General features: G+C 34.5%; 5 protein-coding genes across 5 annotated transcripts; all 5 read right to left on the reverse strand.

Annotated features, from left to right (window-relative positions):
- Positions 1-2,607: 2,607 nt before the first annotated feature.
- LOC129216794 (macrophage mannose receptor 1-like) lies at positions 2,608-40,334 on the reverse strand. The gene is made up of 10 exons (XM_054851010.1): positions 40,292-40,334; positions 35,710-35,802; positions 33,342-33,464; positions 28,960-29,108; positions 27,609-27,705; positions 17,550-17,807; positions 12,732-12,884; positions 9,557-9,667; positions 5,021-5,074; positions 2,608-2,843 (listed from the first exon to the last, which is right to left on the reverse strand). Exons 1-10 carry the CDS (start codon positions 40,332-40,334, stop codon positions 2,608-2,610), a joined length of 1,317 nt encoding a protein of 438 aa, XP_054706985.1.
- Positions 40,335-51,088: 10,754 nt separating this feature from the next.
- On the reverse strand, positions 51,089-109,865 carry LOC129216795 (macrophage mannose receptor 1-like). Its single transcript, XM_054851011.1, has 12 exons — positions 109,808-109,865; positions 105,878-105,970; positions 101,667-101,789; positions 95,456-95,616; positions 89,742-89,838; positions 87,586-87,842; positions 84,570-84,738; positions 78,964-79,116; positions 71,250-71,363; positions 69,067-69,234; positions 54,294-54,341; positions 51,089-51,348 (listed from the first exon to the last, which is right to left on the reverse strand). The coding sequence occupies exons 1-12, from the start codon at positions 109,848-109,850 to the stop codon at positions 51,089-51,091; spliced, it is 1,686 nt and encodes a 561-aa protein (XP_054706986.1). The 5' UTR covers positions 109,851-109,865.
- A 3,954-nt stretch (positions 109,866-113,819) lies between these two features.
- Positions 113,820-169,006, reverse strand: LOC129217678 (C-type mannose receptor 2-like). Its single transcript, XM_054852009.1, has 12 exons — positions 168,932-169,006; positions 167,828-167,911; positions 165,756-165,878; positions 153,509-153,669; positions 152,825-152,945; positions 144,552-144,808; positions 138,400-138,568; positions 126,458-126,610; positions 126,109-126,219; positions 121,011-121,181; positions 115,706-115,795; positions 113,820-114,220 (listed from the first exon to the last, which is right to left on the reverse strand). The coding sequence occupies exons 1-12, from the start codon at positions 168,972-168,974 to the stop codon at positions 114,063-114,065; spliced, it is 1,641 nt and encodes a 546-aa protein (XP_054707984.1). The 5' UTR covers positions 168,975-169,006; the 3' UTR covers positions 113,820-114,062.
- Positions 169,007-172,488: 3,482 nt separating this feature from the next.
- On the reverse strand, positions 172,489-189,572 carry LOC129217679 (macrophage mannose receptor 1-like). Its single transcript, XM_054852010.1, has 7 exons — positions 189,319-189,572; positions 187,081-187,249; positions 185,262-185,414; positions 181,945-182,055; positions 178,378-178,545; positions 175,796-175,861; positions 172,489-172,832 (listed from the first exon to the last, which is right to left on the reverse strand). Exons 1-7 carry the CDS (start codon positions 189,364-189,366, stop codon positions 172,600-172,602), a joined length of 948 nt encoding a protein of 315 aa, XP_054707985.1. The 5' UTR covers positions 189,367-189,572; the 3' UTR covers positions 172,489-172,599.
- Positions 189,573-213,618: 24,046 nt separating this feature from the next.
- LOC129216796 (macrophage mannose receptor 1-like) lies at positions 213,619-264,924 on the reverse strand. The gene is made up of 12 exons (XM_054851012.1): positions 264,905-264,924; positions 233,948-234,031; positions 232,799-232,921; positions 229,154-229,314; positions 227,125-227,221; positions 225,906-226,162; positions 224,673-224,778; positions 223,691-223,843; positions 222,517-222,645; positions 218,977-219,144; positions 215,243-215,308; positions 213,619-214,592 (listed from the first exon to the last, which is right to left on the reverse strand). Exons 2-12 carry the CDS (start codon positions 234,027-234,029, stop codon positions 214,360-214,362), a joined length of 1,575 nt encoding a protein of 524 aa, XP_054706987.1. The 5' UTR covers positions 234,030-234,031; positions 264,905-264,924; the 3' UTR covers positions 213,619-214,359.
- Between the last annotated feature and the right edge of the window lie 15,385 nt (positions 264,925-280,309).

Genomic DNA, 280,309 nt, shown 5'->3' on the forward strand with positions numbered 1-280,309 from the left:
TTCATAGAACAAAATATTTAATTCACATCTTTACTCACATGTATTGGCAACGATAGGGTTCATAGCAAGCGTAGAGCGCAATTTTAATTCGCTGCTTGATTACCATAACGTGGAAACGTAGTAGAAAGATGCGCCAAAGAGCATCATTTGTGACGTCAAAAAGAACACGCCTTGTCTGAAGAATCGGACATTAAAAAAAATCAATTTAAAAAAAACTTTTGGGAAAATGAAAGTTTTTTCTGGGTGTATGTAATTTTTTTTTGCTTATTCTATCCATTTCAATAACTAAAAGTAGTACTTTTGACTGAAGGAAACCACCCCATCGGCTAAAGCCAGCGATTTACGCATAAAAGAAACAAAACTTGGAATGCAAAATATGTTTATTTATGTAACAAACAATAATGTTGATATGGGTACAATGTAAAGATGAATGCATGTTTCAAGTTTGAACGTGCGTTTTCTAAAGTTGTTCACAAACTTATATATTAAAATATCATTTGAGGCAGTGAGAAGCAAAGGGATGCAAGTGAACGTTTTCAAGTTTTGAGTAAAACGCGTTTGAAGATAAGATCCTAGGTAGGCTTTCATTGAATTTTTTTTCTAAATCATGCTGTATAGCAGTAACTACCAGGGCTACTAGTACCATCTCTTGCCCCAAGCCAGAGGAGAGGTTCACCTACCATTTGTACGGGTTATCTCCAAATTTTTAATTTTGCCACTTACATCTCTTTGCTCCTCACTGCCTCATTTATGAAGTTAAACATTTGGAAGTAAAAATGAACGAAATGACAGCAGTTTAAAAGTTGCGCAGCTTCAGCTTTTTTCTTTTCATCCATAATGCTGAGAATTTTTTGAAAGGAAACGTTATTCTTTCCAACGTTTTGAAGCCCAACCATTCTCAATTTGAGCCCGTTATTATGAGATTTTGGAGAACGTTTCAACTCATCTAGAAATTTAGTTTTGGATGCCATTCTATTTTTTCCATAGACTAATAATAAGAGTAGACCGAGCTTTCCCAGACTTGCTGATGAAAAAATTGGTTCATGGATACATCATGTGACTGATGGGAGGCTTGGCGAAAACTTTGGCAGCATGGTTGCTAGATGGCAACATTATCTGTAGTTTGGCACTCGACATGTATTTTAAGACGTAATCTGTTATATCGTATTAGACGTAATCTGTATATTGTAAAAATATTATAACGTATATCTACGTTATAATATTTTTACAGTAGCAGAGATTGAACTGTTTTTCTTTTAGTTATGCATTTTTTTGACATTAGTAATTAGTTTTTGATCACAGTTTTCAGTAACTTTTATTTCATTTGAAACTGCTACGTCAGTGTTGGCGTGAACGTAATGGCGTATACGTTTTGCGTTAAGGCAAAAATGTACTAATCGGTATCTTAAATTGAAATTGTAGGTAAAAATCTTACCGTTTGCGATTCTTTTTGGGCCCTTGCATCTTTAACTGCTTAGAGAGTTATTGAAATTGACTAAAGAAAATGCACAATACTATCTAAACGAAAAACTCACTATATTAACAAAATATCTACAACTTAGAATAACAAATTTACAAATCGGACTCCATAAAAGATCATTCTTCCGTGTTCCATCAATTGTATTTATTTTATTTCTCGCGGGCGTTCCCGCTGTTGCTAGGATACCCACCAGTCACATGGTTTGGTTTATGAGCTGCAAAAGGGTTGCCATAGCTCGGTCTATTCTTATTATTAGTCTATGATTTTTTCCCTTTCTGACTTTCAAAAATGTTTACACGAAATAGTATGTGTAGCCATAAATAAAATAATACTCTTTAAAAAACTGCAGGGCCGTTTGAATGCATCAAACCGACAGGAATGAAGACGCTATTTATGCTTCTATATAAGATTTCAATTGTAATACATTTTTCTCAACTACAAAGAAATTGGAATCTTTGCATTTAGCGGTGACACTGAGCTACATACTTACTGGAGTGTTATTAGAGCAGTATTGTTTGCATCAATCAGTTACCAAATGTGAAGAGTTAGATTTATAAAACGCCATATAAACTTCGTTAAGATACTATTATTGATATTTGAGTTAAATTTCAATAAACAGAAGGAGGTACAAATATAAGAATATTTCTCCATCTCTCTACATTTTTTTGCTGAATCAAATGCACTAGATTGTCTGTAATAACTGTAAACGATAGAAATTAACAACCTTAGAGTACAAGAAAACATGTTTAACAGGTTTTTTGCGAGGAATGTTTTTCGTCCAATCGGCAGAGTTCATTGGAATAGGCCGGGTAATTGTCACCCAGTTTTCGGGACACTACCCCTGTGCGTATATTAATTTTTGTGGATAGAAGTATTAATATTAATAAAACACCGTATTTCAACTATTCAAAAAAAAAAAAAAAAAAAAAAGACCACTACTGGCGACTTAGGAATTTCACCGGTTTTACTCTTTGCGGGCATGGTGCTGCATCTTTAAAAAATACTTTTAATACTTTTTTCTTTTGCTTGCCTATGCATACGGTTTTTGTAAACAGCACAAATGGAAGACAAAAAATGTTATCACACTCGTTCATTTAAATGAAAAAAGAAAAAAAAAGGAACGCTTGCTATGTCATTGGTTCGTAGTAATCATCTTCTTGAACAATTTCATGGTCATAGTCTTTTTTGAACTTCGGCGAGTTAGACAAACTGGACAATCGTTTGACATGCTTTATGGAAGATTTTCGTCTCTCGGTTTGTCTTCTTCGGAGCTTGAAATAGTATATCCAGATGACTGCGATGGCAGCTTCGACCAGCAAAATGCCCACAACGATGCCAATCAAAGTGGAAATGGAAATGCTAGCTAAAGTGTTAAAGTACAACAATTAGTTACACTTAAAATATCGTCCAAAAAATTCAATAAAAAATATTATTTTACTCGTTAAAACATCTCAAGGTATTAGTTTAGTGTTCGTTTACCTTAACAGAATAGACAATTTGCCATGAAAAACTATTCTAATGAACGGGATATTCCATTATTCGGGATCAAAAAGACGAATTACAACGATTTGGCACATTGAATTTTTTTTTTTTTTACATTAAGCGGGATATTCTTAGCGTTCTCGACTGTATTAATATTAATCTGGAAAGGTAAAACGCAGTATCTGTGAAATGAGTTCTCGAGATATTTGAAGAAACGCGTTTTGGATTCCATACTAACAATAGGGAAATGTTGGAACATTATTTACGTGCTTATTTTCAGCGGAAGCCAAATAAATCAGCTTGTACAGTAAAGCTAAAGTACAAAAGATGAAAAAAAGTGAAAATGAAAAAAATTTGTAGATTCTGCGCGTTGCCTTCCCACGGCAGAGTTATGATAAATAATGGGAAAAATCGCCGCAAAGAAAACCCAACTTTCTAAGAAGAAACACTAATTAGAAATTCTGGCTAGTATAAATGTAAATAATGATAGTGACGAAGAAATATATTCTGTAAATAAATTGAAGATTTCTAGTAACTAATTACCTTGCAAAATTATATATCTCAAACTTATGGTGTATTTAGATGAAAAAAAAAGAAGAAATACACTTGGGTCACTTTTAAATGGAAGTAGTTCATTTGATTTCGTTATTTGTTTGTGGTTTGTGCCAAAAGCGCGTAAGTCTTTTAATTTTGTTTCAAAAGCAGTGAAATCATTTTTAAAAACTTAATATCTAAGTAACTATTCTGTCTAGATTTTTAAACCATATGAATTAGTGTTGTTATAATCCAAAGATTACTGGGAAAATTATCTTTTCTTTAAATTCAGCGTTAAATCTTAAACAACAAAATCGCATTTTGTCAAGAATAGAAAAAATTGAATTTTGGATTCTGCATTTTGAATTAAGCTCTACAAGTTACGTCGCAAATGTTGAAACTTTATGTCCAATAACGTTTTCAATAGCTGTTTGGGAGTCATTGCATTATGCTGTCTTTAGCAAGAAGCAGTACCATTTTTTAAAAATTCCACGGACAACTCATTAAAATTATTATTTTTTAAAATTTATTTATCTATACAGAAGCTAAACAGCTTCACATTCATAGAGACCTGCGTACAAAGCGCCTTCCCTCTAGACACAACCAGGAAAGAGTTACAACGCAAGAGAAGGAAATAACATCCAGGGCACATGCGTGAATCGAGCCCACGACCTCCGGCTTGGAAGACGAAGCTTCTAACACCAAAACACAGAGGCTTCTATTGAAAGTAATCCCAAAAGAAAAAAGAAAAAAAAAGCGCTATTTTGTTCAAAAAAGTTATTTCAAAATACAGTCGGTCAACATATTTGTGGTTACTTTAGAACAGGGGTTCTCAAACTTTTAGACATTGCTACCCCCTTTTTAGACTAAGTATTTGGCAGCCCCCCAAAGTTTTAACTCTGTCTAAACCACCCTAAAGCAATAACTGAAAACTACACATATGGTCAAGTTTTACATTTAGAAACTAAAGTAACTAGAAAAATAAACGTGAATTTTTGTCTCTTGAATTATTTTATAATAAGAGACAGTAATAGATCTTACTGATATTATAATCTTGCAGTAGTTTTATGACATTGATTGACCTTGCTCTCCTTCAAGTTCTGTCATTGCACGCAGTGCGAAAAAGAAAGAAACAAGCAAAGATGGCTCAAGGCACCAAAGTTCTTGCACGTTTTTAGTAAAAACACAACAATAAATTAATTTTCTTAAAACCTTTTCTTCCACATTTCGCGACCCCCACCATTTGCAAGGGTGCCCACCCCCTTAAGAGCGAGGGAGCGAGCACCCCCTAAATATCGCGAAGACCCCAATCAAGAGCCCCCCAAAAAACTGGAAAAATACCCCTTAAAATACCCCCTCCCTAAAAATTTCAATGGCACAGTTTGCGCCATGACCCCCCTAGGGGGGCACCCCTGCCGTTTGAAAGCCCCTGCTTTAGAACAAGTGAGGTGTGCAAAATTAATCTTATTTAAAATAATTTTTTTTTATCATATAAATGCTCTTAACTTTCACAAAATCACTTACTTGTGCATGACTCTTGAGTTGCGACTGTCGTAATGGGCACACTCGACTTCATAACTAGAAAAACAAAGAAAAGGTTGTAGCAGGGAAGACAAAAAGAAGGAAAACAGCTTACTGGAAAAATACAACAATTCAAAAACGCATTTCTTCTCATTTAAAATTTAATTATTTTAATTCAAAAGAAAAATATATTTTGAAAAACAGTTGTTTTAATTTTTCAACTTTAATTGAAAAATGTTTTTTAATTTTTGTCTAAAAGCAATTTGGTACTGTTTGACCACGGATTGTATGTAATTCGGCAATCTGCCAAGTAAAGACGATTCCATCTGAATGAATCTAGCAGGGGAGAATGGAAAATAACGATGGGATTTTGATGCACACGTTTCATAATGTCACTAGTGCCTTATTGATTTATTGCATTCTCAAAAATAAAATAAGGGGAAACAAAAATAGTTACCATGGAAACAACAAAAAGAAAATATTTTCATTTCGTTCAGGAACGTAAAAGGAAAATGGTAAGCTCAAAACTTTGCTGTAAATAAATAAATTATTTTTGCCTTGAGAATATGGATCGAATATACGTCAGATTTAAAAAAATGCTGCTGTGAGCAAATTTTAATTTTTACAAAACTAAGGCTAAATAATAGAGAGGCAAAAGTGCACATCTGAAACAAACCAACCAACACCCCTATAAACTAATAGATACGTAAATTTCCCCCTATAAACTGGATATTAGCCTTTCTATGTAATCGATGGTCAGATAGTATTATCGTAGTGGGCGATAGACCACTTCAGTTATCTAGTTACTGAATAGATGGTGTAAATTGTATACAGAGAGTAGTTGACTTTAAGGGCGCTATCTATTAATAATTAGATAGCTAGAACGGTAGTTTTTCTACTACACTAATAAGAAAAGTCATTGCTTCTCAGAAAACGTTCTTCGATTGAATAACTAGAGTGCATTGCATCAGAAATTTGAAGTATTTTGCAGTATTTTACGATTCATTAAAAGTAATTATAAGATACATTTTTGCGTTTTTCAACCACTTGAAAATGAATTTTTTTATTTCAAGCAGTGTTTCGAGGTTTTGTTAAAAAGCGTTATACGGACTGTGAAATAACTTGGAATTGTTTCTCAATTCTCATCTCTAAATGGGACTTTTATTATTTTAAAAGACTTCTTTCAACATTTCAGCATGGCTTTCATTTCGTATTACATATCAGCAGGACATCAAAATATAAATTGCTAGTCTAAGAAAAACTTATAGATTTAAGTTAATTTCGTACATTTATTAAGTCCTTATCTTTCAGTTGTTTGTGTTTCTTTCCCCATTATCAAAATTGTTATTTCGGAATTCGTATACTGAAAAATGTTAGTTCATCAACGCCATCTGTGAAGTTACAAACTAACTGTAGCGTTTTTGGTTTTGGTTTCTGTGGCGTATCATGCAATTCTTAATCCTTTAAATGTATCAAGTCCTTATCTTTCCGTTGTTTGTGTTTCTTTCCCCATTAGTTAAAATAATTATTTCAAGTATAACGGAATTTGTATACTGAAAAATGAAACACATTCGTGTAGTTGCCGAACTCAGTCTAGTTAGTTAATCTTTTCATAGATAGCGCTCAAAATATATAGACTCAAAATACTAATTAGTTCATCAACGCCATCTGTGAAGTACAAACTAACTGTAGCATTTTTGGTTTTGGTTTCTGTGGGGTATCATGCAATTCTTAATCCTTTAGATGTATCAAGTCCTTATCTTTCCGTTGTCTGTGTTTCTTTCCTCATTAGCTAAAATAGTTATTTCAAGTATAACGAAATTTGTATACTGAAAAATGAAACACATTCGTATAGTTGCCGAACTCAGTCTAGTTAGTTAATCTTTTCATAGATAGGGGTCAAAATATCCATATTTAAAATACTAATTAGTTCATCAACGCCATCTGTGAAGTTACAAACTAACTGTAGCGTTTTTGGTTTCTGTGGGGTACCATGCAATTATTAATCCTTTAGGTGTACTTCCTCTAAAAGTTAGTCACTGCGTTTTTCAGACACGCTGCTTTCCAAAAAAAAGAGTGAATTCTAACGATTGGAAAGCAGATATGCTTTTCAAAGTAAAAACTTTTGATTTTTGAGGGTATATATCTGAGAGTTGAAGAAAACTCACCTTTCTTAATGGAACAAATATAACCCTTTCTTACGTCGCACATGTAGTTGTGAAACTTCATGTTGTACGTTTGTATCACAGAGCAGAGTTCCACATCCCGATTTGGTTCTCCTGTGTCCCAGTTGAGGAAATCGATCGGCGAGCCATCGGACCAAACGAAATTCCTTGCTGTAAGATTGGACTAATGGTAAGAATTATTAATGCGAAAATTAATTAATATCACTGTTTTATGGCAGTGATTCTAACCCACTGTTACCTGGTACTTTAGTGAGCCGTGAGACTCTTGAAGTTTGCGAACCACTGCGATTACTCACACCGCTCACACGTAAAATATGCCAGGAAGGTTAAGATAAACTTACATTACCCAAGTAGCACGTATGGTTGGGAGATGGTTGGCCAACGGTGGCTAACGCTAGAAACCGGTGAAGAATGGTAGGTTGGCAACGAATGAAGAACCAACGAAGGCCTTACAGTTTCTTGGCATCGTTGGGCTAACCGTGAATATTGTCGATGGGCCATCGTTGGGAAATTGTTAGGCACTAGAAGATCGTTTCCCCTTTGTTGGCAAATGGATGGTTGGATGACGGTTGCCGAGGTGGACATTGCCTACTGTTGGCCAACCATAAGCTCCACCGTTGACCAACCATCTCCCAACCGGTAGTGCTACTAGGGTAAGGCCTTCTTCACAGGAGGCAACTTAGTTGAATCAACTCTCGATCGGGCGGTTATTAGGAAGTGTAAATCAGGTAGAATATTGAAGGAATCTCCTGTCATCCTTCACACGACAGTCAACTGTGCCTGGTGTGTCAGGCACGCCATGCACATCCACTAATTAACTTTTGGTGAGAATGGTAGCGGCCATGGGCGCCCATATGCAAAATTTTAAGTGGGGGGCTCAGATATTTTTCCCATGAAAACCGATTTCAGTACAGATTCGAGTTATAAAAGGTTGAGATTTTTAATAACTTATTAATTAATGGCTGGAGAAGAAATGTTTTTACATTTTTACAAAGAAAAAAAGTACTAAAAGCAAGAAGTTCTCATTTCTAAAGGATGGCTTGAGCCCCCATTTAGCCCCCCGATATGGGCGCTCATGGTAGCGGTTTACGTGCCTGGCATGCCAGGCTTCCGGGCACAGTTGGCTGTCGTGTGAAGGACGACAGGCGATTCCTTCACTATTCTACCTGATTTACTATTCCTAATCACCGCCAGGGGCGGATACAGAAAAATCTTTTGGAGGGGGCACGGGGGAAATTGAATACCCCCGCCTTCGATGATTTATAACTAAGTTTTGACGACTTTATTTTTAAATGTGCGTGTTTTTTTTATTTATTATTATTATTATTTTTTTTTTAGGATTCCTTAAGGTCAATGAATCTACTTCTAAGTACATGAATATTATGCACTAATATACTTTGAATCTGGACGGAATACATCTTTAACGTTTCAAGCCATTTAAATGCTAAACCCAATGTAATGTCACCAAGATGCTAGACAATGAGCGGCTTTACCTAGGAACATTGTCATAATGATTATAACACGAGGGCAAAGTTATTATAAACCCATACCTCTCTTGAGTTTTTTTAAAATTAATTTAATCATAACTTCATAACATGATACTACATGCCGTTTCTATTAAAAATCATGGTTTTTCTAAGAAACTACCACATGATTTCTTTCATTTTGCATCTTTTATTAGCTGAAAAAGAAATTTTATTCTTTCGCAAATAGGTTCCTAGATCAAAATGACTCTTTTAGGTGCGCCTACACATTAAAAAAAAAATGTTAATTATTGATTCTATCAAAAAAGAATTAATGGACAAATCGCGATAATGCGGTCTCTTGAATTTGAAGCCAATGAGTTAAATGTATTCTTCAACTCTGGGCCTCTGACTCCAGTAATACTTCTTTAGCAAACAAAAATGCTTTTATTCAAAATATGCTGTGTGTGTGTGTGTGTGTTTTGTGTTCTTTTTAATTAGGCTACGTAAAAAAAGTGCAAAGGAAAGGTTAGTTAAAAAGTAATAAATAAAATAGTGAAATTAATTAATCCTTTTGGGGGGGGGGGGCACGTGCCCCCTGTGCTCCCCCTAAAATCCGCTACTGATCACCGCCCCACCCCTTCGAAAGTTGATCAACTAAGTCACCACGTGTGAAGGAGGCCCAAAATCTTTCTTTTTTGCTTTAAACTACTTTTTCATGTATAATTTATAAGTTCAGTTGTAGATTAATTAGAAAACGATAATAGCATTTTTCCGTGAAAACTTACTGTATTTTTGTGTAAAATGCACACATTTTCTTTGCTTTGAATAATGTAGGTTTATTGATCGCTAAAATTTTAAAAAGGGAAATTTCAAAATTTCAATCTTACTTCCAAGCATTTTTCGGTGGAGTCCAATATGTAGCTGCTCTTTTGTAAACAGTACAAACTGATGCAATACATCCACTTCTGCTTGCGAATGGATGCTTACTAGACTACCTCCTAAAGTCAGACAAAATTGATTTAGCATATTTACTTAAAAACGAACTAAAGATATGTCAAACAAGCAGGCACAATGCGGCATTAAGTTTTGTTTTCGGAAGCAGGAAGGGTTTATAAGATGCTCAAATAACTAGCAACATCAACTAAAACTCTCTAGTCTAAAGCATCGCTTATGAACCTTTTTTGGTCGAAGATCGAAAAGAGTTTCTGAAAACATTTCATGATACTGTGTTACATTTTTGTAAAAACATCATTTGGTATAGTAGAGCCTCGATAACTCGACCGAATCCAGAAAACATTCTACCAGGACGAGAAGTCCCAACTCAAAAAATCTGTTGAGCGCGCATTCTCGATAACCCGGTACTTTCACAAACTCAGTCACTTTACGGTCCACATTAGGCCGAGTTTTTGGGACACTACTGCATTAAAGAACTGCTTTATAAATGAATAACATTTTCATTATCATTTCCGAATTGTAATGCTTAAATACAAGGATCACACACAGTAACTATTATATAAATAAACTAGCTGTACCCGACGCGCGTTGCTACGCCAACAAAAAAATACATCATTATACTGATTTTCATGACAATCGGTTGAACGGGGCAGAAGTTGCTACTCTGCAGTGCCACCTGGTGGCGAGTGGCTTCAATGAGCATATTATGCACCTTCTCCGTGGAAAATACATATATATAGCAATTTTCATAATAATCGGTCCAGTAGTTTTTGACTTCATCGATGACATACAGACAAACATTCATTTATATATATATATATAGATATACTTTTGAGAAAAAAACACAGAAAGTTATAAAATGGAGTCCCTATAGCCAACCTTCAAAAACTAAATAATGGGGTCTAGATCTTAAAAATTAGTATTAGTGTAAAAAAAAATATGTATTATGCTCTTTTGAATCAGAAAATTTTCTTAACGTGAGTCTCCCCAATGACCAGTTCAAGCTCTGGCTCTCCGACCTGCGACTTTTGCAAGGAACAGCAGTGTAGTGTAACTTACAGATAAAATGTTGGTACTGTAGCAAGTTCTTCTAATAACTTAGTTCTCAATTTATTTGATGAGAGCTACAATCTCAGCTTTTAGCCTCCCTTACCTATTGTCGCCTCAGAACAGCAGTAGGATATTGTACTGTTGTTTCTGGGGTTAAGTGCCTTATGGTTGCTCTGAGGCGACTATATTCCATATAGTACAGAACTTGTACGGAGAATACAAGAAACAATTCACGATGCGAAGAACGAAATTACATCTAAAGCGATGACCGGAGTCGAACCTGCCACCTCGAGTGTACGAAGTAATTGCGCAGACCGTTTGGCCACTGATACAGTAAACGCGGGGTATTTAGGCCCAGATTTCGGAAATTTTCTTTTTATTTTTCCTCAACAATTTTGTAACTATTCATATTTCCAAGCTGTGGGAACCTTTTTTACACATTTAGACTTCTTTTAATTTAATTTTTGAATACTGATCACTTTGTTTCAAAGTATAATTACAATTTTTAATTTTGTTTTTATTTGGGCCTATTTTACCCTTACGTTTGCCCAAAGTAGTTTTCCTTATTTAAAACCATTGTAGAAGTAACTAGAACCAAAGAAAGAAGTGTGATCATAGTGAGAACTAGTATTTATTTGAAAGAAAAAATACATTTTACAAGAAGTTGAGTCACACATATTTGTATTAAGGAAAATTATTTTTTTTTTTTGATATAAATGTGTGTAACCTAGTTATTGTTTCAGAAATTACCGACGGAGAACAATCCTCTTTTCATCAGTTTTGGAGGTTTAATAATTTCATTAAGATAATACCATTCGTAAAACGAAGGATCTTAAATTTTCGGTCACTCTCAAAGCTTTTTGGTTCGTTTCATTTGTTCTCAACATTAGCTCCCAAGGGCGCCTATATGCAAACTTTTAAGGGGGGGGGGTGCTCAAAAATTTCCCCCATGGTTTAGCAGAATATTTTCCCCATGGAAACCGATTTCAGTACAGATTAGAGATATTAAAATTTGATATTTTTAATAACTTATTCAATAATGGTTGGAAATATAAATTTTTATACATTTTTGCAAAGAAAAAAGCATTAAAAGCAAGGAAGTTCTCATTTCAAAGGGGGGGGGGGGGGCTTGAGCCCCCTCTTCCCCCCTGTATAGGAGCCCTTGTAGCTCCTTCTTCTCTCGCATAAACAGCTATCCCTGGAAACCTGAGCTCATTCCATTCTACAATAACAAAATTCCATAAATTTTCCTACAAATGTAACAAAATTTATAAGAACTATAGATGCAACTTGATCAACTTTTCCTAAACCTCCTGCAACTTTTAATTCATCTTCCATAATAAAAGCCATGTAACTGAGCCTTGAGGAGTTGAGTCTGTAATCGCTCTCGTAGTCCGTTGCTGAGAATTCCTGGTTTTACCTGATAAGAGTTCGACTTTTAGCTTTTCTTTTCTTTTCCAAATCTCTCGGACGGTTTTTTTCAAGTTTTTATTCCGGGTCAAAGTAGGTCGCAATTTTTAGGTGAGGAGATGTGTTGTAATTGTGAAAGTTTTAAATAAAAACTTTAGCAGACATGAGAAGGACAACTATGCTACTACATAAATTATTGAATAGTGTTCATAAATAGGTACTTAACAAACTCTTAGCTGATATAGTACTGCTTCTACGGGCATAAGTCTGAGAGGGTATAAAAACACATGTTAGCACAAGGAACGTAAAACCAGTTGTGTTGCTCCTTGTGGAGAGCTATCAAATTGCTTGGTATACATTACTGAGACCTTGAGGTTAATCTCTAACGAATTATGTCAAAATATGTTTAAGAATTGCTTCCTGACATTTTAGAGAACGTTGTATTTTTTTCTCAACTTGGGTCAAAGAAGGAACCCTGGGCCAAAGTAGCCCGCATTTACGGTACTCTTAATGTATGTTTTCTAAAATGGGAAAATTAATAAGTTTACTTTATAATAGAAATTAGATTTCAAGATAAGGAAATTTATAAAAAGATATTTTGAAAAAAAAATATCATCAAAAGAGATGAATATCCTGAGGCATACGCACCTCTTTGCAGACACATGAAGCTTGCTTGAAACCAGGACACTTCGTTTTCGACTTCAAAGAAGTAGCACATGTCCCCGCCGAGGTCTTTCCAATCTGGAAAATCCTCGGGGCATGCAGATTCTGTCATGGATTGCTTCAAAACCGGTGGGTCATCTTGAAAGCAAGGTAAAAACTAATAGTGTTTTGTCTGACAATAATCCCTTAATGCTTAGGCCTTACGACTAAATTGTATCCATTATCTCTACATAGTATAAAATGAAGTCTCCAAAAAGCGTCTGTGTGTTTGAACTCGCAAAACTCGATAACTACCCGGCCGATTGCTCTGAAATTTTCACAATTTGTTCCTTCAAGTCCTGAGAAGGTTTGCAGACCAGTTCGAAAACAATTCGATGAATAGTTCTTTTTTTATTCCAATTTAGGCCCAATTTTCACATAAATTCCTGAATATGGGGTTGAAAAATTACTTGCACATATTAATGTTACATATCGTTCGAAAGGGTAGAATTTTCCGCGTTCTACGCTATTTGTTTCAATGCTCTAACTTTATTACAGCGGGAGTTATTTGCGTTTTTAGCTCGATTTTTTTTAGGCTTAGCTGAAATTTAGGTACTACTTTCTTCATTAAATAAATCAATAAAAAGTGAAGGAATTGTCCCACAGCTTTCTTTTTGACGTCATTGGAAAAAGCGACCTTTTTTACTCCAGAATTAACTCGACCTATGGTCGAAAAAGTAAGCTTTTATCTCGAAAGGAAAAAAAGTTACAAGCATTTTTAAATCAAGTTTCAGAAATCTCGATTCTATTCAAATTGTGAGACATTTTCTTTCGCATTTTAATTCCTTAAACTTATTTTATTTTGTGTTTCCATGGTTACGCATTTTAAATCCATTTTTCTGGATTTAATTTCTTAAAAGTATTTTAATATTTGCCGTCATTGTTTGGAAGGGAAATCATGATGTTTTTTTTAAAATTTATTTTTTACGTCTCATTGTTGAATATACGTCACTTGACACAATTTTTATTTTCAAGTAGGACCGGGCAAAGCCGGGAAACGCAGCTAGTCACTTTATAAGAACAACAGTAAATACTGTCTGACCATCGATTACATAGAAAGGCTAATATCCGGTTTATAGGCGGAAATGGACGTGTCTATTAGTTTATAGGGGTGTTAATTGGTTTGTTTTAGATGCGCACTTTTGCATCTCTATTATTTAGCCTTAGCTTTGTAGAAGTAAAAATTTGCTCACAGCAACATTTTTTAAATCTAAAGTATATTCTCTATATTATCACGACAAAAGTTAATTGATTTATTTATTCACAACACATTTTTGAGCTGACCATTTTGCTTTTACGTTCCTGAACGAAATGAAAATATTTTATTTTCTTTTTGTTATTTCCATGGTAACTACTTTTGTTTCCCCTTATTTTATTTCTGAAAATGCAATAAATGAATAAGGCACTGGTGACATTATAAAACGCGTGTATCAATATCCCATCGCTGTTTTCCCATCCTCCCTGCTAGATTAATTCAGAAGGAATCGTCTTTACTTGGCAGATTGCCAGATTACATACAATCCGTGGTCAAACAGTAAATACGTAGAACTGAACAAATAAATGTAAGAAGTAAAATGAATGAGTGTTATTTCTTTTACAATGTCGGAGATTAATCATAAATTTTGATGCTCATTCTGTTCAATTTATCTAAAATGGTTATACGGGTTTATTGAATAAGTTGATGCAGCTTTTCCCAGTTAAATCATCAAAGGGGAAGAATAGAATAGAATAGAATGGAATACTTTTACTGCCAAATGTTTTTGACGATGCTATAAATTTTTGAAAGTGAAATTGATCTGAAGTGCTCATTTGTAGTTTAGTCGTCCATACATTCCGTCTTATTTTTGAATTATTTGTTTTTATTTGTAGTTTAAAGAATTTTTGTTTTGGAAGGTGGAAGGGGGAGTAGGTGTTTAGAGAGAAGGAAGCATTTTTTCTAAACTATAGAATGCATTGGGATGTATAGTCAGAACCTTTAATCCAACTTTGACGACGAGCCTTTAATCCAACTTTGACAACGAGCCTTTAGTTCATTTTGGCTTACTGGTAAAGCAATGGATTGGTGTTTCAAAGGTTCATGAATTAATACCCACCACGGATTCCGCACACATTGCTGACTCACTGCATGTTCGTCACTATTGGTGACCCGAATGTAACGTGTTGAGTTTTGGTCTACAAATCTTTGGTATGCTTTACCAAAAAGCTAAATGAACCTCGGTCCTCGGAGGCAAAGTGTGGTAATACATTCTGCCCATGGAGTATGTGGAATTGGGAAACGTCCAGTTGAGACTAGTCTATCTTGATAACGGGGAAAAATAAAAATTTGATGCGCGCTCTTCGTCAATTTAGTGTGACTCTGCTTAATTTAAATGGTAACACACATCTGCAAAAGCTGGCAACCCTAAAAACTAATCGGTGCGTCTATTTCCTCCTGTAAACCGTATTTTTGTTTTTTCTATCTGGCCTGAGGTCACTATATACACGAGCCGACGCATCAGCTTAAGATCAGCCATTTTGTATCGGAGCTCGTGTTTGAGTGGTTGTCTTTTCTGACTAGTTATCGCGTTTGGTGATTTTTCACCTCGAGCAATTATTAGCGGCACGTGAATTGTTTACTAAATAAAATATTATTTTTCCCGATTTGGCAAAGCAATGAAAAATCCGATCCAAAATGGCTAAACAAACTGATGCGTCGGCCTGTATACATTGCGGCTCTAGTCTGGCCGTACGCCATATGCATAAAACTGCTATTATAAAATAAATAAAGGAGTTTACCAGTGGTACTTTCGCACACGAAAGCGAACTTTCTTTTACATGAATCAGTGTTCCACACGCCTGTAGCAGAACGTGATACGCAGGTTCCTTTCACAAAATCAGTTTTATCACTTTCCCATCCGCTGTAACCGACAAACCAACCAGAGGACCACCGCTGTGTAAAGGAGTCCTAGAAAGGCACATTAACACAACTTAGGTTCTTACAAACGTATATTTGAAGTTTTATGTTGATCTGAAGACGATTCAAGTAAGAGTTTCCGAACCAATGGTCCACGGACAGACTCCTGTCCCATAAAAAATCGTATACTATTCCCAATGTAATTTTAAACTTCTAGACTACCTTCCACATATAAAACCAAAGCATCCCCCTGTATATAATAGCCAATTCACTGATCTAGAGCCGCTATATAAGTAGGCCGACGCATCAGCTTAAGTTTAGCCATTTTGGATCGGATTTTCATTGTTGCACGGCTAGGGTTACCACAGCAAAGTTTCGGGTTTCGCCAAATTTACCGAAAATAATATTTTATTTAATAAACAATTCACGTGCCGCTAATATAATTGCTCACAGTGAACAATCACCAAACGCGATAATTTGCCAGAAAAGGCAACCACTCAAAAACGCGCTCCGATCCAAAAAGGCTGATCTTAAGCTGATGCGTCGGCTCGTATATATAGGGGCCTTACACTGATCTAAGGCCCCTATATATACGAGCCGACGCATCAGCTTAAGTTCAGCCATTTTGGATCGGAGCGCGTGTTTGAGCGGTTGTCTTTTCTGCCAAATTATCGCATTTGTTGATTTCTCACTGCGATTAATTACTAGCGGCACGTGAATTATTTCTTAAATAAAGTATTATTTTCAGCAAATTTGACGGAATCCGAAACTTTGCTGTGATAACCCTAGCAGTGCAACAATGAAAAATCCGATCCAAAATGGCTAAACTTAAGCAGATGCGTCGGCCTGTCTAGCGGCTCTACACTGATCTAGAGCCGCTATATAGACAGGCCGACGCATCAGCTTAAGTTTAGCCATTTTGGATCGGATTTTCATTGTTGCACGGCTAGGGTTACCACAGCAAAGTTTCGGATTTCGCCAAAATTGCCGAAAATAATACTTTATTTAATAAACAATTCACGTGCCGCTAATAATCGCTCGCAGTGAACAATCACCAAACGCGATAACTCGCCAGAAAAGACAACCACTCAAAAACGCGCTCCGATCCAGAAAGGCTGATCTTAAGCTGATGCGTCGGCTCTCGTATATAGGGGCCTTAGATCAGTGTAAGGCCCCTATATATACGAGCCGAACTCGCGAACTCACTGAGTGGGCTGTGTTCACGACGCGTTGAGTTGGATATCTGTCACAATACCACTGTAAAGGCAATCTAACTCAAATCAGCTCCAACAACACTACTTAACCCCTAAATTCTCCGATAATGACAAATTAACTCTCAAGGTTAAACTTCTACTTACTGGAGTCAAACCTGACATTATTGTTACGTTTATGAACGCACTAAAACCAGTTACCATCTTTTCTTTACTAATAATAAAGCTGAAGTCTCTCTGTCCGGAGGATGTCTGGATGTCTGTAGGATGTCTGTGACGCGCATAGCGCCTAAACCGTTCGGCCGATTTTCATGAAATTTGGCACAAAGTTGGTATGTAGCATGGGGGTGTGCACCTCGAAGCGATTACTCGAAAATTCGATGTGGTTCTTTTTCTATTCCAATTTTAAGAACAAAACTATCATAAGATGGACGAGTAAATTACGAAATTATCATAACGTGGAACCGTAACATGGGCACAAGCTAATTGGCGAGATACGAAATTATCATAACGTGGAACCGTAAGATGGGTACAAGCCAACTGGCGAGAGAATTCACCGTACATTATTTGTAAATATACAGGCGAACCAAAAGACCTTTTGATTTTTCTATTACGGGCAAAGCCGTGCGGGTATCACTAGTTTGAAATAGTTGTGCTTACTTACTTCGATTACGATTCCAATCCATACATCGCCAACAGTTTTCAGCATATATTCTATGAAAATATCGTAAGTAACATCCCTGAGCGTCGCCAAATGACCCGAATAAGTATCACGGCAGTACTTTTCGGCGTCTCGCCAAGATTTCTTCTCTGTCACCAAGTTGAAGCAGGAAGTCCGAAATTTCCAACCAGAATTGTTCTCCTCCGAACAGAATTTCGGGTCCAACGGCACTCTGACTACAGCAGTTTCCGTTTTATCTACAGGAGTATAAAAACAAATGTTCAAAAGTTGCAAAGTTGCGACTTGAAATCTGCTAAGCGAAATTTTGAAACCTTGATAATTTTTTTGAGTATGGACTCTTAAATACGGGAACTTAGCTTACCAACCATGCTTTCATTTTTGACTTTTTTTTAGTACGAAGATATAGGACGATGCCATATAATTAAAAAAATAAAAAAAAATAAAAAATAAAAAAAAAAATAAAAAAATAAATTAATTTGAATTTTGTCATCTTGAATTCAAATTATGTTTTTCGCAATCACGAGTGTGTGTATGTAGGCATGTGTGTTTGTGTGTGTGTGGGGGGGGGGTGTTTGTGTGTACGGGGTATGTGTGTTTGTGTCTGTGTGCAGGCAGGAATGTGTGGGCAGTTGTGTGTATGTGTGTGTATGTATGCGTATGTGTATGTCGGCATATGTGTTTGTGTTTGTGTGCAGGCATGAATGTGTGGGTAGTTGTGTGTATGTGTGTGTATGTATGCGTGTGTGTTTGTGTGTGTATGTGTGTAGGTGTATGTGTGTATAGGTGTATGTGTGTATGTGTTTGTGTGTATGTGTTTGTGTGTATGTGTTTGTGTGTATGTGCGCGTGTGTGTAGGACATAGATGCAACCTGGAGACGGCTTTCGCTATAAGGTGCAGCATCGTGAGGAGCCCGCCTGTCCACGGTGATGGTGCAGAGGGTGGCGGTGGGAAAATAAAATGATAGGACATCAAAAACAGTCAAATAAAAGCAATAAGCAATCGTGATTGCTCAAAAAAAAAAAAAAAAAAAAAAAAAAACGTAAAAGAGCCTATAAATTGACACTTTTGAAACATAACAAAATTTAAGCAGAATCTACGAACTAATTACTGTGGAGAGAAAACTGTTCCCTGTATTTATGCAAATACTTGATCTCAGATAATTCGGGTGTGGTGATTCAATATATGCAACCAGTTTTGATGCTGAAGCTACATTTTTTTTTTTTTTTTGTGAATGCATAAGTAGATTAAGATTCTCTTTCTCTGTCTATGTAGATACACAGTCGAGCCCGCTCAATGGAATAGCCAATTTGCCACGAGAAACTATTGTAATAAGCGGGATATTTTATTATCCGGGATCGAAATGAAACTACAACGGTTTGGTGCATTGAAAACGTGTTACATAAAGCGGCATATCCTTTTAACCGATATTTCAAGAAGCGGGCTCGACTGTATATACATATATTATATCACCGTTGAATCACGCTATCTAAAAACTAGTATGTTGTGGCTATCACGAAGCTTTCTTCTATATTTTTCCTTTTTCTGATCCCTCCCCATGCTTAACGAGAAAGCAATATTCCTAACAAAAACAAAATTACACATGCAAAAACTTGACGACCATCCCAATGTCTGAATTATTGCAAAAGCAAAGCAAAGAGCGAAAATTGAAAGTTATTTTAAAAGCCTTGCTTGAATTAAATACAAATATTTTATTTGTTAACAAACGAGGGATGGCAAAGGTTAAAAATTTTAAATCATTAAGATAATATTTCCGATCATTTCCATACAATTAAAATCACGAGAAATACGCAGACGACAATCTATTACGATTTATCTTTCTTATTGTTGCATTAATAAAGCTATTTTTATTCGCAAAAGAAAAAAAATCAACACCTCTTGGAGCGATTGACGTCAAAATAGAACCAAAGCCTGTTTACGTATGGATTCACATATATTCCAAATTTCAACCAGAACGTAGCATTACTTCTTGAGATAGGGCACTCACAATGGAAAAAAAGAACGGGTGATTGCGCTACCCCCTTTTTAGCTGTTGACACCAAAATAAAATCAGCTCTTATACCCACTAAGAGCTACTTGTCAAAAAATTTTTGTTTGATTCCGTTCGTTATTTCTTGAGATACAGCAGTCACAATTGACGACAAAAAACTTTCTATAACTCAACCCCCGTTTGAGCTATTGACACCAAAATTGAATCAACACCTGCTCCTGTTAGGGGCAACATGTGGACTAAATTTTGTGTGATTCCGCCAGTTACTTCCTGAGGAATAGCAAGCACGCGTAACTCAAAAAATGTCCCATTGCTCCACCCCCCTTGGAGAAATTCGCGCCAAAAACCAATGGGCACAAGTTCACATAGGGGCAAATATGTGTACCAAATTTCGTTCAATTTCATGCGGTAGGTTTTGCTGTAGAGCGGCCACAAAAAACTGGTCACACACAGACGCGACACACATACACACACACACACACACATACACACAGACAGACAGACATTTTCCAAAAATAGTCGAAATGGACTCAGCACACCTCAAAACGTTCGAATCCGTCAAAATTTGAAATTCGAAAATTTGCACGAATCCAATACTTTCTTCTATATATTAGATATAGAAGAAAGTAATAACCGCCTATGTGCTCCATAATTGAATGGTTGATCAGAGTGTGGAACCCTGCGTTCTTTTGACCATTTTCTTTCTTCATCATCAAAAAATAATTTAATAAAATAAATTTATGATCTGCAAATACTGGTAAATAATTTCGTTCATATAAATTGAGGCAGTGAGAAGCAAAGGGATGTAAGTGGACTTTTTCAAGTTTCGAATAAAACGTGTATAAAGATTGCGTCCTAGGTAGACTTTCAATGAATTTTTTTTTCTAAATCATGCGATACAGCATCACCTACCAGTGCTACTAGTACTATCTCTTGCCCCAAGACAGAGGAGGGGTTCGCCTACCATTTGTACTGGTTATCCCCAAATTTTTAATTTTACCACTTGCATCCCTTTGTTTCTCACTATCTCAATTAGTTTTCGAGCTTTCTGATTTCAAAAACCTTGGAAAAAATTGAAACAAAAAACAAAAAGGGGTCATTCCATGCGAAATGAGCAAATCAGCTGTGGATGACATGTCACAGATTTCAATGAAAATTTTTACTTAGGTAAACCATGCATATCTATGAGGGAATGCAAAGTATGCCAGTTTGTGACTGGCAAAAGCTGCCAGTTTGTGACTCAATAACTCCATAAGTTATAAACGTACACTTAAAAAAAATATTTCCGCATTCTATGAACAAATCTCTATTGGGAAAAAGCAAAGTAAAATTTATTCGTATCTCTTTTTGAATCTGAGATATTAACAAAGATTGACATTTTGCCAATTTACTTCAATTTCAAATCACTCTTCTAGCTCTTTTAATGAAAAAATAACAGTAAAAATGATTCAGATTGAAAAATTATCTGTAACTAACTATCTGCTCTAATTTATTAATTGTTTATGAATTTCTTGATGACGAAATCGTACTTTAAAAAATCGAAAATTTCCGAAAATTTCATTTTTTCCTCTATTTCAGATGCTTTTTTTTTTTTTTTTTGAAGATGAGGGAATGCTCTAAAATTACTCAAGCTTTTTTACGCAACATATTGAAGTGCCTTTTAGATGCTACTAAATTTTAATCATTGGTATCAGCGTATTTTTGTTACTAGAGTAACTTGAACTAAGGCAAAATTTTATTAGTTAGTTCTTTTTATTGTAAGTTTAGCAAAACTGACCATCTCTTTCGTGTTTCATTTTCTCAAAAGCATGTTTATGAAGTACTTGCTAGAAGGTAAATTTTTTAAAAATCGAAATAAATGTTAGATATGCTTGCTTTTGCATCATTGAGTCGTTTATCTAGTTTTTTAAATTCTCGTAATTTCACATAAGGGTCAATCCATACAGGTTCGATACAGTATAAACTACTCGTTCATGTTCAAATATTTCTAAGTTATAAAATTAAAATAATTATTTTGAAAAATACAATATGTTTTTTCAGTATAATGTATTATATAGGGCACAATATACGTAATTTAAGAAGGTGCCATGAAGTTTTCACACTTTTTATTTCTGTTTTAGTGTGTGAATTGACTAGGAAAATTGCTCAATTTCAAAGACCTGTATCTTATTTACAAACCAAATACAAACTAGTATGTTGTGGCCATCACGAAACTTTCTTCTATATTTTTCTTTTTTTTTCTGATCCCTCCCCATGCTTGACGAGGAAGCAATATTCCCAACAAAAACAAAATTACACATGAAAAAACTTGACGACCATCCCAATGTCTGCATTATTGCAAAAGCAAAGCAAAGAGCGAAAATAGAAAGTTATTTTAAAAGCCTTGCTTGAATTAATTACAAATATTTTATTTGTTAACAAACATAAGATGGCAACAGTTAAAATTTTTAAATCATTGAAATAATATTTCAGATCATTTCCATACAATTAAAATCACGAGAAATAAGCAGACGATAATCTATTACGATTTATCTTTCTTATTGTTGCACTAATAAAGCTATTTTTATTCGCTAAAAAATAATGATAACAAAAAATAAATCAGCACCTCTTGGCGCAATTGGCGCCAAAATTGAATCAAAGCCTCTCACAATGGAAAAAAAAGAACGGGCGATTGCGCTACCTCCTTTTTAGCTGTTGACACCAAAATAAAATCAGCTTTTATACCCACTAAGGGCTACTTGCCGATAAATTTTTCTTTCATTCCGTTCATTATTTCTTGAAATACAGCAGTCACAATTGACGACAAAAAACGTTCTATAGCTCAACCCCCGTTTGAGTTATTGACACCATAATTGAATCAGCACCTGTTTCTGTTACTGGCAACATATGGACCAAATTTTGTTTGATTCCGCCAGTTACTTCCTGAGGAATAGCAATCACGCGTAACTCAAAAAACGTCCCATTGCTCCACCCCCCTTGGAGGAATTCGCGCCAAAAACCAATGGGCACAAGTTCACATAGGGGCACATATGTGTACCAAGTTTCGTTCGATTTCATGCGGTAGTTTTTGCTGTAGAGCGGCCACAAAAAACTGGTCACACACAGACGTGACACACATACACACACACACATACACACATACACACACACATACACACACACGTACACACACACATACACACAGACCGACAGACATTTTCCAAAAATAGTCGAAATGGACTCAGCACACCTCAAAACGTTCGAATCCGTCAAAATTCGAAATTCGAAAATTTGCACGAATCCAATACTTTCTTCTATATATTAGATATAGAAGAAAGTAAAAACAATATGTGTAACATGTATAGTACTTGAATGGAATATTCAATTGGCCAAGAAATTTTATTTTTAATTCCATCCCCTTTTGGTTTACAGGGGTCTAAAAATGTCATTTTTGTCATTTTTCCGATTTTTGAGGGGCTGTAATCTATAAAGGGTGCACAAACACACAGCAACAGTTACATATTCTTTTTAGCATGGTTCCAGTGATTAGTTTTTGAAGTATTTCATTTTGTGTTTCCGTCCCCTACGCGAGTTATCCCCCTTTGAAATGAGTAAAATTTTTACATTTGACCCTGAACTTTAACCTGTTGCCGTTATTTTAATTATTAACTTACAGCTATGTAACTCTGCATGTATGACTACCAATTTATGCATTTTAACACCAAAGCATTCAATTAACTGTCATAAATGTAATTCAAATAGATTTTGGCCAAAATGAAAAGATTTAAAAGTCCCATTTTTGACTACGAAAATCACTTTTGATGACCTCACAAATCAAAGGTCCAGTGGAGAGAAAAAATAAAAGTGGTTTTAAACATCTTTCACATCCAGCTTTAAGGACATGAATTTCAAAAAAAATTAGAAATGGTCGAGCGCACCCGTCTGTCGAACATGTATGGATTGACCTATAAAACACAAAGAAAATGCTATTTTTCTGAATTTTATTTTACGTTTGTAAAATCAAAAACAGTTTTGAGTTTGTTCAAGCAAATAGTAGAAACACAGCTCTATATTCTTGTAAAGTTTTAAAGTTGTCTGAATTTTCCCTCATTTGAATTTCTGTGTCTATGTGAAGTGGAAAATCATCATTTTGCAAAATGTCACTTAGTTTAACACTGATTTTGGGGACAAAGAAGTTAAAATACAACTTCAAAAGTAAGGTATTTCTTTTATGATACTTAGCACATTATTAGATATTAATTTCATCAAAGCTAATGCATTTCTTAAAGATTGAGATTAAAAAATAAAATGCTTAATTATGAGAAAAATTGAAATATTTTCAGTTTTTTAAACTCCGTTAAAAGTTAACTATAATAAATTTGAAAATTTTACTGACATCAGATTAATTACCCTACTCCATAGATTGCAACAACATATAACTTTTATGTTTTCATTAAATAGTTAATAAGATACAAGCCTTCAAAAATGCAACATTTAGCATTTATGAGAATGCTGTTCAATTCGACCAATTTTCAATCGCATGTAACTATTCAAATAAAAAATTTTAAGCAAAAATATTTCAGGCATTTTTATATAGGCATAAAGGGAACCTGTTTACCAAATTTCATAAAAATCTGTTACCATGCGGCCACCACTTTTTTGCGAATTTTGCTCATTTCGTATGGAATGACCCAAAGAGCAATTGCGGTTGGGAGGAGCAAAGGGATGTAAGTGAACATTTTTAAGTTTAGGGTAAAAGGCGTTTAAATTTCACTGTTTTACAGCATCTACCAGGGCTACTAGCACTATCTCTTGCCTCAAAACGCAGAAGAGGTTCACCTACCCTTGTACTGGTGGATCTCCAAATTTTTAATTTTAGTACTTACTAGCTGCGTTGCCCGGCTTTGCCCGGTCTACCTTGAAAATAAAAAGTATGTCAAGTGACGTATATTCAACAATCAGGCGTAAAACATAAATTAAAAAAAAAAAAAACATCATGTTTTCCTTTCCAAACAATGACGACAGATATTAAAATACTTTTAAGAAATTAAATCCAGAAAGATGGATTTAAAATGCGTAATCATGGAAACACAACATAAAATAAGTTTAAGGAATTCAAATGCGAAAGAAAATGGTTCACAATTTGAATGGAATCGAGATTTCTTAAACTTGATTTAAAAAGGTTTGTAACTTTTTTCTCCTATCGAGATAAAAGATTATTTTTTCGACCATAGGTCGAGTTAGATCTGGAGTAAAAAAGGTCGCTTTTTCCAACGGCGTCAAAAAGAAAGCTGTGGGACAAATCCTTCACTTTTTACAGATTTATTTAATGAAGAAAGAAGTTCCTAAATTTCAGGTAAGCCTAAAAAAATTCGAGCAAAAAACGCAAATAACTCCCGCCATAATAGAGTTAGAGCATTGAAACAAATTGCGTAGAACGCGGAAAATTCTACCCTTTCTAACGATATGTAATATTACTATTTGCGAGTAATTTTTCATCTCCATATTCGAGAATTTATGTGAAAATTGGATGTAAATTGGAATAGAAAAATAACTATTCATGGAATTGTTTTCGAACTGATCTGCAAACCTTCTCGGGACTTAAAGGAACAAACTGTGAAAATTTCAGCAAAATCGGCCGGGTAGTTCTCGAGTTTTGCGAGTTCAAACAAACAGACGCTTTTTGGGGACTTCATTTTATACTATGTAGAGATACTTTAGTACTACTTACTTTAGTATGCGTCGAATTTGAATATTTCTTGAATAGGCGACGATTCGTGAGAGATCGTTCGCAAATAATCTGTTTGTAACATGAATTACCCCGAGCGATTGCAAGTAAACGTTGCAAACGTGCGAACGACCCCTCACGATTCGTTGCCAATCCAATTCAGATCGAAATTCGGCCCATTAGATCGTTGATATCTTTCTGAATTTTTAAGATATTGAACTGGAATATTATCATGAGTTGGGGAACCTAGTTGGTTTTTAAATTATGAAAGTTATAAATTGCTATCTTTCGCACATGTGCAGTGAAATATTAATTGCTTTAAACGCTCATATTTCTTCAAATTTTAAACATTTGAATTTCAAATTTTAGTATGATACTTCTCTTGTATGCAGCCAAGTTTTCTGAAAGTTTGGTAAGTTTTGATGAACACTTTGCGTGTTATTAGCCAAAAAACTTCAAATAAATTTCGTTGTTCTGAAAGAAGAGCTTCTATCTTCATGAATATTAGTGATACTTTCTCAAAAATGTATAAAAAATACATAGTAAGCTGACTAATGTCTGAAATTTACAGCTTATTCCCAGCTATTGACGATGAGGGATGAACAAAACACTTTTTGTTTTTCTCAATTTGTTGCTGATCCCTTTAAATACATAGGCAAATTATTTTTTTTTTTGGAAAATGACAGCTGAAGCATACCTTTTATGTGACAAAAGCTATCGAACAATTGGTCTCTTTTTTTCCTCGAGAAATCTATAAAAAAGTGAATTTTTGAAAGTGTTCCAATACTTTTCGTGATATAGTGTAAGTTTGGATTGCAAAACTTGGTCATATCTTGAAATACGTATATATGATCAAGTGTTAAAGAAGTCTGGAATAGTGACACATTTCCTACGATAAGATACGTTTTTGCGTCCAGCTTGTAAGTCTGGATCATGTACGTCTGGATTATAACACTTTGTCATACTCTGGGCTTCGTTTTCATAGTTTAGTATCAGCGGAGTCTGGATTATAACACTTGGTCATACCCTGGGATTAATTTTTATAGCTCAGTGCCAAAGCAGTATGGATTTGTAATATTTGTGGGATAAAGGTGTCGTAGTCGTGTCGAAAAGTCTTAAATTGTGACACTTATCATACCATAGGATAAGTTTTTGTAGTCCAGTATCATGCAAGTCTGCAATGTAACATTTGGGTCATACCATGGATAAGTTTTTATGGTCAAGTGTGTAAGGAGTCTACAATTGTAGCACTTGTCATACAATTTAATAAGTTTTGTAGGCAAGTGTCAAAGAAGTTTAGAACTGAAACACTTGCCATATCCCGGTTTAAGTTTTTGTAGTTGCGTGTTAAAACATTCAGGAAGTGCAACGAGGAAGAGTTCTGCAACTGGAGTTTCAGACACTGGGATCCAGAATGGAGGGAACGTATCAGTTGTCCTTACGCAAATGGTTAATTGCACAAGAAATTTAAATGCAAAAGTTTCTCTTTATGGTGCTTCACCATCCACTCAATAGTCCCGAGCTTAGTCAGTAGGGGGGAAGAACTTCCATCAGATCTTACACATGAGGACATTTCCGTACAAGCATGGTAGACGAAGTTTTCCTAGGATAAAGACGAACAAACAATTGTGACACATTCGCTTCATTCCGGCAGCAAACTTCTCGATGCGACTTTTTATTACAAACTTATCCCATGGTATGGTAAGTGTTTTGGCTTGTGCATTTACTGTCGTGCGTTAGAATACTGGATGGTTAGAGCCAACGCACGTTGATAAAATAACTACATAGCATCTATGAGACGTTCACTCGTAACATGTGCTGATTTTGACGCAGTTTCATCGCAAAGTATTTGGAATGTTTCTAACGTAGTGAAATCGCAGAGCTAAAGCGCGTTACGTAAACCGCTTGGTACTTCACTAATGGCATGATAGCTTTGCGATTGTGCCGAGTTCGAGCCATAAACGGTTTGCACCAATGGTTTTAACGTAGCGCTATCGCAAGTTGGAACTACGAATGGAATCTAACGAGCGTTGCATTTGTCCTTACTGTTCCAGTACTTCTTGTTCCGAGAAGTAGCTAAAAGATTGTCGTTTCTTTGGCAGTAAATTCTTCCGAGTAATTCTTTTCTTTTCAATACATTTTTATGGTGCGTGAAAGACCTACTTTCTGGATATATAAAAACTAGGCCTTAACATATGACTTTTTTTTTTAGTTGAGGGTAAATCATCATTCGATGAAGAAAAAGGAAATCAAATCATCAAAAATATTCCAATAGTTTTATATTATTCGCTGACGCATAATATATAAATATAATGACTTACTTTTTTGGCAAATAAAGGGGATCTCTTCTCCACAATCTTTGGTATTCCAATAGCCGATCTGAGTTGAGCTGTTAAACTGCATTTCTACGCAGTGTTCCTGTCATAAAGGATATTTAAATGTTTCACTAAACTAGAATAGCAAAAAGATCAAATCTCATTGCGATGGATTAGATATGGCCACCTTTGAAAGCAGTAATACGACCATTCGATTGCATAATGTTACAGCTCTGATAGGTAGTCATATCGAACCAATGAGTTCGGTGTGGCCAATGAGATTTGACCTCTGTTCAATAAGCACACTTTCATGCACCAATTAAAAAACATTTGACTACAGCGCTTTCTGATGTCCAATTCTCGAGCTATTTTTGAAAACCAGTGTATAAAAAATTCCAGAGCGCTGGTGCAACATACGACTTATTTCACTTTTCTACCTCACATGGTTTTGCTGTTTTGTCATTTCAAAGTAGGGGAGTTCATTTTCAAACACCTCGTATTGTCCATGGTTTAGGATGGGGATGATCATGAACCCAAAGACTGTATTGACAGTACAGAAATCCAAAGATAGACACCCTGTATCCACCCTTGATGTCATCTTCAAACAATGATGACCCCCCCCCCCACACACAACTGTTTATAAACACTTAGAACCGTCAGAATGTCCTCTATATGTTATGTAGTCTTAATTCACCAACAGTTTAGTTTCAAAAATTACCAGAGAGGTGTGATAATAGAGTTTCTTTCCATTTACTCCAATTGTCCTTAATATCGATAACTCGAAGCCTTAAAACTCGAATTATTCCTTTATCTCTAAGTTTTCATTCGGTCTTAAAATAATTTAGTGTTTTCGATACAAAAGTCGAATCTATGTCTCGAATTACTCTTTTTAAGTCGTAGTTTTTACGAAAGTTTTGTTTTTATTTTACAGACGATGAAGTTTTAAGATGCAATTAAAAAAAAATGTACGCAGTCAAAAATAACCCGTTTTTTTCAATCATAATACATTTTATTCACTGGGAAGATATTTTTTTATAATATTAATAATTAGTTTTATCCAAACAATAGGTATTATGGTCCATCTATTGTGCACTATTCCTGAAAAAAAAAATCTTGAGTTGGCTGGGAAAGGAACTTTGCTAGCTCGAACTAACGATTATTCGGAGGTTCAAGTCGGTCCCCTAGGATTTCGAGTTATCAAGAGTTGACTTTACCAGCATATTCCTTGACTTTACTCCTAGAAGAACTAGTGATGCTTTTTACTTTGACTTCCTTCTCGAAATGTTTTCGCTTGATTCTCAACATGTTGATGAAAAATATCTAATTTATAAGGATAAACCAATTTTTCATCACTTACACGTCCATTAGATGGTTCTCCTGGTGCCCAATTAGTGAAGTCCAATGGAGTTTCATCCTCCCAATAGAAGCCAACTTCTAATTTTGTGTCACTGAGGCCAATCCATACGCTCCTCCTGATGTCTAAAACCAGGAATGTGGTGAGAAATTCTGGGAAACGAAAAGGGAAGTTAAACGTTATGCAGTTTTTAAACGGTGAAATTATTATTATAATTTTTACCAATACACATGTATAAATGGATAGATGGATTATGAATGTGTAAGAGGTAACAGCTTAAGAAAAATTAGGCATCGCAATGTCGTTCTTTTTGATGAACCATTATCCAGATGATCTTTAATTTTTTTAAAATTTATGTATTGAATTCCTTCATTTGAACGACTTCGTTCATTTAAAGCAGTTGATGTAAAAAAGTATCAAATATAAATAATTAAAACTCATAAATTACAAATATTTTTTGAAACCCCGACAGTTGACTATAAAAATAATGAGAATTAATTTCTAACTCACACGATGTCGACGAAAACCTGAAGAGTCACGAAGGACTAAAATAAGGCGAGAGTACTAAACGGTCAAATTATTATTATAATTTTTACCAATACACATGTATACATGGATAGACGGATTATGGATATGCAAATGGCAACAGCTTAAGAAAAATTAGGCATTGCAATGTCGTTCTCTTTGGTGGACCATTAACCTGATGATCTTTAATCTTTTTAAAATCTATGTATCGAATTCCTTCATTTGAACGACTTCGTTCATTTAAAGCAGTTCATGTAAAACAGTATCAAATATAAATAATTAAAAATCATAAATTATAAATATTTTTTGAAAACCCGGACAGAGAGTTGACTATAAAAATAATGAGAATTAATTTCCTAACTCACACGATGTCGACGAAAATCTGAAGTGTCACGAAGGACTAAAATAAGGCGAGAGTACTAAGGTGGGTGCGCCAAATAAAGCCATGTTGACTAATAAGGCCAATCCTTCATTTTTCTTCAAATCGAAATGTCGGTACATTGCAGAAAAATGTGATTCATTAATCCGACAGCTTGATGGATTTTACAGTAGAAATTTACCTGCAAATGTGGAAATATTTCTGATTCTTGTCTCTACATAGTATAAAATGAAGTGTCCAAAAAGCGTCTGTTTGTTTGAACTCGCAAAACTCGAGAACTACCCGGCCGATTTCGCTGACATTTTCACAATTTGTTCCTTTAAGTCCTGAGAAGGTTTGCAGACCAGTTCGAAAACAATTCGAGGAATAGTTCTTTTTTTATTCCAATTTAGGCCCAATTTTCACATAAATTCCCGAATATGCGAGTGAAAATTTACTCGCAAATAGTAATCTTAATATATAAAAATCAATGTCCTGAGATAACATATATATATATACATATACATATATATATATCAACGCACAGCCAATACGGCTGAAGCCTCAGACTTGAAATTTGGCAGGCATATCCACATGATTACGAAAGTATCCACTAAGAAAGGATTTTTCTAAAAATCAATTAGTTTGGGAGAAATTAATTAAAACCCGTTAATTTCTGCGAAATTAAAACCTGTCATTGAGATTTAAATCCCTTATTTTAAGAGGCTTTCCTCCATTCAAATCATTATTCAGTACTTCATCTCAACTTTTGGTCGATAGCGAACTATTAATTTGATATTGTTTTTAGTTCTCACGTGATTCTTCGAGGCTTTTCTCAAGTCAAATCATGATGTTTCTGTCTTTTGCTTTCATTTTTTTTTCAAAACTAGAAATGAAGTTTTTAAGAGCATCATCATAGGCGGACTATCCTTTTGAATTTAGAAGAGTGCAGTTTCCTGTAAAAGTTTGCTTTGCAAAAACCGTTAATAAGTCACAAGGACAGACATTAAAAGTAGCATGGATCAATTTAAAGAAGCCTTTTTTTTTTCACACGGCCAATTTTATGTAGCTTGCTCCAAAATCTGTTCATCAAGCAGCTTAATAATTTTAGCACCAGAAAAAGAAAAAAAAAGAAAATTTGAATTTTGAAATTTTGAATCCAAATTATGTTTTTCGCAATCACGAACTGAGACAGGACCCTACTCATTGGAGTTATTGTTTCTAGAAACGGCTCCTGTCCCCCCCAAGTCTGCCTCTCCTCCTGGGCGGTTACGTGTGCATAGATGTGTGTGTGTGCGTAGACCTGTGTGTATGCACGTAGGCGTGTGTGAGTGTATGTGTGTGAAGTCGTGTGTGTGTGTGAACGTGCGTGTGTGTAGGACATGGACGCCTTCGACCAGGAGATCGGATAGCTCAAAACCGGAGCAGCCGTGCCGCGCCGCCAACAGAGGACGGTGGGCGGTGGTGCTGCAAAGGCTTCTGGTCCAAGTTGAAAAAGGCACGGACACCAAAAACGGTCAAATGAGAACAATAAACAATCGTGATTGCTCAAAAAAAAAAAAAAAAAAAAAAAAAAAAAAAACCCGAAAAATGTGTTTTACAAAGAAGTTCTTGCTTAAACATAGGTGTAACAATAAAATGTGGATGACCTGTGTTTGCAAAGATAATCAATACTTTGAAAGGATTGTTAATAATAGTTAAAGATCGGTTAAGTACAAGGGCATATACATAAGGAGTCCAGGGGCCCCGGGATCCTCCCAAAATTAGAAAAAAATATAGGTAATAAGTAATTATTACAGGGGATTTTCGAAACTAGGTGCCCCAAACACTGTTAACCCTTGCTAATTCCATTACCCGAGCAATGCCGGGTACGGGAATGCTAGTATTATATATCCTTGGAAAGGGAAGAATTTTCCGCGTTCTACGCAATTTGTTCCAACACTCTAACTTAATTGAGGCGGGAGTTTTTTACGTTTTTAACTCAAATTTGTTTAGGCTTAGCTGAAATTTAGGCACTACTTTCTTCATTAAATTTATCAATAAAAAGTGAACGAATTGTCCTACAGTTTTCTTTCTGACGCCATTGAAAAGAGATACCTTTTTTACTCCAGATCTAATTCGACCTATGGTCGGAAAGTTTAACCCTCTATCTCCATGAGAAAAAAAGTTACAAGCGAATTAAATGAAGTTCAAAAATCTGTTCTCTATTCAAGTTTTTAACCATTTTATTTTGCGTTTCCGCGGGTAACGCTTTTTGAATCCATTATTTCCATCTTTCTCATTTTCAGTTCTGAAACTTATTTTCTTTTGTGTTTCCTTTGTAACGCTTTTTAAATCCATCTTTCTCATTTTATTTTAATTTCTTAAAAGTATTTTAATATCTGTCGTCATTGTTTGGAGGGGAAATTTTGCATGATGATTTTTTTCTCTTTTATTTATGCCTGATTTTTGAATATACGTCACTTGGCACAATTTTTGTTTTCAAAATAGACCGGGCAAAGCCGGGCAACGCAGCTAGTAGCTTTATATAAAAAGCATCTGCTGGTCCAATAAACCAGTGATTGGTACTGGATGTCACGATAATAGGGGAGTGAAAATTGTGACAATTTGGGATAAGGAAGAGGGAGGGAGTAACAAGAAGCGTGACATCACACATTCATTTTATAGAAGTTTGGGAGAAATAACGTGACATGTGACAGGAGGGGCGGGTTTCAGGTGACGTGAGTAATCTTTACGAATAATAAAGCTGAAAGTCTCTCTGTCCGGAACTCTCTCTCATCTTTGTCTGTCAGGATCTCTGTGACGCGCATAGCGCTAGCCCGTTCGGTCGATTTTCATGAAATTTGGCACGAAGTTAGTTTGTAGCTTGGGGGTGTGCACCTCGAAGCGATTCTTCGAAAATTCGATTTTGTTCTTTTTCTATTTCAATTTTAAGAACATTTTCCGGAGCAAAATTATCATAAGATGGGCGAGTAAATTACGAAGTTATCATGACGTGGAACCGTAACATGGGAGAGCGAATGAACATAGCCAATTGGCGAGAAATGAATCATCCATTATTTGTAAATAACAGGCGAAATCGAATGACCCTTAAAATTTTCTACTACGGGCAAAGCCGTGCGGGTACCACTAGTTTGTGAATAAGGGATGGGAGATCAAAATTTCATTAAAAAAATCTTACGATATTATGATATTATCATTGACAGTCCCTCAATAATCTATTATTGATTATTGAGTAATATTAATGATATTATGTTATCTGATATTATGTATTGACATAATATCAGATAACATAATATCATTAATATTTGACACTATTGATAATGATATTATGTATTGACAGTTCCTCAATAATCTGTTCTTTTGAGTGAACTTTTACGGAATGCGTAATGATTGTCAACTTGTAAAAAAAAAAAAAAAAAAAAAACTTTAAAATGGCGGGTGACTTAAAAGGAAAGGGTATAAAAATGTTTAATTAGCAAAACGACGTTGAGAGTCTTACCTAGAATCGCTTTAGAGCTTACTGTTGCTAAAGTTCCACCGGCACGTTTGCAGTACTCTAATGCATTCATCCAACCAAGATTGATAAACTTTTTATTTCCACCAACTCTGTAACACTTATCACCTAGGGAAAAGAAACCCATTTAGTGTTATGAATGCATCAACTATGATTCAGAACATAATTTAAAAAATAGTACCTGGACGACCGAGCCTCGCTCGGCTTTAAAGGAATTATTTTTTGTCAAATTGTGTTTTTTTAAGGTTCAATACTTTTCCAAATATACTTGAAGAGCTTCACGTTAACGAAATATTATGTACTCGACCTTCTTATAACACTAAAGTACCAAACAAATAAGATTCTGAATGTAATTAAATCAACATTTTGCTTTAAACTATCTGTTACGTTTGTTTCCACTATACAATTTTCTTGTCAGTAATTATAATATTTTGACCTTAGTTTTGCTATGGTGAAATCGGTTTTTAACCGAATACTTCCTTTCATACTATGATGCGTTTCACGATTTTATCCCAATCGAGATTTTCTTGTTGAATAAATACTTTTAGTTTTTACGCCAGAAAATGCTACATACAGCGAGATCCATCAAAACTGATGATCCACAAACCATTCCAACAAATGATAACAACTGTCTTAACAAAACATAAACAATCTCCAGACATACACTTCTTCGGAATAAAATTTAGATGCGTGATTTAAAAAACATGTTAAACTATTTGAAGTGTAAAAAGAAAATAAATAAATAGAATAAAATAAAATAGGATGGTCAAGCAATAGTTTCACTTAAAAAAGAAAAAAAAGCCTTACATCGACTTACATAATGCTTTTGAATTTGTTTTCAGCCAAGTGTGTTTGAAATTAGCCAAAGTGGCTAATATCAGCCAAGCCTGGCAACCCAAGCAAGTATAAAATTTTAAAGCGAGAAGAGACAAATTTTCATTGTTATGGTTGCAAATCGTCTGCCTGATGCGTCAACTCACAGTTTACTTCAAGGCTTACCTCAATTTGACTTTGTATTAAAAAACTATTTTTTGTAAAAAATCGCGTTTTTACAGAAAAAACACTGATGTGGGTGAACTTAGAATGCAAAACTACAATTAAATCCAAAATTTCATCCAAATCGTTTAGAGCCATTTCCGAGATAAGAAATATATATATACCCACAAGAATTGCTCGTTTAAAGATATAAGATGTTAATTACATTTATTAGACAGACTTCATTAGTTAAAGATTAATGCATGCTCCATCTATAAAGTGCTAAGAATTAAACTTTATATTGTTAATGACAAGCGGAGTATAGCCATAAGCAGGGACTGATATACGGCAGGGCAATCGGAGCCCGGGCCCGGGACACCAAAGGAAAAGGGGGCACCAAATTTCTGTCATCAGATTTTTTTTTTAGTGACCAGTGTTCGGGGGCCCTCTAACTAAGGGGAATAAAAAATTTTTGTCATTTGACATTTTTTTTTTTTAATTAAATGAAAGCATATTAGCCAATTGTTGTGGAGAACTATCGTTTTCGTTATTGAAGAGAATTAAGTGTCCTTTGCTTACTCTGATTTCTGATGGTAAATTATCTTTATTAGCTCTGTTATCAATAAAAAGAAGTTTGACCTAAAATTTGATTACGAGGACATTATAGATGAATTTACTATAAGAAAACAAAGGAGAAAATATATAAAGAATCATTGATGCACAGAAAGCACATTATGATTTACCTTTACCATTTGTATCATAGTTTTTCCATCTGCAACTGTAAAAAAATTTTTAACATGAAAATCATAAATTTAGTTTAGATTAAATGATTTCTTTGCAAAACATCTTAATTATTAACTTTTTTCGTATGAAATCGGTATTTTAAAGTTTTCTTTCTATCAAAATAATATCCAACACTTACCAATATATTTTTTTGTGTGAGGGGGGCACCATAATTGTCAGTGCCCAGGTGTCGGTCCCTGGCCATAAGAAATAGTGAGTAGTGTGTTGTAACGATATGAGAGAAAGAAGGGGACCTAGTCCGCGTATATAAAATTGGAATTCGTATCTTTTCTCTAATTTACTTTTAACTTAAACTTTCAATACTTCAAACTGTGCACCTTATTTTAACCATTTTTTGCCGTTGTTAGTTCGCATCTAGGACTAACGGTTTCGAAAACAGAAGTCTTATAAACGGAGACATGTTGTATATGTACTCAAAAGGCCTATGGTGTAGTGAGAAAATTCTAAATCTCCTTTTCAAAAAGTACCGAGGATCGGAACAGTTTGAGAAAACCCTGGACAATAGTGATGGTTTGTATTCGAAAGAATTAGAGTTAAATTCGCAGAATTCAGCTTCTAACAACTTTGTACTTACCGAACGTGTACCATCCTTTGTCACAACTCATAGCTTTATCAGTCAACTGGGCAGGAGCTGGTATATGTCCATTCCTCAAAGAGAAAACTTGAGCTGCAGCAAGGAACATTTTTCATAAACACAAGCGATTTTAAGTTGCCTATATCGTGCATTCATGGTAACTTTGATACGTAATTTTTATATTTACAACTTCCCTCCGATTTTTAAATAGTGCAATTGCATCTGTTGCTATGAAACTGGAGATTAATTCCTGAAGTACGAGGATACTACAAATGATTCTTTTGTTTCTGAAACTCTATACGTATATCCACAAGTATTGCACGAATGACGATGAGGAATGCATGGAAATAACCATTAATTCATCAAGGTTTGGCACTGTGTTAACCAGATGACAATACGAGTACAGCATTTGTAAAATGGTGACACAACAAGAGAAACGTTTTTTATGTGTGTTACAAATAGTGTGAAGTTCATCTATTCTTTCAGTGCTTTGGGGGCACAATAATCACCCTGTTTACGTACCCCTACAACTAAAAGCGTTAGAAAAACTCAAGGATAGCATCTATGTGGCCGTGATGATCATTACGTAGAGTAACTCGCCTCATGCATTTTTGTATCGTCGGCCTATTAATGGTCATTACTGTAGCATGGATACTATTTTTGAGTTTTTCTAACATTTTTCGTGGGAGGGTTCTTGGGGGGGGGGGGAAGGGGGGAGAGGAGGCATAAAAAACGTCATTAATGTGCCTCCAAGGCACTGAAAGAACAAATAAACATTATGGTACCAAAAAACTGCGTCATACTGGTACCAAACAAGAAGTTCCGTCTAGAACTAAACGAGCCTACTTTCCCGTATACCCATACTACTTTCTAGTAAATAAACAGCATCACTTTTTAAACAAAGCAGCGAATACAATTTTTCTATTAAAAAAATTCTTTAACAGCTTTCAAAACGAAAAAATAATAATTTTAATTAATAAGCTCATTAAAATAAGTGCATCATATCAAGAAAAAAATCGTTTCTTTTTCCCCTGTTGCCAAAAATAATTTTTTAAATGAATTAATGCACTTACCAAACTAAATAAAAAATCAATAAAATGTCGACTTAAAAAAATAATTTTCATTTTCAAAAAAAAAAAAAAAAAATCGTCTGCGAATATCTTTATGTAGAAACATAAATGACTTTGAGTTTATTCGCCGAAAACTGAATACCTAAATTAAAATTTTAGCGCGAAAATAAAAACAAGTTATATCAACAATAATTATTTCACAGTTAAAACCACAACTGCTGAGTCGGAGTCAATCTCATTTTGAGATAAAGGAGTCGGACTCGAATATCCAAGAATCGGAGTCAGTCATTTGTCCTCAGTGTATAAATTTTTGCCAAAGCTACGAAGTCAGAGTTGAAGTCAGGGAGTCGGAGTTCGATTAATTGTCGGGCACAGGAGTCGGAGTCAGGTGCCCCTAAATTCTCGGAGTCGGAGTCTGGAGTTTGACGTCAAGAGCTATTTCCAACAAAATTTGTTTGAAGTAAATCCGCCTTCAAGTACGGAATCTACATTGACTTTCAGTTTCCCCGTAGGCGCAAATGTTAAGGGGTTTGAACTGTTCAAAATTGAACGGAAAATTGCTCAAATCAAAAAGATATTTTATATACAAGTTTTTCATCAAAAGCTTTTTCCTATAAAGTTTGACGCAAATTCGCCTCACAGTTCGGAATTGCCTTGAATTTCCCCGTAGGCGCTAATGTTAAGTTTTTTTGAACTGTTAAAAATTGAACAAAAAATAGTTCAATCAAAGAGTGAAAATGGGAATGAGATGTCCTCGCCAAGATCTTTCGAACAAAAAAAAGTTTGTTCGAATCGGACTATTCATTCAAAAGTTATTGGGGGGGGGGGGGGGGGACAGACCGACAGACAGACCGACAGACATTTTTCCCCATCTCAATACCCTACTTTCCAATTTTTAATTTTTCGATATTTATTTAATTATTTTATTTATTTTTGACTTTTTTTTGTTTTTCGCGATATTTTTAAGATGCATTAAGCCTTCTTTCGTGTTTTTTTTCTTCTTTTTCTGACTTCTACTGGGAAAGTAGGCTAAAAGGGAAAAAAAAAAGCTTTTTTTTTGTTTAGTCGAAATTTTACAAATACTGAAAGGGTTAGCACAATTCCAAATCTTGATGAGTTTGATTAGTTTTAAATATTTCCCATCCTTGTACGGTGTAGTACATTTGGACATACGAACGAATCATTTGTAGTAGTTATTCAAAACTAAGAAATAGTTATTTTAAATCATTTTAAGTAAGCTATTGCCTTGATTAAGAGTTATTCTGCCGCTTAGGTTCATTTTGTACCACGTCAGAAATGGTAAATAAAAGTTGTGTCAATTTTAACGAAAGAAAAAAGCTTTCAAATGTATAAAAATTACAATTTTTATTGCATAGCATCACAAGGTTTCTATCATTTATTATGGTGCACAGAATACTGCAATGAGAGTTGTGCAGAGTTGATCTTCAATGTTCAATCTGCATTTCAGAATAGTTTTTAAAATAGTAACTTTGGAATTATTGGATGATAAAATGGTTTGTTTGCTGTGTTTTCAACTTATTTAGTTAAATAAGTTGTAAAAAACAGATACTGTAGCTTGTCATTTGAGTGCAGCATTAGGTCTTCCACAGTTTCTTTCGAATTATAATACAATGGGAACTTTGTTACAAATACAAATGTGACGACCAGCAACAGGCTCTGGGCCCAGCTAGGCTGGTCCTAGTCAATTAATTAGTCTCCAATGAAGATCAATGGCCCTCTTAAAGCTATCCACTCCCTTGCTCATTACCGCCTCTTCCGGTAAGCTATTCCAAGCGCCCACGACCCTGCTAAAGTAGTAGTTTTTCCTGATTTCCAAGTTAGCCTGAGATTTAAATAGCTTAAAACAATGACCCCTTGTCCTGCTTTCCCCGCAAAAATTTAATCCATTTACATCTTTCATTTTGATAAATTTAAATAACTGAATCATGTCCCCTCTGACTCTCCTTTGCTCCAGGCTATACATGTTAAGCCTATTAAGTCTGGTATCATAATCTAAATCTGAAAGTCCCCTTACTAATTTAGTTACCCTTCTTTGAACCCTTTCCAATACAAAAATATCTTTCTTCAGATAAGGCGACCAAAAATAGACCATTACATAGGACTATAGCCAATCAAAAAACTCAAGGGCGATGGGAGGGGTCCGGACCCCCTGGACTCGCCCCTTGTGTGCGCCACTGATCTTTGGTCATCTAACAAACATCATGGCGCACTTTGGAGCGCCTGTCCGAAACAACTGCATCTGAACTATAAATGATAATGTGTATCAAAGGAACAATCTTTTGTATTTTCATTATTTTTCTTCTGTTATTAAAGATATGTCTGCTTATCTAAAAGTGTGTTTCGCTTATTAGCCATACTAACCGGATTATCCGAATTTTTGATTATCCGGATTGCCCTTGGTCTCAGTTAGTCCAGATAAACAAGATTCTACTATAAAAAAATTAGAAGGGGGTGAAAAGTTTACCCACGTGGCACAAAGTTATCCTAAATGACTGTATGTGCATGTGGGTAAAATATGTTTCGATTATATACGCAAGTATTTTGATTTTTTAAGTGTGAGTCTATTGTTTCAAAAAAACTAAATAATATAATAAAACTAAATAATTAAGCTGAAAGTCAGGATATCTGTTTGGATCTTTGTGATCCGCATAGCGCCTAGGCCGTACGGCCGATTTTTATAAAATTTGGCACAAAATTAGTTGTGTCAGCATAAAAGTGTGCAATTCGAAGGGTTTTTTCAAAAATTCGATTTTGTTCGTTTTTTATTCCATTTTTAAGCCACCATTGGTGGATTTAATTCCTCTGCAGCAATACCGAGCAAGTTACCATAACATGGACGAGTCAATTACCATAACATGGACGAGCAAATTACCATAACATGGACAAGTAAATTACCATAACATGGACTAGTCGATTACCATAACATGGACGAGCAAATTACCATAACATGGACAAGTAAATTACCATAACAGGGACTAGTCGATTACCATAACATGGACGAGCAAATTACCACAACATGGACGAGTAAATTACCATAACATGGACGAGTATATTCCCAAAAAAAAAAAAAAAAAATGGACGAGAAAATTAACATAGCACGTTGGCGAGAACTTCATTATGCATTATTTGTAAATATACAGGCGAATCAAATGATCTTTTAATTTTTTACTACGGGGAAAGCCGTACGGGTACCGCTCGTTTCAGAATAAAAGAAGAGCTCAAATTATGTTCTAAGTATATACGTCGAAGCAAACTCCAAACGTCCGCCCTCAGCAATATGCTAAGCTCGCGTGCATAAAACTCATAAATCTATCAGACACGGAAATCATCTCCCATATTGTGATTTTAGTTCTCCATACCTTTATTCCATGTCTTGACACACCAACCGACTGAAATTAAATGCTCCTGATTCTTTTTTTAAAAAAAGTCATCCATTTCGATTCACCAGAAGATCTTACATTAAATTTAAAAACAAATCCTAAATTACATACCTAGATGAAAAACCATGAAAATACACCTGGTTCGCCATTCCATTCTGCTCGAGCCTTTGATGAGAACGGAAGTGACGCAACAAACAGAAACAGGAAAGCGATATTTTATTAGTTCGTTGAATGCATACTTCCTTAACGTACCTTATTTGACGCTGGAAATCGATAGTTTTTATTCAAGGTGATTTTATTTAAAAACTAGTGGTACCCGCACGGCTTTGCCCGTAATAGAAAATTAAAAGGTCTTTTAGTTCGCCTGTATATTTACAAATAATGTATGGTGAATTTTCTCGCCAATTGGCTTGTGCCCATGTTACGGTTCCACGTAATGATCATTTCGTAATTTACTCGTCCATCTTATGATAATTTTGTTCTTGAAATTGGAATAGAAAAAGAACCACATCGAATGTTCGAAAAATCGCTTCGAGGTGCACACCTCCATGCTACAAACTAACTTTGTGCCAAATTTCATGAAAATCGGTCGAACGGTCTAGGCGCTATGCGCGTCACAGAGATCCTGACAGACAGAGATCCGGACAGACAGAGGGACATTCAGCTTTATTATTAGTAAAGATTATCATTATCACACAAAAGTTACAGACGATAATTATTGGTCACGTCGATAGCACAATCCTGCGGTAAAATTTTTGCTTCCAAAGTTGGAATGTTTTTGTGGTATTTTTAGCGTGATGAAATCAAGTTCGAAGTCAGAAAGTTCCTATCACGTACCAAAGGGGGGGGGGGGGGGGGGGGTTATGGGTGTTCCATAAATCGCTCACTCCTTTCAAAAACGTCACATCGCAAATATTAGCGATTTTGAGTCACGCCTTTTTTTTTTTGAACTGCCATGAAAAACTCTGTAAAACCTGCATTTCTATTGCTTCATATTTCGCCGTTTTGAGCAAAGGTGTCGCTTTTGCATTTTCAAGTATTTTCGGAATGTTTTCATGAATGCCACATCTTGGGCTGTGCTTTTGATCCATTAGGCACGAAACATCTGTGTCGTTTAGTGAAAGATGGTATTATTCATTTTCCGAAAACAATATTGCTCCCAAAAAAGAGCATTCTTCATTCTTACTTCTTTTTTTTTTAAAATCAAGAACGCACTATTTGCATTTATGTCGGTATTGTAAGGAGAACAATTAGTAAAAATAATGACACATTTTGTCACATTTCAAATAGTAGGGGAGACTAGGGATACTTGATCCCTAGGGATACATGATCCCATAGCCAAAAATGTACCAAAATTATTAATTATTGTAAACCTGACAATTATATTAAAGTTATACTTGTGCATAAAAACTGGCAACATTTTTTTTTTTTCAGCCATTTTGTTTTAGCCATAGACTAATAATAAGAGTAGACCGAGCTATGGCAACCCTTTTGCTGCTCATAAACCAAACCATGTGACTGGTGGATATCCTAGCAACAGCGGGCATTGATCGTCTGCTACGATCAACGCCCGCGAGAAATGAAATAAACAGGATTGATGGAACACGGAAGAAAGATCTTTCATGGAGTCCGATTTGTAAATTTGTTATTCTAAGTTGTAAATATTTTGTTAATATAGTGAGTTTTTCGTTTAGATAGTACTGTGCATTTTCTTTAGTCAATTTCAATAACTCTCTAAGCAATTAAAGATGCAAGCGCCCAAAGAGAATCGGCAAACGGTAAGATTTTTACCTACAATTTCAATTTAAGATACCGATTAGTACATTTTTGAGTTAACGCAAAACGTTTACGCCATTACGTTCACGCCAACGCTGACGTAGCAGTTCCGAATGAAATAAAAGTTGCTGAAAACTGTGATCAAAAACTATTTACTAATGTCAAAATAATGCATAACTAAAAGAAAAACAGTTCAATCTCTGCACCTGGAAAAAAATTATAATGAAAACATATTACGTCTTAAAATACATGTCGAGTGCCAAATTATAGATAATGTTGCCATCTAGCAACCATGCTGCCAAAGTTTTCGCCAAGCCTCCCACTAGTCACATGATGTATCCATGAACCAATTTTTTCATCAGCCAGTCTGGGAAAGCTCGGTCTACTCTTATTATAAGTCTATTGTTTTAGCTCAAGAAATGATCGTCTGAATGTGTCAAGGGAAACCTTTTTTCTAGGAAAGCATTCCGAAGTTTAAATTAGCTTTTAAATACAACTTAAAAAAAATTCCGAAGTGTAATGTTAAAGTATAGACAGTCTTTAATAATTGAGACACATTTTTAGTAAATTGTCACTGATTGTTAATAATAGAACAAGTATGTTAGTAAAAATGGCATATTAGGGATACTTGATCCCTTCGTTAAGAGGGATACATGATCCCTGGGGTCAAGTATCCATATGACAATATAAACACAATGAAAGGAATATAAATGTTGCTTACTTTGTTGACATTAACTTTAAATATTCAAAACCATGTTAACATAATAAAATTTATCATAGTTTAAGTGATAGATTTAAACGATCACTACTGTAAATATGCTAAACAGTTGAAATATCAGTTCGCACTTGTAACCCACATAACACCTCAAAAACCTAAACATAAACTAACTCTACTGATAAATTATGTTCTGATCAGTCAAATGAAATTTAACAAGTTGAAATAGATGTCAAGTCTTTGTTTGAAAGAAAAAATAAATGATTTTACTATTGTTAGATTTACAACAAAAAAGTGAGTTGTCCATTATGTTGACCCATGAGAGGATAGAATGCAAAGTTGGATTTCTAGAGTTTGAAATAAGTTTTTTTTGAAGCGAAAAGGTAATATGTTTAATCAATCTATCTTTCCCTGAAAAATTGACAAAATGTGTTAAGCTGCACACATCCTGTTGGGTTGAGCGGCAATTAAAGAACTGCAACAAACGAATTGTTTGCATTTGACTTTTCAGGTTTTGAAAACATATAAGCTAGGCTTTCTATTTTATGAGTACACTGATACTTACATTTTTCTTTCCTCTTTTTAAAAATTAATTCAAATGATGAAACTCTTAATTTTATTACTGCAAGACAAGAAGCAAATAAGATGATTTTCGTGCTTGTCATCTTATTTTTTTTTATTTGTTGTAATTTTATCTTCATTGCGCTACTTTAAACAAAATTGTTAGTTTTATTTATAAAATATAGTATTGTTTTTGTTCACAACTGTATTGAATAATAAGTAACTGATCAAAAGCATCATAAGTTCATGAAGGTTGTGTACATTTTTTTTTACAAATGTCTAGTGATATTTGAAACTATGTTATTATGTATGCACATTATTATATTCTAATAAAGAAAATTAGAAATTGTGTTTTTTTTTAGAAACATTATGTAGAAAATTAAAATCCACAAATAAATTGGCGATCTAATGAAAAGTCTATGTATTTTCTTAGTGGGATCAAGTATCGCCCGTGAAGGGATCATGTATCCATTGATGTGGGGACGCATGATCCCTTTATGAAATTTTTGAAAAAAATTATTTTACCAAAACTATCTGTTTCATTTCAACTAAAAAAAATACTGTCAGATAGAAGAAAAAATTACCTTTGTTCAATGTACTTAAAAAAAAAAAAAAAAAAAAAAAAAAAACTGATAATTTGCAGCAGAGAAAAAAAATGAAAACTAAAGTGAGGATCAAGTATCCCCAGTCTACCCTATCTTTGAAATTTAGCACAAGAACGTCATAAATAAAACGCAACTTTTTAAAACTTAACACTTTTTACACTTGTTCGTGAAACGGAGCAGATTTTCTTGAAAAAGACATTATGCTCAAGAGAAAGTTCAATCAGTGGCCTGAAATATAGTTTTGATACATAGTATCTTACTTTAAATTTTCAAAATAACTCTCCTGAAAAATAACTTTTTTTTGGAATATGACGTTGTTGAAAAGAGTTGAGGGTAATGTTATTACGATTTTAGGGGGTAGGGGTTAGTATACAGTAGAATCTTGTTTATCCGGACTTACTGGGACCAAGGGCAATCCGGATAAGCAAAAGTTCGGATAATCCGGTTAGTATGGCTAATCAGCGAAAAACCTTCTTAGATAAGCAGACTTATATTTAATTACATTGGGGAAAAAAAACGAAATTACTGAGGATAATTTCTTTCAAACAATTTGTGACAAGGGTAGCAAGAAGTGTGACATATCGCATTTTTAATAAGAACTATCTGTACCCGACGCGCGTTGCTACGCCAACAAAAAAAAATACATCATTATACTGATTTTCATGACAATCGGTTGAACGGGGCAGAAGTTGCTACTCTGCAGTGCCACCTGGTGGCGAGTGGCTTCAATGAGCATATTATGCACCTTCTCCGTGGAAAAATACATATATATATAGCAATTTTCATAATAATCGGTCCAGGTATCAAGTGAAGCCGTGACTATACTCAAATTTTGTACTCACGCAGTTTGCAAGATCAATCAATCGCTAAAAATATCAAATGGAAAAAGTTTTAAATCCCCCCGTTGCATGAAAAGCCATAAAACAATAAAGAAAGAATTTATTTGTTCAAACTCAAGAAAAATGGCAACAGCTAACTTCTTATCAATGAGATCTTTCACGCGAATTAATTTCTGCAGCCGATAATTTTATTCGTATTTATCCAATGGATTGTGACTTAAATTGGAATAAAAAAGGAACTGTCGATCGGATTTTTTTCGAACTGGTCTATAAACATTCCCAGTACCAAAAATAACAAACGGTGAAAGTTTCAGCCAAATCTACCGGGTAGTTTTTGAGTTCATGGATGACATACAGACAAACATTCATTTATATATATATAGATATGTTTATGAAAAATCCAAAAATGAGCCCGATTCCAACACTGACTCCACAACCTTGGGGGAAATCCAGATTCGAAGGGAAAATGACCTTACTCCGACTGTTGGAATTTTAAAGCCTTCGTCTCCCGACTCCGACTTTGACTCTTTTGCACCAAAAACTGTTCAACTCCAAACCAGCAGCCCTGGGTTTTGCTGTGAAATAATGGTTGTTGAGATGTTTTGTTTTTATTTTCATTCCAACGTTTTAATTAATTAATTTTATATTTGGCAACGGGGGGGGGGGATTAAAGAAAATTTGAAGTGCTTTATTTTCTTTATCTTCTTCTTTACTAATAATAAAGCAGAAAGTCTCTCTGTCCGGAGGATGTCTGTAGGATGTCTGTAGGATATCTGTAGGATATCTGTAGGATGTCTGTGACGCGCATAGCGCCTAAACCGTTCGGCCGATTTTCATGAAATTTGGCACAAAGTTAGTATGTAGCATGGGGGTGTGCACCTCGAAGCGATTTTTCGAAAATTCGATGTGGTTCTTTTTTTATTCCAATTTTAGGGAAAAAAAACTATCATAAATTACGAAATTATCATAACGTGGAATCGTACCATGGGCGCAAGCCAATTGGCGAGATACGAAATTATCATAACGTGAAACTGTAACGTCGGTACAAGCCAATTGTCGAGAAAATTCACCATACATTATTTGTAAATATATACAAGCGAACCAAAAGACCTTTTAATTTTCTATTACGGGCAAAGCCGTGCGGGTACCACTAGTTACTAATAATAAAGCAGTAAGTCTCTCTGTCCGGAGGATGTCTGTAGGATGTCTCTCTGGATGTCTGTAGGATGTCCGTAGGATGTCTGTGACGCGCATAGCGCTTAAACCGTTCGGCCGATTTTCATGAAATTTGGCACAAAGTTAGTGGTAATAATAGTAGTGGTTAAGTAGCATGGGGGTGTGCACCTCGAAGCGATTTTTCGAAAATTCGATGTTAATCTTTTTTTATTCCAATTTTAAGAAAAAAAAAACTATCATAAATTACGAAATTATCGTAACGTGGAACCGTAACATGGGCACAAGCCAATTGGCGAGATACGAAATTATCATAACGTGGAACCGTAACATGGGCACAAGCCAATTGGCGAGATACGAAATTATCATAACGTGGAACCGTAACATGGGCACAAGCCAATTGGCGAGATACGAAATTATCATAACGTGGAACTGTAACGTCGGTACAAGCCAATTGGCGAGAAAATTCACCATACATTATTCTTTATCTTCTTCTTTACTAATAATAAAGCAGAAAGTCTCTCTGTCCGGAGGATGTCTGTAGGATGTCTGGATGTCTGTGACGCGCATAGCGCTTAAACCGTTCGGCCGATTTTCATGAAATTTGGCACAAAGTTAGTATGTAGCATGGGAGTGTGCACCTCGAAGCGATTTTTCGAAAATTCGATGTGGTTCTTTTTTTATTCCAATTTTAAGAAAAAAAAACTATCATAAATTACGAAATTATCGTAACGTGGAACCGTAACATGGGCACAAGCCAATTGGCGAGATACGAAATTATCATAACGTGGAACTGTAACGTCGGTACAAGCCAATTGGCGAGAAAATTCACCATACATTATTTGTAAATATACAAGCGAACCAAAAGACCTTTAATGTTTGTATTACGGGCGAAGCCGTGCGGGTGCCACTAGTTAATAATAAAGCAGAACGTCTCTCTGTCCGGAGGATGTCTGGATGTCTGTAGGATGTCTGTGACGCGCATAGCGCCTAAATCGTTCTGCCGATTTTCATGAAATTTGGCACAAAGTTAGTATGTAGCATGGGGGTGTGCACCTTGAAGCGATGTTTCGAAAATTCGATGTGGTTCTTTTTCTATTCCAATTTTAAGAAAAAAAATATCATAAGATGGACGAGTAAATTACGAAATTATCATAACGTGGAATCTTAACATGGGCACAAGCCAATTGGCGAGATACGAAATGATCATAACGTGGAACCGTAAGATGGGTACAAACCAACTGGCGAGAAAATTCACCGTACATTATTTGTAAATATACAGGCGAACCAAAAGACCTTTTGATTTTTCTATTACGGGCAAAGCCGTGCGGGTATCACTAGTTTAACATAAAGAAAGAAATGTGTAGACATTTTTATTATTGCGGAAAGTTATTTTCTCTGGAGAACTTCACCTATCTATTTGTACACTTTCTAAAACATATTTCTCCATAAAGTATTCTATTATTTCCTCTTTGTTTTTGTTTTTTGTTTTTTTTTTTTTCAAGAAAAAGCATATTAAAATAAGTGCAATTTGTGTTAAAAAAAAACCGTTTGTAGCTCTTTTGAGCAAATAAAATGCCTCGGATTTTATATTTCCCCCGTCGCCAGAACTAAAATAATTAAAAAAATAAATATACTAGAGCATTAATTAAACAGTGCTAATTACTTAATTTATTTCCCTCATTATTTTTTCTGCCTACCTGATTCATCAGATGAAAGAGGTATACAGTAAAACCTGTGAAGTTGACCACCCTTGTAAGTTGACCACCGGTCTAAGTTGACAACTTTTTTCAGGCACGGAATTAGCCCTTATCATATAAATCAACCTTTGTAAGTTGACCACCTGTTTAAGTTGACCATTAAAGTACTGCACCGCACTTCAACTTACACAGGTTTCACTGTATTTGTTTTTAGAAAATACTTAAAATGTTAAAAATCTATGTTTGACATGTTTTGTAGTCTTAGCTAGTTAAGAAAATGGATCTGTGCTAGAAAGTCGATGTTGGTATACAGGAAAGTTGTCTCGTTTAGTTTTGGACGGAACTCCTTGTTTAGTGCTATTAATTAACATGTAGGCTTCGGAAGATATTTTGCTGTCACTATCAAAACTGTTACCAGCCAAGTCCTTTACTATGCTTAACGGGTTAAACGGTTTTCTAACTTTACCCTTTATAAGGTCGTTTGGTTAGCATATTTCCCACCAACTTCCTTAAATATCCACGGGAAATCGTTTTCCCACCAATGAGTAATGAGTGCTTCGGCTACCAGGATAACTGATCTCTGGGTTTTTAAGTCGTAAACGCAAAGGGCGACCTGTAAGTTTCCTGATCAGAAAGAAAACTCTTCCAGATAACGTACGATTGACTAAAGTTGGTAACCTTAATGCCAACTTTACAAAAAACAGGGGTGCCCACCTAGAAGGGGTCATGGCACAGACTGCGCCATTGAAATTTTTAGGCGAAGGGGTTGTTTCAAAGGGTTTTTTCTCATTTTGGGGGAGGGGGCAATTGCTTTTGGGAGTAGGGTCTCAACGATATTGAGAGGGGTGCGCACTTGCCTTTAGGGGGAGGGGGGGGACACCCTTGCAAAGAACATATGGTTGTTGCCGTTTGAGCTCTGCTAAAGCATACGAGAAAAGAACAAGATACGTTTGTGCATCTTGCAAGATCTTTGGTCCCTTAATCTGTTAATCCTTGTTTTTTGAAATTTTAGGGGAAAAAAGCACCATAAATTCTTAAAGTTTTGAAAAACGAAAAGCTTACTCATAACTTTGTTTGCAGAGTTTAGTATTCGCAAATTATATTTTATAAATGTAAGGTAATGAGAAATAGAAAAAAAAATACAAAAATAAAGATGCTTTCCCTTTGCATATCTATCTTCCAGTGAATGATGGAAAGCATACTCTCCACTTAACAAAAGTGGTATTAAAAATCATAAAAAGAAATAGGTGATAAGATTACTGAATTCCTCTTTTTATAAATCAATCTCAATCCCAAAATTACTTCAACATAACATTGCTAGAGTTAAACAGCCCTATAAAGGGTTGGATTGCTTTTATTGGAATTTAAGCAGGAACTAAGTATTAAAAGATTATGCTCGTTACTGAAGGGACACAAAGCCAAAACAACGCAACTTAATTACATAACATTTTACTTATTCGTGTATCAAAAATCAATTGAATATTTTTCGACAAATTGGCCCAAAACTTTAAGAAAAACAGTCTACAAAAAGCATACCACAAACAAAAGTGCTTAATTAATTATATTTTCATGTACATTTAGCACCTACATGAGCATCCGCTTTCGTTTACTGTGAAATTTAAAGAGAAACAAAATGACTTTCTTGGATTACATACATTTATTGAAAATGAGCTACCACTTATTTTTAGAAATTTTACTCATACCTTCATGTTTACGCACTAAAAAAAACTGACATCAAATTGTTTCCCCTGAATATCCAAAGATTTTGAATTGCATGTGCCCCTCCCACAACTTTCTTTTTTCAAGAGTGTTGGATTAAATAGCTGCACTAGTTGTTCTAAGTTGGTTAAAAAAAATTAACACTTTCCTCGTTCATTGGCTTCCATGTTTATTCTTCTATGTCATTTAACAATACTGTTTGACTTCGGATTGTATGGAATTGGCAAACGTCCAGTTAAGATGAGTCTACCTAAATGAGAGGGAAAAGCAAAAACTTGATGCTCGTGTTCCGCTCATTTGAATGAGACTGCTTAATTTAGAGGCTTACATACATCTGCAAACCCGCTGACAACCCTAAAAACAAATAGATGCGTCCATTTCCGCCTGTAAACCGGATGTTTGCCTTTCCATACAATCCGTGGTCAGACAGTACGTCGATTAAATTTGTAGATAGATTTGTTTGACATTAAAATAGAAGCAACGACATATAAGTGGGTGTGGAAGACAAAAGACACTTCATTCTGCTGTAGAAAAATAAAAAATATTCATTGATATTTACAGTCATAAAACTTTGATATGAAATTCTTTATTGAAATTTAAGTTAAAAACAAAGTCTATAATAACATCTCTTCGTAGTCTACACTTTCAGAAATGTCAAACAATGCTGGACGCGTTCGTCCGATACTCATATCCTTCACTGGCCGCATCCTGTATCTTTAGAAAAATTTAGGCTTTCCTCGGTCTTTAGCTTTCTTGTTAATCCACCTAAAACTAAGTAGGAGTGTTCACTGTTCATGTCACGATACATCGATTGAATCTGTAGATAGTGTTGTTTGATATTAAAACAAAAGCAACGACATATCAGTGCGTATGCAAGACAAAAAACACTTCAGGGTCATTCCATGTCAAGTGATCTAAAATTTAAGAAATTTTTTCCCTCACCATTTTGTATATCTTTGAAATTTTTCTCATCGATTTTACCCCTCGAGTTAATCAAAAGTCCAAATGTTTAGATTTTTGTCTCTTTTATTTTTGTATTTATAAGATTTTGAGTTTTGGAAAAACCCTCTTTTTTCCATGGATACTTAAACATAAAAATGACGATAACTCAGTACCAAATATAGAGAGAAAGATTTGGTAAAAAGCATTTTAAAGTACATTAATTTCTGTGTAATATGATATGCAACATGACTAATTTCATAAAAATTTTCATTTTTAAAAAATGAAGTGTAAATTTAAAATTAAAATTTCTCAGAAAACGTATAATGAATTTCTTTTAAAAAAATCTCAAAAATTTGAGTCTGTTTTATCTTTATTTGTACAAAATTTCAAGTTGGGATCTCAATGGGGTCATATTATTTTGAATTTTTTAATAAAATTTGACATCAGAAATAATAATATTTTTCAGATTCTAGTTAGTTAAATATGGCGTTCTCTTTCTGGTGATGGTCTATGAGTTGAAATCATGAGTTGAAATCAAACATGGCTATGCTTGAAATAAGCTGGCATGAACTTGTAGATTGGTAAGCCGCCTCCCCTCTCCCGCACCACCACTTTTAATCTTTTTTTTTTTCAAAACTGTTTTCAAAATGTAAAAAAAAAAAAAAAGAAAAAAACAAAATGAATAGCAAACTTATTGAAATCTGGTAAATGTTCTTTAAAGCTATACGAAGTACATCCCTCCTCTCCCCCCCACCCAAACATACGATTAACACTGTACTAGTATCACGCTTCACCTGGGGATTGAATTGAAGGTTATTTTTACCCTACATTTTTTTATATGAAATTCTTTATTGAAATTTAAGTTAAAACAAAGTCCATTATGACATCTCTTCGTAGTCTACACTTTCGGAAATGTCAAACGATGCCGGAGGCGTCCGTCCGATACTCATATCCTTCACTGGCCGCATCCTGTATCTTTCGCTGTTGGTGCGTTGCCTTGTCACCTCCGTTGAAGACTTCCGCTTCCGTTCCTCTTTCCTCCTTGGCTTGAAGTAGTAAAGCCAAATAACACCCAGCAGACCCTCGATGAATAAAATGCACACAACCACACCAGCAAAAGTAGACGTCGAGATACAGTCTGTAAATGAAGGGGATTGTAATAAGACGGGTTAGAAAATACAAATTGGAAACATTATTTCAAACACAATTGCAATTTGAAGTCAAAAATAGTCTTTACTTATAATAAAGCTGAATGTCCGGATGACTGGATGTCTGCGATGCGCATATCGCCTAGACCGTTCGGCCGATTTTCATGAAATTCGGTACAAAATTAGTTTGAAGCATGGGAGTGTGCACCTCGAAGAGATTTTTCGAAAATTCGATTTCGTTCTTTTTCTATTCCAAATTTAAGAACATTTTACAGAGCAAGTCATTATAAGATGGACAAGTAAATTGTCATAACGTGGATGAGCAAATTACTATAATGTGGGCGAGCAAATTGGCGAGAAATTGTTAATCCATTATTTGTAAAAATACAGGCGAACCAAATGACCTTTCAATTTTTCTACTACGGGCAAAGCCGTGCGGGTACCGCTTGTATCTTCATATAAGAGATTAGTTTTAGACTTCAAATATAACATTCTTCATTATGTTGTTAGCCATTCTTAATGCACTTACACAGTGTGATCTAAAAATAACCGAACATTTCGGTAATAGAATAATAAAATAAGCTTGGCAATACGTTTAAAAGCTAAAATTTATTCAAAATAGGATCCATTTAACTCTATGCAACATTTCGAACGGTTAACCAAATTATCCATAGACTTTTTAATTCAGTTTTCAGAATGTTCTTTAGCACCTGTGCCACGCTGCTTGACTGGCTGAAACATCATCCTAAGAAGTTATTTTCGTTGCAGTTTTCAGTTTTGGGAACAAAAAATGGATTTGTGTCCTCGGTCGTTCTCTGTATTGCTTGATCTAGCACCGTGTGACTATTTTCAATTCTCAAACTGCAATGAAAGAAGCTTTTTACGAGGGTGTTCCAGCCGTGACACAGTTGAGAATTTAAGTTCCCAAAACTAAATCTAAAATGTCTATGAATAAATTGGTTGACCGTTCAAAACGTTGTACTAAGCTAAATGGATTCTATTACTTCCTTTTACAAAAAAGGAAGTATTTTATTCGCAAAAAAATTTTCACCCAAAAATCGGCTTTAATTTCCATTTTGCTCACCCCCCAAATGAATGTTGAGTTTTTTTTTTCCAACCCGTCCACACGTGTCTATGTGCCTAGGAACGTACAGACACCCGAAATATCCATTTTGACGATCCCCGAGTTAATTGCAACAAGTTTTCTCGTGACGTCTGTATGTACGTATGTATGTGCGTATGTGCAAATGTGTGTATGTATGTCACATAACTCAAGAACGGAATGTCCTAGAAAGTTGAAATTTGGTACGTAGACTCCTAGTGGGGTCTAGTTGTGCACCTTCCTTTTTGGTTGCTTTTGTATGCTTCAAAAGGGGTCTTTTGTCCCTTTTTTCTGGTGGGGGGGAATCTTTGTTAATTTCGATGTAAACTCAAGTGGTGTTATAATTTGGCGGACACTTGGCGATATAACGCCAGTCTTTTGGTCGCCAAGTTTTGTCGCCAACTTGGCGACAAATTTGGCAATTTTCAAATTTTTTTTTTTTAAATCTGGTTTTAATTTGGCCACTGTTGGTGATATTTAGAGAGTAAACTATTGAATCGAATTGAAACTGCCAATAATGAGAAAATGACAGTAAATTGGAGTAAAAGGAAGTCATGTGATGCACACATCATCTCGTTTTTAATATATAATAGCTGTAAAATATATTACCACGCCTATTTCATTCTATCACTTAAACGATCACACTGTGTACGTTTATAAGCTGTCAAAGAGTCCATGTACTGATACATGAAATGAGCGAAATCTTCACACATTAAGAATTCTATGGTTATTTCGTTATGGCTTCGTAAAATGAAACTATGCGTTTTAGGCATTCTTTTGCTACGTGCACGCCGATATAGCCTTTCTTCATGACCCAAATAAGTGAACTCTAGTGCGGTCAGAAAAACCATTTTTCCTAGCAGCGAAATCTTTGAAAATCGTTGACAGCAAGTTCTTGTATTCTACCAAATCGGTATTAAATAAATGAAACATAGGTGGCAAATCAGAGATATGATTTGCACTTTACTTTCATGAATCTCATGTAAAATATCATCCAGTTTAAATTCTTACAGACATCACCTCAAAAATGAGTCAAAATTATCCATGTGTGATGTAACAAGATTTTTTTTGGTCAAATATGATAGATATACAGTGGTGGTAAAAAAAATCGCATCACCCGCCCCGCAAAGGAGAGGAATATCATCCCGACTGCATTCAACACACAGTCAAGCATCCCGTATCCCAGATGATTTGGGGATGTATTTCTGATCAAGGAATTGGTGGGCTTCACTTTGTGCAAGGAACAGTAAACGCTCAAGTGTATATTGACATTTTGGAGGAGAAATTGCTTCCTACCATCCGAGATCACTTCACTTCAGTTCCGAACGTCATTTTCCAGAATGATTCTGCTCCGTGCCATAGGGCAAAACTGGTAAATAACAATTTAGAAACCTTTATCCTGACATTAGACTTAAATTGACATGGGGTTAAGTATTTTTTTTTTCTCTGAACTCACACTCAGGTTCCAGAAATGGAAAAATGAGCATGGGGTCAGCAGTTTGCCTAGGCCCGGAAACAGCCCCGATCTACGTAAACAATTATCGGATTCCTGCTGTTAAATGTTTATTTCATAAGTTTTGCAGAATTTCACATACATTCATCGTTAATCGGTCGACCAAAACTTCTCACATAATCCCAGTGTTGTGAAAATGCGAGGGTGATGCAATTTTTTTTACTAGCACTGTAGGTATAAACGTGGAATCTTCGTAAAAGGAAGTAATAATGAGTGATATTTAAATCAGTTCTTATTCTGTGTGTTTGAGTAAATTTCATATCAGTGTAAGTAAAAAATGACACAAAAACGAGTAAAGTTAACTTCTTAAAATGTCTTACTTGTGCATTTGCTTAGAGAATCATCTGTGGCCGCTGCATGTGGCAAAGCTGGAAAAAAAAATCATATTTCAAGTTTCATTTTAAGTATTATTAGCTAGTAGATTTCATCTTCTGTGAATATTTTTTAAACACAGCGTATCTATGTGAAGATGAAAGAAAAACAAAGAAAATGTACATAAACGATCTAAAACGGTTTAAAAACATGTGTTAAAAAATCTAAAAATGAGTTCTTTCTACCAAGGAAAACAAGACTTGTATTCTCTAAAACTTTATATCTTTGCAAATAATTCTATGTAGAAAGTATAGAATTATATTCATAGGTTCTAGAGGATAGTAATTCCTTGCATCCTTACATTTTTGACAGGTAAAACAGCTGAAAATCCTTTCAATTTTCTGCAGAAAAGTTTATTAGTTATCGAAAATTAAAAAGAGTTAAGCCATTTAATGTATTTTAATGATTTTTAAATTAGTGCACAGGACTAGTTATGGGGACCTAACCAGTAATGTGCTGGTTTGTCTTGTAATATCAATGTCAAATTTGCGATCAATGTTCCAGAAACAGCATGAATGGATTCTCAAAACAGCATCACCAGTAGTGAATTTTCTTTGCTTTTAAGTTTTTAAAGGATTTCTTGCAAAGAACTTGATATTGCTGTTTTTGCTTCTTTTTTACATAGAAAGAAAGTATTGTATTCCCGAAAAAAAAATTCCCTCAAATTTCAGACTAATTTTCCATTTTATCCACCTCCGAATGAATGTTGTGAGCTTTTTTCAACCCTACCGTACGTGCATATATGCCTAAGAACGAATGGACGCCCGAAATATTCAAATTGACCATCCCTGAGTGAATTACCACGAGTTTTCTCGTGACGACTGTATGTGCGTATGAATGTATGTATATATGCACGTATGTATGTACGTATCTCGCATAACTCAAAAACGGTATGTCGTAAGAAGTTGAAATTTGGTATGTAGATTCTTAGTGTGGTCTAGTTGTTAGGACTCGACCGATGCATCGGCCTGGCCGATGCATCGGCGACGATGCACAATGTGGCATAGTGGGCAAAAATCCACCGAACTCGCCGGTTTTGAGTTAGGATCTTCTATTATGGCTCAAAATGCGGCAAAATTCTTCAACTATTTCGTAGTGGTGCTACAATTTTGAATTTCTTAACCCCATAAGCCCCGCAGAGCTCAGAATGGACCCAACTCGCGATTTTGAAAACTAAAAAGTATGACCATATTTTTTCCCTGATATGTGGCTCAATGCTTAGTATAAATCGAGGAATCGGATGATAAAACACAACTTTTGATCGCTGCCGGGTGTTTAGAAATGCTTTTTTCCACCGTATAAGTCATTAAAAACATTATTTTTCAGGTTTTTCCGTTGAAAAAATGGGTTTTAACGGTCTTCACACATGTCCCGCGCAAGAACAAATATATATTTTAATTCCAATCTACAAGTTTTCAATCATTTTCCAAAGTTTAAAAGGCAAAAACCTCCCTAAAACACCGAAAAATTGCTCAAAGTCCGAATTTCAGCTCGAGATTCTGCCATTGTCCTCGGAAATGCATCTGTGCAATAGCTGCAAACAGCTTATTTCATATGTATACATCAATATGTATACATTTTGAGAATAAATCGTCTGCGTTCGAATAAAAACCTTTACATTTAAAATTTCCGAATGCTTTTGATGTTTTTAAGAAAATTTAATATATCTAAGTAACAGTTGAACAAATGTGTAGACGCAAAATTAGTATGTTTGTCTGTTTCCTCGGAATAATCGTAATATTTGAATTGTAACGGTATGTTCACTCTTTTACGTAAGTGTTTTTGTTGGAATTCTAACTTAAAATGTAAAAACACATGTTAAAATTTTAATGTGTTTTAAACTAAACAATTAATGCTCAGATGAACCCTTTTAGCCCAGTTTTGTTCCTAACAACATCATTTATAGGTTATAATACAGCTAAATTTAAGGTAGGGATGAAAGAATTAATGAAACTATATGATTTTACTTCACTGTATTTAATTTAAAAAACACATATTTAGAAATATATGTCCATTAGCTTTCACTTTCTGTATGAAAAACAGTGACATGTTATTTTAACTTTGTTATAAAGTTTTATTGAATTTATATTAAAATTTATATTGTTTTGTTGGTCTTACATGCAGAAACTAATTTTTAAAAAAATGTAATTTACATAATTTGTTTAAATAATTATTTATGTAACAGAAGACAAAGTTTTCTATTTTGTATACTTATGTAAAAGAGTGAACATACCTGTTACAATTCGAATATTACGATTAATCCAAGGAAACAGACAAACATACTAATATTGAGTCTACACATTTGCTCAACTGTTACTTTAATACATTAAATTTTTTTAAAACATCAAAAGCATTCGGAAATTTTAAATGTAAAGGTCTTTATTCGAACGCAGACGATTTATTCTCAAAATGTATACACATAAATGTATACATACACTGTCAAAAATGAAACGCTCAATTTTGACGATTCGGCAATCCTCGAGCACTATTTCGTTATTTTCTACGATCCTTTTGTCACCGAATCACGTGATATTTGACGAAACCAGAAATCTCAAATTTTTCACGAAATAATTTCGTCCCGATTTCATCACATTGCAGTGCATTCTGGGAGTTTTCGTTTCAGCCTTGTACTTGCTCGTTAAAATATTTTACGGCAGTTATTCTAAAGGATTCATAAAGAAGGTTAGTATTTATTAAAATTTGTATGTGCAATGCGCCTTCTTTTATGTATTGTTACATTTTTGTTTAGTGTTGTGTTTATTGTTGGATTTAAAACACATTAAAATTGAAAACGACCTGTTCGATTTGGTTTGGAATTCTGTATAAACTAACTTTGAGTCACCTCCACGTTAGGCTTAACTAGCGTTATTTTTTATTTGCAAATGAAAATGTGTGTTTGTTGACATTTGTTTCCGAAAACGTACTTCCTTTATTTCCCTCCGTTAGACAATTGACAAAGATGACCAAAGCATTTTTACGAATTTAAACTTACATAAAAAATTCCACCGTCGTTACAGCAACGCAGATAATAAATACAGCGCCTTGATAAATAGCATAGAACTTTGAAGCTTTTAATTTCAACGTTGAATATGTTTCATGGTTATGTGTTTTCATTCTTCTTCATGAATTTTGCTAATATAATTCTGGTGAACAAAGTGTTTTTGTTTAATATTTCAAAATTTTTTTACTCTGCATTTTTATTTTCTTAAACAAATATTCCGCCCCCCCCACCCCCTCTCTAAGTATTGGTATTTTTTTCGGAACAAATCTGATATACCCCCCTCTTGGCGACTTTTTCCTGTTGGCGCCAAAAAAGCGTCGCCAAGAAAACTATGTATGACGTCATACGTCATACATCGTTCTTAGCGATGCTTTTTTAGCGCCAACAGGAAAAATTCAAATTATGTCATTAATTATTTAATGAAATTAATGCATTAATTTTTTTCCGTTGTTTCTCCGGGATACAGCCGAGGTCTCATTACGAAAGTACTATGAGACCTCGGGCTCGCCAGGACCTCGCTGCCGCTCGGTCCGTTATCCCTCCGACTTTTAATATACATCACAGTCGGATATAAGTCACAGATCTCCTCCGTTCAGTATACAATAAAGTCACAGATTTTATGTGAAATTAACACCATTTTTGTGCTACAAAAATGCCAACCAGACCAAAATACAAATTACCAGAAACACACTAAAAACACAATAATTCAAAATATGTTCACTTACCTTTTTTACTTTTCTTTTACTTCCTCACGTGAGGCAGTGCACATATGTTCCGCTCTTAGGGAAATTATCCCATTTTTTATTATCATTACTTTACAAAAATATTTAAATTATGTTTGTTTTGACAAAAAAAATTCCAAAAAAAAAACAACCTTATTTTACTTGTATTTTGTACTCCACCCAATTAATTTCGCGAATTATTTCCAAAAACTTTACAAACATATCCTCATTTTTGTATTCACAATTTTTTTTGTATAAATAATAAGCTAAATAAAATTTAAAATCCCCTAATCTATTATATGTTGGTAGAGTACTTTTAACGTGTCTCCATGTGGATTCAATTGTGTTAGTGTGACATTTAGTTTCTGGATCTACAAAATTAAGTTTATGGTTGACTGTTAAATGCTCATACCCCTCCTCCCCCAATGTATCATATGCCCTCCAACAATCGGAGTGCACCGTCGTGCCTGGTAGTATCCACTGCTTAATTGCCAAAAATAGAGTTTCCCTACCCCTATCCCCAACAGCAACCAAAAAAGTTTTCCCCGAACCCCGTTCAACCCCCCCAAAAACCCATTGTCCCTCAACTGCATGTCCCCGATTATATTTTCTTTTCCCAAATTTAGATTCATCAACTTCAATAACTTTCCCAACCCCCCCCCCCCCCCTATTTGTTCGGATTTTAATTCAATGTAATTTAATATTTCTTCATTAATATAATTTCGCCAATCGGCTAAAGTTTGTGATGAAAAAAAATATTGACTTTCAATATCAGCAGTTTTGGTCCCAATTAAAATCTCATATGTTATCAAAAAAATCTCCTCTATTTTCAACTTGCTAGAACTAAACCATGACCCACTCCTGATCGTTGCTTCTTTTCCACAAACAACACCCCCAATAACCTTTCTACAAAAAAAAATTAACCCATCTGAACATTTTTTAGTTTTTTTAATTTTCATAACAGAATTACATCTAGAACATAACATTTCATTCTTAAGTAAACCAATTTCCCTTAAAAATTCTAAAAAAACCTCTTTATTTTCAATTAGTTTAAATATAAAAAATCTATTTAGGACTCCGGTACGTCCAAACGTTGGACGACCTGACGAAAAAGAAAAAGAAGATTCATTCAAAAATTTCAATTGATACATTTGGACAACATCACAAACCGAACTCATAATTAAAATAGAAAATTCAACTAAATTAACATTAAAAAACAACAAGAAAAAGAATACTCTAAAATAAAATATGAATTGAAACTTTATTTTAGAGTATTCAACTTAAAATCTCCCTAAGAGCGGAACATATGAGCACCTACCTCCTACCACACAGACACGTGCAAAAAGACAGACTTCGAGAAACTACTTTCCAGTGTTCAAGTTGCAAAACCAGGGTTGCCAAGTTATCGCCTTATTGGCGATTTTCGTATCGAGCGAAAAATTAAAATCTCGCCAAGAGGGGGGCATATCAGAGGAGAGCCTTTTTTTCTTCTTCTACTCTACATGTAATATTTTATTCAAGATAATATTGATTTATACAGTAGCTCTCTCACAAAAGTGTACGTAACACTTATCATTTTCAATGAAATATTGCTGTACCCATTAGGTAAGATTAATATTTTGAAATGGGTAAACAATAGATCCTCTATAGTTAATTCTTAACAAAACTACATGAAATATTTTAATAGCAAAATGAAATATGATTTTGAAGAAATTAATTATCAGAAAGTATTAAGAACTTTATCTCACAAAAGTGTTCATAAAAATATTTTTTAATAATTGCTTAGCAACCTTTTAAACAAGCCTACAAAAATCGAGGAAAAAAAGCGCTTAATGCAATTAAAAATAAATGCAAACTGGCTATCAGCTTATGGTTCGGAAATGATACCCCCCCCCCCTTTTTTTTTGTTAGGCTCGTTGACCGGATTTATTAAAGTCGCACCCCATGTTGTTTATGTAATGTCATCCTCTTCTGCAGCTGTCTCTTGTTTATGTTCTATCAATACTTCACTATTTGTTGAGTCTGTTTCTTTCTTTTTTTCTTTTGAATGGTTTTACTTGCAAAATAAAACATGAAGTAAAGTAAGTATTAATTTGAAACAAAGCATTTTAAGTTACAAAGAAAATATTAATTTCTATAAAGAACTATATCTTTGTGCTTTGCAGCTAAATATTTTCAATATTTTTTCAATTTTTCCCAAATTTAAAATAAGTTATTGAAGGTAACCTTGACTTTTTAAAAAAAAGGTAAGTTAGCAGCATGTTTGAAAATAATAACAATTATAAAGTGTTCTTTGTTGTTTATTTTCACATTTAGTACGCTAAATTCTATGTTAATTTGTGTTACCTGATTTGTGATAATTATGAATTTTTCCATTATACATAGTTTCTACAGCAGAAATAAATACAGCATTAATTTTATTGCCATATTTGCTGCCTCAAGGAATTAACAGCAAAATAAAGGGTCTACTACTAGTAAGTCCAAATTTAAGTTAGAGTAATGCTTTTTGCTGCAGACAAAGTAAAATGTCTATGTAAAATTTCAATTGAAAAATTGAAAGGCAAATAAAAAGTATATGATAAAAACTAGTACTTTTCTCGATACGCTAGTCACTATTTTCTTTACATACCTTTGAATCTCTTACGTGCAATTCTGTCTTAGCGTTGGCCATGGTTGCATTAATGCTTATGGAGCTATTTTAGTAAATCAGTAAAGTTCTAATCAATTATGTTATATAAATGTACCTAATTTCCCTTAAAGTTCCAGACAGGTAAATATGAAGTATGTACCAAAGTACTTCAAAGTATAAAGTATGTACTGCATGCAATAATACACTTCCTGTATTAAACATAAATTTTGCCAAACAAGCATTCTACATAGAAGCAAAATTAATAAGACAAATAATCGATTGAAAAAAGAAAAAGGTAAGCTTTTTTTCAAGATTATCTAATTTCATTTTCTGTATCTAATTTTCGAACAAAGATATAAAAACTTAAAGCTGTACATTTTATTGCACTATTTCTTTAAAATGTATGGTATTAGTTTTAAAAAAACCTTTTTTTTTTCTGGAATTTTTTATGCGATGCAATGAAGAAGTAAATCCCCAGCAATTTTCTCTTGAGCAAATATTGATGTAACTCTGCATAAAAGTAACCTATGTCTTATTCTTCCAGAACCCAATGTCTGCTGAGGAAGTAGCACTTCTATATTCCCAGTAGGACTGGACGATGTAGGAATTTTTACATCGTGATGCATCGCCAAACTTACATCGCGAGTAGTTGAAGCAGTTTGAATTATTCTTCCCGCTATAGGTGGCAAACCCCCGATTAGGGGAGTTTTCCTTGCAAAAATCGAAGCTTTTGTCAGAATTTTCCCAAATTTGGCACGAAAACTACCCTATGGGAATTCACAAGCACTAAAGGACAAATGTACCAAACTTGGAATAGATCCGATAAAAACCCACGCGGGGGATTCCCCATGCATAGCGGGACTAAAATGGGGGAACTCTCGAGCATCAAAGGAATTCTGTGCCAAATTGTTAAAAGATCTTATAAAAACTGGTTTTTGAAAAAAAAAAAAAAAAGACCCCAATAGCTGGACGAAAACTCCCCAATGAGAATTCCTGAGCATCAAAGAAGTTCTGTGCCAAATTCAGAAAAGATCCCACAAAAACTTGCTTTTTATAAGGAGAACCCCAATGGGGGTTGCCCCCCCCCCCCCAGAGGAAGGAAAACTACCCGGCTTTAATTCTCGAGCATCAAACGACCTCTGTGCCAAATTTAGAAGAAATCCGACAGAAATTGGTTTTTATAAGAATAACCCCAATGAGGGGTTGCCCCTCCCCCTCCCATAGAAGAACGAAAATTATCCTGCTTGAATTCCCGAGCATTAAAAGACCTCTGCGTAAAAATTGGAAAAGATTCGAAAAAAACGTGGTTTTTATAAGAAGCACACCCAAGGGGTTCCCTCCCCCCCCCCCACAATAGAGGGACGATAACTACTTTTTGAATTCCCGAGCATCAAACGAGCTGTGCCAAATTTAGAAGAAATCCGACAGAACTTTGTAAGGAAAAATCCCATGGGCGTTGCCCCCCCCCCCCCCCCATAGATGGACTAAAACCATTGTGTGTGCATTCCCGAGCATCAAAGGACCTCTGTGCCAAATTTTGAAAAATCAGACAAAAACTTGGCTTTTATAAGGAGATCCCCTATGAGGGTTGTCCCCCCCCCCATAGCGGGAAGAAAACTGCGCAATGAGTATTCCTGAGCATCAAGAATGAACCTCTGTGCCAAATATGGAAAAGATCCGGCAAAAAATAGATTTTTTGCAGGAAAATCCCCCTTATGGGGTTTTAGTTAGATACCATGGGGAGTTTATGGGACCGGACTAACATGCGGGTTTCCGTTCTTTTTTTTTTTTTTTTTTTTGCTTGGATAAAAAAAAAAGCTTGGATGTAAGCAAACTTGTGGAGCACACCGATCTTTCGGTTTAGAGGTTTTTATTCTAAACCGGTGTAATGATGTAGGGTGTACTGTACATCGGTATTTTACGATGCATCGATGCATCCTAAAGCCCTAATTCCCAGATATCATTTCACACTGTTCTTTAACTTGAATTTGCAATAATTATTTTTACATTTTAAAGAAATTGTCTGCTTGTATTTTTACATTAATAAAAAATTTTTTAACATCTTTTATGTGTCTCTTTTTTCAACAAATACTTGCATTTTGCTTTAGGCGGAGGGGGGGGGGGGGTAGTGCAGGCCAGTCATTTCGATTTTTTTCCCAATTGTGGAAAAAGGTGTACACTCTTCAAAATTTTTATAGAGAACCAACTAAAACCACGGCCTTTCGTACGTAAAGAATAAAAGTTCAAAAATCATTGGGGGGGGATGTCAACCCCCATAAATGACTCCCCCCCCGTAAATGACGGGCCTGTGAGTGTGACTATGCGCATCAAATTGTGAAACTGGTGGTAAGATTCTGAAGTAAAGATTTGACTAAATCTTGTAAGATACAGTCGAACCTCCTTAAAACGAACTTTAATGGATCATTAAAATCGATTACTCTTAACAGAATTCGTCTTATCCGAAAAATAAAAAACAATGGGACAGAAAATACAAAAAAGTCCGTTTTAGAAGTAATTCTTTTTAAGCGTGTTCGAATTAACGAGGTTCGTCAGTATCGTCAAAAAAAAAAAAAAAAAAAGAAAGAAAACTAACCAGCTCAAAAAAGAAAAAATAAAAAGAAATAAATAAACTCAAAAAACTACGAAATTAACATGCTCAAATATGACGAAATTTATTTGACGAAACTAATACTCTCAAAACTACGAAAATGATTGTCGATTTGACGAAACTAGAATGAAGAAATATTTCGTTACATTTGACGAAATTCGCATCTTCAAACCAGAGACGAAAGCAGTTTCCTCAATTTGACGAAATGTTCGCTCGGAGCAGCCCCTGGAAGCGATTTCGTCAGAAACGAAGAAAATTTCGTCGAATATGAAAGTCCATTTCTGAGAGTGTATGAAATAAGCTGTTTGCCGCTATTGCACAGATGTATTTCCGTGGACAATGGTAGAATCTCGAGCTGAAATTCGGACTTAGAGCAATTTTTCGGTGTTTTAGGGAGGTTTTTGCCTTTTTGAACTTTGGAAAATGATTGAAATTGGTAGATTGGAATTAAAATATATATTTGTTCTTGCGCGAGAGATGTGTGAAGACCGTTAAAACCGATTTTTTCAACGGAAAAACCTGAAAAATAATGTTTTTAATGACTTATATGGTGGAAAAAAGCATTTCTGAACACCCGGCAGCGATCCAAAGTTGTGTTCTATCATCCGATTCCTCGATTTATACTAAGCATTAAGCCACATATCAGGGAAAAAATATGGTCATACTTTTTAATTTTCAAAATCGCGACTTGGGTTCATTCTGAGCTCTGCGGGGCTAAGGGGGTTAAGAAATTCAAAATTGTAGCACTACTACGAAATAGTCGGAGAATTTTGCCGCATTTTGAGCCATAATAGAAGATCCTAGCTCAAAACCCGCGAGTTCGGTGGATTTTTGCCCATTATGCCACACTGTGCGATGGTTCAACAATTTAGCCATCGGCATCGGCATCGACGGCCGATGCTAACTTGCGGGAAACGTCGGTCCATCGGCCTTAAAAAACATCGAAAAGCCGATGGAATTGGCCGATGTTTTTGAAAAAAAAAAGGACCTTTGCTGTTTTACTTTTTAATACAAAGTAAATGGAGTTGTTGTTTTCATGTAAAATTATTTACTTAAATTTCAGTATGAATTTCTATTTTTAGTCATCCCTAGAAGAGTTTTTAATACTACATTCAGGTACCAAACAAGTTAATTATTGCGTTCTTTCTTTCAGTAGGATGTACGTATGTATCTGTCATAAGTCATAACTCAAAAATGATAATCTCTAGAAGGTTAAAGTTTCATATGTGGGGTCTGTGGACGTTCCAGCTGTGCACTTCCCTTTTTGTTTTCGATCGGGTGTTCTGAAAAGCCTGTTTACTCATTTTTTGTGGCTATTAATTACTTATTTCAATGCAAAACTAATATAGCGTCTCAGAATGCGGATCATTTGGTGATATATTGCCGAATTGGAGACTATGGAAACAAATATGAGATGGCGAAACCGATTTTTGTGTCATTTTATTAGATTCCCGTTGAACCGACGGTAATTTTTAATTTTTCGATATTTGTAATATGAATCACAGTAATGCAGTCTTTTTTGTATCGCTTCGGCGGAGTTACAAGTTTGGGGCCCGTCAAAATACATTTTGGGGATCACAGAAGTTGTAAAACATTTATCATTCGCAATTTTGTAACTCCTTCGGTGGCCCTATGGTCAGGGCTGCGGAGTCGGAAGGAAAATGACTCCGACTCCTGGATTTTGAAATGCCTGACTCCGACTCTAACTCCGACTCCGGATTTTTTTTATTTTTTTGAATTGTATTTTTTCAATTCCCTCTCTCCCTTCAGGGGGGGGGAACCTCTAAACAGAGATTGAAATATTAATTCCTTTTTACGAAAATTTCGCATTTTGTTTTTTATTGTAAACACAAGACGCATACAGCGTTGTAAATTTAATTTAAAAATCAAATTTTCCAATAGTTACGAGTTATAAAATGAGATGACTTAAAAATCCCATGTAAAAAATTTGAAAAGGATTATCTGTAATTGTAATCTGTAATTTGTCCCCCTTTAATGTTTAACAAATATATATTGATCAAATCGTGTGCTTTCCGTTTTTGAAAGCTGTAACTTGAGAAGAAAAAAAGCTTTTTTTCTAAATCCAAGTTCTTGAGGGGGGGGGGGGGGTTTGCCCCGGGTGAAACCCAGCTGGTAGATGACACCCAAAGATAATTTCAGAGTTTTTAAAAAATATAAATATTTTAATTCTGAAAATTTTCTTGAATATATTTTAAATTATATTTCATCAATAAAATTTCAACGAAAATAGGGCACTGCTACAGAAAGTTCGGTAAGCACTCAAACTAGCTGATTGCCATAATAGCACTTATTTTCTCATTAGTATCTTTTTATACATGTGATCGAACCAATTGGTAGTCAGTTTTTAAAAAATGCAAAGAGAGTCGGTGAAAAGGAAAGAAAAAAAAAAGCTCAGAGTCGGAGTCGGCATGTTTTCTAACGACTCCGACTCCACAGCCCTGCCTATGGTTATGGGGCCTCTCGCGCAATTGCAGCATTTTCTATATTTTAAATCCGCCATTCCACGTCAAAACAAACTCGGGTGCAAGTTTTGAAAGGGTTTTCTGCTCAATGTTTATGATTATTTTGAACTCTATTTTTACGACTATTTTTTGAATTTCCGAGAACACTTGCGTGCCCCTCCTCCCACTCCCTCAATTTCTGAAATTAAACTCTAGTTGTACTTCTGAGTTGTTTAAAACTAACACCATTCATAAAATTGGAGATGTTTTTTTTCAAACTTTATCTATTGTTTAGAAAGAATTTAGGGCATTAATGTAAGAAATTGATTTAAGACGTTTTGAATCGTGACATAATTCGGAAATCAAAGGGACTTTTGAATTTTTTTTTTTTTTTTCGGAAGTGCTGAAGTAGATTTAGAAACTCTTCCGAGGCGTTGCTGGTAGCTGTTCTGTACTAAAAAAATGAGGGTAGGTTGGGGCCAAAGTGTGATTTACTCCAAAATCAGAGGGTGACCCCCCCCCCTAACCCTACCTCGTCGTTTCAAGCATTTCTTAAATATTTAGCGATTATTTATTTTGGTCAAGAAATGTCATTTTGCGTATTTCTCATACTTGTTTCACCTATATTTCGTAAATTGCCATCTTTTTTGCATCATTAATAGCGATTGATTTTTTCTGTTGTAAGTAACTATTTTTATGTATTTATATAAAATCAATAAATAAGTTATTTTCGTTTTTTACAGAAAAGTTTCAAGGATTTTCTATTATGCAATTTTTCAAATTTCAGAAAACTATTGTTAAATTGAAAAATTTAATTTGAATTTGTTTGTAAAGCTTTATAAAAGATTAAACAATCAAATTGTTCAATACTATGTGTGCAAACATCAGATCAAGTAGTATATGTAATCAGTTATTAACTTGGTGTAAATATTGAGTGTGTTTATTGTACCTGCGTTTTAAGAACCTTGCTCTTTCATGGCTATTTTTTTTTTTTTCAGCAAAATGCATGTCACTGTTATAGCTTTTATGAAAAATGCAAACTTTTCTATTCATAAATTTTAAATAAGTATAAAAATATTTCTATTATGATTTAATATTGTAATTTATCTGTTACCTTTTTTATTTAGTTTTATGACTAAAAAATGTCTACGTGCAATCTTTCCACTTTAATTGCGTAATTTGTTGACGGTTTCATAGTTCTATTCTTAATTTTTTTTTTTGAATGATTAAACAACGTAATTTAATTTTTTTAACTATGTTTAGTGTACCTAAATCCATACATTATTACAACATTACTGAAATCTTAGTTATATGCTCAATTTAAAAAAAAAACAAAAAACAAATCAATTGGTTATTAAACAGTCTCTTTGTTTTTCTTCCTTCTTTTTTTGGCTATTGTTCTTTCTCTTTCATCATACAGCAGTCAAAACAGGAGAAGCATAACTACACCCTATACAGATTGTACGTAGTACGATGCAAAAGTTCGGGGACAAGCTGTATAAAATCTTACCCAGAATAGTTCACATTACCGAAGCACATCCACCTTCAAAAGGTCGCCTTGAGGGACTATGTACTTCTGCCAGTGTTCATATAACTTTTGGAAACACTCCTGGAAGCCATTTTTCGCTACCTTCTATGATGCAGCTTCATCTTCTCCTGACGGAAAAAAGTGGCGTCTATGCAAATGTTTTTTTGCTGGGAACAGGTAAAAGTCACGCGGAGCTAAGTCCGACGAAACGTTATGTTATTTGTTTGTCATATCAGAGTATTGACCAATCGAACCGTGCATCCTCAACATGAAAGTCGCCTTCTTCCCCACGATGAAGTTAAAGCAGCAGCGCAAGAGGCCTTACAGGAATTTGCGAAAAATGTCTTCCAGGAGTGCTTCTAAAAGCTATACGAACGTTGGCAGAAGTGCATAATCGTTCAAGATGACTATTTTGTAGATAGATATATGCTTCGGTAATGTGAACTATTCAGGGTAAGGTTTTATACAACTTGACCTCGAACTTTTAGATCATACAACGTACGTATGAGTTTTCAATTTACTATTTCATAACGTTTTTGAGTGACGCAAGTTTACGCGCATGAAGACATCACAAGAGAATTTGCGATAATTAACTGAGGAGGCGTTCAAAATGGATATTTGGTTATCTATATGTTTTTAGGTACATATGTATGTACAGATGTGCCGAAAAACTTGTGAAGTATAAATTTGGTGATAATAAAATAGAAATTTAGGTCGAAATCTGATTTTTTTTTTTGTGATTACAATTCTTTATTCGTAGAAAGGAAGTAAAGTGAAATGAATCAATGATCCTTTAAATCCCTGACTATCTTATCAATTTATTTCTGTTTGATTTTTTTTTGTCATCGGCCAACGGCATCGGCCATCGGCCATCGGCAATCAGCCATTTGGTATAAAACAATCGGCCAACAATCGGCATCGGCCCATCGGCCAAAAAATGCCATCGGTCGAGCCATACTAGTTGTGCACTTTCCCTTTTGATTGTATTCGGATGTTCCAAAAGGGATCTTTTACACATTTTTTAGGGGAAAATCAGCGTTAATATCAATGCGAACTCAAGAGATGTTATAATTTGGCGAACATTTGGCTAATATCGCCAAGCTTTTGGTCGCCAAGTTTTGTTGGCAACTTGGCGAAAAAAAGATATTTTTTGAATTTGGTTTCACTTTGGTGCGATTGGCAATATTTAGAGAGTTCTCCATTGAATCACGTTAAAATTGTCGATAATTGGAAAATTAATGTGTATGTGTGTATAAGTGTGTGTATGTGTTTGTGTGTATATGTGTGCGCGTGTGAGTGTGTGTGTGTAGTTGTGTATGTATGCGCGTGTGTGTAGAACATGGACGCAATCTGGAGGCGGCTTTCGCTAGAGATGCAGCATTCGTGAAGAGCCCGTCGACGGTGATGGTGTGGAGGGTGGCGGTGGGAAAAATCAAAGGAATGTCAAAAACAGTCAAGTGAGAACAATAAGCAATCGTGATTGCTCAAAAAAAAAAAAAAAAAAACCTTAATTACTCCCATAACTAGTCATTCACCTTACATGTATGATTTTCATAAAACAGAGGCAACAATAGCATACTAGTTTTTATATATCTATAAATTTATTCAATTGTTCAATTTAGCATTGTTATTATTTGAAAATCGAATAACTTGACCCGACGATAGTAAAATTGATTTTCTAATAAAGTAAAATCGTTAGACGTCCAATATCACAAAGATGGCAGTTACAGCTATACATTTTATTTGAATGGAAATTAATGCATCAACTTACTTTTTCTAACGGCACAAATATAACCCCTTGGCTCTTCGCACAAATGGTTGTGAAATTTCATACTTGTCGTATATGCTACAGAACAATGCTCCATATCACTGTTAGGTTCGCCTTCATCCCAGTTCGTGAAATCGACAGGACTGCGATCCGACCACGAAAACTTATTTCCTGTTCAAAAGAATATTAATAACTAGTTTAGAACTATTATAACTTGTTACATGAAGAATATGCCATCATTTAGTTCAGCACTTAAGTCGAGAAACTTTCGAAATTATTTAAGTGTCAAAAATTTGGTGACATTTGAATATGATAGTTTTATGACGACACTATAAGTTTTGATTGACAAAAACTGAGAGTTTTTACAGCTTGTAAATTTTAGGGTAGCACTTTATTTGGGTTACAAAAAATGAGGTTTTCACGATTTCGTAATAAAAAACTGAGGCTTTTCCAGTTAGGTAATTTTATGAAAATTCATAATTTTAGTTCGCAAAAACTATGGCTTTCACGGTTGGGTAATTTTATGAAAATTCTTAGATTTAATTCGCAATAAACTGTGGCTTTCACGGTTGGGTAATTTTATGAAAATTCTTAATTTTAGTTAGCAAAAACTGACTTTCACGGTTGAGCAACTTTATGAAAATTCTTAATTTTAGTTGGGAAAAACTGGATTTTATGGTTGGCATCATTACTACAACTTCTGTCCGTGCTTGTAGGCCGTGGTGCATCTCGAATGTGTCTGTCTGATTCTTCGTCTCAGGTTTCGTGGTCAGTACTTAATCGGTAAGGTGTTGTACTCATAACTGATCAGTCGTGGGTTCGATGCCGGCAGGTCGAATATTCTCCGTGTGCGCTAATGGTGACTGGTCCACGTTAAATGTGTCGTAGTCACCAAGTTCTCCAATTACAATTTCAAATCAATAACTCTGGGTGTTCTGGATTATTGAATCAAGCAGGCTGAACTGTCTTCATGGCTTCATCCAGCTGATAAAACCAGCGTTGTTGTAAGAAAGGGGGATTTTGGAATGCGCAGTACTTCGTAAGACCTCTTCAGAGCATTAATGAATTCGATGTCTGTGCCATATGTATCCATAGCATTTAAGAACAAAGACAAACAAGATTATTTGAAATCAGCTCATGATTTTTTTTCAAGAATTTGTTTTAGGTAAATTTTATTAACTAATTTCTTTTCAAAGTTAAATTTAGGTAAAAAAAAATTAAATTTTTACAATTAACAATTAACGATGGATGCAATAAAAAGAAATTAATTTTTCTTCAATCAAAACCATAGAAGTATGGTACAGCAGAGTGATAGCATGAGACATCACGAAACGGCATGCACTTCAACAATGTGTAAATAAATTGCTAACTTCACAACGCATTGTTTAGCAAATAGGGAAGTTCTCAATTTTTCAATTTTATTTTATATGATAGAGTAATATGTATGAACATCATAGGTGAAAAAAATTTTGCGATACGATAAGTAGTTTTTTTAAATTAATTTTTAAAGTTCAAGCGATTGTGACGTCAAATGACACAGAAAGTGACGTCATGCGCTCTTCCGCCTCGCTTAGTTGACAAGGATAAAGAAGTGCAGTTGGCATCGTTTAAGACGGACTTTCTAGAACGTTAAACCTCTCATCCTCTGGAAAATATTCAAATACCATCATTGATGTTACTTGAGGAAGATTATTAGATTGTGATTTAACGAATCCGGCCGCCGTAGTGTGTTCAAAAGGATTATTGAATTTCTAAAAAATAAAAATATCAGCGCGCTCAAAATGTCCCTAGCGAAAACAAGGGATCTTCGGCGGAAGGCTTTCTATTAGTGCCCTGTGACATAAGCTCGTGACGTTTCAGAAGAGCGCACTTTTGCGCGTGGATTTTTAAAAATTCACTAAAAATCCATCACGGTGTTTTAAAATTCGGCGATGGTGAATTTTTTAGTTTTGAGGGTCAATTAACAATATCCAATAGTCAAAATAGGAACATTTAATAGGTTGCAACTTCCCTATTACCGATATTATCGGAAAGTTTCAAAGTTTGCTCTGAGATCGACATGTTATACTTTGCATATCAATTTAAAGGGAAAATTTTGAAATACATAACTTTAGAATATAACTACAGGAAGAAGATTTATGACTAAAAATTAGAAATTTGACGTATGCCAGAAATATTTATCTTACCGTCTGCGGCATCACGATGAAGACCAATCATAAGGCTTTCGAATTTTATGTATCTAACGAATTGTTTCAAGACATCAAGCTCTTCTTTCGAATGAATGCTCACCAAATTTCCACCTGTTAATTTAAAAAAAGAAAAAAGCACCAATTAATCAATGCCTTTGATATTCACATGGAACTTTTATTAACATACAGTGGTGTTCCCAAAGGATATACTCCATATACGCCGTATACTCTCAAATTTTTTTTTAGACATATAGCGTATACCCTCAAGCTTAAAAAATGTTCATATTTTGACATACAGGTAGTTATCAAAATAATGGAAACACCTGTGAATAAAAGTGACATTTTTTGAATGTGCTTCGTACGTAATCTTTACTAATTATAAAGCTGAAAGTCTCTCTGTCTGGAGGATGCCTGGATCTCTGTGACGCGCAAAGCGCCTAGACCGTTCGACCGATTTTCATGAAATTTGGCACAAAGTTAGTCTGTAGTATGGGGGTGTGCACCTCGAAATGATTTTTCGAAAAATCGATCTTATTCTTTTTCTGTTCCAATTTCAAGAACATTTTCCCGAGCAAAATTATCATAAGATGGACGAGTAAATTACCAAATCATAACGTGGAACCGCAACATCGGCAAGTCAATTGGCGAGAAATTCACCATACATCTTTTGTAAATATACAAGCGAAAAAAAAGACTTTTTAATTTTCTAATACGGGCAAAGCTGTGCGGGTACCGCCAGTAAAGAATAAAACTAGATATCTGTGTTTTTATAAATAGCAATGTTCTGGTAGTATATGGTGGATTAACTGAAGTTCTGGACGTCTTGGATTTTTTTCAAGCGCGTGAAATATCGGACCTCTGAAATTTTAAAAGATGCCGAATTGTTGGAGCACGTCTAGCTGAAGCAAGTGAAACTGAAACATCTCAACTTTTTGGTGTTTCTAGAGGTACAGTATCTAAAGTCATGACAGCATACACGCAGCACGGTAAGACAAGCTCGGCAAAGCAAAATAGTGGACGGAAAGAGAAGCTTAGTAAAAGAAACCGACGGTACTGAAGAGGATTGTAATGTTTAAAAAGCAAACATTATCAGCAAAAATGACCAGAGAACTCAATCACCATCTGTATTCACCAGTGTGAGTGATTAGAGTCAGAAGGCACCTTTATCAACAGACCATTTATGGCAGAGCAGCGATTCCCAACACACTTGTTTCATTATTTTGATAACTACAGTATATTCCCGATTATCTGTGCTAATCACCGAGCGGCATAGCACAGATAATCGAAAAACACGGATAATCCGAAAAAATCATTTAAGGAATATGCAGGCTAACTATTTAAGGGGAAATTAGAAAAAACTAAAGAATATATATATATATATATATATATATATATATATATATATATATATATATATATATATATATATATATATATATATATATATATATATATATATATATATATATATATAATATATATATACATATTTTCTTCGAAATTTATTGCTTAAAAAAATCGGTGACACATTTTTGTTTTCTTTGTTTGTTTAAATTGTTGCGTATGTCCGTACGAATTTTTCTTACTGCAATTATTTCTCCGTAATCGTAACCTCTTTTACTCATGTAATGCAATAAATGTTCCACAGATTGTGGAGCAGTAGAATGTGAAATTGTATTTTCTCATGTTCTTCAGCTTCGTTTTCGGTATCATCACTTGCGTTTGGTTCAGTAACAAGTTCAACGATATTTTCGTCAGTTAGACATTGAAATCCTGATTCACATTCGTCGCTTTTAAACCACTCTTCGACATTTTCCGCGTCAACTGATTCGAAACTTTCGATTTCTTTAACTTCCTCAATGATGTTATCGATATTATCTTCTGCAATCGAAGATGATTCTTCATCCAATGACTCTTGTGGCAAGATTTTTCTCCAAGATCGTGCAAGGGTAACTGATTTTACCTTTGACTATGCACTGCATCCAATAATAGGTAGGACACGTGTCCGATTTGACCTCTGTGCACGGACAGTAGGGTACGCTTAGTATTACTTTGATTTTAGCTCCTAAAAGAAGCTTTAAAAAAGTGTGATTCCGAAATGATGCACGGACAATCCGCAAACCGGATAATCCGCACACGGTTAATCGGGAGTATACTGTACCTGTATTACGTCTATGATCGCAAACACATATTGTCCGTATTAGATTCTTCTTCTTGCTTATCTCTCTGTTCTGAATCAGATCAGAGCCATGAGGTTGTTCGGCTTAATCAACTTCAAGACAGAAGCAGGTCTCTTCAGTAGATCCTCGCGTACCAAACCAACACAAAAAATCAGATGTTGTGCAGTGGCCTCTTCAGTATGACATTTGGTGCAAATTGGGAAAAACCTATTACCATGGGAAAATCTGAGAGTTTTTAGATGACCTGTGATCAGGCGAGCCAAAGCAGTTTGATCTCTCCTGTCACCCTCAAATCCAAGGGAAGCACCAGGACCCTCGCAAAAATACCATGGATGCTCAGGAGGACGTCTCCAAGAGCTGTTTATAGTAGCCTTACATCTGGAGTATAGTTCAAGGTACGTCAGAGGATCCCCACTATTCTGCGTCATAGTAGAGCCTTCTTTCTCCAGTCCATCCGCAATATCGTTATATCTCAAATTCACATGAGGTGGAATGCATTGTAAATGGAGGTCACAAGAGCTTAGTGGATTAGTGGGAGTATACCCTCAGAAAAATAGGTGGGAACATCACTGTTAACATATAAGTAGTAATGGTAACGTAAAAGTGGTAGGGTAAGGTCACCACTAACAGAGACAGTCATAAGTTTGGATTCAAATAAGCCTTTTAGGCGGGTAATATTGAAGTTGCTGTGGCCCATGAATACGGTACAACCATGTACTGTCTGACCACGGATTATATGGAACGACAAACATCCGTTTTACAGCCGGAAATGGACGAATCTATTATTTTTTACCGATGTCAGCTTTTGCAGAAGTAGAGTCTCATTCAAATGAGCGGAATACGCGCATCAAATTTTTACTTTTCCCCCTTATTCACATAGATTCGTCTTATCTGGACACTTGAAAATTCCATGCAATCCGTGGTTGGACAGTAGTGTTATCACGGCGAATTTCATTAGCCAGTTCGTATTTACAAGATTACAAGGCAGTGGTGGGAGGTTATTTAACTGGCCAGCCTGTCTGTTTCTGAGCATCATCAGATTTTCGGTGGCTGTTACTGGGGGGTCGGACTTTTTTTCGAAATGGAGCAAACAGAAATAGAATTAACTAACTCAAAGGATTCAGAAGCAGCCAAACGTTAGATGAGATGTAGTTGCATGAGAGAATAATAATTTTAAAAGTCTAAATACATTAAAAGGGTCATAAAATTGAGTTAACCAGAGAGCGAGGTCTTAAGCATGTCTGTGAATGGTGCCGTTATCCTATCAAACTGCAGTCGACTCCCGCTACAACGCGATTCGACTTACGCGAAATGGCTATAACGCGAATTTTTCACGAGTTACGAATTTTAGAGCTAACGCGAATTTTTCGTCTATAATACGAATTTTTTAGAAGGAAGTATCGACTTCATTATTAATCACTAAATATTGATTTCGTGAATACTATTGCATCCCTTTAGGCATCACTTACAGCGAAAGTTTCCACATCAAACCAGTCTACGCATCGCGTTGTTAGTCATTCAGCATCATTCATTTATTTAATTTTTTCATTTGAAATATTAAAGTTGATGAAATATAAATGGTACCTTAGTGGTACCTTCATCTAAACTTCGTGAAAATGGGAAGAAAAAGGAAGTTTCTGATTAAAAAAAGGGGGGGGGGGGGGAGGGATCTAACATTCTCGAGATGATTGAACAACTACAAAACGTCGACGGTAGCGCGACAATAAATATGAGTGATTCTTCCATGCGTACTAATAAATATGTTACTGTATACTGTACAGCACTATTATAGTGCAACATTTTATCATTGCTAAATACTGTGCATGCCGTGTTGTTTTATTTTATGTCTTTCGCTTCCGTTGATCATTCATTTTGTGCATCTTAGTATTTCATCTTGAATAAAAGTTTTTTATTTTTTAAATACAGTAAAAGTTCAGTTTTTTATGTAAGAAACTAGTGTCTAGTTGAGGAATGCTTTAAAATAGTTTGTTAGTGTTTATAAGTGTCTAAAAGAGTTTGGTATACTTCTAAAAAATTTGTATACACATATTTTTCCGCAACCCGAAATTTCGACTTACGCGAGGAGTCTTGGAACGCATCCCTCGCGTAAGTCGGGACTCGACTGTAACGTTTCCTTCATCATTACTCAAGTGACCGAGTAGCACTTTTTTTCTTTCGGGGGAAAATCAACGAAACAATTGCAAGTGATCTCTTCGGTTTTGTGAATCTTGTTAGAGCTTTTACCTGTACCCACTAGGGGTTTTAACCTTGGTTTGCATTGGTGCACAATAGTAGAATCTCATTTATCCGGTTTAACGGGGACCAAAAGCAAGTCGGAGAAACGAAAATCCCGATAATCCGGTTATTATGGTTAACTAGAAAGTCGCCTGTCAAGGTATGACGGGTGAAAATTGCTTCTACTCTTCTACATTTGAACGAAGCCATTGCCTGTTTGGTGATATTTTAATATTTGAAATTTTAACCTTAACTCCAGTGGATGAACCCTAAACTCCAGTAGATAGCGTTCATTGTTGACAGTTTTTTCGTTTCTTCATTCCCCTGAAATGACACAGTCTTACCAGTTAAACAGTTAAGTTACTGGATCGAGTTCAGTCTCGTCAAGATAAAACCTATACCTGCAATGTACCTATGCATGTTAACATGCATTACCAAAACATCTTATATAATTATCATGCCGTGGCACGAGTTTCATTGGTGAAACACGCGGGTTACTCGATCATCGGTTATTATTTATATGAGGATAAGCAAAACACGTTCTTTAATAAGCAAACCTGTCTCTTATTACATCGAAAAACAATGCTTTGCAACACAATTACTTAGTACCGTTTCTTGCAAATACTTGATCATTTATAGCTCATCTGCTGTGGTGTCGGACTGACGCTCCAAGCACTCCATATTGTTCTTCAGATTAGTACTATATTTTACTCAACGCTCCAAGCATGGGTTGTACGTTCAATCAATATAAAAACAGAGCATTTGGCCTATTTATAGTTCCGCCCTTGTTACCTCAATTTAAAGTTATTTGTTAGTAAACATGATTTTTTATAACTTCAAATTTGATCCGGATGAGTCGGAGATCCGGTTATCCCGGGGTCGGATAAACGAGGTTACACTGTTATTTAAAATATTTATAGCAAAGTCATAGGTTCTATTCCCTAAATTCAAAGAAAAACCGTCATTATTTCGAAGTTGGAAATGAGATTCGGAGGCACACTCGGGCTTAAAAAATATTATTTACTAAGTTGTCTCATTTTAATGACTCACGGAGAACTTGTTTAGCTTTTTTTCGGTACAAGATTCATCAGGTTGAAAGATGTTTTAAAAAGGTTATGTATACGTATTTTGGTTATTAGAGTCACCCCAAAGCCGATTATTTAACAGATAAAATCATTCGAAAGAATCACCAGATAAACGGCGTTTCAATAATGAAACCATTTGGATCTCTCGATTGTTCATAGTCCATTAACAAAAAACACCCTTTTAATTTTTCTACGTAGCAAGAGAATGATTTAGATAAGCTGCAAAAAAAAATTGATGCTGATCATAGTTAGTATTCCGGAGATATGACTTATTTAATCTCCGAATTCAAAAAGCATAAAAAATGACTTTAGATAAGGAGGGGCAACACCCAACTATTCACAGAATACTTTCTATTGTTTACTCTGAAAGAGAAAAGTATTAGCTTGAAACTTATACCAAACTAGCTGCGTTGCCCGGCTTTGCCCGGTCTAATTTCAAAACAAAAATTGTGTCAAGTGACGTATATTCAACAATCAGGCATAAATAAAAGAAAAAAAAATCGTCATGCTAAATTTCAACTCCAAACAATGACGACATATTAAAATACTTTTAAGAAATTAAAATAAAATGAGAAAGATGGATTTAAAAAGCGTAACTATGGAAACACAAAATAAAATAAGTTTCAGAATTGAAAATGAGAAAGATAGAAACAATGGATTCAAAAAGCGTTACCGTGGAAACGCAAAATAAAATGGTTAAAAACTTGAATAGAAAACAGATTTTTGAACTTCATTTAATTCGCTTGTAACTTTTTTTCTAATGGAGATAGAGAATTAAACTTCCGATCATAGGTCGAGTTAGATCTGGAGTAAAAAAGGTAGCTCTTTTCAATGATGTCAAAACGAAAACTGTAGGACAATTCATTCACTTTTTTTGATAAATTTAATGAAGAAAGTAGTGCCTAAATTTCAGCTAAGTCTAAACAAATTCGAGCTAAAAACGTAAATAACTTCCGCCGCAATTAAGTTAGAGCGTTGGAACAAATTGCGTAGAACGCGGAAAATTCTTCCCTTTCCAACGATGTATAATGTTACTAATTGCGAGTAATTTTTAACCCCCATATACGGGAATTTATGTGAAAATTGGGCCTAAATTGGAATAAAAAAAGAACTATTCATCGAATTTTTTTCGAACTGGTCTGCAAACCTTCTCAGGACTGAAAGGAACAAATTGTGAAAATTTCAGCGAAATCGGCCAAGGTTCTCGAGTTTTGCGAGTTCAAACACACAGACGCTTTTTGGACACTTCATTTTATACTATATAGAGATTCAGCTTAATTGGTTGAAAAATGAGGAAATTACTAGGATTTTTCTAAATTCATGTCAAAACTGTGACTCCGAAAAATGATCAAGAATCGAATTTTCGGAAAAATTCTCCAAAACTTAATTTTCATTCAAAAAATCTAGAAAAATTAATTTGTGCTTTTTTCGTAAAACAATAACGTACAAAATCGGATACATGATTTAATTATTTAAATTGTTTGACATCTGATCATTCGAGTGTACCAAGTCTCTTCATTACGCTCATCTTTAGTCTATGCACAATACTTAAAATACTTAAAAAAAATCTTTATGTAAAACCTTGTTCAGAGTAAATAGAAATCAATTTCGAGAAGTTTGTAATGTGCGCATATTTTTTTTATACACTGATCAAAAACTGCAACGCATAAGGAGTTCTTCGGTTTCCGCTTAAAATGATTTTTTTGTTTATTTCCGTTTCGCACTTGCCCTTTCTAAATCTAAGGGTCAATGGATATTTCAGTAGTTTTTGTTAAATAGCTATTTTAATAATATTTTTCACCCTTGCTGCTGAAGTATGTTTCACACAATCGTAGCTATCCAGCAAGTTTTTTTTTTATAGTCTGACTTTGATAAGAAGACGCTAGATCTTGGATGAGTTCATTTTTGATTGGGTTGAAAGAGGAGAAATTCTTACATTGGCATAAGACTAATAAACGTTATTGACAACGAAGACTGGCTCGCTTTCCTGGCACCTATTTTAACAAATGGACTCGTTTAAGCTCCAGCCCGTTTGAAATAAACTTGTCAGCGCCAGTCGAACAAGACGCTTGACCTAGGACGAGCTCATTTGCATTTGCATTGAAAGGAGCGAAAGTGTTATACTGGTACAAAGAATTGGCACTGCATTGGTTTTGCCATTGACATTATTATCAAAGGAAATGCAGTACTCCCTCATAAAATATACATTACCTCTTTGCAAGCACTTGAAGCTCGCCTTGTACCACGTGGTCCCTATTTCAGTTTCAAAGAAGTAACACGTGTCACCACCAAGGTCTCTCCAATCGTCTGGTTCTTCCGGGCAAACAGATCTTTTTACAGATGACGTCAGAACAGGTGCAACATCTGACCATTGAAATACAATTAGAATTCATTTTATATACAGTGTAAGGCAAAAAAAAAAAAAAAAAAAACTCAGAAAAAGTTTACATCATCGAATAGAAGTAAACTAATTTCTTTTCAATGGTTGCGTTCGAGGAACCTCACCGGTCGACCGGTAAGTAACCGGTTACAAACCGCAGCGTTCTATCATCTATCGGTTACCTCGCCGGTTACCATTTTAATCTGTTGATTGGTGGATTGGAGCACGTGATCATTAACTGTCACGTGATTAACTAACCGGGCGCTACCGGTCGAGCTCGTCGAACGTAAGCAATTAGTGTGTTTATTTCTTTTTGTCTTTAACTTTAATTAGAAAATAATTTATAATGTATCTCACAGTTTATGTTTTAGTGTTTGGAGTTTTTGCAATGTCAACTCAAGATTTTCGATTTTAAAGCTGTTTTAACAAGAGGAACGACAGTTCGTTTGCTTAATGTGCCTCGGCAAACTATGTCTAATGCAATATCGTTTTAAGAAGTTTGAAAATGGTAGTCGGCGTTCCGGAAGCGTTCGGAAACGTACAATGAACATTTCCGTTATTCGTAAGGTCCTCAAAAATCAAGTTCAATGAAAACTTCGTGTTTTCGTGAGAGATATCGCCCGTGAAACGAAAATATGTGACAAATCAGTGCGGCTAATGGCAAAAACAGAGATCGGACAGAAGTTTTACAAGTTCCAAAAAGTTCACCCTTTCACTTAAAACAAACTCGAACGGCAGCAAGGGATCCCAAAAGCTTTTGAGACGGGTCGCAAGTCAGCGATGGGAGATATTCTTTTTACTGATAAGCAGCTCTTTACCTTCCTACCTGTTCATGACTCCCAGAGCGAGAGGATTTGATTGTAGATGCTCTAAGCATCTTGGGGAAATGTTAAACATCATCGAAATTCAAAGTCGGTTTTTATCTGCGGCGGAGTTTCACAAGCGGCAAAAAGTCTGATTCTTGTGGATGAGGGCTTTAAAATGAATCAAAAAGTGTACCAGTGGGACATTTTAGAAGCTGTTATATTTAGTGATGTTCCGGATATCCGTATCCGTATCGCTGCATTAATGCAACGCTGACCCGTTCCTTCCAACTCTCCATCAATTTTAACGGAGATTTCTTTAAAGAGTAAATCAGTCTTTATTATATTTTTGCCGTAGATGACATATTTTGAAGAAACAGTGTTATTATCATGACGTCAATACCTTCCGTAATATATCCGAGGAAAATAAAGATCTGTATCCGCATCCGTATCCGTTACATTTTGACGGATCTTAAACGGATCTTTTCTGTTCTAAAAATTCTTAAATATTTGAATAAAAGACACTCAAGTTCCATTTAAATTAGGTTTTATTCCCTATTTAAATTATAAGGTATCATTTCAGAATCCAACGGCCCTCTGAGACATGTTTTTTTTTAAAAAAATTTTAGTTTAATATCAATTTTTGTTATTGCTTTGGGGATCCTGTTATTCTTCATTTTGGTTTTTCTCAGCATCCTTCAAAAAAAAGTGAAACAAAATTCTCTATTTATTGTTTGTAAAAGTGTTCCCGACCAGCTTTACACTCTTGTATCCTGTATCCTACATCTACCGAGCAAGCTAGAAATAATTTTTCACATTCTGTTTAAGCATTAATGCAGCGCTGACCCGTTCCTTCCAACTCTCCATCAATTTTAACGGAGATTTCTTTAAAGAGTAAATCAGTCTTTATTATATTGTTGCCGTAGATGACATATTTTGAAGAAACAGTGTTATTATCATGACGTCAATACCTTCCGTAATAAATTTTACACTTGGATAGTTGAATTGGAAAAAATTTTTTTTTTTTTTGAGATCCGTATCCGTATCCGCGGATCTTGACACTAATGATCTGGATCCGTATCCGTATCCACGGATCTACTTTTTTAACGATCCGGCACATCAGTGGTTATATTATCCGTTTTCCACAAGAAGGCTCTTGACTCCTCCTTCGTCACGTGGTATCCGATGATTCTATTTCGCTGTATTCGGCAGGAGGTATATTCGGATCATAGCATTTTATTGTAAAAGCATCAGCTTTAAAAATGTAAGAATAACTAAAATGACAACAGACAAATGAAGCAAGTGATGTAAAGGACACTAAGACTTTTTGCACATTAAAATGCACGCCCAAGTTAAGGATGTCTGGTTGTCTCTAAAGGAGACTAAAGCGCGTGCATTGCGTACAGATCACCCTCGCTTAAAATGGAACTCTGCGTTCGAGGAGGAGTGTCGAAGTGCCTTCTTCTGAAAAACGGACAATACTCCATGGGCCAGCAAACACTTCGGCAATGTAGAGTGGGCGTTTCAACCAGACTCCGCACCAGTTCACATGGCCAAAAAGATAAGAGTGGTGCAAGGTGCATTTTCCTAACATGGTATCTTCTGTAGAGTGGACATCCTACTCGCTAGACCTTAATCCCATGCGTCATAGTGTATGGTCTATTTAAGAGTATAGGATCTGCCTTAAACCGCACAAAATGTTTGATTCTCTAAATCAAGCCTTGGAGAGAACAAAGTAGATCATTGGTGCCCAACGTTTTTCCCAGAGGGCCGCATCTCATATTGAGAAGAATCCCACTGGCCAAAAGAGACATAAAATCAAAATATCTTTGAAGTCTCCCCTCCCTCTACGTAACAAGGAAAAACACAGGAAGGAAGAAGCATTAGATGCCAAGAATTGTTGTCATTATTACTATACTAGAAAATCGCCCGTCAAGATATGACGGGTGAAAATTGCTTCTTCCTGACATTGCATCTTCTGTAGAGTGGACATGGACATCCTATTCGCTAGACCTTACTCCCATGGGTCATGGTGTATGGTCTATTTTAGAGTATAGGATGTGCCTTAAACCGCACAAACTAGATCATTGGTACCCAACGGTTTTTCCAGAGGGCTGCATCTCATATTGAGAAGAATCCCACTTGCCAAGAAGGATATAGAATTAAAATATCTGTGAACTCCCCCCCTCCCTCTACATAACAAGGAAAAACACGGAAAGGAAGAAGCAGTACACTGTTAAAAAAAAGGTATTCAAAAATGAAACTCTGAATGTATTCATTTTTTTTTGAATACAATTGATTCAAAAATGAGTAAATGTGGCATCAAATACAAACATACGAGAAATACGAGTCATGAAATGAGTACATGTGTTTCTCAAAATTGAACCTTATTGATTCGGAGCTATATTGAGTAATGAAAGTATTCAAAAATGAGTAAATTTTCATTATTTTTGAATACCCATTTTTAACAGTGTAGATGCCAAGAATTGTTGTCATTATTACTATACCAGAAAATCGCCCGTCAAGGTATGACGGGTGAAAATTGCTTCTTCATTTGAACGAGCCATCGCCTGTTTGGTGATATTTTGATAGTTGAAATGGCAATTCTCACTCCAGTGGATTAACCCTAAACTCCAGTGGATGGCGTTAATTTTCAACCACTGTTTTGATTCTTCATTCCCCTAAAATGACTGTCTTAACAGTAAAGCAGTTAAGTTACTGGATCGAGTTCACCCTTGTCACAATAAAGCCTTTCCCTGCGTGTTAAACATTACCAGAACACATTATCAAATTATCATGCCGTGGCGCGAGTTTCATTGTTGAAACACGCGCGTTACTCGATCATCGGCTATTATATATATGAGGATGGTTTTTTTATCGTTATGAAGTTTCAATATGTATTTTAGAACATAATTTCTGATAATTTGGGTCCAAATTTGCACCAATCACTCTTAATAGCAAATGGAGATGACTTTCTTCTGGATGTTTCCAGAACTTCGTCTTTTATTTGTAATGTTTAACAGATAATTATCAGCTTCGCCGAACTACATGTGACTCGCGGGCCGTAGGTTGGGCACCACTGGGGCAGAAGAAGGGTAAAAGTCTTCCGGCCCATGGCTGAAATTTTCAGTAAGCGTTTTTCGCCTCTACATTGCTGCAAAAGGCGCAACTTTGAAATCAAGCTAATTTATTTATTGCTAAAGGTTTACTCTTATTATTATTTGTTGTGTTTTTTTATTAATTTACTTTCACTAGTTACGTGAAAATTTGCTTGTCCGGGATTTTTCCGCAACTGTACTATATTTGAAGTTATTATACTCGTAATACTGTCGGCCCCGCTTAATCGAATATCGTCGATTCTAAGAAATATTATTCAATTAAGCGCGGTATTTGATAAAGCGGTTAGTTTTTCTTCACCTTTCTAAATTGACAACATGTCTTAAAATGTAATAATTATAAATAAGTAGCCATATAAAGGAAATAACTAATGTTATTGGTAAAAAGTTTTTTTAAATAAGCTAAGTAAACAATGAAATATTTTAATATATATATTACAGTATGTATGAAACTTTTAAAAAGACTTTGAGCCTGAGTTATGAAATCTTTGTTTTGGCACTTTATTTCAGTACAATATGTTTTGGAAAAAGTCTTTAATAGTGGATTACTTGCTCCAAGGTCTTTTGAGAAAACTTTTTAAAGTCCTTTTCTCTCCTTCTCGTCTATCGTGTTTTACATTTAATATTTGTCAATTTATTATCGTCTGAGATGTGTATATTTCTTTGTGTTATTTAATTAAATTATCGACTGCGCTGTTTATTTTTTATCTTTTTTATGGCAACAACAAAAGAAACAAATTAGATAAAATGGAGAAAAAAAATTAATTTCAATTTTGACATCTTGAATTCAAACTATGTTTTTCGCAATCACGAGTGTGTGTGTGTATGTAGGCATGTGTGTTTGTGTCCAGGCATGAGTGTATGAGTAGTTGTGTGTATGTGTGTTTGTGTGTATGTGTTTGTGTCTGTATGCATTTGTGTCTGTGTGTAGGTGTCTGTATGTGCGCGTGTGTGTGTAGGTGCATGTATGTTTGCGTGTGTGTGTAGGATATGGATGCAACGTAGAGACGATTTTCGCTGGAGGAGCAGCATCGTGAGGAGCCGGTCGACGGTGATGCTGCAGAAGGTGGATAATAAAATCATAGGAACGCCAAAAACAGTCAAATGAAAGCAATAAGAAATCGTGATTGCTCAAAAATATTTTGATGAATATTTTTGATTTTTCTCGCCCGTTGATGGCGACAAATATTGTTTCATATTTTTACGTCAACAATTGTTCTTACTTAACTTATTTCTAATTTATTCAAAAAGAGTTCAACAATATTTGTGAAAAAAATATTTGCTAAAGCTGATAAATACTATTCGATTATCCGTTGAAATTATTCGATTTAGCGGGGATCTTTAACATTGCGTCTATGGGGACATATTCGGTTCTGGGAGGTTTTATTCGTATAAGCGGGGTGTACGTTTATGCGTTACCCGATTAAGCGGGGCTGACAGTATCATCATTTTACTTTCCGAGGGAAAATTTTCGCTATGAATATTTTAATGAACTATGATTTGTTAAAATGAGATTACCAGTTGAGCTTTCGCAAACAAAGGCAACCTTCTTTGTGCAAGACTCATAGCCCCACTTTCCTAAGCTGCTGCGAGTTGCGCATGTGCCTTCAAGAAAATCCTTTTTCTTTTTCTTCCATCCGCTGTATCCCACGAACCACCCTGATGACCATTTCTGTGTATATGATTCCTAAAAGCAGTGCAAGAGATTAGAGACGTTCAGGCTATAAGGTATTAAAAGATTTAAATATACAATGAGAAAATTATAAATACATAGGGACGTGTGGGGTAACTTATCGTTTTCAGGATGAACAAAATTGGAAAAGTTCTTTGAAAATTACTGCATAAATTACAAAGAATAACAGTGTATTTTATGAGGAAACTTGCATTGAAACACTATTTTTTAGTTATTGGCAAAAAGAGAGAGAGAGGGAGATAAGGAGGGGGGGGGGGATGTACCTTAGGAAAAAAAGTAGAAATTTGTTATTTTTTTTCGTATGGGGCAAAGTAGAAAATAAATTATATTTCGCATGAAATACTTTCTATTTGATTATATAAAAAAAAAACAATTTTCGTCAAATGAATAATTTTCAGGAAGTACAGAATTAATAAATGAATAAATTATAAAAAAATAATTAAATAAATTATAAAACATTAAGGGGTCACAGTACCTTTTGAAATTTTAAAAAAAATTTATGAATATTGTGGTTTTTTTTTTTTTTTTTGAAACCATAACATACACACTCATTTCGCAACCAATAATTTATTTCCAAAATCTTAAAATATTGCCCACATTTTTTAAAAATTCATAAAATTTAGGAAAATTTCAATTTTTTAAAATCCCTGTTTTTGCACTAATTTTAAAAAAGATTTTTGCTAAGCAATCACAATATTCATCTCTAAAAATCTGTGCACTCATTTGTTTATATATATATTGGAACATTTTCTGTGATTAATTATGTAAAAAATCGTATTTTTTTTTAAAATTTGTTTTTAAAGATTTAACAAGCTCTAAACATCTGAGTAATTTATAAAATGCTTATCCAATGCACAGTTTTGTTAAATATATTTTTCTGACTGCAGAAAGTATTACTTTAAAGCTGTATCTTTAATAGAAAAAAATCCTCAGGGATTCTAATGACATAAAAACACACACACACACAAAAAAAAAGAAAAAAAAAACGATCACCGAGAAAAAGCAATTTAAATTTTTTCTTTTGCATAAGAACACATAGCGAGCATGACCTAAAACTATTCATAACTTTTTAAATATTTAAACTAAAGCGATGAAACTTTTGCCCTGTGTTTGGAATAATTTGTTGTTTTGAAATAAGCAAAAAAATATTTTTTGATCGTTTGATCATTTTTGAGGCAATGTGACCCCTCAAATAAATAAATAAATGTATCAATAAATGAGAAATAATAACTGAGTTAATAAAATAGTGAATGAATGGATAAATAAAGGAATTAATAAGTAAATATGAATTAATGAATGCATACTCAAGAGATTTAAAAAATGAATGAATAGGTAAACAAAATGAACTATTTCACTTTTCCCCATTCACTTTAGTCCCGTATTTGTAGCAAAACATGTTCTATTTTAGAAGATTCGGGAAACGCCGAGGGAGTGGAAAACAGTTATAAACACGCTGTTTATATGAAGTTGTCCCGAAAGTTCTTACTTCTGATAGCAGCTTTTTTGAAATTAATCATAGATTAACAACCCCAGTAATTGGCACTTTAAGAGCTTGTCCCTAAACTTACCTCTGTTTTCATTTCCTAAAAAAGAAATATTTGCTTGTAAATATGTTTGTATCAAAGAATGCACATCTGTGCATCTATTCAGTTCACTAAAAGCAAAAATATTTGAATAGATATTTTTATAAAAATATATGTATAAAAAGTTACTAAAATCACCAGTTATTGGCACCTGATACCTCAGTGTATGATACCTTAGGATCCAGTGATTGGCACATGTTAATAAAACTGGAAAATCACTTGATTTTTCACTTTTAGATTACATAAAAATTTCATCATCATAAGAAACATAATTAATGTTAATTTAAAGTAGGTAATTTTACATAAATTAATGTTAGATCACACATCTTGACGTTAAAAAAGTATTTTGGAGAAGAAAACAATTTGTAATATTACATGGCAAAGAATATCAGGATTATAGCTGATTCATCAGCCGGCATGCAGTTTTGATGTTAAGAATTATAGCTATTTCCACAGAAAAAGGGACATTAACCAGATGATTCTAAGGAACCATAAAAATGGAAGAATTCTCTACTGTCGCAATATCTGACTGATGCCCAAACATATCTGTTTTTTTTTTTTTTATAATTTGAGTAGATTCTGGAGAATTCAAATCAATTGTAGAACCCATATAATATTTTTGCTGCAAAAGTATCAGAAATCAAACTAATGACACATTGCAAAGCACATTAGGGACTATAAGCACATGTACCAATTACTGGGGACTAGCGAAACTGAAGCACCACTAAATGGCATCCATCATTTCTTCTAAAACCCAAAAAGAGACAATTTACTTCTACCCACCCAAAGTAACACCTTTCAACTAAACAAAACTTTTGACATCGAAAATTTAAAATAAATTTTAAGTCAAATTTTAATGGATTGATGCATTAAAAATGGCTGATTCGACACAAGCCACAATTGTTTCTCTTTCCTATGCATTGCTAGCATTTAGTAACATGAATTCAAGTTATAATCATTAAAGTAAATGTACATTCGGTTGATATATAGCCTTCTATTTTTAAAAGATTGGATATGAATCTTATTTTAGGACATTTTTGTTGGAAGTGCCAATCACTGGGTGCCTGCCAATTACTGGGGGTGTTACCCTATCTAAATGTACAAGTAAAATAAATTACATTCGAAAAAAAAAAAACACATGGTTCTTGTAGGTCTAAATGAAAGCGATATAAACCTACATAAACACCCATACATACTAAATTTAACGTATTGAAAGTATGGAACAAATATGCACAAAAGAATTTGGAAGAAATCATACTTTTATCTTTATACCTATCCAAATATCTTCCTTGATGTCTCTCAACATGTAATCAAGGAACATATCGTAGGTGACGTCTCTGATAGTAACCAAATGGCCCTTGTATTGATGTTTGCAAACATTTTCGGCATCTTCCCATGACCTCCTCTCTCTCAGGAGATTATAACATGAGTTTCGAAACTTCCAACCGGAATTATTTTCCTCCGAGCAGAGTCTTGGATCCAATGGAGCTTTGACAAGTGGCATTTCGACATTTTCTGGGGGCAGAAAAGAGAAAGATATGCATTCAACAGGGGTCGAAGTAGTCCTATAGATCCTATATTTCCTATATTTTCAAGAAAAGCATCAAAATCATCCTATATTTCCTATATTTTTGAAAAATGTCTTATATTTCCTATATTCCCGTTTTTTTGTTGTTGTTGAACCAGGAGGACATTAATTCTACAAGTTTTGGTGCATGGTGCACTAAAGGAAAAGATGATTTTACCGCGTTTTGCCATTTTTGCAACTGTTCAGTGCTCATAAGCAATAGTGGATTTTCGCAATTGAGGCAGCATGCTAAAACATTCAAGCAAAAAGAAGACTGAAAAACGTGAAGAGGATCCTTCTCAAGCTCTGTTTGTTCTTAATACAAGTGTTAAAGGGTTCAGTTTAGATATAAAATCAAAGAACAGTGGAATTAGTACTTGGGTCATGAGTGAGGAAGAAAAAATAAAAATTTTCTTTTTTCAAATTTTGTTTAATTATTTCGTCTATAAAGGACACTGTTTTTTTTTTTCAAAAATTATTCTTTCAACTACAGGAAAGTCATTTCAGATGTAAGGAATAATTTTATTTGTTTTTTTTTTTAACAAAATCATTGATAGGAATAAATAAATAATATATGATATGTATTATTTCTTTTTTCATAGCAAAATTATTCATATAATGTGTCCTATATTTGTCCTATATTTTTTGCGGAAAATGTCCTATATGTGACAAGTCGGTCACTTCTACCCCGGATTCAAAATCAAGTCTCAGTAAAGTTAAATCACTAAACAATCGAGATTGCTTTGAAACAATTTCGAACGAAATAATCCATTCGCGATAGTTCGAATATCGAGCGACCGAAGAACTTTGGCTTTTGAAAGTTCGACTTTACCGCTAGTTTCTGTTCTCAACATTTTGGAAAAGAAAGCCTTCGAAATTTTCAGAATTATCTGGGTACTGTAAAAGCATTTATTTTCGCGAGGCTTCAGTTTTTGAGAGCCCGTGCTAATCATGAAGTTTAATGCTTCCTGAAATATTTCAACTGTAATATTCAATTTCATCAACTTTCGGCTCTGCTTATATAAAATTCGCGAAGTTTTCAGTCGGTGAAATCACCGATATCTTAATTTTTGGCAAACTTTGAATTTATTCACTAAAAGAAGTGTTGTTACGGTACCTAAGAAAATTAGATCGAATTAATTATTTTATACTGAAACAAATTTCCACAGAAACAAATTCGACTTGAAACATTTATGACAAAAACCAAATACCAAACTAAATGTATTTTTTTTTTTTTTTCAGAATGTGAATTTTAATGATATTCCAATAAATAGTATTGGATTTGTAAAAACATAAATTCTTAAGTTCTTGTAATGTTTCGTCTTCAGCAGAATTTTCTACTTCTTTCATGTTTTGTATAAACTCTTCTTGGCAAATCATTATTATCGTTTTATCAGAATTGTATAATGACAGAGTAGTTTCATTCTGCTATTCTAACTTAATTATTACAGCCGTTTCTTAAATTGCAGAAATCAGTCTCAAACAATATGTTTCATTGAAGAAGCGTTACATTTAAGCAATAGAACAAGAGAAACCATGATTGCTTTGCCGGTTGTTCTTTTTGCATTTGGAATCGAATGCGCTGAAATTACCAGAGGAGGTGAAAAAACATATTTTTACTTGCAAGTAGTTTTTCTGTTCTTTCATCAATCAGTTTTTGAATCAAACAAAATTGAGCTTAAAAAAAAAAAAAGTATCCAGATATGGAGACTAATTAACGTGAAATTTAATGCAAAGAGACCGCGACCTAATAAAAAAGTAGAGGTACAGTTATGTTTCGAGCTGTAGGACTTCGAGCTGTCGCTAATTGACTGTATATGTATAAATAAATACGTTTGATACAATACCTTTTTGACAAACGAAAGGAGCTTCCACTCCGCAGTGAATGTCGTTCCATTCCCCAATCTGTGGCGAAGCATACCACTGCATTTCTACGCAATCCTCCTAAATTGAAAATTCCCATACTTAAATCGAAGAAATTAAGGCATTGCATCAATTGGAAAACTTATTCGCAACCCCCACACTATTTTTTTAACATAGCTGCCGTCAACGAGGGCCGTGGTAGCCCGATCGGTAGAGTGTCGGATTCAGGGCCGGAGGGTCCTGAGTTCTAACCTCGATGGTCGAAGATCCACCGCCGTCATTAAAGGGAACTGGGCGACGTTAAATATGCTCGTGGTCCCAATGTCCTCCAAGTGAAACGATACCTCTAGGGGTGCTAGCACCAGGTAGCTATTAGCTCCTGGTCTAGTTCTAAATTCTCATTAACTGTTCGATCCGGTGATGGTGCTGCCATCTATCGGTATAAAAAATAATGGAGGCAAGGCACTTAGTATGCAGTCCTCGACATAAATACAGTTGTAGTCAGTTGTGAGTCGGAATCGAATCGAAGCTCCGTCATTTTCCAGGCATTTGTCATAGGGTAGTATGCAAGTTTTTGCATACCCTTTTTGTAGAATGTTGCTGCCTGTCAACAATTAGGTAACTTGATCTTCCAGCTTCTTCATCACCGCTGTTGTTTCGTTGACCACCAAGGAAAGACTTCAGATACCGAAACAAATGAAAGTCGCTAGAATCAAGGTCGGGGCTGTACGGAGAATGGCCAAAAGTCCCAACGACTCCAACCGTTGACTACATAGGTGGCAACATTCTACGAAGAGAGTATACAAAAACGTGTACCACGTTGTGACAAATAAGAGGGGGAATCACAAGATCTGTGTCGAAAAATAGTGTACGGGTGGTAGATTTTTGTGCAATAAATTTCTTTGCTGTACGTGTACTTGTTGAGCAATCACGAAATACTTACTGTCCCCACTTGACCAAACTTGATGTTTGCTCTGATTTTTCAGATTACCATGGCAATGGATGTTTTTGATATTTATTTAGAGAGTGAAATTTTCGTTGTCCTTGTAGCAATCATCTACGCTTTGATTTTATTCATTTTTTTTTCAAGACTTAACTCAAGCAGACTTCACATTGGAAATTTTTTTTTTATTGTTTAAAATTACGTTTTTTCAGGAAAAAACACCAATATAGATGATATTAAACTGTAAAACGTCATCTAAATGCAAAATTTCCAGATTTCTAATTACAATCATTTAAGATTCATAAGAAATAAACGTACACAACGTTAAACGCTGTAAATAATCTTTATAATAAATGTACTGGTGAATATTGGCCATAAAATCTTTTATCTTTATAAATAACTAGCATTCCCGTACTCGACATTGCTCGGGTAATGGAATTAGAAGAGGTTAACAGTGCTTGGTGCACCTAGTTTCGAAAATCCCCTATAATAATTACTTATTACCTATAACTTTTTCTAATTTGGGGAGGATCCCGGGGTCCCTGGACTCCTTATATCTATGCCCTTGTCCTTAACCGATCTTTAACTGTTACTAACGATCCTTTAAAAGTATTGATTATCTTTGCAAACACAGGCCATCCACATTTTATTGTTATACCTATGTTTAAGCAAGAACTTCTTTGCATACAACATTTTTAGTTTTTTTTTCTGGTGCTAAAATTATTAAGCTGCTTGATGAACTAACTTCGGAGCAAGCTACATAACATTGGCCGTGTGAAAAAAAGTCTTCTCTTAAATCGATCCCTGCTACTTTTAATGTCTGTCCTTGTGACTTATTAATGGTTATTGCAAAGCAAACTTTAACAGGAAACTGCACTCTTCTAAATTCAAAAGGATAGTCCGCCTGTGATGATGTTCTTAAAAACTTTGTTTCTAGTTTTGAAAAAACGAAAGCAAAAGACAGAAACATTATGATTTGACTTGAGAAAAGCCTCGAAGAATCACGTGAGAAACAAAAACAATATCAAATTTATAGTTCGCTACGACCAAAAGTTGAGATGAAGTACTGAATAATGATTTGAATGGAGGAAAGCCTTCGAAAATAAGGGATTTGAATTTCAATGACAGGTTTTAATTTCGCAGAAATTAAGGGGTTTTAATTAATTTCTCCCGAACTAATTGAGATTTCGAAAAATCCTTTCTTAGTGGTTACTTTCGTAATCATGTAGACATGTCTGCCAAATTTCAAGTCTGAAGCTTCAGCGGTTTCGGCTGTGCGTTGATATATATATATATATATATATATATATATATATATATATGTTATCTCAGGACATTGATTTTTATATATTAAGATAATCTTAATCATCTTTTTTTTTATGGATATGCCTCCCATGACCTATTCTTTAAAATCATCAGCCATAATACGATGGTAGCAAATTTCTTGGTCATCTCCATTCCACTCCCTTTGAAGAAACAGAAAACCCAACGAGTTGGGCCCCATCTTAATTTGCGTTTGCAAAAAACATAATTTGAATTCAAGACGTCAAAATTCAAATGAATGTTGGATGATGGATGTTATTTCTTTCTTTTTTTTTTTTTTTTTTTTGTTATTTCGTTTCAAAACGTAATTTGCTTTCCGAACGTCATGTATAATTGTACGACCCTAACTAAATTAATTGTCAAAGCTAGAACTAGCTTTATGCAACTCGAATATACAGGTAAAACTAGAATAGGGAAGTTGCAACCTATTAAATGTTCATATTTTGACTATTGGATATTGTTAATTGACCCTCAAAACTAAAAAATTCACTATCGCCGAATTTTAAAACACCGTGATTGATTTTTAATGAATTTTTAAAAATTCACGCGCAAAAGTGCGCGCTTCTGAAACGTCACGAGCTTACGTCACAGGGCACTAATGGGCAGCCTTCCGCGCAAGATCCCTTGTTTTCGCTGGGGACATTTTGAGCGCGCTGAAATTTTTATTTTTTAAAAATTCAATAATCCTTTTGAACACACTATGGAGGCCGGATTCGCTAAAGCACAATCTAAATAATCTTCCTCAAGTAACAGCAATGATGATATTCGAATATTTCCGAGAGGATGAGAGGTTTCATATTCCTGAAACGCGAGGAGTTAAATGCGAGGAGGAAGCCTTACGTTTCGTCTTCGTAGCCAACTGTACGTCCTTCGGCTTTTCACGCTGCGGAAGAGCGCATGACGTCACTTCCTGTGCCATCTGACATCACAATCGCTTGCACTTTAAAAATTAATTAAAAAAAAAAACTACTTATTGTATCGCAAAAATCTTTTCACCTATGATGTTTATACATGTTACTCTATCATATAAAAATAAAATTGAAAAATCGAAAACTTCCCTATTGTGATTTCACTGGCTATTTTTATCGGGGGAGTAACTTGTATTGGGAAACCTCGGGTCAGTTTAATTTTTTTTCTTGGGGTAAAAAGTGCTGCAGTAGCGTAAGTATACTAAAATGAGTTCCAAATGATGCAGTGTTATAAGAAACTCCACTGAAATATGTTCCGAATTTGCTCCGTTATTGAAAAAGTGTACCGAGTGCGTTCTGTTCAGGATATTTAATTAATTGATAGAGATCGGAAGCACATTTGAGTACAAAGTATACACTTTACTTTATAAGTACCATGAATTTTGCGGTAGAATGTGGAACTGTTTTTTGTATTTAAAACTATTAAATAGTGATATGCATGGTAACGGTGACTAACATGCTTTGTGAAAAATGGCTCCGTAATTTTTTTGCCCAATTGGATGGATCGTGTGTTTCTGTGTGTTTCGTTAGAGATGGAAAGCTACAACTATTTTCCCAAATTTCACTAATTTGTTATTAAAATCATTTTTTTTTTTTTTTTTTTTTTTGGATAATTTAGTACATTATCACATTTACGGCTACAATGGAGTACAAAAACAATTTTCTTTAATTTTGCAGATACAGTTCTAAAATTTTTATGAGTTATAGATCCTTATAAGGAGAAGTAATATGTGAAGTTTTGTTGAAAAATTGTGAGTTATTTTTAAAATACAGTGGATGCTGTATTTTTTAACCGTAAATATTTGAACAACAAAAAACACTCCTTGCGGACCAATTTTATTTTTATCTCAATTTTTTTTTCTAGATGCATATTTCATATTTAGAAAAAACTTGGGGAGTAAAATTTCATTAACCACATTATTTTATTTAAAATGTGTCAAAAACTGAGTTTTTGTTAAAATTTTGAATTTTTTTGAAAAAATGTTGATAAAAATTAGGATTTAAGCTTGATTTAAAAAAAAAAGAAATGAACATTTTGAACATTTTCTAACTAGTTTTCTTTTTTTTTTTTTTTTTTTTTTTGTATCTCGTGATCAGTCTGAAAAAAACTCTAAGTAATTAAACAAATCCTATTGCGCAAGGAGCATTTGAAAGACACACGTGAATTGAAATTTTACGATTTTGAGATATTTGCATTTAATCTTCCCGTTCGCCACCTGCGGTGGCAATGGTGGCATCGAGCAACCGCAGGTGGTTAACTGGGATTGGCGAGTACAGCGAGCAGGAAGTGGATACCCCAAGTGAATAAATTAACATTTGAAATGAGAATATTAAACTATCTTCAAGTTAAATGTTCTAGAATGTTTAGTAAAACAACTGCAAATTAATTACGTGAGCTCACAAAAACACCTTCCTTCCGACAATAACTATTCCCTTACTATAAATTAACAATGATATTAGCTATGTGATGGTACCAGTAGCGGGATTTTAATTCTTTTCTATTTAGAGATGTTCAAGTGAGCGGGATTTACACACTGAGTATTATTACCCTATCTCTACATAGTATAAAATGAAGTCCCCAAAAAGCGTCTGTGTGTTTGAACTCGCAAAACTCGAAAACTACCCGGCCGATTGCGCTGAAATTTTCAGTTTGTTCCTTTAAGTTCCGAAAAGATTTGCAGACCAGTTCGAATAAAATTCGATGAATAGTTCTTTTTTAATTCCAATTTACGTCCAATTTTCACATAAATTCTGAAATATGGGGGTGAAAAATGACTTGCACATATTAATATTACATATTGTTAGAAAGGGTACGATTTTCCGCGTTCTACGCAATTAGTTTCAATGCTCTAAATTTATTAAGGCAGGAGTTATTTGCTTTTTTAGCTCGAATTTTTTTAGGCTTAGCTGAAATTTAGGCAATACTTTTTTCTTTAAATATATCAATGAAAAGTGAAGGAATTGTCCCACGGCTTTCTTTTTGAAGCCATTGGAAAAAGCGACCTTTTTTACTCCAGATCTAACTCGGCCTATGGTCGAAAAAATAATCTTTTATCTCGATAGGAAAAAAAGTTACAAGCCTTTTTAAATCAAGTTTAAGAAATCTCGATTCCATTCAAATTGTGAACCATTTTCTTTCGCATTTTAATTCCTTAAACTTATTTTATTTTGTGTTTCCATGGTTACGCATTTTAAGTCCATCTTTCTGGATTTAATTTCTTAAAAGTATTTTAATATCTGTCGTCATTGTTTCTAATTGAAATCATGATATTTTTTATTTATTTATTTTTTACGCCTGATTGTTGAATATACGTCACTTGACACAAATTTTATTTTCAAGGTAGTCCTGGCAAAGCCGGGTAACGCAGCTAGTTTTAATCTAATTTAAAATTAAAATCCAACCGTGGAGATGCACCTGCTATATGTTCAATGAAGTAGAGATGAATTTAAAGAGTAATCTTACATCATTTCCGTGTTTATCATGCGATGGTTCGTCTCGTGCCCAGTTCGTGTAATTGACTGGACTGCCGTCTTCCCAGTAGAATTTGCCCTCGGAACGGATGTCGGACAGACCAATCCAGGCACCTCTCTCGGCTTTCAGAATGAGAAACACACTCACAAAATCTGAGAAAGAAAGAAAAAACAAAATTAATTTGAATTTTTGATATCTTAAATTCAAATGAAGTATTTCGCAATCACGAGTGCGTGTATGTAGGCGTGTGTGTTTGTGTGTGGGGGGTATGTATGTTTGTGTGTAGGGGGTATGTGTATGTGTGTGTGTGTGCTGGCATAAGTGTGTGGGTAGTTGTGTGTATGAATGTGTGTGTAGGCATATGTGTTTGTGTCTGTGTGCAGGCATGAATGTGCGGGTAGTTGTGTGTATGTGTGGGTGTCTGTATGTATGCGTGTGTGTATGTGTTTGTGTATGTGTGTTTGTGTACGTGTGGGTGTCTGTATGTATGCGTGTGTGTAAGTGTTTATGTGTGTGTATGTGTTTGTGTGTGTATGTGTGTATGTGTTTGTGTGTGTGTGTATGTGTGCGTGTGTGTGTTTGTGTAGTTGTGTATGTATGCGCGTGTGTGTGGGACATGGACGCAACCTGGAGACGGTTTTCGCTATAGGAGCAGCATCGTGAGGAGCCGGTCGACGGTGATGATGCGGAGGGTGGCGAGGGAAAATAAAATGATAGGACGCCAAAAAAAGTCAAGTGAGAACAATAAGCAATCGTGATTGCTCAAAAAAAAAAGTCTTTTTTACTTAATCATTGAATGTTTCACATCGCGATTCACTAGTTCAGCGAAAGGGGGTTATTTTCTTTGCAATGACACAGCACTGGCGGAGAAAACACTTTTACGGTAATTATTTATTTTTATTAAAAATTGTCATACCAATGTTTAAACAGAATACAAATTTAAGTTTAGTAGATCCTCCTTTATCTGGACTAACTGTGTCTTAAGGCAAGACGGAGAATGGAAAAAGATAGATAATGTGGGTGATACGGATAACTAGCTAAACATATACTTAAATAAGCAGACGTACGTCTTATAACAAAAGAAAGAAAGAAAACTTTCAAAAGAAGGACAACCTGTCATTCTTCTGAAAGGGCGATAAGTTCTAATCTCCTCTTCTGCACGGCCCGTTAAAATTTTTCGTTATAATATCTCTTTGAGTTTGGTAGCAAGTGTTTCAAATTTTTTGCAGTGGAATAATTTTTTAATGGAGATTATTTCCTGAAACAAAAGTTAGGGGACCTAGGGTCCGCATAAGAAGTTAGATTTCGAATTTTTTTACTATTTTTCGTTTTTGCTTCAAACTTTCAATATCTTAACTCTACAACTTATTTTGACCAGTTTTTCAATAGGAAGTATCCATCTGGAACTAACGGTTGCAAAATTAGAGATCTTGCAGTTAAAATGGAGACACACTGTATATAAAAATTTTCAAGTAGGTAGAATACCTAAAAGTTAGTGCTGGGCGATGTAGGAATTTCTACATTGTGATGTATTGCCAACCTTACATCGCGATGTAATTTTTTTTTATTTTTTAAATTGAACTTGCTTGTTTAAGTTTTACAAAATATATACAACTGATAAAAATTATATAACAGATACGAAATAACAGATTTCAGCACCAGAAAGAAATTCATGATGTTATAAAGCAGTGCTAAAAGCTCAAGTTAGTGAAAAATATGGAAGACATGTTTTGAGATTGCAACTGAACTTGTTTATTCAATTTCAAAAAGATGTAAGTTAATGGATGCGAAATCATGCATTCCATTCAAAAATTCACATATCCTTGCATTTAGTCAAAATTAAATCCCACCAAAAACATTCTGTAAAAAACTAGCCAAGTCTCGATGGAGCTGCTTGTTTATCTCTAAAAAGTAATGAAATCTAGACAAAGTCATGACAAGTCTAAGGTTCCTTACTGCGATTTCTTTATTATTATAGTTAATAGTTGTGTGACTTGGCCGTTAAACATTCTTTATACGTTCGTGGGTACAAGTCAATTTTGTTTACACGTTTTCCAAGTGGCAATTTTCCACCGTCAATGGGTAGCGGTTCTGGCGACAGATTGGTGCAATGGTGTCATGGAGCACCTGGTTTTGTACCCTTTAACGGCCAAGTCACACAACATTAACTATAATAATAAAGAAATCGCAGCAAGGAACCTTAGACTTGTCATGACTTTGTCTAGATTTCATTACTTTTTAGAGATAAACAAGCAGCTCCATCGAGACTTGGCTAGTTTTTTACAGAATGTTTTTGGTGGGATTTCACTTCTTTTTGTAGAGACATTTAATTTGTGTAATGTTCGAGTAGACTAAAGTTATGCTAGATTAAATTAGAAGATGTGTCCCACTACGCTGGACTTTTGCAGTGACAGTCGATTTTTTGATGTACCAATAGTATAACGGGGCATTACCATATCTCTAATACAGCTGAGGGTTCTTCATTAAATACTTCAGACTTTCAATTTTTCACATCAAATGAAGCGGTCCACCAAGTTGAATATTTTTTGTAAAGGCTGAATATCGATCTCTAATTGTTTGGTTGGGCTCTTATGTTTTCTAATCAGGGTCACTCCAGATCTTCGATTAGCCTAGTTTTTATAGTTTTCCCTTTATGTAGTCATCAAACCCTAACTCTGTACCAAATTTCACCTCTCTGAGTTTATGGGAAGTACTAGTTCTATTTTGATGATCATGAGTGAGTGAGTGAGTTAGTGAGTGAGTGTCATAAATGCGAAACTTTGCTTTCGCTTAACTTTGGAACTGAATGACCTACAGACTTGAAATTTCGGATTTTAAGTATGTGATTATAGTTTACTGGATGGCGAAAATTTCTGCGTTCTAGTCTCATCAGAAGGTTCTCAAATAAGAGCCTGAAAATGCGGCGAAATGGTTCCAGTAAAGGATGGTACGGCAGTGTTTGCTTCGCGCTCGACTTGGCGGGGGGGGGGGCACTGCTGTGCCCCCAGATTATTTCCAGAACGGCGAGTCCTGTAGAGTTTAAACTTATTTTATTCCATTTTGCACACTAAAAGCAATAATGCGTATGGAAATGACCATTGGAACGCTTTTTTAAGTTTTTCTTTCTTACAGGGTTGGCAAAAACCCGGGTTTTTTTTTAAAAAGCCCATGGACCCAGGGTTTTTTTAAATAAAACCCAAAAAACCCCAACTAAAGCTGGGTTTTTTTAAAAGAAATGTGGATTTTTTTTGTCTTTTTTTAGGGAAAATGTGGGGTGCTTGTAGCATATTGTAGCATAAGTATATGGACAAAGCACAAAAATTGTCTTGGGGGTAAAAAAAGCTGGAAAATTCAGCGTTTTCTGAAGAAAAGTGAAAAAGACAACGGAACCCAAGAATGGTGAAGTTTCAGATTTTTTGGTTTCCATGATTACCAACAGTTAGGGCAAAGTTACTTCTCGAGTGATAAAATCTATTGTTCGTTTCTTCGTTTTTAATTACTACATTTTTTTCTGCATTTTACTTTATTGTATTTCATTTAGTCACGCAAAACTACTATAGAACCTCAAGTAGTTTAAATCCCTTTTTACTGAACTCCAGCTTAATCAAGACATTTCTTTGAATTTTATGTTGCCTGTTTTTCTATTTCTGTGTACATAGTAAGAAATATTAAACTTTATCGTAAGATAATGAAAATACTGTACATCCTATTCTGTTTTCTGTCCGACCGTTTGTAAAACCTGTTAATTTCTAAAAAATATACCTTGTTTATTCGAGATTTGTGACATGTTGGTTTGCAGAAAATAATTCACATGAAAGTCTTTTAGCTAGAGTAGTTTCCTCTGTACAATCTACAAATATTGGGAAAATCAGACGTGACATGACTTAGTCAAGATAATTTGAGTTATTTATTGACCAGTTAAAGAAAAAAGTTAAATACAGTGGCTCCCAAAAGTCTTCGTACACCTACGACTTTCAACGAAATAGGCCCCAATCAATTGGTTAGAATTAATATTTCGGAATAGGTATTTAATTATAAGATCTATGATCAATTTTTAACAAAACTACATGAAAAGTTTTTAAAAAATATTAAAACTTAATTTTTTAAAAATCAAAAACCAAAAAGTGCCGGAAATTTTATCTCACAAAAGTCTTCGTACACTTTATAAAATGTCTATATATTATTGAATAATCTAACTTTTGATTAAGTTATTAATTAGTAGAATATCATACAGTATTCATAACACCTTTTAAACGTCTGGGAATAGATTTCATTCTTTTTCTTTCTTTCTTTTTTTTTTTTTTGCGTAATTTCTGAGTAAGTGTTCTACTACACTTCTAGTCTTACTGTTTCTAGCTCTATTTTCGTTTTAAAGCCCTATTTTCGTAATCTAGCCTCCAGATATCTCTAAATACGTTACATTAAGTTACAATCTAGAGATTGAGGCGGTATTTTCTAAACTTTTGGACAATTTTCGAGGCTCTAGACGCAAACGTTGAAAACCGTGTGCTTCTTATCGTTATCTTGATAAAAAACAAAGTTGTTTCCAATAACCAAATTTTTGGCTAAGAGTTCAAAATTGATTTTTAAAACATTTAAAGGGACAGCATGATTCATTATTCCATCAAAAAATTACAAACTACCAAGTCCTGATGCTGATATGCACCCTCACACTAAAACATCTCCACCGTCCTGATTAACTGATCCAAATAAGTTCTTAAGATTAAATGCCTAATTTTTTCTTCTACTTACAGTTATACAACAATTAAACCGAAAATGTTGAATTAATTTTTATCTAAGTAAGACGTGATTCTAAAACGTTTTTAGCTTATTTATAATTAATTTTGCGACGAAAAGCGTAAGCTTTCTGTTTTTCGCACGATTAAGAAAATTTCTGCGGGAAGAGGTCCCATTTAAGCCAGCTAATCAGAGAACTTTGCGAACAATTTTAGGTGAAAATTAAATGTAATATGTTTCATTTAACTCTGCAGAAACGTTTACACCACTCAAATGTGTATTTTTCATAAATTTTTTAACTTTAAATCTCCAATCACGTTTTGTCAACTTTGCCGGTTGACCTTTTCTTACCTTGTTTTCGGTCCGATTCCTTTCTTTAAAGCATTTTATCAAGCACTTTACTATACAAACAAATAAATTAACTAGTTTAGAGGCATTTCAAACCAATTTACCACTACTGTGGGGAAAAAAATTCAAATTTTGAATGGTGTTTGCGGTTTTTTACGAATACCAGCCATTTTACACTAATAAGCACAATATTAAGGAATAAATAAACAAAAAATTAAAGCCAAATGACTTAAAAGGGTCAACACAATGCAAAACTATTAATAAAACGGCATATGATAATTTTAATCATGAATTTATTCGAAAATATTTGAGTGTACGATGACTTTTGTGGCGTATTATTTCTCTGTATCTTCGTTTTCTGACCAATTTCAAAAAGAAGATCCGTCAATATTTTGAAAAAACCAATAGGTTGTATTTAAAATGATATAGGAATGATGTGAAAAAATATTGGACTTCATATTCGAACTCAGTTTCGAGTTATTTTGGTTTTACTAAAAAATTTCAAAGTGTACAAACACTTTTGGGAGCCACTGTATATTTATTTAAAATCTTTGAAGCATTTTGTTAATGACGTTAAGAGTTAAGAAATACTATTTAAGTTCAAAATTCATTTTTTATGTCCATTGTCTGTGGTAAGAACAAATAAAAAAGAAGTTTAAATTGTGAAAGTATTTAAATTAATTAATTTTTTAAAAAACGTCTACAAAAATTTAAAAAAACCCAAAAGTGGGCTAAATAATGTTTTTTTTAAATGGGTTTTTTCAAAAAAACCCATTGGGTCCAACCCAGTTGGGTCCAATCCGGCCAACCCTGCTTTCTTATTCTTTCAGTTCACTACGGCTACTACGATCGTCGTTCCGTACAAAGCATATTTTTAAGAAATGCAATTTCTTGTAGGAATACATTAGGATGAAGAGGTTGAACTATTTTAAATTGCAGCAAACGTTGAAGAATATAATGTTAGAATTTTCAGAAGGCATATTTATAGTAGCATAATTTACTTTGACTAATAAAAGAGACTTATAAGTAAATACTTTACAAAAGAGGTTAAAGTATGATATGTTGGATATAAGAATCTATTTCTTATGATTTGAATAAAGAAAAATTTAAGACGTACCTAGTATTTCCTTGCTAGTGATTGCCGCCAGGGTTCCGCCGACGTCGTTACAATGTTTTAGTCCATTTCCATAATGGAGGCTTAGAATCTTCTTGTTGCCTCCTAGCTTATAGCATTTGTTACCTATCAAAGAACAACTTTACAACGTTTAGTAAGGTAAGTGTGCGAATTAGGGCAAATCTCATGTTCATGAATTAGCATACCACTTATTACTCATTCAGTGTGCTTTAAGTTTTTCATATTCATCACAAAACTCATAAAAATTAAGAAAAAAAAATCCATGTGAAAATTTGTTTCAATTATATTTTTCATCAGTTTTGACAAATAAATGCGATTTGGTCTTATTAGGAGCACGGATCCTCAATAAAACTAACTCTAAAAGTGTCAAAATAAAAACAAATTGAAAAATTCTTTATTTTTGTAATAAAAACATGTTAAAACGCACTTGATAAATACAAAAAATCATCAAAAATTCCATATTCATTTCAAAGGAAAATAGAAAGATCAATCGTCACATTCGGGGCTCTGGTTAGTCGTTATTTCTGTTTTTTTGGTCACTCCTGTACAAAGTTTGAGCACATATGTGCAGCATATGCAGCGCCGAATCATGTACTCCATCCAACCCTTCGGTGCCTTAATAAGGACACCGGAGTTCTAATGAGGACAATAATGGCCTTTTTGGGCTCAGTAAATTTTTTAATTCCTTTTACAAAAAAGGAAGTATTGTATTCGAGAGAAAAAAATTTCACTCAAAACTCGATCTTAATTTCCATTTTGCTCACCGCCGAATGAATGTTGAGTTTTTTTTTTCTACCCGACCACACGTGCATATATACCTAAGAACGTATAGACGCCCAAAATATCCATTTTAACGTTTCCCGAGTTAATTACAACAAGTTTTCTCGTGACGTCTGTATGTATGTGCGTATGTATGTCGCATAACTCAAGAACGGTATGTTCTAGAAAGTTGAAATTTGGTACGTAGACTCCTAGTGGGATCTAGTTGTGCACCTCCCCTTTGGTTGCATTCAGGTGTTAAAGAAAATGCTAAGGTAACTATCTAAAAACATAAATTAACTTTATTTGGATTCTACACACGAAAAGGGCTTCCAAATTGCCCTTGCTATTCGAACTGCCACGAGACGACCACCATCAACAAAAATCAAGCTATCGAATGCCACGAATCCACGATACATTAACAGAAAGACAGCTAACTAAATTGAACCGGCAGGTGCGAAATTTGCATATCGAAAAGCGCCCTCTTGCGCACAGGTATACTTTAGGATTTTATGGAGATTTTCCACAGCTGTTTCTAAAGGGGTCTATTGCACCTTTTGACAGGGAAATCATTGTTAATTTCGATGCAAACTCAAGTGGTGTTATAATTTGGCGGACACTTTGCAATATATCGCCAAGCTTTTGTCGCCAAGTTTTGTCGCCAACTTGGTGAAAAATTTGGCGATTTTTTTTCTTAAATCTGGTTTTTATTTGGCCACTGTTGGTGATATTTAGAGAGGTAACTATTGAATCACGCTAAAATTGCAATAATGGAGAAATAACATTAAACTGGTGTAAAAGGAAGTCATGTGATGCACAGATCCGCTCGTTTTTAATGTTTTCAAATCACAGGAAAAATGACGGTACACTGGTTTGTGGTTCATAGAATTGATGTATTTTCAACCAACTCCAAAAAGAATGAAGGTATCAATTCATCTTTCTTAATAATGAAGCTGAAAGTCTCTGTCTCTGGATGTCGGGATGCCTGGATGTCTAGCGCATAGTGCCTAGACCGTTCGACCGATTTACATGAAATTTGGCACAGAATTAGTACGTAGCATAGGGGTGAGCACCTAGAAGCGAATTTTCGAAAATTGGATTTTGTTCTTTTTCTATTCCAATTTTAAGAGCATTTTACCAAGCAAATTATCTTAACGTGGACGAGTAAATTACCAAATTATCATACCGCGGAACCGTATCATGGGCGAGCAAATGAATCTAGGAAATTGGCGAGAAATTCATCATCCATTATTTGTGAACATACCGGCGAATCAAATGATCTTATAATTTTCTACTACGGGCAAAGCCGTGCAGGTACCGCTAGGCTAGTATAAATGTTTCTTTTTTGTTTGTCAGTTCATAACGCTGCACTGGGTGAACCGTTTTAGGTGAATCCTTTTTTTTTTGTATTTGGGGGGGGGGGGGAATTGGGATAATCTAGGTTAAGTCTCATACCTTCGTTTCACCATAATTATTCTTTAAAAAATGGTTATGAGTAAAAAACAATAAATTGAATGTAATTTCCCTGTTAAATTATTAGGTGTGAAACTCTAGATGATTAGGTGTTAAATGATTAGGTAGAAAAATTGGTTTTGTTTTAACAGTTATAGTAATTAGAATGAGAGTTCTGAATGAAAGTTTCTTTAAAATTCTCAACCATAAAATTCATTTACGTTATTTGTTTTAGTTGCAGTTTTGTTTGAAAAAAAAAATTTGAAAACAAAATAAGGAAAAAAAAAAGACTTAAAATCTGCAGCTGGAAATTGCTTTAAAAGTAAAAAATAATTTTGTTCTTTGAAGACCATCGATACTAATTAAACATGATTTTTGAACTATTCTCAAAAGTGATAAGTAAAATGATGTGCAATCATAATTTGCTTATATTTTTATGTTCAGATGTGTTATCAATGTAATGCATGTGAATACTATTGAAGAACTAATGTCCAGTAATATACAGGGTAATTATGAGTAAAGTTCCACTTTTAAAACGCTGTAAAAATAAAACCACTGGTCAGAATGACGTCAAACTTCAACGGAATATTATCGAAGAAGGGGGGAACTTGATGGCAGAAGAATAAAAAAATAGTTTAAAAGACTAAAAAAAACACGCTTTTGTAGCAAAATGAACTAAAAAGTGAAAAATAATCTTTGGATGATAATAGTTGATAAATCACTTAATTTTAATGTAATACAAAAAAGCGTGGGGTGCTGTCTATTTACATTTTTGCTTGGACAGCAACTGGAAGAAATTAAAGACAACTGATAAGAAGCCCCCCACGCTTTTTTGTATTACATTAAAATTAAGTGATTGGTCAACTACTATCATCCAAAGATTATTTTTCACTTTTTAGTTCATTTTGCTACAAAAGCGTGATTTTTTAGTTTTTTAAACTATTATTTTATTTTTCTGTTTTTTGGTCTTATGTTGGAGAATTTTCAGGCGACGAAATTATTTATAAAACTAGTGCGAGGTAATATCTTAAAGTTAAGACAAGGACACCCCGATGGGAAGCTACTGTGAGAAATCGATGTATGTTTGCGGAAATCATATTTATATTACTTTGAAAATTTGAGATGCATTTGAATAAAAGTTTTGTTCAACAATGGTCTGATCTGCAATGAATTTCCAATTGAAGGCTCACCTAAATTTTGGCATGAAATTATTTAAAAACAATTATATTTCATGTTCTAATTACCTTGGAACATTGGAACAAATTTTGTCTGATGCAGAAAAATTAGAGGTTTTTGTAGATATTTTTAAATAATTTTTGCGAGCATTTTTTAATGTATTTTTAAAAAAATTTCCTATTTCACATTGTTGGATTTATGCCAAGATATTGATTAAAATTGGAGGAAACTAACAATTAAGAGTTAATTAATTAATTTGATTATAGAATATTGCATTGTCATCGGGTCTGAAGTCGCGTGCCAAATTTCAAAAGAATCCGATCGCAGGAAGTGGGCGAAATTTGAGCTGTAAGATTCCATTACAAGATACATACATACATACATACATACAGGTGAAGCTAATAAAAGCGTGATAAAAATAAATAGTTGGAATTTTTAGCAATAGATGGCGCTGTAAGCATCATAATTTAATAGTGGACGACTATAAATAACAAATAAATCATAAAGTATTAACTAAGGTGTAAACTATACGTGAAAACACCGTACTACGCAGCGTGCACGAGGGTATTGGTGTGATACTGTTAGTTAAGTAAACCCATCCAACACGGAAAGGTCATATCACATCGGATGGGAAAAATCGATTTTTAATTCTCCTGAGGCCGAAAACCGAATAAAAAGCATTAGTAAAAATCAAATCGGTCTATAATTTTCGTGAGACTGGCGCAAAAGATGCTCAATATAATGTACCCCGTAATGTAACACTACTAAGTTATTTCGCAAAATATAAACGGAAACATTTGACTTACCAAAAGAATACCACCCTCTATCACAGGACATGATTTTCTCAAAAATGTTTTCTGGTTTAGGCCGTATTCCATTTTTCAAGGTAGCAATTGAACCTGAAAACAGCAATGAATGATAGATATAGTCTTAAAGTTCATATGCAACACCATTTATATACTCTTTCCACATCCTAAGAAAGGGTTAGGTAAGAAGAAAACGCATTAAGTAGCATTTTTGAAAGAAAAAAAGTGTTTCTGTCTAGTGGTTGTATGCCTTACGTTTAAGGATAAGTATAACTAAACTCTTTTAAATAAACATTTGCAAAGGAGAAACTAATTATAAATTAAATATAGCTATATTTAACTCAAAGTGGGAAACCAAAAATCAATAAAATGATGGTTGAAAATTGAAATATTTATTCACACTTTTCATTTTAATTTATTCTATTATTTTTTAACGATATTTAAAAGCAGTAGTTTCAGCATCTTTACTTGTTCTTCTTTGTTTATTTATTTCATATGTGCGAAAGTAAAATGGAATTTGCTTTTACCAAGCTTATATTAAGTTAGTTTTTTCGCTCTGAATTATTGTAAAAAAAAATTTTTTTTGCCTCCTACTTTTACTGCCATTCATTTTGTATTGTTTTTTTTCCATGTGTGCAAAAAGTAAGGTAAACACACCAGTAGTGGTCAGTGCTTCAGCAGTAGCTACTTCAAAGTTTATATTTGTAAAAAATAGGATTCCAGGTTTCCCAATGGATTTAAAAATGCATCAAACGTGCAGGAGGGTATTACCTCCTGTACGTTTGTATCCACTGGGAAACCTGGAATCCTATTTTTTAACCGACTTCAAAAAGGAAACGGTTATCAGTTCATACCGTATGTATGTTTTTTTTTGTTTGTCCACTCACAGCGTCTCACCCAGCGGACCGATTTTGATGATTCTTTTTTTAATGGATAGGGGATGGCTCAACTTAGGTCCCATTACTTTGTTTGGCCATATTTCTTCTTTAGAAAAAAAGTTATGGGCAAAGAACAATACATTTCATGCAATTTCCCCATTAAATCTTAATATATAAAAATCAATGTCCTGAGATTATATATATATATATATATATATATATATATATATATATATATATATATATATATATATATATATATCAACGCACAGCCGAAACCGCTGAAGCTTTAGACTTGAAATTTGGCAGGCATGTCCGCATGATTACAAAAGTAACCACTAAGAAAGGATTTTTCGAAATCTCAATTACTTCAGGAGAAATTAATTAAAACACCTTAATTTCTGCGAAATTAAAAACCTGTCATTGAAATTCAAATCCTTTATTTTCGAAGGCTTTCCTCCATTCAAATCATTATTCAGTACTTCATCTCAACTTTTGGTCGATAGCGAACTATAAATTTGATATTGTTTTTGTTTCTCACGTGATTCTTCGAGGCTTTTCTCAAGTCAAATCATAATGTTTCTGTCTTTTGCTTTTATTTTTTCAAAACTAGAAACGAAGTTTTTAAGAACATCATCACAGGCGGACTATCCTTTTGAATTTAGAAGAGTGCAGTTTCCTGTTAAAGTTTGCTTTGCAATAACCATTAATAAGTCACAAGGACAGACATTAAAAGTAGCAGGGATCGATTTAAGAGAAGACTTTTTTTCACACGACCAATGTTATGTAGCTTGCTCCAAAGCCAGTTCATCAAGCAGTTTAATAATTTTAGCACGAGAAACAAAAAACTAAAAATGTTGTATACAAAGAAGTTCTAGCTTAAACATAGGTATAACAATAAAATGTGGATGACCTGTGTTTGCAAAGATAATCAATACTTTAAAAGGATCGTTAATAACAGTTAAAGATCGGTTAAGGACAAGGGCATATATATATATAAGGAGTCCAGGGTCCCCGGGATCCTTCCCAAATTAGAAAAAGTTATAGGTAACAAGTAATTATTATAGGGGATTTTCGAAACTAGGTGCACCAAGCACTGTTAACCCCTGCTAATTCCATTACCCGAGCAATGCCGGGTACGGGAATGCTAGTATATATATATATATATATATATATATATATATATATATATATATATATATATATATATATATATATATATATATATATATATATATATATATATATATATATATATATATATATATATATATACATATATATATATATATCAACGCACAGCCGAAACCGCTGAAGCTTCAGACTTGAAATTTGGCAGGCATGTTCGCTTGATTACGAAAGTAACCACTAAGAAAGGATTTTTTGGAATCTCAATTAGTTCGGGAGAAATTAATTAAAACCTCTTAATTTCTGCGAAATTAAGACCTGTCATTGAAATTCAAATCCCTTATTTTCGAAGGCTTTCCTCCATTCAAATCATTATTCAGTACTTCATCTCAACTTTTGGTCGATAGCGAACTATAAATTTGACATTGTTTTTGTTTCTCACGTGATTCTTCGAGGCTTTTCTCAGGTCAAATCATAATGTTTCTGTCTTTTGCTTTTATTTTTTCAAAACTAGAAACGAAGTTTTTAAGAACATCATCACAGGCGAACTATCCTTTTGAAGTTAGAAAAGTGCAGTTTCCTGTTAAAAGTTTGCTTTGCAATAACCATTAATAGGTCACAAGGACAGACATTAAAAGTAGCAGGGATCGTTATAATTAAACTAACACACAAATGAATTCCAGGGACAACGATAATTTTTTTGTGTCAATCGCTTAAAGTTTTAGGCTTATTTTTAGTTTTTTTCAAATATAAACCTTGAAGTGACTACTGCTGAAGCACTCTGAAGCACTGGCCTTTTACCGGTGTGTTTACCTTATATTATATTTTTCTACCCATTATTAAGCAAATGCATTTATATTTAGTGTTTCTAAAAAAAAAAAAAAAATGCTGAATTATAAACCTATATTACGAAATTTATAATATTACTAAATTAGATATTAAAAATTGTTTATAAATAGAAAATAATTTTATTAAAATATAAGAAGAAAAAGTAACAAAAGCAGAAAGTGAAATTTGTTCCAATTAAGCAACGCATAACATGCATGTCAGTGCATTTTAAAAAGCAGAAATTTGAGGCAGGGGTGCTCACGAGGGGCGGGGAGGGGGAGGAGAGTCCATGCCACAGACTGCGGCGGTGAAATTTTTTGGTAGGTAAACTTATGAGGGCTTTTGATATCACGTGTGGGGGGGGGGGGAGGGAGCGTCCATGGTACAGACTGCGGCAGTGAACTTTTTAGGTAGGTAAATTTATGGAGCTTTTGATATCATGTGTCTGGGGGGGAGGGGGGGGGGGCGTCCATGGTACAGACTGCGGCAGTGAAATTTTTAGGTAGGTAAATTTATGGAGCTTTTGATATCATGTGTCTGGGGGGGAGGGGGGGCGTCCATGGTACAGACTGCGGCAGTGAAATTTTTAGGTAGGTAAATTTATGGGGCTTTTGATATCATGTGTGTGTGGGGGGGGGGGTAGTTACTTCAGACCAAATTATTGATTTTCCCTACAATTCTGTCCGGGTTTACATTTTTAAAAATTAATTTTTGAAAAAAATCGCATTTTTCATTTCAAACAGTGTGTATTTCACAATGATTTTCGGCCTAAAAAAGCCTTTTATGTTATACATTTCATTCAACTACTTCAAATACACATTGTTTCTGCACAATTTTCAGTTCTCCTTATGATTCGAACTACCGTTATACATAAATCACGATTTGGTTAAAACAGCTTTTCATCTCTTGAAAAATTCGCAAGTTCAAGCAAAACCTGCTTGAGCACTTCGATAAATCATGTCTCTAAATTTTTTTAAATATGTTTCGCATGTGCTCGTAATATTCGCAGCTAACTACTGATAGTTATTCTAACTTGAATGTTAATACTTCGCAAAATATAAAAACTAAATTATTATAACTATGCTTAAGTCCTTACCTAGATGAAAACCAATAACAAGACACCAAGTTATCCATGCCATTCTGTTTCATATTTTGCCAGCAGCGGATGTGACGTAATATAAAACAGGAAGATGCTACTTCAAAATTTCAGTGGAAAGTAAAGAACTTCCTTTTTTGAAACATTATTCACGTTATTTTACTTCAGTGCATGACAATAATAAGGCTGCAAATTAGGAGTGGGACTGATTTTGGGTTAAAGTAGTCGGAGTCGTGGAGCAGTGATGGGGCTGATTTTGGGCTAAAGTAGTCGGAGTCGTGGAGTCGGAATGGGGCTGATTTTGGGCTAAAGTCGTCGGAGTCGTATATTCGGAATGGGGCTGATTATGGGCTAAAGTAGTCTGAGTCGGCAGTCTAAAATTTAAAATTCCAAGAGTCGGAGTCGCTCATTTTTCCTCTAACTCCGCAGCCTTGTAATCACCTACTTAAACAGAAAGATTATTTATCATAATCTTCCGAGTAAAAAAGTTATGCTTTATTCCGAAACTGAGAAAAATACCTCAAAAGCTATTTGTGCATTTTATTACTTCCTTTTACATAGCAAAGGAAGTATTGTATTCGCGAAGAAAATTTCCCTCAAGGTTCGACCTAAACTTACCTTTTACTCATCCCCGAATGAATGTTGAGTGTTCTTTTTTGACCCCACTGCGCGTGCATATATGCCTAAGAACGTATGGACTCACGAAATACCCATTCTGACCATCCCCAAGGGAATCACCACGAGTTTTCTCCCCATGTCTGTATATGCGTATGCATGTACGTATGCACGTATGTATGTACGTATCTCGCATAACTCAAAACCAGTATGCCTTAGAAGGTTGATACTTGGTATGTAGACTCTTAATGAGGTCTAGTTCTGCACCTCTCCTTTTGATTGCATTCGGATATTCCAAAAGGGGTCTTTTACACCTTTCTGTTGGGAAAATCAGAGTTAATTTCAATGCAAACTCAAGTGATGTTATGATTCGGCGAAAATTTGGCTATAGCTAAGCTTTTGGTCGCTAAGTTTTTTTCGCCAGACAAATTTGGCGAAAAAGGATAATTAACGAATCTGGTTTCAATTTGTCGTTATAGTCGATAGTTAGAGAGTTAATCATTGAATCACGTTAAAACTGTCGATATCGGGAAAATTAATCTTTGTAAAACGCTTTTTTGCTTCAGTTTATGACAAACTAAGGAAGAAAATTTTAAAAGCGTTTCCATGTTTTTTTCAGCTATTCAAAAAACATGCATTATTTAATAGATGTAAAAGGAAGTCGTGATGTGTTCACATCAGATTTTATTAAAATAAAATCATATGGACAGTTCTCTAAAAAAAGATGTTATTTTGCCTTTTAAGCTATTTAATTGCACAATTTTTCACAAGGGGTGCAGTATTATATTTTTAGAAGACAATTTACGTATTTTTGTTGACAACATCTTTATTTATTTAAGAGGCATTTAGGATTAAATGTGTAAATTTGACAAAATTTATGAATGTAATCTTTATTTTCTTAGTTTTCCTTAGTTTTGGTTCATTAATCAATGTATTAATTACTACTTCATTAAATTTATAATATAAAATCTACATAAATATGCTAAAAATTTTAAGAATTTTTTAATAACACACATCAACGAATTTTTCAAATGATTTTCGATTAAACTTATGGAATTAAACAACCAGTCCATAGTTTAAAAAATTACTTTTAAAAAATAAAAATAATAATAAAATTAAAAAATATATATAATAAAAGAATAAATAAATTAAAATTAAATAAATAAATTAAATAAATAAAAAATAGAGCATACAAAATATTAGAAATAATGCGTTTGTATCATTTTATTCTAAGGTTATCTTCACCATACACACAACTTTTGCGCAGAATGGATATAATATTACACACATTTTGAGCAAAGGTTCACTTATTACAAAAATAAAAAAGAACAAAGTTTCTTAATAATGTTAAAAGTAACTTATTATGAGTAAGGATAGTAGTGACTGATGTGTCTTTTTTCTTTTTACACAGATAATTAAGGCACAATCAGGAAACTTCAGAATTTTCGAAACACAAAACTCTTATTTGCTAACTATGTTATGATGGCTGTTACTAAAACTGAAAGTCATTTGATCTGCTAGTTACATTTAGTGATCATGTAAGCCTCTTAAAACTGTAGGATGGTAATGACGCAAAATGCTGTAAACAAGTTTTAACAATGCAATTAACATATTAATGTATGCTATTGAACAAAAAAGAAACGTGATTTCAAATTAGGATGCTTGAAGCATTGCAAAAATCGATTTTAGAGATACATTTTAGTTTTATTGAAGTCTAAGTAGATCATTAAAGACCGAAATTCTGACTAGAGACTGGATTTTAATAACATTTTATTACCTGCATCAAGCCTCCTTATAAATAAGTATTATTTAGCACTGTTAAATGCCTGTTATCTTGTTCTTTGGAAGGTGAAAAATAAGTAAGAATGAAAAAGAAAAGGAGAACACTTTTGTAAGCTTGCCGTGAGCCTGGAACAAGAAATTGCATTTATCTAGAGATTTGCCCATAAACAGCAAAATATACGTTTTCAGTCAGTTTTTGTTTAGAACAGTTAAAGTTTGGGGATTGCCATTCGATTTTTAGTTTTATTTGCATAAGTTTACTTTTAACTTGGAGCAATGTCAAAAGGCAAACATGAGGAACCTGCACCTTTAAGATAGCATTCCACTTTGGATACGACAACAAACTAAAAACTATTTATTTGCATTTCAAAAATCTTATTCTCTGACGCGGTACAGTGCCCGCCGCTTATTTTAATCACATTCGTTCTCAGGACATTTGATTTTATGAAGCGGCAGATTTTATAAAACGGCATACCTACATTTAAAAAATTGAAAGGTTTTGAAGTTTAAATACTTAAAAAAAAATGAATTACGTCATTTATTTTTGTTTGAAGTATTTCAAAATACAGTTGTCATTTTTAACTAACCATGAGGTGTTTTTTTTTTTTTTTGTTATTTTTTTACACACGGGTCTTAAAATATTGGCGTATTGCAGTTTGGTTAACAGAATTTGAGAGTAAGGGTTCAATATCGTTTAAGATTTTACAAAATGCATTGTACCTTTCAACGTTATATTTTTCTCTTTGCTCTAAAGTGCATAGTATAACGTAAACATCAAGCTCTTTTCTGACATCTATTGAAGAGGGAAAATTTGGCAACGAGATTTCCTCATTTTCCGAGACCTTCTATTTCACTTCTTGATGACTCTTTATCAATTTTGTACGCAAGATGTCCAAAAGTGATTTTATAAAACGGCGATAATGATTTTATTAAGAGATGGTTTTAACATGTCTCGATACTGCAATGATTCTGTTCTTCCAGATTTGATTTTAAAAAGCGGCTGATTTTATTAGTGGCGGGTACTGTACTGCATCAAAATCAAAATGTCCAGTGGATGGAGGTAGTGAGAAGCAAAGGGATGTAAGTGTCAAAATTAAGAAATTGGAGATAACCAGTACAAATTGGTAGGTGAACCTCTCCTCTATCTTGGGGCAGGAGATTGTACTAGTAGCTCTGGTAGGTGCTGCTGTACAGCATGATTTAGAAGAAAATTTCAATGAAAGCCCACCTAGGATCTGATCTTTAAAAGCGTTTTACTCGAAACTTAAAATAGTCCACTTGCATCCCTTTGCTTCTCACTACCTCAATGTTAAATTAGTCCAAGCTCATTACATAAATGTGCTATTATTAAATTTCAGTCTTTTTAAATAGCAGTTCACAAGCAATCCATGCAGAACAATAAACGAAAAGATTCTGCTTCTGCGCCATTTTGCTTTAATGCCAAACTTAATGTCCCCTTCTTCCTCGCCTTTTGCGAAAAAGCGAAGAACACGGTTATTTTGATAAATTTTGAAAGAAGGTAAACTTTGATAGATTAATGTAAAACACAGTGTATACACCATAGAAATAATTTATTTTACACCTTTGTCACAATTATTGTGGATGCTTTGGAATAGAAATTTTTTTGTTCATTTTAATGCAATTTGATTAAGAACAAACAAATGTACACACATCACACTTTCTTTTGTGAAACACGTTTTGCGTGAAACAATATCATAGGTATAGCTGTTTGCTATCCAATCAACGTTTGTCTTTTCATGTTGAACATCCTCAGATTACGTGATAAACTGTTCGATATCCAAGCAACGTTGTACTTTCTTGGTTACCGTCTTGTTCAGTTGACAGATTTGGTGTTGGTTTATTTATTGTGAAATTCGAGAGATAATCTGTTATTGATATTCTTGGTTCTTTGAATCTTGACATAGTACATCCAAAGTATTCTTAACAAAATATCAAAGCATATTATTGTCACTAGTGCAGCAACTAGAATATTAAAACTTGATGTTGGAACACAACCTAAAACAGAAAAGGATAATAATTAATTATGCGAAATGGCAAATAACGCCGTAAACAGTACTATAACACGAGAATTAATAGCGGAGGTAAACAAAGCGACGGGATACTTGGCGATATCTTTGTCTGCTTGGCGTTGGTAGATAAAAATCCACGGCAATTCGAATAGCTTTTTCGAAGCATAAATCCCAAAGGACATAATTGTCTTTTTGGAGGCATAAACTTGGAGTCCCGATTCCGTGATTTGCTAAAGATGGAGCATATCACGGATCGCTTCGGACTGTAAGTTGGACAGCTTACGAGTTTGATCTAATTAGTAGTGCGTTAGCAGTAACTGTGGTACGAAATAATGTAGGAAATCGTACGAAACTGTGTTATGCTTCAATGCTCGCTTGTATCCCCTCGTAGAGGTGACTCAACAGGCAATTAAAATGTCCATTCATTTGTGATTTTCGAAGTAATAAATAATAAATGATTTTTTTTACGTCAATGTTTTCTTCATATACGTAAAATGTCGTTTCATTGTGACAGCTTTTTCTGGGTGCACCGATTTTTGTTTGTAATGGAATGTAATAAGTTTCTAAATACAAGAAAACGTTTTAGATCTAGGGCTTTACTCTAACTAATCTGAAGCAGCCTGAAGTTCTCAAATTTCCTAATAAGTACAAAGGTTTCTAAAAATGGTTTCAGTAGGATGGATCTTTGTGGCCTTGGAGTATTCTAGTGCTTCTGATCGAAATGCTGATGCCCTAACTACTGGGTATTCTCTGGTCTGCTAATTTAAATTTAAAACTTATAGAAAATTGCCCGTCAAGGTATGACGGGTGAAAATTGCTTCTGCATTTACACGAAGCAATTGCCTGTTTGGTGATATTTTGATATTAACCCCTGATTCCAGTGGATTAAACATAAACTCCAGCAGGTAGCGTTCATTATTGACCAGTATTCCGTTTCTTCATTCCCCTGAAAAATCCGCAGTCTTACCAGTAAAACAGTTAAGTGACCGGATCGAGTTTAGCCTTGTCTAACTACAGCATTTTCCTTCATGTCAAACATTACCAAAAAAATTGTCAAATGATCATGCTATTTCGCGAGCTTCACTGTTGGTGACGTCAGGAGCATTACTCGATCAGTGAATTCGCTATTATATATATAAGGAAATCCGGTGATGGTGCTGCCATCTATCGGTATATAAAATAATGGAGGCAAGGCACTTAGCATGCAGTCCTCGACATAAATACAGTTGTAGTCAGTTGTGACTCGGAATCGGAATATATAAGGATATCAATTCATGAAATATTGATTTTTTTTTTTTTTTTGAAATTTGAGGCAGTTTAACTACTACCAATTATTTCATGTTCACATACGCTTGATAGATACCTATTGCAATTCAGTAAGTTTTATAAATATAGTTTGTTTTCTTTATAGGTTAAGCGAGAGATAATAAGATGCCGTAAAAACAAAATCAAAGATTCAATCACTTATTACTTGTGTATTTCTCTTCACACATTTTCTTCTGTTCTTCATTTGCCTCTACTGCTGTTCCTTCTATCTTTTCACGCTTCACAGTCGGTAACACTGTAAAATAGAAATGTAAGTTTTTTTTTTTCAAAGTTAATATTCAATACAATACCATTTAAAATGTATGGATCAAGCAATTGCGTTTTACAGGAGGTGAAGTAGGCAGAAAAGGTTTATGAAAAAATGCTTCACCACGAACATAAGAAAATAAAATTTAAAATTCTGAAATGTAGAATTATCCCATGCAATTGCGTATCTCAACATTTTACACGGATTGTTGGTCAACATGAAGTATTTCGTTACAGAACTCTATATAAACTGCAGTCCAATCACGCCACAGCTCTCTAAAATAGAATTATGTTAACGTAAATAACAGCATAAATAACAACCAATCAGAAAGCTAGACAGTACAAGGTCACGTTAATTGAAGAAAAATCCGTTTTGTCAGTGTCTTCTTATCGCCATTTTCACCGCCAACATCAGCCAATCATCAACTGTTCAGCACTGAGGTGCGCTAAAACGCGGCTGAATTTCTGAGGCCATCAGGTCAAAATCGATTACTTTTTCAGTTCACTTGAATTAATATAAATACAGGTTAGGATGATTAACGTAAATGAACTGCAAATAAATTTTCAAATAAAGACAGTAAGAATTAATGTAAAAAAAATCACTTTTTGATACGATTTTTTTAAAAAGGTTAAAAGAAGAAATTAAAAAAAATTGAATTTTTGACGTCTTGAATTCAAATTATGCTTTCGACAATCATGTGTGTGTGTGTGTGTGTGTGTGTGAGCAGGCGTTTGTGTATGTATGCGCGTGTGTGTATTAGGGTGCATCTTATTTTTGAAGATGTTATTTTTTCCTGAGGCACCCTCTCATTTTGTTCCTTTGGATGAAAAAGAAATTCACATATCATAAAAATAAAAATTGAATGAAATTTAGAGGTTGCTACCATTCTTGCAAAATTTGAAATCTATTTTTTTTTGCATTGATTATTATAATATTTGTTTATGTTATCTTTTTGTCATTAATATATAGTAATAAATAAGATTGTTACTGACTTTGAAATTATTTCATATTTTATTAAATCATGTTAATTAACTGTAGCTACAATCAACTCTAAACCTCTTAACTAACAGTTGGTTAGCAACTCAAAGAAACACAAGTTGTCAGTTAGGAACTCAAAAAGAAAATTAAAAGAGTTCTATTTCAATAATCGGAAACAAAATTATTGGAATCCATCATTAGATTGTTTGCTTGACCTTGCTCTTGCTGATGATATTTCACGCAAGATTTCACTTCCAGGCGAGAAATTATTTCTAACTGAAAGAAAACTAGGAGGACAAGGTGAAATTGGTAACAAATAAATCTCTATTTAAAAAGGCAACAGAATTTGCGAGAAAAGAAGAAATTTCGGCAGAAAGAAAATTATGAAGAATCTGAATCAACTGTAGCTGAAGCATTTTTTTTTTAGCCTCTGTTGTAACTGAATGTACTTTGACTGATTCTGAAGAACAAGAATTTGCAATAAAATTTATCTAGATTGATCTTTTGTTGTTAAATAGCATTTTCACTTACAAGAAGGAAACTGTTGCTTCAAGTAATTTTATTTGACATCTACGTGTCATTTCTGAAGAGACAAACTGGCTCTTTCAACCAAACCAAGACCAAATTGGTCTCTTTCTTAAAGAAACCTGAAACAACCTCCTCCAATGAAGCACTGAACAGCAGATGTTGTAGAACTAAAACCAAAGGAAAAAAAATTAGAGGATTTCAGTACTAACATTCAGATTTTTCACCATAAAGGTCTTTTCATCAAGTGTTTTTGAAGAGATATTTTCAAATAGTTTGGATGATAAGTAGTAATTAGAAAAAGGCTTGTATATTTCACATTACTAGAAACAAAGGGGAAAAAATTGCAATATTAGTGAATGTAAAAGACTGAAATTGTAAACCGAAGATATGAATGGTGTAGTGGAACTTTCGCATGATTTTTGTTTGACATTATTACACAGCATAGCAACCATGAAATGCTTATTATTTTTTTGTATGTATAGGAAATAAGTATTTGGGTTATGTTTCTACCTTCAACCAACCCAATTTCATGTTGATGTCAAATATTGCAATAGAAAATTGGGAATATATTTTTATTCTATTTTTTCATAATGAACGTAATTTTAATCGCTGGTAGCAACCTCTAAATTTTGTTCAAATTCTATGAAACTTTTAAGTTGGTGTTTTTTCATCAAGAGGAAGCAATTAAAGGAGTGCCGCATAAGAAATTCAAATTTTTTTCAAAAAGTGCATTATAAGACTCACCCTAGTGTGTATGTGTAAAGGCATATATGTTTGTAGGCGTTTGTGTATGTGCACGAGTATTTGTGTGTGTGTCTACAATTGAGCAAAGAGTTTTCCCTTCAGTTTCTTTCCCTCCCCCTCAACCACCATGGTACCCTTCACCGGTTAAGCTAGAAATGGCAGGTACGAAGGTATCATTGGTTTAAAATAAAATAAAATAAAATAATGAAGATCTGGTTATTATGGCAAATTAGCACTCATATACTCATCATTTAATTTACGATGCATTATGGGATTTTTTTTCTTACTTATTTAAAATGACAAGGATTAGTAATCTGAAAATTTTGTTTTCAGGTGAAGTTTTGCTTTTTAACTTCATCTATGTTGATGTTTTTCCTGAAAAAAAAAAAAAAAAAAAAACGTGAATCTGCATAAGTTAAGCATTGAGTAAACGCAAAATTTTCTTCGTAAAAAATATTAAAAGAACTGTAGTTAAGGAAAGCCTAGCCCAGCAGCATAACAATGCAGCGATTAGGATCTGCATAGCCTTCGCAAAGCTGCCAGGTTAGGTTTGCCTCGACTAAAAGGCCCCTATATATACGAGCCGGCGGCGCATCAGAGAGGTGAGAGAAGAGTGGTGAAGAGTGAAAGAGTGGTTTTCTTTTCTGGCGAGTTGTCGCGTTTGGTGATTGTTCACTGCGACCGATTATTAGCTGCACGTGAATTGTTTGCTAAATAAAATATTATTTACGGCAAACTTGGCGAAACACAAAATTTTGCTGTGGTAACCCCAGCTCCGCAACAATGAAAAATCCGATCCAAAATGGCTGAAAAGCTGATGCGTCGGCCTATCTATATAGCTGCTCTAGCCTCGACTATAGCCAAGCTTATACTCTTGTCGTCATGGTAATGAAAAATCAGAACAACAACAGCTTTGGTCGAATGAAGATATTAAGCAATACGTGATTTCTCAAAAAAAAAAAAAAATTTGAATTTAAATTATACTTTTCGCAATCACGAGTGTGTTTGTGTGTGGGTGTATGTGTGTTTGTGTGTAGGGGGTATGTGTATGTGTGTGTAGGCATGTATGTTTGTGTCTGTGTGTGTGTGGGGGGGGGGGTATGTGCATGTGTGTGTAGGCATATGTTTGTGTCTGTGTGCAGGCATGAATGTGTGGGTAGCTGTGTGTATGTGTTTGTGTGTGTATGTGTATGTAGGTGTATGTGTGTGTATGTGTTTGTGTGTGTAGGTGTGTGTGTGTGTGTAGTTGTATATGTATGCGCGTGTGTGTAGGACATGGATGCAACCTGGAGACAGCTTTCGCTGTAGGAGCAGCATCGTGAGGGGCCAGTCAACGGTGATGGTGCGGAGGGTGGCGGTGGGAAAATAAAATGATAGGACGCCAAAAACAGTCAAGTGAAAGCAATAAGCAATCGTGATTGCTCAAAAAAAAAAATGAATTTTGACCTCTTGAATTCAAATTATGTTTTTCGCAATCACGAGTGTGTGTGTGTGTATGTAGGCATGTGTGTTTATGTGTGTGAAGGGGGTAAGTTTGTTTGTGTGTAAGGGGTATGTGTATGTGTGTGTAGACATGTGTGTTTGTGTCTGTGTGCAGGTATGAGTGTGTGGGTAGTTGTGTGTATGAGTGTTTGAGCGTGGTGGGGAATGTGTAGGTGCGTGTAGGCATATGTGTTTGTGTCTGTGTGCAGGCATGAGTGTGATGAGTGTGTGGGTAGTTGTGTGTAGGTGTGTGTGTATGTGTAGGTGTCTGTATGTATGTGTAGATGTCTGTATGTATGCGTGTGTGTGTATGTATGTGTTTGGGTGTGTGTGTGTGTTTGTGTGTGTGTATGTGTGTGTAGGTGTGTGTAGGTGTATGTATTTGTGTGTGCGCTTGTGTGTGTAGTTGTGTATGTATGCGCTTATGTGTAGCATATGGATACAACTTGGAGACGGTTTTCGCTATAGGAGCAGCATCGTGAGGAGCCGGTCGACGGCGATGCTGCAGAGGGTGCTGGCGGGAAAATAAAATGATAGGAATTCAAAACAGTCAAGTGAGAACAATAAGCAAAGGTGATTGCTCAAAAAAAAAGGGAAGGAAATCAAACTAAATTTGAGCTATTCTAAGTTATTTCGAACATTTTGACAGAAACTTTAGAAAAATTCTATTACGTCTATTAGAATGCAACAGAAAAAAAAATCATTCGATACTTATTCGCAAGTCCCGATTCACGTCCGAAATTAGGGGAAGCTGGGCCTCATTTTGGGGCCCCCACTTTCTGTTTGGGGAAATTTTTCTAAACATTTTACGCACATTGATACGACAGAGACACAACAGAATTGAGAGTTCAGTTTATTCCACCTTACCAACTGACAGAAATTTTGTTTATTACATATGTTGCATTTGAATTATCAGCAAGTTGGGTAGTAACATTTTGAATCATACTTACACTTCAAAGGAAATTAAATTTCATAAAAGTACATTGTAACATTATTAAATCAAATCTATGAAACCTCTGAAACATATGAAAACCTAGTTTGTAGCTACATTTTATCAAATTGGTCCTCCCTTTCAATAATCTAATTCTATCAAAAATTTTTGTTTAGCAAGTTCAAATGTTTGCAATTTCTTTAAAAAATGCAGTTAAAAAAAGAAACTAGAATGGCTAGCCACAGTTTTACAGTGATATTTGGGCCCCCTTAAGATTTTGAGGGGAACCTCAAGCTTTCCGAGCCTTTTGGATAATCAGGCCCTGCTTATTCGTTGTCTTACATGGGAGAAAACTGTTCAACTTTTGCCAACAATTGAACTTATGCTTGTGATTGAATTCTTTTTGAGCTTCCCCCTTCTTATACTATTTCTGTTGAGTGGAGTTAACTTCCAAAACCCCTCCATGGACACGGCCTTCCCCATCCTTGAGTTTCATGCTGTACTTGAATTATACTTAAGGTAAGGAAATGTTTCAATCACCTTTTCTAGCGGAGCAAATGAAGCCATGTAATTTTCTGTCGCACAAAATATTATGGAACCTCATGGTCGTTCCGGACAAGCAGCCGCAGTTCTCTAAGTCTGAGTTGGGCTCGTTTGCATCCCAGTACTGGAAGTCAAATGGAGAGCGATCGGCCCAAACAAAGTTGTTTCCTATGAGCAAAAAAAAGAGACTCAATGAATGAAATGCACTCTAATTAAGGAACAGCAGAAATAAACTTTAGTCCATAGATGATGCCTCATTTTTGTTCGACAAATTCAATCAGCTCCCCCGAGCGCCACTAAGTCACAATACTCGTTACTCTTTTCCCTTTGTCACATGTCAGGCTGTTTTTGATAAGCATATCCCTATAAAAAAGCATGATCTCACACTTCTTGTTTACCCCCTCCTTCCCCCTTGTCACAAACTGTCACAGTTTAATGAACCCCTTCCCCAAAAGAGTGACATCTTTCGTAGACAAACCTTTAGTCCATTGTTGTGCTCATTTCTGCTGAGGCAACAAAAATGTATCTTTACTGTTTATATAGTTGGCTGATTCTGTTGGACTTTTTGGCACAAGAGCCTTAGTAGGTTACACTGTTAAAACTACAGGTTGCGTTTGGCACCTTTCAGGGGTGAAACGCTTGTTCACCAGCGGCACCCGATAGAGAGCCGAAATTGCACCCTTGCAAGGGTGAAAAACTAGCTCCCTTCACCCAACTTGCACCGTAGGTGAAAGATGGTACCCTAGATGAGAAAACTGGCTCATATAGAGATTCCCCCCCCCCCCCCCCGTGTTGTGTGCGTTTTTGAATACAATTGTGTTTTATTTATTTTGATTTATTTATACGAAGGCATTTGATCATATTTCAACTTTCGAACATAGTTTAGAAGTGCTCATGACTTTAATTTGTCTGTTCGTGCACTAACATTCTTATATTCACACTTGGATTGCTCAGTAATTAATATGTTGTTGACAACTTTTACTGCATGATCCGTACTGAAAATGAACAGGGAAGGTATTTATCATCATTTGCCGGAACAACCAGAAATATTAGGTAATTTTAGATTAGAATCATGGAGAAATAAAAGCGTTTCATAAACGTTTAAAATTTTAGTCGAGCGTAACATATCAATATTTATTATAAGATTCGATATTTAAATATCCTTCTGGGCGTACAAGATAAATATTAATTTAAAAGCCCTTCTTTCCAATGTCAAGTTTTCCGTCAGATTAAAAATAAAAACGAGTAGATAACTACATTTGCTTCATGCAATAACCAAAACACGATGTGAAACTCATTAACCAAACACTAGTTAGAGAGATTTCTTTTCAGCCGTTTTTTTCCTTCCGCCTTTGCTGCTCTGTTCGTTTCCACTACGTAGTTATTTCATTGAGAAGAAATAGACATTGGTATATAGGCTGCTCACGTCGATGCATTTTTATTCCGGAATTAGCTATTCAATTATCAGCTGATTTAAACGTTTTTATTTTTAATGTTGTTGTTGTTCAAGATAGTACTGATAGATAGTTTGAAGTAACAGTTTTGCAGGATATAAATAGCAAGATATTAAATATTTAATAAGGTAAACGGAACAATAAGCAGTTGCCAACATACTTTAAACACTTTAAATATGTTCAAAAGCTCTAAGAGCTACAATATGATCAAATGCCTTTACTTACGCGAGATTTGGGAGATTAATCCACGAAGTTTTCAGTTTTGTACTTCATTCAATGTGAAAGTAAATTTCGTTGCAACTTCCTTCGTTCGCCATTCAAACTGAAGTTGTCGTTGGACGATAAGTCAGAGTGCATGCGCAATGAGTCGCTCTCCTATTGAATGGTCGGTCTTTTAGCACTTTTGTTAACGTCGTTCACCCACTGAGGAACCAAAAGCACCTTGACGACACTTCCTAGCCTCCGTTGCACCCTGAGGCACCGTGTTTTCACCCTAGGGTGAAATTCTTTACCGCTGTGGCACTCCTGGTTTTAACAGTGTATACTGTGCTGAACGATTATTTATGGTCGAAAAAGGTGCCAAAAGCAGGGAATTTGTTGCAGGAGTAAGGGACGTTTTCTTTGAAAGAGAAAACGAAGGAAGTGGGGCAAAATGCCAGGAGTTTAAATACAATCGGGAATTTGCAACATATTCTGTTTTTTGACGTAATCTTGAAGCAAGACCGAAAAAAACGAATGAGATTAAACCAATGCAAATTAATGCTAGAAATACTTTTTGAAAAATAATTAAGATCGATTTGAAACAATTTTACTCTGAAAATTCCTCCCTGAAGCAATACAATTATAAGAGCTGCTTGCTAATAATTAGTTAACATTAAAAAAAAAGAAAAAAAAAATAGAAAACGTCATGCAAGGTAAAAACTGGCCAGTTAGCCCTAGTGTACCCAATGACATGTAAATATAGAGGGACATATCTGTGATTGAGAGTTTAGTACGTTGGGCAAATTTTTGTCACGATAACTTTATTTTCGTAACCCTATTGTTTTATGGTAACCCTATGAGAATGGATATTTCCCTGCTTTTTGGTTACGCAGGCCAAAGAAAAATATTCCTCGCGCTGGCACTGGAGCCAAAACTTAGTCGGCAACAAACAAAAAATACCCGAACCCTCAATCATCAAAATCTGTCCAAAGAAAGAACGCTAAAAGCACAAAACACCTATTACAGGTAAGATTTGTTAAGATTTGTTATTTGTTTTTAAATATATTTCATTGATACGAAACTTGCGCAGAATAAATTTACTTTGGATGTAAACAAAAGTTTGCATTTATTTTATGAAACTTAGCTTCGAATATATATATATATATATATATATATATATATATATATATATATATATATATATATATATATATATATATATATATATACTATATATATATATATATATATATATATATATATATATATAGTGGCTCCCAAAAGTGTTCGTGCACCTTGAAATTTTGTAGCAAAACCAAAATAACGCAAAACTGAATTCGAATATGAAGTCCAATTTTCTTTTCACACCATTCCTATGCCATTCTGAATAAAACCCAGCAGTTTTTTTTCAAAATATTGCCGAATTTTATTTCTGAAATTTGTCAAAAAATGAAGAGACAGAGAAAAAATACGCCACAAAAGTCATCGTACACTGAATATTTTCGAATAAATTCATAATTAAAATTAACTTATGTAGTTTTTTTTATTGTTTTTGCATTGTAATGACACTGTAAATATCATTTGCCTTTAATTTTTTGTTTATTTATTTATTTTATATTCTGCTTATTATTTTAAAATGGCAGGTATGCGTTGAAAACAACAAACATGATTCGAAATTTGATTTTTTCCCCTCACAGTAGCCATAAATTGATTTGAAATGTCTCTAAATTAGTTAATTTATACCATTCCATAGTGAAGTGCTTGATAAAATGCTTTAAAGAGAAGAATCGGATCGAAAACAAGGTAAGAAAAGGTCAACTGGCAAAGTTAACAAAGCGTGATCGGAGGTTTACAGTTAAAAAAATTATGAAAAATACAAATTTTGAGTGCTGAAAACGTTTCTGCAGAATTGAATAAAACATTCTACGTTTCGTTTTCACGTAAAATTGTTCGCCTAGTTCTTTGATTTGCTGGATTAAAGGGGACTTCTTCCCGCAGAAATTTTCTTGTTCCTGCGAAAAACAGTAAGCTTACGCTTTCCATCGTAAAATCAGTGATAAATAAGCTCAAAACGTTTTGGAACAACGTCTTACTTATAGATGAAAATAAATTCCATGTTTGGGGTTAAATTGTTGTATAATTGTCAAGAGAAGAAAAAATGAGGAATTTAAACTTAAGAACTTAGTTGGATCAGTTAATCAGGACGGTGAAGGTGTTCTTGCGTGAGGGTGCATAACAGCATCAGGACTTGGAAATTTGGAATTTTTTGACGAAATAATGAATCATGCTGTTCATTTAAATATTTTAAAAAATAATTTTAAACTATTAGTCCAAAATTTGGTAATCGGAAACAACTTTGTTTTTTATAAAGATATTGATAAGAAGTACACGTTTGCGTTTGGTACCTCAAAAATTGTCCTTAAACTTAGAAATATCTCCTCAATCGCCAGATTTAAACTTAATGGAACATATTTGGAGATATTTGGTGGTTACATTACGAAAATACACCATTGAAACGAAAAGCGAACTAGAAACATTTAGACTCGAAGTGCGGCTGAACACTTACTCAGAAATTGCATTAAAAAAAGAAAGAAAAAACAAAGAAATATATTCCCAGACGTTTAAAAGCTGTTGTTGATACTGCATGATACTCTACTAAATAATAATTTTGTAAAAAGTTAGATTATTTACTAATTTTTTGACATTTTTTCAAAGTGTACGAAGACTTTTGTGAGATAAAATTTCTGACACTTTTTGGTTTTTGATTTTTAAAAAATTAAGTTTTAATGTTTAAATAAAAACTTTCGTGTAGTTTTGTTAAAAATACATCATAGATCTTATAATTAAATACCTATTCCGAAATATTAATTCTAACCAATGCATAGGGGCCTATTTCATTGAAAGTCGTAGGTGTACGAACACTTTTAGCAGCCACTGTATATATATAATAATTTGAATTCTGAAATTTTGAATTCAAATTATGTGTTTCGCAATCACGAGTTGCGACAGGACTCTACTCGTTGGAGTTATTGTTTCCAGAAACGGCTCCTGTTCCCCCAAGCCTGTCCCACCTCCTGGGCGGTTATGTGTGTGTGTGTGTGTGTGTAGGTGCGCGTCCGTGCATGTGTAGACTTGTGTGTGCACGTAGGGCGTGTGTGTATGCGTGTAAAGGCGTGTGTGTGTGTATGAGCGTGCGTGCGTGTATATGAGTGCGCGTGTGTGTATAGGCGTGCGTGTGTTTAGGACATGGACGCCACCGACCAGGAGACAGTCGCGCCTACAGAGGTCGGTGGGTGGTGGTGCTGCAGAGGCCCCTGGTTCAAGCTGAAAAAGGAACCACAACATCAAGGTCAGGCAAGTGAGAACAATAAGCAATCGTGATTGCTCAAAAAAAAAAAAAAAAAAAAAAAACCCTTTGAAATAGTTTATATTATACACACCTTCTGCTGCATCGCGGTAAAGCCCGATATGAAGCCATTCCCTTGTAAAGAGAACAAAATGATTTAACATTTCGGCTTCTTCTTTTGAATGAATACTTGCCAAAGTGCTGCCTACCAAATGAAAAAAAATAAATATATGAAATTACAAGGCATTACGATAAAACAGGGCATGAGAATAAATTTAAAGAAGGGCAAAATTAAAATAAACAATGAAATAAATATTGAAACAGTAATATATTTTAAGGGTATTAAGGGTGGAACTGACGGCCTGTTTGCTAGAAGAGAAGAATTTCAAATTAAATTAATCAAAAAAAAAATTATGAAATAAAAAGTTAATCGTAAAGTTTACCTTTTTGCATGCACATGAAGTTTGCTTCGTGCCAAGTGACTTCCGTTTTTGTATAAAAGTAATAACAAAAGTTCCCTCCCAAATCTTGCAAATCTTCTTCTCCTTCTGGGCAAACTGTGTCATTCGCAACGGGGGTTAGAACAAGTGGTTGATCTAAGCAGAGAACGAGATTATTTATTGCAGTTTGAGAATATAAAGCATCGATTCAAGATTATATTTAACTTTTGCCACCAAACATACTAATTTGACTTAAGTATGAAAAAATTTATATATTAATCCTTCTGTAAGTGATAGCAGAAGTAACTGTAGAGGTTTTGCGGTTTTATACATCAAATTTTGCACTTTTATGAATTTCTCACTATATTTGAGGTTAAGCGATGGCTAGAGGGCCAAGTTTTTAAAATATTTGTTTGCATGCACTCGATTGTCCTAATGGACTCGAGATCGAACCCGAGATTTTCACGACGGGGGAGAAAGTTGTAGTAAATGATATATGGAACACAATTATGTATAAATAGTGTTTCGCTAAGGGTACACATCTTCGCACCCTTCATGTGTAATGGAAGGTACAATTTTAAGAGTAAGCTGGGCATTCGTATTTTTAGACAGCTAAATGCTAGGTATCGATTACTGCAAATTGCTGTTCCGCAGAAATGTACAAAAAATAACCTCAGCTCCTTTCCTCGTTTGTATGCGTGAAAGGTGCACAAATGAGGAAGTGAGAAGCAAAGAGATGTAAGTGGACATTTTCAAGTTTGAGTAAAACACGTTTAACAATTTGAAGGGCGGTGGTCGTGCCGCGAAACCACCAATTTATTAATTTTTCTTCTTCCTTTTTCCCGAGTTTTTTAAATCAAAGTCACAAAAATCCTTTTCTTTTAAGTTTAATGAACGGCAATGGATGGCATTTCAGCAAAAGCATCTTCTTCTGTAGGATCATTTTTGTTTTCAAATCATTCTAAGTTATGAGCTCAAAAGCGGAAACAAGATTCAAATTGTAAAATTTGTGATCAGCGCTAAAATAATCAACCATATTTCTTTATTTTCCTCATATAGTTCTAAAAGATTCAATGTCAATTTTGCATGCATAAACATTTTTTCCGGCTCTATGTGGGAGGTGTGAACAAATGGGGACACCACCCCCATGCAAAAAAAAAAATCATTAAAATTTTTTTTTTCGACTGACAATTCTATGTCTAGATGATCAAATAAACCCACTCATAGTGTTTTTTCATAAGATTTCTAAAAATTTAAAGACGCGCCCATTAAAAGGGTTAAGAGCCATTGTCTGTAAGGATCAGGCAGGTTGTGATTGTTGACATTTTTAATTTTCTTTATTTTTGCAAATGTTGTTCCTTATCATGAATGTAATGTTTGTGAAAAATATGAGCTTTGTCTGCCTTACCGTTTTTGAGAAGTTAAATTTTTTAATTTAAGGGGCGTGGCACATTTTTGCGTGTTCTTCAAATTTTCAGATTTTAAATTTCTTGTTGCTTTAAGTGCCCCTATAATGACATGGATTTTTAAAGTCTATACTATTATATGGTCTTCTTAGATACTATTACAGCTGTCAAATCGGTGTCACTACGAGGGCGACGGCCACGAACTCCGTTTAAAAATGACCGAAAATGAATTTTTTTACTACATTCAATGCCAATTTTCTCAAAGCGCCTTCATGATGACACCAACGTTTTTACATAAATTCCTAGCTACACTTGCATACATCAAAAATATGTAATAAAATTGGTGTCACTATAAGGGCGTCAGAAGATATTGGAACTTTTGTGTGATGAATTTCACAAAAATGCAAATGTTTAAAACCTAACTACTACCCTCGCCCTCATAGCAGAGATCTAAAACTAATTAAGTTTGATAACCAACATGTTCGTCTGACATATGAACTAAAAAACACGGTGTCACTCCTATTACTTTTGAAAATATAATCATTCGAAATTAGTGCGCTATGTTATTTAAAAAAAGACTTTTTTAATTCGAATGGCTTTTTGCACGGTTTGTTTTAAACTTTAATATAAAATTACAGTAGTGACACCTAAAATAATATGTCTCTAATGCTTTTCATAAAAAAAAGCTTTATAAAAAGCATTAGAAACACAGTAAATCGATATAGGTAAAGATGGACGTATTGTGTAATGTGCCTTATAAGCTAAAATAGTCGTACTAATATTCATATTTTTTCAACCATACTATTTTTTTTATCTTTTATTTATATTAAAAATGCAACTATTTACAACATAATGTCTTAAAGAGTTATAAACATAATATATTATATAGCGAGCATTCAGAATCTGAAACATAATTTGAGGATGACGTAGACGAAAACAAAGAAAACATAAAAAATCAAATCACCCAGTTTCAGAAAAACGGTCATTTCTTATTGATATCTGGTAATTTTGTAGCACTAAAGCTTGGGAAAGCATGGTATCCCGGAGAAGTAGTAGAAGTTGACCATTTGCTTATCTGAATACAACTAGCCCCCTCATAGCAGAGGTCTGAAACTAATTAACCAACATGTTTGTCTAACATTTGCACTAATAAAATTATTGTCACTCCTACTACTTTTGGAAATATAATCATTCGAAGCTAGTATGTTGTGGTGTTTTTTTTTTATTTATTATTATTATTTTTTAATTTATTTTATTTGTTTATTTATGTATCTTGTTAATTTAATCTTATTACACCTAGATAGTGTTTTTTACCATATTTATTTTTAATTTATTAAAAAGAATTAACGTTCAACCTAAACAGCTTTGGGCAGTAAAAGCGTCTTTATCGTGAATAGAAAATGCTCGTTTTGATATAGGTACAGGTGGATCTATTGTGCATAATATGTTTAGATTCTCATACCAATACTTGCCTTTTTTCCAGTGAAATAAATTTATTTATTCCAATCCTTCTTGCTATGCATTTGACCTTTACTTGCAAATGGTCAACTTCTACCATTTCTTCGGGATACCATGTTTTCCCAAGCTTTAATGCTACAAAATTACCAGATATCAATAAGAGTTGACCGTCTTTCTGAAACTGGGTGATTTGATTTTTTATGTTTTCTTTGTTTTAGGCTACGTCATCCTCAAATTATGTTTCAGATTCTGAATGCTCGCTATATAATACATTATGTTTATAACTATTTAAGATATTATGTTATAAATAGTTGCATTTTTAAAACAAATAACAGATAAAAAATTAGTATGGTTGAAAAATATGAATATTAGTACGACTATTTTAGCCTATGATGCACATTACACAATACGTTCATATGTAGTTATATCGATTTACTGTGTTTCTGATGCTTTTTATAAAGCTTTTTTTTTATAAAAAGCATTAGAAACACATTATTTTAGGTGTCACTACTGTAATTGTAAATTAAAGTTTAAAACAAACCGTGCAAAAAGCCATTCGAATTAGAAAAGTCTTTTTTTAAATAACTCCATAACATACTAATTTCGAATGATTATATTTTCGAAAGTAATAGGAGTGACACCGTTTTTTTAGTTCATATGTTAGACGAACATATTGGTTATCAAACTTAATTAGTTTCAGATCTGAGCTATGAGGGCGTGAGTATTAGTTAGGTTTTAAACATTTGCATTTTTGTGAAATTTATCACATAAAAGTTCCAATATCTTCTGGCGCCCTTATAGTAACACCAATTTTATTTCATATTTTTGATGTATGCAAGTGTAGCTAGGAATTTATGTAAAAACGTTGGTGTCATCATGAAGGCGCTTTGAGAAAATTGGCATTAAATGTAGTAAAAAAATTAATTTTCGGTCATTTTTAAACGGAGTTCGTGGCCGTCGCCCTCGCAGTGACACCGATTTGACAGCTGTAATAGTATCTAAGAAGACTATATAATAGTATAGAATTTAAAAATCCAAATCATTATAGGGGCGCTTAAAGCAACATGAACTTTAAAATCTGCAAATTTGAAAAACACGCAAAAATGTGCCACGCCCCCTAAATTTAAAACTTTAATTCCTCAAAAACGGTAAGGCAGACAAAGCTCATATTTTGCACAAACATTACATTTCTGATAAGGAACAACATATGTGAAAATAAGAAAAATTAAAAATGTCAACAATCACAAATGCCGTAAACTGCTCGATTCTTACAGACAATGGCTCTTAAAGATAAGGTCTTAAGGCCATGTCACACGTAGCGAAATTCGTTCAACCTAAGGTCCCTATGTATACGAGCCGACGCATCAGCTTAAGATTAGCCATTTTGGATCGGAGCGCGTATTTGAGTGGTTGTCTTTTCTGGCGAGTTATCGCGTTTGGTGATTGTTCATTGTGAGCTATTATTAGCGCACGTGAATTTTCTGCAAATTTGGCGAAATCCGAAACTTTGCTGTGGTAACCCTAGCAGTGCAACAATGAAAAATCCGATCCAAAATGGCTAAACTTAAGCTGATGCGTCGGCCTGTCTATATAGCGGCTCTAGTTCAACCTGACGATCAACTTCGGTTCGACTCAACCGCGAGAGCGAATTCCGACCGGAAAATCCACGTGTGCTATGCTTTCTGAGGTTGAACATATTCCGTTCAACTTTTTATCTTCTCGGCAAAAAAGTTGGAGCAACCTCAACTTTCAGCCAATCAGGAGGAAGCAATCCTTTGACCTGTGACGTCAAAATACAACATGGCCGCCTGTAACAACATCAACAGCGCGTGCAAGGAATGGAATAAACTACTAGAATAACTTCAGGTGAGTTATTATTACTATTTTTTGTTAAAAACAAGTATAAAACGTAATATTTCATAAACCTCCACCTTATTATTGTGTTAAAAGGTCGATTTCTAGTTTAAAGTCGTCGTAAGAATTTTCTAGCCAAATTCGCCAATCTCGTAGTATGTAATCTTGCCAAATCAATGAATGTTTGTAAACAATCTGAAGCAGAGCAACGGTAATGGGTCAATCCAGTAGAAATCACCCAGGCCGTGTTGCTCGACATCTTATTTTTTGTACGAGTTAATTCTCACTACTAGGTGAGTTCAAAAGTGTTGAAAGAAAATTTTTTAGGCTCATACTTTTTTTTTTAACCCGCCACTTTAAGTTTGCTTAGTTTTCGTTTTTGGATCAAAAACAAGTTTTACGTAAATGCAATCTAACTCGGTTAATTTTACAGCTATCAGGACAAAACAAAGTCCTACATCACCAGAAGGATGCCCTAAATACGTTTTGCTCTCAAAATATTATTTAAATGGTGAGATAAGTGAAGAAAAAAATGAACAATTACAAATTGAAAATTAGCACAAAATACGAGTTTTAGTGCTACAAAAATAGTAAAAGGAGGAGAGTCTCAGCTCTAGTTTTTTTTCTTGTGTAGATATAATATAGGACTACTTGTTGTAGAAATTTTAAACTTGAGAACTTTGTCCTTTTTTTGCAAACTTTTTCAAAAATGGAAAAAATCGAATTTTGGTAAAGTTTAAAGTCAAATATCTCAAAAGGGACTGAGTAAAAAATTATGAAATTGATACAGGTAACACCTTTTTATGGCATGAAAATATGATTAGAATTTGATGACTGAGACTCAACTGGTACTAGAGTTATAGGCCATTAAAGTTTCCCAAATATTGCATTTTCGCAAAGTTTAAAACGAAATAGTTCAAGAGGGACCGAGTGACAAACATTGAAATTGATGCAGGTAGCACTTTTTTATTATATGAACCTATGATTACAATTTGGTGACTGAGATTCAACTGGTATCAGAGTTATAGTGCATCAAAGCTGGCCAAATAACACATACACAAAGTTAAAAATTAATTCATAGATAAGCTTCACTTTCCAAACATTTAACAGTAACAAAAGTTCCTCTTCTTTAATAAATAAAATTCATGCAATAGAAATATGCACAAAAAATAAACAAATGAATAAATGAAATAAATGTTTAGCTTCTGTGCCCTAAACATTTAAGTAATACATATCATAGATCAATTGTTATTAATAACAACACATTTATTGTGCTACCAATTATCATCTTTTACTTAAGTTTTCTTCTGCATGTAAAATACCAGACACCCGGTTATCGCATCCAGAGGCTGGAGGCAGATGGTCTCGGTGAGATGACATCTGCCTCCAGCTCGGTTATTCGCTCTTCCGGACTGATGAGTTCTAATAAGAACGAAACTGCAGTCTCTGGATATGATAACCAGGCTGTCTGGTCGATTACATGTGGTTCTGCCTTAACTCTGGGTTAGGGGAGGTAACTTACTGCTGATAAGTTTTCTGCTGAATTGAAATGTTTACTTGATTTTACTTAATGTTCCTAAGAACAGTAATTAGAGAAGAGACTTTTAGTTGAAATTGGTTGAATAGCTACTTATGCTTGAAACAAAACCTTTAAAATAGCTTTTCAACTAATGTAATACATCTGCATTAATGCTTGTTCTTTAAAATGTAGCTGTTTTTTTTAACTTGAAGTTATTTCTTTGTATCGCAGACACAGTGAGCTGTTATTGCAATACATCTTTAGAATATTAATGTTAATATTAATTTAGTACATACCTTTGCCTCCCTTGCCCCTAGAAGAGGTAAATGCATACTGTATGCATATTTTATCAAAATGAATAGATAAAATGAAAAATTGCATTTTGACATATTGAATTCAAATTATGCTTTTCGCAAACACGAGCTGTGTTAGGACCCTACTCGTTGGGTTTCTTGCTTCTACTACTGGTTCTTGTTCCCGAAATCAACTTTATTTATATCCGACCCTCTCTACTTTACACAATCAACCTCTGCGAGCATGTTCCTCCTCCTGGGTGGTGGCTTGTGTGGGTGTAGGTGCATCTGTTTATGTAGTCACTTGTGTGTGTACATGTAGGGCAGCATGGATACCACCACTCAGGGGGAGCTGATGCCAATGGACAGTAGAGCTCACATGATCCTGGGTCGGAAAATCAAAAGATCCATCAACTGCGTTCAAGTGAAGCAATTGGTTGATTGTTTAAAAACAGCACACACACCATGCCTATACGTTACGGAAAAACATTGATTTCATAAAAGCTAGGGGGTACTTTGCCTGTCCTCTTCCCTGTATAATATTCGTGTTATATATACTTGTCTAATTTGTTTTTATAATTTTAGATTATGTGAGAAAGAATTTCATGTGATTGTGTACAGATGCAGTTATAGAGGTTGCAGTCAAAAAATGTTTGTACCAGGCCGAAGTTAATTATTGTTGAATTTTGAAATGTAATTGAAATTATATATTAATACATATGAGTGTGTGTGTATGTAACTTATTGTAAATAAAGTTTATGTATAAATTTTATGTGTCAGTTTCTCTTAAAGAATTGAATACTAAGAAAAATGAACCAGTTTTGAATTTTTTTTTCTTTCTTGGTACATATTATAAAAGATAATGTTCTTTCAGTATGCTCTGTAAAAACATCTATGAAGCATTGTTCTTCTCAGAGAACAAAAGTAAAACAACTCACATTTCTTACTTAATTGAATGTAACTGCATGACTCAATTTAATCAATAGAACCATTTTAAGTCCAATTTTTCAAACTATGAAAAGTAGTACAAACCTGCCTAAATCAGTAGAAAAGTTAGTATTTTTGCGTTCTATGTAACTACAATGTAAACTATGCAATAAGTACTTTATACTCTTCACTATTTAAAATTTTAAGTTTTGATTTTTTTTAAAGTAATAAATTTCATGTGCATGTGTTGGAAAGATAAAGTAAAAAGGGTTATGTACAGAGGTTTCATGTAAAAACAGTAGCATGTATATATAAAAGTAGAAAATTTTTTTATTTCACTTTTTGTGTATTGCTAAAAAGATTTCTATTTTAACAACTACACTTGGTGTACATTCAATAGCAAAATAATAATGCATAGACGAGCTTGGGTTTTTGACTTAAAAAAAAAAAAAACCTGTTTTTGACATGACCTGTTGAAAACTCCAATACTGACATTGATAATTTTTATAAACACATATGGTTTCCTGATGCTGAAAAATTATTTCACATAAAATCAATAAAATTAATAGTTCAATTAATAAGTTTGATTAAAATTAATTGATAAATTTTCTTGTAAATTTGTTACATTGTAAAAGTAGTTATGGATATTAAAACTGTTACATCTTGTTTTCAAAGTAGTTTTGTTTTAAACTTTTTAATAACTTTATTTATTTGTAACAATTAGATACAATTAATTTTATCAATCAAAAAATCTTTCTGGGAAAGAATTTATGCAATGTCTCTTTTCTTTTGAGTAAAAGTGAAACAGTTGACCAGCACTCAATAGTTAAGTATAATAGTATCTAAATATTTTGAATGGTACTATTTACTTTTTTTATGTTATTAAATTTTTCTCTAATATAACTATTCTCTGTTTATAGAGGAACTAATAGTTGCTTGATACAACCAAAGACATAAGTGTCAAAAACTTAAATACCAACTCTAATAGCTTTTGTAGCGGTTATCGCTCAATTCAGGATGTCTCAGCAAAAGTATGATGGGAAAGTTTTAGACAAAACAATATACCCCTGTTCAGCATCAATAGAGAGGATATTCTCCAGTTTTGAATTGATCAATTCCAAACTTAGAAATGGACATGGTGTGCAAAAGGATTTGAAATTAGTATTTTATCACTGCATGCTTTGAGGAGAAAAGATTTAGAGTGGGAATAAATGTAAATGTTGACTAAAGATGCAAATTTTACTAAAGTTTGCAAATTAAACTAGACAAATGTATGCATTGCCTTGCACTTTCAGCTTTAAAAAATTAAAGGAATAAATAGTCATTATTATTGTTACTATTCAATATACTGCTATTTCCAATACTTTTTTATCCTATACGATTCGTAGCTCTTTTGTTCATCTCTCTCATTCTACAGACAAGCAGCTTGTCGAATCAACATTCTGTTTGGGATTTTTTTATTAAACATATATTTTTTTTTATCTAAAACAGTCGAAAAGTTTCCTTTAGTGTATGAAATCAAAATATCTTAAACTGAGAATTATTTGTTGTAGTGATTTTATAGTAAATACAAATTTTTTAGTCAGGTTTTGGGCAGATAAGTGTTTAAAAGTAATAACTCAGAAATGTTCGTTTACTTGATTTATAATTGCTGTTATTAAATTTTTGTCACATATTTTAAAATGGTAGACAAGACTACTGGTTTAAAAATCACAACTTTTACATTAATAGACAAATTATTTATAAATATCGACTCTTACTCAGGTCTACATCTGCATGCCTGCAGGCGGGGGGGGGGGGGGGGGGGGGGCTACGACCCAAGAAATTGGAAAACTTTTTAAATAAACGAATACACTTAAATCTTCGAACTTGCAAACGCTCTAGGGACATTTCTGTAAAGTATCAGGATAATTGAAAGATTTTATTTTGGAAAATCAGCAAATGTGAAATAAATACATAATTGTTAAATGAGACACGAAAATGTCCGTTTCAAATAAAATTATTCAAAAAAACCTTTAATTACATTATGAAAAGCAGCAAGACTAATCAAAGTGTAAAAAACGTAATAGTTACATAGGAGTTACCTACATTTGCAAAAAAAAAAAAAAACTTGCTATTGGACCCAGAAAGATGAATAAAACAAAATTTTTTATTGTAAAAAGTTTTATATGATACATTGATTTTGTAATGAACTTATACGCAAAATGAGAAAAAGAAAAATCAGGAGTGAAGAATTTCAAACTCCTTCAAAAGCAAAAAAAAAAAAAAAAAAAAAAAAAAACCTTGTATGAAAATCAAAATAGCGAGTTAAAACAAAAATAAATAATAATATTGAATTTAAAATAAAAAAAAATGTGAAGAAAAGCTTCCATGTTTTTATTCAATTCTTATCCGGGGAGGAGGGGGGATCAAAATTTATAGATCAAGGCCTGCTTTTACTCATAGTTATTAGGTAAAAGGGCTGTTATCGCTGCATTGAGCTAGTACAGCGGTTCCCAACCTTTTTAGTTGTGCGGCCCACCAATTTCGTAGAAAACACCATTGAGGCCCACTAAGTACTATATATTATTTGCGCAGCCATAATTTACCTTCTGAGGGGGGGGGGGGGCATCTGCTCATAACTGTCCTGAAGTGTAAATAATATACCGTATTAGGATTAAAAGTGAGTTAAAAAGAAGGAGTTCTGAAGAGTCCTTTTCCCCTCATGTTGCACCACTGATGTAAATATACTGTAAAGAACAATTTTCCAAAATATTTTTTAAGAAAGAAAATAACTTTTTAACATTCACTTAGTTGGCATAGCTGTAAGAAAACTCAAAAACAAGTCATCTAAGCTAAAGCTCCATCGAATACGCTGCTTTTTCTCCACCAGAGAGTTGATATCTGGTTTAAACATGGATAGTTTTAGTCTCAAATAACTCGTAACATTGAATGCATTTCTATATGATTTTTTTTAAAAACTGCAATCAAAAGTCTCAATCAAATAGGTATTTTGTCGAAAAGCCCCTCAAGTGTCTCAATACACTGGTTAGTCATGCCATAGTTCAACAAAGGAAGAGCATTTCTAACTTGAAGTTTGAAGCTAATACTAGTTTCTTTGGACAATTTTCTTTGAAGGAGTTTCTGATTCATTAGATTTCATCTTCTATTGTAGGGGAAAGTTCCCAAGAAATATGAAAAATCTTAATCTTCAAGTTCCTTATTGGCTATTAGTTATTGGCTTTTGAGTGACGATACATTTAAAAAGTGAAATTTTCGCAAAGGACGGAAATTGAGACCCCAAGATTTATTTTGGTTCTGATTCTCGACCAGTGTCCACGGCCCAGTCACACGCTGATCGCGGCCCACTTGTGGGCCGCGGCCCATTGGTTGGGAACCGCTGAGCTAGTAAAATCAAGATGTTTATAAATCACTTTTTCACAATTTCGAAAGATTGCAACTTTCAAAACTGAAATTTATTTACAGTTTTGAAATAAATTGTAGAAAAAAAACCCCTTTAAATCCAAAAAACATCGCTCAGAGTGTTTTTTTGAATTTGTGCTAACTCGTATTGTGCTAACTCGCCTAAAATTGTAGACAGAAGCCACGTTTAGGATCAACCCTTCGTTTGAGAGCCTGGCAACCCTGTTCAACTTCTCCAAGAGAAGGTTGAATGAAAGCTTGAAGTTGAACGGATAAGTTGAGCGAATTTCGTTACGTGTGACATGGCCTTTAGGTAGGCTTTCATTGAATTTTTTTTCTAAAGTATAGCAGCGCCTACCAGAGCTACTAGAACTATGTCTTGCCCTAAGACAGAGGAGAGGCTCACCTACCATTTGTCTGGATATCTCCAAATTTTTACTTTTGTCACTTTAATCCCTTTGCTTCGCACTGCCTCAAATGAACTCGAAAGAAAAATCCAGAGCTCGAAAGTGAAATCCATGTGGATCTTGATCTCTATCCTTATTTCTTAGATGTCCTCTCAAGACAAAAGAGGCAAGCCAATCAGAAGACCAAAGATGATAGGCCAATGAGAATGAATAACATTAAATCTGAGATAGATACACTATCCAATAGCCCTCAGACCGAGATCTTTGTGGCACACACTTCTATTTCGAATTCATTTCTGTTCTGAAGTAACCGCAAACATTCCAGGCAAAACGTCAATTAGAAACATTCTCGATGGAACGCGCCTGACAAAAACCAATCAGAAGACAAAAGGAGATAGACCAATGACGGGAATAACATTCGATTGGAGTCTGGTACCCTATCCAATAAAAACTAAGACCGCTATTCTTATGGCGCACTCTTGCACTTCGAATACATTTGTGTTCTGAAGTAACCTGAACGATACCCTAGATGCCTGATACATACTAGGGGAAATATCAGTTAAAACATTCTCGATGAACGGCGCTCGACAACGAAAAAAGTCAGTTACGTTATTGCCGTGAAAACTTTAGCTTTTTAGATTCCAAAAAAAGTTTTTAATCACAAGAAACAAAATGTTACCACTAGAAATTTCGCAAACAAAAGGAAATTTCCTGGTGCAAGGCTCATTGGTCCAGTTTCCAATTCCGTTTCGCGTCGCACACGTTCCTTCCAAATATTTTCGTCTGCTTCTTCTCCAGCCGTTGTATACTACGAGCCAACCGGATGACCACCTTTGTGTGTTCGAATCCTAAAATGGTTGAGTTGTTGCGATGAATAAGTAACAAAACTATTTATATGAAACGTGCAACCCCTAACTTTGAAAATAAATACTTAATTTTAATAATTACATATTATTTTTAATTAATTAGCAAAACTTTGCTTTTTATTACTAACTACGCAAACGTATGTGTAATAGTTATAAAATGAGTGTAAACATTTTACACACCACACCTTTGGAAGTGTAAAATTATCCCGAAATTTCATTTTCGTTGTTCCTGAATTTTTGGTTTTCATTTTGCAGTATAAAACCACCTAGAGTCAGCAATATACAATTTTGTTATTAGAAAAAAAAATGAGTAAAATATTGTTTTTTTACTGCTGCAAAAACGGAGGCTCAACTCTTAGCATCCTGCAAGAAGCAAGAAAATTACTTTTCTATAAAAAAAATGCTGTTTTACCTAATATTTGGTAGATTCAAAAATATCTCGCATTCTGACTTATTCTATGTCGTATGCAGGATGCATTTTGGGTAGTGTCATCAAACTGGTCATTCTGAATGTCATGTTGTAAAACTGAAACAGATTTCGTTTTAGATATAATTGGTTTGTTTGTTTTTTACATTTAGCTGCTGCGTGGTTTTTTTCATTTAGCAGCGTATTAAAAGAATTTTAAAAAGATAAAGGAATTATCTTTCAATAGTTAAACCTCTTAAAAACATTTCCGTTAAAGGCATTGTTTTAAGCGTGTATGCATTTATTTTCCCACACAATCAACCCAAGATTCACAATTACAAATTCTTATTATAAATTTTTACTGATGGGATATACTGAACCATGGCTAATAAAAAAAACATATAAGAACAAATTTACTATCATCTGTTGTTTAAGAGCCACTGTCTGTAAGAATCAGGCAGTTTACGGCATTTGTGATTGTTGACATTTTTAATTTTTCTTATTTTTACATATGTTGTTCCTTATCATGAATGTAATGTTTGTGCAAAACATGAGCTTTCTCTGCCTTACCGTTTTTGGGAAATTTTTAAATTTAGGGGGCGTGGCACATTTTTGCGTGTTTTTCAAATTTGCGGATTTTAAAGTTCTTGTTGCTTTAAGTGCCCCTATAATGACATGGATTTTTCAATTCTATACTATTATATTGTCTTCTCAGATACTATTACAGCTGTTAAATCGGTGTCACTACGAGGGCGACGGCCACAAACTCCGTTTAAAAATGACCGAAAATGATTTTTTTTACTATATTTAATGCCAATTTTCTCAAAGCGCCTTCATGATGATACCTACGTTTTTGCATAAATTCCTAGCTACACTTGCATACATCAAAAATAGGTAATAAAATTGGTGTCACTATAAGGGCGCCAGAAGATATTGGAACTTTTATGTGATAAATTTCACAAAAATGCAAATGTTTAAAATCTAACTACTACTCTCGCCCTCATAGCAGAGATCTGAAACTAATTCAGTTTGATAACCAACATGTTCGTCAAACATATGAACTAAAAAAATCGGTGTCACTCCTATTACTTTCGGAAATATAATCATTCGAAACTAGTATGTTATGGAGTTATTTAAAAAAAAGACTTTTTTAATTCGAATGGCTTTTTGCACGGTTTGTTTTAAACTTTAATGTAAAATTACAGTAGTGACACCTAAAATAATATGTTTCTAATGCTTTTTATATATAAAAAAAAGCTTTATAAAAAGCATCAGAAACACAGTAAATCGATATAGGTACAGATGGACGTATTGTGTAATGTGCATTATAGGCTAAAATAGTCGTACTAATATTCATATTTTTTCAACCATACTTTTTATCTGTTATTTATATTAAAAATGCAACTATTTATAACATAATGTCTTAAATAGTGATGAACATAATGTATTATATAGCAAGCATTCAGAATCTGAAACATATTTTGAGGATGACGTAGACTAAAACAAAGAAAACATAAAAAATCAAATCACCCAGTTTCAGAAAGACGGTCATTTCTTATTGATATCTCGTAATTTTGAAGCACTAAAGCTTGGGAAAACATGGTATCCCGGAGAAATAGTAGAAGTTGATCATTTGCAAGTAAAGGTCAAATGCATGGCAAGAAGGATTGGAATAAATAAATTTATTTGACTGGTAAAAAGGCGAGTATTGGTATGATAATCTAAACATATTATGCACAATAGATCCACCTGTACGAGCATTTCAAAAAAATTATTATTTATCAAAATGAGCATTTTTTATTCAAGATAAAGACGCTCTTACTGCCCAAAGCTGTTTATGTTAAACGTTGCTTCTTTGTAATAAATTAAAAATAAATATGGTCAAAACACTATCTGGGTGTGATAAGATTAAATCAACAAAATACATAAATAAACAAATAAAATAAATGAAAAAAATAATAATAAATGAAAAAAAAAAAATGCATCACAACATACTAACTTCGAATGGTTATATTTCTAAAAGTAGTAGGAGTGACACTAATTTTATTAGTTCAAATGTTAGACAAACGTGTTGGTTATCAAACTTAATTAGTTTCAGATCTCTGCTATGAGGGGGCTAGTTTTATTCAGATTAGCAAATGGTCAACTTCTACTATTTCTCCGGGATACCATGTTTTCCCAAGCTTTAGTGCTTCAAAATTACCAGATATCAATAAGAGATGACCGTCTTTCTGAAACTGGGTGATTTGATTTTTATGTTTTCTTTGTTTTAGTCTACGTCATCCTCAAAATATGTTTCAGATTCTGAGTGCTCTGAGTGCTCGCTATATAATACATTGTGTTCATCACTATTTAAGACATTATGTTATAAATAGTTGCATTTTTAATATAAATAACGGACAAAAAATTAGTATGGTTGAAAAAATATGAATATTAGTACGACTATTTTAGCCTATAATGCACATTACACAATACGTCCATCTGTACCTATATCGATTTACTGTGTTTCTGATGCTTTTTATGAAGCTTTTTTTTATAAAAAGCATTAGAAACATATTATTTTAGGTGTCACTACTGTAATTTTATATTAAAGTTTAAAACAAACCGTGCAAAAAGCCATTTGAATTAAAAAAGTCTTTTTTTTAAATAACTCCATAACATACTCGTTTCGAATGATCATATTTCCGAAAGTAATAGGAGTGACACCGATTTTTTTAGTTCATATGTTAGACGAACAGGTTGGTTATCAAACTTAATTAGTTTCATATCTCTGCTATGAGGGCGAGAGTAGTAGTTAGATTTTAAACATTTGCATTTTTGTGAAATTTATCACATAAAAGTTCCAATGTCTTCTGGCGCCCTTATAGTGACACCAATTTTATTACATATTTTTGCTGTATGCAAGTGTAGCTAGGAATTTATGCAAAAACGTTGGTATCATCATGAAGGCGCTTTGAGAAAATTGGCATTGAATATAGTAAAAAAAAAATTCATTTTCGGTCATTTTTAAACGGAGTTTGTGGCCGTCTACCTCGCAGTGACACCGAATTGACAGCTGTAATAGTATCTGAGAAAACCGTATAATAGTATAGAATTTAAAAATCCATGTCATTATAGGGGCACTTAAAGCAACAAGAACTTTAAAATCCGCAAATTTGAAAAACGCGCAAAAATGTGCCACTCCCCCTAAATTTTAAAAATTTAATTTCCCAAAAACGGTAAGGCAGACAAAGCTCATATTTTGCATAAACATTACATTTATGATAAGGAACAACATTTGCAAAAATGAAGAAAATTAAAAATGTCAACAATCACAACCTGCCTGATCCTTACAGACAATGGCTCTTAATTTATCTACGTAGATTTTTTTTTTTTTTTTGGAACAATTATTTCAGCGAAAGAAACGGAAAACATTTAATAACATGGTAATTTCTTCTAATGACTTAGTACAAGATGGATTTCGATTCTTTGGAAAGTATTCTCGTTTAGTTCTGAACGAAATATTTTTAATATGATGTTATTACGTGAAAATAATTATACAACTCAAATTCAAAATAATAGAATATCAGAACTGTTTGAACAAAACTTGTCCCTGAGTCGGGAAAAATGAACGCATGCAAATTAAAAAGACTAAAACTCGTTATTCATGAATGAGTAAATCAATTTAAACAACTTTTCAAACATTATTTTAACAATTTATGAATCATTTACACATTGGAAAAAATAGAGAAATTTATTATATGGGTCAAAAAATTAGAATAATCTATTCATTGAATGTGAATTTTAAACAGTAGCGAAAATATTTGCATACCTGTTACCCTATATAACTTGTCACAAGTATGGAGCTTGGCGCCCAGATAATTTTATGCTCTTTTAAAAGCCTTTTATTGCTCAAAATGGGTAGTCAAGGTGATAAATAAGAAAAAAAAATGAAGTTTAATATCGTATCATTTCTTAAAGTTAGAAAAAAAAAACTATCCAACTCAATTCAAATGAACGTTTTACAACCTATGGTATGTGAGATTTTAAAGAAATATAGAAGGACTGACAAACTAAAAAGTAACCGAAGTAAACGAGGTAGAAAAATTGTAACACCTGGCAGAGATGAACCCAAATTAAATTGTCCAAAATAATCGTTGAAAAATGCTTCTTACGTCCATAAGTGTTGGACAGAGTGTATAGTTATCTTATCCACGCCAACTACACTTGGACGGTTGCATAAACTGCAGTTTTAATTGTGGATCTACGAAGTAAGACCAAAGATAAACATGAAGCAGAAACGTGCACGACTCTCCTGGAGCAAAGAGAAGCTCAAACAGGGGCAGCAGGGTTGTAAAAGTATTATATTCAGTGATTAATCTTTTTTTGGAATATCCGTGAACAAAAAAAGGTGTTTGGGATTGACGTCTAAAAAGTAAAGTTATGAGAAATCTTGTGTAAGACGTTCTCTCCACTTTGGCACCTCTTCTTGGTTTGTGGATGCATGAGGGCTGCTGGAATTGGGAAGTTATATATATCTTAAAATACAACAATGCGTGACTTCCGCTGCTTATCAATAACACTGCATGATACTTCATCTGAGGCACAGCAGTTACACATTTAGTGACACATTTTATCTTTCAGCGAGATTCTGCTCCGTGTCACATCTCTAAATCGACTCATAGATTTTAAACAGAAAGAGGAATTTCGGTATTAAACTGGTCAAGCAACTCTACCATACCAATCTCAATACGATCAAGAATTTGTGGTACCGTCAAATCTAAAGAAAGCAGTTCAAGACCTGGTGCCCGCCAACAAAATTGAGTTCGTTGCCGCATTAAAGAGGGTATGGAAACTGTCAAAAACGTTTAATGTAAACAGGTGGTAGAATCCGTGTGAGAAAGGATTAAAGCATTGAATTCAGCAAAAAATGACGCATTCTAGTATTGAAATTCTTTCTTTTAAATTGTTTTTTCCCCTTTTAATTTAAATATTCTAATTTTTTTGACTCAATGTAAATCTTCACCACTATCAACTTTTGGATTATTCTGTCCAAGATTATTTTTAATTGAGTATATTTGAAATGAAATGCACACTTTAAGGTTCAAGAAAGGTAACACGTTCATTTAAATATCTAATTGCACGTATATTTGGTTAGAATCAACTTTTTTCCAAATAGGGGGAAATATTCTATTATTTTGAATTTGGGTTGTAGTCCTTTACCCGTATCACACCCGAGGATCCCATGTTCCAATCACAGTAGTGACTTTCCCGGATTAGGGAACCTTCGGGAAGATAGCCCTTTATAGTATGCTCACAGATGATATGGAATCGGCAAAAGACCAGTTAAGACGAGTTTATCTGAATGAGGGGAAATGTAAAAATTTTAAGGATGCACGTGGTCCGCTAATTTCAAGGTGACTCTGCTTGATATAGAGACTAAGGTACATCTGAAAAAGCTGACATCCCTGAAAAATATTAGATTCGTCATTTCCGCCTTTAAACCGGATGTGCATTTCCATCTCATCGGTGGCCAGACTATACGTGTATATAAAGTAATTCAAAAAAATTTTCACGTACTTTCAATTGTATTCCTATCCAAATATCATCTGTGATATCTTTTAGCATGTAGTCGATGAACATATCATAAGTCTTATCCCTCAGAGTGATCAAATGTCCCGTATACTCTGTTTTGCAATATTCTTCGGCATCGGTCCAGGTTTTCCTTTCCTTAACAAAATTGAAGCAAGAAGTTCGATATTTCCACCCGGAGTTGTTGTTTTCTGAACACAATTTCGCATCCAATGGTGCTTCAATTGCTGACATTTTGGTTACACCTGAAAGTGAACATGTAACTATAATTTATTCAAAAGTTATTGAGCAATCACGAATTGCTTATCATCCTCATTTGACCAAGTCAGTGTTGCCAGATTGGGGGAAATTTCCCCATTTTGGGGAAATCTGGTGCTCTCTGGGGAAATTTTGGGGAAATGGGTTTTGAGGGGAATTCTTTGGGGAAACATTTTTTTCTTGGGGAAAACCTGGGGAAAAAAATTGTGGTTAAATTTGCGTCTTGACATCTGGTAGTTACATTCAAACAGCGTTGGTTTAGCTTTGCTCAACTTTATGGAATTCGCATTTCGTATTATGTGGAATATTATGCTACGGAATTTGCATTAATAGTCTTGCGTGAGTTATTAGTTGATACTTGAAACAGGCAAAAATAAGTGTATGAAGAATGTTCTTGGATAAATATATACAAAAATCATAGTATAATTGCACATACAGAAGCAGAGTAGTAAATGTGAGTAGAAAAAAAAATATTTGGCTATTTCTTATCTCTCGGTCAGGCGATTGTATTTATGACTAGTGGCACCCGCACGGTTTTGCACGTACTAGAAAATTAAAAGATATACAGGTTCCCCTGTATATTTACAAATAATGGTATACGCCCAAAATGTCGCGGCCAAAATGTCACCGTCCCAAAATGCCGCCGGTCCAAAATGTCGCCGGTCCAAAATGTCGCCAGTCCAAAATGTCGCCGGTCCAAAATGTCGCCGGTCCAAAATGTCGCCGGCCCAAAATGTCGCCGGTCCAAAATGTCGCCGGTCCAAAATGTCGCCGTCCCAAAATTCGCTAGTTCAATTGGTACGAAAAATTTAAATGTACGTCGATGCTTTTCAGCATAAAAGTTGCGAAAGAATATTAATTGCCCTTCAAAGTAAGTTCCTTCGAAAAATCCAAAAGTTTTCTTCTGTCTTAATTCGCAAACATCAGACAAATTCCAGAAAATTAATAGTTTTCAGAAAAACATACGTTTTTCTGTATACTATTACAAACGTAAACATGCGAAAGGCTGCTGCAACGGAATTCTCTTTCTCGTTTAATCTGATTAATAATAATACTCAAGATGTTACGCAAAGGATCAAGATGTAACGCAAGGATTCAGACAAAAAATTGGTATGGAAGTAAAACTAAACTGTCCTAAACGCGAATGAAAGAATAATGAGGCGCAATGTGAATATGGCAAGAGAATAGGCGGTTTGTATTTTTTGGCGTAACGAAGTAAAAACAAATAACTCCTTCACTCTAGCATATTATTACGGTAGCGACAGGTCAGCCATTTAGGGGATCAGGCGGAATAGCCTCCGACTTTGATTTTTTTTTTCTATATATACAAGTGGAAGTGGTTTTTATAGCAATCCTATGAAATTTGCATTGGTTATACGCCCGTTATCCTCCCTCTCCCCTTTCACTGGAAAAATTCGAAATCACGGGCCGGGTAGAAATAAAGTAGAAAAGCATCTTAATGAAATTTAATTTTCTCATAGATTTATTAACATCACCCTAAGAACTGTAAAAAAAAAAAAAAAAAAAAACAACTGTACGTTTTCAGTAAGATATACGTTGGTTAAAGTAAGATCAAAACTATTCTGAGACTTTTTCTGGAAATGAAACTGAAGAAGTTAAATAAGACTGCTCGAGACTCTCCTCTGAGAGGACATTTGTATGTCCTTTGCGACCGGGATTTAGGGACAGCAAAACAAATGTTTAACAGAGATGACAGATTATTGCCGTGGGAACTCCGATCTCTTATGAGTAAAATTCTGAAATTACGTCGAAATGTTCACCGTCAAATCTTTTGAAATCAATGAAACCCATAGCTGCTAAAACAGGTGTCTTTCACTCAGATTTTTGAAAAACGACTCTACGCGATGACAAATATTTTCAATTCTCAACATTCACGAAATTTATATATTCAATAGAACATCAAGAGACAATTTCAGAACAGCTATTTTATTGAAGGTTTTCAAGAGGATACTTTCATGCTTGCGAAGTAGCGCTTGTCAGCTGAATCACATTTTCCAATTTTAAATAGAAAAGAAAAATATTTCATAATGTATGGTGAAATGACTGATATCAATGAGATTATTCAGATCAATTTTGACCTAGATTTATTTTTAAAATGAGTTTCAAAAAGTAATAGATCCAGCTTAATATAGCTTGGTAATTCAGAAAGAAAAGAATATTGATAATAATAATAATAAACAAATAAGTTTTTCTCTCTCAGAAAAAATTGCTATTTTAATTAGTGAATTTTTACTACGCAAAATTGTATAAGAATGCAAACTCAGTTTTTATTTAACACCCACGTTAGTTAAAGTGCTACAAAAATGAGAGGAATACACGGCTAATTTAGATTTTATTGATATCTTGCTCAACTTCTCATATTTAAGTTCAGTATATTTTTCATTGTTTATTTAATTACACTGACTCACGTAAACGATTACGAAACTCAACTTAGAACGAAAATAAGGCTTGTTTTCGTTTAATTTCACTTGTATGCTACATTTTTGTATGAATCCTCGCATTACTTCTTGAGATATAGCAGTCACATAAAACGATAAAAATTATTCGGTGATCCATCCTTTTGGGATGACTAAAGCCAAAAATAAATGAGCAACTCGCCCTTTAAGATATACCTGCAGACCGAATTTTGTCTTAACCCTTGTACAGTAGACCCTCGTTTTACGCGGGTGTTATGTTCCACGGAAATGTGCGTAAATCGAAACCGCGTAAATTGAGACCTAATATTAGTGTCAAAATAGGGATTAGGTTCAGTAGATAAAAAAATACTTCATTCTAGTGATGACTAATTGTATAATAAGTTTAATGTGTACTTATATCGATTTTTATGCATAATGTGCATAAAGAAAACAAACTAATTTCGTGTTCTGTTTATGAAGAAGAGCTGGCTATGATAGTCTTTTGGTAGTCATTAAGAATTTTTCCTCTAATTCTTTGCGGAGCATTAACGCATCCACGATCACTTGCGTCATTTCCTTGATAAAATCTTCCTTTACTAACAAATCAGAAAAAAAGATCATTTCTATTGTCTACGAATGCTGGTTCAAAATCTTCAATGTGAGCGTTTTTGGTTGTGTGTCACCGGAGTCGGTATCCTCGTTGGTTTTGACCTCCTTTGTCACTCCTAAAAGCTCTTCTTCCAGTGAGTTCTGAACTGTGTGAGTTTAATCACTTTACTTCTGATGGAAAAAGCTCTAGAACCAATCGCATAAAATGTCTCTAAGGACCCAAGTTCGATTATTAGCACGCCAAAATGCGTTAGTTACGAGTAATCTGCAATCTATAGGAGCTTGGGTTTTGAAAGAGAGGAAAATGTTACCTGTTTGTATTGCCGCATCAGCGTAAAACCGAAACTCATCTGCTTAATAAACCCGCCGAAAACGAGGGTCTACTGTATTACTTTTTGAGATATATCAGTCACAGATAATAAAAAAGAAAGGAAAGAAAACATTCGATTGCTCCACCCTCTGGTGTTATTGGCCCCAAAATCTGTCCCCCTGCTGCTTCCTAACATTTTATTTGATTCCGTTCATCATTTTTTGAGCAATGACAGTCACGCATATCGATGAAAACGTTCAGTTACTCCACTATCTTGAACGAATTGACGCAAAGAAACCACGCAGCCCTAAATCATATATGGGTACTTGCGGGTATCGTTCGAATTCTTACTACAGGTTTTGACGTAGAATGGTCCCAAAAAATCGGTCACATACAAACGCACACTATTCTTGAAGAAAAGTTTAAAATAATTTATCGAACGTCAGAACTGAACGCCGTCAGAACGTTTTACAGTTGGTAGATAGCGAGTCACAAGAAATAAGATAACGTAACGCTTGTATTCTATTTGTTTGCTGAAAAACAGCCGAGAGTTGCAAATCAAAACGGAATAATCTTTTTAGAATTTATCAAGAAATTCAGTTAGTCCAGTCCCATTTTTAACGAAGACATTCATTAAAGGCAGTAATCATTTATTCTGCAAATTTGGTGTTAAACAGCATTTTTGTACATTTGCATTTTTCTTACCAACTGAATGAGCGAATTTTGGATCTACAACATTTTGGACAGGCGACATTTTGGCCCGGCGACATTTTGAACAGGCGACATTTTGAACAGGCGACATTTTGAACCGGCGACATTTCGGCCCGGCGACATTTTGGATCGGCAATATTTTGGCCCGGCGACATTTTGGACCAGCGACATTTTGGACCGGCGACATTTTGGACCGGCGACATTTCGGCCCAGCGACATTTTGGGCCGGCGACATTTTGGATCGGCGACATTTTGGCCTGGCGACATTTTGGACAAGCGACATTTTGACCCGGCGACATTTTGGCCGCGACATTTTGTCCCGCGACATTTCGGTGGCGACATTTTGACCCCAAACCACAAATAATGCATGATGAATTTCTCGCCAATTGGCTTGCCCATGTTACGGTTCCACATTATGATAACTTGGTAGTTTAGTCGTCCATCTTATGATAATTTTGCTCTGGAAAATGTTCATAAAATTGGAATAGAAAAAGAACAAAATCCAATTTTTGAAAAATCGCTTAAAGGTGCACACCCCCATGCTATAAACTGATTCTTTGCCAAATTTCATGAAAATCAGTCGAACTGTCTAGGTGCTATGCGCGTCACAGAGATCCTGACAGAGAGAGAGATCCGGAGAGAGAGACTTTCAGCTTTATTATTAGTAAAGATGAAAAAAGATAAAGATAAAGAAAAAAAAAAGCGAAAATGGGAAGAAAAAAAAGTTGGGGAATTTTATAAGAAAATTTGGCTACTTGGGGAAAAAAAATTTTTTTCAAGAGACAAAAATATCAGGGAAAGTCGATTCATTTTATAAAAATATTAGTGGAAAAATAATTTTTGTATTTGGGGAATTTTGATAGAAAACATCTCTTTTTGGGGAAAAGTTGGGAGGGAATTGGGGAAATCTGGATTTGACCATCTGGCAACACTGGACCAAGTTGATGTTGCTCTGATTTTTCAGATTACCGTGACAACAAGAGTATAAGACTACCTGATTATTGACAACCTGATATTTATTAAGAGGACAAATTTTCGTCGCTATGTTTACATCGTTCGCATTCATTCAAGGCTCAAGCAGATTAAAAAGGGAAAGGGGAGTAAAATTACGTTTTTTTAGGAAAAACATTCACATAGATGAACTTAAAAAGCAAAACTTCATCTAAATACAAAATTTCCAGATTACTAATCCCTAGGAAATACAAATCCCATAAAGGTATAACACTGTAAATTTAATATTTATCGCAGGTATAAGAGTGCGCGTTTGCCATAATAACCAAATCTATATTACCGCATCCTAATGACTATTTCTTCTTCTATGGATATGCCTAGCGTTACCTAAAGGAGACGAGCTGATGTGTGTCATCACATGACTTCCTTTTATTCCAATTTTAATGTCGTTTTCCCATTATTGGCAATTTTAATGTGATTCAATAGTATACTCTCTAAATATCACCACCAGTGGCCACATTGAAACCAAATTTAAAAAAAAAAATCACTAAATTTGTCGCCAAGTTGGAGACAAAACTTGGCGACCAAAAGACTGGCGATATATCGCCAAGTGTCCGCCAAATTATAACACCACTTAAATATACATCGAAATTAACAATGATTTCCCCCCAAAAAGGGGCAAAAGGTCCCTTTAGAAACACCCGAATGCAACCAAAAGAGCAGGTGCACAGCTAGACCCTACTAGGAGTCTACGTACCAAATTTCAACTTTCTGGGACATACCGTTCTTGATTTATGCGACATACATACGCACATATATACATACGTAGATACGGACGTCACGAGAAAAGTCGTTGTAATTAACTCGGGGAACGTCAAAATGGATATTTCGGGTATTTATACATTCTTAGGCACTTATCCGCGTGTGGTCGGGTTGAAAAAAAAAAACTCAACATTAATTCGGGGGTGAAAAAAATGGAAATTAAGGCCGAATTTTGAGTGAAATTTTTTTCGCGAATACAATACTTCCTTTTTTGTAAAAGGAAGTAAAAAGGAAGTATTGTATTCGCGAAAAAAATTTGAAATTGAGTTTTCTTTTCAACCCGACCACACGCGGATAAGTGCCTAAGAACGTATAAATACCCGAAATATCCATTTTGACGTTCCCCGAGTTAATTACAACGATTTTTCTCGTGACGTCCGTATCTACGTATATGTGTGTATGTATGTCGCATAACTCAAGAACGGAAATGTCCCAGAAAGTTTAAATTTGGTACATAGACTCCTAGTGGGGTCTAGTTGTGCACCTTCCATTTGGCTGCATTCGGATGCTCCAAAGGGAGTATTTTGCCTCTTTTTCGGGGGAAATCATTGTTAATTTCGATGTAAACTCAAGTGGTGTTATAATTTGGCGGATACTTTTAAATTTGGTTTCAATTTGGCCAATACTGGTGATATTTAAAGAGTTAACTATTGAATCACATTAAAACCGCCAATAATGAGAAAATGACATTAAATTGGCGTAAAAGGAAGTCATGTGATGCACACATCAGCTCGTTTGTAAAAGGAAGTAAAAACCACCAGTCATAATATGACGGGTGTGGTTCTCTTCTCTATTTCCATACAAGTCTATTTGTAGAAACAAGAAACTCAACGAGTAGGGTCCTATCGCAATCTCAGAATGCGAAAAACATAGTTTGAATTCAAGACGTCAAATTTCAAATAAGTTTTTTTATGGCATTTATTTTTTTTGGTGAACTACTAAAGCTTAAGGTAACTTATTAAAACTCATGTGGACTGTCAGAAATTAAACTTTCAACTTTGACGATTGATCAATCCTCGCACTATTTCTTTATTTTTGACAACCATTTCGTCACCATATCACGTAGCGCTTGATAAAACAAGAACGCTCAAATCTTTGACGAAATGGTTTTCGTTCTGATTTCATCACATTACTTATTGTACTGCATTCTGGAAGTTTTTCCCTCGCTCTCTCACCCGTACTTATTAGAGAGAGAGGATTCATTAAGAAGATTAGCATATTTTTTGTTTATTGTTGAATTTGTTTTTGCTAATTAATTGAAAAAACCACAACGATGAAAAAAAAAGGAAAAAAAAAAGAAAGAAAAATATTATATTGATTTGAATTTTTGGCATCTGGAATTCAAATTATGTTTTTCGCAATCACGAGCGTGTGTGTGTATGAATGAGCGTGTGTGTTTGTGTTGGCTCATGTATGTGGGTGCGTGTATATGTGTGTATGTATGTACGTGCGTGCGTTTTGCGTATGCAGTGCTGTGTGTGTACGCGCGGGTGTGTGTGTAGGCGTTCGTGTGTGTGTATGTAGGCATATGTGTTTGTGTCTGTGTGCAGGCATGAGTGTGTGTATGTGTGTGTGTAGGAGTGTGTGTTTGTGTCTGTGCGCAGGCATGAGTGTGTAGGCGCGTGTGTGTAGGATATGGACGCAACCTGGAGACGGTTTTCGCGAGAGGAGCAGCATCGTGAGGCCGGTCGACGCGACGATGGTGATGGCAGAGGGTGCTGGTGGGAAAACAAAATCAGCGTATCATCAAAAACAGTCAAGTGAGAATAATAAGCAATCGTGATTGCTCAAAAAAAAAAAAAAAAATTGACAAGAGTCAAAACATACAATAGTAGGTTATCTTTGATGACCGAGGGAAATGTTCGAAGAATCTCCCCTAGAATTTTTCCGAGAAAACAGTTCGAAGAAAAATATTGCAGACAATTTTAGATAATGTTGGGGAGAGGAGAATTCGGGGATCATCTCACCAGAATGTGTAAACATTGAACTTTTTAAATCAAAGTATTCACTAATTCTTAAGGAATTTAACGGGATCAGTGATTCTGGTATGAAGAGCTGTAGCCCGATAGCCACTTCCCTGGATTCGTCACTACACAAAAACATACTAAGCAAAACATTTAATACTGAGTGAAATAGATGCACTAAAGTTATCAACAGTTACAGAATCAAAACAAAAACCTTACCTTTTTGGCAAACAAAAGGCAGCTCATGAAAACAAGACCTGTCATTCCATTCCCCATTCCCTTTTGCTGAACAATGCCTCATACCATGCGCGACGCAGAAACGCTGTTCTACGCAGTCCTCCTAAAAACGAATATTTATGAGTTTATACAGGTTGAAAGACAAAATCCCTTCCCACCCTCTGAAATTTCGAACTCAGATGCTAATCCTAGCATTACGACGCTGCCAGGTTAGGTTTGTTCATGGCCCCACTAGATGGCGCTGACGCTTAACGGGCCTTGACAATTTATGACTTTTCCGTGTGTAACCGATGCAACTATGATCCGGTCCTGCATCCACCAATCAACGTCAACGTTTCTTTATTTTTGTTTGGACGTTACCCATTTGGCCGCAAAAGGCGCTGAACGGAACCCCCCTGCTTCCACCAATCAATGGCAACGTAATGGAAACGGGGGTTCCCTATAGCGTCCTCTTTGTTGCCATGAGTTTCAGCGTTTAAGCGTTAGCGAAATTTAGTAGGGCCTGGTTTGTTCCAAGTAAGGTTTAATGTTTTTTTTTTTAAATGTTTATTTAAAAAAAAAACGTATAACTGGACTATTAATGTGACTTAATTCATTAGAGACTAAATTGATGTCAGAACGAACATGTTTTTCAGAAAAATAGACGAAATTCAATACATATCTTACGTTACTCTGTCCAACTACTGTGTCCGAAGGCTCGCCATAAGCCCAGTTGGTGAAGTTTGCTGCAGTGCCATCTGCCCAGGAGAAGCCACCCGGTCTTGAATCAGACAGCCCAATCCAGATATTTTCACGTATTTCCAAATTAATGAAAGTTTTCAGGAAATCTAAAACGTACGGTGAAAAACATCATAATCTCTTTTTTCAAATGCTAAGTTTTTCGCTGTTTTTTCGCGTGGAATCAGTGGCTCTCTCATAGAGTAAAGAAATTACATAGAGAGGCCCTGCTATTCGGAACTCCAGCGCTCGAATACGCTACCTTGCGGTGATTTATAAAACTGCGAATGCAACTAAAACATTGCCACGTTGCGCTCCACGTGTATCTGTTGACGTAAACGCGGTCAGTTTGTTCTGAGTAACGCATTCAACATGTCTAAGAACGCCTTCAACAACAGAAATTAATTCCTCCCTTAGTAGTATTTTCGAGCTTCTCAAAATAAATTAGTTTTCCTTATTTCTTTCAAAAAAGTATTAAATGGTGGAAGCGTAAACAAGAAAACTCTGGATTAACAAAATTGGATAACGTTATACCAGGTAAAATTTTTTATTGTTTTGTATGAATTTGTAAGAATATGAGTTTTTTTTAATCTTAAATTAATTTAACTAACCATCTTTTACAGCAGCATTTAGTTGAAATGGACGGTGTGCAAAATATTTTCTTGAATATATTATCGTAGAACAAAATGAAAAATGTTTCACCGAGAAAGAATTTACTTTATTCCTTTTATTCGCAGCTGAAAGGTTTCGCCAAATTTGTTTAGGGTTATAGTTTTGGAATTGTGCGAGCAAAGTAGCCTTGGCGAGATTTCGCGTTTTTAGTTAAACCATTTTTAATTTTTATCATGAGTGGAATAAAATGATAGTAAGATTACAGAATTCGATAAGTAAAAAGAAATAATGGTCAATCAACTGAAAAGAAAACTACCACCAAATATAAACTGTGAGTACACATTTTATTTATTTTGTTCTGAGTGAATTTGAATAAATATCAGTTTTTCAATTCGATGAAGAAAAAAAAACGAACTTAACAACATTGACTGGACACTTTTCCTTAACCTAATTCCACATAAATGATTTAAATAACCTTTGTTACTACAGTATCCTACTGAAATAGAAAGTATGCAAATAAATTTTCTTGAAAATATTTATTGCAGAACAGATTGAAAAATCCAGAAAGAACGTTAAGAATTTGAACAATAAAAAATAAAAGTTCGCCAAAAATCTGTTTATAAGGTTATGGTTTTAAAATTGTGTGAAAGAATAATGTATCTTGACAAGATTTCGCATATCAGGTAAATCATTTCCATGACGAATGAATTAAATGCATGATTTCTTTAGATATCCAATCATATAGTCATAGAAATAAATTATCTAGTATTAAACGTTACTCTTGACAGTCTGCCACGTATGTGCACTATGTGACAAAAATGTCAACAAATGCCGGAAATGTCACGAAACTGAACTTAATATGTACTAATGTATAGAAAAAACGGTACAAAATGAAAATGCCGTTCGAAGCGAACCAAAAATTTATGAATTCCGAATTCAACATCGTGAAAATGGCTGCTTCAGAACAACTTACTGTGTGTTCTGCATTAATTGTTTACTTTCGTAATACTTTTTGGTTTCTAATCTCTTTCTATATGGGTCAGAATAACCAAAAGACTTTGAAAAATCTTTTCAAATGCATAAAGCGAAAAAATCATACATAACAACAAAAATCACAACACTTTTAGCATTTTCTTCGTTACCACATGCGTTTGTTTCAGTTTTTAATTCCGCCATTAGACAGTGACTGCAGTGCCCCCATAGTTCGTTGGAGTTGCGAATACTACGAAATTGAAGCCGGAAGTTGCACCGCTGTATCCCAAGATCCTTAGCTTCTTGCTAAATATCTTGAGATACATTTTGATTCAAAACATTCCATGTCTGAATCGCATTTGGTTGCTAATTTAAACTTTGATATTATTGCAAGTTTATGAAGCACGTTTTTGAAATTGCATTAAAAAATGAATTAAAATGTAAACCAATCCGCCAGCTACTTTTTTCGGTCTCTTTGCGAGATTGGTGAAAACTATTCTCGCGAAGCGATCATGTTTTCAGAACCTCACCTGTTGTTCTGACTACAGACTCGGCTTTTGTTTTTAAACACAATTTATTTCACAGCACAGGAAAGAAAGTTTGATGAAGATATTTACAGTGATGAAGGTAACTCATTTTTATCTTATGATCCGTACATCTTAAAGATGAATATATAACACAACTCTTTTCTTAACGTATGCGTAACGTAATTCTACAAGAACGCTAATATTTTTGTTATTCTTTTTCAAAACCAAAAATGGGTTGCCAGATCTCAAGTTTGAATATGATACAACGGAAACAGGAAATACAAAATTTGTTTGGAGTGGTAACACCTGTCATTGCACCGCTGTATCCCACAATTCCGGCTTCAATTGCATCTCCTTTTACCATAGACGGTGCCGTAAACTTCTTTACTCTATGGGCTCTCTCCAACTCAAACTCGTCAATATATCGTCGCCTCATAGCAACAGTAGAAAAGCTAGCATTTATTCTGTGACTTAGATATCTTACTGTTGCTATGTTGCGACGATGCATACAGCACTTCTTCGAATTGCAGTATTACTAAAAATAGTTTTATTTGAAGTAGGGGAATATGGGGTAGAGTGAAATAGTGGGGCAATGTGAAACATTTACTCTGTTTTTAGCGTCACTGATCAGGTTATATTTTAACAACTAGACTATCACCCGTCATGGTATGACACAGGGGTGTGCTTCGAGTTTTAGCGGCCCTGTGCGAAATTTGTTTTAACAGTCGATAAATAATCATTTTTGGTATTTATTTATTCTCCCCCAAAACATTACCCGCTGTAGTGTGTCACCCAGCTGCATAAGTTAGTTTGAAATTTTTATAAGTAATTACAAAATTAATGTGAAAAAATATGACACAAAATATGGTTGCAAAGAAAATTTTTGGAATCCGAAATTGATGAAATAAAGACCGGTATCCAAATTGTGTTGTTTTCAGCCTCGTGAAGGGGAGGATGGGGGGGGGGGAAGGTCATGAAATACGGAATTGAAATCTAACTTCAGAACAACGTACAAAAAAAAAAAAAAAAACACGAAATATGTTGACATTTTTCTGCCTTTTCACATTTTTACTACTAGCAAATATAGAGTCATTCCATGTCAAGTAACCTAGGGTTCCCCGTTCAACCATCTCCGATTTGGATGAAATTTTACAGAAGTGTATAGATGCCTTTGGAACTAACCTATGCAAATTTTCAGCTTCCTAGATCCAATCCAAATCCTGATGATCTAGGATCTGCGAAAAATGAGATCCAAAATGGCGGATTAGCTTTTTGTGTGAAATTTAGACTAAATTTACAGAAAATTTTATCACACTGGAAGCCTGAATTTTTGGCGCTCAAAGTACAATTAGCTGTTAATACATTAAAGTATTTTTGGAAATTTGAGCTCAATTAGATTTTTTATAGTGCGCGTGAAAACTCGTGAAAAAGCACGCACGGAATTTTTTTCCTGGATTTTAGATTTTTATAAAATCTGAATAAAAATAATTCAAAGGCTCGTACTTTCAGATTACATTATGAAAGTACTTGTTTTTAATGGGTTACTACAGTTTCAGAGCTTAAATATCTATTTTCTAAAAGATAATGTCAAACAAAGTGGCTATCAAAACCGTTCAAGTGAAAAATAGCTTTTTTTCAAAGCCCTCAAGTTTGTCACCTCGCATCTTCTTTTCTTTAATACAGTATAATCCCACTAATGCGGATACTAACAGGACAAAATTATATATCCGCAATAGAATTGGGTCCACAGGACAGGGGTTTAAAAGTGCCTTGGACTCGGGGTATTAAAAATTGTCCGCATAAGAGGGGTGTCCGTTAGGAGTGGTTTTAGTGTATCATTAGCAAGAACAGATTTCTTCCTTTCAACTCAACACTCTACTCAAAAAACTCATTTTTCCTTCGATGGTGTTCTTTCGAAGAGGGATAAAAAAAAAGAAATAGAAATTCTGTCTGTCGTAACGAATAGACATGTTTAAGTTCAGATTACGGAAAATTTTATCACACTGAAAGCCTGAAATTTTAGGAGCTCAAAGTACTTTTGGTTCTCAATACTTTCTGGTATTTTTATGAATTTGAGTTCATTAACTTTTGTGTAGCACGCATGCAAAGTAGCAAGTAAAACGCTGAGGAGAAATTTTTCCCTAGATTTTAGAATTTCATCAAGTCTGGAAAAAAAAAATATTAATTTGAATTTTGTCATCTTGAATTCAAATTATATTTTTCGCAATCACGAGTGTGTGTGTGTGTATGTAGGCGTGTGTGTTTGTGTGTGTGGGGGGAGGGTATGTGTGTTTGTGTGTAGGGGGGAGGTATGTGTATGTGTGTGTAGGCATGCGTGTTCGTGTCTGTGTGCAGGCATGAGTGTTGGTAGTTGTGTGTATGAGTGTTTGTGTGCGTGCGGGCGGAGTATGTGTATGTGTGTGTAAGCATATGTGTTTGTGTCTGTGTGCGGGCATGAATGTGTGGGTAGTTGTATGTGTTTGTGTGGGTAGTTGTATGTGTTTGTGTGTGTATGTGTAGGTGTCTGTATGTATGCGTGTGTGTAGGTGTAGGTGTCTGTATGTATGCGTGTGTGTATGTGTTTGCGTATGTGTGTGTAGGTGTGTGTATGTATGCGCGTGTGCGTAGGATATGGATGCAACCTAGAGACGGCTTTCGCTATAGGAGCAGCATCATGAGGAACCGGTCGACGGTGATGCTGCAGAGGGTGGCGGTGGGAAAATAAAATGATAGCACGCCAAAAACAGTCAAATGAAAGCAATAAGCAATCGTGATTGCTCAAAAAAAAATATCAAAAGCTCGTACTTCGTAATTACGTTGTCAACATACATGTTTTTAATGGGTTATAGTTGCAGAGCGTAAATATTGATTTTGTAAAAGATATTGGCATCCAAAGTGACTTTCAAAATAGTTCTCATGAAGAATAGCCTATTTTTAATGCGCTATAGGTCAAGTTTGTTACCTTGCATCTTCTTTTCGCTGTACCATTAGAAAGAAAAAAAAAATCAGAATATTTTAGTGACCCCTTAACTTCAAAATATTTTAGCGGCCCTGTGCGGCCGCACAGTTTGCCCCCCCCCCCCCCTAGCACGCCCCTGGTATGACGGGTGAAAATTGTTTCTACATTTGAACGAAGCAATTGCTTGTTGGTGATATTTTGATAGTTGAAATTTTAATCCTAACACCAGTGAATTAACCCTAAATTCCAGTAAATAGCATTGTTTTGATTTCTTCGTTTTGTTAAAATGGAAGTCTTACCAAGTAAAACAGTTAAGTTACCGGATCGAGTTCAACCTTGTCACAATAAAGAATTTCCCTGCATCTTAAACGTAACCAAAACATATTATTAAATTATCATGCAGTGGCGCGAGTTTCATTGTTGAAACACGCGGGTTACTCGATCATCGGCTATTATCTATATAAAGATGTAGTACCACATGTAGTCTAATCCACTCAAGAAAAACCTATCTCTACAGATCAAAACACATCAATGCAAGCAATTTTGAAAAATTGATACTCATATTGTAATATTTTGTGGTTAGTCAAAATTTATTTTTGATATTATTAAAATGATAAAATTTTTGTTATTAACGTTTGAAATATTATTTTCAATCTACTAACATTCGGTGCACTAGATATTTATGTAACATTAAGCTCATTTTCATTCCTAATATTTAGTACAATTAGTCATAAGCATGCAAAATGAAATAGTTTATTACAGTTACTGATTCAGTCCTTTGGTAAATCGCTTTCGTAATAATTTGTTGATATTCTATAATTTGCCCCCCCCCCTACTTCTACATTTAATAGATCACATATTTATTCATTACTAGCCGCCTGCGGCCACCAGCTGGTCCGCCTTTTTACGCCATTCGCCTTTTTGCGCCAGAGTTGCCGCCTTCGGCGGCTACTTAGAAAATTTAAAGACGGTATTAATCAATGTTTTTCGCTTTTTTCTCAATATTATCATTCGCCTTTTTACACCGATGTTGCCGCCTTCGGCGGCTGCTTAAACAAATTTCGTGGCGGTATCAATCAATCTATATCTATCTATATCATTAGTAGCTTGAATAAAATATTTTCTAAATCTATCTCCAGTTCTGTCGTTTGGAATATTTTTAAAGGAGGGGGAGACACAAACGACGTACTCTTCATGCAAATTTTGTCGAACAATAACAAAAAGCACTTCCACTTTTATGTGAAAGCATTGTTTTTCAAAGTCATGGTGTGTGTGTGTGGGGGGGGGGGGTCACTAACACCCCGTTGAAATTCCTTAAATGACGGGCATGCCTCTTTCTTGCTGTCTATCTACTATATCGACCTCTACATTTGTCTATCTATCAAGCTATACGATCTGTGCATATCTACCTCCTGACAGCACAATATTTTTTTATTTATATAAGTATTAATTCGAAAACAAAATCATTTTTTGTCCACTCAACCTCTATCTATTTCTTGCTGTCCATCTACTATATCGACCTCTACATTTGTCTATCTATCAATCTATACGATCTGCGTATATCTATCTCCTGACAGTACAATCTTTTTTTTATTTATATCAGTATTAATTCGAAAACAAAAACATTTTTTGTCCACTCAACCTCTATCTGTCTCTGTATCTACCTAACCTAACCGCCAATTCGTAACAGAAACGAAGATCATGCAAAAAATCGCGGGCTTTATTTAATCAAAATAGCATTCAAAAATAAAGGCTCTATGTTCCCCGTAGTGTTCAAAAAGTAGCGCTTGAAAAAAAAAAAAAAAGGTGAAGAGAAGGCAAACGATTTCAGTTGGATCACGTGATGAGGTAAACTCGGAACTCAGCCGGCAAGCGAACAGCTCGCGTTGTGTTCTGCCATTAAAAAAATTGTAAAAAAAAAAAAAACTATTGCGTATTTTTCAAAACTTTTTTCTTCTGAAGGGGGCGGAATGTTTTTACTATTACCAACTAAAATTTTAGAATTGAGGGTTCAATACTTGTCGCAGGATGGGTTTCGAAAAAAACTAAACCCAGAAAAAAATGTAAAATAAAGTTTTTTTCAAAAATCTATAAAAAATACAAAAAATGCTCTATCTTCAAAATTTTTTCATTCATCATATTTAAAATTAAATTTCCTACACAATAGTACAAAAAATATCCGTCTGGCGCGATTGGTTCGGGATCTGTGAGGTCAAAAGTACTAAAAAGTGCTAAAATAACATAAAACATTAAATAACTTTTTTCTAATTAAAATATCAAAAATCGAAGCCCGAGGTGAACAACTTCAGCAAAAACTACACCTGTATACCAAATTTCATCTTTCCAGGCCTTACCGTTTACCCGGGATGCGCGCCACAAACACACACACACACACACACAAACATCTTATTTTATTTTATGTACTAGCCGCCTGCGGCGACCAGCTGGTCCGCCTTTTTACGCCATTCGCCTTTTTGCGCCAGAGTTGCCGCCTTCGGCGGCTGCTTAGACAATTTAGCGACGGTATTAATCAATGTTTTTCTCTTTTTTCTCAATATTATCATTCGCCTTTTTACACCGATGTTGCCGCCTTCGACGGCTGCTTAAACAAATTTCGTGGTGGTATCAATCAATCTTTATCTATGTATATCATTAGTAGTTTGAATAAAATATTTTCTAGATCTATCTCCAGTTCCGTCGTTTGGAATATTTTTAAAGGAGGGGGAGACACAAACGACGTACTCTTCATGCAAATTTTGTCGAAAAATAACAAAAAGCACTTCCACTTTTATGTGAAAGCATTGTTTTTTCAAAGTCATGGTGTGTGGGGGGGGGGGGGCACTGACACCCCGTTGAAATTCCTTAAATGACGGGCATGCCTCTTTCTTGCTGTCCATCTGCTATATCGAACCCTATATTTGTCTATCTATCAATCTATACGATCTGCGCATATCTACCTCCTGACAGTACAATCTTTTTTTATTTATATAAGTATTAATTCGAAAACAAAAACATTTTTTGTCCACTCAACTTCTATCTATCTCTTTATCTACCTAACCTAACCGCCAATTCGCAACAGAAACGAATATCATGCAAAAAATCGCGGGTTTTATTTATTTAATCAAAATAGCCCTCAAAAATAAAGGCCACGTGATGAGGAAGTGCGTAACTCAGCCGGCAATGCTTACAGGTCGCGTCGTGTTCTGCATTTAAAAAATTGTAAAAAAAAAACTTTTGGGTATTTTTAAAAACTTTTTTCTTCTGAAGGGGGCGAAATGTTTTTACTATTACCAACTAAAATTTTGGAATTGAGGACTCAATACTTTTTGGGGGATGGGTTTCGAAAAAAACTAAACCCAGAAAAAAATGCGAAATAAAGGTTTTTTCAAAAATTTATAAAAATTACAAAAATTGCTCTATTTTCAAAATTTTTTCGTTCATCATATTTAAAATTAAATTTCCTACACTATAGTACAAAAAATATTTGTGTGGTGCGATTGGTTCGGGGTCTGTGAGGTCAAAAGTACTAAAAAGTGCAAAAAAACGCATAAAACATTAAATAACTTTTTTTCTATTAAAAATATGAAAAAACGAAGCCCGAGGTGCACAACTTCAGCAAAAACTGCACCTGTATACCAAATTTCATCTTTCTAGGCCTTACCGTTTTCCCGGGATGCGCGCCACACACACACACACAAACATCTTATTTTATTACTAGCCGCCTTCGGCGACCAGCTGGTCCACCTTTTTACGCCATTCGCCTTTTTGCGCCAGGGTTGCCGCCTTCAGCGGCAGCTTAGACAATTTAGCGACGGTATTAATCAATGTTTTTCTTTATATATCAATATTATCATTCGCCTTTTTACGCCAATGTTGGCTTCTTCGGCGGCTGCTTAAAAAATTTTGTCGATGGTATTAATCAATCTTTTTCTTTATACATCAATATTATCATTTGCCTTTTTACGCCAAGGTTGCCACTATCGGCGGCTGCTTAAATAAATTTTGTGTTGAATAAAGTATTTTCTAAATCTATCTCCAGTTATATGTCCTTTGGAATATTTTTAAAGGGGGGGGGGGGAGGCACAAAGAGCATACTCTTCATGCACATTTTGTCGGAAAATAACAAAAAGCACTTCAACTTTTATGTGAAAGCATTGTTTTTTCAAAGTCATGGTATGTGTTTGTGTGGGAGGGGGGGGACGGTTATTGATCCCCCGTTGAAGTTCCTCTATTTCTTACTGTCTATCTACTGTATCCACCTCTATATTTGTCCACCCTTCTTTCTCTCTATCTATCTATCTATACGAACCATGCATATCTATCCCTGATAGTAATTAACAATCCTTTTCTATGTAAAAAAAATTTTTTTTGCCCACTTAATATCATCTCTCTATCTACCAAACCTAACCACCAATCCCTACAAAAATCATGCAAAAAACCGCGGGCTTTAATTATTTACTTAAAACTGCACGCAAAAAAAAGGCCCTGTGTTCTCCGTAGTGTGCAAAAAGCAGCGCTTGCAAAAGATTTAAATAAAAAAAAAAAAAAAAAACACCGCTTTTACTGAATTAAAATGTGCACAAATATTTGACCAAAAATAAATATAGCAAAACGTCCAGAAAAAAAAGCTGGAAAAATAAAGGTATGAAATCTCTGAAAGTTAAAGGGAAAAAAAAAGTGAAGAGAAAGCAAACGATTTCAGTTAGGTCACGTGATGAGGAAGTGCGTAACTCAGCCGGCAATGCTTACAGGTCGCGTCGTGTTCTGCATTTAAAAAATTGTAAAAAAAAACTTTTGGGTATTTTTAAAAACTTTTTTCTTCTGAAGGGGGCGAAATGTTTTTACTATTACCAACTAAAATTTTGGAATCGAGAGCTCAATACTTTTTGCAGGATGGGTTTCGAAAAAAACTAAACCCAGAAAAAAATGCGAAACGACATTAATCAATGTTTTTCTCTATAAATCAGTATTATCATTCGTTTTTTTTACGCCAATGTTGCCGCCTTCGGCGGCTGCTTAAATAAATTTCGTGGCGGTGTCAATCAATTTATATCTATCTATATCATTAATAATTTGAATAAAATATTTTCTAGATCTGTCTCCAGTTTCGTCGTTTGGAATATTTTTAAAGGAGGGAGAGGGGAGACACAAACGACGTACTCTTCATGCAAATTTTGTCGAAAAATAACAAAAAGCACTTCCACTTTTATGTGAAAGCATTGTTTTTTCAAAGTCATGGTGTATGTGGGGGAGGGAGGGGGGCATTGATATCCAATGTGCAAGCAGCCACCTACGGCGGCTGTTTGGCTAACTTGTCATTTACCTTTTTACTTCAAGTTTGCCGCCTTCGGCGGTTGTTTAAATAAATTTGGCAGCAGCATTAATCAATCCATCTCTATCTTTTTTTGTGCCATTCACATTTTTACGCCAAGATTGCCGCCTTCGGCGGCTATCTACCTTTACAATCTATCTCTACATTTTCTTATCCATCTCTATTTATTTTGACCTCCTCACCCATTTCCTAATAAAAACAAAGAACACTCAAAAAACCGCTTTTTTTTATTTAAGTAGAGCAAAAAAAAAAAAAAAAAAAATAGCTCAAATTCCCCGTAGTGTGCAAAAAGTAGCGTTTGACAAAGATAAAAAAAATCTCGCTGTTTTTATTGAATTAATGCGCACAACTATGAAATGTAACGTAATATAGATACAGTGAAAGGTCCAGCGTGGGGGGGGGGGGGATGGAAAAAGAAATAAATGCAATCCCTAAATAAAACAAAAAAAAGGGGAAAGAAAAAAAGCAAGCGTTGCCGAAAAAACACGTGGTCATCACGTCAGAAAATGTAGAAGTAAGTTATATAGTAAAAAATAAAGATTAACATTGCTTGCGATTAAGATTCCATCGTAAATATCGAATCGAAACCCAAGTAGTGACGTCACAGGCATAAAAGATTGAAGAACGCTTTTTTCGACTGATGCGTGAAAGGACATGATGTGTTCAGCATTAAAAAAATTGTAAAAAAAAAACTATTGCGTATTTTTAAGAACTTTTTTCTTCTGAAGAGGGCGAAATGTTTTTACTATTACCAACTTAAATTTCAGAAATGAGGCTTTGATACTTCTCGCAGGATGGTATTAGAAAAAAATAAAACCCAGAAAAACATGCAAATTAAAGGTTTTTTCAAAAATTTATAAAAAATACAAAAATTGCTCTATCTTCAAAATTTTTTTGTTCATCATATTCAAAATTAAATTTCCGACACTATAGTATCAAAAATATTTGTCTGGCGCGATTGGTTCGGGGTCTGTGAGGTTAAAAGTACTAAAAAGTGCTAAAAATCACATAAAACATTAAATAACTTTTTTTCTAATTAAAATATCAAAAATCGAAGCCCGAGGTGCACAACTTCAGCAAAAACTACACCTGTATACCAAATTTCATCTTTCTAGGCGTTACTGTTTTCCCGGGATGCGCGCCACACACACACACACACACACACATACACACACACACACACAAACATCTTATTTTATTATATGTATAGAAGAAGATAGATATGTATAGAGTATAGATAGATAGAAGATAGATAGATAGAAGAAGATTTAAGTTATTTCCTTATTCATTCACACTATTCTATACACTCCTTTATTTTTCTCATATAATTGATTTATGATTTTATTCGTTTATTGAATCATTATGTCTTCATTTGTTCGTTTATTATTTCATTTATCAATTTCTTCATTCATTCTTTTATTTACTCATTCATTTGATCAAAAATATTTCCAATTGTCAAATAAAAACTCTGTTATTAGAAAAATATTTGATTTTTAGGAAAAAAAAGAAAAGAGAAATTTTTATTTTTTTCTAGGTACAAATTTACTGTAAAAAATTAAAAATAATGTTTCAACGTTTATTCTGAAACGAATATATTTTTATGCATCTGCAATTGAAAATTTGCTAGATGGCAAAATGTAGCTGATAACGGGAGTAGTTTAATAGTTTATCAAAAATTATAGCTTGTTAAAAATTTCTTTATTTGAAAAAAAAAGGGCATTACTTCCCGGCCCACCTAATAAATCTACATATCAACTTTCAGAATTTATGTAATTTAAAAATTAAATCATTTACCAAATTCCTCTTCGCTACTTATTGTAGCCAATTTCCCACCAACATCGGTGCAATATTCTAATGCTTTCCACCAGGTTACTTTCATAATCTTCTTGCTGCCTCCAATTTTGTAACAGTTCTGCTCTGTAAAAAATAAAACTTGAATCTACATCAAATTATTTGGAACTATTTCCTCAGTTTCTGAACAATCTATGATTTTCTAAAAATGAATTTCATGCTAACTTTAAACCGGCTGCGACGATGTCGTAATTTTTTGTCGCCACCTTCTCTACGTACGTCATCAATTTCACGTAATTGACACGGTCTTCCGCTCAGTTATTGGATGTCATTTATTCGGCTATTAAGAATATTCTACAACAAAAGGGCCGTGATTTGCTGATTGCGCTGTGACTTTACGTGTAAAGCCTTGATTTCCTAGAAGAATCGCCGATCTTTGGCGTCGCTCCTAGCCGTGACCCTGAAATCAAAGTCAAGTGGATTCCAGCGTGGCCATTCACGAAGTCGAATTAGCTTGTGCGAGCATGCGCAGAAGAATCAAGTTTTCGTCTCGGCGAGGAGCGACGTCGATGATCGGCGTGTTCGCTCCTTAAAAACCAAGGCTAAAGTGAAAAACCACCGCTGTTGGTGTAAAGCCGCCGCAACAGTCACAGCAGCCACGTGCCTTGTGAACAGCACAAATGCTCCTAATTGTGAGTGTGATGATTGTTCCGCTTTAAAAACTACTTGAAAGATTTTGAATATTGTACTACTTTCAAAAATTGGAGATAAATTAACATCATGTAAGCAAAAACTTGAAAAATATTGCTTACACGAGTTTTTCAGAAACTGACATTTTTATTTATAAAGAGGAATACTCTAAAAGCTCTTTTCGGCGATTTAATTTTTGGGCTTTTTAATTTATTGGTCAAAAACTTTAATTCTGCTTTTTTTTTTGTTGGTGCTTTTTATTATTTCTGTGCATAGGCCAAACGTGGGTTACTTCATCAACCATTATTTGTTCTTCTACATTTGAAAGCAAATTCTAGGCATAACACAAGATTTTTAAAAAATTCAAAGGGTAATGAAAAAACAACAATAGTGTGCAAAATGTAGTGACACCCAAAATGAAACTTTTTGGGAACAGAAAATTTTCAATTTCGTGAATGAAGTTCGAATTTTACCGAATGAGAAAATACGAAGATAAGCACAGATCATACACACATAGCATCAAGCGAGATGGTATGTTAGGCATGATAAAAAACAATTTAAAAAAAGAAAATTAATTTGAATTCTGAAATTTTCAATTCAAATTATGTTTTTCGCAATCACGAACTGAGACAGGACCCTACTCATTGGATTTATTATTTCTAGAAACGGCTCCTGTTCCCCCCAAGTCTGCCTTTCCTCCTGGGCGGTTACTTGTGAATAGTTGTGTGTGTGCGTAGACCTGTGTGTATGTACGTAGGCGTGTGTGAGTGTATGTGTGTGAACGTGCGTGTGTGTAGGACATGGACGCCTCCGACCAGGAGAAGCGGATAGCTCCAAACCGCAGCAGCAGCGCCGCCAGCAGAGGACGGTGGGCGGTGGTGCTGCAAAGGCTTCTGGTCCAAGTTGAAAAAGGTACGGACACCAAAAACGGTCAAATGAGAACAATAAGCAATCGTGATTGCTCAAAAACTTGAAAAGAAAGTAATTTCTAAGCATAACACAGGATTTAAAAAAAATACAGAGTGTAATGAAAAAACAACAGCAGTTTGTAAAGTGTAGGGACACCCAGAATGAAAATTTTTGGGAGGGGGGAAATTTTCAATTTTCGGAATGAGGTCCGAATTTTACCGAATGAGGAAATAGGAACATCCACACGCATAGCATCAAATTAGATAGTATGTTAGGCATCATTAAAAACAATTTAAAAAACTTTAAAAAAAAGAAAAAAAAATTCAATTTCTCCAAATATTATCGCTCAGAATATTTCATAGAAAATTTTCCGAATCATCAGCGAAATTTGCCGAATGAGGACTTTTTTGGGAAGGTGACAGTGACTTCCCGTGACCTCCCATCAGGGTGCCCCTGTCAAAGTGACAGCTACTTACCGAAGGCGTACCATCCTTCTTCACAGGCCAGAACAGTTCTGGTCAACAGCGTTGCGGGTGGGGCTCCAACACTCAAGGCAAAACCTAAAAAACATCTCAAAATGATTCAGCGGTAAGAAGTCGTGAAATCCCTTTTATACAGTGCTGCAGTTGGAAAAAAATATATATTAAGAAAAATGCATCTTTTTGTAGGTTAGGTGTTATAATTAGCGATATTTTGTTGGGTCAAAAAATGTTAGTTTAGAGTATTTATGCCAGATTTAATATATTTATTAAAGCTGGTTTAAAACCGATTTCCATTAAAATTATATTATGTTTACCCAATTATTTCGGAGAACGACAATCACCCTCCCCCCCCCCAACTACAGCACTGTATTTATGAAAATACTTTAGCGGAAGAAACTGAAATGTAGTACTTTGAGTTTTTAGAAACTTGGTCCGTTTACATTGAAAAAAAAAAAAAAAAAACTGGTTAATTGGAAGTTTCTTATAACAGGAATAAAATTTCTCATACTTCGGGATAAAAGCAAATCATTTCTAGTAGAATATGCGTAATCTTAGGCAAGTGAAAGCTAAAACTTTACAATGGTATTATAAAAACAGTTTAATTTTATCTTACAAGAAATTGCACTTGATTACAAGTGCTTTACAGACAAGTGAAATATTCAATATATATATATATATATATATATATAAATCAGCTAAAACCACCTAAAGAGAAAATTATGGAAAATCATCAAAGTTTAACTATCGCCACTTTTGGCTTACTTACCTTACAATTTTTTAAAAATCAATTTGATTAAATGGGCATTGTGAAGCAAAAGGATGTAAGTGGACATTTTCAAGTTTTGAGTAAAAGGCATTTAAAGATAAGGTCCTAGGTAGGCTTTCGTTGAAATCTTCTTCTAAAGCACGCTGTACAGCAGCACCTACCAGGGCACTTGTACCATCTCTTACCCCTAGACAGTGGAGAGGTTCACCTACCATTTGTACGGGTTATCTCCAAAATTTTTGATTTTGTCACTTACATCCGTTTGCTTCTCACTGCCTCAAACGTAAAAAAAAATAAGTAGGATTCCTGAAAAATGAGAAACTAAAGTATACCTTTGAGAGTGGTAAAGATAAAGCACCATATTATCAATTCCATCGCAGGTAAGGCATTTGTGTTCACCGGATGGAACTTCATTAAACACTGGTAGATGATAACGACCCGAATCCGGGAAATAATATTCCTTCCTCCAATACTCTTTAATTCGTTCGATTCAACTGTTTCGTAAATACGTTTGTTGTGACGTGCAGAATTCCTGAACATCAATTCTTTGATTAACAAAAATGTTTTATCAAATGAGTTGACTTGTATTCCGTTTATGAATATGTTTTTCAATACCGCTAGAGATTAAAAAAATTCGTAACTGTGGCGAAAAATAATAAATTAAAAGAAACTGTAAATGAAAGTAAATAGATATACAGGGAAATCCCGTTACAACGAACTTTAAGGACAGCAAGTTTTGTTCCTTGTACCGAGAATTTCGTTGTGATGGAATTCAAGTAATGTTGCGACAATTAAATCGGCACTGAAAATGTATTTCATTGAAACCGATATGTCGTTGAAATGATAGTTGTTGTAACGGGATTTCTCTGTATAAAAAAGTTCAAAAAAATACACTCTTTGATTCTCTGTATTTCACACAATGTACCTAAAAAATAATACTCTAGATTTAAGAGCACTCGTAACTTGTTACTTCGCTACATACTTGACCCCTTAAGTCTCCCCTAATGTGATTGGTATACAGGGTGTTCCGTTTTATCATGAAAGACATTTATTTTCGCAACCGTTAGTCCTAGTTGTATACATTCGAGTCCCGACTTACGCGAGGGATGCGTTCCAAGATCCTTCGCGTAAGTTGAAATTTCGCGTTGTGGAAAGGGTATGTGTAAAAACTTTTATAAACATATCCATATGAATAAAGACATTTGTAAAGACCGCCTCAAATTGTTAAAAACCATTTCTTAACTTTACATTACTGTTTCTTAAATAAAAATTGAATTTTTATTTATTGTATTTAAAAAAAAAACGTTTTATTTAACATAAAAAGCTGCTACGATGCACAAAATCAATGATCAATGGGAAAGGAAGACGTAAAATAAACCACTACGGTACGTGCATTTTGTAGTAAGAAAAACGAATGCACTATAGTTGTTGAAACTTTCTCTTTTTCCTTCTATCTTCACAAACTTTAAATGAAACAGCGCTTTCAGGTGTCATTATATTTCATCAACTTTCCCATATAGAATAAAAAAAAATAAATGGAAAATGAGGAGTAGTTATTTGTATAAGCGATGTTTAGACTAGTACGGTGTGGGAACTTCCGCTCTCAGTGATGCCAAGGGATGAAGGTCCATTCACGAAAAAAACCGCGATTCCCTTCGGAAAATTTTCGTGTTGCGGGTGAAGAATTCGCGTTAGGAATAAAATTCTTTACCGGGGAAAAAATCGCGTTATAGCCATTTCGCGTAAGTCGGATCGCGTTGCAGTGGGAGTCCACTGTACTTCCAATTACAAAGGTCCCCTAACTTATATTTAGGGAAATGATCTCCATTGAAAAATAATTCCAACACAAAAAGTTTGACCAATATTCACCGAGATATAAAACGCGCCCTTTTGTGACTTACACCACTTTACACTCGCCGTCAATAACACCTTCTGGGGGGAAATATAGCGGTTAATAACGGTTTAAAACTATATGTGTGTATATAGAGTGTGGGTTTTCTAAGTATTCCAGGTTTTGTAGTGTTTTTTGGCGTATCATGGCATAACATTTGCATTTATTTTGGAATAGCAATGAAAAATATAAATATTTGTTTGTTTTTTTCTTCGACAACTGTCATTTCTCTGAAAGCGCGACAAGTTCCAATCACATCTTTTGTACGGTCCCTTAAAACTTCGAACTCGAATATCTCCTAGAGTTTTGGTCACACAAATGTCAAACCTTTTGTGTTCGTAATATCTTTCAATGGAGATTATTTCCCTACACATAAGTTAGGGGACCTAGGACCCGTATAAAAAGTTAAATCTTGTATTTTTTGTCTCTTTTTTATTTTTGCTTCAAACTTTCAATGTCCTAATTCTGCCAATTAAGCCAAAACAACAATTCCCACCAATATTTTTAGCACATCTGTGCCTAGTACGAAAACCACTTTGCTGCTTAATCTCTTGTTTGAGATTTTCAGCTGCAAGTTTTCAATCTTAGCATAACTAATTGGTGATTAATATAGTTGAAGGAAGCATAAGTAGAAAAATATTCGGTTATGCGAAGAATAACAATGTGTCGAAGAGTCTCTTTTTTCGACAAGTAAGTGGTTATTGAATATTTGTTTAACTCTTTATATCACCCAGTAATATATCTGAAACAAACACAACAGCCTACATCTTTTACCCAGCTAGTTTTGATGAATGATTTCCTTGAGATTGTTTCTATTTTTTAACATTTTAACAAATATTGCTCAACTCTGTCTAATAGAAATTACTGAGGTGATTTGAAGAACTTAAGTTTAGTCTATTGCTAATATGGTTGCAGGTGTTTTTTGCAGACTTTTTGTAATGTTTTAAAAATTAGGCTTTTAAAAGTTTTTTTTTTTTTTTTTCAGTAACGTAACATCAAGTTCTTTGTGTTAAAATGTCGTTTTATGTTTATTGCAATTATCTACTTATCTTCAATAGATTATCGAATTAACGTTGTAATTTTGAATGCTATTTTTTGCGTGCTTAGAATGATGTATTCTAATGAACGTTTTTTTTTTTTCTTTTCAAACCGGAGTTGTTGAAATATAAAGGGAAGGGTAAAGATGTTTGGACGTAGTTAAAAGAAAATGTGTACGTGAAATATTTTTATGTTTAGTGAAAGCTATGTTATGTAAGTTTTTTTTATGTCTAAATGCTTATATTTTATTTAACGTATAGCCGAACTCGCATATAGCGAGCCCTGTTTTAACGAGAACTCGGATACAACGGAGAAATCAGAAAGATTTGTTAGGTCACTGGTTGTTTCTTGTCTGTCAGTCTTATCTTCTTAAATAATATCCGATGTCTCTCATCGTTGGATGTGAGAATGTGTTGTAAGTCTGCATGCTGGTATTTATCATTTGGCAAAATTCAGAGTTTCATTCGATAAATTAAGAACTCCACCCTCATAAAAGCTAAGAACTTGGGCACCTCTGGTTGTGACATGGGCACTAGAATTTTTAATTTTTTTTTAAGCTTTTAATCTCTCGCGGTTGCAATTGTTGAACTTTTGTGTCCTAGTTGCTAAGAAGATATCGATGAAAACACTTCCCGCACCAACTCATTTCAAATTTAGTGCAAGCTAATGCATCGATAAAACCGGCAGCAGTTAAAAAAAGTTTTGTTCTTGATAAAACGGCTTATAAAATACTTTGATAGTTAGGGGAAAATATTATTTAGAATAATGGGTGCAAATTGCAGAGAAGTAATCTGCCAATTCCTGTTCTCCGAGAAACTTGATTGTGTAATGGAGTCTTGGCGGCCTGACTTGTGATTTCTGCAATTTCAGGACTACACTGTGGAAAACAGAATGCCACCTCTGATATATTGAGCAACAGAAACAAGCCTGGAACTCATTTTCAAGATGGTAAATAATGTTTATTAGCAATATAAGCTTTTACAGATGAAAGATGCTTGAACATAAAACGTAATGAATTTTTCGCAACAATTATTAAATGCACTGAAGAAAGATAGCCTAGCAAACGTTTCACTATCCAAAACTTGGTTGGTTGTAGATTTGTGGTTGAACGACGCATCTTGACACTTGGTCATTGTATCTGCTTGATTTATGAAACTCAGATAGATTTTGAACATCACAAGAATCAGGCGCTCTCCTTTCCGTACAACGTGGTTTGAAATACCAGCATAGAACGATTCCCAAGAGACAAAGAATGCATAGCTCAGCAGCAACAAATCCAATGACAGCAGGTACGGCAACACCACCTGAAAGAAAATTAAATAAGATTTTAAACAATTTAAAATTGTTTCTGAAAAATTAAATTATTAAGAGTTCATAAGTTTTATATGAGTTAAATAACAATTAAACATAAAATAGTATTCTAAAATAACTCAGAAATAAAATAATAAGTTCCAATAATAATATTCGGTTCAAATGAAATGAATAAAATGAAAGAGAATGAACAATTAAAAGTAGACACTATTTTTGAACGCGAAAAAGCAGAAGATAAAACTTATTACTATAGACGCGATTTCTGAAATTAATTTTTCAAGCAACAATTATTAGTTATGTGACTCGCTATCTACCATTCTCTGAAGGGAATAAAAAATAACAGAAAAGTCAAATCAATGAGCAATTTTGATTGTTAAAAGATTTGTCAACTTAAATTTCATAAAAATCACCAGATAAAAACTACGACGGAATCCGATTTCTGACCCTCGTAGCTGTAAAGACACAGTTAATGTTTGAGTTATAAATCTCGGCACTAAATAATTAAAAGGTAAATTTCGAGTATGCAGATTCACATACCCAGTTTTCACCGCTTTAAAAATTGGCGAATTAAGAAGAGGTTCATTTTCTGCTTTTCTTGCCCTTGACATTAAAACAGAAATGCTGAAGACATGTAGATAATTTATCAACAAAATTTCGACATTCTGTAAAATATAAATCATTAACAGAAAATGAGACGACTGCGAAAACTTAAAGATACAAAAACGAGCACAGTATTTATTTTGATAAATAAGAATTTATGGAAATATATCCATTGTCTACATGCCAAATAATTTAAAATTAAACTTTTGAAACATATCTCTGCTTTAAACAGAATAGCTAAAACACGTAGATAATTAATCGAAAAAATATCCACCTTCTGCAAAGTACACATTATTTACAGAAAAGAAGATGATTGCCAGAACTTGAAACTACAAAAATAAGTGCAGGATTGATTCTAATGTTTGAATTATGGAAAGCAAAGCGTACGCGCGATTATTGCCTACATGTCACATAATTTTAAATAAACAGTTGAAAAATTCGACTGCTCTAAACAAAACAATAGGAGACATGTAGATAATTAATCGACAAGATTTTGATATTCTGCGAAATTCAAAGCATCCACAGAAAATGAGACGATTGCTGAAGTTTGAAGTTATGAAAACTACACAGTACAAGATTGATTTCATTTTGTTTATTATTTAAATGCCACAGAATTTTAAATTGCAAATTGCCTCTGCTCAAAACAGGATAGTTAAAGACGTGCAGATATTTTATCAAATTTGTTTTGACAGTTTGAAAATACAAAACAATAAAAGACAACGAAACGGTTGTGATAACCTGAAAAAATGAAAATTATTAAGGAATAATTTTGATTTTTATTTGGTTGAAGTTGAGGAGAGCGAAATATATGTATACTTATCATCTACATGCCACACAGTTTAGAATAAAAATAAATAAAAAAGTCTGCGGGTTTTTAAGTATTTGAAATTTTCAGTCATTGGTTCCTAAAGGGGTGACCTCCCACATAAGCAAGTTACCATTTAAATTTACGCATAGAACACCAAAACATAATTATTATTTATGTTCAGACAAATAACTTATTTATATAATAAAAATATAATATTTTACATGTTAGAAAAACGAAATCCTCCGAAATAAGTGTTAAAACTTTGTTTTAAAGATAAACGGGAACTAAACCTTTCTCTACTCTTTTTGCAGAAAAAAACCCGTTGTTGTGTTTTTTTCGGTCCCTAACTAAAATTGTGCTTGATTTTCATACATTGTGCTTTCATCTGATAATTGTAGAACAATTTGGACGAAATTTTACCAATTGACTTACTATACAATGGCATTGGAGCGTTCAAATGTAAATATGAGATTGCTTAACTGAGTTGAAACGTATCAAATGCACGAAAAACACAAAAAAAAAAAAAAAAACGACGGGTCCATAGAAGGAAAAAGTTCGAGAACTTCTGTTTTAAACTGAGACAAAACTATTTAGCCACGTAATTAAATCAAAAACTATTTGATACAGGTGGAAAAATAATAATCAAGTTAACTTGACAAAGCTCCATGCAAGGCTAATAAATTTTAATCACTCTGAAGGTTTATTGACGTTAGTCACACAAGTACTATTTTTGCTAAACTTTCTTGGGCTTCAATGTTGGTTACTTATCGATTGCACCAACATTTGCTATTAAAAGAGGTTTTTTTTTTCTTCTAAAAATATGTTCTTGTTTATTTATGTATGCCTGCTCTAATCACACCAATGGAAGAATTAATAAACATTCCATTTTGAAAATAAGAAAAGTTGTTTCAGAGAGAAAACGCATGTTTTCGTCATCGTACCGTCATTGTACATTTAGCGATCAATAGAACTCTGAACCTGTTAGTTTGAGCACAGTCATCAAAATTCACTTCTTTCTCAAAAACGTTTGGAACGTTCGAAACAAATGATGCTATTCCCTTTAGACTGAATCATTTTTTTTGTTTCTGGACATAGTGAGCAGAAGAAAAAATCCATTCAAAAATACAAAGCACACTCGAAAAGCGAGCGATGTAAACTTTTCCTATGATATTAAGTCAATTGTGTGCAAATACAGCTACTCATTATCCCAATTGATAAAAACTATAATTCAATAAAACTGTCTTAAGTCCAAGCCTCTTTTTACCAGAGCTAGAGTATACATCAATGTAGCAAAACAATAACAGCACTCGTGATCTATTTCATTTTACAGTGAAATCAATAAATCATATATTTCTTGGCGAAGAAAATGTTTAATGATGGAATAAGTAACAGCCAATCACGAAACATAGTGCGTGTAATTAACATTAGCATAACCAATGACGTGCTCAGAAATAATGCAACAAATATTCATTTTTGTTGCAACTGATGTGAAACAAGCATAAGAATGATATTTGATAAAAGGTAATTTTAAGTAGTGTAGCAACTTACTTGCGCAATCTTCTGCAGATTCGTGAGTTTCCGCCAATGACTCATTTGTTCCGTTTGTGGGTATTACTGGAAATAATGCAAAAAAAGAAATGAATTGCTTGTTAGGTTTGACAGAAATGACATGAACATAAAAACAGAACTTAAACAAAATAGAATGCACTAACTGCGTTGCCCAGCTTTGCCCGGTCTATTTTGAAAACAAAAATTGTGTCAAGTGACGTATATTCAACAATCAGGCATAAATAAAAGAAAAAAAAATCATCATGCAAAATTTCAACTTCAAACAATGACGACAGATATTAAAATACTTTTAAGAAATTAAAATAAAATGAGAAAGATGGATTTAAAAAGCGTAACTATGGAAACACAAAATAAAATAAGTTTCAGAATTGAAAATGAGAAAGATGGAAACAATGGATTCAAAAAGCGTTACCGTGGAAACGCAAAATAAAATGGTTAAAAACTTGAATAGAGAACCGATTTTTGAACTTCATTTAATTCGCTTGTAATTTTTTTTCTAATGGAGATAGAGAATTAAACTTCCGACCATAGGTCGAGTTAGATCTGGAGTAAAAAAGGTAGCTCTTTTCAATGGTGTCAAAACGAAAACTGTAGGACAATTCATTCACTTTTTATTGATAAATTTAATGAAGAAAGTAGTGCCTAAATTTCAGCTAAGCCTAAACAAATTCGAGCTAAAAACGTAAATAACTCCCGCCGCAATTAAGTTAGAGCGTTGGAACAAATTGCGTAGAACGCGGAAAATTCTTCCCTTTCCAACGATATGTAATATTACTAATTGCGAGTAATTTTTAAACCCATATTCGGGAATTTATGTGAAAATTGGGCCTAAATTGGAATAAAAAAAGAACTATTAATCGAATTTTTTTCGAACTGGTCTGCAAACCTTGTCAGGACTTAAAGGAACAAATTGTGAAAATTTCAGCGAAATCGGCCGGGTAGTTCTCGAGTTATGCGAGTTCAAACAAACAGACGGTTTCTGGACACTTCATTTTATACTATGTAGAGATTTCGTAAGTTAAAAAAAAATGTTTTTTGACATTATTTAAAAAAGTGTCCAATATTTTGTGAATGTGAAGTTTAAAACTTTATGAGGTACACTGAAACAGAGATCGATTTTAGACTCAAGAGGCCATAAACTGGTCAAGAAGTCACTGATATACGACAACCAAATCGCTTGTTCCCTCGTGTAATCTAACGTTCACTGAACTTGTGTGGTGTTGCTTTGCCTATGCATTAGTAACATTGTTTTAATCGAAATGTGTCGTTACAATTGGCCCAAAATAGCTATTTAAAAACTGCAAGAGTGCCCACCCAATGGAGGGGGGGGGGGGGGGGCTCGTGGCGCAGAATGTGCCATTGAAATTTTTTTTGGAGTTTTTTGAAGGGTATTTTTTATTTTTTTGAAGACCCCTTGCTCTGGGGGTCTCCGCGATATTTAGGAGGAGGGTGAGCCCTCGCTCTTAGGGGCAGGGGCACCCCTAAACGTTAGAGCCTAGTTTCAAATTAGAAAAAACATTTTTCCCTATTCTCCTTTTGAATGAAAGTGATGACATAGTAAATATTTCGCATATCATAGCCAATAAAAGTCGGTTACAGTAAACGGTTATTACTTCGGACCCTATTAAACCGGACTATGCTTGATCCGGACAGCCATTCAGAAATACATAGAATTCAAGGGCGTGCACAGGGTGGGGGAGGGGGGGGGGCAGAAGAGACATCTGTTGGCCCGAGCGTGAAGGGGGCCCGAGATTTTTAAAATGAGGGTTAAATTATATGTAGGGAACGTAGGGATAAACAATTAGGAGGGGGGTCCATAAAAGTCATTTGTGACGGACCCAGAAATTTCTGTGCACGCTCCTGCATACTGTAGAAACAAAAGGTGAGCCAGTGCAATTACGAAGGTTTGAGACTTTTTCCTCAATTGATTGTTCAACAAATGATCACTTAGGTAAGACAAAAAAAAAAAAGATCAGTAGTTTCTTCCAAAAAGTGAGCGTGTCAAGTATGGTTTGTGAAGATGATCTTGCACAGACATGTTTAAACTAGTTTTCATCTGATGTGTATTACAAGAAAAATAACGTATGTTCATACTATACTTTTCTTTTATGCAGTTTTATATTTCATTCTTTTGAATTCAATACAATTTTTACTGTATACAGTAGTTGATTTATGTACCTTGGCTAAATATATAAGTTCTTTTATCTGACCTGTACTTTCAATACTCTGGACGACCTGGACCCCTATTAGTCCAGACTAATGAGATTCTAATGTAGTTAGTATTGAGGTGTTTCACCCTTGGCACTCAAGGCTTTTTTTTCCTCATTCTTATTGTTTTGAGCTCAAACTCATTCAATTTTAGCTTAATTTTCAATTCTCAAAAAGTCACCTTGAAGCAAAGTTAATTCCACTGAATCAGTTGCAAACTTTAATATCCCTTAGGGACAAACATGTGCAGAGGATTAATGGGATTAAATATGCGTTTCTCCGGGACAAAAATTCTTCATAACTGATGAGTTTAAATTGAATATAAACAGTTCAGGATTAACTTCAAAACTTACCTTTTTTGGCAGAGCATATGAAACCCCTCCTTTCATCACACATGTAGTTGTGGAACTTCATGTGCGATGTATAGATAACGGAACAGCTTTCAATGTCCCTATTGGGTTCTCCTGAATCCCAGTTCTTGAAGTCAAAAGGTGTATGATCAGACCAAACGAATTCATTTCCTAATTCGTAGAAAAAGCACTATGAGCTTAGTCAGTGACAACTCTTAAAAAATCAGATAATAATTACTGCATTTTATTTTATTCTCCAACTTTAGACTGTCTAATACATAGTTTTGTAGCTGCTTTTGACTCGCTTAAGGTAATAATTAGTGAAAAATTGCACAGACAATTGAGATTTTTTTGTTTACGGATAATTTTAAGCTTTTGATAGTGATTTACGTATAATAAAACTTAAATGCAAAAAACGCGTCATTTCTATATTTATTATGTATTAACAAACCTTTGAAAGAGAAAAAAATCACATAATGATTTTTAAAAATATAATTTTTTAATTAATGTTTTGTTGAATATAGAAGTTATTTAACGCGGGCAGATAAGCTTTCCGAGGACCTAACGAAATAAACGTGATCCACTTTTTTTCTGACCGCCGCATATATTTGATATCGTAGCAATAGTAGGCTATCTTAAGGCTAAGACAACTAACTAGTATTGCTTTGAAGCGACGATATTAGTGCTTCCCTCTAAAAGATTACTTTCTAGTTTATAAAAAACTGTGGGAAAACCAAATCCCTAAGTTAAACATTTTCTAAAACATATGATAAAAACGAGCTGGTAATTGAAGTTTAATTAAAGCTAGGTATTAGAACTTCTTTAGTGAAGATGTGTCTGTTTCACACTCAACATAATTCCCTAAATAGTCTGTCTGCAGCAGTGTTTCTTAACTTACGGTCTGTGCGGAATACTCGGCGTGAAAGTGAATTACCACGGATCATCCGCACAACTTATCAGTTGTAACTAAATTCAAATGTGATAAATTACAACAATTCTCAAAAAAAAAAAAAAAAAAGGTCGACATTGATTAAGAAACTACTATATAATTAACAGCACAAGTCACGCGATCACTGACTGCAGACTGTCTGTGTGATGTTCGCAGACCTTGCAGTGGTAACTTGACATAAAATTATTGAAAGCTCGTTGTCTATATGATACTAAAATTGTTATAAGTACGTTACTGCCCGTATATGTTAAACCTAGTTTAATATGTACCTCATATTCACCCAGACGAAGTTATTTACTTAATCTTGTTTAACGACAGTAAGAGTAGTCACTGTTACTTTCCTTGCAGTCTTCTTTAAATACTAAAGTCTTTCTTTTTAAGTAGTCACTGGACACTCCCGTGGGTCACTCACTAGGCTTTTAAGCAGTAACTTTAGTCCACGGACAACCGGCTGAGAACGACTGGTCAACAGTGAAAAGTATTTTTTTTCTAAATATATCTTATATCTTTAAACGAGCTATTCTTGTGGGTATATATATATTTCTTATCTCGGAAACGGCTCTAACGATTTGGATGAAATTTTGGATTTAATTGTAGTTTTGCATTCTAAGTTCATCTACATCAGTTTTTTCTGTAAAAACGCGATTTTTTACAAAAAAACAGTTTTTTTAATATAAAGTCAAATTGAGTTAAGCCTTGAAGTAAACTGTGAGTTGACGCAGTTTAACATGTTTTTTAAATCAAGCATCTAAATTTTATTTCGAAGAAACGTATGTCTTGTGACTGTTTATGTTTTGTTAAGACAGTTGTTATCATTTGTTGGAATGGTTTGTGGATCATCTGTTTTGATGGATATCATGCTGTATGTAGCATTTTCTGGTGTAAAAACTAAAAGTACTTATTTAAAAAGAAAATCTCGATTGGGATAAAATCGTGAAACGCATCATAGTATGAAAGGAAGTATTCGGTTAAAAACCGATTTGACCATTGCAAAACTAAGGTCAAAATATTTTAATTACTGACAAGAAAATTGTATAGCGGAAACAAACGTAACAAATAGTTTAAAGCAAAATGTTGATTTAATTACATTCAGAATCTTCTTTGTTTGGTACTTTAGTGTTATAAGAAGGTCGAGTTCATAATATTTCGTTAACGTGAAGCTTTTCAAGTATATTTGGAAAAGTATTGAACCTTAAAAAAACACAATTTGACAAAAAATAATTCTTTTAAAGCCGAGCGAGGCTCGGTCGTCCAGGTACTATTTTTAATAAGAGTTAGAATACTGGTAGAGGCAAGTTACTCTTTCTCAATAAAACGTGTTTGTGTCACATTGTGGCTTATACTCTTCATTATTCTTACTTATTCCTGAATCCCGAATTATTTCAAGAAAGCTCTCGTTTATTTATGCTGAACATTGTGTTGAAATTTGCTTGTAACTTTCAGAGCTTCTACAGTGTGGTTCTCAAACGTTGCAGCTTAACCTCGACCGTATAATTACATTTTTTTGGAAATGGTGGGATTGGCGTTATTTTTGTAGTGGATTTTCAAAAGAGTTCCAAGGCGAATCCGTGCCAATAACACTTTACTTATACACCGAACTCTTCTAGCGGAAGTAAACATTATCAGGACTAAGCTTAAACTTTTGACAGCTGAATAGAAGCTGTTTCTGAATTATTGTCATTATTATCATTGGAAAAAAAAAAACTGGCTTAGAATAAATAGCTTGAAACTCCGTTCAAATTTTGGGGTGAACTGAAACTTTTACTGCAGGACGAAATACTGACTGAAACTCGTAAGAGCCCACGAGTAACGATCTGTTGCTAAGGTATATACAAAGGTTGGCCAAATTATTGTGCTCAAACTAACTTTTCTGCATTTTTATTGTTTTTTATTGTTGTTACATTTATTATTTGAACACATTTCAGTTTATTTGAAACATGAATTAAACGTATTGAACGTAAAGTACCTTCTGGTCGATAATATAAGTTGGTAAAAAAATTATTATTTAATATTTAGTAATTCCGCCTTTTGCAGCTATCACGGTTTGGACGCGGCGTGGCATGCTTTCAGTGCATGATATGGCTACTTGAGTTACCTAGTATTGTATAAAAAATCGTTATTTTTTGAGCAATGACGATTGCTTATTGTTCTCATTTGACTGTTTTGATGTCCTATCATTTTATTTTCCCACCAGCACCCTCTGCCAGCACCACCGCCGCGTCGACCGGTCTCACGATGCTGCTCCTCTTGCGAAAACCGTCTCCAGGTTGCGTCCATATCCTACGCAGACACGCATACACACACACACGCGCCTACACACACATACACACACTCATACCTGCGCACAGACACAAACACACAGACACATATGCCTACATACACACACACACACACACACGAACGCCTACACACACACGCGCGCGCAAACACACAGCACTGCATACACAACACGCACACACATGCATACACACACACATACACACACACCCACACACATGCACCTACACAAACACACACGCTCGTGATTGCGAAAAACATAATTTGAATTCAAGATGCCAAAAATTCAAATTAATATTTTTATTTTCAAAAAATCAAGTGTTGTTTGTTTTTTTAGCTCCTACCTCCTTGTACCTTACGGTGAAGTCCCACGTGCAGTTCATTTTTGGTATATAGCACAAACTGATGCAAGACGTCTACTTCAGCTTGAGAATGGATGCTTGCGAGGGTTCCACCTGCACAAGTAAGAAGTAAGAATTTGTTATTTGAAAGATTTTCCTTTTTCTCGAAATGTATGCAAACTACAAAGTGGCCCAAAAGTGGGCATACCTCCCTTTTATTTTCAACAATATGTTAGTTATGGGTGGAGGTTTGTCGTAAGCAGCTACCTTTATGTCTTAAGATTCACAAACATCGGTAGAACACAATCCATGGCGGAACATAGGTGAGTTCTGCCCATGTTCTCGCGGATGTTAGACATTTATAGATCTCCGATACTCCGCAAAGCATCTGCGAGAACATGGGCTAGAACTCACCTATGTTCCGACACGCATGGTGTTCTAGCGATGTTTATGACTTTTAAGATTTCAAGTTAATTGCGTACAATACACATTCAACTGTAACTGACATAATGATGAAAATAAAAGAAGGGTATGCACACTTTTGGGCCGCTCTGTACTACATTCAATCAGGATTAGTGGTAGTTATTGAGGTTTTAATTCCTATTTACGGCGTGGCTTTGGGAAACATGAAATATGGTAACTTTTCAAACAAAGCAAAATAGACTCATATGCACGAGTTTAACACATTTATACTGTTTCTGTTTTTTAGATTAATTTTAATCTACAAACGCGTCGAATTCGTCATCAATAACTTCAGATTTCAGTTATATGTTTTGGCTGTAACATAAACTGTGTCATAAAACTTTATTATTTTTAATTGGAACGAATAATGAAGATTTAAAAAATATAAATATTTTACTGATGTTACTGCTCCAAATCCATTTCTAACTCATTAGGGCGAAAGTTTCAAGAATGTGCTAAACATTTGATCTGAATTAATTATCGTAAAAACGAAGATGATACAACAAATTTATATATTTCAGACTGTATAGTTCTGAAACAAAAAAAATGCAAATTTGTGTACGCAAAATGCAAAAAACAATAACGGACGCTGACACATTCAAATGTAGATCGCATTTATTTCGTGAGTGTAGTGTATTTTATTAACCTATGGTTTCCAACTCGCAGATTTCTGCGGATCACTCAGCTTGAAAGTGAATTTTCAAGGACCATCCGTTACATCATTACATACATTTTAATAGTTTTAACTAAAATTAAAGGTGATTTAATACAACAATTTTTCAAAAAACTCTTTTATTGTTTAGTTTAAAAACTACTATAACATCGCAGTCACGTACAATCTGAATAATTTTGAGAAAAAAAGAAAATGAAATTAAAGGAGTTTAGATATTTTTGGGTTTTTAACTGTTAATGTTCATCAGGAAAAACATTGGTAAGCATTTTACACAGGCTCAATTACTGATCTGTAACATTTTCTGATAATGAAATACTTGTAAATAAGTTTTACCTTTTTTACTTGCATTCAAGGGTAATGATTATCATTAAAATTTTTTGATCCTCAGTTTCAGATGTGTCGAATGTCTCAAAAAGGTTTACTTCCATTAAAGTTTGTACTCAGACTGTAATCACTGATCACAGACCTAGCGGTGAAGTTTTCACTGCCGTAAAATTGTCTGGAATAAGTTTCCGACATGATACAAAAAATATGATTGTGTTATGGTATGTTATAATAATAAAAATAGTTAAGATAATTCAATATATGTCTGATATCAGAACGAATGTATTTAATCTTGTGTCACCGGACCTTCGATCTGCAGACCACCGGTTGGGAATCATTGATTTAAAGTCATTTGCGAGCACAAACTATAAAAGCAAGTGCAATAGAAAGCCTAATTAAAAAAAAAAAGAACATAGTAGTTTTAACCAGGGCTGTGGAGTCGGAGTCGAAGAGTCGGAGTCGCACTGATTTTGGAATAAAGGAGTCGGAGTCGGAGTCGTTGGAAAACATGCCGACTCCGACTCCGGGCTTCTTTTTTTCTTTCCTTTTCACTGACTCTCCTTGCATTTTTTAAAAATTGATTACCAATTGATTCAATTACATGTATAAAAAGATACTAATGAGAAAATAACTGCCATTATGGCAATCAGCTAGCTTGAATGCTTACCGAACTTTCTGTAGCCGTCCCCTAGTTTGCTTGCTTTTTAACTTAACTAATAGCAACTGTCAGCAAACGGTTTTGTTGAATAACATTTTCAAGTAATCACTTTCAAATAAAAATAGAAATATAGTGTTTTGTTCTATCTAAGTTTAAAATAGTAAAAGAAACGTAACAAATGAGTAAGTCGACGCCCGTAGCTAAGGTTGAAACGTTTAAGTGTGATCGGCAAATTCAAAGAAGTTCTGGCTCGAAAAGCACGAATCCAAAAGATTCGATGAAATAATCTAATGTTTTTTTCTTTATTAAGACTATTTCTGTAAGCTTGGTTCTCACTAAAAAGTATGTAACAAAATAAGTGTAAAAAATTTCTTGATTACAACACTCAAGAATTGCAGTTAATCTTAAAATCTTCATATTTAGGTTAATTCTAAAGCAGCCAATAAAATTTAAATTAAAAATTTAGCGAAGAAGAAATATAGGTATAGTAAAAGCTATTCGTACAAATTTGTATACCGCCGCGTTTTGTGTAAAATTAGCTCCTGACGCATATGTGCCCTATTTTCGTTGAAATTTTATTGATGAAATATAATTTAAAATATATTCGTGAAAATTTTCAGAATTAAAGTATTTATATTTTTTATAAACTCTGAAATTAACTTTGGGTGTCATCTACTAGATGGATGTCACCAGGGGCAAACCACTCCCTCTCAAGAACTTGGATTTAGAAAAAAAGTTTTTTTTCTCTCAAGTTACAGCTTTCAAAAATTGAAAGCACACGATTTGTTCAATATATATTTGTTAAACATTAAAGGGGGGCAAATTACAGATAATCATTTTCAAAATTTTTAAAAGGGATTTTTAAGTCATCTCACTTTTTAACTCGTAACTATTGGAAAGTTTGATTTTTAAATTGAATTTCTAACGTTGTATGACGTCTTGGGTTTACAATAAAAAACAAAATGCTAAATTTTCATAAAAAGGAATTAATATTTCAATCTCTGTTAAGAGGTTTTCCCCCTTCCCTTGAATGGAGAGAGGGAGTTTAAAAAATACAATTAAAAAAATTAAAAAAAAATCCGGAGTCGGAGTCGGAGTTGGAGTCGGAGTCGGGCGTTTCAAAATCCAGGAGTCGGAGTCGGGATCGGAGTCGGCCATTTTCCTTCCGACTCCGCAGCCCTGGTTTTAACTTCCCTTCATTACCTTTTTGTAAACATATGAAACTCGCTTCGTACCACGTGACATCTTTTTCTGTTTCGAAGAAGTAGCACATGTCACCCCCGAGATCTTTCCAACCGTCTGGTTCTTCACGACAGGAAGCTTCTTTCACTGATGGGGTCAACGAAGGTGGGACATCTTTGAAAAATACGAAAGAAGATTACAAACGTATACAGAAATATACAGAGTAAACACAAATACAGTGAAGCACCGTTTATACGTTGCTCTTTTATATATTTTTTATCAATTATATGTTTTTTAAATTGGTCCCTCCAGAGTGTAATACATATTAACGAAAACCTATTGTACGTTTTTTTTTTTCATTTATGCGCTTTTTTATACAGTCACTTCAAAAACGTATAAACGATGCTTCAGTAATGAATTTGATTTCAAATATCATGTTTGTGAAACTATTGCACAAATTACAATGAGTGATACATTTAAGAGACTTTCAAAAATGTGAGAAATGTATGAAAACAGTTGATAATCAAGAAGCGAATTAAATATTGCTATCTGCGTTTATGGCATCAGTGAATGGACTTTCATCACTTGTGATGTCATGTACAGGAGCGTAAAAATGAAATTGAATCTGCGCACCGATTAAAATAATGGTTAAAAAATATTAAACCTTGTCAAATTATTTAAAAAATGGTCAAATCCTATGCTTTTAAGCATGCTCTTTCAGAGAAAAAAAATTAACTTTAAAATTTTGGAAACGACGCCATTTGTAATGCTTCACAAATGCGTTTTTGAAGCTTTGTTGTGCTTTCGGCATCACGGGCTGATAAACAATGTCTTCGACTTCAACTTCACTCCTATTGGAAATTACGGAAGGTCACTGTGATCTACCAAAAAACTTCTCATTCCGTAAAATTTGTCTGCGATTCGGATATTTTGGACGTTTATCGAAAGTTCCACTGTTCTACAGTTCTAGTGTAAAGTTTATCTTTTTTTTTTTTTTGCATCCAGTTTCTACTTCGCATTCATATAACGAACTAAAACAGCAAAGATATTGGAAAGTCGGGTAATGACTCTAAGTGGGTAACGAAGCTTACTCAAATATCTACATAGTATGGAATTAAAGGATACGCGATTGGTACCTTCATATAGTTAACATCATTGTTTATTCACAGTAACGATATATTTATTGTCGGTAGAAAATTTTATTTTTGTTAGCTCACGTAATTAATTAGTTTGCAGTTGCTTTGTTATAAAATTGCTTTGACATCACCATCGGCAGATGCTTTTACCACGAGAATTTCGATGCTGAGTTTTTCCACTAGATAGAGACACCTGGACTCTTTTCGATGAGAAACTGCAGCAGGAATTTAGTTTTCCAAGAGAACACCAAGCCAAACGAATACCCAAGAGATATTTTACATGCTGCATAATCATGCGACATTGACGTTGTCAATTTTCTGAATCATGAAAATCCACCGGCTGGAGCCAGGTTCAAACTTGCACCTTTGGGTTTAAGATACCAGCCGCTAACCACTGCACCTGTCCTGTGGTTACTTTCGGCGTAATACCCTATCATGTCGGGCATTAGTGCTTAGTGAGTGATAATTTTAAATAAAGCGATTAAAGAAACTCTTGCGCCATTTTTTTTTTTCAAATTAATTGATTGCAAGCTGTTATTAAGCCTTTGTAGTTAAACTTTATAAACAAATATTAGTTTTTTTTTTCGTAAATTTTACTAGCTGGTTATGTTGTTCCTTAAGTAGGTGGCATTCCCCAACTTTCCCCTACATAAATAAGTTTACATGAATCTTGCTTTGAATAACGATTGAATTCAGTTAAATACCAGTAGAACTTTCGCACACAAAGGCGTACTTCCTAGTGCAAATGTCAGTACTCCATGTTTCGCTTTTGACACGAGCTGCACAGGTTCCGTCAGTGAAATCTTCCTTGTTTCTTCTCCATCCAGTGTATCCTGCGAACCAGCCTGATGACCACTTTTGCACATTGGATTCCTAGAATTAAATATATCAATCAACATTTTCTCTCTCATTATAAGCCATTGTTTAAATTAACGATGATCGAGAAATAACTGTCAACTTCATTCACGGGAAAGATCGACTAGACGGAAGCAAAGTGTTGCGCCGTTTGGCAACCTCAACCACGTGCTTGGCTTGGATGAGAGCAAACTGGTGCCAAGCAGACAGCGAATGCAAATCGTAGAGGGGAGAGACTTGGGTAGAAAGCGTGGAACAACCCCTAAGGTGTTCCTAAAATGAAGTCACATGACCTGTGGCCGAAATTCTGGCTATCCGTAACCGGTTCCGTAATCTCAACTCTATGATGCAAATGCTATTGCGGGGCCTCAGTGGCCGAGCGGTCTAAGTGACTGCTTGACGTTGGCACACTTGAGGCGGTGGGTTCGACTCCCACCCTCGCTCCGGTTGTACTTTCCCTTCTTTGTGATGTAAATTCTTTCATGTGTTGTTTATATGTCTAATAAAAAATATATCATGCGTAAGGGAGGCAAAACACTCAGATTGTAGTCCTCATCAAAAAACAAAACCTGTGCAATTAAGCACCAAAAAAAAAAAAAAAAGAAAGAAAGAAATGCTATTGCGTGTTTTTTTTTTTTTTTAAATTCAAGAGAAAATCTCTAAAAGTGACCTGGTGACAGACCTTCTGGAAACCTTTTTGTTTACTTTCAGTCTCGGTATTCAGTGAACAGAGTGTAGTATAAATTAACTGTACGCTATTCACTTGATAGCAATGCACTAAATAGCGTAAAAATACGCTTTTATTTATTTAGTCATCATGTTTTTGGCCATATTTAGAATTAGTGATGTACAGGGTTTTCGAAAATAATGCATCAAGTTTCAAAGGACTGGGGGAAGAACCCGTTAGGTTCCTGATACGCGTACAACAAATTTTGCCCTTAAGTTAACCGGCACGCATAGAGCGTGTTTCCGTTAATTTCCGTCACAGCAGCAGTGATGCGTTTGTAAAGAGCTTTCAACATTGTTGTCATAGGGAGTGAAAAAACGAAATGTCCTCCTCATTACCTCAACGGAAGGAATCGTAGACAAGCACTGCAAGGACACGTTACTATTTTTGTCCGTTTTCCACTAGAAGGCACTTCGCCCCCTCCTTCCCGAACGCAGAGTTAAATTTTACGCGGGGGTAAACGTATCCTTCCGCTTGTAAATGAGACAACCAGAAAACCTTAACTTTGGCGAGCATTTTAATGTGCAAAATAAGTCTTAGTGTCCTTTACGTCACATGCTTCACTTATCTGTTGCTACTTCCGTTATTCTTACACTTTAAAAACTGCTGCATTTGCGACAAAATGCTATGATCCGATTATGCCTTCTGCCGAAAACAGTGAGAACAAATCATCGGATACCACGTGATGAAGACGGAGTCAAGTGCTTTCTCGTGGAAAACGGACGATACCATTGCCGGACATAAAAGGAAACACTTAAAATACACCGCCAGCTCAGTTATTCCATCCGAGGACTGCAGTTTCGTGCTTTTTAGCACTCATCAGCCCATCTGGAGGCAAAAAATCTCTTAAGGGAGCCAAGTTTGGCTCTCTTAAGTGATTTTTCACCTCCAGCTCATGTGATTCCTATTCCGGGCTGATGAGTGCTAAAAAGCACGAAACTGCAGTCCTCGGATTTAATAACTGAGCTGGCGGTGTATTTAAAATGTTTCTGCCTTAGCCCTGGCTTTAGGGCGGTAACTTACTACAAAATATAAAAGGAAACATTCTATTGAACTGGCTTATAGGTGGAATGCGTGCTAGGAAATCAAGTGAGGGAAGGGGTTAGCATTACAATCAGTGACTTCTAGTACACTAATGGGTAATATAATAAATAATAGCTTACATGAAATACACCGCCAACTTAGTCATTCCAGCTGAGGACTGCAGTTTCGTGCTTATTAGCACTCATCAGCCCGGCATAGGAAATGACTGAGCTTAAGGGTAGCCATCGGCTGAAATGATTTAGTTGGCGCGGTATTTCATGTGTTTCTGCCTTAGCCCTGGCTATAGGTCGGTAACTTACTGAAAATAATAGCTTACTTTTATTGAAATCCCAATCCATATTTTATCCGTGATATCCTTGAGCATATAATCGAGAAAATAATCGACAGTGATGTCTCTAATAGAGACTAGATGTCCAGAATAATGGTCTCTGCAATAGTCTTCAGCTTCTTTCCAGGTTTTCTTCTCCTTGATTAAGTTATAGCAGGAATTGTGAAACTTCCATCCTGAGTTGTTGTCTTCTGAGCAGTGTCTTGCGTCCAATGGCACTTTGATGACGGAAAACTCGATTTTATCTTGTGAGAGAACAAATCGTTGTAGATGAATAAATTAATTAATTGCAAATTTACACGCATTTATATAAATTGCAATCATATCAAAAAGAACTAAAGAGGAAGGAGAAAAAAAGGAAACCAAATTGGTTGAACATGAAATTTTATCATGTGGTTGGAAGAGCTCATGCAAAAAAAAAAAAAAAAAAACAGGAAAGCGGGAATAAGTACTTTTGTTGTTAAAACTGATAGTTAGCAATGAAAGATTTTGTAAGGCAATCATAAAAAGTAACTTACAAGATTACCATTGAATAAAGTAAGCAACATTGCGAGTTTAAAAAAGTTGTTGCAGAGCTAAGTAAAAAAAAAGAAGAAAAGATGTAGATTTTAATTTTTTTAAGTAACTTCAGGAAATATTCTAGAAGCCAACTGCACCAACTCCTTCATTTAAAGCTTTCAATTTTTCTGTTAACACTACAATATAGCTGCTATTCTCACTTGTTTTTTGACTATGAGAAATAGAATTCAATTTGGAAAAAAACTATTCAATATTTTGAGTGCCACACATGAGATGGCAAAACAATTTGAGATGTTTGTGTATGATTTGATTGAACAAATGGAAAATATGAGCTAATATTTCATTATTACCTTTTTGACAGACAAACGGAAGCTCACCGTTACAGCCGAGATCATTCCATTCACCGTTCCGTGAATTTGTGAGAAACCTTAATTCAGTGCAATCTTCCTATTTAAATGAAAGAAAATCGATCAGATTGCTGTCGATATCGATTTGCAGACAAGTTTGATAAATATATCGATAAAAGAAGCATAACCAATATACAGGGTGTTGGGGTTTAACCTGCAAGACCTCAATTTTCAAAACCGTTAGTCCTAGAAGCATACCTCCAAGTGCCAAAATGTTCAAAATCAGATACGGAGTTAAAATATTGACAGATAGAAGCGAAAATAAAAATAGAGTCGAAAAATACGAAATTTAACCTTTTATACGAGCCTTAGATCCCCTAACTTACATTCTTTGAAACAATCTCCATTGAAAAATAATTCCAACTTAAAAAGTTTTTCATTAGTACGACCAATATTTACCAAGATGTGAAACGCAGCGTTTTTTGACTTAAACACTTTCCACCTGCCGTCCATAACACCCTTTGGGGGGAAATATAGCGGGTAACAAGGATTTAAATTATATGTGTACATAGAGTGAGGTTTTTCAAATTGTTTGAGGCTTTATGTTGTGTTTTTATGTATCATGGCATTGCATTTGCATTTCTTTCTAAATAGCAATGAAAAATATAAATACTTTGTTTTTTTTCCGACAAAATGTCGTTTTCTGAAAGGGCGATAAGTTCCAATCTCATTTTCTCTATGTTCCCTTAAAACTTTTAACTCGAATATCTCCTTGAGTTTTGGTCGCACAACTGTCAAGTTTTTTGTGTTAGTGTGATCTTTCAATGGAGATTATTTCCCTACACATAAGTTAGGGGACCTAGGGCCCGTATAAAAAGTTAAATTTTGTATATTTTGACTTATTTTTATTTTTACTTCAAACTTTCAAAATCTTAAGTCTGCATCTGATTTCGAACATTTTTGTAATTGGAAGTATGCATCTAGGACTAACGGTTGCAAAAATACAGGTCTTGCAGGTTAAACCGGAACACCCTGTGTATGAGCTAGTTTTACATTAAACTTGATAACTTAAAACTGCAGTGAAAAACACAGACTTTGGATAGTAAAGGCACGTTTAAGATAAGGGAATGCAGTGAGTCGGATTTTAATCAAGCTATATGAAATACTGTATTGAGCGTGCCACAATTTCCTCCAGGGTTTGGAAGGCTTATTAAAACAAACATTCATCACCAACAAAGCAACAACGTTGATTTTACTAGAAAAAGAAACTACAAGCTTTATTTTCCAAATGTTCGATATGTGTACCTTTCTTAATGCTGCATTTATCAAGTCTGAAGTATAACTCTTGTTTTAACTGCTCTAACGTGTCACGATCAACAGGGTTGCCCACCCACATAAGGTTGAGCCGCTATATAGATAGGAAGGCACTACAGCTTAAGTTTAGCCATTTTTGATCGGATTTTTCATTGTTGCGGAGCTAGGGTTACGAGAAGAATGTTTCGGATTTTTCCAAATTAGCCAAAATGAACATTTTATTTAATAAAAAATCCACGTGCAGCTAATAATTGTTCCCAGTGAAAACTCAACAAACGTGATAACTTGCCAGAAAAGACAACCACGCAAACATGCGCTCCGATCCAAAATGGCTGATCTTAAGCTGATGCGCCGGCTCGTATTTATAGGGGCCTTACCCTAAGGGTAAGGGCGCACCCCCTAAATATCGCGAAGACCCCATCCCCCAAATGCAAACGCTTCCATTAAAAATGACAAAAAAAAAAAAAAAAAACCCCTCCTCACCACCCCCCTAAAAATGTCAATATCGAAGTCTGCGCCAGGATCCCCTCCCCCTAGATGGGCTCCCCTGCGATCAGTGAAAGCTAATAACAATGATGATGACCTATTGATATTCGAAATTAAGAAATATAAGTTATAAATAACTTATACGTTTAAAATACAAAAAAATAAAACATCAATACAAATAAATTCGAATGATTTCGTGACACCTTTTAAATTTCGATCTTAATAATACAAACGGATAAAGAAAGTCTTTTAGCAATTAATGCGAATATATTAGAGAAAGATGCAAATTTTTTCAACTGCCAAAAAGAAAAGAAAGTGAAGAAGAAAAAAGGAAATATAATTCGCAACTCCAATAAACTATAGGGGGCGTTGCAGCCACTGTCGAATCGCGAATGATAAAGGTAAAACAAACAAATGCCGTATCTTATAACTTGCTTTGAAGCTTACTGAATGACTAATTTTTTATCGTGTTTGTAGGAAGCTTTCTTTTCTTCTAAAATCACATTATACCACAAACTGTCTAAAGCCTGTAATTTACTTCAAAGAAAACACGTGGAATGGAACGTTTTACCTTTTTCGACAGAATTGTTAATCACCGCAAGGTAGCGTATTCGAGCTCTGGAGTTGCGAATAGGTACCCACATAATAAATGATTGTTCATAATAAGTTTACTTCTAACAGAATTACATGTAACTGTCGTACAAATTAAGTTTAGAGCTCATCTCGGTGATTATTTTTCGTTTTATTCATTGCCAACTTGTAAGGTCAAAATTAGATAGAACATATCGTTTCCTCAGAGCAACACTAAGACACCTAAACTCAGGAATAACACAAAGATATCCTACTGTTGCTCTGAGGCGATGATATTAATTATAGATATATTAACAGCTACGATTGTAAACAATGGACCTTTTTACTTTCTTCTATATCTAATATATAGAAGAAAGTATTGGATTCGTGCAAATTTTCGAATTTCGAATTTTGACGGATTCGAACGTTTTTAGGTGTGCTGAGTCCATTTCGACTATTTTTGGAAAATTTCTGTCTGTGTGTGTATGTGTGTGTGTGTGTGTGTGTGTGTATGTGTCACGTCTGTGTGTGACCAGTTTTTGTGGCCGCTCTACAGCAAAAACTACCGCATGAAATCGAACGAAATTTGGTACACATATGTGCCCCTATGTGAACTTGTGCCCATTGGTTTTTGGCGCGAATTCCTCTAAGGGGGGTGGAGCAATGCAACGTTTTTTGAGTTACGCGTGATTGCTATTCCTCAGGAAGTAACTGGCAGAATCAAACAAAATTTGGTCCATATGTTGCCAGTAACAGGAACAGGTGCTGATTCAATTTTGGTGTCAATAACTCAAACGGGGGTTGAACTATAGAACGTTTTTTGTCGTCAATTGTGACTGCTGTATCGCAAGAAATAATGAACAGAATGAAAGAAAAATTTATCGGAAAGTAGCCCTTAAAGGATATAAAAGCTGATTTTATTTTGTTGTCAACAGCTAAAAAGGGGGTAGCGCAATCGCCCGTTCTTTTTTTCCATTGTGAGTGCCCTATCTCAAGAAGTAATGCTACGTTCTGGTTGAAATTTGGAGTATATGTGAATCCATATGTAAACAGGCTTTGGTTCAATTTTGACGCCAATCGCTGCAAGAGGTGTTGATTTTTTTTTCGAATAAAAATAGCTTTATTAATGCAACAATAAGAAAGATAAATCGTAATAGATTGTCGTCTGCGTATTTCTCGTGATTTTAATTGATGGAAATGATCGGAAATATTATCTCAATGATTTAAAAAATTTAACTGTTGCCATCTTATGTTTGTTAACAAATAAAATATTTGTAATTAATTCAAACAAGGCTTTTAAAATAACTTTCAGTTTTTGCATGTGTAATTTTGTTTTTGTTGGGAATATTGCTTCCTCGTCAAGCATGGGGAAGGATCAGAAAAAAAAAAAGAAAAACATAGAAGAAAGTTTCGTGATGACCACAACATACTAGTTTTTTCTTTACTTACGTGAGAATATCTTTCGCCAGCAGGTTCATGCGGTGCCCAGTATGTGTAGTTAACTGGCGAGCCGTCCTCCCAGTGATACTCGCCTTCTTTCCCTCTGTCGTGCAAACCGACCCATACAGGCCTTCGCACTTCCAAGACAAATGTAGCAGTAATGAAATCTTCAAAGGAAAAAACAAAAACTTTAAATAATACTACTTCCTGTACTTCAGAGGTAAGTAAAAGGCATTGAAATTTTTCAAACCCACGAATTTTTAAAAACTTATCAATAATTCCCAACTATTTTGTACTAGACAAGTAGCACTTTATAATAAAATGAATCTCGCGGGCCAGAAAACATAAAATTTAAAGTAATTGGACTGCATAGGAAAACTCAACACAAGACAATTAAAACATAACAGACCAACAGTTACAGTTTGTACGGTAAATGACTAGTTATAGACATGCTTAGGGTTATTTCAAATTTGCATTGTTGTTAAACTGTGCAAATTTGACTGGGTGTGTATCTACGAGAATTTTTCAGAAAGGATTTGAATGTCATAAATTGAAAAGCACAACTGCAATAGAATAGAAACTGAACGTTCATGGACTGGTGAAGTAGCGAAGCGATTAAATGTAATTCTTTACGAACCCTGTTCCTCCTGGTTATTTATTGACGCCAATGTTCCTCCAAGATTGGAACACTCCTCCGAGGCCTTTTCCCAGCTGATAGCTGCCGGTTTTCTTCTGCCTCCCAGTTTGTAGCACTTATCCTCTGCAAATGATATCGCAATTAGTTCAGTTAAACGCATTTATGCTGAAAAGGTTACATTTGTTTTCTTACCGGGTACAGAGAGAGACATTTACATATAATACCCTCCACAAATTAATTTATTAATGTACTTATGTTGAAAAGGTTACATTTGTTTTCTTACCGGGTACAGAGACAGACATTTACTTATAATACCCTCCACAAATTAATTTATTAATATACTTATGTTGAAAAGGTTACATTTGTTTTCTTACCGGGTACAGAGACAGACATTTACTTATAATACCCTCCACAAATTAATCTATTAATATACTTCTCTTACATGATGCTACGAAGAACTACGAAGGGACCTAAAATTCTATATTCTGGTCCTTATTCGAAGAAGAGTTTGCAACCGAACTTTTAGAGACCCAATGTGAAGTATAATTCACTTTATTACTAGTGCACTTAATGTTTTAGTGACCCAATGTGTAGTAATTCACTTTATTACTGGAGCACTAAATGTTTTTAAAGTGATTTCATTTCTTGACTTGTAAACTTCGCAAAATATACTAAATGAAAAATTGTTATTTTTTAAAATATTTTTTCAGTAAAAAATACTCTTTTGTCTTGATACTGTAAAATTAAATGGAAAAGTATTCAAAATGTTGTTGGATATCGCTCAGCGGCGACAGTAGGGGCCTATCTCAAAAGATTGCAAAAAACATGATAACTCAGATAGCACTCTTCGTTTTATAAAAGTTTTAATAACGGTTGGCGACGTTCCCACAACCTTTATAACACGTTTAAACGTTGCGCTTGTTGCCTGGTAATTACACTATGTGGCCAAAAAAGGAAAGAAAATTAAATCACTCTAATAATGCTTCTGGCACAGTTTCTACTTATTCTTATCTCTACATAGTATAAAATGAAGTCTCCAAAAAGCGTCTGTTTGTTTGAACTCGCAAAACTCCAGAACTGCCCGGCCGATTTTGCTGAAATTTTCAGTTTGTTCCTTTAAGTCCTGAGAAGGTTTGCAGACCAGTTCGAAAAAAATTCGATGAATAGTTCTTTTTTTATTCCAATTTAGGCCCAATTTTCACATAAATTCCCGAATATGGGGGTGAAAAATTACTTTCACATATCAATATTACATTTCGTTCGAAAGGGTAGAATTTTCCGCGTTCTACGCTATTTGTTTCAATGCTCTAACTTTATTACAGCGGGAGTTATTTGCGGTTTTAGCTCGAATTTTTTTAGGCTTAGCTGAAATTTAGGTACTACTTTCTTCATTAAATAAATCAATAAAAAGTGAAGGAGTTGTCCCACAGCTTTCTTTTTGACGCCATTGGAAAAAGCGACCTTTTTTACTCCAGAATTAACTCGACCTATGGTCGAAAAAATAAGCTTTTATCTCGAAAGGAAAAAAAGTTACAAGCCTTTTTAAATCAAGTTTAAGAAATCTCGATTCCATTCAAATTGTGAACCATTTTCCTTCGCATTTTAATTCCTTAAACTTATTTTATTTTGCGTTTCCATGGTTACGCATTTTAAATCCATCTTTCTGGATTGAATTTCTTAAAAGTATTTTAATATCTGTCGTCATTGTTTGGAAGGGAAATCATGATATTTTTTTACTTATTTTTTACGCCTGATTGTTGAATATACGTCACTTGACACAATTTTTATTTTGAAGGTGGACCGGGCAAAGCCGGGCAACGCAGCTAGTGTAAAATAAACCCTTAATTGAAATAACTATTGTTTTCAGATGTAATCATGCAATATACCAACAGTTTAGTTATCCCATCCAGAAACCGCAGTTTCGTACTTTTTATGGAATCATTAGTCTGGAATAGGGAGGCAGATGTCATCTCATCGAAACTGAGAGTGCCAACAAACTGATAGATAGAGATAAATTTGCTCTGTCTACCTTTCTGTTGGCATTTTCAGCTTCGATGACATGACATCTGCCCCCAGCACAGTTATGCACTAATCCAGATTGATGAATTCTATCAAAAACAAAACTATTTTGTAGTAAGTTACCGCCCTAAACCAGGGCTAAGGCAGAAATACTTAAAATACACCACCAGCTCAGTTTTTCCATCCGAGGACTGCAGTTTCGTGCTTTTTAGCACTCATCAGCCCGGAATAGGAATCACATAAGCTGGTGGCGAAAATCCTCCTAAGGGAGCCAAGAGAGCCAAACAAACTGTATTTTAAGTATTTCTGCTATAGCCCTGGCTAATGGGCGGTAATTTACTGAATATACCATGCCTTGCCATTAATCTTTGAGTTGAACCGCACCATTGCTGCGGTCACTCATCTGTGTGCTAATTCTACATTAGCTACCCGTTTGTTTGGCTCTCTTGGCTCCCTTAAGAGGATTTTCGCCACCAGCTTATGTGATTCCTATTCCGGGCTGATGAGTGCTGAAAAATGCAATCCTCGGATGGAATAACTGAGCTGGCGGTGCATTTTAAGTAAAAACGAAACTAGTCTTTCGATGGGATAACCGGGCTGACGTTATATTGCATGTAATTCTGCCCTTGCCCTCGTATAGGGGTTGGCCTTGCTTAAGAGCTGTAATTTACTGCTTGATACCATTATTACTTTCTTCTATATCTAATATATAGAAGAAAGTATTGGATTCGTGCAAATTTTCGAATTTTGACGGATTCGAACGTTTTGAGGTGTGTCGAGTCCATTTCGACTATTTTTGAAAAATGTCTGTCTGTGTATATGTGTGTATGTATGTGCGTGTGTGTGTGTGTGTCACGTCTGTGTGTGACCAGTTTTTTGTGGCCGCTCTACAGCAAAAACTACCGCATGAAATCGAACGAAACTTGGTACACATATGTGCCCCTATTTGAACTTTCTTTTTATTTGGAGGAGAAGGGCGTATTAACCGTTAAATTCTACAAAGAATGCCCGGGTCGGAAAAGTTTGGGAACCCCTGTTCTAAGCAAAGAATTTTGACGTATGCCCTTATTTTAAAATCAAAGTAGCTAAAATTTTTATAATATCTTCCCTCAGGTTCCTTTTTTCCCAGTAAAAGGGAAGGTGGTGGAAAAACGACATGATTCTTGCAGGTTAAACTAAACACATAAAAAATGACTTCGTCTACAAATGACTGAGATTATGAGTGCTTATTTTTAATTAAATTTGAAATTAGGCGTGCGTTTCTTATTATATTTGTACTGTCGGTACATACAGCGGCAAAATAATTGGAGCATTATAAAATCATTCGGTTGCCTTCCCATTACAATATTGGCTTAAGGTAAGAGAAGGAAAAATCATCCTTAGAATGAATTCATATTTTTTTTTAATAAGTAGAATTCTCGGATCTATTGGCCGAACACTTGAGCCTCCCTGCTACTAATTCGTGTAACGCTTGTTAAAAGCACTAGTCTAGATACTTAGAAAAGGTCATGAAATTGAAATATGATATTTACAATTATAGCGCGTTGAATGTAAAAACAGAATACTTACTAAACGTATACCATCCTTTGGAGCAAGCCATGACAGTATCGGTTATTTCCTGTGGAATGAACTCTATTTTGTTCTTTGCCGTAGAAATCATCACTAAATGGAAAAAAAAGAATATTGTTTTAGAATTATATACGTTTGAAGCAGGACCGTATAGAAGGGAGAGGCTTGTAGGGCTCCAACCCGCCTCCCCCGAAATTTTACGAAACTATCCCCCCCCCCCCCCCCGCAAAAAAAAAAAAAAAAAAACCTTATACTCATTTTTCTGAAAAAAAAAATCTTTTTTTTAATTCCAATGCCTTTTGAAGAAGAAGTTCCGTCCAGAACTAAACGAACCTACTTTCCCGTATATCACTATCGACTTTCTAGTATGAGATCCAGATTCTCAAAATCAGCTAAAGTTGCAAATTATTTCAAAGATAACTTAATAACATTTTAAGCTGATTTCTAAAAATAAAAATATGCCTTGCTCATCTAAAGAAACAGATGCGTAAAAAATAAATATACGATCAAATAAAATAGTAGCATCATTTAAACAAAGCAGCTAATATATTATTTTATACAAAATTTTATCGCTTTCAGAAAAATCAAAAATAATATTCTCACTTAAAAAAAATACAGTATATCAAAAAAAAAAAAACTTTTGTTTGTCCCCTGTTGCCAAAATATGCTTTTAAAAAAGAAGAATAAATATACTTTAAAAAATAAACAAACAACAATAAAATGTCAACTTAAAACAAATAATTTTCATCACCAGAAAAAAAAAAAAAAAAAAAAAAAACTTCTACGCTTATCCTTATGTTAAAACATTATGGACTCCTAATTTATCCGCCAAAAACTGAATACATAATTAAAACTTTAGATTGAAAGCAAAAACAAATGATATCAACAATAATTATTTCACAGTAAAGACCATGGCTGCCGAGTCGCAATCGGAGTCCATCTCATTTTGAGGTGAAGGGGTCAGAGTCGGGAGTCGAAGATTTTTAATTCAAGGACTCGGAGTCAGAATCGGTAACTTTCTCTCTAAGCCCGCAACTCAGCCAATGTTTGCGGCGTCGGATTCGGGCTAATTTTGGTACAAAGGAGTCTGAATCGGAGTTTAAGACTTTAAATTTCCAAGAGTAGGAGTCAGTCATTTTCCCTCCGTGTTTAAATTTTTGTCAAGGCTACGGAGTCGGAGTCGTGGAGTCGGAGTCCGTATAACTTTTGAGCACAGGAGTCGGATTCGGAGTCGACGGCTCTAAAGTTCTAGGAGTCCGAGTCGGGAGTTGGTCATCAAGAGCTGTTTCCAACAAAATTTGTTTGAAGCAAATCCACCTTTAAGTTCGGGATCTACATTGAATTTTAGTTTCGCCGTAGGCACTAACGTTAAAAGATTTGAACTGTTCAAAATTGAACGAAATATTGTTTTGAACGGATGGAGCAAAATAATTCATTTCATTTACTTATTCAATCTTTGTCCAATTCACTTACGTCATTTATTAATTCTTTAATTTACATTCATTTATCTGATAATTTTCTTGCAGATTCATTCATTCACTTATTTTCTTATTCATTCACTCAGTTTACTAGCTGTTTTTTTTTCTCACTTATTAACTTACTAATTTATTAATTTATTGTTTCATTTCCTTTTCAATTATACTTACTTTCTTTTGTTTACTCCTTCATTTGGCCAAGCAAATCTTTAATAATCGAACAGAAAATATATCATTAGGAGAAATATGTTATTTTTCACTTTTTGCCCCATGAAAAAAAAAGAAGTCAAAAATGTCCACCTTTTTTTTGGAGGTACAAATTAACTGTCAAAAATAAAAAATAATGCAAGTTATATTGTAAAATATATTGTCCTTTCTTTATGTACCGTAATTTTCAGAACAAATTTCCAAATTGTTCATTTTGAAAAATGTAAGTCATCTTAACCATTTCACTTTGCCCCTCATTCCCCCATATATTCCCACGAATGCTTATAAAACGCAGGTAATTCCTGTTGAAATCCTGAAATACGCTGGCTATCTTACTGCGGAAAAAGTTCTGTCCATCTTTGATGGCAAAGCGGTGATTGACAATAGTGTCAAAATTTTAAGAAACTTATGAATAATTTAGAGAATAAGCCTTTTTGAAAGTTTAATTTTTTCTTTGTAGTTTTCCACTTTGAATTCTTTACATAAAAATTCAGGAATACGTAGCTGCTTGAGGAAGGATTGTTGCTCAAAATAAGAAATATTCTTCTAAATCTATAGGATTGATTGTTAAACAACGGTTTGGAATTAATTTTTGCAGTTATGAATTTAAATTCATAACTGCTAATATGCTTTCCTACTAGTACACAAATATGTATATGATCCCACAGCAAACTCCCCTTAACTCTCTCCAACGTAAAAGAAAAGACTTCCTAATGCCTTTAAAAAAAATAAGGATAATTTTTACTTCCTTTTACATTAAAGGAAGTATTGTATTCACGAAAAATTTTTCACTCAAAAATCGACCTTAATTTCCATTTTACTCACCCCCGAATGAATGTTGAATTTTTTTTCGACTCGACCACACGTGGATAAGTGCCTAAGAACGTATAGACACGCGAAATATCCATTTTGACGACTCCCGAGTTAATTACAACGCGTTTTCTCGTAACGTGTGTATGTACGTATGTATATACGTGTGTGCGTATGTATGTCGCATAACGCAAGAACGGTATGTCCAAGAAAGTTGAAATTTGGTACATAGACTCCTAGTGGGGTCTAGTTGTGCACCTTTTGGTTGCATTCGGGTGTTTCTAAAGGGGTCTTTTGCATCTTTTTTTTTGGGGGGGGGGAATCATTGATGATTTCGATGTAAACTCAAATGGTGTTATAATTGGGAGGAACATTGGCGATATATCGCCAGTCTTTTGGTCGCCAAGTTTTGTCGCTAACTTGGCGACAAATTTGGTGATTTTTTTTTAAAAATCTGATTTCAATTTGGCCACTGTTGGTGATATTTCGAGAGGAAACTATCGAATCACATCAAAATTGTCAGTAATGGGGAAATGACATTAAATTGGAGTAAAAGGAAGTCATGTGATGCACACATCAGCTCGTTTAAGTTTACAGTATGATACCCTCACCCCAGCTTTTGATGATTCGGCATTTGTTATTTCGGTACCTTTTACGTGTTTACATGATTGCATCTTGCATTTTGCAACTTAATCTTTAAATTGTTAACTTTGAATTCAAGAAAAAGTAATTATTATTAAATATCATTTAATTTGAAAACCATTTATGTTGATGATTTACATTTTTTTTACTAACTGATGGTTGAAGCAATGTTATATATTTATTTATTTATTCTATTTTGAATAAATATACGCTTATGTATATTTATATTTTTCATTGGTCAATTCTTTTCTCTCGTAGCATAGTGCTTTTAGGTAACCTTATAACTTTTATAAAGAATAAAAATCTTAGATTAAATGGTTACTAAAAATTAAAAAATAAATTTAAAGTAAAAATGCTTCTAAATTAGCCTGCTGATCACAGGCTTTTTAAAATTTCTCAACTATTATTTATTTTAAAAATTTCCTGTGTGTTAAATTTTTATATACTTATAATGGAATTTTCTTAACAATAACATGAAAATTGACTTAAAGAAATGGGATGAAATTTTGAAATTATTTTGAAAAAACTAGGAAAGTGGAGAAAAATGCGTCCACTCTCCGAAATAAACAATTAACTATCTCTGAAATTGTAATTATAAAAGAAAAAAAATAAACGAGACCGTGGTAGATTTAAAAATAATAATTATGATCATCTATTCGGCTCTGCCAATTAATTGGCCGATTATCAACAGCCGATTGATCGGTAATCGGCCAGTTTGCTAGGTAAGTGGCATTAAAATCGGAGCAAATATTTCACTGTTTCACTTTGCCCCACATTCCCCTACTTCTAATGTAAAGGACCATTCGGGCGTCTGAATATTGCAATTATAATATGTCTTCAAATTTGCTGAATGAGGAATGTTTTGGAAGGTTACAGGTGACCTCTTATCCGGGTACTGCTGAGCATAGATATTGGGGAGGGTTATCTTCAAGGGGTAAAACAATAGGTTCAAAGTCAAACTGAAAATTAAAAAACTGCTGTAAGTGCAAGTCCCCTCTACTCGACTCGAAACTTTAATGTGGAACAGTTCAAAAGAGCCCGCACCGGAAATTGCTTCCCTCTTGGAAGACATTAAATGTATTTTTGTGTTGTTTAATCAGCTTTGGTAATAAGCGTAGTAGATTAATATTTATGTGTGTTATTTACATTGGGCGTATTCTTTCTCAGCTTCCGCTGTCGTGCTTCGTAGAAGTTATCTTTACCCTGCAATGCTTTAAGTGCTCACAAGCACATAATAAAAATGTATGTAATGTCTTCTTTACTAATAATAAAGCTGAAAGTCTCTCTGTCCGGAGGATGTCTGGATGTCTGGATGTCTGTAGGATGTCTGTGACGCGCATAGCGCCTAAACCGTTCTGCCGATTTTCATGAAATTTGGCACAAAGTTAGTATGTAGCATGTGGGTGTGCACCTCGAAGCGATTTTTCGAAAATTCGATGTGGTTCTTTTTCTATTCCAGTTTTAAGAAAAAAAAAATATCATAAGATGAACGAGTAAATTACGAAATTATCATAACGTGGAACCGTAACATGGGCACAAGCCAATCGGCGAGATACGAAATTATCATAACGTGGAACTATAAGATGGGTACAAGCCAACTGGCGAGAAAATTCACCATACATTATTTGTAAATATACAGGCGAACTAAAAGACCTTTTAATTTTCTATTACGGGCAAAGCCGTGCGGGTACCACTAGTTGTCTATAAAATAACTCGTCTCTTCATTTAGAAAAGAGCTAATATCTATATTCTAGTAAATAGTACTATGTTGCCTAACTTTGTGTCCTGTTAGTTACGTGTCGTAACTGGCAAGTATTGAATGCATCAAAATCTCGATTCAAATAATTTTGTAACATAACTTCTACTTTTGCTAGTCTCAAACTACAAAAGCTGCGTGCAATCCTTTTATACACTGCTGATACAAAGCGTTTGTTGTTCAAACTGACTCACACTACATACACAATTAATTCAGAATAACACGAAACTCAACCAGCTTATAACTCCGCCATAGGCGGCTCGTACGCGAGGGGGGGGGGAGGCAATTGCTCCTCATTTTCAAGATTAAAGGGACCTTGCTCCCTCTCTTTTCAGGGTTAAAAATTCATGATCGATTGAAAAATGATTTTTTATAGGGTGGATTGCTTTATTTCACAAAAAGTAAAAACTAAAATTTCCAAATAAATGAACTTTTCTCATCTTATTTCATAAAAATGGAACTTTGAATTGGAAGGGAAAAATCTACAGTGACCCTCCATCCTGAATTTTGAGGCCTTATTCCACTTTTTGGAGGTTCTTGAATCACTTATGTTAAAAGCCTTACTTTTAACCAATTTTTTAAAAAAAGCTTCGGACGCTACGCCCCCTAACCCCACACGCTTCTTTTAATCCCCCACTTTTTTGGCACACCAGTTGCCTGTGAATTCCGCAATACATGAATTTGACAGTTTAAATACTATTCAGAGAAAATAGGACACAATCAATGGAATAAATAAATACCTTTGTGCTGAACAGTAAAGTAAGACAAAACAACGTTAGAAGAAGCACAAATTTGCAAATAACAGCAGATACGTGTTTCGGCGTTACAGGGCACGCCTTTTTCAATGCAAAAATAATGAGCTTATGGATGAAAAGACATCCGACAAAAGACTTTTGTCTTACTTTACAATCAATGGGTGTTGCAGTGTTTATCAGTATTGCTGTGTTATGTAGCAGTTAGCTGTTTGCTGTTCTAAATTTCTGATTATATGACCACAGTTTGAACGTACGCTTTTATGTACATATACATAAAACTAAAATCTTTTACTACTTTTAAATATGTTTAAAATCATCTTACCTTGTTGAAACACAATTAAATAGCACCATATCAGACAATGCATTATTTTCTGAATAAAAACTGATAATACCAGATATTACGCATGCAAGATATCAAAACAGGAAGATGTCCTACAAGCAATTTGCACGCACTTCCTTCAATGTTTGCACTTGATGCATTTATTATCTGATCGACATGATTTTGATGAATATAATAATTATATAATTTATAATTTATAAAACACAAAATTATAAATATATTGATCTTATTCCGTTTTTGCCAAGTCTCGTAAAAACGTTAGTCCACCGAAAGCTAAAATGTCCTAACGTAAACAGAAGAGAGAGAGTAACATTTTTCCGAATTAGCTTTGGGGAAGTGCTGTGATTGGCTTGTTGAATGTCGTGACGAAAGAGCTTGGTGGAGAAATACAAGAAACATTGCCGCAAAAAAGGAACTTCGTGATTTCTTCTAAATCCGAGCGATGATCTGTTATCTAATCAGTTCTAGCGTTCTTCACAAGAAAATAAATATTATTTTTGAGCTATTTTTATGATTGTAATCGCAATTGAATTCAGTTTTTTTTCTTAACTTCTTTCCACATAATAAATAATGCATATGAAGTTAAGGATAGGAAAGATCAATTTTCTATGGCGAAAAAAAGTTACTGATCTCTATCGGGCATTAAAAAGGTGCCAAATTATGTTTTAAGATTAAATTTTAAATTTCATTTGACTGGGATATCATCTTCTGCCTCCGAATTGTAATTAAATAAGGGAAAAAATATATTTAACTAGTATGTTGTGGCCATCTCACGCGGTGGCGGATACAAGGGGGGAGGGGTCATGGGGGTCATGACCCCCCCCCCCCAAACCCGCGACAATATATGAATGCTTGGTTGAAAAAAAAATTTTGAATTAAATTTTTGGGGCATTGTACAAATGGGTGGATACAAGAAAGGGGAAGGGGGGGGGAGGGGTCATGGGGTTGTGACGTCCCCTCCCAATCTGCGACATTGCTTTGCAATATGTTATAAGGTTTATTGAATTTGAGTAGGTAAAATGACCGCTTGAAAAAAAAAAGAAAGAAAACCTGACCGAGACAAATACCGTGTAAATAAATTTTGAATTCCTTTTTTTTTGGGGGGGGGGGGGTATTACATGTCACTTTTCTATTTACATATACATAAATATAAAAGGTGTCGACAGTAAAATAGTATATTTGCTTGAGTCATTCTTTGCTTTGAGCCGTCCTCAGGTGCCAGTCAAATGAAAAAAAGTAGCAAAGAAGTGTCTGGCGCCCGCCGATTGCTTTTTATACAACAAATTTAACCGACGACCGCTATTGTAAAATTATTTCATGTGCTGTAGGCATCGATTCAATTGATATAAATATTTGAACGTGTAAATATTTTATGTAAAGTCTATGTAGATAACTACTCCCTTCTTTTGTGATTGTGATTTTTAGGTGTATCGTTTTTGTTCGTGCTGATTTTATTTTTTTAATGTCTTGTAAATAGTTATTTAGTTTTAATCAGTGTTTTGGAATCAGTGTCGTGCAAGTAATGTAAAATTTTAGTTTCGTGTCGCGAAACCTCGTTATACGAGAGTTCTCGTAAATTCAGACGGAAACTGTGCTGAAGAAAGCTGCGTTTGTCAAGAAAGGACCACCCAAAAAGCAATGAAGCGTTCGGGTGACAAAACTTTGCTGTCTTTTTTTGAAAAGTTACAAAAAACAGATAAACACGAAACTGATAGATCCGGAGTTCCTGCATCAGACTCGGGGGCTGTGACGTCTTCGTCCACCTCCGATTTTTCTGCTATTGAAAAGAATCGGTCGGTGAGTATTTGTCAATGTCCGAATTATATTCATAAGATATTTAATTTTTAGTTTGATTTTCACCGCATTTTGTGTTATTTTGTATTTTTTTGCATACAAAACGGATGTGTCGATTATCTGCAAATTTAAAATCTAATATGGATGTGTGTCAAGTATTACGCAAATATTTAATCCATTTATCATGTTCATAAAACATTTAACTTTTATTAGATTTTCGCTGTGTTTATTTATTGTGTTGGTTGATGATGCGAATACTGCTGCAATATGATATTTAAGTAAATAGAACGTATGTTTAATATTACCTTCTTGACCTGCGTTTTAATGAAAAGTGTCTTCCCTGGGTTTTTTGAAACCTTGAACTTTTTTACTGAAGTAAAATACAAGTTAATTGTTATAATCAGATATATGAATGAAATGAACCTTTTTTACGGAGGTATCGGTACATAAAATATTAAAAAGAGCTGTGACCAGATCGTCGTAAGAAGATATTATCTTGGTTTTATTTATTATAACTAATATGCTTACCAGAAAGTCAAAAAACTAACCGTTTTTGATTAGTGTTGTATCAACTCGTATTCGAGATGCCTATCATATTCAAAGTCGCTATGTAAATTTAAACAGGATTAGAACTTCGTTTCAGTAAAAGTTTTAAGTTCTCCGTCAGATCAGGAAATTTCAATTACTGTTCCTTCGCTGCTTTTCAAAGATTAATCCCTGAGGTCAAACCAAGTGATTTATTTCGACTATTTTTCTTGTTATTATTTATATTTTGGAGATATTAAGTCTATTTGTCTATTTTTTGCAGACGATTGACGATACGACGATGTGGAAAAAAAAATCTATAGAGCTCAAAACAGTGCTTGATTTTTTTTTTTTATATCTCTCTCTGTTAAGATTGCTAATATAACATATTTACATATTTAATTTAAAAAAATGGACATGGTTTCTGTAATTTCTTAGATTCTATTGTAATTCAATTTAACTAACAGTTTGAAATAACACTTCTTAACTATTTTCCTACGAAATTAATTAAGTTGTCATCCAGCTAATGGCTCATTTAGTGCTTTTTGTTGACACCTAAAGAAAAAACCGTTCTAGAAAATTATCGTACGAACATTCTTGAGCATGACCCCCCCCCCCCCCCAAAATGAAATCCTGTATCCGCCCTTGATCTCACGAAACTTTCTTCTATATGTTTCGCATAATTATGATCACTCCCCATGCTTGACGAGGAAGCAATATTCCCAACGAAAACAAAATTACACACGCCATAACTTGACGACCATCCCTATTCCCGATTTATCTCAAAAGCAAAGCAAAGCAAAGAATGAATATTGAAAATTATTTTAAAAGTCTTGCTTGAAACAATTCCTAACATCTATTTGTTAATAAACACAAGATGGCAACAGTTAAAAGGTTTAAATCATTGACATAATATTTCCGATCATTTCCATGCAATTAAACTCACGAGATAAACGCAGACGACAGTCTATTACGATTTATTTTTCTTATTGTTGCAATTATAAAGCTATTTTTATTCACACAAAATAAAAAAAATCAGCCCCCCATGGAGCGATTGGCGCCAAAATTGAACCAACGCCTGTTTACATATGGATTCATATTTATTCTTAATTTCATCCAGAACGTAGCATTACTTCTTGAGATATGGCACTCACAATGGGAAAAAAGGAACGTTCGATTGCTCCACCCCCTTTTCAGCTGCTGATGCCAAAAAAGAATCATTTCTTATACCCTCTAAGGGCTACTTGTCGACAAATTTTTGTTTGATTACGTTCATTATTTGTTTAGATACAGCAGTCACAATTGACGACAAAAAACGTTCTATGGCTCAACCCCCTTTGAGCTATTGACACCAAATTTGAATCAGGACCTGTACCTGTTAGGGAACCAAATTTTGTTTGATTCCGCCAGTTACTTCCTGGGGAATAGCAGTCACGCAAAACTCAAAAAACGTCCCATTGCTCCACCCCCCTTGGAGGAATTCGCGTCTATATCCAATGGGCACAAGTTCACATAGGGGAACATACGATTACCAAATTTCGTTCGATTTCATGCGGTAATTTTTGCTGTAGATCGGCTACAAAAACTGGTCACACACAGACGTGACACACACACAGAGAGACAGACATTTTCCAAAAATGGTTGAAATGGACTCAGCGCACCTCAAAACGTTCGAATCCTTCGAAATTCGAAAATTTGCACGAATCCAATACTTGCTTCAATATATTAGATACTAGAGGACCCGACAGACGTTGTTCTGTTTAAACATTGTAAATTGAAAAGTTAAAAAAATTCGATAAACTATCAAGTGTTTGAACCGTTCTGTTGAAAAAAAAATTCAGTGGCTAAAAGTACTTCTTTTGACTGAAGGAAACAACCCCATTGTTTGCTTCTGCCACTATCAGCAAGGCTATGGCCGAAGAACTTTGGCCCTTGGTCTTTGGCGTCCACAAATTTGGCGACAATTGGGAAAATTGCTAAGACTCCTAGTTTTCAAACTCTTCCCGCAATTTCTACATTGTCTGGGGGCATTATCATAACGTAGATCGTAAAATATTCAGAATTGGCGAAAACATTTCCCCATTGCTTAAATTCCGTGGGGCCAAGTTTGTGGACCTTTAGAGTGGACCTTAGAGATTAAAATGAAGCGAAGCTAAAAGACGTAACCATGGCAATGCGAAACAAAACATAAGTAATTTTAATGGAGATTAGATTTATTCGAACTTTATTTTTAACGGCTTGTAACTTTTTTTCCTTTGGAGATAGAAGGTTACTTTTTCGACTGAAGGTCGAGATATTTCTAGAGTAAAAAATGTCGCTTTTTCCAACGTTGTCAAAAAGAAAACTCTGAGACAATTCCTTCACTTTTTATTGATAGATTTAATGAAGGAAGTATTGCCAAAATTTCAGCTAAGCCTAAAAAAGTTCGAGATTAAAACGCAAATTGCTCCCGCGGTAATTAAGTTAGAGCATTGAAACAAATTGCTTAGAACGCAGAAAATTCTACCCTTTTCATCAATATAAAATATTGATATGTGCAAGTAATTTTTCACCCCTTTAATAGCCAATAATAGGCAATTTACGTGAAATTTTGGGCCTAAATTGGAATTAAAAAGAACTATATATCGGATTTTTTTTCGAATTACACCCTATGTTACTCAGTGAGAAGGCACCTTTTATACAGTGAAAGAATTTTTCAAATAGGTGCAGTGGTTCCGGAGATTACCTCGAACATATAAACACAAAAAAATCCACCCTCTCTCTTTATAATATTAGTGAAGATAGAAGAAAGCAAAAACTGAAAAACTAGTTTACAAATCTATATATATAAAAATGGAGTTTGGTAAATTTGTTCCCTAAGATCTCAGAAACTACCCGGCAGATTCGGCTGAAACTTTCACTGTTTGTTCAGTTTGGTACTGGGAAGGTTTATAGATCAGTTCGAAAAAAATCCGATTGATAGTTCCCTTTTTATTCCAATTTTAGTCCCAATTTTCGCATAAATGCCCCAATATGGGGGCGGAAAAAAACCTGCAAATATTAACATTATATGTCCATCGAAAGCGTCAATTTTTCTGCTGAAGATAGCATCTGTTCGAAGTTTCTAAGTTGTATGAAAAACGAGTTATGAGCTTTTTTTGTTCCATGTTCGAAGGCTTTCCTCAACCCAATTCATTATTTAGTGTATCATCTCAACTCCCAGTTCATAGTTAGCATTGTTGAATGTTTTTGTATTTCGTCTGACTGTTTGAGGCTTTTCTCAAGTCAAATCTTAAAGTAACGTTTTTTTCCCCCAAGATTGGCTAATAATAACTAGATTTGGTTGAATATTTTCCATTTAAACGGAACTTTAGTGTAATTAATGAGTTTTTTTAAATTATTTGTGCTGATTGGATTTTTTAATAATTATCCAATTTAACAACAGAAACCTCGCCAAAATTTATGCAGAAAGATTTCAGTAGCGGATGCATTTGGCAGTTTTTTTTTCAACTGTCGCGCTTTTTGAAGTCAAAGACTACGTAATAATGGTTGTCAGCTTTCACCATGTAAACAAAATATCGTCAATCAAAGAATCTTTAAAAACTTTTTTTACTGTAAAATAATCCAGCAACTAAATTAGGCAAATCCATAAACAGCACAAAAACTTCCATTAATGTGACTTTGTGCACAAATTCAAACCATCGCCAAATTTTACTACTTATTTTGGAAACATTTCGGATGAAATTGTTTAGCGCCATTTTATGGTGACCAAAAGCATCTTAGCATATGGCGACAATATCTCTTTAACAAAAAGTAGTAACATACCGTTTTACAAAGTAAGGAGGGGGAGCATTATCCAAGGTATCCCAAAACGATTCCCGCAAATTCGGTAACATTTTAAATCGCACCAAGAACTCACAATAATTAAAAGTTTCCAAAATAACTAAAGCAAGTTTAAGGGGATCACGTGCGCGCGGCTACATTTTTTTAAACCGTTCGTTCTTCAATAGACATACAGAGAAGATAAGACTCCATGTAAAAAAAAAGAAAGTATAAACTGATAAATCTTTTTAAACATGTGAAGTTTAATTTCATGTTTCGGAAATTCTTCAAATTTGTATACGCTTAAATTTCGTGTTTTCATTTCTAAATGAATACTATTTCTCTCTTTTTACTTTCTGCTACTTTAGTTTTACGAGTAAGGAAGAAGCTAGATTTTAAATCACGTCAAAAAGGTGTGTTTTAAGTTCTTTCACTTAAGACAGAAAACAAATGCAAGTAACGATTGTTTCTCATAATTATTGCTAACCCAGGCAACGACGGGTATTTTTGCTAGTATATATATAAAGTAAGTAGGAGTTGTCAGAATATCATTTTCCTATTATTAAAACTACACTGATGACATGCCGGCCTTGTCTAGTCGTCAGAGAAATCTGACTGCGATGGAGGGGGGGGGGGAGAGGGGGGTCCTGGTTTAATTTTTTTTTGCATTTTGCATTTTATGTTTCAAATGGGATTACATTTCTTTTTGTAGTTCCTGATGCAATGCACACTAGGCAGATAAGGAAATATTTGTTACTGAGGTTCGGCACGATCGCTAAATTTTATGCAGCAGTTGCTTTGTTCTGTCAATAAAACATTGACCGAAATATGGTAAAACTGCCAATCAGTCGGGAGTCAAGAAATTGTACTTTTTATTTATTTGTTTATTTATTTATTTTTAATTATTGTTATCATGATTATTATTTTATTAGAAACTAGTGGTACCCGCACGGCTTTGCCCGTAGTAGAAAATAAAAAGGTCGTTTGGTTCGCCTGTATATTTACAAATAATGGATGATAAATTTATCGCCAATTTGATATGTTAATTTGCTCGCCCATGTTACGGTTCCATGTTATGATAACTTGGTAATTTACTCGTCCATGTTATGATAATTTTCTCGGTAAAATTTTCTTTAAATTGGAATGGAAAAAGAACAAAATCAAATTTTCAAAAAATCACTTCGAGGTGCGCAACCTAAGGCTACAAAATAATTTTGTACCAAATTTCATGAAAATCAGTAGCACAGTTTAGGCGCTATGCGCGTCACAGAGATCCCGACAGAGATCCGGACGGATATCTCGACAGAGATCCAGACAAGCTTTGAGCTTTATTTTTAGAAAATATGTACTGTGCTACGCCAGTGATACACAAACTAAATAAATAAATGAAAAATATAAGCAGAATAAAATATAATAAAATAAGTAAATTAAATTGAAAAGAAATCAATGAATAAATTTAAATAAATAAATAAAAATAAATAAAAAATCCCCCCCCCCCCCCAAATTTTGCTGGCGCAACTTGCACCATAATCCCCCATCTCTCCTGTGAGCACCCCATGCCAAGAATCCCAGTAAACGAAATTTTTCCGTTGATAGACTAGGGGGGAACCAAAACATATTCCTACTAACTTCTAAATAGTCGATTTCGATAACTTACAAATTTTTCTGCGTCACCATTTTCCGTAAGTCGCATATTTGTAAATTGATGTAACAATGTCAAGCCCCGACAGGCTAATGAAAGATTTCCAACTTGATAGTAAGAGAGCGCCATCTGTCGTGTAACTAATTAACGATACTGAAAAGTAGCTGTAAAACTACATTACCAAGTGGCTGAGATTTCGGAATGTTCAAAATTTTCCCTCCTTTGTATGCTAAACTATATATTGAATTCAAGAAGTTTAAGGGGTTACTGCTAAAAGTATCTTAGATTTTTGATGATCTACGTTATGTGGTCAGGAACAAAGGTCAAGAGCTTCGGTTGGCGATAAAGCTATCCCTATAGGTATGAATACTACGTAATTTACTAATAGTGAAACCTTGATTTTATGTTTCTCAAGGGATTGGGTTAAATAACGCAAGAAATGCATACAAAGAAAAAATCAAATAGAAAAAAACTAAAGGAAATAAAGATGACTCTTTCAAAAGTCTGTATCTATATTTTACGACTAGCTGTATCCGCAGGGATTTGCTCGTAGTAGAAAATTAAAAAGTCATTCTATTCACTTGTGTATTTACAAACAATGGATGATGAACTTTTCGCCAATGGCCGCATATGGTAGTTTGCTCGTCCACGTTATGGTAATTTGTTCGCCCACGTTGTGATAATTTGCTCGGTAAAATGTTCTTAAAATTGGAATAGAAAAAGAACAAAATCAAATTTTCGAAAAATCGCTTCGAAGTGCTCACCCCTATGCTACGAACTAATTGTGTGCCTGCCAAATTTCATGAAAATCGGCCTAACGGTCTAGGCAAAAAGTGGTAAATTTTTAATTTTTTTTTTCGAAATGGATTTTGGCATAGTGTGAAAAAGTGGCGTAATGGGCAAGTTGAAAATCTTGAACACTGCTCAATATTCAGTAGCACCCATTTGGCATTCAAAAAAAAAAAAAAGGAAGGAGGGTTTTTTTTTTTTTTTGCTAAAATATAAAATTAAAACAAATTTGAAAGTTCTTGCGAGCATATTTGTCCCCGCACTATGCCGAAATCAATTTCTAAAAAAAAAAAAAAAATAACCCCACCTTCGCCCCACGTCTGTATGTAGAAAAAAAAACCTCTTTTGCATTTTTTAAATTTTTATTTCAGTTTAAAAATTATGTTCTTTTTAACGAAATGATTTTTTGATAATGTATTGTATGACAGTCAATAATGGGTTGTATGACAGCCGACGAGTAAGGATAAGCGTGAGATCGTTAAATTATGTGAAATACACTACGGGCCTAGAAGGAGAAAACAAAGAACTCTTATGTGTCCCAATCGGCTTAAACCAGTGTTTTTCTTAGAATACAATCAAGACACAAAAATACACAACAGTTTTATTCATAGACCAAACAGAAAATATAGGAATAGGTACAATACAAAAATGAAAACCTTTTTCAGACTTAGGCATGATTTTTGAAGAAAAAAGGTAGCAATCTTTAAAATTGCAACACAGATAAAGCTGAAATGTTCAGAAAAAAAAAACGTTCCTTATGACGCAATTGCACAAGTTCTTAAACTTGATTTCTTTGCATTCACTCGTTGGGAGTTTTGTGAAATGAATTTTTTAAATAATAACCTTTTTAAAATCCAACAGTCTGCACCATTAAAGGATATAGATATAGCAGCATTGTCACTCTTTAATCCAGAATTTTTTTCGTGTATTTTTTTATGTGCAAGAAATGCAGAGTTATCCAAAATTCAGCGCACGCAGGGGGTACTACGGTTACGGTCTAAAGTTTCCAAGTTAATGTGCATCGTGTTCAAAAAGTACTTTTAATTAGATCAGAAAGTTCTTCTGCAAGGAATTTTTCTTTTTATTTTTTTACTGGTGATACCCGCACGGCTTTGCCCGAAGTGGAAAACTAAAAGGTCATTTTATTCGCCTGTATATTTACAAATAATGCATGATGAATTTCTCGCCAATTGGCTATGTTCATTTGTTCGCCCATGTTACGGTTCCTCGTTATGATAATTTCGTAATTTAATATTCCACGTTACGATAATTTGCTGGGTAAAATGTTCTTAAAATTGGAAAAGAAACGTAACAAAATCGAATTTTCAAAAAATCGCTTCGAGGTGCACACCCCTATGCTACAAACTATTTCTGTGCCAAATTTCGTGAAAACTGGCCGATCGGTTTGAGCGCTGTGAGCGTCACAGAGATCCAGACAGAGAGACTTTGAGCTTTATTATTAGTAAAGATGTAGAGGATTTATGAATGCAACAAAAGGGAAATCAACAAATTGACATAAAATTTAGCACGTTTGTATTTTGAAACATCGTAATACATGCCAATGCTTGCGAGTGCATACGAGCCAATGCTTGCTAAGCCATTGGCTCGTAGTTGTCATCGTCTTGAACAACACATCTCTGGTCATAGCCTGTTTCCAACTTCAGAGAGTTGGGTAAACGGGACAAACGTTTCATGTGCTTCAGTGAAGAATTCTTGGCTCTTCTCCTTCGTAGCTTGAAGTAGTAAATACAGATGACAATTATTGCTGCTTCAATCAGCAAACAGCCGACAAGTATGCCAACCAAAGTGGGAATGGAGACGCTAGCTGGAAATGTCAAGAATAACAATGAATAGCTCACTTAGAAAAATATGAGAAACATATCAGCAAGAAAAAATAATTTAAATGATATATTGTTGATTTGATAAGTTCAAGCATGACCTTGAGAATGCTTACTTCTTTGAGGGTTATAGAGAACTTTCACGGACGCTACCTTCACGGTAGTTTTGCGAAAGCAATCTATTTCAGTAAAACGTCCCTCTTTCACTGATTTCTCCAAAAAAAAAAAAAAAAAAAGGGGGGGGAAGAAAAGAAAACATTGTCAAGGACATACCCCTACTTATCAGAGTCACGCTATAACAACTACAATAATAATAAACAAAATCGGAAAAATTTCCATAAAAATCTTTTCAAAGAAATGCTAAAAGGTCTAGAGTTGTATGTAAAATTCTTATCAAAGCGCGACTCTACATTTATAGCAAAACAGCGGCAGTTTTTCCGTTTGTTTCATGCACAAAGGCAGTATTCTTAATGTAAGAGATTTTTAACGATAAACTAAGCAAAAAACAATCTTTAAACATGGGGCACGTTCATAAGATTAGCAGAACATATGACGTACTGAGACAAATATTTCAGCTATGAAAAATAATCATAAGTCTCAATTTTAGTAGTAAGAAATTCTAATGAAAAAAACTTACTTTCCCCGTTTTTTGCAGCTTCATGAGTTTCCACCAATGTCCCATTGATTTCTTTGGGTAGTAATACTGTAAAACAAATATTACTCATAAGTATTGAGAGTTTTGAGAAGGGGAAAAAAAAAAAAACAGAATACTGCATGCAAAAGTTTAAAGCAGAGGTTCTTAACGTCTTTGATTAATGGAACCCTATTTAATGTCATCTTTCTTTTCGTGGAACTCGTCCTAAAATGGTTAACATAACATAGCACTCCAGGTTCCCCCGTGCCTACCACTATGTCTGGTTTGACCAGTTGGATAGGGCCCTGGAGACAGCTGTATTGATCGGTAAATTGATACACTAAATGTGCTATACATAATGCATGTAATAAATGAAATCATATTCTGACAGACATGATTTTGCTTGCACAATTTTGAACTCACATAAAGATTAAAAAAAAAAAAAACAAAAAACATATACACATACATGCGAGTTCAATTTATTTCAGGTTCAGCATCAAGTCTTCTGCGGTATTTGTTTTAGTCGACGCGCGTAGTTGCAACAGGTAAAAGAAAAAACACCGCCTTACGGGAACCGGGACGTTTTATACGTTCAAAAAATTGATTTTTCAATTTTAGCTGCATAAAATAAGGCACACTTCCCCAATTCCAAAAATGTATGTATTGTGTGGGTATCAAATTCCGAAAGCTAATTAATTTACTATTTAAAATGTAAACAAAAAAGCCACGCCCCTTTTTAAGGGATGGTATCTGAATTGAATGTTGACACAAACTAATGTTTTCTTTCATCAAATATTTCATGATCCAGTTACTTTTACTCTTTTTTACTTCCTTTTACAAAAAAGGAAGTATTGTATTCGCGAAAAAATTTTCACTCAAAAATCGCCCTTAATTTCCATTTTGCTCACCCCCAAATGAATGTTGAGTTTTTTTTTCGATTCGACCACATGCGGAAAAGTGCCTAAGAATGTATAGACACGCGAAATATCCATTTTGACCATCACCGAGGTAATTACAACGACTTTTCTCGTGACGTCTGTATGTATGTGCGTATGTGCGTATGTGCGTATGTATCTCGCATAACTCAAAAATGGTATGTCCTAGAAAGTTGAAATTTGGTACATAGACTCGTAGTGGGGTCTAGTTGTGCACCTCCCCTTTTGGTTGCTTTCGGATGTTCCTAAGGGGGTCTTTTGCACCTTTTTGGGGGGAAATCATTGTTAATTTCGATGTAAACTCAAGTGGCGTTATAATTTGTCGGACACTTGGCGATATATCGCCAGTCTTTTGGTCGCCAAGTTTTGTCGCCAACTTGGCGACAAATTTGGCTTAGTTTTTTTTTTTTTTTGGTTTCAATTTGGCCATTGTTGGTGATATTTAGAGAATAAATATTGAATCACATTAAAATAGCGAATAATGGGGAAATGACATTAAATTGGAGTAAAAGGAAGTCATGTGATGCACACATCAGCTCGTTTCTATTTACATAACGTAAACTTAGAAAATGCCTCGGCGCAAGCAATTTGGGAAGTGTATCGCATGCTTACCAGCATTGTCAAGATCAACACGTTTTCCCTTTTTTCAGAAAACACATTTTTTTAACTTTAGGTACGCTTACATAAAATTCATATCAATGTATGATAATGAAACTTTGTATTATAACATATACAGGCATTTTGCATGTGTTAAACATATTTTTACTTTTGTTTAGGTACTATTGTATTTTTAAAAGGCTAATTTTAGCGAAAAATATCGTACTTTTCCGGGATTTTATGAAATACTATATTTTAACATTTTTTGTGGTTTTTTAATTCGAAGGTAACTGAAAACTAATAGGTTCACTGTAATTTGTGACCTTTTGCCTGTATAGTATTGAAGTTTAGAGTGATTTAATTCAGAATTGTATTAGCTAAGCGTACCTATTTGCAGTCATAAATTTTCAAATTATCGTGCAACTATATATTTTCTATTAACTATTCAAAAATATATTCATTAAGAAAGAAAAATTTTTTTACTGGTTTATAATGAGAAGATTACATTCTTTCTATACAAAAAAGTTTTTAAGTCACACTTGATTTTAAATCGAATAAACACCTTGTGATTTGCAACTAAAAATTTGACTCTTTTCGTTGCCGAGAACGTCCCGGTTCCCTTACGTGATAATGGAAAATCTTCATCTTTTAAACTGCACCAGAATTCCAAAAACCACATTAGTTTAAGATTCCGTTGTAAGAATGAACCGAATGTTGTGTGAATGACAATTTTGTATTCTTGTACTGACATAGCCGACAACAAATATATTTTTCATCCACAATTTGATATTTTTTCTGCTGATTATATGGAAAATACACTGCAAAAGCTTCGTTACAAACTTATGTGTCATCGACTTTTAGTGAATAATTTAAAATAAATCAACTAATGTAAGTTTGGCAGAACCCTTGCATGAACTCCGTGAAACCCTGTGGTTCAGGGGAGCAGAATTTCAGAAAATCTGGTTTTACGAAAGAAATATTTCTTAAAAAACTTTCAGAATAGGAAATCCAAAGCACAATAATTATAGTTTTATGTGGTTTAATAGGGTTGTCTTACAAAACCAAGCCCTTAAACGCCGCGTGTTTCCATTCAGCAATGTACCCAATTTAGTCTTTCAAAATATTTTGAGGAAAACGTTAAACTTCTGCTTTTGCTTACAGCCAATATGATTGCATTAAATCACTTTTCGTCTTGTGAGTTGCAGCACTAGTGCTGTGGGAAAATATTTTTTTCTCGGATGATCCGAAAAAATCATGCGTGTATGTGTGGTTTCTTAGGAAACAAATCTTTGTCTTTTACAGATTTTAAGTATTACTTTTGACGCGAGATATAGAACTGCCACCTGTTTGAAAAAAGTCTGATTTTCTGTGGAATGGCTCACATTGTTTTCATCTTAAACTGACACTAAAAATAATTTTTGCTTTTTTTCGCTCAGTCTCGTCTTTTTGAGCTCAAATTTATTCAACTAGAGCTCAATTTTCAATTTCTCCGAAAGTTGAGCTGAAGTAAGTTGATTTCGTGGAATTATGAAATTTAACGTCCTCTATTAGAGGACATCTGATTGCTTTGCTATAATTACGATGACCCCCTTAGAGGTGCCAGCAAAGTATTGTAGTAGAACTTCCTGATTTGTTCTTATGAGGGACAGCTAAGTGTTATGCTAGAGTCACCATGTATCTTCAGAGGGGACAGTCGAATGTTGTATTGGAACGTTATAATGTCTTCTCAGAGTGGACAGCCCAGTGTTGTGCCAGAATCACGATGTCCCTTCAGAGAGGACAGTCGAGTCTTGTGCTACTCGCAGAATCTCACAATATACTCTTGGAGAAGACACCAAAGTGTTATAACGGAATCACCATGTCCTCTCGGAGGTTACAGTCAAGTATTGTGCTAAAGCTTCATGTTGTCTCCTTAAAAAGGAAAGCTGAGTGTTTTTCCAGAATCATGGTGGCTCCTCCCTCAAGGGCAGCCGAGTATTGTGCAAGAAACTAATGATGTTCACCCAAAGGAGACAGCCGAATGTTTTTCTAGAATCATGATGTCCCCTCAGAGAGGACAACCAAATGTTGTGCTACAACTGCAATATCCCTTGAGAAGGAACAGTGTTGTGCAAATGATTAAAATTTCAGGTCACCCGTGAAAAACATTATTCATTTCCGAGCGTTGCAAAAAAGACAATTCAGGATTAAGTATTAAAAACTTACCTTTTTTGATAGAGCAAATAAAACCCCTCCTTTCGTCGCACTTAAAATTATGGAACTTCATGAATAACGTATATACCATGGAACAGCTTTCATCGTCCCTATTAGGTTCACCTGAATCCCAGTTCTTGAAGTCAAATGGTGTACGGTCCGACCAAACAAATTCATTTCCTAATTTATGAAAAACCACCATGCAATTACGATTAATAGGAAGTTCAGCATGTAAGAGTGATCTCATCAAAAACAACCCCGTTGTAAAAATTTCCCCGCCAAGAAAACCTTTAACTTTTCCGCACAAAAAAGAAAACCTGTATCCTAAACCCAAAAACCCTCAGCCATAAAAAGTTACGATATCTAGTTTGGCCGCCAAGTATCTGCCAAACTATCATCCTCCCTCTTCTGCTTTTTCATCACAGCTACTTCCATTAGAACCTTCTCCCACCTTCAACTCCTCAGAAATATGGATAGATCTTTTAAATTCTTTATCTGGTTTGGCGGGAAGCTTTTCAAAGTGAAGTGGTTGCTTGGTGAGCAAAAAGCTTCCCGCCAAACCAAATAAACAATTTAAAAGATCTATCCATATTTCTGAGGAGTTGAAGGTGGGAGGAGGTTCTAGTGGAAGTAGCTGTGATGAAAAAGGAGAAGAGGGAGGATGATAATTTGGCAGATACTTGGTGGGCAAACTAAATATCATAACTTTTTATGGCTGAGGGTTTTGGGGTTTAGGATGCAGGTTTTCTTTTTTGTGCGGAAAAGTTAAAGGTTTTCTTGGCGGGGAAATTTTTACAACGGGGTTGTTTTTGATGAAATATCACATCTTTTTGCATTGATATTATTACTGTCTGTATTTTTAGAATTGAGAACTTCAAGTCAGAAAATTTTCAATTGAAAAACCGCTGTTTTGTGTTTTTAAGGAACAATAATGGCTAGCCTAATTTTACGTCAAGTTATTTTATGACTATTAAGATTCTATGTTTATTTTGTGAGAATTGGGCGGTTTAAATTTATTGCAATCCTTGTATCCTCTTTGTTGCAAAGAAAACTTCTTGGATAATAAAATACTATATTTTAAATTATATTGTTTTCAAGTATTTTACAACTTCGCAGTATATTCTATTACAGTTTCTTTATTTGACAGATTATTCAACATTTTAATGAAGGTTTCTTTAAATGTTTTACAGCTTGAGGGCTATTTTAATCTAGCTTTTCACTTTTTGTTTAATTACATTTTTTCTTAAATCGTGGATTATTTTACGTTTTATGGGATAATTTAAATTGTTTGGTGATTTATCTTTTTCTTGATAGAAGTCTTTGTCTTGTTTAATACCTAGTTTTGTTTAAAAGTTCATTTAAAAAACGAAATAACGCATGTGATCACCAAGCAAAAGAAAAAAAAACTAAGCCATTAAATATTTTAAGTTTGAATGTGTCAGAAGATCTATACAACTTTACTCAATGTCAAATCGCGGATATCCCAAATTTGCCATAGCGAATGCGCATGTTGCGCGCGGACTAAGCTCATTAAAAGTCTTACTTACATTAATTGCAAAAAAATTTTCAGCTAACAAATTACTGCAAAGCACGGATATCCACACACGTATTTCAAATATTTTCAATTCATTATGTGTTGTTTGTGAAAAATCCATTAATTTTGAAAATAAGCAAACCAATAAAAAAGTGCTATTTTTCGCTTTCAATTAAAAAGTTGTATGTGCCGTATTCATATGCGTACAGTTTCATATAATTTGTCACGTAAAATATTGTAATGGTTTAACCCCAGTTTCGCGCCGATATTTAAAATTTCTTCCCTCCATAAATATATCAAAACTGAAAAACAGGGGGAAGGAAATTTCGTATCGGCAAAACTTTGGGAAGGGGGCGGGGGGGGGGGGAGGACAGCATTCTAATCTCATTCATTAATTTGTTTCTCTGCTTAAGTATAAACAAACAATATAGAATCTGAAAACAGAAAACCCAATGAGCTAAGTCTGCGCGCATCTGCAGTCGCTGTGGCAAATTTGTGATATCCGCGATTTAACTTCTAGTTGCAACTGTTGGATATGTTTTAGTTTTGATTGAATTTCATTTCCTTAGACAACTTTGGAATAACTGTTAGGTCTGTTCTAACCTTGCAATTGCAGTCCGAGATAAACAAACCCTATGAGCTGAGAGTAAGTACATAAGAATTTAGGGAAAATTAGTGATTTTCAAACTTCAATTACTCCGGCCCATGATGTTCCTGGGGGTTGAATTTTTGTATATGTACTCAATGGCCCCCCAAGAATATGTATACAAAAAAATCATTACAGTAGCCTCCCGAGGGGCTGTGATAGAACCCCGGGAAGGTACAATTTGGGGGGTAAAAACGAGGGGGGAAGGGGAGGGTGGTCAAATGGCACAAAAGGCACATCAGTAGAGCACAAGGAATGTGTGTGCGAAATTTCAGCTTGACTCCTTTTTTCGTCTGGGCTGTAACCCTGTGAAAGAAAGTGAAAACTTTTTTGAACATCGAGTTTATAACTTTAATACCTCCTCCCCCTGATAGTCCAGGGGATTGTATTTTGGTTTACAGCGTCAGGGGCCACTAGAGATTGAGTGTACCAAAAATCAACTCCGGGGGTCTTCATGGGGCTGAGATACAAAGGGATGAAAAACCGAAAAAACCTCAACTTGCTCTGTCACGTAATCTTGTTCTTGGTCGCTTTTTTTCTTTCGGTCTTTGGCGGTGGATTTGCTTCTGTTGGCTACTGACGTTTGGTTTCCTTGGCGGGGCGGGACGCTCCCGCGTCCCGTGATACTTATTCCATGTTAAATCATTTCGCTATTTAATTTGTATAAAATACAACTTTCAAGAAAGGACGTACTAATGTATATCATATTGCTCCTGGTTGTACAGAAAATCAATTTCTCATTTATAAATAATGATCTGGAAAACAATTGACTACGCATGTTGACGGCTAATGCTGTTTTCTGTCTTATAATTTAGTCTATACTTTAATTAATAACAAAAAATTCAATTCAAAATATCTTATTACGCAAAAATGTGTTTAAAAGCATTTGAAACAAAAAGTTCCATCTAAAACTGAACGAGCTTACTTTACTATATAGGAGAGAATGGAGACAGTTAATTACCTTTTTTGTTGGAGCTTATATCCCTTACTTGAATCGATGAAAATAAACGATCTCGTGTTACATATTTAACAAGCCCTTTTCCCGTCAAAATGCTATGGCTTTTTGTAATTTATTGATTGTAGTAAAACATTTTTAAGAAAACTAAAATTAGGTAAAATGATCAAATCTCCTTTATACAAGAAAAAATGATCCAACAGGACAAGTTCATTCTTTTAATGATTATTCAGATAGACTCATTTTTGCTGCTTGCTTGCCAATTCTATCCCAAACGTGACCAAAAATGGAAAGTTTGTAATTTTACGATTAAACTGTTTCTGTTTTTTAACGATCAACATACTAGTAATGAATTATCATATAGGTATAATCCACACTGTAAAATAAAAGATTTGTTGACGTCTTTTCAGCCCCTACCTCCTTGTACTTTTCGGTGAAGTCCCATGTGCAGTTGAAGTCCAAAATGCAGTGCATCTTTGGAATACAGAGCAAATTGGTGCAAGACGTCTGCTTCTGCTTGAGAATGGATGCTTGCGAGAGTTCCACCTGATCAAGTAAGAGATAGTAATACATTATTTGCATTAATTTTTCATATTTACAAATTTCATGTAAATTGTAGAGTCGTGCAAGAAAAAAATGAAACAACTCTGCCGCATTTTAAGACTTTAAGGTGTTTTTGAATAATGTATTCTATGTAACTCAATTATTAATATGTTGTTAAGGTGCTGTGTTCATATTACGTCAATGTGACTTCAACATATCATCGACATCTCATTATTGTCACGAATTTGATGATGAATCGTTGGTGACAAAAGTTGGCAATATATAGCCAAAGTGCTCGCCAATTTTTAACGTTAATTCATTCTCCATTGCAAGTAACATCGATTCACAAAAAAAAAAAAAAAAAAAAAAAAAAAAAAACCTTTTTAGTGCTTCTAATTTGAAGGCTATGCCATATGCACGTGAGAACGTGTAGGAAAAGTAATGTCCGCATTTATTCGGGGGTGAGTAAAATGGAAAATTTGGCAGAAATTTGAGAGAAAAAAAGCCTTCTTGTGTTCTTTTTGAACTTTCATTTTCAGAGGGGCGAAAATTCTAAATTTGGCAAATGGAACCATTCCAAATTTTGCCGAATTATTAAAGACTTAAGTTCATGCAATGAAAAGGAACAATCAGGCATTTATAAGCTGTGTGTAATATTCTGATTCCAAATTTTCCGAATTGCCAAAGTTTGCGAATCAGACATTTTTGGGAGGTCTCAGTGTTCACCCTTGACTACCCATCGGAGCCTCTCAGAGTTTTATGATTACAATACTTCGTTTACTTAGTATAGCTTGACCGCGGAAAGATGACGGCAGAAATGGCAACGGAACGGACCACTTCATTTTTAATATACCTGTATACGTGTATAATAGGTAGAATCAGCGTGTTCGCGCTAGCAAGGAACACGCAAGCAGTAAAGGTTTTACTGATAGCGCGTTCTCGTTGACCAAATAAAGTGTTCTTTTTCGCCTCCGCATTATCCGCCATTTCTCCGTGGTCAAGCTACAGAAGGAATTAAAACACAAAAATTTTGATTTTTTTCCGTTACCTTTTTGTAAACACATAAAGCTCGCTTCGTACCACGTGACAGATTTTTCTGTTTCAAAGAAGTAGCACATGTCACCACCGAGATCTTTCCACCCTTCTGCTTCTTGGGGACAGACAGCTCCTTCTATAGAGGGTGTCAACAACGGCGGTGTATCTTTCAAAATACAAAAGAAAAATGCAAACGTACATACGCACAAATATGGCATGGTTAGAAAGAAAATGTAGTCAGTTTGTCTAACTCAGTAAGTTGACGTTTTCCGAAAATTTCAGCAAAAAGTTCAAGATTACGTAGTTTTTAAATTTAAGGGAAAGATATGTATTCCAACATGTACGTACAGGAGACTAGATACAGTTGATATATATATATATATATATATATATACAAGGTTCAGTTGATGTAAAGGCTTTAATTTTCAAATGTGTATATGCCCAGAACTGAGATCTTTAGGAAGAATCCACACTTCAACAGACTTTGTCTGATTTGACCTTTGTACACGCCGTAGAACCAGTTTTTTTTTTTTTTTTTTGTTTTAGAGTTATTCCTGAAAAAAGTTGTTTGTACTTAAAAGTTAATTTTTATGGTTCGCTTTTAACGACCATGTGAAGTCTTTAAGTGATTATATGATTTATGGAACATGTATTCATAGTGTAAAGTGGTTCAGATTTAAACACATGAAAAATGCTTCCGAAGTTCTTATCAGAAACGTTTAAAAATGGTTGTCACAACACTGACAACTTTTAAAAAGTTCATAAAATGAAGCCTGGATGAGTAACAAAGGAAATAAAATGTCAGCCCAAAAAAAATTTGGTTTAGGTATGAAGAGAGTTAAAAATACTTCCCACATGCAAAAAGTCTTTTATATTTGAGAAAGCCTCATACAAATTTTATTTTGTTAAAAAATAGGTTGCAATAACTTACCAGTTAAACTTTCACACAAAAAGGCATACTTCCTGGTACAGATATCGGTACCCCCAATTTTGACCATTAAGTCGAGATGCACACGTTCCCTCTGTCAAATATTGCTTTTGTTTGCTCCATCTATTGTATCCTACGAACCATCCGGATGACCACGTTTGGACGTTGGATTCCTAAAATCAAATTTCTTGGTTAAACAGTTTTTTTCTGAGCCTTATCCGTTGCTTAAACTAGTCGACGTAGATAAAAACCAACTAATGTGCTGTCGCAAAGATAAAACACATGTCAGTCATTGGAGAAACGAGTCCATTCCAAAAAATAGGTAGAGAAGGAATAAAAGACATGTGCCGTATTTACAAGTTTAGCGACATTTTACCGATATGAATGTATTTCCTTTAAAACAAGTTTTATAAAACTGAAAAGAATTTGTTAATCGAAGCCACAAAAAAAAGTACAACATTTTCGAAAACTATTAGGAGTTTAAAATCAGCAGCATTTATTCTATTACTTCAATGTATAATGTAAACGAGATTGTTGTAAATATCTTGATAGAACTAATGTAATTATTTATTCATCATTTGCTGATTGAATTTTATTGATGTTTATTTTTATTACAAAGGATGAAGTAAATAGTTTTGATGGTTATTAATTAAAGCTGTTAAACCAGTGGAACTAAAAACATGTATTTCTAATTTATTTTCGTTTTGTGATTTTTAATACTTGAAATGTTTAAGTTGGTGCAATAGCTACCTTTATCTGACTTGTAGTAAAAATTAATCTTTGCGTTCTCTATTGTAATCGTATGCTCGCCAGTTCGTTGAATTTCCCTCTTGGTATTGCACCTTCATGAAAATAGACTCTCCTAAAATTAGTAGTGGTCAAGGGTCATCTCTTGATTACCTGAATTTACCACTTATATCCTGCTTCACAAGAATTGAGAGCAGAACAAAGAGGGTTCCTGTTTCGTTGCCATTTTTTTGCACTTGTTAACATCTCCTTGCTGAATTGACGATCTTGATCATCTTCTAGACCGAAATTTAGCTGGCCAAGATTTTTTTTTAAATTCAATTGTGTTCCGGCAAAAACTGCCGCTTCCATAAAGTTTACTCAAAAAGAAAGATCACTTAAAGTATTTTTAGAGGATACCATTTTCAAAATATGGAATTTTAATACAAATTGCAAGACTCGAGACATGCATTTATTTACGAACGTAAGTTGCTTACGGAGACAAAAAAAGGAAACATATTAAAATTTATAAGTGTACATTTTACGTATTTATAAGTGACAGCTACTTTCTTACTTTTATTGAAATCCCAATCCATACTTTCTCTGTATATTCTTTGAGCATATAGTCGAGAAAATAATCAGTTCTGATGTCTCTAATAGTAACCAGATATCCAGAATAGTGATCTCTGCAATAGTCTTCGGCTTCTTTCCAGGTTTTCTTTTCTTTGATTAAGTTATAGCAAGAATTATGAAACTTCCATCCTGAATTATTATCTTCCGAGCAGTATCTTGCGTCCAATGGTACGTTGGCGACAGAATACTCGATTGTATCTAATGAGAAAATAAATAATCAAATAATAGTCAACTGCATACTCTTTCATATACAATGGGTAGGGTTGGGACGAATAACCGACATTTATTGTATCCTCTAGAGGTAATACAATAGTTGCGATAAAAACCTGGATTCATTCTAGAAGCAAAAGTTTTACGTCGTGCGGCTCTAATAAGTTGAGGCCCGACCCTGACAAGGTAAACTTCTTTATGATAAAATTAAGGAAGGGTCATTGAAGGTGAAATTAATCTCTGTTCAATGAATTCATAGACAGAAAGTAACCAAAAGGTTTTAGAAGGTTTGCTGCTTGACAGAGATTTTGGAGATTTTCTCTTTAATAAAAAGGTTAGCTAATAGGATTCGAAATCGTTGACTGCTTGGTACCAATTTGTTCTTGTACAAGCCAAACATGTGATTGAGACTGCCAAATGGCGATGTATTTGTTCACATCTATTCTATCTTTCCCGTGAACGCAGTATAGATTACTTTCGTAGTGGTATTGCAAAGGTATTCCAACTCAAATTTTCCTTTTTCCTTGAATTTCTCCCAAAAGAATTAAACATTGTCAAGCTCAAATTATCACAGTCGCTTTGTACCATAGGCCTTACGCGTGTATACTACCCAATGCCAACGAAAGGCCGTGTCAGCCTAGGAGCCCGATTTGGAGCTCTAGTTGCATTAATTTAAGAAGGTTTATGGGGGGGAGGGGATCCCTCTCCCCAGCCGGGTAACCACAGTGACTAGGGCTCTCGGTGGTCCTGACATTACCTATTGACCCTACTGTCATGAAAGCAGAACATGCGCAAGCGCAAAACGTGAGAGGTGAAGCTATCGTTGCTGTTGCTTCTGAAGTGAATCCATAATTAGTTATTAAATCCAAGAATCCGATACTAGTTTTGCGCATTGGCAAAACGCTAAATTTTTTCGACTAAATGTTTACTGGTAAAGAATATATTATTACCTTTTTGGCAAATGAAAGGAATATCAGCATCACATTGAAGATCGTTCCATTCACCATTCCGTGGATTCGGGAAAAATCTTAATTCAACGCAATCTTCCTAAACGAAGAAAAATACCAAATTTATTGCTCTAGATCTTAGAGCAGGAACTAAAATGGAGGGAGCAAGCCCAATCATTATCTTAGCCAAAGCTGAGGAAAATACCCCAAGTCACGTGACTCAACACCGACGAATGGGTGACACGTTTTGCGTGAAACTAGCGAAATTTCTCTCTTTCTTTGCTTTTAAATCTATCACGTGACTTGGGGCCTGGGTTTCATGGCTGAAAGTCCTCACTCCCTCTATTTTATCTATTCTCAATGCTCTAGATGGATTTAGAGAAATGTTTATAAAATGCACTCAAAGCGTAATTTTTGATAATAAATTACTCCCTCAGGTAATTGAAAACTTTCAATACTTCATGTCTAAGGGTCGGACCATGGTGTAAACACAGGGGACTTCAAACTTTCTAATGCCCATTTTTTTCCCAAAGGGTTGTCCATTATTCATCTCACACTTTTTAAATAACATTTCACCCCTCCCCCCCCCTCCTTCCAACCTGTCACATATTTTTTTCTGAAACATTCTTATTTTAAAAAAAAAGCGTGATTTCACACTTCTCGTTACTCCTCCCTCTTGTCAAATACTCATACCCCATCTTAGTGGGACTTTATTTGTGGACAGCACCTAAAAATTGTTTTGTTCCCCCTCCCCCGCCTTCAATTTTTCATAATAATCAAATTTCATCCACGATATTCTGCAGCTATAATTTGTTAAAGGGTTAGAAAAACAATTCCTTATTTTATGAAAAGTAGTTTTTATATATTCTATACTAACAAAAGGTGTAAGTTGAAATTTGACTTTTTTTCCGTGCTTTAGTTTTAGCGAGAACCATATAAGCAAGCTTGTAAGATAAAATTGTAACACTTGGCTGCAAAAAAAGGAAAATTGAAATTTTTTTCTAGTATTAATTGTTTGTAATACAGGACACAAGTTGCAAGCCAAATGAACTCTTAAAAGGAACTGGCGACATGCATAGGAAATGCGCACTGTGTATCATGGTTAGGCCTTAGAGCAGGAACAAGTAAATGGAAAGAGCTAGTCCGATCATTGGCATAAAGTGGAGACGGAGAGCCCAAGTCACGTGACTCAACAACAACGAATGGTTGAAGTGTTTTGCGTGAAATAAGCGAAAGAAACCTGATTTCTCATAATGCTTTGCTTTAAAATCTGTCACGTGTCTTGGGGTATTTGTTTCATGAATGAAAGGCTTTACTCCCTCCATTTTATCTCTTCTCAATGGGTTAGCCGAAACAGAATCACCCATAGCTAAACAAAGAAATTTCAGCTCTATTGGCTAGCAAACTAGACAATGCATACCAGATAAAAAATTTAGTTTTTCTCAAGCATTCGCAGTAGGAATCAGTTTAGGAAGTTGAAGGTTTAAAATTCCAAATTTTGGAGTTGGAGTTGACAATTCTGCCTCAAAATCCTCAACTCTGCCAGTGCTTGCAGAATGAAAGTCTTTCTGATTTAGTAGTAAAGGGGTCGGAGTCGCGGTCTGAGTCGAAGGCTCTAAAATTGCCAGAATCGGTGCCGGATTCTTTCATTTTCCCTCCGACTCCACTGTTCTGGTTTTTCTTTCTTTTGCAGCAAATTGCATTTCACATCATCTGTTAGTATCATTGAGAAGAGATAAAATAGAGGAATTGAAGACTTTCATTCGAGAAACCAAGACACCAAGTCACGTGATGAATTTTAAAGCAAAACATTTTAAGAAATCTGGATTCTTTCGCTTGTTTCACGCAAAACGTGACAACCATTCGTCGTTGTTGAGTCACGTGACTTGGGGTCTTTGGGTCAGCTTTTGCTGAGCTAATGATTGGACTTGCTCCCTCCATTTTGATTCCTGCTCTAAGGTTGGTATCGCTATTAAACTTCTAAGATCTTGTTCGGATACGCTGTTTTATGTGTAAAAACTTCATAACTTACGTTGTGGTCTCTTTCTCCGGCAGGCTCATTCGGTGCCCAGTATGTGTAGGTAACAGGCGAACCGTCTTCCCACTGATAATCGCCTTCCTTTCCTCTATCGTTCAAACCGATCCATACCCCAAACCTTTCCACTTCCAACAGGAATGTAGCATTGATGAAATCTAAGTGGGAAGGAAATTTAAAACTTTGAATAGTACGTAGGTCAGTCAGAAGGTTAGTTGCGCTACTTCATAAATTTGTTCCATCAAGGACAATTTTGGTGAAATTCTGTGGTAACACTTCAGACATGTCCCTTTATCATGTGATGAAGCGGTTTCCCCAAGGCAGGTTTAGTTTTTCTGATTATCAGTCGCAAACATGTCTCGACAGCTGCAAGTAGCGTCCAAATTGGAAATGCCTGCAGTGATTCGATTTTGTGATGAAAAAAGTGCAACTGCACTGAGGAATTTATGGGCAGTAGCATGAAATGTATGGTGAAAATGCAATGTCACGATAAGCTATCGTGAAATGGTGCATCATGTTTGAGAATGGACGTACAGATATTGACGACGCTGAGTTCGAGGAAAGACCAGTTTAGGTGGGAAGTGTGGGATCAACTTCCCTAGCCGCCTTAACCTTTCACCTCCTGACTTCGATGTTTTTAGTCTCATGAAACAAGAACTTTCCTAGCGACGATACCTTTCGGATGACGAAGTGAAAGCTGCAATCCAATAATAGTTATCGGACATTGGATTTCTTTGCAGAAGGCATCGAAAAACTTCTACCACGCCTCGACAAATGCTTAAATAACGGAGGTGGTTACGTTAAAAAGTAGATTTTGGATGGAACTTTAAGAGTAACAATAAAGTTATTATAAAATTTCAATCTTTTTTTTTTTTCTTGAGCAGTGCAACTAACTTTCTGACTGACCCTCGTATTTTCGTATCCCAAACATACGAGGGACTAGACAAAAGTAAGGTTCCCTTCAATTTTACAAATATACAGTACTGTCTATTCTCATAGAAATTTACGTCGTTGGAAAGAAAAAACGTTTCTCTACTTTTATGCATAATCGCCATTTTTTTCCTAGCATTATTGTTGAATGTGCCCTATCTTCTGTATCGAGTGTCACAGAATTCCAGTGCCAACCCATTGAGGAAGTTGTTTGTTGACTGTTATGCCCCACTCAGGCGGTGGAATTCTGTGACACTCGATACAGAAGCTAAGGCACCGTCGACAATGCACAGAAAAAGATGGCGATTGTGCATAAAAATAGAGAAACGTTTTTTCAATTTTTATGCATCATTTTAACAACGTAAATTTCAATGAGAATAGATAGTGCTGTATGTTTGTAAAATTGATGAGACCCTTACTTTTGGATCGACCCTCGTGGATGAAATAGTTTGAACTTTTTAAGCTTTCGATTTAACCGATTTGTGAACACGATTTCCCTTTCTTGAACTTAAAACTGCATTCGAGTCTTACTGCACGGTACTCAATGAAAAGTAACTTTTTTTTAAACATAGTTACAAATATCTGATTTTTGTGTAAAATTATGTGCTGAATTCAAATTATGAGAAAAAATTTTCTCCAATCTCCCATCCATTTTTGTTACATGCAACTAAAGTTTGAAAGAAATATATATTCACATTTTTGATTCCTGCTAAAAAATAATCAAAAAGGATGATAGGCAAGTATTTCTTCACTTCGACAAGGCGAGGCCGTACAAAGATTATCTTCTTTAAATTTTACTTCACTAACACATGGAAATTCTTGCTTTTAGTATTGAAATCAGTCACCAGTGTTATGAATAGGATCAGCAAAGTTGGTGAAAAAGTCTGGATTTACATGAAGTTTCTGGAATAATAGGGTCATTCTCTTTGTATTATTATATCCAATTCTCTCCTAGTGAATGGCAAATAATTAAAACAATAGAAATATTCTAATGAATGTTGAATAATTGAAACTGTATCTGTTATATGCGTTAATTAATGACACATAATGGGGTGGTTTCCGTTAGTCAAAAGTACTACTTTTAGTCACTAAAATTGATAGAAGCAGCAAAAAAAAAAAAAAAAAAAAAAAAAACGAAGTGAGAAAAAACTGTCATTTTCGCAAAGTGAATTTTTAATTAATTTTTTAAAATGTCCGATTTTGAAAATAAGGCGTGGTCTTTATGACGTCCCAAATGATGTATTTTGGCGCATCTCTCTACCGCGTTTCCACGTTATGATGACCAAGAAGCGAATTAGATGTAGCGCTCTATATGCTTGATATCAACCATATCGTTGCCAACACATGTGAGCAAAGAAGCGAATTAAATATTTTTTCTGTGAATGACATTTCATTATTTGTGACGTCATCGGCAGAAGCCGTAAACAATGAAAGCGCTCCGATTTAGGTAATTTTTTTTTAATGTTAAACCTAAACAAATTTATCAAAAAATGGTCAGATCCTATGTTTTTAAGCATGCTTTTTCAGAAAAAAATACTTTTAAAATTTTGGAAACGACTTTATTGGAATCATCGAAACTATGCACCAATGAATGACAAATAACTCAGAACACTTTGTATGTGAAATAAAGAATAATTAAAGTAGTAGAAATTGCACACAACTGACAAGTAAGAGACTTTTTTTTGTTGTTTGACGTACACTAGTACGGCTGGGTAAATATAAGTTAAAATATTAGATAATCGTCGTAGATGAATGACAAATAACTTCTTTACTAATAATAAAGCTGAAAGTCTCTCTGTCCGGAGGATGTCTGGATGTCTGGATATCTGTAGGATGTCTGTAGCATGTCTGTGACGCGCATAGCGCCTAAACCGTGCGGCCGATTTTCATGAAATTTGGCACAAAGTTAGTATGTAGCATGGGGGTGTGCACCTCGAAGCGATTTTTCGAAAATTCGATGTGGTTCTTTTTCTATTCAAATTTTAAGAAAAAAAATATCATAAGATGGACGAGTAAATTACGAAATTATCATAACGTGTAACCGTAACATGGGCACAAGCCAATTGGCGAGATACGAAATTATCATAACGTGGAGCCGTAAGGTGGGTACAAGTCAACTGGCGAGAAAATTCACCATACATTATTTGTAAATATTCAGGCGAACCAAAAGACCTTTTGATTTTTCTATTACGGGCAAAGCCGTGCGGGTATCACTAGTTACTAATAAAAAAGCAGAAAGTCTCTCTGTCCGGAGGATGTCTGGATGTCTGTAGGATGTCTGTGGGATGTCTGTGACGCGCATAGCGCCTAAACCGTTCTGCCGATTTTCATGAAATTTGGCACAAAGTTAGTATGTAGCATGGGGGTGTGCACCTCGAAGCGATTTTTCGAAAATTCGACGTGGTTCTTTTTTTATTCCAATTTAAAAAAAAAAAACTATCATAAATTACGAAATTATCATAACGTGGAACGGTAACATGGGCACAAGCCAATTGGCGAGATACGAAATTATCATAACGTGGAACTGTAACGTCGGTACAAGCCAATTGGCGAGAAAATTCACCATACATTATTTGTAAATATACAAGCGAACCAAAAGACCTTTAATTTTTCTATTACGGGCGAAGCCGTGCGGGTGCCACTAGTAAATAATAAAAACTGCACCAAACTATGACACATAAGTAATCGAAACAAATGAAAGTTTTTACGAACTTTGTTCTTCTTGGCTATGAATTGAAGCCAATGTTCCTCCAAGATTGGAACACTCCTCCGATGCCTTTTGCCAGCTTTTTCTCGCTCGCTTGTTTTTGCCTCCGAACTTGTAGCACTTGTTATCTACGAACGATATCGTAATTGAGTTGCAAGTAGGAAAAAGTGGGGCGAAAGAAAAATTTAAGCAAATGAAGTATTCCAAAATGAACAAAATGGGAATTCGTTTCGAAATGTGCAGCACATAAAGAGAGAACATTGTATTTTACAGTTAGTAAAACAAGTATTGAAATATATACATTTTATTTTTTCATTTTTGGCAGTAAATTTGTACCTATAAAAATGTAAAATTATAGCTATGATATGGAGCAAATTGATGTGTAAAATACATTATGATGAAGTATTTTGCATTTGAAATGTTTTTCTTTGAAAAAGAAAGTGTACTAATAAATGTATAAATACAAGAATTACTTAAAGAATGAGTAAATAAATGAATGCTTATTAATTAATTCTTGAATGATAAATCAGTAAACATGCAAATGAATTCATGAGTATGAATGGACAAATAAATAATAGAAACTGTTCCCCTTTGCTCTACATAAAATCAAGAAATTGTACTTCACATTCAATGTCAAAACATGGCTAATGTTAAATAACTGAATGCTACCCTGAACATCAGTACGTTTCAATTAACATTTGAAACGTTAATAACAATGACTTTATTTGTGATGTATCAAAAATAAGTTTTATTATTTTAAATGATAACTAAATTTCTGAAATGGCCTGTGCTAACATGTACTTTACTGGTCTGAAGCAAGATTTTTTTGAGTGTAGTCAACAACATGTTTAATAACATAGTTAAATTATTGCCGGATAGGTGACGACTCAAGCAGGGTAGAAATGTTATGAGTATTAATGAGATATTTTGCCTAGTTTTACTTCATACAAGGAAGTAAAAATAATCGTCACTTGAATATTTCTTAACTCTTATTTGGAAAATATAGCTCCTGGACTTCTTAGCAAACCCTCTAGGAATCCAACTAATATGCAAAACATAACCCTTGACTAGGCGCATAAAGTACTCATTAAACCAAATATCGATTATCTTTAAAAATTATAATATCACATCGATTGTAAAATTAAGATACTTACTAAACAAATACCATCCTTTAGAACAAGCCATAATAGCGTCAGATAATTCTTCTGGGATGAATTCTCTTCTGTTCTTTGCCATTGCTAGAAAATAATTAGTTAAACTTTACTATTTTTAAGTTTTGCGGGGTGATCGGAAAATTTGTAGCCAAACTTTGAAGGGTAATCCTTATATATTATTTCTGTAGCCTGCTTTTGGTTTCTACGCGAGATTTTCCTCAATTCTTGATCAATTTCTTTGATTTACACCTTATTTTAATGCTTATCGTGCATGCTACTGACGAAAAATAGACCCACGGTCTAAAAATTGTTTTTTCGGGCAAAAACACCTGTTTTAAAGAACCAGAATGAGGTTTTCGGTTAAATTTATAACTTTAACTTGCACTGTCACCGACAGAGCTGAATAGCTTGATCGGCAGAGCGTTCGACTGGTAACCAGGAGAGTGCGTGTTCGGGCCCACGTTCGGACAATCTGCAACAAAAAAATTAGAAAAATATCGCGCATTGCATGGACAATGAATAACAAATATGAAAGAATACATGAGATAGAAACGCTCCTAGCTGTTATGAAAACTTGATGCAACACGGAGCTAAATTGATACTCAATTGTAAGGTTTTTTTTTTTTTTTTTTAAAGCTTTGGCTCCGGTAAGAAAATTAAAGCATAATGTAAGCGAAAATATAAGTATCAGGTTTCAGATTTCAGACTACAATGGAATTGTTTTTTGTTTAGTAAAATATAATAAATCATATGTTTAAATATAGATTCTTTTAATGAGTTTTTGACTCTTTGTACAAATTAAAAAAAAAAAAAAAATACTACCTCAATTTAAAGGGTAATATATATATATTTTTCTTCTTTTTGCAAAAAAAACAAATAGCGTATCACATTTTTACTACATTTGGAAAGCTACGCTTAAAAAAGAACTTAGTTCAAATTATTTTGTATTTTAACCGTGCTGTTAAATGATGAACACGTGCTGCCATCTAAGCCATAATGGTTCAAACAGCCTGCGATAACAAATTGTAAAAATTTTCAAAAATAAAAACACTTCTCGGCAAGAAAAAAAATTTAAAATTAACCTGTGGGTCTTTTTTTTTTTTTTTTTCCGGTAGAGCGTTCGGCTATAAACTGTTTGAACTTCGGGCCAGTTCGGGCTGTCCGACATAATAGCAAATTTACATTAATATTACGCATTACATGTACTCATAACATACAACAGATAACACACGTAATAAAATAAATGCAGTGGGAATGCTATTTGGTGTTTCGACTCCTTTATGCAGGCTACAGTTGACTGCTAATCGAAGGGTGTTCTTCCCTTTTTTTTAAAGCTTTGAATCCGTCCAGACCACTGAGCATAATGTAAGCATCAAAAAAAAAAAAAAAGTATTAGATATACCTCAAGGGAATCCTTTTTGTGCAGAAAATCATTTTCATTGTATGCTGAAATGTAGATTTTTCTAATAGCAGTGTTTGAAATTTGCACAAATGAAAAAATACTACGCCAAATTAAAACTACGAGTTTCATAATCTTTAATTATGTATTCGAATACGACAGAAAACATTAAAATTATTATCAACTTCATTAGTGAGAAATCATTTTCTACTCCTCTGCTTTCGGCTGAGGAAAAAAAAAAACGTTTTGTCTACGTTCGAAAAATTACACTTAAAAAACGAACTCAGTTCAACTGGTTTTGGTTTTGAATTTTAAGTGTTCGATTAAAAGAAAAACAAGTGCGGGCATTTAAGCCGTATAGGTTAAAGAAGCCTGCTATGGGAAATTGTCGAATATTCAAAAATAAAAACACTTATTTTTTAAATCGAATTTATTACATCTCTAGAATGTTTGTTTCAATCGCTACGTGAGATCTTCCTCATTCTTTAATCAAATTCCATGTTTTACGAAAAATTTTAAATCGTATCATGCTGGCTAATGACAAAACATAGACGCATGATATTATTATATTTTTTTCGGCAAAAAGCTTTTTTACTGTGTTTTATTACGCATTCCTTCAATGAATAGCATTCGAAAAGGAAGGCGCAGTTGCTAGATTTGTTGGCGCGTCGTACTGTTAATCAGAATGGCACCAGTTCGAATTCGTGCCACTAAATATCTCTTTAATGTTTCTTTTTTTTTCCGTCAGATGCTCACATGGGCAGGACTGTATTTGCCACAACCTGTTTTTTCACATGCAAAATTACTGATTTTTCACGTGTCACTCAGCCACACTTTTAATGATATTTATATTTGCATTGAAAATACGTACAACCAAAAGGGGAGCGATGATCAAATGATCACAAAGTTGTATTTAACGAGGTTTTATTACTGATGTCTTCAAATTACATGCCTTCTCTTGTGCGCTTACGTTTTTCGGTTTTTCTTCATAATATTCTTTCTTTGAAATTTTTAAAGAGCGAAATGCCTTATGAAACGATTCGAAGTACAGTGCGGAGTTCCGCACGGGTCGACTAGTGAGAATTTATTACGCAAACGTAATTTGACACAAGAATTTAGATAAAGATTCAAATCAGTTGTTGAAATTCGTGGTCAGCAGCTACTCTTGCGACAAGCGTCGCAAAGACGAGAGATTCTGAGAAGCTTTCAGCGATCGCTGAGAAGTCGTTGCGACACATGAGTCTCAACAAATGTTTTAAATCTTCCTTAATTCTTTAAGGCATGATTTTTTTTTCTTCAGAAAAACTAGCTCAAGAGATTGATTTTTTTTTTGAAAGAAAATTAATATTTGCGTAGTGTAAGTTATTTTTTGCGATTTCAGTTCAATCCCGCGGGATTGAGTGCGGCGCGGGATTAAGAACCCTAAACATAGTACACCATTCCTTTTGTCAATGCTCAGGGCTCGTATAAACTGACTTGTCGTCCATTTTGTTGCTATACTTATTTACTTGCCAGCGTTAATTTTGTTCCTTGGAGAAAAAGAAATGTCATATTAGGACCGAATTAATTAGGACCATTAAGTTTGTTCCAAATCTGGCATTAGTCGTGATTGTTCCATGACTGATATTATATATATATATAATATATATATATATATATATATATATATATATATATATATATATATATATATATATATATATATATATATATATATATATATATAGGGTGGTCCTTATTTTCGAAGTTGTAGATATTTTATGCGACGCCCCCTCAATTTGTTCCATTATACAAATAAATGATCCTTGTAAAATTTTAAGTCAATCCATGAATATTAACCCGTGCCCCTAGGGCCCCCGTTTTTGAGTTTCGAAGAAAAAAAATGCGGATTTTCTCATTTTTATGTAAAAATATTCTTACGTTTCATATGTAAGGTAATTTTGAACCTCAATATATGTTGTTACTTCCAGACTGACCATTTTCTCACTTTCATTCTGTAAAATTTTACATGTTACAAAAGGTACATGTACACCAATGACCTTGGGTTAGGCATAACACTATTCTGCGCTTCTTTCAAACCCAGCGGCAGGGGAACATTTCTTTTCACCAAGATGGACATAAGGGATTCTAAAGGCAATTAATGAATGGCCTAAGCCATTAATGAATGATCTTTGAGAACAACAAATTGCCTTCTTCAGGCTTTGGGGGTGTTGATTTACAAAATTTCATGTGTAAAAGGTGTGGCAAATAGGGTTGCTAGGTTTCAAAGCAATAAATATAAATAATGGCAATTATATTTTAATTCGCTGTTCTTTTGTTACAAATATGCTTAAATGTTTATGCAATTTTTTATTCTTAAAATATAAATTTTGAAAAATCCTCGATTACTTTAACATAAAAATGACTGGATTTTCCATATCTAAAATATAAATTAAAAAAATTCCATACCGGAATAATGTAATAATCTATACTTTAAATTGATTTTCTTCTATTTCAGGATATAGTCCTTTATTATTGTCAATTTTTTCTTACAATTCACAAGATTTAGAAACCGAAATGGGCATCTATCCTAACCTGTTGAAGCTTTTTTCCATATCTGGTCTACAATAACGCAGAAAAGCTTGAAAACAATTGATATCCGCTCGCCCGTTAAACAAATGCCATATTAAGGGACAAAGATGCTGTTCATTTATTAACAGCCTATGTAGACCTTGAATAGCCTTGTGGTCAATCGCAAATCCCTTAAGAGAGCAAGACAAAATCTTCGAGAGGTGAAATCAAATTTTATGAATTTAGTTTTAGATTTTTTACTTATTCACTGGGATACAAAGCTACATCCAGATGTAACTGGAAGAAAAAAACGCCGATAGGCTTACCGTGATAGCTTCAGGTCCCAATGTTGAACAGCTACTCGGAATTCTTGAGATATTTCTTTGTATATGTTCAAGCTGTAGTGTTTGATACAACGGCTGTCAATACCGGCCGGATAAATTGTGCATGTAATTTTTTATAACAAAAGCTGAACGGTGATATATTACATTTGGATTGTCATCATCATGCACTTGATATCTTACTGCAGAATGTGTCTTTAAAGATGTTCGCGCTTTTCTTAGTTCTAGACCCAATATTCCATTCAAAATTTTGCACTTCAAAATTTTGTGGAGAAATCTCTATCATTCAGAAGTTATAACATTTGAATCAAGTACATATGCCTCTTAAATTCTAAAAGACGAAGTTGATGACACATCATTGTTCGTAAAAAGCGGAATTGAGAAAGATTACAGATAATTCTTATAATTTGGAATAATATTTCCTGTTGAAGTTTCTCCTACAGGGATATGTTTTCGGCAAACTGGTATCCCTGACCCAGATGGGTGGCAGAAGGAATTTCTTGTTTGAAAATTTATATATTTAGGAAGCAATTGAAATTGACACTACATGAAGAGAAAGCCCGTAAATGCTGTTTATAGATATATGCTGTATTATGAAGATATGGTTTATCGCAGCAGCCCAATCGAGGCTCCTTTAAATAATACAATGTGTCTAAAAAACTAGCAGTGAACAAAATGATGACAAACATGCTGCAGAGGCAGTGATTGGAAAATTCATAAATCGCTTATGGTGTTTAGGGGAAGTGCTATTAGCTTTGTTCGTATTGGATGAAGGGATTAACTTTGAAGAAAGGAAAAGACTACTCTAAAAATGCTTGCTGATAAGGAAGACGTGTCTGATGACTTAATAAAAAATTTCAGATAACAGTACATGATTTGGAACACTTTTTTAGTAAAGATCTTCTCCTTTAGAGAATCAACTACAAGTGAATAAAACTGTTTGTTAATTTACAAACACCAAAAGATGTTTATATATTTTATCCCGATTCATGGCAAAATGAAGGAAGCTATTTAAAGGGAAGAGATATCGTTGAGATGCTGAAAGTTGTGAATGATACAACTGAAAGAGGAGCACAATTAATCGAAAAATTTCACAATCAATTCACCAATATGAGTCACAAAAGCAATTTATTTTACAGATAGTCCAAGACTATAGGGGAAAAAATGCACACGATTGAGATACATTGAGAAAAGAGTACGATTAAGGAAAAGTTTCAAAAGCACTATTTCATTCTGCTTCAATGTAAAATCTTTAGATGATATGAAGTATTTAAGAATTTTAGTGCTACCCAGGGGCGTAGCTAAGGGGGGGTTTGGGGACAACCCCCCCCCCCGAAACGGTAGTCTCAAAAAAAAAGAGAAAAATAGGAGAGAAAAGAAAGAAAAAAAATAGAAGAAAAAGAAAAAATTCCAAGCGATTTTTGTCTGAGTAACAAAGGTCAAAAATTCACTTTGCTTCCCCCCCTCCCCAATGCCATTGAAAATCTGCTCCATGTTGACCCTCAAGCATAAAGACGCCTCCCTCTGCTGCGACAATTTTTTTGATAATTGAGTGAAACTTGACACTTCTCTTTAGAAATGAGATTGATTTGTTAAATCCACGTATATGCAGCCTTTCTTTGTCATAGATTCTGAAAATTGTTAAATATGTTTAATTTTATGAGCAGCACCGTGGGAATATTGCGCACAGTCGAATCTGTATATTTCGAATTTCACATTAAAGAAAAAATCGAGATAAAGAGGTTTTGAGATACGGGGGCAAGAAATTTTTTATAGAAATTTGAAATTTGATGGTGAAAATTTGAAATCGATACTAAAGACAATATGAGCTCTTGATTAAAATTCCTCTTTATTAATTTTGTTAGGTATTCATTCTATTATTACATTATTACGTGCTTTATTGCGAGTTTAAGAAATCATTTTGACAGTAAAAGAAACTTTAAGCATATCTTTTTCAAGAAAAAGTCTTTTATTGCTTTTTAGTCCCTGATTTTTTTTTTTTTTAATTCATTATTTATCCTTTTGAAGTTAGCAATTGCTGCAAATCTAACTTGGCCAGTATTTTACGGTTTTCCTTTTTTCATCACTTGAAAAAAAAAACTTATACTTTCTTTTCACTCCTGTCATTTTGGTTTTCTAAGGAGTCACAAAGAAAGAGAGCAACCAAAGAACAGTACTAATCCAGATAACAGAGCGAAATGGCTTTTAACTTGAATGACCTTTAACCATGAACTTGAAATGTTCATCTTGCATGTCAAACCTGTGAATTTCACCCCTTTACTCTTCTTCCAAGAAAGTGCGCGAAACGACTGTCCTTTGGTTAATCTTCCTGGGAAGCCTATTCGTGGAACGCATTTCTCCCTCTTTTCCACTGCCTCCTGAGCTCTTGAAGACAATTCCTCTGTTTCTGAGTTGAAGAAATTGTTTTTGTTTGCTGCTTTAAGATCATTGGGCTTCGAATCCGAAAGTGATAGCATAACCGGAATTCGAGACGATAGAGTTTTTGTTGGTCTGATATCGTGTGTGTCATAGGTCATAGTCAAAACGACCTTTGCTAACCAGAGTATCCGTTGCAATCACATTGATTTTTAAGCCAGTATTTACAGCGTATTCTTTTGGAAACGTGCAGTCTGTTTAAAATAGTAGATTCTAAGTGAAAGTTGTTGCATAATGAAGCGAGCAAAACCGATAACAAGCTTTTTTAAACCCAATGAAAAAAATTAAAATGACGAAAAGGATTGCTCTAAAAAGAGAAAGTTAACGTCGTCTGAAGAAAACGAAGTACAGTCTGCAAAGCAGCATTAGTCCCATCGGACCCTTCTGAAGGTAATTTTATTTTAATTCAAAAGAAAAACTGCATAGCATTACATGAATAAAATGTTTAAAAACAAAATGAATCTAGATTATTTCTGTTAGCTTGGTTCGCATTAAAAAGTAGAAAATAAAAAAGACTTCTGTTTATAATACTCAAAAATTGCTGTTGCTCTCTCAAATAGATATTTTTGTAAATTCTAAAGCAGCTAATAAAATTAAAAATTAAGACTTGTGAGGATAACAGATGGTATGCATTTGAGCAAATAACTTTCTACCGCCTATATTTCTTCCCAAACTTTTTTTATTCAAATTTTCTTAACTGCTTTGGAATTAGCATAGATGTAAATACATAAAAAGCAACATATAAATATAACGATATGAAAAGCATTTTCATTTTTTGCGGGTTATAATTCAAGAAGTCTTTTTTTATTTTATTTCATACTTTTAGTGCAAAACAAGTTGGTAAAAATAGTCTTTATAGTCTGACCACCGATGATATTGAAAGTCAAAAATCCAGTTTACAGGCGAAAATGGAAGTACCTATTGGCTTTCAGGGATGCCAGATTTTGTAGATGTGTGTTAGCCTCTAAATTAAGCAGTCACACTGAAATGAACGGAACACGCTCATCAGATATGTGATTTCCCACTGATTTGGATAGACTGCTTTTGACAAGACGTTGCTAGAAAATTTCACTTTAAATTAAATGGAGGAAAAAAAAAGTTGAATTTTCCATAACATTAAAAAAAAAAAAAAATCTTTGCTTTTGTTTTGTTTGACAATCGGAATTGGAGCACCCCATTCCATAGTATGTAAGATTCCCCTCCCTCTTATTTTTTTAACACTAAAAAATTTTATATATATATATATATATATATATATATATATATATATATATATATATATAAAAGAAGTAACCCCCCCCCCCCGAAAGTCGGGTCTAGCTACGCCACTGGTGCTACCTCACTGTAAAAATATTTTGCAAACCTAGGAGAAACGATGTATGGGGTCTGAAGATAAAACTCGAAGATTTGTGGGAAAATTATCAAAAGTGTTAAAGTTCAACGTCTTAGGGGCACGTCTTAGGGGCACTTAGGGGCATATTGAAAAGCAGTCTATCCAAATTTTGCACAGATTACTTCTTATTATAGTGGCACAAAACTAGGGGTCGTCACTTGTTGAATTCCGAAAAAAATAGTTTCCCATATAAATAAGGACCACCCTAATATATATACATTGGTATGCAAAAATTAAGGACGAGACGGTTTTTTCAATATAACTTTGTACAAAAGCTTTCCAAATCAACACATTTAATACCGTAGGATCCCCAATACGTAAGGACATGTGTAATGTAAGCAACACTTACTAAAAGAGAAATCAGAGGGATAAAAAGAAGCTTTATTGAAAAAGTAGCATGGAGCGCAGTGCGACTGAAGGTCGAAACATCCCTGTGATGGGTGTCCAGCAAGAAACATCCGGTCTTGAGTAGGGGATATGATCTCCCCCGACTGCTAGGCAGGTTTCACAGCGTCTGCCCATGCTGAGAATGAGGGTGTCAATGAGTTGTTGAGGCATTGCTGCCCATTCGTCTTGCAGCGCCAATCGAAGCTCCCGAATCGTTACTGGTGGTAAGGTACGAGCTGCCAAGCGTCTGCCTAGAAAATCCCATGCATGCTCGATGGGATTGAGATCCGGAGATCGTGCCGGCCAATCCATACGTTCAATATCCTCACTCTCTAAGAGCTGTTCGGCAACTACTGTGCGATGACATGGTGCATTGTCGTCCAAGAAAAGGAACTGCGGACCCACAGCGCCTCTAAAAAGACGCACATATGGAAGAAGAATCTCGTTACAATAACGGGTCCCGTTGACTGAACCTGCGTCGAGGATGTGAAGGTCTGTACGAATACCAAGCATGATGCCTCCCCAAACGAGAACACCGCGACCTCCATACCTGTCCCTTTCAATGATGTTCGAGGGATGATTGCTGCTTTCCCGCTCTCTCCAGATGAGTATGCGATGAGAATCGCTACTCAGACTGAATCTGCTCTCATCTGTAAAGAGTACTCGTCCCCATTCATTGTCTCTCCAATTCCGGTGTTCCGGCACCACAGAGAACGCCTTCTCCGATGGGCAGGCGTTAGGGGTTCACACCGTATAGGGGCGTCGTGCAAACAGACCACCACCGTGCAGTCTTCTGGCCACGGTAAAACGCGATATCGGTCGTCCAGTCGCCTGTGTCGTATGTCCAGCGGTTTTTCCCGCTGTCTGCCGCCTGTTTCTTCTGGCCTGTAAGACAATATACCGGTCATCTGCGGGGTGAGTACCACTACTGTACCCCCGGGACCACTACTGTATCCCCGGATAGCTGTTCCTGTAGTTTGAAATTGTCTCCAAAGTCGTGAAACGATGCTGTGAGCAATTCCGAACTCTGCAGCCACACTTGTCACACTGCGGCCTTCCTCCAACTTCCCAATGATTCGACCTCGGGTAAAAGCATCCAGATGTCGTCTAACAGATTGATTATTCACCATTTCTCGCTGAGGCAGCAACTCGGTGTGATTTTAACTGCTATACGGCGTGCAATCTCTTTGCCAGAAATACTGATCTTACACCGACAACATGCTTTATATTATTCAGACACTCCCCCATTACGTCTGCGTGCATATCTGCACATGTGCTACCGTACATCACCTTACTTAATCTCCTGATTGGTCTTTCTGTCCGCTCTGCCTCTTCGTTCAGCTGATATGCTAATTTTTCGACTTCGTCCTTAATTTTTGAACACCAGTGTATATATATATATATATATATATATATATATATATATATATATATATATATATATATATATATATATATATATATATATATATATATATATATATATATATATATATATATTAGGGTGGTCCTTATTTATGTGGGAAAAATATTTTTTCAGAATTCAACAAGTGACGCGCCCTAGTTTTGTGACACTGTAATAAAAAGTAACGTGTGCAAAATTTGAACTCGATCGGTCAATAATAACACGTGCCCCCCCTAGGCCGTTGAACTTTAACACTTTTGATAATTTTCCCACAAATCTTCTGAGTTTTTACTTCAGACCCAGTACATCGTTTCTCCTAGGTTTGTAAAATATTTTTACAGTGAGGTAGCACTAAAATTAACCTTTTTAATTACTTCATATTATCTAAAGATTTTACGTTGAATAAGAATGAAATAATGCTTTAGAAACATTCCTTACTCGTACGCTTTTCTCAATGTATCTCGATAGTGTGTATTTTTTTCCGATAGTCTTGGACGATCTGTAAAATAAATTGTTTTTGTCTCTCATATTCGGTAAATTAATTGCGAAATTCTTCAATTAATTGTGCTCCTCTTTCAGTTGTATCATTCTCAATTTTCAGTATTTTAACGATCTTTCTTCTCTTTAAAGAGTTTCCTTCATTTTGCTGTGAATCAGGATCAAATAGAAAAAAAAAATTTTAGTATTTGTAACTTAACAAACAGTTTTATTGACTCGTAATTGATTCTATGAAGAGGAAGATCTTTACCAAGAAAGTATTTTAAATCATCTACAGTTATCTGAAATTTGTTAAACAGTCATCAGATACGCCTTCCTTATCACAAGCATATTTTGTGTTTTCCTATCTTCAAATTTAATTCCTTCATCCAATACGGACAAAGCTACTAGTTTATCCCCTAAATACCATAAGTGATTTATAACTTTTCCTGTCACTGCTTCTGCTGCATGTTTGTCGTCATTTTAATCAGGATTTTTTTCTTTTCTACTTGATGATGGTTTTTTTATTACAAAATATATTTAACATTTGTACACTGGTGGACAATTGCTAAGGACGGATAGGATGGCAATAGCAATCACAAATCACATTGTCATTGAACTAAATCATATTGAAAATGTTTGTGATGCTTTGGGAAGTAGTCTTGCAGGTCGACAACTCCCTCCAATAAGCAAGGACACTAGAGTGTCCCAAAAAAATGAAAGTCTTTTTTTTAAACGCATACCCTCTTATTTTTTTCCTTTTGTATCAAAACCGTTGTGAAAAAGGTTTCATGCAATTTGAAGCACGGTAACCCGTGCCGACTTGCGCCTAAAGGCCTAAATGTGTAAATAGCACGTGTATTCATAAGCAACCGAACGCTGACGACTCGATACTTTGCGAAGCTCAAACCAGCTGTAAATAGTGCACAGAAAAACATACGTTGGGGGGGGGGGGGGGCTTATCCGAGGCAATTTGCAAACCATCAAACGTGTTAGTACGAATACATTCCGGTCAGCGAGCGCAGTATAGTCCTTCCGTAGGGAACGAAACATGGCAGTGGTATTGCAAAGTTCGAAAAAAAAGAGATATTTTTAATAGGAGTCGTAAAACATCAAATTACGGGCTTGAAACTTCCCTCTAACGGACAAGTTCTGCCTGTTTTGTTTTATAACATTCGAGAAGTAAATTTAACCATCAGTGAAAATGCAAATCTCGCTATTCGAAAATGCATCATCTTTTGGGGAAAAGGCGCGCATTCCCACCAAATCGTTGCCAAATTGTGAGAATAAACTTCAAAACCTTTATCAAATTTGGAGAGACTTACAAAAAAAAATGCAAAGAAGCTGCAAGAAGTATTCAGACAAGAATTTGAGAGTAATTTAAACAATTTATTCAATATTGCACATACTGATGCACTTCGGTTAATCAAAATAGATGAAGATGGGATTTTCTTGCAACACCAAAGAGAGCCCGGCCAACGTGTTCACTTTAGGTGGAGTGGATAAAAAACTGGCCTACAAAAAGGAAAGGGCTCTACTCTTTGAGCTGTCAAAGGAGAAAACAGGCGCATGAAATACGATTCTGCTTCAACATCCTCGGCATTGTATGAACCTGTACAAGAAGATTCCTCTTCGAACTCTAGTGAAAATATTAATTCAGAAGATTTCTCTGAAACATATAACTCAGTACCTGGAACAAGTTTATCAGAACCCGGAACAAATATATCAGAACCTGGAACAAGTATTCCAGAACCTGGAACACATATTCCAGAACCTGGAACACATATTCCAGAACCTGGAACACGTATTCCAGAACCTGGAACAAGTATTCCAGAACCTGGAGCAAGTCTTATCAGAACCTGGAACAAGTAAATATGTAATGAGAAGCGATTTTTTTATTCCAAAGTCAGTTCCTGCATTGGACAAGTGTCCAAGTATACGAGATTATGTGTTCATTTTTGAAGCTACTATTGACGCACTTGGGTGTAACATTGATGAATTTCCCATAGGTAAATCTTCAATTCAAAGAATTCGAACCGAAAAGCGGAAGGAGCATGAGGAAAGAATAAAAATAGGTTTTCAGTACGAGGTACCATATGTAGTGAATTTACCTTGGGATATGAAACTGTTGCCTGCTTTGAGTGCTCAAAAATCAAAGGAAGATCGCTTATCTATAGTTGTTTCATATGGATGTGACGAACAACTCATTGCTGAGTCAACTGGATAATTCTACTGGAAAAGCACAAACACAGGCTGTTTGAAAGGCAGTTTTAGATTAGAATCTCGAAGACAAAGTTCAAAACTCTCTGTTGTTATGCTACAGATTCCAAAACAGGTCCTTTAAGTGTTTCCTGCGCTATTCTTGAGCAAAAATTTAGTAAAGAAATGCTTTCCTTTGCTTGCCGCCATCATATATATGAACTGATCGATCCCACTAAAATACAGTGCTTTGGAGGAGCTGCGGAGTTGTTCCGAACTGTACCCTAACTTGGAAAATTTACTTGACTTTTACCGTGCTGAACTTACTAATATTACGGTCAGGGATGACTATTAAGAGTTGATAGAATTGCCCATCATATTTTTAGGTGGAGATGCTAAAAATGAACTTAAAATAAGACCACCGGGAGCCATGCACCAAGCTCGATGGATGGCTCGGAGCGATTTACTCCCTAAAACTATTATTATTATTTAGTTCACTACTAAAATTAGACACGAAGGAAAATGAAGCAGTGTTTGATGTCTGCCTGTTTGTAGTGACAATATACGTGAAACCATGGCTTCACTGCATTTTGGCAGTAAAAGCACCCAACAAAGATTTGTACTTTTGAAAAAGTGTACGAAAATGTGGACCCAATTATCTCAAAAGCTGCTCTACAAAAATTCATCCTGCTTTTATAGTATGGTCAATATTATTTCATTCCTTGATGGGAAAATGACTATCTCGATGCTTAGAGCAGCAAATGATGCAGCTGAAAGAGCGGTAAAAATGATGCAGGACTTTAATGGTAACAGCTGATGAGGAACAACAATTTGTGTTACGTTGCGTTCAAGAGCACCGGAAGCTCTATCCGACTGAAAAAAGCAAATATTGAAATAAAAATATGTGCAGTAATGTTTTTTGTAGTCTAATACTGTTGTAAATATCTGCTTTAAATAAATTGATGTCGCGTGTAGTAAAGAATTATACAGTTAGCAATCTTTCCACTGTAGTCGCCGTACAGGATTTCAGGTCCAACTTTGACATCAAGTCGGCACGGGTTCCCGTTATTTTCTTCCAATAAAACTTTTTTCTCATATTTCTGAGGTGAAATGGAAAAAATTTGGAGGCTATGCGTATTCGATTTTTCAAATTTTTTTTTCACCATTATATCTTGGGACACCCTAATATATATATATATATATATATATATATATATATATATCAGGGGCGGCATTTCAGCATTTCATTTGGGGGGTCGAGTTTTTTAAATATGTATTACCACCAGGGTTGCCAGATTTAAGAACAGTAAATACGGGACAGGATTCTAGGTGAAAAAGGGGGGGGGGGGTATTTTTGAGACGTCGCTGTAAATTCAATCTCAACAAAGCATTAAACCTAACAAAATGTCGCCTATCAAAGTATAAAAAATCGTTTTCATTGCGAATGACGACGCATGTGCAGAGATATATTTCAAATATTAGTCAATGAGCAAAGAAGCAACCATTCGGCTCCTCATGGGTGCCTCCTCTAAGGGCAAGGGCGCACCTCTCTCAATATCGTAAAGCCCCCCTCCCCCAAAGAAAAGCAAAGGTCCCCCTCCTCAAAAATGAAATAAATACTAGGACTCGACCGATGCATCGGCCTGGCCGATGCATCGGCGCCGATGGTTCAACAATTTAGCCATCGACATCGACATCGGCGGCCGATGCTAACTTGGAGGAAACATCGGCCCATCGGCCTTAAAAAACATCGAAAAGCCGATGGAATTGGCCGATGTTTTTGAAAAAAAAAAAGGACCTTTGTTGTTTTACTTTTTAATACAAAGTAAAGGGAGTTATTGTTTTTATATAAATTGTTTACTTAAATTTCAGTATGAATTTCTATTTTAGTCACAACTGGAAGAGTTTTTAATACTGCATTCAGGTACCAAACAAGTTAATTGTTGCGTTGTTTCTTGCGGATGAATGTACGTATGTATCTCTTATAAGTCATAACTCAAAAATGGTAAGCTGTAGAAGGCTAAATTTTCGCATGTGGGATGTGCGTACGTTCCAGTTGTGCACTTCCCTTTTTGATTTCGATCGGATGTTCTAAAAATCCTATTTACTCATTTTTTGTGGCTATTAATTACTTAATTCAATGCAAAACTCATATAGCGTCTCAAACTGACGATCATTTGGTGATATATTGCCGAATTGGAGACTATGGAAACAAATATGAGATGGCAAAACCGGTTTTGTTTCATTTTGTTAGATTCCCGTTGAACGGAAGGTAATTTTTAATTTTTCTATATTTGTATTATGAATCACAGTAATGCAGTCTTTTCTGTATCGCTTCCGCGGAGCTACAAGTTTGGGGCCCGTCGAAATACATTTTGGGGCCCTATTTCTCTATCACAGAAGTTGTAAAACATTTATCATAAGCATTGTTGTAACTCCTACGGTTCCAGTATGGTTATGGGGCCTCACGCGCAATTGCAACATTTGCTATATTTTAAATCCGCCACTGCACGTCAAAACAAACTCGGGTGCAAGTTTTAAAAGGGTATTTCTACTCAATGTTTATGATAATTTTAAACTCTATTTTTTACGACTATTTTTTGTATTTCCGAGAAAACTTGCGAGCCCCTCCTCCAAATCCCAGTTTCTGAAATTAAACTCTAGTTGTTCTTCTGAGTTGCTTAAAACTAACACCATCCATAAAATTCGAGTTTCTTTTCAAGCTTTATCTATTGTTTAGGAATAATTCAGAGCATTAATGTAAGAAATTCATTAAAGACGTTTTCAATGGTAGCATAACTTGGAAATCAAAAGGACTTTTGAATTTTTTCTTCGGAAGTGCTGGAGTAGCTTCAGAAACTCTTCTAGGCGTTGGTAGTAGCGGTTCTGTACTAAAAAAAAACGAGGCGGAAGTTGGGGCCGAAGTTTAATGTTGTAAGTTACTCCAAAATCAGAGGGTGGCCGCCCTAACCCACACTCGTCGTTTCAAGCATTTCTTGAATATTTAGCAATTATTTATTTTGATCAAGAAATATCATTTTGCGTATTTCTTATACTTGTTTCACCTATATTTCGTAATGCGCTATCTTTTTGGCATCATTAATAGCGATCGATTTTTTTTTTTCTGTTGTAAGTAACTATTTTTTATGTATTTATATAAAATCAATGAATAAGTTATTTTCGTTTTCATCATATTTCTAATAATATGTTATAGAAAAGTTTAAAAGGATTTTTCTATTATGAAAATTTTTGAATTTCAGAAAATTATTGTTAAATTGAAAAATTTAATTTGAACTTGTTTGTAGTGCTTCATAAAAGATTAAACAATCAAATTGTTCAATATTACGTGTGCAAACATCATATCGAGTAGTATATGTATTCAGTTATTAACTTGGTCTAAATATTGAGTTGTTTATTGTGGCTGCGTTTTAAGAACCTCGCTCTTTTCATGGCTATTTCTTTTTTTCGCAAAATTTATGTCACTGTTTATAGCTTTTATGAAAAATGCAAACTTTTCAGTTCATAAATTTTAAATTAGTATAAAAATATAACTATTATGATTTAATATTGTAATTTATCTATTACCTTTTTTGTTTAATTTGATGACTAAAAAATGTCTACGTGCAATCTTTCCACTTTAATTGCGTAATTTGTTGACGGTTTCATAGTTTTATTCTTATTTATTTATTCACTTTTCGAATAATTAAACAATATAATTTAATGTTTTTTAACTATGTTCAGTGTACCTAAATCCATACATTATTATAATATTACTGAAATCTTAGTTATATGTTCAATTTAAAAAAAAAAAACAAATCAGTTGGTTATTAAACAGCCTCTTTGTTTTTCTTCTTCTTTTTCTTTTTCTTTTATTTTTATTTTTTTTTAATTTTATAGCTGTTGTTCTTTGTCTTCCATCATACAGCAGTCAAAAAAGGAGAAGTATAACTACACCCTATACAGATTGTACGTAGTACGATCCAAAAATTTGGGGACAAGCTGTATAAAACCTTACCCAGAATAGTTCACATTACCGAAGCACATCCACCTTCAAAAGGTTACCCTTGAACGACCGGTTTTTACGCATGGCAAGGAAAACAAGCGTAAGTAGAATGAAAACTGGTGCTTGAAAAAAACTGACATTCAGAGCTATAGCCGCCAAGTTGAACTGGAGATTCTTGGAATTGGCGTAAAGGTTACAACACTAAGAATTCTTAGAAAAAGTGGGGAGAAAGGACGGGGATACTAACCACCGGTTTCAGTTCCCGCGACAATGATAACAAAACCTAATTGATTCCAGATGTTATCTACGGAATCTTGAAACTCAATTTACATCCTCTTCCCATTCTTTTGAAAATCTATTTAACGGGACGCTGATTAAGCGGCGATGTGTTCTTCATAATGCCATAGAAAGTCTAAAGTACAAATACGTTTGGAGTGGGCTGTCAAAAACTAAAACTAAACAAAATAATTTTTCTACACGCCCCTTTAATTCCAACGCTTTTTCTTATTAATGCTTTAAGTTTTTGCGAACAAACAAAAAAAAAAAAAAAAAGAAAAAAAAATGATGTTGTGAACTACTAAGAATTTTTTAATTTTAAGTTCAAATTTTTTCTTCTTGGTCAAATCAAACTGTGCCAAAAAAAAAGATGCAGTAATAGATCAAATATCAAAATATATTTTAAACAAAAATCTTTACTCACGTGTATTGGCAACGATATGGTTGATGGCAAGCATAGAGCGCAATTTTAATTCGCTTCTTGATTATCACAACGTGGAAACGTTGTGAAAGATGCGGCAAACTGCATCATTTGTGACGCCATTAAAACAACGCCTTGTTTGAAAAATCGGACATTTAAAAAAAATAATTAAAAAATAAGTGTTGGGAAAATGAAAGTATTTTCTGGGTCCAAGTTATAGTTTTTGCTTATTCTATCGATTTCAGTGACTACAAGTACTACTTTTGACTGAAGGAAACCACCCCATTTGTTTGTGAAAATTAAATAACCACGTCAAACAGACTGAATTGCAGATTACTGCAGACTCGTGTTTCGGCGTTACAATGGACGGCTTTCTCAATGCAAAAGAAATGAGCTTTTGGTTGAAAAGACACCCGACAAAAGAAACCTAACCATTTCTCCGATGTTTTTTCAAACATAAGCTCATTTCTTTTGCATTGAAAAGGACATTCATTTGTAACGCCGAAACACGTATCTGCAGTAATCTGCAAAGTGTGCTATTTGGCGTTGTTATTTCTCATTTTACTTTTTGCACATAAGTATTTATTTGACTTATAGTTCGTTTTTTTTAACCCAATTAATATACAAAGTAAAAGAAAAATAAATTGAAATAGAAGAGATCTAAAAATTCAAGAAAGTTACATTAAGATTTAAAATGAATCAGTTTTGTAGACATTTTTTTTTTTTTTTTTTTTACGAGAAATAAATTTTTAGGTAAACAAGCATTTGTCTGTGTGTCTTTTAACCCAATCTCCTCTGGATTAGGAATGTCTCAGGTCGAAACTGGTCTCGTTGGATATCGAACATCCAGAGAAAGCCATTCCGCTTTGGGCTTTCAACATCCAGTCTTGAGAATATCATGAACCCTGTATGTCTCGAGGACACCAAGGAGTAAGCATTAAAATTACCAATCGTTACGCGCCACAAGTGGCGAGCGGAGGTTGGCGAACAAAACGAGCAGGGAGTGGAGCCCCCTAGTACAAAATTAACAGGAGTGAGAATTTAAAAAATAATTGTAAATTCATTCAATCTAACGAATTTGTCGCCCACTTCACAGTGAAAATTGAAGGGAAATCTTGCGAGATAAAAAATTTTAAGTAATGTAGTCGATGACTGAGAAGTTTTTTAAACCTTATCAACTTCTGCAAAATAGTGCAGCGAAGAGGAGAGCAAGCGGGGGGATCATCCCGGGCGCCAAAATATGAGACGGCTCCATAAATTATGGGTTTCCTGATATAATAATGGTATACCTATGTATAATAATATAGTTTACATTTGAGAAATTTGTGAAAGTAATCTTTGTAAACAGTGGCGTAAATAGGGATTGGCCGGAGTAACTCTCTCCAGGGGCGCAACAGCGAACGGGATGGAAATTTCAAAACGTTATTCCCAAAAAAATTTTGATTTTTTAAAACTATTTCATAGACTTTTTTTTAGAAAAAATAGTAAAAATAGAACTAAGGGAGTGTGGGGGTTAGTTTGAGACCCTTCTCATTGGATTTCTTGTTTCTACTAATGGTTTTTATCGCGGCCGTAATTTGAATTCAAGACCTCAAAATTCAAATAAATGCCAGGAAGAGTGTTTCGAATTTCTATACTTTGTTACAAAAGATGGCTTGCTTTGGCATTTTTCGCACTTTACGACTTCAATTTGAAAAATTTCCTTCTCTTAGAATTACGATTTCGTGAAATTTGAAAGGAAAACACACGCACACGTATGTACATGAATTGCTTAAATGTTAATTAATTTGTTGATAAATCTAATTTGGAAAAACATATTTTTAAGTTTAAAATTTCAGTTAACATTTTGAAAAATTTCATGTCACGCAACCCCGTAATTGTGGATGAAACCTACTTTTTTTTTTCTTTTTAATCACAAGACTTTCAAAACTATTTTCATAATTCTATACTTACGCTTGCTAACATTAACTCCATACCGAACTGCCTTGCATTCAAATTTCAAAGGATTGAGTTCATCTTCAGGGTGTAAATCAGTATTTCAAAGTGCAGTAGCCGTTTGCGTGAAATCTTCCCGCGTTTGTCCACAGCTTTGCTTATCTGCCTCATTGTCACCAATTTTTCTTTGTTATCTCCTATTATTGTCCTTTCTCCTTCGCAGCCGAAGACAGCGCAGAAGCAGGGGCAGAAGAGTTTTTCCTACCCTGGGCTTCACACAAAAGAATCTATTAAACTCTTATCGTCGACCACACTAATTTACTTTTTTCACAAAAAAACTTCTTAGGTGTTCTCATCCCATAAGAACATTGTCAAGTTAAGAGCCTGTGTCGAATTGAAATCCCATGTGGTGGAATAGCAGAGGAACTTCCAAACTACTGAATCCGATATTAAAAAAATAGCAACACATCAGTCACAAAAAATCATCTTGGAAAAATGTGCTGCAAAAACGCGAGAATCATGATTTTTACATTTTTTACTCAGAATGTATCAAGGAGCTGAATTTGGCACATCTTGGTAACCAGATAATAGCCTAATCAGAAACTTGGGGCCCGGTCCTTGGAGAGTCCCCGGCTCGAAATCGGTGCAGTGTAAGTTTTATAAGAGTGTGGGGGGGGAGGCAGGGGCGTTCACAGGGGGAGAAGGAACACCTGTTGGTCCGAGCCTGAAGAGGGCCCAATATTTTTATGACTAGGGGTGAAAATACGGGTAAACAATATGGAGAGGGGCCCGAAAAAGTCATTTGTGACGGGCCCCGAAATTTCTGTGCACGCTCCTGGAGGAGGGAAAGTCTACCAAACTGATAAGGGACCTACCTGCCTTGATCCTGGACGACCCAAAATTGAATTTGGAAAGATAGCAGAAAGTCCTATTTAAGGGTCTAAATTTCAAATATGCTTTGTAGTTAATGAGAACTAGAATTGCTTTTTCTGTGTTTCTTCAAATTTTCACTCGTTTCATAGTTTCAAAATTCAGAATTAAAAAAAATTGTTTCTTTTCCTTTACTGACATGAGAAATTAAAAAAAAAGAAAAACTTTCTTCTGTTTTACGCTACAAAACGTTCCGGATTTCTAGGGGGGGGGGGGGGGGGGTTGATGGTCAAATTCTTTTAGGAGTGAGCGAAATACATAAAGTTCGGAATAACACATTTGAATACTGATAATCCGGTAAATATAGAATTTATAGTCCCCTTGAATAAGCAGTAGTCACCGTTTTAAATAATTTATCTTTGTATAATATAAAAAATTGAAACATTTAAGTACTCGCTCACGTTCTTTTTGAATCATTTATTCCTATAACATATGCTTTATTTATTTATTATTTTGTTTTTTATCATTTTATCCTGAAAATGAAATTTTTTTCTTCGAAATTAATTCAAATATTAAAATGCTGAAATACCTGTTGTAACAAGATTAGTTCGTTAAAAACGCATTCCTGTGAGATTCGTTTCATACTTTTCAGCAGTATAAGTGTTGCATTTGTCCCAAAGAGCCGATGAACAAAGTTTCTTAACTGTACAGTTGCAAATAAAAATAACTCATGAAAGGTAGGCTAAATAAAGGGAGGAATTATATCTACGTTTACTGTTACAGTAGAATGCAACATTTCTACGGCTCAGATACCAACGCTTGGGCGCTGGGATGGATGGAGAATGAGAAAAAAAATCTATTTCTATTGCTTTATGTATCCTAATTTAATAAGATTTATAACAACAGCAGTTTGATAATTTTAATGATTATTATTAGTATTTTTTTTCACTTTTTATTTATTTTTTGAAAAACCTTCGCCAAGTCATAGGACATAACATGAAAGAACGAAATTAGGTTACTAAACTTTATAATGAAGGTATCCTTGAATTCTATGCCATGAAAGGAGGAATAAGAAAAAAAATCAATTGGTTGTCGATTAAAGATCCGATTCGACTGAATGTAAGAAATTAAACATAAATAGAAGGAAAATAAAGAACCATATGTAACTGCGGATTTCAGAAATAATTATTATTTAAAACATTGTTTTTTCCAGTTGTACTTAGAAACCTGTTGGAAAGATAAAGCACGCAATAGAACACGATTTCTTAATAGTAAGCACAAGAATCTTACGAAGTAAGTCGTGTTATATGCATTAAAAAAATCATTAACGTATTCTAACAAATATGCATCAAAAATACCTAAAATATTAGCGAAAAATTAAAAAATATGCATTAATAATACTTTAGCTTCGTCGATAATTTTATCTGAACTGAATACAAAATACTTAGCCATTCTATTTTTAAACTATTTGTTATTCACGCGATTGATATTTGGTATTGAACAGGGGTGTACAAGAAGAGGGTCATGGGGGGTCATGACCCTTCCCAAACTGTCGACAGATTATAAGCCCACGTTTTGCTCAAACACTTTTTAGCTAACTTAAATACATTATGTTTCCCTATTTTTCATTATGCTACTTTCTCATCTTTATTGTAATTGTAACTTAACTGCAATTTAATACATGACTTGTCGTCATGTATTATATTACAAAATGTGATTAGAAAAATAAAACTTATAAGTTCAACAATGGGGTCGTTTCCAAAATTTTAAAAGTATTTTTTTCTGGAAGAGCATGCTTAAAAACGTAGGATCTAACCATTTTTAAACTAATTTGTTTAAGTTTAATATTTAAAAAAAAAGCTTAAATCGGTGCGCTTTCATTATTTAAGCTTCTGCCAGATGACATCACAAATGATGAAGCCATTCGGCGTTGCCATTCACAGAGCTAAACACTTAATTCGCATCTTTATTCACGTGTATTGGCAACGATATAACGTGAAAATGCGGTGGTATGATGCGCCAAAGAGCATCGTTTGTGACGTCATCAAGACCATGCCTTGTTTGAAAAATCGGACATTAAAAAAAATAATTAAAAAATTACTGTTGGGATAATAGTATTTTGTTATTCACGCGATTAATATTTGGTATTAAACAGGGGTATACAAGGGAGGGTCATGGGGGTCATGACCCTCCCTCCATAATTGCAACTTAATATAATTAACTTAACTTAATTAATTATTATAATCCCCCATGAATGCTACTTTCCATAAATTGCAACTTAATTGCAATTTAATACATGAATTGCCGTCATGTATTAAATTACGAAGTTTGATTAGAGAAATAAAAATTATAAGTTAAACAATTTCAATGACTAAAAGTAGTATTTTTGACTGAAGGAAACCACCCCATTTAAAACATTGTTTTCCTGCTACACTTGGAAACCAGCTGGAAGGATAAAACATGTGATAGAACACGATTCCTTAATAGTAAGTACAAGAAGCTTATGAATAGAGTCGTGTAATGTGCATTAAAAAAATCATTAACAGCAAATACTCTTCAAAATACCTAAAATATTAGCGAAAAATTAAAAAATATGCATTAATAATACTTTAGTTTCGTCGATAATTTTATCTGAACTGAATACAAAATACTTAGCCATTCTATTTTTAAATTATTTGTTATTCACGCGATCCAGGGCCGGATTTGGAAGTGTGGAGGCCCCGGGACAACGAAGGAGTGGAGCCCCCCCCCCTTTCTGATATATCCATAATAATATTATCTTGTGCAATCATTCTTTGTAGAAATACCAAAAAAAAAAAGGATATTTTGTAAAAATTTTATTGTGGGGGCCCCTTTGCTGTGGAGGCCCCGGGGCAGTTGCCCCGCCTTCCCTCTTCTAAATCCGGCCCTGACGCGATCAATATTCGGTATTAAACAGGGGGATACGAGGGGAGAGTCATGGGGATCATAACCCTTTTCTAACCGTCGGCAGATTATAAGCCCACGTTGTGTTCAAACACTTTTTCCTTAACTTAAATACATTATATTTTCATCTTTTTCTTTCTGCTAGTTTGACATCTTGAACTTAATTGTAATGTAATACAAGATTTGTTGACATGAAAAAAATAAAAATTATAATGTGAATAGAGAAATTATAAAATTTATAAGTTAAAAAATTGTGACAAAAATGAAAATACATCTCTGCATTCGCTTCACAAAGTAAATAAATACAAAGTCAATGAATTAAATAAAAATAAATAGGCAGTAAAAAAGGAAAATAAAAATAAATAAAACAGCAAAAAAAGAAATGAGAAAGATCATTGCATCTTCGTAAACAGTCTGTTATTGATACAACACACTTCTGTGTTCCTTTTGCTTATTTATTTGCTTTCATTTTTTCTTAATGACCCTCTCTGAGGCTTAAACGCCCATATAATTACCACCCTTCGCCAGAGGGAGGGGAGAAGAACTGATTCAAACACGGCACACTCCGCACGACGCACAGTGGCTGAACTTGGCAATTAATCGCTGCACACAGTATAAAACATTTTTTCCTCCAAATTTCAATCGCCAACACGCCTGTGAAGTTTTTTTTATGTGCTCAACGACTTTCATTGAAGTGGGAGAAAACGCGAAAGCATTGATCTCTACGGGAGTGTCCAGTCTTATGCGAAGCTATATGGTCTTTGCTTGAACTACTATGGACTTCTGCCAGTGTTCATATAACTTTTGGAAACACTCCTGGAAGCCATTTTTCGCTACGTTCTGTGATGCTGCTTTACCTTCTACTGACGGAAGAAAGCGGCGTCCATGCAAATGTTTTTTTTTTTTTTTTTTTTGCTGGGAACAGGTACAAGTCGCACGGAGCTAAGTCCGATAAAACGTTATGTTATTTGTTTGTCATATCAGAGTATTGACCAATCGAACCGTGCATCCTCAATATGAAAGTCGCCTTCTTCCCCACGATGAAGTTAAAGCAGCAGCGCAAGAGGTTGCGATAAATGTCTTCCAGAAGCCCTTCTAAAAGCTATACGAACGTTGGCAGAAGTGCATAGTCGTTCAAGGTGACTATTTTGTAGATAGATGTACTTCGGTAATGTGAACTATTCAGGGTAAGGTTTTATGCAACTAGCCCTCGTATGAGTTTTCAACTTACGATTTCATAACGTTTTGAGTGACGCAAGTTTACGCGCATGAAGACGTCACAAGAGAATTTACGATAATTAACTAAGGAGGCGTTCAAAATGGATATTTTGATCATCTATATGTTCTTAGGTACATATGCATGTACAAATGTGCCGAAAAAACTTGTGAAGTTTCAATTGGGTGGTCGTAAAATAGAAATTTAGATCGAAATCTTTTTTTTTTTTTTTTTTTTTTTTTGTGATTACAATTTCTTATTCGTAGAAAGGAAGTAAAGTGAAATAAATCAATGATCCTTTAAATCCCTGACATTGTTATCAATTTATTTCTATGGTTTTTTTTTGCCATCGGCCATCGGCAATCGGCCATTTGGAGGAAAACAATCGGCCATCGGCCATCTTTGAACAATCTGCCAACAATCGGCATCGGCCCATCGGCCAAAAAATGCCATCGGTCGAGCCCTAATAAATACCCCTCAAAACAACACTCCCTAAAAATTTCAACGGCGCAGTCTGCGCCATGACCCCCCTCCCCCTCCTAGGTGGGCACCCATGCGGCTCCTGATGGTTTGCTGCAAAAACAAAAACATACAAACCAAATCAAAACGATTTGGTTTGTATGTTTTTGTGATTACACATACAAACCAAATCGTTTTGATTTGGTTTGTATGTGTTCACATGATTTTCTTAGTGCTCATTATTTCACATTTTTTGTTTTACTTTATTTTTTCCTTAAAATAATGTCTCGTTCTGTAAAGTATTGTTATCCGCTAGAATACGGGACTTTAACGGTCCCGTATGGAAGTTCCCCGGGACGCGGGACAATTTTTCAAAATACGGTACTGTACCTTGAAATCCGGGACGTCTGGCAACCCTGATCACCACAGTCAGGGGCGGCATTTCAGCATTTCATTTGGAGGGTCGAGTTTCTTAAATATGTATAACCACAGTGCAGTACAAAACACACGTTAGCTGACAGGAAGTGCTCATAAAATCGGTTTAATATGAATAAAAATTAGTGTTTAGAAACAATTAAAATTTTGATTCGTTTTCTAATATGTTATCATACAAAACATCTCGATACTAAAGTTTTTATACCTTTTGGAAAAATTTTAAGGCATGATTTTTGGAAAAATGGAAGAGCAGGGAATCATGTTTCTAATTTATCAGTGCCCAGTGTCAAGCTGTTTTGCCAGTACAGCTAAATTTTTTTTTTTTTTTTTTTGCCCATTGTACTTTGAAAATATACCGAGACATAAAAAAATCTTTCTCTACTAGGAGTTGATTTTAATAGTTAAAAAATAATTGAAGTAACAAAGTTATGTATGAAAACACTTTTTAAATCTTGCTCTTCAAAATCCCCCTGGCAACTTCAAAAATTGTGAGGGGTTTAATTTTTCATCATTGAATAATCTAGTCTCATCGGCACTCTCAGTTTCAATGAGATGTCATCTACCTCCAGCTCTGTTATTCACTATTCCAGACTGATGTGTCCATAACAAGGACGAAACTGCAGTCTCTGGATGTGATAACCGGTCTGTCGGTATATAGCTTGTAATTTTTCTTGCCTCATGATAAACATTTTACTCATAATTGAAAAATTTTATTTTCGTTTTCAAAATCCAATCCAGATAATATAGAGCCAACCATGCAGAAAAAAATTATCATCAAATCTTGTGTTAATTTTATTCGAAAAACAGTCTATTACTTCATACAAAAGATTAAAAAATTCAGTGTTTGACTTCACATCATCATGTGATTTTTTTTTTTTTTTTTTTTTTTTGCGCCTTTTTAAAATTGGCTCGAAGGAAGAATTTTCTTGGAAAAGTTTCACGATTGATTGAAATACAATAAACACATCTATATAAAATCTATTTTCAGTTTCAACTGTAGATTGAACTATAGTAGTACGATCGCACAGATCAATTGTAGATTGAACTGTGGCTTGAATAGTACAAAAATTAAGGGTAGCGGATTGAAGATGTTTTGATAGAGTAAAGCGTTTTCCAAAAATTTTCCTCAATACAAACAAATTGAATAAAAATTCGAACAAAGTCATACATGCTAAAGGGCATGAGCTTTTTCACCATTGAAAGAGTCGTTTTGCAATAATTCTTCCAGTCGTCAAATCACTGCTTTGAAGTTATAGAGAAATGTTTTTTTGGTTTTAACTATTGAAGATCATCTTGTGTCACTACGAGATTGCATAATTATAGAGCCCCATAAAAGGTATTGTTGATACGATTTTTTTTATTTTATTTAATAAGGACATGCATTTTTAAGAAGTTACTATGAAAGCATATAATGCATTGAGCAGCTGTAACGTGTTTCTAGCAAAAGAAAGCGATGAACACTCATATTAAATAAATATACACTTAAAAAAAAAATGCGTAAAAGTAAATGTAAAATATCAAGGACTTTCCTTGTGTTTACCTTGCAGCCACACCACTTTGAACGGGCCTCTCCAATTGGACATACCATCGTTACACTGGGCACACAAGTATGAAATATTTAGCCTATATGAGGAAATGTCTTCTTCAGTTAAAATTAACCATGGTTGTCTATCAGTTTTCTATGTTTTGAAAAGGCCGGAAAATACTTCATGAATTTCTAAGTCATCATCCAAATAACGAAAAACCCTTTTTCTAGTCTGGGAATGTGTCGAGTTTCATCAAATAGTTACTGAGAACCAGCAAGATTTTTTAAAATGAACATTGATTTCCGACAAACATAAATTAAATTCCCACATTTTCTATCATTCTGCTCAAAAAATTTCGGGGTGCGACCGCCCCCTCTTGACCCCCCTATTTGCCGCCCCTGATATATATATATATATATATATATATATATATATATATATATATATATATATATATATATATATATATATATATATATATATATATATATATATATATATATATATATATACAGTGGCTCCCAAAAGTGTTCGTACACCTACGACTTTCAATGAAATAGGCCCTTATCCATTGGTTAGAATTAATATTTCGGAATAGGTATTTTATTATAAGATCTATGATCTATTTTTAACAAAACTAAATGGAAATTTTTAATAAAACATTAAAACTTAATTTTTTAAAAATCAAAAACCTAAAAGTGCCGGAAATTTTATCTCACAAAAATCTTCGTACACTTTGAAAAAATGTCAAAAAAATAATAAATAATCTAACTTTTTACTAAGTTATTATTTAGCAGGATATCATGCAGTAACAACAACAGCTTTTAAATGTCTGGGAATAGATTTCACTGTTTTTTCTTTCTTTTTTTGTGCAATTTCTGAGTAAGTGTTCAGCCTCACTACGAGTCTTACTGTTTCTAGTTCGCTTTTCGTTTCAATGGTGTATTTTCGTAATCTAGCCACCAGATATCTCCAAATATGTTCCATTAAGTTTAAATCTAGCGATTGAGGAGATATTTCTAAGCTTAAGGACAAATTTTGAGGCACCAAACGCGAACGTGTGCTTCTTATCGTTATCTTGATAAAAAACAAAGTTGTTTCCGATTACCAAATTTTGGGGTAATAGTTTTAAATTGCTTTTTAAAATACTTAAATGAACAGCATAATTCATTATTTCATTAAAAAATTCCGAATTTCCAAGTCCTGATGCTGAGATGCACCCTCACACAAGAACACTTTCACCGTCCTGATTAAACGATCCAACTAAGTTCTTCAGATTAAATTCCTCATTTTTTTCTTTCACTTACAATTATACAACAATTTAACCCAAAATGTTGAATTTATTTTCGTCTATAAGTAAGAAGTTGTTCCAAAACGTTTTGAGCTTATTTATCATTGATTTTACGACGGAAAGTGTAAGCTTACTGTTTTTCGCACGAACAAGAAAATTTCTGCGGGAAGAGGTCCCCTTTAATCCAGCTAATCAGAGAACTTGGCGAACAATTTTAGGGGAAAATTAAACGTAAAATGTTTCATTCAATTCTGCAGAAACTTTTTCAGCACTCAAATGTGTATTTTTCATATTTTTTTTAACTGTAAACCACCGATCACGCTTTGTTAACTTTGCCAGTTGACCTTTTCTTACCTTGTTTTCGATCCAATTCTTGTCTTTAAAGCATTTTATTAAGCCCTTCACTATAGAATGGCATAAATTAACCAATTTAGAGACATTTCAAACCAATTTACGGCTACTGTGAGGGAAAAAATCAAATTTCGAATCGTGTTTGTTGTTTTTTACGCATACCTGCCATTTTAAAATAATAAGCAGAATATTAGGGAATAAATACACAAAAAATTAAAGGCAAATGATTTCACAGTATCATTACAATGCAAAAATAATAAAAAAACCACATATGATAATTTTAATTATGAATTTATTCGAAACTATTTCAGTGTACGATGACTTTTGTGGCGTATTTTTTCTCTGTCTCTTCGTTTTTTGAAAAATTTCAAAAAAAAAAAAAAAAAAAAATGTGGCAATATTTTGAAAAAAACTACTGGGTTTTCAGAATGGCATAGGAATGGTGTACTTCATATTCGAATTCAGTTTTGCGTTATTTTGGTTTTACTACAAAATTTCAAGGTGTAGGAACACTTTTGGGAGCCACTGTATATATATTTGAAAACAAACGATAGAATTTTTTCTGCAACCACAGCTTTCAATTTATTCTAGTAGAATAATTTATACCACTTCCCTTTCCCTCCCCCAAACAAATCATGTGTAAAATATCAATAAAAAGTATAAACTTTTATTGAATTTGAAATGTTTCTTATACATTGATTAAATAGATGAAGCTTGATCATTTTTCCCCCTTTTTGTTTTCAATTAAGTAACATTTTTTCGGAACTACATTTGAATAAAATGTTTTCTTATTATGTAGTTAGGTGTTTTGGACATTATTCAGACGCTATCTTTAATATATTCCCAAAGAAATAAAACATTGCAAATTATCCCACCTTTTCTGATAATTTGATGAAATCCAGAAGCGAAATATTTTTAATAATCTTGGATAACCAACTTTTGACCATAGTTGACCATTAAAAATATATTTAAATAAAGAGAAATTCTTCAAAAGAACTAGGTATACTGAGCATTTAAAAATTAAGGTGATTTACGATGATTTTAGATTAATTGTTTTAGCTATGATTACATTACCACATCCCAGATCTTTAACATACAGGAGAAGCTAAATGCCATTAAGCTATTTAACTCAATTATTTTCATCGTAAAATTCAGTGTAGCATATTCTTTATTAATGTAATGGAAAAAATAAATAAATAAAGTTTTAAAATAAATTTCTGTACTTATTATCCAACAAAAAGGAAAAACCTGTATTTTATCATCACTTAACTCCCCCCCCCCTATTACTTTGGTGCTTAAAACTGTATCTTTACTAAAGGGGATTAGAGCGCCAAAAGTGTGAGCAGTAAGCGTTCTTCATTGTTCAAAATTATGTAAGAAAAAGATGGTGTGGATGAAAAATCTTTTTTTGTCAACATCTGACGTTTTAATTGAATTTCGGTTTAGTTTTATCTTTATTTATAACACTTTACAAAAAACTCAAAACTCCCTATCTTCGTACATAAATGGAACAAATTATGTTCTATTTATGTAAAAAGCACAACTCGTTCTATTATGTTATTTTGTACATGAACATGGAACAGGCTATGTTCTAATGTGCGAAAGAGCAAATAATTGAACATAACTCGTTCTATGGTTGTTTACGAAGTTAGGAAGTTTTGTGTTTCTATTAAGAGTTATACATTAATATATTACATCACTTAAACTCATTTAAAAAGTTCGATGTTGATAAAAAATATTTTTATGCTTCTTAAAGAAATAGAGCGACGAATCTAGTTTTATAAAGATCCTATTCATTAAAATCTTTTTAAACATTTTATAGACAGGTAAATTTACTAAAAAGTAAACTTGCCTGCTCATTTGTGCATCTTATGCACTGATGAAAAGTGTTGTGTTGGTAGCCTCGAAACTGCTTTTAGACGAGTTTTTAATTATGTTTTAGTGCTTTTAATTGTACTTTTATTTACGCTGAGTTATTTTACTCAAAGTTTTTCAGATTAAGAAAACAAACAAATGGGGGGGGGGGATTTTTCTGAAAGTGTATATTGTGAGTCACACTAGCGCAGCCAGAATTATCTTCTGGGTCGCAGAGGGTTGATCAAAACAGTCCTTACCTGCATATAAACTACTGTTTTAGGACTGGCAATAGTGTTAGAGTCAAGGCCTCTGGGGGTAAGAGTGCGGGGATAACTCCCTAAAACTTTCTTCCCTGCGACACTGGTTATCCATATGTTTAGTGTTAGCTATCCATGCTGCGTGATTAAATTTCAGATTCTTTTAGTAAAGTTATAGTGTCAAAAGTGTTCAGCTAAAAATAATATCAAGGGGGGGGGGACATGAAATTCTAAAAATTCAGAACTTCTGGAAATAAATAATAATAATTAAGAATCTTAAGTTTTCTCGTTATGACTTTACTTTTAACTTACAAATGATAGCATCAAGTTTCAGAATAATATGACGCTATTTTCCTGCTTGTTGACCTGAAGTGCAAGTACGTATTTGACAGTTTAAATACAATTCAGAGAAAATAAGCCCTCATCAAAGAGTTTTGTGGTAATATTAAATATCTTGCGTCACGTTAAGATTTTCGGATTGAACATTGGCTCTTGCGTAGGTGGATACAAAATCAAAACTGTACAGTAGTTTAAAAAAGAAATCTTACCTTGTTGAAATATAATTAAAAAGCACCATATTAGTGGATTCATTCTTCTGAAATACATAATAATGCCGGATATTCCACACATCAATCATCAAACAGGAAGATGCTATCCAAACAATTTACAGACACTTCCTTTAAAGACTTCACGTTTTGTATTATCTGATCAGCATGATGTGATAAAAATACTCTATAATTTATCAACAATATCAAGCTATAATTACACAGTTCTTGTTGCTTTTTGTAAAGATTCGTGAAAAGAATTTTTCACTGAAAGCTAAAATGCACTAACATAAACAGACGAAAGAGAAAGAGAGTAACATTTTCCCTGAAATTTTGGGAAGCGCTCTGATTGGCTTTGGAAACTTTACGGGGAGAGTGGTTGGCGAGGAAATAGAGGAAATACTGCTGCGAAGACAGTGCTTCAAGCGATGATCTGCATTTCAAATGCAATCTAGTGCTCTTAACAATTAAATAAAAGCTATTTCAAAGATTTTTTCTACTGGAATAGTAATCGAGTTCAGTCATTTTAGTGTCAGTTTTTATTTTTTATTTTATTAATTTTGTATTATAATATTGAATCTAATGTCAACAAATTGCATTCATAAGTGCAAAAGTTTCATTTTTTTAAAAAATTAACCCTTCGAAAGTCTCTCAGGTAGATGCAGTTAAGAAACAGTAGTTGTAGGTGATGCTGTGCGTTAAAGGGTGAAAACTTAGTCAGTTTGAACAATTACAGCCGAATGAGAATATATTCCCCCCCCCCTGATTATACAGGTGTCCCTCGTATAACACGGTTAATTCGTTCCGTGTAGCATCAAAACCGTGTTATACCAAACTTTTTTAAAAAGTAACTTTTAAACTTATTTTTTACTCTAATTAATCATGTGCATAGTAAAAATCATGTCAATATGTATCGTGTTGTATCGAAACCGTGTTCCGTGTTATATCGAAACTGTGTTATACGAGACTTAGAAATAATGTAAATCAAGGGATGTGTACCATGTTGTATCGAAACCAAGTTTCATAAAAACAAAGAAAAGTTTTTTTTGCGTTATTAGCAAAAATTAACAGAATGTATTAAACAAAAATGAAATTCCATCTTTTATAAATATAACATTTGTGTGGTATCAAAACCATGAAGCATTAAATTCAAGTTTCGTACCGTGTAATATCGAAACTGTGCTATAATGATCGCAAATTTGGTACCTTGTACTATCGAAACCGTAATGTAGAAGTCCCGTGTTCTACGAGGGACGCATGTATTTTGTTTTGAATTAATAAAAATGAAAATACCCATGAAGTATCTGAAAAACGTATAAGATTACATTGCTTGTATCAGAAACGGATGTGTTTCACACATAGAAAGTTCCGGTCACTGAAAAAATTAAGTTTTCCGCCCGAAGGGTTTACAATTCAAATTAACAAGCATAGATGTATTTTGACTTTGAAATTTATTTTGTTCTTTCTTTAAAAACACAACAACCTTTTTTCAGGTCACGCTCACTCGCTGATCCTCCTCCAGTTGACCCTATCCTATTCATTCGTTGACTCCTATTAGTTTGAGGTCCTTTTCAAGATTGTCGTGTAAGTGGTCGTTCTCTCGGACTAGTCTCTTAAATTTTCGAAAAAGTTACGGCGAAACTTTCCCTACCGAAAACGTGTCTATACAGATGATCCAGCCATCTAACACGTGATGCTTTTATAGTTCTTAAAACATCAGTCCTGCAAAAAATTGCCATATTTTCTATAAATTTCATGATTGTATAATATTTTCCATTCATTGTTCTCTGGAATAAGTCCAAAAATTTTCCTTAAGATTTTTCTTTCAAAAATTAAAAAGTTTTTATTTCACACAATGAAAGAAAAGTAAGAAATTTATTTCGCACAATGAAAATTTACGAAGCAAACACAGATGAGTCATTAGGGTGGTCACAAAAAAACGATTCTCGAATTTCTTCGGCGGCACCCCCCTAAAATGTGCCAATGGACTAGAAAACATGTTTTGCAAAGTTTGAGCTCAATCCAATAATATTAACACGTGCCGCAAAGAGGCCAAAGTTACGAAAAAACAGTGATTTTTAGCAAAAAATCGTAGTTTTTCTTCTTTAAAACCAAAACTTTTCATCTTAGAAACTTCGTTATGGTCTCATTTTATAGGAAATTTTATTCTCTTGATGAGTTATCTTATTCATTTTTTAAACAAAATTTATAGAATGGTACTGGGCATTTTTCAGGTCAGGCCATGGAAGACATCATCAATAAGGAATTTTCATGCAAAGATCTAAAAGTATTACAATATTCAATTACATTTATTTGCTCTTTGTTGATTTTAATTTATCCATTAAAAAGGCTTCATTTGAAGGTACTTTAAAAATTAAATGCAACAAATTGCTGATTTAAAATAAAATAACTAAGTAGTTCAGAAGAAAAAGCAGAGTTAAAAAATTACAAAAAAAGAAAAAAAAAACCTAATGCATTTTATTGCTTACACTGTTAAATTGTTGCTCTTACTATAAGACTAGTGATAGATTTGCGTAAAAGTATGCCTCGAATTTGTGCATCTTCAAAATACACTGGTGTGCAAAAATTAAGGACGAAGTCGAAAAATTAGCATATCAGCTGAACGAAGAAGTAGAGCGGACAGAAAGACCAATCAGGAGATTAAGTAAGGTGATGTACTGTAGCACATGCGCAGATATGCAGGCAGACGTAATGCAGGCAGAGTGTCTGATTAGTATAAAGCATGTTGCCGGTGTAAGATCAGTATTTCTGGCAAAGAGATTGCACGCCGTATAGCAGTTAAAATCACACCGAGTTGCTGCCTCAGCGAGAAATGGCGAATAATCAATCTGTTAGACGACATCTGGATGCTTTTACCCGAGATCGAATCATTGGGAAGTTGGAGGAAGGCCGCAGTGTGACAAGTGTGGCTGAAGAGTTCGGAATTGCTCACAGCATCGTTTCACGACTTTGGAGACGATTTCAAACTACAGGAACAGTTATCCGGGGGTTCAGTAGTGGTCGTCCACGAGGAACCACACCCGCAGATGTCCGGTATATTGTCTTACAGGCCAGAAGAAACAGGCGGCAGACAGCGGGAGAAACAGCTGGACATACGACACAGGCGACTGGACGACCGATATCGCGTTTTACCGTGGCCAGAAGACTGCACGGTGGTGGTCTGTTTGCACGACGCCCTATACGGTGTGTCGGTGTGTACCTCTAACGCCTGCCCATCGGAGAAGGCGTTCTCTGTGGTGTCGGGAACACCGGAATTGGAGAGACAATGAATGGGGACGAGTACTCTTTACATATGAGAGCAGATTCAGTCTGAGTAGCGATTCTCATCGCATACTCATCTGGAGAGAGCGGGAAAGCAGCAATCATCCCTCGAACATCATTGAAAGGGACAGGTATGGAGGTCGCGGTGTTCTCGTTTGGGGAGGCATCATGCTTGGTAGTCGTACAGACCTTCACATCCTCGACGCAGGTTCAGTCAACGGGACCCGTTATTGTAATGAGATTCTTCTTCCATATGTGCGTCTTTTTAGAGGCGCTGTGGGTCCGCAGTTCCTTTTCTTGGACGACAATGCACCATGTCATCGCACTGTAGTTGCCGAACAGCTCTTAGAGAGTGAGGATATTGAACGTATGGATTGGCCGGCACGATCTCCGGATCTCAATCCCATCGAGCATGCATGGGATTTTCTAGGCAGACGCTTGGCAGCTCGTACCTTACCACCAGTAACGATTCGGGAGCTTCGATTGGCGCTGCAAGACGAATGGGCAGCAATGCCTCAACAACTCATTGACACCCTCATTCTCAGCATGGGCAGACGCTGTGAAACCTGCCTAGCAGTCGGGGGAGATCATATCCCCTACTCAAGACCGGATGTTTCTTGCTGGACACCCATCACAGGGATGTTTCGACCTTCAGTCGCACTGCGCTCCATGCTACTTTTTCAATAAAGCTTCTTTTTATCCCTCTGATTTCTCTTTTAGTAAGTGTTGCTTACATTACACATGTCCTTACGTATTGGGGATCCTACGGTATTAAATGTGTTGATTTGGAAAGCTTTTGTACAAAGTTATATTGAAAAAACTGTCTCGTCCTTAATTTTTGCACACCAGTGTAGTATTGATCACTTCTATTCCGCTATTGTAGGTTTGGAGGGATGTAGAGTAGCTGACCAGTAGACTAAAAAAGGAACCTCCCGGCTGAAAGCTAATAGTGTTGTGAAGAAAAATTGATTAACGTGTAAGTACTGTTCAATTTCCACAAGTTTAAAGTACAAGCGAGGCAGTAAGAATCAAATTGATTTAAGTGGACATTTTCAGAGTTTTTAGTAAAACGCGTTTAAAGATGAGGTACAGGGTAAACTTTCATTGAAACGTTTTTCTAAATCATGCTGTATAACAGCATCTCTACCACGGCTACTAGTACTGTCTGTCTCTTGCCCTAAGACAGAGGAGAGGTTCACCTTCCATTTGTACTGATTATCTCCACATTTTTAATTTTGCCACTCACATCCCTATTTTTTTCTCACTGCCTCAAGAAATAATTTCAGTCTGGAGAATGGTTTGGGTTGATGCATTGAGTTGTTAAAGAAATATATCCTGATTTTTTTCTAAGACAATCCTGTTAAAAATAATAACTGCTATACTTCCGTGGGCAAATAACGGGCAGTAACTAAAATTTTCTTTTTCATTTTTTTTTCGTTTTTGTCATCTGTTGTACGTTAGCTTTACCAGTGTCGGATCTAGCTGATCATTTTGGGAGGGGCCATCCAACATTTTTTAACAAACTCTCCAGAAACTTTATTTAAATGCATGATTCTAAAGGGAGAGTGAGCAGATGTGTGTGTGTGTTTGGAATCCCCCATTCCTAGAAATTTTTACCTTAAAGGCTCTAAAAATTCAATTTAAAACTATTTTTGAAAATATTACAGAAAGCGATGGAGGATTCGTGAGCTCTCCCTCCGAAAATTTTCGAAATTAAAGCCATTAATACGCAAATTTCATGCTCTCTATGTTCTCGTGAGCAATAGGTGACTCTGAGGACAGCAGCATTTAGAGAACGTTTTCAAATTAAAACCTAAACAACCTAAAAGTTTTTCAAATTAAGTTTTAATGTATGTTTTTAATCTGTTCGCTTCTCAATCGGTTCAACTCACACAAATGAAACAACTTTTCTTAAAAGTTAAAAAATATTGTGTGCTTAAGTATTAAGTAAAATGTATAGATTTGTCTTTTCTGTTTCTTTTTTTTTTAAATAATAGTAATTTTAAAGAAGAGTTCAGATATTTCCTTCAATAAATGAGAGACGTTATGTTTTCGACACTTTTCTATAGTGTTAAGCCATTAATTTACACGAACTGTGTGTATTTGCTAATACTATCTCAATGCATATAGGAGTGCAACCCAAATTCAAAATAATAGAATACTTCCCACTTTTCGGAAACATGTTTATTCTAACCAAATATAGGTGCAAATTAGGTATTTAAATGATCGTGCCACATTTCTTAGACCTTAAAGTGTGCAATTCATTTTAAATATACTTAATTAAAAATAATCTTAGACAATAATTTAAAAGATTATAGTGATGAAGATTGACATTGAGTCCAAAAATTAGAATATTCAAATTAAAGGGGGAACAAACACTTTAAAAAGAAACAATATCAATGCTAGAATGCGTCATTTTTTGCTGGATTCAATGCTTTAACCCTTTCTCACACGGATTCTACCACCTGTTTACCTTAATCATTTCTGACACTTTTCATACCCTCTTCAATGCGGCAACGAGCTCAGTTTTGTTGGCGGGCACCAGGTCTTGAACCGCATTCTTTAGATTTGACTGTACCACAAATTCTTGATCGTATCGAGAGTCTATGAGTCTATTTAGAGATGTAACAAGGAGTAGAATCTTACTGAAAGATAAATTGTGTCACTAATGTGTAACTGCTATGCCTCAGATAAAGTATCATGCAGTATTATTGATAAACAGCGGAAGTAACGTGTTGTTTTTTTTTTAAAGATATATATAACTTCTCAATTCCAGCAACCCTCATGCACTCACAAACCAAGAAGGGTGTGTCAAAGTGGAGAGAACGTCTTACACAAGATTTCACGTACGCTTTTCTTTTTAAACGTCAAACCCGAGCACCTTTTTTTGTTCACAGATATTTCAAAAAAAAAAAAAAAAGATTCATCACTAAATATAATGCTTTTCCAACCTTGTTGCCCCTGTTTGAGCCTATCTTTGCTTCAGGAGATTGGAGCACGTTTCTGCTTCATGTTTATATTTGGTATTTCTTCGTAAATCCGCAATTAAAACTGCAGTTTATGCAACCGTCCAAGTGTAGTTGGCGTGGACAAGATAACTATACATTATGTCCAACACTTTTGGACGTAAGAAGCATTTTTCAACGATTATTTTGGAAAATTTACTTTAATTTGGGTTCATCTCTGCCAGGTGTTACAAATTTTTTACCTCGTTTATTTTGGTTGCTTTTTAGTTGGTCAGTCCTTCTATATTCCTTTAAAACCTTACGTACCATTGATTGTAAAACGTTCATTTGATTTGAGATGGATAGTTTTTTTTTTTTCTAACTTTCAGAAATGATACAATATGTAACTTAGTTTTTTTCCTATTTTTCACCTTGGCCACCCATTTTGAGCAATAAAAGGCGTTTAAAAAAGCGTAAAATTATCCAGACGCTTAGCGTCATACTTGTGACAAACTATTGGGTAGCAGGTATGCAAATATTTTTGGTGCTTTTTAAAATTCACATTGAATGAATAGATTATTCTAATTTTTTTAACTCATATAAATGATCCATAAATTGTTAAAACAATATCTGAAAAGTTGTTTAAATTGATTTACCCATTCATGAATAACGGGTTTTAGTCTTTTTAACTTGCATACGTTCATTTTTCCCGACTCAGGGACAAGTTTTGTTTAAACAGTTCTAATAATCTTTTTTTTTTTTTTTTTTGAATTTGGGTTGTATTATATTTTATCCTTAATTCTGATTCTTCAGCTGTAAAAAGTTTTTAGTTTTAATAATTCAAAGTTAACAAGCTTTATAAATCTCTATGTACTTGCCAAGTGAAATTCTAATGTTTTAGCAAATTTTTCAGTCTTTATACCTGTATAAATACTTTGATTTGTAATCGACTTTATTTCTACATGCAGTTCGCTTATAATCAAAAAACCTTGTAAATCCGCAACCTCCCCTCCCCTCCCCTTGCCAGAGCTTAGAGTCATGAAACTTGGGTACATGGTTTGTGTTTAGAAGTTAGAAAATTCCCGAGAAAAGTATAAAAATTCTGCGGAATCCAAAATATTTTGTTAATTTTCTCTTTATTTGTTTTTTCAAAAACATTTCTGAAATTTATTTTTTTTCTGCCACAGTTGCAAACATTAAGACTCAGAATCACAAAATTTTGCTTAGTATATTAATCACTATTGAGCCACAAAAGTTCCGCATTATGGCCCAGAGCTCAGCAAAATTTCAATGTTTTTCGGCCCACTTTAATTTACATGTAATGATGATAATTATGTGGTTGAAGTAAAAACTGAAAATATTTATAGATTGGTAACAGTAGCAAAACATCTTAATTTATTTATTTAAACGCACTTAATCGATTTGTTTTGTGTTCTGTTCCGGTTTTCGTTCCGTCCAAAATAACGTTTTTTTCCAGTTTTTGGTTCAGATCCGGTTCAAAGCCTGCTACAAACTTTTTAAAAGAGTGGTGACTGCAGTAAATTTGCTACCTGTATCACGTAACTTCCGAACATCGATTTGAATGACTAGTATTTGCTCCGTTTTTAGCGCCCTCTATTTGGTAATATTTTAACCATGCAGTACCTCATTTAGTTTATTACTAGCTTTTACCCTCGGCTTCGCTCACGTTGATGCAGTTTTATCAATCGATTCAAATTAACGGTCAACACAGGCAGAGGTCAAATAGTTACCAAAAAAAAAAAAAAGTTTGTCTCCAGTTTCGCTGACATTTCAAATTGCCTGCCCTTTAAATGTATCAAAAGTAAAAAGTAAAGGTATAGCCATAACAAAAAGTAAATTTTGTAATGGCTGTAGCGCCAAAATTTTTGAACACTCGTCCCGAACACGTTATCATAACTCTTCCTATCAAATAAGTTTCAAAATGTCATTTTGTTTAGTTTCATTTTATATTTTTGCAATTAAAAACAGCGTTAAAATGTAAAATACTGCAAATCCATTATTAATCGCCAAAGGACCAAGGTACCATACATTCGCCAGAGACTTGCCAAGTTTATGAAACTGCTTAAAATGTTTGGTTAATCTATGTTCATAAGATATGATTTTTAATTCCAAACAGAAGATGCTATAAAGAAAATGTCTGCATGTATTTGGCCGTTCCTGTCGAAAAAAAAATCTTTGTTCGACAATAACTGGGGGTAGGAGGGCAGACTCTATTTCATAACTTTATTTAGTTACCAGATAATTCTACGCAGCAAAAATACCCGGCGTTTCCTGGGTCTGTAATAATTATGAGAAACAATCGCTAGTTTTATTCGTTCTCTGCTGTAACTGAAATAACTCAAAACACACCGCTTTGACGTGATTGAAAATAGAGCTTCTTCCTAACCCATAAAAGTAAAATGGCAATAAGTATGAAGAACAAAATAGTACTCTTTTAGAAACGAAAAAACGATACTTAAACATATACAAATTTGAGGAATTTCCAAAATATGAAATTAAACTTCACTTGCTTAAGAAAAAAAAAATTTCGAACATAGTCTAAAACCTTCTCTATATTGCTATTGAAGTACAAACTTTTAAAAACGTAGCCGCCCGTAATCCCTTACTGCGATTTAAAATGTTATTAAATTTGCATTAATCGTATTGGGATACCTTAAATGAGGCTCCCTCTCACTGCTTTGTAAAACTGTGTGTTACTTATTTTTATCGAAGAGATAGTATCGCCAAATACTGAGATACTTCAGATGATTATAAAATGTTGCTACCCGACACGTTTCCAATAAATAGTAAAAATTTGGCAATTGTTTGAAATTGAGCGCAAAGACAAATTAATGGAAGTTTGTGTGCTGTTTATGGATTTGCTTGATTTAGTTGGCGAATTATTTTACGTGTTAACAAAATTAAAGAAAAAAATATTAAAGAAATGGCGATATTTAGTTACACGGTGAAAACCGAGAAACAGTATTGCGTACTCTTTAGCTTCACAAACAGTGACAGTTGAAAAAATCGCCAAATGCCTTAGCTATTGAAATGATTCCACAAAAAACGTTTGGCTAGATTCCTGCTGATCGATTAAATACCCAGTCAACACGAATAAATTTTTAAATAAAACGCATTAATTGCCTCAAAGTTGCATTAAAATGGAAAATAATCAGCCAAATCCATGTATTATTTGCCAATCTTGTGCAAAAATCTTACATCAAGTTTTGACTTGAAAAAATCCTTGAACAGTCACGAAAAGCAAAGATAGTCAACAATACAACAATTGCCGCTATCGACTGGGAGTTGAGATGATACACTAAATACTGTATTGAGTTGAGGAAAGCCTTCAAGCATGGAACTAAAAAGCTCATAACTCGTTTTTTATTCTACTTATAAATTTGGAACAGGTGCCATCTTCCGCAGAAAAATCAGAGCTTTCGATGGACATATAATGTAAATATGTGCAAGTATTTTTTCATTACCATATTAGAGAATTTATACGAAAATTGTGTTTTATTGCCCCCCTAAGGGGGTTTGCCCCCCCATAACGGGGCGAAAACTACCCTATGTGTTATTCTGATGCATAATCTATATTATTGTAAAGTTTCATCAAAATCCGTTCCGTAGTTTTTGCGTGAAAGAGTAACAAACATCCATACATCCATACAGACAAACTTTCGCATATATAATAGTAGTAAGATAGTAGGAAAAAAGTCATCTCTGAAGATCCAAGCAAATGATATTACAAACGATTTTAGAGATTTAATACTCATTTCGTAATATTTTGCAGTATATCAAATATTAGTTTTGTTTCTATAAAATGATTAAGTTTTTTTTTTTTTTTTTTGTAAAATTTTAAATATTAACTGAAATTTATTAATAATCGTTTTAGTATTCATTTATTTATTGTTAAGCTTATTTTTAATTTAAATATTTTGTCCAATTAGTCAACTGCATGCGGGACAAAGTGGACAGAGGGCAAATTGAAACAGTTCATTTTGCTTACTCAGTCAATTATTTATTAAATCACTTGCGTATTCGTTTAATAATCAATTTACTTACATTTTTCATTCATTAGTTCACTTATTTGCCCATTCGCTCACTATTTTATTCACTTATTTATGTTTGCTCATATATTAATTATTTTATTCATTTATTCGTTCCATTATCTATCAGTTTCTTAATGCATTCTTTATTTTTCTGATCCATCAGATCAAAAATATTTTTAATTATAAATAAAACAAATAATATTATTCGAAAAATATTTTATTTTTCACTTTGCCCCATAAAAAAAGAGTAAAAGATTTTCTTTTTTTTTTCTTTTTTGAGCAATCACGATTGCTTAGTGTTCTCACTTGACTGTTTTTGGCGTGCTATCATTTTATTTTCCCACCGCCACCCTCTGCAGCATCACCGTCGACCGGCTCCTCACGATACTGCTCCTATAGCGAAAGCCGTCTCCAGGTTGCATCCATGTCCTACACACACGCGCATACATACACAACTACACGCACACATACGCACGCATACACCTACACACAAACACATACACACATGCATACGTACAGCCTACACATACACACACACACAAACATACACACACATACACACAACTACCCACACATTCATGCCTGCACACAGACACAAGCACACACTCCTACATACGCACACTCGTGATTACGAAAAACATAATTTGAATTCAAGATGTCAAAATTCAAATTATTATTATTATTTTTTTTTTGAAGGTATAAATTTAGGGACAAATATTAAAAACAATGCTTCGACGCAAAATTTATTACGAAACACATTGTTCTTTCATTATGCACTGCAATTTTCAAACCAACCTACCAATTTGTTCAGTTTGAAAAAAAAAGCTATCTTCACTATTTCATTTTGCCCCACATTATACCCTACAAGTAAAATCATTTGTAAGTAGTTTTGTCTCTCCTCGAAGGGTTTTCTTTTGGTGTCTTTAAAAAGTTCCATAAGGTCTGTCTTATTTGCAAAAAATGTGATTTTTGTTTGTAGGAACGAACTCATTTGCTTTTCTATTGTCATAATATTTTATATCTATTTATTTATTTATTCATTCAGAAATCTTTTCTCGCTATTTAACTGGCTATTTTTCAGTAAATTATAAATATTTTTGACTGAGCCATAAGAAATAAAACTGTATTTGAAGTTCAATTATTTAAATCCCTCTCTATTGTGTATTAAAAAATAATTCAAAGAAGTCAAAAAGATAATTCCAAGAAAAAATATATATAAACATATATACATATATTTTTAGCGTCTCTCAGAGGAACTATTATCGTAAAAACAACAATTAGAAAATCCAAGAAAAATGTTACATTATTTCGATATTAATCAATAACTGCAAAAAAAAAAAAAAAAAAAAGGTGTTTACTTGGATTTTCCAATGAATTACGCAATGCTGGTATTGTGGTTTTTAATCTGTTTTCTGTAAATCAACAACAAAAACTGACGAAATCAGTTCTTTGGGATTAAAAAAATATGTCCGTACGAAATGTTTCAGAAATTCTTAGATGGCTATGATCTTGGAATATTTCATTTTAACTGGTAAGTCTTACGATTTTGATAGTAAAATCATTGTCCAAGTGATGTTATGCTTTAAGTATCTGTAGTACTTTAACTTGAAAAATCACTTCTTCTTTAATACACATAGATCTCAAACAAGATAAAAATGGTGATTTTGTGCTTCCAGAGTTTAATTAACGGCTTTTTTTTTCTTCAGTCAAAAGTTCTACTTTTAGTCACTTAAGTTGATAGAATGAGCAAAATAATAATAATATCGTAGACAGAGAAAATATTTTCATTTTCCCAACTTTAAATTTTTCATTTATTTTTAAAATCTACGATTTTTCAAGCAAGGCGTGGTCTTTATGACGTCTTAATTGATATACTTTGTCGCGTAATCCACTGGTGCCCTGAATGCTCACGCTTGCTGTCTACCGCGTTTCCACGTTATGATAATTCAGAAGCTAATTAAATATTTCGTTTTACGCTTGCTATCAAACGTATCGTTGCCAGTACACGTGAGGAAAGATGCGAATTAAATATTGCGCTTGCGCTAATAGCATCAGCGAATGGCATTTCATCACTTGCGATGTCATGTGCAGCAGCGTAATTGAATCAGCGCACCGTTTAAAATAACTGTTAAAAAATACTAAACTGTGTCAATTCATTAAAAAAATGGTCAAATCCTATGTTTTTATACATTTTCTGTCAGAAAAAAACACTTTTAAAACTTCGAAAACGACCCCATTGGTAAAAGGCGAAAGGGGGGCAATCAGGAGCGGATACAGAAAAATCTTTTGGAGGGGGCACGGGAAATTGAATACCCCCCCCCCGCCCCCGCCTTCGATGTTTCATAACAAAGTTTTGACGACATTATTTTTAAATGTGCGTGTTTATTTATTTATTTATTTATTTTTTTAGGATTCCTTGAGGTCAATGAATCTACTTCTAAGTACATGAATATTATGCACTAATATACTTTGAATGTGGACGGAATACATCTTTAACGTTTCAAGCCTTTTAAATACTGAACCCAATATAATGTCACCAAGATGCTAGACAATGAGCGGCTTTACCTAGGAACATTGTCATAATGATTATAACAGGGGGGCAAGGTCATTAAATAAACCCATACCTCTCTTGAGTTTTTTAAAATTAATTTATTCATAACTTCGTAAAACATATAAGTTTCACTGAAGAATTCAGAAACTATTTCTGTGTGAATTTCAAAACAATTGCTGATTTGTTCTTAAAGCCATGATACAGTTGAGATAACATATTGATACTACATGCCGTTTCTATTGAAAATCATGGTTTTTCTAAGAAACTATTACATGATTTCTTTCATTTTGCATCTTTTATTAGCTGAAAAATAAATCTATTTTTTCGTAAGTAGGTTCCTAGATGAAAATGACTCTTTTAGGTGCGCCTACACATTAAAAAAAATTTTAATTATTGATTCCATCAAAAAAGAATTAATGGACGAATCGCGATAATGCGGTCTCTTGAATTTGAAGCCAATGAGTTGACGTATTCTGCAACTCTGGGCCTCTGACTCCAGTATTGCTTCTTTAGCAAACAAAAATGCTTTTATTCAAAATATGCTGTGTGTTTTGTGTTCTTTTTAATTAGCTACGTAAAAAAAGTGCAAAGAAAAGGTCAGTTAAAAAGTAATAAATAAAATAGTGAAATTAATTAATCCTTTTTTTTGGGGGGGGGGGCACGTGCCCCCTGTGCCCCCCCCCCTAAAATCCGCTAATGGGGGCAATCAGTATTCAAAAGAAAAATAAAAAGTGAACTCCGCTTAATTGGACCACCGGTTAATCGGACCAGCCGCTTATTCGGACCAAATTTTGAAGAACCAAAACAAATCCCATATCACAAGACTAATACCTTATATATAAAAGCTTATTGGGACCAAGAATCCTTTGAATCGGACCAATGAACGTGAGAACAAATTGGATAAAAATTAAAATCTCCCACTTGAAGCGAGTTTCAAGTGGGTCAACCAACTTAATAGTAGGTGCAATAAAAATTAATAATGGTTAATTGCAACTTCCCATTAAACCCGGTAATACGTATTTATAATAAAACAATTCTTCTCTAAACTCCCATTTCATGGCGGCAGTGTTCCAGCAGAAAACAAATTTTGAATGAAATTTCAAATTTCCTCAATTTAGTTGTAAAATATGTAATTAACATTTCATTGGTGAATGACAATGACAGATTTGTACTTCAATGACAGATTAGTACTTTTTAGCACTTATATATTTTTCACTATCACATATTTAGTTACTTATGGACATTGAATTGAACCGCTACTGACTAAGGAATAATTAAAACCATATCGATCTGGGATGAGAGAAAAAAGATTATTAGCTGTACTTTAAACTTTTTTTTTAAATGAAAAAATTTTGTAAACAGCAATTTCTCTTTTTTGCGTGCTTACCATACATATGGGGCTGGCAATAATCATAAGGTCATTTATATGCTTTGTGTATAGCATGAATGGTCATTGGTCAAGCTACACAGGTCCTATTCGCTTAATCGGACCAGCCGGTTATTAGGACCAAACTGGTCCAGTCCGGTCCCAATGCGGTCCTATTAACTGGCATGCGCCTCAATCCATTAAAATATGACTTAAAATATATTTTAAGTTTTCGTTGTCAAAGTTTTGTTTAGTTGAAAGGTGTTACTTCGAGTGGGTAAAAAAATATTTTTGCCCTTTTTAGATTTTTGAAACTATGATGGATGCCATTTAGTGGTGCTTCAGTTTTGCTTGTCTCAAGTAATTGGCACATGTGCTTATAAACACTAATGTGTTATGCAATATGTCACTAGTTTGATTTATGATACTTTTGCAGCAACTAGATTTTATGGTTTCTACTATTGATTTCAATCCTACAGAATATACTGTTAAATTTTTAAGAGAAACAGTAAAAAACTAATATGCTTGGCCATCAGTCAGATATTGTGACTGTAGAGAATTGGTTCATCTTTTATGTTCCCTTTGAATCATCGGGTCAATGTTCCTTTTTCTGTGGAAATAGCTATAATTCGTAAAATGGAAACTGCTTACCGACTGATGAAACAGCAATAATCTCGATATTTTTTTCCATGCAACACTAAAAATTTCTTTTTATTTCTCTAAAATACTTTTTTAACGTCAAGATGTGTGATTTAACATTGATTTATGTAAAATTACCTACTTTAAATTAACATTAATTATGTTTCTTATAATGATAAAATTTGAATGTAATCTAAAAGTGAAAAAGAAAGTGATTTTCCAGTTTTATTAACATGTGCCAATTACCGGATTACAAGGTGTCATACATTGGGGTATCAGTTTCCAGTTACCGATGATTTTGGCAATTTTTTAAAAAAATCTTTTTACAAAAATATCAATTCAAATACTTTTGATTTTAGTGAACTAAATAGATGCACAGATGTGCATTCCTTAATACAAAAATATTTGCAAGTGAATATTTGTTTTTTAAATAATGAAAACAGAGGTAAGTTTAAGGACAAACACTTAAAGTGCCAATTACTGTGGTCCTATTCTTATATTTGCTTGTAAAGCAAAAAAGAAAGTTGGACATTTTCTAAAAGAAAACCTCCGTTTGAATTTGAAGAACACAAA

This window comes from Uloborus diversus, chromosome 2 (genome assembly GCF_026930045.1).
Source record: "Uloborus diversus isolate 005 chromosome 2, Udiv.v.3.1, whole genome shotgun sequence".
NCBI classification, from domain to species: domain Eukaryota; kingdom Metazoa; phylum Arthropoda; class Arachnida; order Araneae; family Uloboridae; genus Uloborus; species Uloborus diversus.

Bases quoted from the DNA above. Each gene is read 5' to 3' on its own strand.
- LOC129216795 (XM_054851011.1), bottom strand. From the start codon at position 109,850: ATGGCATGGATAACTTGGTGTCTTGTTATTGGTTTTCATCTAG. The intron at 105,971-109,807 runs GTAAGGACTTAA...TGCTGTTTTCAG, and splicing joins TGTTATTGGTTTTCATCTAG to GTTCAATTGCTACCTTGAAA. The intron at 95,617-101,666 runs GTACGTCTTAAA...TTTCTTTCTCAG, and splicing joins CACTAGCAAGGAAATACTAG to ATTTTGTGAGTGTGTTTCTC.
- LOC129217679 (XM_054852010.1), bottom strand. From the start codon at position 189,366: ATGCTCAAGGATATCACGGATAAAATATGGATTGGGATTTCAATAAAA. The intron at 182,056-185,261 runs GTAATGAAGGGA...TTACTTGTGCAG, and splicing joins TTTCATATGTTTACAAAAAG to GTGGAACCCTCGCAAGCATC. The intron at 175,862-178,377 runs GTAAGTTTTGAA...CATTATTTCCAG, and splicing joins CATATGCTCTGCCAAAAAAG to TAATACCCACAAACGGAACA.
- LOC129216796 (XM_054851012.1), bottom strand. From the start codon at position 234,029: ATGGCAAAGAACAGAAGAGAATTCATCCCAGAAGAATTATCTGACGCT. The intron at 232,922-233,947 runs GTAAGTATCTTA...TATCGTTCGTAG, and splicing joins TAAAGGATGGTATTTGTTTA to ATAACAAGTGCTACAAGTTC. The intron at 226,163-227,124 runs GTAATAATATAT...TTTTCTCATTAG, and splicing joins TCCTTTCATTTGCCAAAAAG to ATACAATCGAGTATTCTGTC.
- LOC129217678 (XM_054852009.1), bottom strand. From the start codon at position 168,974: ATGGAATTGATAATATGGTGCTTTATCTTTACCACTCTCAAAG. The intron at 165,879-167,827 runs GTAAGTAGCTGT...TATTTTTTACAG, and splicing joins AGAAGGATGGTACGCCTTCG to AGCAGAACTGTTACAAAATT. The intron at 126,611-138,399 runs GTAACATTTTGT...TTCTCTGCTTAG, and splicing joins TGTTTGCGAAATTTCTAGTG to ATCAACCACTTGTTCTAACC.
- LOC129216794 (XM_054851010.1), bottom strand. From the start codon at position 40,334: ATGGAATGGCGAACCAGGTGTATTTTCATGGTTTTTCATCTAG. The intron at 29,109-33,341 runs GTAAGACTCTCA...TTCGTTTCCCAG, and splicing joins AAGCTCTAAAGCGATTCTAG to AATTTCTCACCACATTCCTG. The intron at 17,808-27,608 runs GTAAGTCATTAT...ATACTCCTGTAG, and splicing joins CCCCTTTATTTGCCAAAAAA to ATAAAACGGAAACTGCTGTA.